This window comes from Furipterus horrens, unplaced genomic scaffold, assembly GCF_987537825.1.
Source record: "Furipterus horrens unplaced genomic scaffold, mFurHor1.1.pri manual_scaffold_2, whole genome shotgun sequence".
Classification (NCBI taxonomy): domain Eukaryota; kingdom Metazoa; phylum Chordata; class Mammalia; order Chiroptera; family Furipteridae; genus Furipterus; species Furipterus horrens.
The window spans coordinates 23,838,997-24,127,354 of NW_028327172.1; the positions used below are offsets into that span (position 1 = coordinate 23,838,997).

At 43.0% G+C, this 288,358-nt stretch overlaps 2 protein-coding genes and 1 pseudogene across 2 annotated transcripts; 1 reads left to right on the forward strand and 2 right to left on the reverse strand.

Annotated features, from left to right (window-relative positions):
- Positions 1-12,555: 12,555 nt before the first annotated feature.
- Positions 12,556-166,727, forward strand: MPPED2 (metallophosphoesterase domain containing 2). Its single transcript, XM_090267604.1, has 6 exons — positions 12,556-12,800; positions 54,404-54,585; positions 89,037-89,262; positions 159,311-159,426; positions 162,609-162,722; positions 165,351-166,727. Exons 1-6 carry the CDS (start codon positions 12,673-12,675, stop codon positions 165,467-165,469), a joined length of 885 nt encoding a protein of 294 aa, XP_090123730.1. The 5' UTR covers positions 12,556-12,672; the 3' UTR covers positions 165,470-166,727.
- A 45,755-nt stretch (positions 166,728-212,482) lies between these two features.
- On the reverse strand, positions 212,483-232,854 carry LOC150018027 (large ribosomal subunit protein eL24 pseudogene; annotated as a pseudogene).
- Positions 232,855-264,286: 31,432 nt separating this feature from the next.
- Positions 264,287-275,392, reverse strand: ARL14EP (ARF like GTPase 14 effector protein). Its single transcript, XM_090267605.1, has 4 exons — positions 275,164-275,392; positions 268,905-269,397; positions 267,052-267,179; positions 264,287-266,016 (listed from the first exon to the last, which is right to left on the reverse strand). The coding sequence occupies exons 2-4, from the start codon at positions 269,328-269,330 to the stop codon at positions 265,788-265,790; spliced, it is 783 nt and encodes a 260-aa protein (XP_090123731.1). The 5' UTR covers positions 269,331-269,397; positions 275,164-275,392; the 3' UTR covers positions 264,287-265,787.
- Between the last annotated feature and the right edge of the window lie 12,966 nt (positions 275,393-288,358).

Here is a 288,358-nt window from a genome sequence, read left to right on the forward strand (position 1 = left end):
GGGGGTATCTTTTAAAGTTATTTCTATGATTATACTATGTGTACAGTATCTTAAAATGGAATAGGGACTGTTGGGTATTCTGAACTTATAATATCCATAGCACTTCTTTTCATGAACATTGTTGTCTCTTGGGCCATAGGAAGATGTTTAATGACATGGGAAGATGCTCATAGTCTTCTATTCACTTGAAAGAATAGGGTATATATGTTGTGCGGTATGAGGGAGAAAGAGAACTTTTACTTCTTAATGTATATCTGCATTTAATTTATTTACAACGAGTGTGTATTAATTTTGTATTAAAGATTTAGAAGTGAATTACAATACTGTATAATTGTTTGATATATATCAGGCATTATTTTAAGCTCTTTAAAAAATATTAATTCATTTAACCCTTGTAACAAATCTATGAAGTAGATGTATTTAAGGTTTAGACAACCTACCCCAAGTCACACAGGTCGTAAGAGGAAGAGATGAAATTCCAGCCCTACTTTTCTCTCAGTTACTACACTAAACCCTTAACTGCATTTCAAATCTTATTGCATTTTTGTGAAATACATTTGACTAGAAAAACTGTATAACATAAAACATTATGTTATAATGTTATAATGTTATAATGTTAACAGTGGATATTTCTGAATGATGAAATTCCATCTACTTAAATTTTTTTTTTTTTTGCTTATCAGTATTTTCCAATTTTCACAAAACAATGAATAAGAAAAGGGGAAAAGTTGAAAAGAAAAAAGAATCTTTTTAAGTTCCTTTTGTGCTAAGTGTGAAATAGGAATTTTTATATAGTGCTGTGATTTTTTTTTAACTACCCTCCAGTAAACTTCCCTTTTATTTTAGCATCTAGTAAAACCATGTGCCCTAAAGCTTGGCTATTCAACTGTTCTCTTGTGTGAAGATTTTTCTTTGTTTATAGATGGTCACTCTGGGGAACTGGGAGAACAGAAGAAGAAACTGATGGAGACTTCAAAATGTAAAAATGCCAAGAAAGGGGCAAAGTTAGAAAACATAATTGCCGTTACAGAAGTCATAAAGTGTCCATATTTCCACTGCATCTTTTTTTGGCTGAATTGTTAAGCATGGCTATAGTGATTTAGCTTATACTAATAAGGAACCCAACAACTAGAATCTCTTTCTTAGCGTGCATTTGTGGAGACTGATTGGGTCCACATGAGAAAATCCTGAAGCAAAAAAATATTCTTACTTTTAGTCAGTTCTATATATTTTCTCTGAGAGCTTATCTGTTTCATTGAAGATTTCACTTTAAAAAAATCACTTGTTGAGAATCCCTATTATTTGGAATATTAAATACAAGTGAACGAGTTCTGATGAGGATAGACATGAAATTGTTGTAGCATCTAAAACCTTTGAAGGAAAACAGAAATACATTTACTTACTGGATTTATATTTCATGTGAAATAAGAACAACTCCATATGTGGGCCAAAAGAATTGGGATAAAGTTTTAGGATCTGTATATTTGAAAAAAGTTAGGTTAGTGACATTTTATGCCAGTATTGTATTGAATGCTTCAGTTTTTCATGACAAGATGGGGCTCTAAAAGGTGTGTATGGGATAGAATGAAGGTAGCTTGGGGACATTTCCCTGTGAGTGGAATGAGGGGTTTAAGATAGGAAATCATCAGAAAAGTATGGCTTCCAGCATCTCTGCCTGGTTACTTTTAGCCAGTATTTCAAGATTCTGATTTTTTAAAATCCTTTTTATTATGTAAAAAATATTCAAGTCTCAAACCTAATCATGTCTCTTCACGTTTCATCTTTTCCACACTGTCCTGGTGAAGGCTCCCATAACCCCCAACCCAAGGACTACAACAGCTCCCGAATGGCCTCCCAGTGTCCGCTCTAGCCCCCTCAAATCCATTTTCCACATGGGGAGACGGGTGACCTTTTCCAAACACAAATCTAATCATGTTAGCCTTTCTACTTAAGATCCTTAAACAGCTTCCAATTGCCCTCAGGATAAAGTCAAACATCTTGAACAGGACCTTAGCTCTGACCTTCAAACGTCTCTAACTTGGCCCTTCCGTTCTGCCCCCCCCCCCCACATCCAGATCTAGACAGACCCCTGTCCCATGCACCATGCAATTCCTCACTCAGCACCTCCCCACACTCTTCTCTTTCCTATGACATCCTTGCATTCCTTTCCTCCACCGGGGAAGTCTTCACACAACCTCAGAGGAGAAAAAGTGTCCCTGGTGTGTGTGTGTGTGTACCAGATGCCTCGCCGTTTCATAGATACACTTTTTATTTATCTGTGTGATTATCTAAAGTCAGTCTTCCAGGCTCATGAGATTACAAACTGCATAACGTGAGGGGAAACTCTGCTATTTGCATCATTAGAGCATCAACATGGTTATAAGTACTGTGCCTGGCACAGAGCGAAGCTTAAAAAATATTTGCCGAATAACAAGACCATTGCAGTGATAATATATAGAGAAATGGACTTTAGATTTCACTGGTCTCTCAAACTTAATTTTTTAAAAGACATGTATTCATTCATTTATTTATTTTTGCTGACAAAAACATTACATTATATATTGCTTACTCAAAATATTGATATATCTTGTCAAATTGAATTATTGAACTTGAAAACTCCCACATATATTTTCTTTAATCAGGTGATTATGGGTTTTCCACACTGCCCATCTTTCAAAAGAGATTACTTTGGCTTTTACTTCAATGAACACAGTCTTCCTAGGATGAAAAATAAACACATGCTTACCATCTTGTTCAGATTTTTTAATGAATTATTAAAATTATTATTGCATTAACAATACTTGTTTGATTTGTTGATACCTACTAGATGTTGGTTAGTTAGTATGGTAAGAATTGATGAGTGTTTTGTAAAACTTTCAGATTTTCAGTCCCTCCATGTTTATTATTTAAACTGCTGGCAAAGCTGGATCAAATTTTGCCTTTCTAAGATAGTGCTTATATAATTTACTCTATGAAATGAAATTTCTGGTGCTTCCTGGATCTGCCATAGCCAGAAACATGACTGGTTAACCAATAGGAACTTTCAAATACAAAGGTAAAAAACATTTATATATTTATTTTGAGGACTTCAAAAGAGGATCTATCAAAAAATCAGGTTAATCACATAAGTTTCTCTTGAGACTATATCTTGGTACATTTTTTTTCCTGTACGTTTTAAAATATAAATTTTACTCAGGATTCTTTTTGGCACCCTCATGCCTTTAGAAAGAAGGCTGCCTTTAAACAGATGCAATACATAACGATCTTCACTTTTTTAACGAGAAAATCAACTTCTGAAACAGTCTTATGCGTTATATCACGTCTCTAATATGAGCCAACTCCTTTAAACGTGCTATGTGAACCCCGTGAAACTCCTTGGCTCTTCTCCTCCAACACTGGTCTCATGACACCGCTTGCATTTTTGCCTCCCTTGCATGGATTTTCCTTCGTTGTGGAAGTTGCCTCGTTCACCCAGCATTCTTCCTCACTTTCTTGTTTAGTAGCCCGTACAGTAGTTTAACAAATATTTCCAAAATTCTATTTGCCAAGCACATAAGAATGAAGGATACAAAGGCGTGTAGGCTATTGCTCTTAAACATCAGAAGGTGATAATGAAAACATCTGAAACAAATTTTAAAAATGTAAAAACTGTAGACATTTAGAATAAAGTAAAGGTGTTTGTTGGCCCAGACTATTTTCAAACTGCATCATAATAATAGTTCTCCTGACAGGCCCCTATTTATCTTAACCTTTGCAGGAAAATGATAAAAATGCAAGCAATTTAAAGAAAAAGAAAAGGGATAAAGTTGCTATTCGTTCTTGGAGTTAGATTAGCGTGCACAGTTTCAATGAAATTGTTCAGTGAAATGGCAATAGTTTAACAAATTTCTTTTTCTGAAGAGCCACACTATTGAACCAAGTTTTAAGGTATACACAAGTATCCCTGAATTATTGAAAAACCTGACACAGGGAGAATGAAAGCCAACTCCAAATAAAGTACTGAGCTTTCACGGGAAGCAGCGTTCACTTTCCAACCTTCCACCTAAAGCTCTCCCATGCTCTTCTCCCTCATTTACTTCCCGAAATACATTCCATAAAGATATGTTAAAAGAGATTGCAGCAGGCTATCAGGAAGCATATTTGCCAGTTCCTTCAATGAAATCACTGGGGAAAGGGTCCAGATTTACATTCCATTAAAGAAAAAAAATTGTAGTATTTGCATAGAGGCAATCATAAACTTGGCATTTGATTTTTATCCTTCTTTTCTTTTCCATTATAAACAATAAAAACTGCATTTACCAACAATAACCAAAAAATGGAGCTTATAGGCTCACTTATCTTTAAAAAAAAAAAGTGCCAGCCTTTAGCATTTAAAATTTGGTATAATGAGGCTCAATGTTTCAAAGCTGATGTCAGGGGACAGACATGGTTCACATCCAATCATTTTAAAACAAGCTTTTAGTGTACGTAGCTATGTATTGGTGGAGAATATGATTTAACAAAATGCAATATGTTCATATCTATGTAATGAGAATTATTTGAAAAGTGAATTGTGTCTGTCCCTGATTTACTATTTAAATTCACTTACATTTTTCCAGCTTCTTTCTTTTGGTAGCCTAATGGAAATAAAATTTCAGAACTCTAATACAGCTTGGTCACTACCTCTCTCAGTGGATAATTGATCAGCAGGGACACAGTAGAAGCTGACTTCTTCCTATAGCACAAGTTATAATTTTAAGCTTTTTAGCCTCAAATTTTCCCCCATCAGCAAAACAATATACAAATTTTCACCATCTTTGTAAAGGATTGCTCAACTGATTTTTTAATAGAATTAAATATCTTATAAAATGTGTCACTAAAGTAAAAGGCATTATTATTTTGTCTGTGTGCACATAGATTTAGAATCATGTGCAAACTATTTTGTCTCTTTTGATTGACTACCAGTTAGTTTAGTTTAGTTTTTTTTAGTTTTTTTTTTTTTAGACAGAAAAGGTTAGAAAACCACACAAGTTATTTGATTGGCACTACATTCTTTTTTCCAACTGATTAAATCATCCCAAATCAGTCTAAAAATTCAAAAAAATTAGATAAGAACAGGATAATGCTAACACATAATAAGGGAAACAAATCTAAGCATTTCTTCAAAAACATGATTCTAGTTAGTGCTTGCTACCGTACTGGAAAATAAAAACAAAATAAAAAGGTACCGCACTTCATCTTTGGCATTCTTCAATGTCAGTGCCACTTACTGTGATTTGTTCTGGGCAAGAGTAGTCACTGTCCCTTGATCCTAGCACATTTGACAAGTACCGACACTCTGGGTATATTGTACAACAAAATAAATACATTAGCAAGACCATTTCCCCATTCATTTCAGCCCAGGCATAAGAGATAGGTTACTTAAAATTCAAGTGCTAGGAAAGCCTATTGCAAAAGGGAAATATTTTCAAGTGAATTCCGTTTGATCTTTTTTTATAGGGGCTCCTACCAGCCTCTCTCCCTTCCCCCCTAGACCCTGGAAACCAATTAGTCTCAGCATGGAGGCCACAGACCAGGTCGAAATGGCTCCTTTTTATTTTTAGGGGATATGATTTCAGCCAGCATGTCTAGTCAGTTGTCACATAGCATACTTTGCACACCTCTCTCATACACACACCATTGGATTTCCCTTTGGAGAATGGCTAGATCTCTGAGTCTGACTCCTGGAAAGGAATTAGATCTGGTTGCCGTCCAAATCCTTCAGCTCTGACAATGGCATAACATCACAGGGCCACCTCATCTTTCACAGACAGCCTTGCCAACCAAGTTTTCCTGAGAGCCTTCTCTTTCTTAGCTCCTGTCTTCTAGCATTTCAGTGGCTTTCCCTTTCCTTACGTTGCTTGCATGCAATTCTGAAAATCTTTTCCCCCCATTTTCCAAAGTAGCAGAAAAAAGGGGACACACTTTGAATTTTAAAACGTTTTTGAAGAGCTTATCTTTTGGGGAAAATGTACGCCGAAGACAAAAATGAAAACTACAGTCTGCCTTCTCAACTCCCTATCCAGAATCTGCCTTCAGTCATGGAGGTGAAAAACATTATCAGTTGGGTTGGCCTTTTCTTTCTCAGGAACAACATAGCAGAGAGAAAGGGGTGTGTGTGTGTGTATGTGTATGTATCTGGCGAGGTGAAAGGCTTGAGAAAAAGGAGCATAGCTCTCCCCCAGGAAAGCCGAAGCTCAGCAAATGAGAGGGGACCCAGGGTAGCCTTCTTTGGTCTGAGCGCAGCGCCGGAGCCTCTCGCCTAGCCCCAGCAGAGAGCTCTGCGCCCTGGAGCTGTGCCAGGACTCCAGACAGCGCCTGGCAGGTCGGTGGGTGGGAGGCCGGGGTGTTCTCTGTGCAAAAGACGCCTGTTTGGAGGGAAAACTCCTTTTATTTGTCCTGGGATTCCTAAGCACCCCCTCCCCGATTTCCTATCATTTTTACGCTGATCACACTCATGATGATGAACTTGCAGCTCAGCTTCCTGCTGCCTGCTTGACCCGGAGCACCAGCAGGCTGACAGCCTCGCCCTCAGTTCCCTCCTCCTCCAGCAACCCCGGGGCCTTGGGGAGCCCGCGGGGGTTCCAGTGGACTGGGGTTGAAGGAGGGGCACGCGGGGGCGCGGGGTCCCGCCGGGGAGCGCGCACGGAGCGGCGCCTCGGCCGCCCTGCTTCCTGGAGCTGTGCTCCTTTGACCCCAGTGGCAGTCCCTGTCACTGCACCGCTCCCTCCGGCTCGCCGCGCCCTCGCTCTCTCTCTCCTCGCCCCCTCGCTAGCTCTCTCCCCAGATCGAGGCTGCTCTCGTCCTTTCTCCCCACCCCCCCACCCCCCAACCTCCTTCTCACGCCGCGCCCCTCGGCCCCCGGCCCCAGCCCGCGGCGGGACCTCGGAGGTCGAAGGTTCTGGCCCGCCCTCGCCCCTCGTCGTCCCCGTGCGCCCCCAGCGCTCCTCTCGCCGGCTCTGGCCGCTCTGCGATGGATCGCCTGCTCGCTGGGTGCTGAAGGTATCCCCGGGACCCGGAGCACAGCCCAGGAAAGGTAATCCACCCCGGGAAGGGAGGCGGAGGGCGGGGGAGGGGGAGGAGGCAGCCGGGCGCCCGGTGCCGAGCGCGAGAGGAAGGGAAAAAAATGCACACACAAAGCGGAGCCCGGGTGAGAGGTGCCTTGTCAGAGGCGCGTGCGGGGGGCTCGGAGGCTGCGGACCGCGGCTGCCCCGGTGCCCCTGACATTCGCATGAGCGGACGCTTCCCGGGCAATTCGGAACCCGAGTACGGCTTATTTTCTACCCCCGGACGAAAGCGAATTCTTTTCTAGGAGCTGTCTCTCTCCCACTCCTCATCTTGCCACTCTGCTCTCCCCCCACCCCCCAGTCCTCGGCCCCCGACCCCTTAGGGTCCCCACGTCCCCGCCCTCTCCTCCGCGGGGACTTCTTAGGAGGGGAGGAGAGGGTGCTGGTGAGGGGCAGCTGCGAAAGCCTGGCGGCTGGGATGGGGGTGGGGACGAGGGCACCGCGAGCTGTTTACTAGAAAGTCCCAGGGTTATGTGTTCGAGCTGCCCCGGCCTAGGCCCGGGTGCATTGTGTTGGCCCGAGCCCCGGGCGCCCGCGGCAGCCCGAGCGAGGTGCGGGGGCCGGGAAGGCGCCGCGCAGCTTTGAGCTCGGGCTGCGCTCCACCGCTGCCCCCGGGGCCGCCAGCTCGCGCGCAGTCCTGGCGCGGGGCTTTTTCTCACCCTGTCTCCGCGCCCCTCTCTGTACCCTGCCGCCTCCGGTCTTTATGATCGCTGCTGGCGGAGCGAGCTGGGGACCCTGGCTGAGCGGCTGCGGATGAGCGGCGAGAAAAAGTAACCGTTGCTGCCCGATTTCTTCTGGAGAGAGGCAGGAGTTGTTTTGGCTATTTACATGTAAAAGGATTATCTTTGTAAAGCCTTTTAATTCCGGGGTCTTGCGGCCTAAGGGGGTGAAGGGGGCATTTTTCTGGGAATCGGGGAGGGGGTTAGAATTCGCCAGCAAAAAAAGAAATTAAAGGTGTCCCAGTGGGGTAGATTTATACCATATTTACCTTCCCCCCAACACACCCCAAAATTAAGTGCAAATTCGGGTCATGAAAAAGGTGTAATTGATTTGAGATGCTGCAAACAAACACAAACAGGGCAGGATGAAAAAAACAAACAAAACTTTACGTGAAAGAAAAGATTTCCAAGGAGGGGCAGTGGGATCCATGGCCTCCACACCCCCTTCCGACGCTTGCTGGCTTTCTCCCTCCCTTTCTCCGTCGCTCCAGGGAGGCAGCCGGGCAGCACCCGGGCGGAGAGCAGGGAGGCGGCGCGGCGGCGCTCCGGGCGCGGGCTCCGCTCTGAGGCTCTGAGGCTCCGGGGATGCCAACGCGCCCGGGAGACTGACGTCGGGGGCGTGGGGTTCTGATGCCTCAGCGGCGATGGCGCGGGGTCAGAGCCATTGGCCGCTGGTGGTCATCAATCAATCTGGGGATGGGGGAGAGGGATAGAAAGAAAGACAGGAGCCCGGCGGAGCCCAGGGCCGCGAGCGCCAACACCAGCAGTGCCAACAAGCGGCGACAGCAGCAGAGGCGACGGCAGTGGCAACCGGGACTAAGCGAGTAAGGCGAGCTGGTGCTCCAGGAAGGAAGGGGGAGCTGTAGCCCGACGAGCCGGCCGTGAGCCTGGAGATCACGGCGGGCGTGTGTATGTGTGTGTGCGTGTGTGGGGGGCGGGGAGGGGTGTAAGCGCGCGCGCGTGTGTATGTGTGTGTGTAGTTGGTGAAGCCCCCCATCCCCCGATTTAAAACAAACACACCAATCCAAAGTAGAGAATCCCGCGCCCCCCGCCCCACCATATATAGACTCTACACGTAGCCAGAGGCGCGGGAGAACGCTCCTGCCCTTCCTCTTCCAAAGAATGTGCCAGCCGGGTGTCCGCAGTGCTGGAGACAAGTTCAGGTGTAAGTGCGGCGGAAGGGAGGGCGCTCCGTGGACAGAGGCACATGGAACTTGGTGCATTCCTCCCAAAACCCGGGCGGAGTAGCCGCCAGGAAGGCATGTGAGCATCGCTCTGGGATACAGGGATGAGTAACTGGAGGTGGGCATGGAAGAGCACGGGCGTGAGTGGAGTGATCACTCAATCTGTTCACCAGAGGGAGGAGAGAGAAATTTGGCGGAGTTGGCAGGAGGCGAGTTCCAACGCCTAGCTGGGCGGTCGTGCGATGCTCTTAGGGCAAGTGAATAAAATAAGCATCCTCGTTTCAACGAGGGGATCAAGGGGTCCTCTCTCATAGGCTATGCCGTGCGGTGCTCAGGGAGAGAGGTCATGAGTTGTTGCTTTGAAACTTTTGGTAAAATGGACTTCTGGTGTCTAGGAGGTGGAGACAGTTATTTAATTCCTCAGCCCTTAATCCTTTCATTGCCAGCAGACTTTAAAATGTTTTCCAACTTGATTACTGGGGAGAAAAAAAACATTGCAAGTTTTACTGCTTCAGGGACAGGAGAAATGGTCGCTGTCTAGGAAATGCAAAATGTGCTCACATGATTTTTTTTTAATAGAAAATCAAACGAGCACCAGCATGAGTGTTCGGCAATGTCACTTCCTTTTTTATTTTTCTTTAGGATTCCTGGCATTTAGTACTGGGTTCCTTTGTTTTGTGGAGCAAATATGTTTAAGTATAAAATAAAAATTAAAAAAAAATACTGGTCTCTTTAAATATTATATGTAAAAAATAATGTAAGTGTGATGAGGATGAGATGCTCCAAAACCTGATCATTTGGAGGATTTTACTGCCTAAAGATGAGAAGGAAGGTAGTGATTAAGCTTCTTGATAGTTCTAGGCATGTATCATTCTGTCTTGTTTGGGCGGATGCCACTGTCCCATTTCTGCAAGTTTATCAAAAAAAGGTCTTTCCCCTGTGTTGGTGTTTAATATTCTTAGGATGTGTTCACTTTGTGAGTGAGTGAAACTAAACATAGCATTTTTAAAAATGAGCCTTTTCTGGGCTTGTCTGAAACGTTCCGGTGAAAGTTTGGAGGTCCTCTGCCTCAGTCTGACATTTTCTTCAAAGGAGTCCGGATTAAAGAAGACAGATGCTGCAGGTGCACTGTTCTGATAAAACATTTGAAAGAGAACATGGTTAAGATGAATTCAGATGAGGCGCCAGCTACCCATTTAGCTCTTCAGAGTTAGGAGGGCCTGTCCTTGCTGATGGAAAGATGTTCTATTTGTCTTGCTGGGGCAAAGGTACAAAGAGGCACAGGTGTTCACTTGCTAGAAAGGCAATAATCCTTCACTGACTTAGGATAGAATGGACCATTTGGGAGTGTGAGTTGATCACCTAAGTTCCATCTTTTCTAGGCTTCCAAAGGGTCTAACACTAACTCCTATAAGGCATTGCATAGATATTTACATAATGGGTATGTATATTTTATTTCTAGGCCATTTTTAGTTTAATTTGTGAGTTTGCTCCAGAAATATTTACACTATTTCTAGCACTGGGTGCTGAGATTGTTCCTGAGAGGTCACAATGGTCTAGACATGAATTTTATTTCCTCCGCTTCTTAATATTCTGTGTTTCACACAATAGTCATTGATGGCAGGAACATCAGAATTGCCATGTAATTTTTACATCACTCTCTAATTTGTGCAAACACTTTAAGTTCGAGCAGTCTGAAAATGTGCGTTCTTTTCCCTCTGTGCTTTGATGGCTAACATTCTTTTTAATGACAATCATTTCTGTAACAGGAAGATGTTTTCATTTGTATTTACTTTTCTGCATGGCGCAATTATGCAGTTTTGCGCTTCAGCAGTGTCTCAGTACTTTGTGTCTCCAAAGAGAATGACAGTGCTTAGAACAGGACTGCAATTTGAAGCAGGTGTTGTGTTTTACTGTTATACAAAATAACAGTAAAATATAATTGTGGGGGAAATTAAGGAAACAGCTGCAAACTTGGTATGAAAACTGCTACATTATGATTTGTAAGCAGTTCTTAGAGATAGCTTACATCAGAGGAGCAGGGAAAGATTTTAATTTCATTAATCCTACTGGCCTGGTTGTCTATCAACTGGTGCTTAAAGGACTCATAGCTCCCATGAAGTCAGGAAGAAGAAAGAAAACCCAAAGTGACGCTGTTTAAAATGCCAGCGCACCAGGGATTCATGCCTTGGCAGTGCCTTTGTACGTTAGGAACGCAGGCAAGGTGGGTGTCGTTGAGCTCGCTGTGCTAAGATGAACAAGGCCGTGATGCAAGTAGAATGCTGTAGAATGTCTTAGCCCGGTTAGCATATGGAGGACTCCACAAGCCCCGGGTTGTAAAATAATAAAATAAATGGCCTATAGCAGGCCATCTGCCTTTTGCTTGATATTTAAGGTGTTTCATGCCAAAATCAAATCTCATCCTATTATTCTAAATATTTTTATTTGCGATAGCTAAGACTCCAGAGCTTAATGGTGCGCAGGGCAATCGTATTTTGATGTGGAGCACTTAAAGGAAGAGCGTGGGTTACCCAAGGGCTACATGAGGACTATACTGTTCTCTGCTGCTTCTTGACTGCCCTCATCAGTTGCAACTGCCTGCACACAGGGGTGTGCTTTCCTCAGTCTTTGTACACCTGCTGTAAAAGTAAACACCCTTATTCCTGAACCCAGTGCAGCAAATCATATATTGGCATTTAAAAGAAGACTCAAAACTAATGGAAACTTAAAAAAGAGTTAGGCACCAACTATTAAGAATTCTGCATCAGCAAGAAAGAATGAGATAGGCGGGAGATTTAACAGCTGCCCTCCTTAACTGCTCCCTCCTGGCTGTAGAGGGGCAGGAATGAATGCATCCAAAGTGGTGGTCCAAGCCTGCATGTGTTTGCCTTTGCCCCAGGTGACTGCAGTATTTTGAGAAATTTTATTACATTTAGCATGAAGGATTTGCCTTGCCCTAAAGTTCTTTGCCAAAGTGGAATGCATACGTATACCAGACATTGAGTACCTACGCATTTTGGAAGCTGCTTGTGAAAGAAAAAATTATGTCTGATGTGTGCATATATGATATGTGTAATACAGGTACTGAGCACAGCATTTTAAACTTACACTTGTCATTGCAGTTCATGGCTGTGTTAAACATGGAGATTTCAAATTATCATATGACACCAACTTTGTTCAGACCAAATATTCCAATTAGCAGGGAAGGTTTGGAAGTCTCCCACTTTGAGCACAAACCATTTATAGTTAGACACCATGGCAACTGTGGATATAGCCCTTCTGTAATTCACGTTAAGTGCCATAATTATAATTAAAGAGGAAATCTTAGTTGAATGCCATCGAAATGATTTGCTAGCAGCCAGTGGTGTCATGTGGAGTGTAATGTCCACTCCGCAGTGCTTGCAGGGTAGAGTTGGGAAAGGTTGTATCCACGAGGCAGCAACACATATTGAGGGTTTTTTTTTTTTTTTCCTGAACCAATTTCATGTCCATGTATCACATTTGACATATCTTAGAATATCCTCTTTTTCTTTGTTCTCATTTTGTAATTTTCTTTTTTCCAGAAACGCACAGCAGTATTGATGAGTAGATCCTTGGGATCAGAGGTTGGCTGAAACGCACCATGCCTGCTTCCATCCTTTGCTCCGGAAAGCTGTGAATTGCTCATGCCTATAGGGAGGAAGGATGGCACATGGGATTCCTTCTCAAGGCAAAGTTACCATAACGGTGGATGAGTACAGCTCCAACCCCACCCAGGCATTCACGCATTACAACATCAACCAGAGCAGATTCCAGCCACCACATGTACATATGTAAGTATCACTTGTGAACTTTAAAAACAAGCAGTCAGGAAAATAGACATAAAATAAGAAAGTCACTAATGACTTCTGCCAAGGAGAATAAAAGGTACATGATTCACAAAATGGATGCGTATCTGTGGTTCCAAATACAACTTGGAGGAATCCCCTACTTCTTCAAATGTTCAGAGTACTTTCAATCACAATTTGACATTAGATTTTCAGGGTCTGTAATGGGTGGTGGTAGGTTGCCCACGTTTTATGGAAAACATCAGAGAGGTTAAGGTATTTGCCTAATGTCATCCAATGAGTTTTGGGAGAGGCTCCTGGCCCCTACCACAGTTTACTTTGCATTGTATTACTGTCTCCATGAGGAAATATTTTTTGGAAGTTTCTACTTTTTTTCCCTTCACCTCACCTCACTACCCTTTTACATTTAACTGGCAAATAGGCCTAATGGGACTAGTTGTTCAGCCACCGCTAAATCCGTTGTCTTGCCTGTTGCTAGCGGAGAGTGTGCTGCACATGCCCAACTCAGACGATGTGGGGAACAAAGGACTAAGAGACAGTGGAGCCCTTGGTTCCAGAATTGTACTCTTCTCTCACTCCCTCATGCTATATCAATCATGTGTGGTTTCAACTGTTTCACGAACAAAGTGTGGGAGAAATCAAGAGGCAAGGATTTTGCAGCACCTGGGTGCACAGCAGCCTTTTTTTCTGTCCCTCTGCCATAGGATGCGCTGGGCTTTCAGCAGACGGGGCAAAAGGTCAGCATCTCCCTTGTTTATTCAAGGCCTGCTGCTAATTCTCTATGAGACCCTTCCAATGTCTAACATGAGTCTTTCATAGTAGGACTAAACCTCTTTGAAAACTATTGTATAGTCAAGAGAGAAAGGAGGTTAGGACTCTGTGAACTGTTTTTGCCATTCCTGGCAAAATTGAACTCAGGGCATGTCCAAGTCACAAGCTCCTTTTTTTTTTTATTTATTTTTTATGTAATTGGTATGTTTGAGCATTTAAAAAAATAGTAGGGCTACCCTCCCCCAACACACACGCACACACACACACACACACACACACCCTCAGCCACCCTCCCCCAACACACATACGCGCGCGCACACGCACACACACACTCCTCAAATTTAGAAGCGCTAACCAAACAGAAAGCTCTTTCTCTGGACTGCCTGGGTGTTAGTGTAAAAGTAGGATGTTACTTTGCAAGTATATCCAGTACAGCCACTCAATTTAAAAAACAAAGAGAGAAAGAGAAAGAGATCCTTGCAAGTGGTTTGTGCTAAACTATTTCTAAGAATTTTATACTTATTTTAAATCAGAGTATATTCATGATTATGAAGGATTATTCTAATATGACTTTAAGGAAAAGTTTTAAGGTGAATAAGATTTTTCTGTTGAAAGGGTCTTTTTGAACAATAATATGTATTCATTTCAAGTATTTCTTTTATCCTTCTAATAACTTTTTCTTCAAATATGTGAAAGAATTTGTGCAAGTGGACTTAGGATACTTTTTGCTCTGTTTCACTGGGGTGACATTTTGATTTAACGAATTGCAAGGAACCTGGTGGATTCTGTTTTCTGTCAGGCAAAGAAAAACATGTTTTGCCCCAGAGTTCTTGGAAAATGACTGATAAGGAATCTCAGCTTAGTCTTCACTTGTTTCTAGCCATAAGATTCCATTCCTGAACTGTGAATGCACAGAGATATTTTAAAAAACCACGTAACTTCAGAACCCATCTGCTTAGATCTAGCCATGAAGAGTTGAAGGCTTGAAAATAGGGGTTGCAGTGCCGGCCTCAGAGCTGTGTAGCCCTTTCGCGAGACTGCCTTCCTCCCTTGGAGTAGGAGATCCTTCCATGGTCTGGGGCCAGCTTGCCTTCTCGCCTTCATTGTCCCCTGAGGGCATCCTACCTGGACCCTTTGCTCCAGCCTCACAAATTGGCTCCCTGTCTCCAGAGCGCCTTGAGCCTTTCCACCTTGGTGACACTGCTTTCAGTCTTTCTCACGGCAGACACTCACTTCTGTGCTCTGCTCATCAGATGCCTCAGAGCCAGTTCAGGCTCCTCTATGTCTATGAAACCTCTTCTGTCTCTCTCAGGCCAAATGCCTGTGCCTCCCCTGCCCCTACATGCGACGCCACTTGGCATTTACTTCAGACTCTACCATCTCCATTATTATTGTGCTCGCTCTCCAGGGATTGAGTAGGGAACAGGTGTTCAGAAGTACTGATTGATCGATTGGTTGATTGAGTCATCCATTCATTTGATCATGCATTGAGATGAAAAATTGTGTTTGAGATTTGGAGATTTTCATTGGAATTTTTTGGAGCTGTTTTAACATCATGAGTGTTTGAATGAAGGTGTATCCATGTCCTCAAGACCTTGGCTCACCTTTTCCTTGCCCTTGCTTTTTTGTGCTTGATGCCCTGGCCCTGTGACTGGTCCATATGAGGCATCCAAACATCTTGGTGAAATGAGAGAATGTTATATTTCTGATATATATATATATATATATATATATATATATATATATATATATACACACACACACACACACACATATATATGTCTGTGTGTGTGTGTGTGAAAGGTTGCTCTTAGTTTAAATAGAAACTAGAAACTAAAATTGACTGGAAAATACCCAATAAAATATTTAGTCTAAAATTTCTTCTGTTTTTCTGAAATTTTCAACATGTCATGCAGAGCTTGCTCCTGTCACCGCAGATATTGTGTCTTTTCCACTTGAATAGTTGCTCATTTATTTTGCATGGGATTCTCAGAACATTTGTTTTCCATTTTCACTTATAACTGAGGTCTGTGAAGACCTGTGACAGGTCACCTGGACTGGAGTTATAACCTCGCTGCCTTAAATGATCCTTTGTGTTCTTTTCACACATCCTAGTTGGGGTTTTCTCGTCTTCATTAAGGAATAGCCCACTTCCCATTTAATTCAGTTTGTCTCACCTCAGTTTCGTGACCCACCTTGGGCAATTTATTTTCCTTGTCGAAGCCTCAGTCTGCTCATCTGTAAATATGTGCACCAAATGGCTGTTATGGATCTTTTAGCTCTCAGATACTAAGATAAAGATTGCAACTAAGACAATATTTATTTGCAGGGTGTTGCTATGGGGGGGACATAGACACACAGGACCTGGTCTCTATCTTCATGAAGCTCACCCCTGATTTCAGAGCTGTTCGTTGAGCTGGCTTTAAGAAGTTTACTGCTTGGTCTCGGTTTGCTGTTACCTGTGAGTTCTGATGAGGCTGCGACCAACCTTTCTAAAAACCACGGGCCTGGATCTCTTCCTCTGAAATAGGGAAGGTTGTTGTTTTTTTTTTTTTTCCCAAAGAAAGCAGTTCTATATGACCTTGGAAAAGAGAATTAAAACACAGTTGGAGTTGGCAGGGCAGAATTTAACCCAGAATTTGTGTGCCTCTTGCCCAGACTCTTGAACACACTAATAGATGTGATGATTGAAAACCAACAATTAACAGGACTTCATTTTTCCACAACCCTTTGATCTTTCTGAAGAAGACTGTTGAGAAAATTATTTTGTATTTAATGATGGTGGGGGAGGTGCTAAAGGAGCCAGTGTAGGTTTGAAAATACCATAATGATTTTGTATGTTTTCAATTATCTGAGGCCTAATAAAATATTATAAGACCTTTTTAGTAGAGTATCCAGCCATCTCAGTTTTTGCACTGAAAGGCTCATGTTCTGGGAGACCCCGTAGTCCCATGCTAACCAGGATGGTTGGGGTTGGTCACTTTGCTGAGGTTAATTCCTCGCCCTTTTCTTTAAGGATTGGTTGTTAAGAAGCTCAAAGCAGACTTTATTTTCACATTTAATTATTTTGTTTACCTGTGTCTTTGTCAACACCCCTGAGGTCTTCTTTTTTAAAAAATATTTATTTTTCAATTATAGCTTACATCTAATAACATTTCATATTAGTTTCAGATGTACAGCATACTGGTTAGGCAGTCATACACTACCTTACCAGTGATCCTGGGATCTTACTTAGCTCTGGTTCTTTTACGCTTGTTTTAGGGAGACACTGTAGCGGGGTGGTGAACATCTCCAGGGGATTCCGATTGTTGGATTTTAAACCTAGTTGCACCCCTTACTAGCTGTGTAACCAAACATGGAGAAATGTATTCACTTTTCTGTTTTGTTTTGTTTTTCCATTTGTAAAATGCAGGCACTAAAAGGTACTGCCTATCTCAAAAGGTTGCTTTGAAGGTTAAAAACAGCATTACTTATAAATTTCTTAGAGGAGTGCTTAGTACCTGGTCATGGTCTATAGTCAGTAAATGTTAGATATTATCATTAATGATTATTTTATTGATTGTGCGTTTTTTTTTATTCCAAGTTGTCTCAATTCATCTTGAAAATCATTAGAGTATAAATAAATGAATCAGGAAGAAAATAACTCACTGGGAAGTTTTGGCCAGCAAACTTTTCTGGGTGGGGTTTTTGGTTGTTAGGGTTGACAGGTGTTCTTATTTTTTCGTGTCTGTCAAGATCACAGCATAGGAGCATCTCACCTATCTGGTTACTACATGCGAGTGACAGTCCAAGGGGAGAAGGAATCCAGTGAGCTGAGTGTTGCCTGGTTGTTCTCTGGGGAATCACAGTGACCTTCCTCTCCTTGGTCTGGTCTCAGATCCTAGTACCCCCAGCAATGTCATAGGCTCCCCACCTGACTGTGGTTAAAATAGAAACATCAAGAATTAACCATAATTAACCAGGGTTGAACGCAAAGGGCACAGCTTGGGCTGGAGAATGAGGAATGGTAGCTGAGAATGTGGTCTGAAATCAGAGATCTCTACAAATGCTGACTCCAGGAGTTACAGGCTTGGCTGGGTGAGGGTAGGCATATTACCAAACCTCAGTCTTCTCATCTGTAAAATGGGTTAAATGACTCTTGACAATGGTTGTGAGCATTACATGAGATGATGCATGTGACAGATAATGCCTGAAAGACAGCACTCGATAAACAGATGCTAAGATAATATTTATAGTCTCTTCCTCTATTTAGTGAGCATGAGATAAGTATAAGTTATTATAATATTTTCCTTTCTCAACTGCTTGGTGGTATAAAATCTGACAAGTCCAACTTAGGTTCTTGCTGCTTTGTTGCATTGGATAGCATGTCAGTTTTTGGTTGGGCATTGCTAATCAGAAATTTTCTGAAGCGTTTAGGGTATCCGAGTGATCATTCCATGCCAAAATTCTTGTAGGATTTTGTTTATTTTTCTGATCTGTGGTTTCATTCTTATATGGTAGGAAGTAAATGTTCATTTCAGGACTGTGTTAGGTATCCTTAGGTGCAAAAACAAAATTACAGAAGAGTGATATAGAATGGTGTCATTTAGTTTGAAAATAATATATATATAAGTGTGTGGAAAGATAAATACCATACCAGCATTACTGGTTATTATTTAGGAAATGCATTTGGGGAGAGAGTGTTGGGTAAAGCCTTTTTGTTTTTTATTTTATATAATTAACAATTATGTAATAGCTTTATGGTGAAAACACTTTTTAAAAGAATGATAAGAATGGAATTTGTCTACAAGTCCTTTGCTTTGTCTTCAAGCTATGCAATAAAGGCTCCCTCTGGGCCTTGCTTCCTTAGGTGACACCTCCTTCTCTGTTAGGTTACAATCAAGGACTAGACCAAAGGCTGCTCTTTGGTTCAGTATAATTCAACTTGCCCCTGTGTGGGAGGATGAGAGGAGTGCTGAGGATGCTGCCCACTTCTTAGTCCTGTACCCGAAGGGGAATTTTTTAAGAAGTAGCTTCGAATTTATTTTTGGAAGCCGGCAGAGTCTGCAGTGTCAGTAAATAAATGGCTTGCTGTAGGACACTACCTGACAAGTGTTCCAGGGTGCCTGGCTTCTAGTCCCGGCTTGGTCATTAATTAGGTCCATGATCCTTAGCAAGTTGGGCTTCTCTGAATTTCAGGTTCCTTCCCAGCTGTTGGACTCCATGCCCTTTAGCATCATCCCTTCCACTCTGGCTGTTTAGGATCTCTCCTATTTCTTATCTTTTCTTTAGTCTATTTGAAAATGACAAGCACAAATACCCCATCATTAGTGATATTCTGTATGAAAAAAAAATGTAGTGAGGAGGCATTGTGGGGATATGGTGGGGGGAGAAGAGATGTGACCCCTAACTCTCAAACAGAGGAAAAGTAATATGAATGAATGAATGCATGAATGTATGTATGTCTGGGGCTCCGTAAAACTCCACTTGATAAACAAGGTAGAAATTCATCCTTTCCTACAGAGCTGGCCTGCATTAGCTGTTTGCCAAAAAAAAAAAAATTCTAAACGTTTTTCTCCTGGTAAGCCACTTTTTCATTCTCCTTCTCATTATAAATTTATCACTGGCCTGCACATTAGCATGGCCATAATTTTTCTTAATGTTTTAAATCTGAAATTCATCGTGGAGATGCTGAATGGCCCTTTTAGTTTGCACTGATATATAAACACAGGGTATTTTTCTTTTCCTCTCTCATTTCATTTTTAAAATAAGTTCTTTTTCCTCTACACTCCCTGAGGGTACTGGTCTTGTGGTCCGTGACAGTTCGACTTCATTGGAAAGCTGACTTTTTTCCTGTTTTGTAGATTTCTTTGTTTGCATTCCAGCATTAAAAATCCAGCCCTAAATTACACATATTTTTTGTCCATATGGATTTGTTCTTAGAACCCTAGTTGTATGTTGCACAACTGGATAGTATTTTTTGTCTGTTTGTTTGGTTGGTTATTTAACTCTCTGGGAGGATAAGAAATGTTGGTAAATAAAGCAGCTCCCCTGTAATACGGTATTCCTGGATTTCAAATTCTGAAATACTTGCCTACATTTATAGAGGTGAAGAAAGATTCCTAGGGAAAGTGTGGCCACAGTCAATGGATGGATGTATAAAACTGGAAAACCATCATATCCCCTCTCCTTAAGGATTGAATCTCTGTCTCTTCTAAATACAGGTTTCTTAAAAAAAAGAAAAAAAACAAAACTTTTTTCATGGAAATGTTTTGATAAAAATATGCATAATGGCAAGGCAAGCTAAGCAGGAAGTAATGTAATAGTCCATATTTGAGACATATTTAATTCTAATTCTGAGACTTTAGAGCTTATGAAGATGTAGATTTTTTAAGATCTAAAAACAAAGCTAGTGCCACTCAGTCTACCACGTCTTGTATAACAAACCCTAGGTAGTTCTGCACTGTTTTTAGAAAGGAGGAAAGCTCACTGAGTCTCTGAAGATCTATCTGTCAGCTTGTTTTTATTCCTTTGCAGTATTTCCTTAACTCTCTCCTTCCCATGTCTTTTTCCCTTTTAGATTTTCATGGCATACTGAAAATCAGATGTCTCAGTAGCTGCCGTGGAATGATTGGGCTATTTATTTCAATATTAGTATTGATAAAACTACCACACTTTTGCAGACCACCACTAGTCTGCCTTTTTTTTTTTTTTTTTTTAAATGTAAAAAGTACACTTTTAGGCTTTGTCCATGTAGAAACACTGACTCTGCAAAGAGGAAGCTCTATTGGATTTATTGGCCCTTGCAGTATTTGGTCTGCATATTTTGCTTTGAAGATTCTGTTTTTTCAATTTCTGCCCCTGTAGAAGGGTAAAATGTATGCAAATAAGGAAAATACATATTTACAAGCTTTTTAAATTTTTTTCTTCTTTACCACACTCAAGAATACTATAAGCTCCTCTAGTTGGTTTAAATATTTCAGCAGTTTTATATAAAGTAGCAAAGCTCTAGACACTAGTTTAAAAAAAGAAAAAGAAAAACTAGCACCATTTAATAAAGCAAACAGAGGTAAATTTTTAGTACTTGCTATTATTGAACTTTAAAATTCCAAGTGCAAATTAAGCCATTATTAAAGTTCCTCTGTAGGTAGTGGCTTTCTTAAAAGATCGTGGGGTCCTACACCATCACATGGACTTGATTCAGAGCCATTTATTTCTTCATGCAGACAGTCTCTGAAACCTTCCAGCTCAAAGATTAGATAATTCTTGGGTTGGAAAAGTATCTCTCCCCATCTTGCAGTGGGTTCTTTGAGCATCTATGCTTACTGGCTAAGGAAAGTGGCACCCTCGTGGTATTTGGTTTTAGGTATTTGGGCCACAGACCTAGTTTCAAAGCATTTGCATGTTGTACACTTAGTTAAAAATATGTTTTGCACAAGGACTTAAAAATGAAATCAAGAAAAGACATTAAGTCTCCCACCAGCTAAGCAACCTCAGCATGTTTCTCTAATTTCCTGAAAGATTGAGGCTTTTGCTATGACATAGACATTTTACCAGCTCTATTTTGGTCCTGAGTTTTGGAAAATTATTCTGTCTTTTTTTCATTTTGCTTTTCCCGAAGACTTCAAAGATAACCACAGACCCTATTAGACTGTATTAGATACATATTTTTTAAATCACAAATATCTTACCCATTGCTCTTGGTTCTGCCTTATATTTAATGCATTCCTTTTTTTTTTTTTTTTTTTTTTAATTACCAACTTTTGCACACTGGTGCTGCTTGGGTAAGCAGGGCGTATAATGAGGAGATGTTTGTTTTATGGAGAAGTAAAAACTGAGAATATGTGTGAAGGAGAGAGAGAGGGACAGGCAGGGAGGGCCTAACAGATCTATCATTAGCTCGTAACTCTTTCTTGCAGTTATGATGTCCCTGGTCTTGGGCTTGACATTAACACCAGGTGGGTGTCAGGGTCCCTAAACATGAGTCAACAGGAAGATAAGACAAATTGCACCTTAACTTTCTGGGGCATGCATGCTAATTCTACATACCAACCAATCCAGCATTTGAAAGGACTGAAATAGCAATTTTTGATACATTGACCTGTTTCTCTGAGAAGGAACAATTTGTTAGGTAATTCAAGACTTTAGGTTTGTGTTTCAATATTTAAAAAAAATTTTTTGACAAATAGTGAACCATGAACTTGCTTTGGAGAAATGTAAAAATATCTGAAATTGCGATTTCCCAAGGTTTCGCCATCTGTGTTCTTCACCTCACATTTTGGGCACAGCTGGTGTCATTGAAATCTATTTTGTCTCAAACTTAGAGAAAAGAGGAATGAGGAGGGGCAAATCTCTGGAAAGAAGGAGCAGAGCTGGAAGGCGGTGTTAACTCAAGGATAGTGATTCCTGATTCTTCCGTAATGCAGTTCAAAGAAGAATCTGATGTTTTCTCCATGTGAAATACAAAGGCCTGGGTTTCCTGTTCAGTACAGTGGAGTAAGCCTCATCCTACCCCCTTGCCCACTGGAGGATTCGGGAGGGAATTCATAACCCCATGGGAGGTTGTTGCTCCACACTGTGCCGGGTGGCGGGTGGCTAGTCTGTTTTGCATGGCTCCCTCTCGACCCCTCCACCACGCTAATGGCAGCCGGCACGCTCCACTGTTTATCTTGGAATTTGATACCATCATCTTGGCAACCAAACTGGGGCCTTTACTACTCAGATTGTTTGTCATTTGTTGTTAATTATCTGTTACCATAAATTCTGCACTTGGAGAAAAAAGGACATGTTTTGTAATATTTCCTCCAACATGCAAGTGGAGCTTCATTCGCTGTGGACAAAAGAGGGAGAAAAATCAGCGCTTTCAGGAATTGGTTTCGGGGAAGTCAAATGTCCTGGTTTTAAAGACAGGCTTGGTTAGATCCCACTACTGCAGCCAGAGTTGGCACTGAAAGAACCTTTGCAGTGCACCATCGGTCTGTGTAGGGGAGGTACACCTTGTCAAGGAAAAAAAAAAAAATTTAGCTTTACATTAGGATTTTGCCATCTCCTTGTACCGTAATTGTGTATTGTGTGTGCGAGAGCCTGGAAGTTCCCTGCAGTGGGTTCCTCCTTTTCAAAGGTTATTAAGACAAAGCAGTCCAGAATGAAAAGTAGCTTCTGCTTACCTGCCTTTACGAGGTGTTTATTTTGTCAAGTGTAGAATGAAAATGAGCTTTCTGACCATTAGTAGATTTTAATCGTGCCCTGCGCTCTGCAGGGGAGGTTGTGTCACCTTATAAACAAACAGTGCTGTTTTGCGAGGTGCTGTACCATGGGCTGCAAGGGCCACGGCTGGACTTGGTACCTTAATAAAGCTCTAAACAGAAGAACAGGAGAGAGAGGAAGAATGAGTGTGTGCATTTTGGAGGGGAGAGTTCGAGGAGTGGAGTGGTTGTTGCTAAGCAGAAATGTAGGCCCATTGAAAAATATAAAAAAAGAAATCATTTGGAAAGTTTCAAAATAAAAAAAGGATATCCAGAATCCAGTCTGTCTCCATCCCCGTGGCCCTTGCATGTGTTCATTTATGTTCTCTGCTAGGAGTGTCTCATCTCTACTGTGGGGATTAGAATACTCTATATGCTTTAATAGGTAATGGTGAAGGTTATGTGAGATGATGCTTAGTGCTTAGGAAGGAGCTGAACACACTGTCTCAGTATTGTGCATGGTAGTTATTATCAAGTACAATAATTAATAATAATTGCCAGTAAGTGTGGCGGTGTGTGTGTCAGTTTTATTGCTGTGAAGTTTTTGTTTCTGTTTTTTTCCTCCCGCTTTTGAAGTTTTCAGTGTTGTGCTGTCTTTCAAGCAAGTCCCACACTGGGAGGAAAGGGTTTAGTCTACGTTAACCTGCTGATAGCCAGGGCAGACTTAATAAACACTTAGCTCAGCTCCCTGCCTTCTGGCTGGGGCCGGGGAACTCTCAGAGATGTGCCGGTTACCAGAGTTGTGGATTTGGTCTGGTTTTGCTGCTTTTGGTTTCCACAGAACCAGAAAATGTTCTTCCCAGGCCCATAAGAACTCATAATAGCATTGCCCCTGAAATAAAATACCATTTCTACATATTCCGCTTGCATCATTCTTATTTCCTCTCTCTCTCTCTCTCTCTCTCTCTCTCTCTCAGTGTGCTTTTAAAGGGAGTATGGTAGGTGCGTGTGCAACATTTCAGAACACAGATTTTGATCCGACTTTCAGATTAAGAAATGAGTATGAAATGAGTGTCTCAGGCTTAGTTACAGTTTGAGTATGAGAGTGGGAGTCTGGGGGGAAGCAACCGGAGGCTGGCAGAAAGCACCCTTAGACCGCTCTGGGGGAGGCTGGGAAAAGGATTTAACACTTTGGATTTCTTAGAAGCCATTAAAACTCGGATGGGATCAGATTACCTGACTGCCCATCTGAAACCTGAAACTCTTGCCCTAAACTGTGCAATTGAGTTAAGCTCCAAATTCGAGGCCTCCCCCTAAGACTGGCCTCTGGGTAAGCCTTATTGTGGATTGCAAAATGATTTCCTTTGAGAGGAGCAAGACTACAGTGAGGTTTTTTATGGCCAATTGAACCCGTACATTGGTGCCAGCCAGACATTTGGCAACAGTTAGTGCCAGCTTTGGTGATCTGTCTGCCGATTTTTCCCAAGGTCTTCTGTCCCGCCTGGATTCGGTGCTGACAGTGAAGGGAAGATACGTTGTAAATCCAACTTTCTAGGCATGTCCCTGCATTTTGTATTTTTAATATTTCTGAGTGGAGAGGTACTGAGACATGCAGGGAGAGAGCAGGTTGGTCCTAAACGCTGAGGCTCAGAATGACGTCCACAGCCCTCCTCCCTAAATAACTGTCTCCTCCCTTCCACCTTTGTCACATGGTTAGGGGACCCCTGACCCGGTCTCTGGATTAGATGAACCAGAGTACCTGCAAGTAATACTTCCCCTTTCACACTAATCATAAATGTATTTGCTAAATGTTGTGATTGGGCTCAAAACTCTATGAAGGCAGAAACTCTCTCTTTTACTTTTTGCTTTTTTTCTGCCTGTCTCTGTCTACAACACCTGTTACAGCATGAGGCACACTACACACCCTTCAGGTACCTGTTGAATGAATGACTGGAAGTTGAGTGTGCAAGGATTCGGTATTCTCTCCTTGTGTGCTCCCTTGTAATCATTCATTCATTTTGAGAGCATGTATTTAGACTTGACTTTAAAAAGGGTAACTTATAAGTCCCCCATGTTTTTTTCAGAATGGAGCTGGATGAAGCTCAGAGTGAGTATTTCTGATACTCCTAACTAACTCTATAATCAATTCTGTCTTCAGTTGACTTTTACATTGATGGTAGTAAACTCTCATTTCTAACATAGGAAAACATCAACTGGATCATAAATATTTGAGTTTCCTGTATTATTCTTTAACTTAAAAACTGAGACATTAGGAAATATATTGTTTAAATTCCTTGTAAAATGGTCATTTATTGATCCCATTTGGAGTCAACAATCATTGGTTAGCAGTGTGACATTAAATAGGATATATTTCAGCCCAATTACCGGGAGTCTGACTGACAGCCAGCCCTAATATATGGAGTTTACCGGAAATGAAGACCATGAAAACGGTTTATCTGTTATCATGGGAATCACGCAATTTTATTCTGTACTTGGATTTCTGTTAACAACTTGTTTTTTCTTTTGAAATAGTAAACTCTTCAAGCTCTTATAAGTAACTATTTTGACAGAAATCTGTGATTTGTGTTAAGTATGGATAACACAATCATAACAACATTGTGTGATATAGTTAGTGATTGAAAACCTTTTAAAATTTTTGATTGAAAGGTAAAACAAATGAAATTTAAAGTACATATGTAATGGAGTTCTAATTATGGGTGACTCAACTATAAACTTAAAAAAACAAGTGATAAAAAAGCCTCTGTGAAGTGCCAAGCTTAAGAGAGAATTTTACATGAAGCAGAACTTAAAAGTGGGGAGATAATAAGTAAGAGAGGTTTGCATTGCAAGCACTTTGGGGCAAGAAGTTTTCGGTTGAGGTGGCTGATTTCAGGGTTCTCTCCTTAACCGTTCTTGTGACTATGCCTAGGAAGGAGGGTGTTGTCTAATTAGGCTTTCTGGAGATGGCGTTTGGCTGAGGATGTAATTGAGTTTCTGGACTTGACTATGGACTAGAATTGGGGGCGCTTTCTGCCCTGTGGGTAGAAGCCCTTTGATAGACCTGCCTGTTTGATAGGTACCCATAGCGACTGGCAGTGACATTGTTTAGGTAAAGTATGGTTTCGTAATTGAAGAGTCAGTGCTCCTTAGCATACGAAAACCTTTCTGTAAAATAGAGAAGACACCAAAATCCACATGTGCAAGTTAAATGAGCTTGTATTCTGCATTATAAATATGCACCGGATGCCAAGTAGAAAACCGGAACACTCTCTCAGGATGCTGTTAGGGCCAAGCGGAATCTCATTAGGGACAGCTTCAAAGATCAGTTCCTCGTGTCCATAAAAACAAGTGTAAATTATCTGGTGCGCGCCTGCTGTTAGCAGTTGCGGTGTTGCATTATGCATGATTCCAGACTGCACAGAGCAGGCACAGGCTGCACGGAGTTCTACAGGAGCTGTGGGGATTTCTCCATTACCTGTGTCTGTATTCATATATATATATATATATATGTGTGTGTGTGTATTTGGTGCTGAGTCCTACATTTTGCAAATTTATTGGTGTGTTTCAGTTAATGGAGGGTGCCATATATAACCTGCTCCTACAGTTTTGATGAATTGGAGTCAGTTCAGAGAGGCATGATAAGGCTCTGAATTGTTTATATGAACAACCCAATCTACTCAGATTTATGTATCTTGTTTGCTCACATATGGAGTCGGGTTAGGAGGCCATGAGTGCATTTGATGCACACAGAATTGGGTGCATTTTTCCCCATTCTCTCCCTTTTTTTGGTCTCTTGGTTAGAGTCTTAGAAATAAGTATGAATGTGTAGTAAATTAAGAAAATGTAGTTGAGTTTATCGTACAAGGCTTTAATAAATAGCTTTGGAATAAATGCCTAAGGGTCTGGAATGTGTGTCTGAGCTTTACTGTGTGAGGAGATAAGAGTGTAGTGTTTAAGAACATGGACTCTAGAATCAGTTGCCAAGGTTTGAGTCTTGGTCTGCCTCTTACTAGCTTTGGGCAAGTTACTTAATCTCTCTGTGTTCTCATTGGTAATGAGAGAAAAAGTTAGTACCTGCCTCATGTAGCTGTTGTGAGAGTTAAATCAGTTGAGTTGTGCAGAATATCTAGAACATTTCCTGGGACAAAGTAAGTCCTATCAGAGTGTTTGCTCATATTGGTCTTATCATTATTATCAGAGGTAGAGCACCTTCCAGTATAGCTGGGAGGCCAGGGTATGGCGCAGCCATCCGGAGCCTGGGATCATAGGTGTATGTGTGCTCCAGTGCACACGTGCAGGAGGCTGAGCGCGGCCAAAGTCAGTAACGATTACTTAATGGTGAATTGGCAAAAGCCATATAGGACATAAAATACTTAGTAAGTGTGTATCTTTCTGGTCCCCATAACCCAGGGAATAACCATGACACCTGGGGAAGGCTGAAAAATAGCAAGAGAGAGGCAGTGTTCCTCTGGCCAGAGCAGAAGAAAGTGTGCAGCATCTCCTTTCCCAGCTATTTCTCAGAGCGGCATCCCAGAACAGTGCTTCCTTCATATGGGAGATAGACGAAAGGAGCAGCCTTACTCAGGGTCACATGACTTAAATTCACCATGGTTCTAGCACCAATTACCTCTGCTTTGAAATTTACATTTGCCAATAATGGAAGATAACCAGGATGTTAGTATTTCCCGTCTTGGATTGGAAGCTCTGTCAGGGCAGGGTTGGCACTGGTTGATCTTGAATCTTCTCCAGTGTCCATGGGCTCAGTAATAATATACATCTTCAACAAGTCAATAAGCAGTCTCTTATATGTATTTCCTCTGTCATTTTGTCCTCACAGCAAATTATCCCTGAAATTAAAATCTCCCCATCCTCTTCAGAGTCATCCCTGCTAGTATTATGCTCACCGTCGGCAGCCGTCCGTCTCAAGAGACGATGGTGTAGCTTCTTAAGAGTCTATCTGCACCACCGAGAATGGCTGTGCAGTCTGACTCGGGAGTGACACGGTATCTGTCTCCTCCCGTGTTGAATCGACATCTTGCGATGACGCTGGAGTGTCCTCTCCAGTGAAGCTGAAGCTACAGAGCCTGGGCAGGGTGATATGGAGGGTCTGCTGTTGCCCATGCAGCAGACCCCCCCTCTCTTCGCAGCTGAAGGGTCCAAGGGAAAGACGGAGTCAATACAGCTTGGCTTCAGGTGCGCCGCAGGAGTTGCCGGTGTTGACTACAACGTCAAACCGCCTTAGGGACTCCGGCTCCGGATTTTCTGTCGGGGTTTACTCCCTTATCTTTTCCCCTGAAGAGGTATGCCGCAAGGCAGCGGAGGTTTTTTGGAGTCAGAGTTTTCCTTCTCTGATGTGCCCTGACTGGAAGATCGAACCAGCGACACTTAGCTCGCAGGCCGACGCTCGATCCACTGAGCCAAACCAGCCAGCAGTTATGCTCACCAAAGCACTAGATATTGCCAACATCACTTGCTTCACTCTTCCTCCTTGCGGTTTGTGGCACATGCCCTGCCCCCTCCTGTCACTCACTCGTAAATATCTGAGGGATGGTTTTTTGGCAGCTCTCGTATTTTGTCATTAAGGGATTGAGGCCACATTTGTGATTCTGCAGCTCCCCCATACCTTTATGGGGAAACAGGAACCTCTGAAATATTTGGATAATGGAAAGAGTTGTTTGACTTGTTGGGAGTCTTGGAAACCATCTACAGGACATGGAGGAAATGCACGAGATGAGTGGAAACTCTGGGGCAAGTTGAGTGTCATTGTCATTGAAAATGTCTCAAATAAATTGATAAGCGTTCACTCGAAGTAGCATGGGAGGCATGGATCATGGCTATTTGGTTTGTTGTTTTATCCCCAGGACATAGCACAGTGTCTGCTACAATAAATAAATAGTTATTGATGAAGAAATAAATAAATGTATGTCTTCTTGGGTTTAACAGTCAGAATAACATAGAACTGTAAACCATCCAGTCCTCATCTGCTAGGGACGTGTTGCCTATTTAGGGAGACCGCCAGATGAGCCTGAATTAAATAATATTTGATAAAGTAATCATGTGTGCATTATTATTAATAGATCATCAAGGTGTTCACTGTGAGGGAAGCACATGTAGACAGTTTTGCATATGGCCAATTGGCCATGCAGAGAGGTTCAGTCACCTGATGAAGGTCACACAGGACAGCTGGTTTGCCATACAGTGTCAGTGTGTCTCTTTTTGACCTTTACTGGACAAAAATGCTAAAGGAACTTACAGCTTGTGACAGAATATCACCTAACAGAATAGGAGAAAGAAACGAGGGAGAATTTCATCTAAGTATATATCTGAAATAAGACTTTTTTTCAGGTATATGACTTAATTCTATTAAATTGCTTTCCAATTTTACTTCCTGATTTTTCTCAGTAGACATTCCCCAGGGTAGTCAGTGTGTCTTCAGGTCCACTTCTGGTCCCAAACACACACAGAGGTAGGCTGTTTGTAGCAGACACCCTGCGATGGAAAGCAGCATAAATTTTATAGGAGCAGCTATTTCCTGCCCTGGAGGATCACACTTTGCTTTCATGTCGTAGTATTTCCTACTGTTCTTACCACTCTTGTGCCCCTTGGTTCCCCTCAAGTCTGGCAGTAGCTTCTGGACCCCTGGGCTCCAGAAAGCACTGCCGTTTTCAGCTCAGCGATGTTGCAGACTTGGGCAGCAGTTGCATTTTTGCTGGGATGTGGGAGTTGAGGAGTGTGCAGCCACATGCCGCGGGCCTGGTTAATGGTGCGCATTCCAAACAAGTGAAATGGTTTCTGGCCCAATGCTTGCACTGTGTGGAAATGAGCAAACCTGCACTGTGCTCCTACGTCTTTTCCATTTGGAGACATGAAGATGGTGAGTTGGATCCTTCAACACAAATTTTACCCAGTTTTGAGACCTGATTGGTTATAGTTGACTATCAAAGATCAAGGGTAACTTCAAACGCATCTCCATTTTTGAGAAGTTCTTAGAGGTTACTATTTGGAAATGATGCTTCTGACTAAAAAGAAGTGGTGTCATTGCACAGAAAATTGCTTCTGTTATCCATCATTCATGTTGGTATCGCTTGGTAGACCATTGAAGCATGTCTTCTTTGTTAAGATTGAGAAACCGTAGGGCCACAAGTCATGCCACAAGGACCATTTCACAGCCACGTGCAATTTCCCTCCTTGAACGTGCTGTGAAGGTGTGAAGTATCACATTAGACTTTATTGTTAAAACTGCAGGTGGGCCCAAGTGGGCTTTGGCCATGACCCTTGGCCTAGGGTGCTGCGGATCTAGCTATTAGTAAGGCTTGGATGTTGGTGCAATAGCTGGCAGCTGGGCTTTGGTCCAGTTGCTGGTCATGAGCTACAAGTTACTGTTGGATATTTAAAAGCTGAGCATCACAGAAAGTAGTAGGATTTTTCCAGATCTTCTTTTCTGGGAAGTTCAGAGATAGCACTGAGCAGCAACTTACACATCGAGTTCTAACGATTGAACTGCATAATAGAAAAATTATCTAATAAAACCCTACTTTAGGGGTCCCAATTAGACTATCAGCTGATTTCTCAAAGGAGACCCTGCAGGCAAGAAGAGACTGGCAAGAAATAGTCAAAGTAATGAAAATCAAAAACCTACAACCACGAATACTCTATCCAGCGAAACTGTCATTCAGAATAGAAGGGCAGAGAAAGTGCTTCCAGGACAAAGTAAAACTAAAGGAGTTCATTAGATCCAAACCACTGTTATATGAGATGTTAAAGGGACTTGTTTAGGAGAAAGAGGATCAGAACTATGAACATTAAAATGAAAACTGCATCACAACAACCAACAACAGGAGCTAGGGAACTGAAACCAAGGCAAACTAAACAGGCAATGAGAGTGGAAAAAGAACTATAGGTATGGGGAACATATTGGGGGGAGGTCAGCAGGGAGGGGGGAGGGAGAAAGGGAGGGAGATGGTACAGGAATTAAGAAGCATAAGAGGAGGGAATGGAGTAGACAGGAAGAGGTTGAGAAGAACTATATGCATAACCAATGGACATGGACTAAAAGGGGGGGACAACTGGAGGAAGGGGGGGGTCACTGGGTAGAGGGGAGCAGAAGGAAAAGAAATTGGGACAACTGTAACAGTATAGTCAATAAAACATATTTTAAAAAATCATCACCCTACTTTTGGTGATGATTAAAATTAGTAGTTCTGGAGTGCTCGAGATGCTAACTTACTAGGCAGAGTTCATAAAATATGCATTGTGAAGAGTCCAGCTAATGATTATATTGGTTGTAGCAATCTACATTTCACTGTGGAAATCATGCATCTCTATTGTCTATACACAGAAAGTGTGTGTACACATGCACACATGCCCACGGATAAAGGAAGGTTTAAAAGAGAGGCATGTGCATACCGAACACTTCTTATGACCACTGAAAAAACAAATAAAACATTGTATATTATTTATCTGTGGGTTGAACACCTCAGCTAACATTACTCACACAGTTGACTTTGTTTTCTATGGAGGGCACCAAGAAGCCACATTATTAAGCATACTGGGTCCACCCGAGGTTCATGAGAAGTTCACGTTAACATCATTTTTCTTTCTGTAGTGATGAAAATGTCTTCAGCCAGATTGTTATCCACACCAGGTGGGGGGTGGCATGATGTTTGCATGACTATGGGTCTGCTCTCTAAATAAGCAGATTCATTCTTTTGTTTTAAAAGTAATCAGCAAAATTGCATTTGCATTGCTTGTAAGTGAATCACATAAGTGAAATTACATTGCCTGCATCTCATTTGCTATCATAAAATGTTATGGGATGCAGACTGTTTTTCTCCAACTGAAGTGTCTTGAGTTAGTATTAGGGGGCTTGCTTTCATTTTCCTTTGTGACCAAATTTGTTGCATTCTACAGAGCATGGGCTCATATTTTCACTTCCGTTAGTTGCTGGAGAAAGCCTCGTTCCATTCTCTAGAATGAGCTAAGATATTGGTTCAGTAGGGGGTAAATGGGAGTTTTAAGACTATCTCATATTGTGTAGCAAGTGATTGCTAATCACTTTCTGTCGTTTGTGACAACTTCTGCTTACTAAGAGTAAATGCCAGTCACTGTTGGTTGGAAGTATAAAGCAATCTGACATTTTTTCAGGCAGTTGGTTACAGAAAATGGTTTACATAAAACAAAACCAAAAACTTCAGTTAGTTACCATTATTTTTAGTGATCAGTATAAAAATGCTTACCTTAATTGGCTCTTTAAAAGCTATCCTTAAGGCAGATGCCTTAAAAGTCATGTTGAGATTCCCCTCTTATTTCCTTGAAAATAAATAATTTAACACAGCAATAGTGATCGCAGACTTCGAAAGTCAGTAATTTCAGTGACAAATGAGAATGCCCTATTTCACAGATCACCTCCCCCCTCTACTGAGGTTTTCTTAATTCATGAATTTTTTAAGATGGAAGTCGAAGGAAAGGTATGAGTTCTTAGATAACCTATAACAGTGTGGTTATCCACAAAGCCTCTGTTTATTAACTACATTATTGATAAAATCCCACAAGGCAGCAGGCAGCTATAGTGCTGATTATGCCCTTTGGTAAAAGTGAAGACTGCTTTTCAAAAAGAGAAAGCATGCCAGTTATAGTGATACACCGACAAAACAAAGGAGCTTCATAACCAATAATGATCTTTGGTTATTGCAAAGATATTAGTAGACATAAATAGGAAGGATTAAATGTAGTGAATGGGAAATTAAAATATGAGAAGGTAGACTTTTTTCCTATGAAAAGAGAAGATGTAAGGATACAAAACCCAAAAGAAAAACTTAACATTGCTTGATAGCTGAGTTGTTTGTTTGTTTGTTTTTTCAATAAGACTTTGAAGGAGATGTGCAATTTTATGTTATTTCTTTTCTTAAAAATGTATTTGGGAGAAACATTTAATATGGAAGGAGAAGATTGTGTATAACTCTTTTAAATTAGTAAACTTTTAATTGAAGCATGACATACATACAGAGAAGTGTACAATTTAACTGTGTTTGACTAAATGAATATTCACAAAAGGAACATACTCCTGTGATCTGTATGGGATGTAGTTTTAAAGATCATTTGTTTTTGTCTGCAAAATCATATTCTAAAGTCATAAGAATTTAAATATTATTGCAGTCTGCAATAAACTTTTATTAATAAAAATCATGGAGACCTTTGTTACTATTGCTCTGTGGTTTACAAAGTAAGCTTTGGGATCCCAGTGGCCTCCCTAGAAGTCCTCTGCAGCTGGATGTTGCAGGGTTTCGAGTTGCATATGTGACTACTGTGAATTGTATTTAAACTGCTCTCCAAAGCATACTTTTCATTTGTAGTCACTTAAGATGTTCTGAAAGCTCCTCTCTGTGATTCGAAAATTCTCTGGATAATATTTCCAAATTGATGACCTTCCTGAGTTAAAATATTTTTTTAGTCTAGCTTTAAAGATATCTTTATTTTCTATTCCATTCATCACCATTTTCTCATTGGAAAAATTAACCATGCCTATCCCACTTCAAATGAACAGCTGCACTTTGAAACTAGATCCTTCTTTTGGCTGTAATTGTCCAAATGAGAAGGACCAGGTTTGCTCACTATTTGAAAAGAATTGGTTATGACTGTAAAGCATTTTTATGCTTTCAGTCTCATTCTCTTCACATTTTAGTGTGTTCCTAGCTAGGAAAAAAAGAAGAAGAAAGAATACAAGGAAGGAGGGAGTGGGGGAAGAGGGAAGGACACAAAAGAAAGAGGAAGAAGGGGGAAAACAGTTGACAATGCACCTATAAGAAAGGCAGCTCTTACCTGGGAATAGCTTAACTCTAGCTTTGGAGGAAAGAGAATGTTCAGCCCGAGAAAGACTATTGGGCTTAAAGTGTGTAAACTACTGACCCAGACTTTTTTGTTTCTTTTAAATAAATTCATCAGAATAAATAATGTATGTGCTCTGTTTGGTGTTGTTCTCTCCTATTCTTGCAGTATCTGCACTGCTGAGAATTGTCCTAAAACTATTTCTGTAGGAGTTGACTTTGGAGCCAGTTTAGGGGTACATAAGGAAAGAGTTCTGGGTATTTTCTAGCTACAGTAACCATTTTCACTCATACTCCTTCATATTTCCCTGGGGAGGCCCTTTCAACATGCCCAAGGAACAAGATTCATTAGTGAGTTCTCACCTTTGACTTTCTTACCCTGGCTACAGGCCTCTTTAAGACTCACCAGGCTGTGTCTTCTTGGTTGGACCTTCCTCCTGGTCATTGCCATTAAGAATTCTTATATATGAGTACAAAGTAGTACATCAGCTTTCTACTTCTCCACAAAGGTATTGGACTGACTATTGGAAAGTTGATACAACAGTTGATCCAAATGATCTTGTATAACGGGAAATAAGGTCTATCAGCTTAGAGACCGAAGTAATTGCACATTCTGTTTTTTAGGTGACCAAGATGACTGAGAGATGTTTCCTAATTGGTTACGTAACAAGTAGCCATTTTTTAAAGGAAACTAACAATCATAATAGATTAATTGGTTATGTATATCAGGTAAATCTCCCAGTAACTAAGGGAGAACATTTCCAAATGAATGTGAAGTAGCTCTGTTTATTATACTATTGTGGAAGCTAATAATTTGGGGCTGTCAGCAGTCACAAATAAATGACAATATACATAAATTTAAAAAAACATATATTTGAAATCTGATAGTTTGATAATGTGTAATTATACATGTCTCCAACAAAAAAAGTTTGACTTGATACCTCTAGTTAAGATGGAACTCTTAAAACTTAGTATCAGAGGGCAGGGCAGAGGTAGAAGAGGGTAAAGGGGGAATAAATGGTGATGGAAGGAGACTTGACGTTGGATGGTGAACACAATATACAGAATTACATTATAGAATTATATGGTTGAAAGCTATATAATTTTATTAATCAGTGTTACCTCAATAAGTTCAATATAAGTTTTTAAAAGTTAAGCTAAAAAAACCTGAAAAAAACGAAGCCTTAAAATAGAATAACTAACACAGCCATTTCAGAATTTTGGTATATATTTGCTTATTTGGCATAGTCATTTTTTATTAATTCGCTAATTCAAATATTTACTAAATTTCTGCTATGTTCCAGGTAAGCAAACTGCCTGAGTCTGGGATTGTTTAACTAATTGAACTGATAATCTCATAAATTTATTATGGGGGAAAATGATTCAATGTAATGCCTACTAATGATCTGTTTCAACTTTGATACAAAATTGCCTAGAGTATAAAACTAACCCTTATTATTTTGATTATTTTTCCATTCTAATGGGGTTCTTTTCCCTCATTTTATTATCTTAGCCTTGGTTAAACAGTTCCTTTAGGGAACCCCTTTTCTTTCTACCTTTGGTCATCTTCAGTCTTTCAGACGGCAGGGCATACAGCCTTAGTTAGACCTGGGCAGGTGAAAAGAGGCAAGCCAGGACAAGAAGACAATATCCACAGTGATGATTAATAATAGTAATAATTATTAATAATAATAATAAATGGCTACCATCTACTGAGTGCTTGTTATATACCCAGCTAAGTGCTAACTGCTTTAATATGTTATTTTATTTAACTCTCACCACAGCCTTCAGAAGTAGGTGGTATTATTCCCATTTTTCAGATAAGAAAACCAAGGCGAGAGGAGATGCCCAGTGTGATGTGGGTTTCACAGCTGGTTAGTGAAACCCGAGTTTGCCTGAGACTGTGGGTCATGCTAGTCTGTCAAGAAGACAGTGACAGATTGAATCATAGATTAAAGATTTGGTCTTTGTTTTCCTAAACAATGCTCAGGATAAAACCCTGTGGAACTGAAGTCATGAAGACACATGAAGTAAATACAATTCAGACCCACAGAGGTGCTTTCAGAGTAGCTGCACGATTGAGGCTCTGGAGAGACGTGTGACCTGGGATGACTTGCTCAATTTAGAACACGGAGGAACGTGTGATGGGGAGGCTGGGGGATCCAGGGAGAAAAGCATATTAATTGGAAAATAAAATGGTATAGGCCTCAGTTCCCCTGTCTGTAAAATGGAACTAATAGTGGTCAGAGCAGATGGTCTCCAAGGATCCTTGCATTTCAAGCATTCTAAAATTTTAGGCCAAGGTTACTCAGAATGCCGTGTATTATTAGTTCCTGGACTTTCCTTTGCTAGGCCACTGGGCTTGGCGATGATACAGGAGAGAGTTATACCTGGAAACATCCTCCTCAAAGGTCATGGAAGTTCAGAGAGAGCTCTCAAGGCTCTTAATCCATTCAGCTAAACATCCACAACTGAGTGTAAACATTTAAGAAAGAAAAGATTTTCTTTACCTTAAGGTACATTTGGAGGCCTGTGGGAGAAAGATTTCCTCAAAGAACACAATATGGAAGTGTGAAATCATGATGTGGAACCTGGAGTGAAGAAATGGAGATTCCAGAGAAATGTGAAAGGATTTCTCTCTTCCACTAGTTCAGACATATTCTTCTAAGAATATGTGAGTGGCCTGAGACACTAGGGTCCGAGAACCTTTAGTTTCAGAATTGCCACTGACTTACCCTTTGATATTGAATAAGTCTCTCAATATCTGAGCCTCATTTTCTTATCTGAAATATGTAAAGTAGATCTCCAAAACTGCTTTCTGTGCTAAAAATCTGTGAATCAGTTTATCAATTGATGTCTCTAAAACAAGTGAGTGACAGTAATGAGGTGGTGTTTGGAGTGACAGAGCTCCCAAGTCATGAATGAATGACCAATTCAGAGGACATGAACTAAGGTGGGTTCCTACGGGGTGGAAGAAGTAAAGTCAAATCTTAAAAATACAGTTGAGTGAGCCCGGTTTGGCCTTTGGGGTGCGTTAAATAGGTGATGATAATTCTGTTGTCCTACACAATGGCATCTAGGAAATGATGGAGGAGATGGATCCTCCAGCCCATCTTTTCTGTGGGGTCCTGGAGACTGTCTACATTTGGAGTTGTTGGAAACTGCAGGTCTTAAAAGATCTTGAAAGGCTTTGTGGAGCTGTGTATCAGTGAACCAATGTCAGGGAGGCCAGCATGTGGTGACAGACGTAAGCACAAGAAAATGGGGGGCTGTTCTAACCCAAAGAGGATATAACAACAGGTGGCATACTGCTAGCTGATATTCTTGAGTTGGGAAGAAGAAATTTAAAAATTGGAGCCTAGCCTTAAAAGAACAAGGCAAAGGCCAATTGATCGCAGTGCTTGAAACTGTATAGTAAGTTATAAAGGCTTAGAACAGGAAGTGGGCAGGAGCCCATTCACTGGAACTGAAGTGAAAAGGCAAAGAAAAGAGGGAGATGTCAGAATGGCCTGTCCTAGCAGCTGGAAGCATGGATTAGGACTTCTGAATGCTATTTATGATCAGAGTATGGTCAGTTAGGAAGCCTGACCTGGGACTGAACTGAGTGGTGGGACTGAACTCAGTGGTGGGCCTGAAGCTCCTGCGGCTCTGGGTTGGGGACTGACATGGGACAGGAAAGCCTGCTCTGCAATTGTTGGGAAATTCACAAAGTGCCGGGACGACCCTCTGTTGGGCACATTGCCCCAACACAAGCCAAGAAGGCTAGGACGGCTGTTTTCCCTTCCTAGTTCTTTGTTTTATACAGTTACGGAAGAAGCAGTAGTCCTTATTTTCTTGACTTTATGCTTATTTGTACTCATGAATCATCAATGCAGTCTGACTACTGACAGCTTCCTTCTTGCGATATAGGCTTTTCTTCTTAATAATACCAAAATCCTTATGATGCAAGACATACCTGCTCTGTGCCAGAGATGATGCCTGGAGTTGCAAATATCATATTTAGTCCTAAAAGAAGCCTCTGGTTCAGCTGTTTATCCTTTCTTTATGAGGGCTGAGTCAGAATTCAAGCCCAGCATTTTTTGCACTCGGCCATCCTAATGACTTTCAACTTGAAGTAGTAATCTCTTGCCTGTTTCTCAATCCTGTTTTCAACAGGAGCAATGAAGGTGTTTAACATTCCAGCCACTGTGCCTAGAATTTCACAAATGTTATTTTCTCTGTGGAAACTTTTACTGCTTGAAACAAAAATCTGTGTTTGTTTGTTCTAACTGTGGGAAATGCAAATGTACTTCACAAGTTGTTTCTTGAGACCACACCACTATTCTAAATTGGAAGGCCTGGCACTGAATTTTGGATCTAGAGATGAGGTGACGAACGAGCATTGATAATCGTATTTTCTGACTTCAGTGTTACAGTCTGTGACTGACTATAAGCAAGACCCACATTAATTTTTTCCTGCACAGCCTTTGCCCTCTGCCTCCCCCCAACTTTCCTCCTCTTTGGAAATATTTTATTCACTTTTGTACTTATTAAATTGAGACATAAGTGATATATACTATTGTATTCCTTTTGGGTGAATAATCTAATGATCTGATACATGTATATATTGCAAAATGATTACCTGCATAAGTTTAGCTAACATCCATCACCACATAGTTACAATTTTTTTTCTTGTGATGAAACTTCCAAGATCTTTTTTTTTTTTTTGTCTAAAAGAAAATATAACAAACATGATATATGATTTTTGAAAGTGGGCTTTATGATGCCGTCAGTGGCAAATGGGTGGGTGGTGATGGAACTGTGATTTTGGGAAATAAACCACGTAGGGGAAGAGAGAGAAGCCCTGTGTTTGCATTGGAGCACAGGCTACAAGGGGGGAGGTGTTTGTGCTCTTTCCTTGCTCACAGTGGGTGGCCAGGATAGTGGAGAACCATATTTTATTTATTTTAGAGGAGATGCTGTAATTGTGCCCAGAACTACTGGCATTTGGGGTTCACACATTGCTGAACTCCTCCTGGTCTGTTGGCATTTGGAGAGTAGGACTCACGATGTTTCTCACTTAATGATGAGAAGTTATGTAGCTAGTTCATGAACGGTCCAGTTCATGACCACAGGCAGGCCCCATTGTTAAGGCTGTGTGTCTAGAAATCTTGTCTGGGCTTGACAGCTTAAAAGCCTTTTGGGGGAGTTCAGCAAAAGGAAACGGTTAAGAAAATTATGACAACACTAACCTGTGAAATATCCCGTACCCAGTGAAAACGTTTATAAAGAGTCTGCAGTAACGTTGAAAATGCTGACGTTATAATGGTTTAAGTGGAGGGTAAAAAAACCCCAAGAATATAACATTTTGAGTGCCGAATGATCCCAATTATGTAGTAAAAATGCATAGTGAAAACAAAAGGGAAAAAACCAAAATGTTACTAGTATCTATTTCTGGGGTTCATCTTTCTTTGCTTGTTATGCACATGTTCTTAATTTTGCTAACTTTAGTAAGCATGTATTTTATAATTAGGAGGGAAGGAAACTTTTTTCACAGTGAAATAATAATTTCTCATATTTTGGGCAAACACCTTTGTGGATCAGGGAAATTGGTTTGTCCTTTGAGATTCTGGTTTCTTGGGTGACTCTTATTTGACTGAATTAACACGTTACTTTGTGTAAAATAACACCTATTTAACATGAGTACTTAGGTGACCTAGAAGACTTGACAGTTTTAATAGTACCCGGTGAATAATAATTTTGAGAGGCAGAGCTGAATTATAAATTATGAAATGGTATGTTCTCTCCCAGTTAGGGTACAGGGTGCTTTATTATCAGTATATAAGAGAGTGCTGGAACACTTTATTAACAAGAGGAGTCAGGTTTTGTCACTTAGTGAAAGTAGGGCAATCCTGAGAAATTTTTGCAGAGACAGAAATAACTTCAAAACAATAGTAATTATGACAGTTGTTGATCCTTTACACTGTGCCCTGTGCCTTCTCATTGCTTTCTCACAACATCTCTAAGAGGTAAGTATCTTTATCCCTAATGTAAACATGAGAAAACTAAAGCCTGAGATTCAATAACTAACGCTCCATAGGTTGTTAGTTCATAATATTTGGGATTTGAATTCATGCTTTTTGTCTTGAGAACTTACTATGTTCATAAAGTTTTCTGGGGATTCTAGTAAATTTCATGCAATAATTTATATCGAACATCTGTTTTTCTTTGAAATGAACTAAGAGATGGAAGCAAATGACATTTGGACCAGTAAGAACACCTGTCAAAAATAGCACTATAGTTTTGTTTTGCTTTGTTTTTATTGCTTTTCTATTACAGTTGTCCCACAGCACTATAGTTTTTAAAGTGTTTTCTGTGGGACAATATCAAAATGGGAAAAACTAGAACTTCTTAAGTCTTTTTAGGTATTTAAAAGTAATACTTAATATTTGAAATCTTCAGATCTGGAGGAAATTTACATTTCTTCAATTTAACATTGGATTTGTGTAGAAAAATGTATTGGACCCGGAGTCAGCATAATAACGACTAAGCCAGAACTCCAACAGACTCCCCTTGTAAACGAGGCTTCATCATTTATGGCATCACTGACCTTGGGGAAATTATTAACCTTATAAACTCGGTATATCTCATCTGTGAAATGGGATCAATAACACGATCTTATAGGGTTCGTGCAAGGAATAGATGAGGTAATGTTCAAAATGTGCTTGGCACATTGCCTGAGGCACCATAAATAGCATTCATTGATGGAAGCCATTATTTTTATTGCTGGGAATTGGGAGGCAAAGGGGCTGCATCCAGCTCTGTTGCTGACATTGACCATGAGCAAGTCACTGAACCCACCTGGATCTTAGATTCCAATGGGAATAATAACACTGTCCTTTTTACCTAGAGGTGAGAATGAAACCCGATTCTTTACGAAGCAGCTTTTTGGAAAAGTTGAAAAGGGTTGTACCAATGTACAAGTTAAAAATGAAGGGAACAGTAGGCAGATCAGAAGAGGCAAAGTAGTTGACTTGGGTTTCAGTTGTAACTGGGAACTTTCCCACAGGAATCCAGTTTGCAGAGAACAAGTTGAGTGAGTTATACTCAGTCTCCTGTGGAAAAAAAAAAAAATTTAACCCAGAAACCCACTGGCGCTATGTACCAATTCACCTGATTTGAGCCCTCTCATCAGGAAAGGGCCAGCCCAGAACCAGACCCGGTGCGAGGTCTTCGTGCATCTTTTCTCAGGGGAGGCCTGTGCCTTTGGTTTTTAGGGAACTCCCTGCCAGGCCTGGCTGAGGTTTCCCGTTTCACAGAGGAGTGAGCAGAGGAACAGAAGAGCCCATTACTTCAGTGAGGCAAGCTGTGGAAGCATCGAGTGCAGATAGATGTGTGCGAGCTTGTCCATTCCTCTTAGGCCAAGTGCTTAGAAAAACGACCTGTGTGCTGCATCGCCACAGCGCTCAGCGAAGTTTTGCTTTGGCAGACTCACATCAAAATTCCTGGCTATTCTCACATCCGCTCTGTGGGGCTGTAATGGGAATACTGCCCTGCCGTGGGTGCAGTAGCAAACATTTAAGAGTCTGGACAAAGAAGGAGAAATTGTATTCTAGTTCTGCTGCACTTACTGAAATGGGTTCATGATTCTCATCAATTTTTTTTTAGTACTGTGCATGTTACAACATGGGTGGGAAAAACAATAATTTCTTTGGAATCAGAAACTGATTTGTAATTAGGGGTTATAAATCTTTTCAGTGACTTTCTCAAGCCACCATTCACCCTAGATTCCAAGGGGAATCATGTTGTCTGTACAGAACAGCACCAGCCCCGACGTCATCAAGTTTAATCTGTCAGCCAGGACTTCTTTCCTACAATGGACATTTGGAGACATTGCCTATTAAACTATCCAGTGTTTAGCACTCTGTTAAGAACAAAACTGAAGGCTTGATATGGGGTTACCATCTTTTTATTATCATTATTGTTATTGTGTTGTTGTTTTTAAAAACAATCAATACGGGAATGAGAGGTGTTTGGTGCCAACTTAATATGCCCCATTGGCCACCCCTCCCTAAAAGATAATTTAAAAACAGGCAGTGAGCCAGAGAATTTCCAAGGCTAACTTTCTCTCGTGGAAGAGAAAAATTATTGCAATGCCCTTTAGCTAAGTACACTCACTTCAGCCTTTATGGATGGCAGTGGTCACGTGTGCCCCTCTTCGGGAGGAAGAGAGCTTTAAGCAATCACACAGCAGAACCTCCTGAGACTGTGGGTGGGATGGTATCTGGTAGTAGGGCACAGGGAGTACCTGTAAGGTTTTGTTTTCCTTTTTGTGGAAGTTATCTTCCTGCCAAAAAACTGAAGCAGTCTAACTGCCTTTTCAGCTTATCCATCATTGCTCTAGCAGAAGGAGATAGCTAATGTGCCTGAATCTTAGCAGACCCATAGGGCACTACAGCAGGCAGCGTTGCAGAAGGCACACTGCAGATAATGGTCCTCTAACAGTTCAGCATTCGAATGAGGTGTATGCAGGGGTAAAAGGAGCAGACGGAATTATGCAGACATGGTGCTTTCTAGTAAATGTTTAGCAAATGTTGACACAGAGCTGAGAATTACCCGAAGTTTATTCCCCTTATCCAAAGTATCCAGGGAAGTCACTGATTGGAAATAGAGCAGGGTAATTTTATATGTGAGCTATCATGAGACCAATAAAAGAATGTAGAAATGACATATAACCAGGCACTGAAAGAAATTGGATCTGGCCAGGATAAGAACTAGAGTATAATTGGATTTGTGTGTTATTTTCTTGGGTGTATGGGGGTGGGGAGGAGAGAGAGAGAGAGAGAGAGAGAGAGAGACAGAGAGAGACATTATGTAACCTTTCCAAGTACATTGAATAAAGTTTGGCCTCTGTAAACCATGGTCCGTACCTTGGGCTTAGCCATTCTAGGCTTATATTTTTATTGTTTTTTATAAAGGTTAGATTAAATAACCACTTATTCCTAATGGCTACCTGAACTGGGTGAATAGTCATAACTATAGTCATGATCTGGTGTCCGGATTTCATGAAAGCTGGTATGTGGATGATGCATTCCTACTTGTCTTTAGCAAATCCTTATACGGGTATGACGTAGAGAGGTACAAGTTTCAACAACTTCAGGAAAATTCAGGTCACCTTATAAATGCAGTGTCCACCAGGGAACTACCTTCTTGTCAGTTTGGCATTCTGACTCATCTTCCTGACCTTCATACCTCTCTTTATCTAAAACAAAAACAAAAACAAAAACAAAACGTTCTTGCCCTGACCGGCATGGCTCAGAGGGTCCCGGAGCATCATTCCTCAAAGCAAAAGGTCACTGGTTTGATTCCCCGGCAGGTCACATGCCTGGGTTGCGGGTCGGGTCCCTCATTGGGAGCATAGAGAGGCAGTTGATTGATGTTTCTCTCACACGTCAGTGTTTTTCTCTCTTTCTCCCTCCCTTCCTCTCTCTCTAAAAACAAATAAATAAATAAAATCTTTAAAAAAATACCCTTCCTTTTATGTCAAATGGCATTATCTTAGCTATTTGCTTGGTGAACTCCTCCTATCCTTTCAAGGCCCAGATAAAGTATACTAACTTTGTGAAGATCTCCCATCCTGAAATAGAACTAATTCTTTCATCAATATTCTCATAGAAGCATCTCAATAATGATGGCTATGCCTTATTGAGCACTTGATGTGCACCAGTTATTTTTTTAAAAAGCTATACATAGTAGTTATTTAATCTTTGCGTCAACTTTACGAAGCAACTTCTATTATCATCTCCAGTTTACACGTGAGATAACTGAGGCTTAGAGAAGTTCAGTAACTTGTCCAGGGTCTCAGAACTAGGCAGACGCGGAGCCCTGGTCCAAAGCCAGGTGTTGTTCATGCTGTAAGTAACATAAACGAGGCCCTGAAGTGACCTCTTAATTACTTTGTTCTCTCTTACTCTCCCTCCCCCCATACCTATGTAGGAATATATAATTTATGGTCACACTGATTACAGTTTGGTGTAGTGCCTTCCTGAGCAAAAAGGGGAGATTCAGAATGGTAAAAATGTCACCTGGGTAACCTCTATAAAAGATTAATTCTTAAAAATCCCGACTCATACAGATATAAAGTGTACACGTTTCAGAGATTGTATTTAACTCAATAAATGAGGGAACCAAGACATTTGTTTTAACAGGTTTGTAGGAAAACCTTAAATTTATGTGGAATAAAAGAATGTTGAAATGTATTTACAAATGGGTGCAAAACTGAACAGGGAGTCAATTGAACCCCCATTGGACAGAATTCATTTGCATGTATAGATAAGAATTATTTGCATTGCTTCACTTATGTAAGTGTAAAGTTGTATCCTAGCCCAAAGGATAAGGTCTGTGCCCCTATGGGACCAGGTAACACCCAGAGGTTTCAGCCTCCTATTAAGAGGAGGCTAATTCTAAAGTCTTAACATTTTCCCTGAACTTTTGAGAAACACTATTGAATAGCAAAAGGCAGAGAATTATGGTTTAGACAGGCCTCAGTTCCACAGTCCCAAGCTCATTATGTAACTCTAAGCAACATTTGGGGAAGAATACAAAAAGGCACACACGTACCTTGAGAGCATTAAATGTGATAATATGTCAAAAGCCCCCAGAACATAGTAGATGCGGCTAATTAGGTATGATTATTAACAGTAAAGTGTGTAACACAGATTATTGCTTAATAAATGCTGAGCGACAATATCAGGAGTGAAAAAACTTTTTCCTGTGAAGGTCCAGATACTAAAGATTTTTGGCTTTGTAGGCTCTGTGATGGAGCCTGTTACAACTGAGACTCTGCTGCTATAGCTCAAAAGCAGCCATCGGCAATATTTAAATGGATGTGGTTGTGTGTTTCTTTCTAAGCTTTCTTTCTAAAATTATGCATTGGGCCCATTTTGCCTCTGAGTTAGTTTGCTGATCCCTGGACTAAATGATTAAGGCGGCTAATTCAAAAGCTTGAGGTAGAGAACCAATGTATAGTCATACCTACTGGTAGACCTTTTCGGTGTCACTCAATAAGGAAACATGGGCAGAGTTTGGCCTGTGATAATCAGAAGGTTTAGCTCGGTAAAGGGTATGCCCCTTGTTACTGTTCAAAGTAAATCAACCACTGGAATTGTCGTCACACTTAGATGTGATTCTCTCTTCAACCACTTACTAGCTAGCGATCAGGGGCCATCTACCATGTCTCTACTTAGGATACACCAAAACTGCAATAATTATGGGTAAGAATAAACCATAAAATACTGGACCTCAATAGTAAGTGTTCATTCCCAGAGGGGGAAGAGAGTAGTTCTCCATAGGTTCTTCTATTGTGTGGGAACTATATGATTTTTATGGTTGAATAGTGGGCTAGCTATTTCAGCAAGGGCTAAAGATGTTGAGTGAAATGGTTCTCTTTATTGTCATGAAATAGTCTCCAGAGTAACATATTGAGTCTGAAAATTATTGTACTGGGTTGATTCTGCAAGGTCATTAGATGTTGGCATCACGTTAAGTGGCCTTACAAATAAGCATTTATCTTGAAATGTACTTACATGATGTCCCGTAGATAGCTAAAAATGGTCTTTTTGCCTTAGGCATGACTGATTTTTTGAAAGTAAGTCAATCAACTCAACCCAAAGTTGGAAAAAAAAAACAAAAAGCAGACCATTAAAACCCAACTGAAATAGGCACACACTTTAAAGAAGCCCCATGAGCCATGCAAATATGAAGTTACCTACATTCTGATAAGCACAATTAACTAAACAATGAATGCCATTAACAACAACTTGTAAGGCATTAAGTCTTGGAAAACTTGGCTTTGATGAGTTGGAAAGGTGGAGAAAAACAGTAGTATTTGTTCTCCTTTGACAAAGTTTTAATACCAAAAAATCTTGTTTAATCAGACAGAACATCTCCTCCTGAATGTCCCCTTCGCCCCCAAAAACATTTAAAATATTAAATGCTTGTGTTCTTGATGTTCTTAAGGTTCTTTCTACTGGTCTGAGCCAGACCAGATGAAGACATGTTTTCATGTGAACAATGTTTAAAAAACCCACATTTTGTTATTGAATTTGTAATTGTAATTATTGACTTAAAAACTGTGTGCCTCCTTTGAGGACAGAATCTGCTCTTCTGCCTGGGTGAGTTGTGTAAGAGGAGGTGGCCCAGCTGGAGGATGGCAGACAGAGCTGCTAGCCCTGCACCTGTGCCAACGTGCTTCATCTTTCTGAGTCCCAGTTTCCTCATTTGTAAAATGGGAGGAAGACAGGGCCTCCCTGTTGTCAGGATTAAATGAAAACAGTCCTTGTAAAGGTATCACACAGTCCTGTTGAAAATGGTTGCTCTTTTCAGGCAAAAAAATTCTGTGTCGGTTTCTGATGTCTTGGTCAGTTCGGGCTGCTATGACACATACTGTACACTGGCTGCTTTAAGCAACAAACATTTATTTTTCACAGTTCCGGAGGCTGGGAGGATCTTGACCAAGGTGCCAGGTAATTTGGTTCCTGGTGAGATCTCCATTCATGGCTTGTTAGATGGCCACCTTCCTGCTCTGTCCTCATATGGCTGAGATAGAGATCATCTTTCTTGTGCCTCTTCTATAAGGCCACTAATCCCATTTAGAAGAGCTCCACCCTCATGATCTCATTACCTTTCAAAGGCTCCACTTCTAAATACTATCACACTAGGGATTTGGGCTTCAACATACTAATTTTGGGGCAAGGCACAAACATTCAGTGTGTAGCACCAAATCAGTGATAAAAATGGGGACAAAATGGAGCTCTAGAAGGCTTAGTATGGTATACTCATGGTTTCCACTGCCTTTCTTTACACCCTCTCCTGGCTGTTTTCATTTTCACTGGGCTTGGCTTTATCATCACATGCCTAGATTTGTGGAGTTAATTTCGAGCCAGGTTCCTTCCCTTTGGTGCCCTTCCATCCCACCCCCACCCCCCTCCCACCTTTCATGGAGCCACAGTGGTTTTCCTAAAAACCAGCTTTCTTTGTGCCCTGCCCCCCTGTACCTTTCAGTGGGTGAGGGTGGAGGATGTTTTTGCAGCCTCCAGGGCTGGTTCAGGCCCTGCAGTGTGGCCTTCTGTGGTCTGGCCCCAATCCCACCAGCTTTTCAAACCTTCCACTGCTCACTGTCACAGGGACTCTGCCCCAGCCACGCCTCTTCACTCACAAGTCCCTAAATGTGCTGAGTGCTTCCCTATGCTCCCCCCCCCCCCCCCCCCCGTAGCTGGGTGCCTAAAGAACTCTTCTTTTCTGCCTGATTTCCCAAGTCCAGTGCTTGTTTAAATCCCAGTTCAAGCTCTAGCTTCCGGCCACTCTTCATGCTCCTTCTCTCCGAGCCCGAGATCCTTTGTCCCAGGCATTTGAAATGGACACACTACCTTGTGTTCTGTGCCCACTCTGATGTCCCCTGTTCTTCCAAGCCCTCAAAGCAATGCCAGGCATTTTCTCCTTTACCCCACAGCACCTCCTTTATTGTAACAGCGTCTTGTTTTCATAAGTCATTTGTTTACATATCACAGGGACCATCTCTGACTTGGTTACAGCTGTCTCCTTAGCGCCCAGCACAATCTGTGGTCCATTGAAGGTGCTTATTAGTAGGTGCTTGTGAAATGACCAAATGACTGAGCAGAAACTAGGCACACCAATAAGCATTTGTTGACTAATGATTGACAAGTGAACTGCAGAATCCTTGAAGGAACCACCCTTGTTGCTTCTTTGTCCCCCCAGAACCTACTGTGGGACGTGGCCCACCGTGAGGTTGTTGACTGACTGATGGTGTGGAATAGCACACGCAGTACAGTGTCACGTGGCTTCTTTTCTCACAAGCAAGGCCAGTACTCAGATATGTAAGCCAACAGACCGAATTGCTAGGTTAAAAAAATGGAAAACCTTGAACCCCGGACAGTACATCTCCAGCGGGATGGATATGACCCAACAATATACCACCTGAGAGGCTTCTGTGGCTCGCACGGTAGCCAGCTTGACGGACACCAAAACACCTCAAATGGAATTAGTACAACGACCATGATTTCATATTGCATGCAGTGCTCTAAGGATTAAATCGTTACCACTTAATATTCATTGACTGTCAGCACTGGACTTTTGTACCAGGAAAAAATAGACGAGACACACTCCGTGCAGTGGGTTTTGTTAGCTGCAATTAGTTGGTGATAGAACAGTGTTGATACAGCAGTTCAGCAGTTAAAAGGAAGCAGTGCCCTTGGTACAAATGTGACTATATTTATACATCTAGTTCTGTTATGCTTACTTAGTGGGTTTCAGCACTGTTTTGTTCTGGGGCATGAGGGCTAAGCTAGGAGAATTTCACCAGCTCTTGCTTTTAGGAAAAAAGAGAACAGTCCCATTTCTGAAACAACTAGTTAAATCAAGTATGTTTACATTCTTGTTTTATCGTGGTAGCTGGAATTTCGGCTTCTTTGTTCTCTTTCACACTAGATATACCTGGAAGCTCTATCCGTAATCCCAAATTGCAGTTCCACAGCTTTTCATATAGTCTCGCTAATTCTGATTGCAGTTGGGTAGAACTGGATTGCATTTATCTTTGCACTGTCTGGAAACCAGAAAATAAAATTGCCAGAGAAAGAACATGTTTTAAGCTACGCAGGAGACTACACAGAATTGTTTCTAAAGCCTTGTACAAATGAATAGTGTCATAGAAACCATGCAGCTAATCATTTGGGGATCATTTGTTTCTGCCCCTCTCTTCACACTTGAGGAGCAGGCTAGAGGAGGGGGAGTGACTTGCCCCGAGTCACATAGCTAATCGATGACCAGTGTGGGAAAAGTGCAGGACGCCCCGTGGATTCCACAAGCAGAGCTCTTTTTAATGAGGCTCTTCTGTTAACTAAATGCAGTTTCTCTAAAGTCACCTGCCTTTGGAAACACTTTCAGCCAGCCTGCAGGTGCTCCTTGACATCTTTGAATATGAGGAACACTTTTTGTCCTGACCAGTAAGCTAAAAAATCAAGTTTTATATTGCTCACTGCCCCAATGAACTGTAACATGCGGTTTTTTGAGGTTTTAAGAGACTCTCTTCGACGGTGAGGGGTCCATTCACGGAGCGCTGAAACTCAGATACTTTTGACAGTGAATTCCAATAATTCTGAGCAGTCTCTCAAGGTATTAATGGCTACAGGAGTTTAGGTGATAGATTTGCTGGTGTTTTATAACTTTTATCATTTTAATTCTCCAAGTGCAGGCATATGTTTAGCTTCCAAAGTGAAGTGGGTGAGAAAGGAAGTGAAGTGGAAGTTAGAAAACCCGAGTTCTAGTTTAGAGGGGACCAACCTTAAACAGAATTTTAATAGTTATGTATTTATTTTAATGTGTAGTTGAAAATTGCAACCAGCATATATCTAATTCGTGACTTCATGATGCTATTATTTAGGACAAAGCTAAAAAAAAAAAAAAAAAAAAAAACTTCAACAAAAATGAAGTAATTGTACACATGAGTAAGGCAGAAACCATGAAGAGGATATCCAGAGACATGAAACATAGGATTAGATAATCTCTAAGATCCTTTCCCATCTAAAAATTTGTGATTCAACTACTAATTGAAGCCTGGTGTTTATTTACTCCTTGGTTTGCATGTGGGTTTTACATATCTTTGTCAGACAGTATGTCTGTAGCGGATGATATAACATCACAAACCATTTTAGCTTTCGTGCCATCTAAATTTTTTGGGTAAACATGAAAGCTTTTATGTCACACTGGAAAACTTTATAGTGATAAAGTCAGTGGCGTGCATAAGCCCGACGTTAGGATTTTCAAGTAAAAAGGAGGTGGTAAATACATTCAGATCCCTTTAAAATGCTCCGTAAGGGTTATAGTCTATCCTGACACGGAATTATTAGGCTAATTGTGTACACAAGGTTTTTCCTGCACACATGGCCTAAAAAGAGAAAGCTGTGTTGTAATAAACCACATGATAACAGCTTTTCCAAAGATCTAGCAATGGATCTTGCAATGCTGTATGAATTTGTTATTGGAAAAAAAAAGAACACATATGGCCAGGAGAGGACTCCATAGTGGAAGCAATAATATTATCATATTATTTTTTATGGGTTAAACACTCTAAATGCTCCAAGGCTGAATAAACGAGAATGGTTTATTTGTTTGAATTTGCAGTGACACATGTAAACATTTGACAATCAAGTTTCAAGAGCAGGATTTGAGGCTTGGCACAAAACCTGGAGACTTAATCAGAAAATGGGTTCAGATGATAGCTCAGGCCTCTAGGAAAGCCCACCCGTGTGTCCAGCACCGTCGGCTCTCCGTCGCCTGTGTCAGCACTTGTCGTTGATAAACAATGCACTGGTCCACAAATTCATGGGACCCATGAATTCTGACACTACAGACGGGGGTGGCGTGGGAGGGAAGTCCTGGCCAATCGGATTGTGCCTAGACAGTCACCAGCGTTCTGAGGGCATGTGAAATCCTAGCACACAAGGAAAAGCTTTAGCTTTAGAAACTATAGCTCCTCAACTCAAGTCTAGAAACTTTCAGGGGATTAGAATACATGTCCTCAAATATTTGAAGGACTATCAAATGAAAAGGCGACTGAATTCTTAGTCTCTGTTATTTCAGAACTAGGATTAAGAAGGAAGTGACAGGGAAGAAATAAGTGTATTATTGAGTGTGATTTATGTGCCCAGTACTGTGCTCGGTGGTGTGTACGTGGTCTTGAATTCTCCCAAAGACCCTGTGCGGTAACTGTTATGATCTCCTTGTAACAAGAGAACAGGTGGAGGTCAGAGAAACTAGAGGGTGCTACTAACAATAGTAGTAAAAGTACTACTGATTAGTAAAAAAAACAAAACGTTTATTGAGTATCTACTGTGTGTCAGGCAGTGTCCTTCGTGCTTTGAGTACTTTATCCCTTTTCATCCTCACAGCGGTCATATGAGATAGCTACTATTTTTATACCCATTTTATGGATGAGGAAACCAAAGCAGAGGAGTTAAGCACCTTGCATGGTATCACACCGTTAATAAGCGTGGAGTGGGGTTCAGAGCCAGTCTGGCTGTGTAGCTAAATGTGCTTTACCCTCATGTCATTCCGCATCTCTACTTTCTGAGCACGTGCTATGTGCCAGACCCAGTGCTTGACAATTTAGCAATTTAGCAGATTAGGCATTATTGTTCCTGTCCTACAAATGAGGGGAAAGAAATGAAGACCAAAAGAATGAAATAACTTATCCAAAGTGAATAACTCAGCCAAAATCGTTACTCAGTCTTCAGGCTCCAGGCCAAGTCTCTTTGGACCATGCTCAGCTTTCTCAGAGGTGTGCAGACTCTGGGTCCAAAAGTTTCTAGCAAGGAGAGCGATCAAAAACCAGAATAGGCTGCCCTGGGGGAGGGAGGGGACACGGGGGATCCCCTTCTCTGGAAACCTTGGGAAGAAAATTGTATGTCAGGTAGGGAGGGGCATAGGATTCCAGCTTTATTCAAAGCACTGAACCCAATGCCCCCTAAGGTTTGGTCCAGCTCTGGGATTTTATGATGCAGTGTTTTCTTCTCATCTTCCCATGTCATCTTGTATCCCCCTGGGTGTACTCAGATGTACGTGCAAATCTCATTCTGATATTTGAATCTGGCTCTAGGGGTTAGATCGCTTTGGTAAGAGACTCACTTGCTAGGATATTTGACATGATGGCTTGGGGGGAAATGTTAGGTCATTTGAGAAGTCTGCAGCATAAACAGCACGCAGTGAAGTTGTTAAGTAAGAAGAAAAATGTAGCGTGAGGGTCTCACACAGTGTGAACAGGTAGAGATGTTCCAATAGCAGTCAAGCTCTTCCTTACATGCGCTTTTACGGGGAAATGTTTGTCTTTCTTGGCTCTTCAAAATGTTTACCAAATGCCCAGTTTGGAAATGATAGTTTCCCTGGGGTTGTCTCAACTTTAATTATATCCACTGCAACTTACCTGCTCTATGACACATCCTATTTCCAGCTCTGAATGTCTTTGGGTGGAAATATCTTTCTTTGTATGACCCCCAGGTGATATTTGTCATGTCATCCTGCAGCACAGCTCTGATGTCTAATCTTCTTGTACTTAGTCCTGTGGGTAACAAAGGACACCAGTGTTTCTGGGTCAGGGGATGTATCTAAATTCTGTACTTGCATCTTTATACCTCGCCATTCCCCAATCCAGCACCTTAAATCAGTTCTCCATATCTCTCTCAAATGCCTACAAATTATTTCTCTTTGATGACATCAAGCTGCTGGTGGTGATGGGTGAGCCTTCTGCCATTATTCCTGGGTATTTATGACTCATTATTTTGTTTCAGCTCAAAGCTGAGAGAAGACACATTTTCTCCCTATCTTCTGTCTCTTGTTTTCCTATTCCTTGGCCTTTATTTCATGTTAATTCTGTTGGACATTTAAATGTTTCTCTGGAGGAGGTGGTTGGATGGGGAAGGACGATGCAACCATTCAAAAATTGACTGGCCTTCCAGTAGTCTTGGAAAGTTATTATCCAATATGGAGCTAAGATGGGAAACAAATTATGTACCTTGTGATGATTTGCTTCTTTAAATTGGGTAGATTCATTGAATGGGGCCTATTCACAGTGAAGGGTTTATATCTGTGCTACTTTCTGTTTAATAAATTCAAAATAATGACTGTGATGTCCCTTTAGTGAATTAGGATGGGCTCATAAAGAATTTCGATCCAGTACTTGTGCCCGTAGCTTAGTGGAGTTTTTGAGATGAAGAAATGGGAGTTGTTATTAGGATGAAAACTGGACAAAAAGATATATGTAATATTGAATTTATTCATATGTCTAAAGTCCAGTGGTTACTTATTTTAAATTTTCATTCAAATGCCAGTGTGTAAAGTATAAATGTGTATAGTCCCATTCCAGTGAGCATCTTAACTTTAGGTCTAGGAATAGAATATATTACCTGTCACTTCCAGAGGGTGACAGGGTGTTGCAATAGGATACAATTGTTCATTCTTTGGGTAAACTACTTTTAGAAGACAGGAGTTACTGATAAGATCAGAACCACAGACTGGTTGTAAAAGAGTTGCAGTAATACTGGAAAAGAAGATACCAAACTTTTTCATATACTAAAAAAAAATTAACATTGGATATAATCAAGAGGGTTTCCAGGTTACTCATGAGATCTCAGTGGGTTAGTGAATTTTCTCCATGGTAACAAGATTATTAATTTCTAACCTTTACAGGGAAAATATATTAGTTTTTTGCAGAAGGTAAGCTTTCCTTTGGGGTTTCCAGTTAGATTCACTGTGTTAACCAGTTCACAGTCCTTTCCTCTCTCCTTCCTCCTTTCTGTCTTCTTCAAGCTCTTTTTTTTTCTTTCTCACTTTCCTTCTTCTCAAAGATAAAATAAAATTAAAAAGATTAACTGTGAATGAAATGCAAGGCCAACCAAGTTGTATACTGAAGTCTTTATTTTCCTCACGACAATTGCATTGTTGAAACTGATTGTTTCTTTTTTAAAAAGTGTGAAAAGGAAAAGAAAATTTAAACCAAGCCTGTAGAGGCAAGATGTACAGGGAAGCTTATGTTGAGCTTTCTGTATGTTTTCTGCTGCATGTTAACTGCCAAGAGTGGGGCTATGATATGAAATATTGTTCCTTATTTAATGTTTCACACTGTAATCTCTGCATTGCATGTTTGCATTTCTTGTGACCTTTTCTTTGCATTTATAACTGCTTCCCTTCACCCATAATCCACAATAAGTGTGCATTCTTACAGAAAAATTAAAGGAAACTGTCAGGGTAGAGTTAATACAGTTAAAACATCCTCAACTCTGCTACCAACCCCTTAAATAATTAAAACTGTATGCTTGAAGAGTCAGATTTGCATTTCTGTACCAAGTTTATTTAGCACACTTTGCTACACTCAATTAAATGAGAATGTTCTGTTTCATTTTCTTTGCTTCGGGTTGATCATTTTGCCTTTTATTCTTATGCCCTAGTGTAATTTCACAGTGCTTAGGTCTCTAAAACTATACATATATTAATGCATATGTGTATCTATAGACACCCATTAAGAGGCTTACTGTTTGTACTGAATAGAATCTTTGCCCCAGGCATTTGGGCCTTCCAAGTAGCCTACGGTGTAACTGGGACTGCAGATAATTCACTGTGGTAAAGATGGAGCCTGACAAGGGTTTTTTACTACCCAGTGTGTTTTTTTAAAGCTCTGTTATTTTGTCATCATCTTTCCTCCCCACGATTTGATTTGAGAGTCTCTTAGCAAAAACCAGAAGATACAGGAGTTTAATGGTTCTGGAAAGGGTACCAAATGTTAGCACTGCCTAGTACATCTCTCCACATCTCAGCTGGCAACACCTGTGCCCTGTTCTTCGTACATCGGTTCATTGCTTGACTTATGCGTGTTTAAGAAGGAATAAATTAGTTATGCATTTCCTAATGAGTAGTGGGATCAATTGACGCACGATGAGAGACAAAATAGCATAATTTTGCTTCCCCAGTTGGGGTTCAATATCCCTAAACTTCACCATTAATCACTGTATCAGTTTCCCGGGTTATTTCTGACTCTGCATGTAAGATATTCTTTTTAATTTTCATGCCAGGTAAGTGAGACTTTTCCCATTTTCCCATTGGGGCTGTAGGTGGGTGATGCTGTCTCCATTGTACCCTGAAGTGCCCCTTGTTACAAGGGTCCTTTCCGCCTTTGCCTCCGTTTGTCTGGGTGCGTTCACAGGTAACAATCAATATGTATGTACGATGACAATTACGAGGGTTCTAATACGTTTAACTGTTATGGGATCTGTTATGTCTACTTCAGGGTCGACCCCATCCCATATGACACTCCAAAACCAGCGGGCCACACGCGGTTTGTCTGCATCTCAGACACACACTCCAGAACAGATGGTATCCAGATGCCTTATGGGGACATCCTTCTCCACACAGGCGATTTCACCGAGCTGGGACTGCCCTCAGAGGTTAAGAAGTTTAATGACTGGTTAGGTAAGGAATGATTGCGTTCTGGCGCCCCCAATTAACCTTTCCCGTCCGGGTGTCACTCACTGCGTCCTAATTGAATTAGAGCACTTGGAAGCCAGCTCAGCCATTTCTCGTATGATATGCCGTGGTGTCTAGCTTTAATCCAATTCTGTTAATTAAAGATGAATTTTTAGATATTTAATTTTACTGTGCATCCTTTCAGAGCCTGGCCTCAGCAGCTCTGGGGCAGAGGGATGGAAAGCTTTGAAACCGATCTCATCCACTCATTCTGCTTTAATGAGGGCATTCATTGGCACACATGAGACCTAGAATCATATTTTTAATTCATTGGCTCTGCAATCTTTCCCAGATATTATAAGCAAAGATGTACAAATGACCTACTAATAAGAGAGCATTTCTAAGAAATAAAGGGACGTGTAAAAGTCCTATGAAAGGAAGGTCCTAGTGCTGTGGTGATTGAGAACAGCTTTCCTAAGTGACCCAGAAGGGTGTCCTAAGGCCCCTGAAAATACAAAATGTCCTGCTGTAAAACTCCAGAAACATGGACTATGAAACCACCCTACACACTGTGAAAAGTGTAATGGCAACTTGGTGGTTACTGTTAAGAGATACCCACAGGTCAGGCTTATTGGAAGTATCTCAACTCCTGGGTGAGGAATTGCTGGATTCTAACATTGAAAGGCAATCATTGCCAAATATTAACAAGTTATTCATAGCTAGATTGGATGACAGATCTTTTTAAGAGTCCTCTTAAGTGAGGAAAAGAAGTTCTGAGATTTTAGAATCTCTAAATACACTAAAGAATTATATAACAGAGAGCAAAAATTACTCTGAAAAAAAATCATGAATAATATATCAGACAACAAAAATTTAGGCGTAAACTTTAAGTCAGGACTTGAGAAATTTTAAATAATTGATCAAATATATATGTTAATGAAAAATAATATTCATTACAAACAGTGAAATATTAAAAAGCCAATAAACATAACTAATAATATACTATATTTTGAGTTTTCCTGTGATCTTGGACATCAATCTACATTTTATATATAATAGTTGACATCAGAGTACATATTTGTTCTTGTACTTTTGGTTATTTTAATTTAATAGTATCTGTAAGTTTTTAAATGATTTTTGCCTAATTTTTATATTTATCCTTTTTTATAACAACATGACATGTGTATTGTTCTATGTTTTTATTTAATAAAACATTCCTCTAAAATAAACATTTAAATCAATAACAATTTTCCTCTGATAGCTAGCACTGAAATGTATATTTTTGTTTGTATATGTCTGTTTGCTTCCATTGACTTATTTTGTAGGGAAAAACATGCTATGAGTTAAATTTCTAGGTCAAGGATATGAAATTCTGTCTGGTTCTCGTTGTCTCTTGGTGCCTTGCTTTCTGAGAGGGTTGTGGCTGTGTACTTCATTAATAGTGAATGAATATACCAATCTTACCATGATCTTGGTAGCATTGGATATTGGAACTTTATATATTTTGTGCTGGTTTCGTAGGTATTCAGTCATCTCATTTAAAACAGCAAGATATCTTGAATATCATTCAGCATAACTTAATTTTTACAAATGACTCAGAGATACAGAGATGTTAAGAGACTTTCTCAGAGTCTCCTGGTGGTAGAAGCTGCCACACCTTTTCACTTCTCTTTTGCTTCCGCAAAACTTGCTTTCAAGTGCTGTTATCTCTTCATTTTAGCAATTGTTATTTATGAACTATTAGCAAGCAAAATTATTTGAGGTTGAATTTTGACAGTTTTAATCTGTCCTTTGACAACTGAATCTCGACACAGAAATTATCTAGCTGCACTGACAATGTCGATTTGTTAAAAAAAATAGAGTAATACTGTAAGAAGTGTTCACAGAAATACAAGACAAGATAGATCCTGGTTATAATCTTGTTTAGCCACTGACCTTGGGCAACTGAGTTAACCTCTCTTTTCCCCTTGGTTTCCCTGTTCAGAACTAAGGAATAATACTCCCCATCTTTCTCGATTGTTGTGCAGATTACTCAGTAAATGATTGCTGCTAGGAAGTTTTTGTGGGCCATTAATAACTGAATGTGGAATGTGGTGAATGAACCATCTACAGATATTTAAAGAGTAAAAACAAGAAGAGGTCAGAAGAATTATTTAGTAGGTTAGAAGTAAACACAGAGATTTTTTTAGGGGAAGTGCTTCATAAGTAGAAATGTGCCGTAACTAAGGAAATAAAATGATAAGGAAATAAAAATGCTGAGGTCCAGATGCCTGGTCAATTCCTTCTCTTCCCATTTCCTTTCTCATCTTTTGGGGCAGGAGAAAGAGGGCTCCAATGGGGGTGCAGAATGTAAGGCCAAAGGAAGGGAGCCCACTGGGAAGTGAATAAAGGAGTTGGGACCCCATAGGGAAGGCCCAGAATAGTTCAATTACCCTGGCAACCTCATGGTGCTGGGAGGTGAAAGATGGTGTGTGATTACACTCCACACATTGGCTCAATGGGAACCTCTCACCTAAAACAAGTATATACTTCCAGCAACTGCTGCCAGGCGGGCTAGCAGTGTGGAATCAAGGATCAGATCAGCCCAGGGCTTATGCCATAATAGCGCATCCACCTCTCAACCAGCACGCCTCCTCAGATTCGGCAGGTCCGTAGAGTCCAAGGAACCTCTCACTGATTTCCATCTTTCTACTCCATCTAGACTACCCTGATTATTGGAAACAACCTGACCATTCTCTCAGCTCCTTTACTCTCCTAACAGGCTAATGTTTCTACTACAGGCCAGGCACTCCTCTACCCCTGCAACATCCCTCTGAGGTTGCTAATGTTATCTCAGTTTTATAGAGGAGGAACCTGAAGCTCAGTTCGGTTACCTTACCCAAGATTCTTTAGCAGATAGGAAGCTAAGAGGGGCTAAAAAATCCACCACAGTGCACTCAACTTAGTAAACCTGGGGTTGCCTTACCCCAAAGCACGAGCCCTTTTCCTTAACCAATCTGTGATGATGTGACTGGGCTTATGGCAGCTGGGAAGCTCATAGATTTTAGGCTTGAACTAAAATGTGGTGACTTCCACCAGCGCCAAATGGAAGTTGAGTAGCTGTTTGACCATGTGTTGTTATTTGAAAGCTGTATTAAAGTCCTGCCTGTCCTGAATCTCACCCTCACTTACCAGCTGCAGGGCCAGAGAATCCCATTGCAAGTTCCCTGTTGGCTCAGAGATGATGGGTGCTGGTTAATATGGACACATGGCACCTGGCAGGTGTAGCACATAAAGTTATTAATACAAAGTAATTTATGAGCTAAGCTAGCACAGCGCAGGGCCATAAGAAGACAGAACTCAAACTAGATTCAGTCAGAGGATGGAACAGTAGTATAGCATATACTCGTTAGGAGCAGCTGGGAAGAGCCAGCTTTAAATTCCGTACCTGTGATAAATTGCTTACTATTCTGAGCCTTGATTTCATCATCTGTAAAATGGGCATCATCATCATCATCATAACAATAATAATAATATACCCCATGGGTTGTTGTAAGGGTATACTTCGTGATAAAGCTTGTATCATTCTTAACACAGCCCTTGACCTGTAGACAACTTTTAACAAATACTGTGGAGGGAGACAACAGAGCCAGTGTCATGGAATCCAAAAGGCGGAAACCAGAAGGTTCTGGCACCGTGGATTTAAAGAGAGGTTTAGCTGTGTAAGGGGGAGCACAAAAAGGTATAAGGATAGAGGCTGAAAAGAGGCCTCCTTAACAATGAAATGAACTGGGCAAAATGTTAAGACAGTAAGAGGCCTGGAGGCCCCACGTCCAAATTCAGTAGAAGGAGAAAATGAGGCAGGGGACATTAAATGAATTGTCCAGGGCCACTCAGGTAATGAACACACATGTTGGACTCCAGTCCAACTTGGATGGGCAGGGGGTGTTGAACCCACACTCTTTGCTTGTGGGTGGTAGGGTCTAAACACTGTACTCCGCCCCCATCTCTCAAGTACACGTATCACTGGTAGGGTCTAAACACTGTACCCCGCCCCCATCTCTCAAGTACATGTATCACTTCATGCAGTCCCAGCAATAACTTGTTAAGTAGGTGTTAGCTTCTAAGTTTTAATTAAAAGGAAACTGAACCTTGGTGAAGTTAACTTACCCCAGGTTATTCCACTCGGAGGTGACCTCCGGATTGGAACTTGGGTACATCAGACTCCATTTCCCAACTGCGTTCTCTGATCTGTCTCTATTCCCAGTCTGGGGCCTGGGATCCACCATCGTAAGTATTTTCTTTTTAATCTTGGCAAAAATATATCACAGTTATAGATGGGGCTTAAAAAATAAGCTTGTCAATTGTCGATTACATGCCAGTTAAAGTGTGATTACTTTTACTGCTTTTTAGTAAATTCTGAGCATCAGTGCTCTCTGACATCCCTGATGTGCCTGAAGCTACATGTGGTCTTCCTTCACTTTGCCTCTATGGTCTTCCTGAGCCTCTTTTATGTTCTTTCCTGTTCACTCGTCTTCATCCCTGCTGTTCGCCCCAGAATATTTTAGGTAGGCTTCTTCAGTCTTGTCCATAAGCCCATGAATGCTGCACAGATGAGGCTCAGGAAATGTTATCATTTGATTGCATATCTGCCTTCTTATTTTCAACTTCCATTTGCCCCTAAATCCTCCCCATTCCCCAAATGCACACACCCTTTCACACTGTTGCCCTTGGCAGACCCTGTCCCCTCTTCCTGGAATGACTACCTCTCCAGGAGAGCTCAGTCATCCTTCATGCCTGATGTTCTTTCAGAGCTGATTGCTTCCCTTAACATGTTAGTCCCACATGGGTGTAGCCGGCCTTCCTCATGGTTGTTATGTGACTGTTTTGTTGTCTGTCTCCGACTAGACAACAGCATGTGCCTAAAAGGAGATCTCTGTACCCCCGGTTCTGAGTAAAGGGCCTGGAACAGGGTGGTGCACACAAATAGTTGTTGAATCTCTGAGTGTATGAATGAATCAATGTATAGGTAGAATGTTTTTCTACCTCACCTTTTGGCTCAAGCATTAAAATTATGCAACACTTACTGTATGTAAAACATCTTATCCTCTTCCTTTCCTTTCTCTACCTTTCCCTTTACTTGGCTTCCTTTTCCTTTTCTTCTGGAAGTATTTATAATAGCCAGTTGGTGGTTGTTAGTAATTTCTATATACTATGTAGGGTTACTTAAAAAGGATTTGCTGTTTTTGTTTTGTTTCCAATATTATAATTAGAAAGACAGTGTTCTTGGGTGGCCCGTTCTTCCAGCCAAAAATTTATATATAGCAATCCAGTCAGTCAAAATCCCTTTTAACACAGTGCCATGAACTTTTAATTATGGTTTTTCTTTGGTCTCGGTTGTCATTTAATAGCTCTGAGCTTTAGTTTCTTCAGGCCTAAAGAAAGAAAGAAAACGCTTCCAAGGAAAATCTCAAGAAAGGGATTATTCATATTTGTAGGAGCATTGTATTAGACATGGTTAAAATGGAGTGTGACTGTAACAAACGTCCCAGATCCTAGACGTACAAATCAGTTTTGTCTCTTTCACAATAATATCGGGAGGCTGTGATCCTTTCCAGTGATTAATTGACCCAAAGTTTTGGAGCTAGTCTTTAGGAAAATCTTTCACAGCCTGAGCTATTTATTTTACTTTTACAATACATGGAATACATGTTCATTCATGATAACTTAGCAAATATAGGTAAGTGAAAGAAGAAAATAAAATTACCGATGGCCAGAGATAACCATTGTTAACTTTTAGTGTGGCTTTTTATAGAATGTTTTCTATCGATGAGTATGTATATGCACACCACACGTTTTACCCAGAGGGATCTTACAGTAATACCATTTTAGAATCTGTTCTTTATCTTAACAATATGTCAGGAACAACTTTCTAAATCAATAAATACGGCTAAAAGACTTTTTCCCCCAAAGACTATTTTCAATATAAATAAGATATGTATACACTATAAAAAATTCAGTATTTGACATGTGCAAAGTAGAAAATATGCATTTGAGAAATTTTTCTATTTTCTCTTTCTATTTTGGATATCCTTAATGGCAGCAATCTTTGTGTTTTAAGGGCTTTTTCCATTACTATTTTTTAATTTATTTTTTATTTTAAAAATATTTTAGTACTTTTTTCCAAATGACTTTATTTAAAAAAAGAACAAACTTTAAATTTAGTTTTCAATTACAGTTTGCTTTCAGTATTATTTTGTATTAGTTTCAGGTGTACAGCATAGTGGTTAGACAATCATTCACTTTAAAAAGTGTTTCCCCCAATATTCCCAGTACCCACCCAACACTGTACACAGTTATTAGATATTATTGACTATATTCCCTAAGCTGTACTTTACATCCCTGCAACTATTTTATAGCTGTCCATTTTAACTTTTAATCCTTTCACCTCTTTCATCCAGTCTCTTACCCCTTCCCTCTGTCAGCTACTATTTTTTAAAAATTAATAGAGCTATGCATATTATCCTGTAACTTTAAAAACTTTAACACATCATGCTCTGTGTCAGCGTAGCATTCTGTTGTATGGGTGTGCTCTAATTTATTTAGCTGTTCATATTACTGGAGACCTAAGGTGTTTGCATTTTTTTATTATTATCTGCACTGGTGTAATGAACATCCTTCTTGATCTCTCTTTGCAAACACCTTTAATTACAAGTGTAAGATATCGTCCTAGAATTATAATTGTTACACCAAATGACACATACTTCTTAACACATCATTTTATTATGTATTGTCAGATTTCCCTCTATGAAGATTCCCCTAATAGTCCCAGCAGTATTTAAGAGTTGTGTCATGCCGTTTTGAATATTCTCAGTGTCAGAAAATCTTCACTCTGTAAGAACTTTTGAAAAACGACAATAAACTTTTTCTAATTGTGAAAGCTTACATATTCTGTGTGAAAAATGTCGATAATTGTACAGAAAATAAATTAAGATCACCATCCACCCTCCACATCACAGATAACTATTAACACTTGGGGTATCCAGTGTTTACAGGTGGTGGATGGTCAGTAAATATTACCTGATGCTAAGTGACATTACCCAAGCATGCCAGTGCAGTGACCCCTCCTTCCTGTCCTGTCAGTGAGTTTCTCTAACTCCCTGGGAGGGCAGAACTTTAGGGGAAAGTGGCCTTGCAGTCTTTTGTGTCCCAGTGACCCGATGGCCTGTGGCCCAGTCTGCCTGTGGAGCAGAGAAAAGGGTGAGCCACGTGGCCCTGCCTGACTCCTAGACACGTGGCGTCATCTCCTTTCCAAGCTTCCCAAATCCGACACACACAGACCTGTTTTCAGGTTCTAACTTCTGAACCACACCTGAGGGGCCAGGCCTCCACTTTCCCTGTCCCTGTTTCAGTCTCCTGTCATCTTCCTTCTGCCCGATCTTTGACCTGACCTTCTCCCCCTCCCTCCAGTGTTGCCGGCCCTCCCCTGGAAATCATCTCTACACACTAGCTCCTGTCTTACAAACTCGAGCATGCCAGGCTTCAGTCAGATGGCAGCTTATTTGTTAAACTCCGGCACATGATGCTTTCCAGGCATGGTCTGCACGTTTACGGCTGCTGATTTTTGCAGTCTTACCACATTATTAGGTACTGGAACTTGGGAAGTGGGCAAGAGGAGATGCGTTATCTTGAATAAAAAACATCATGTGACATGATGACAACTGCCCTCTTGTAAGGTGCTGAACAGCTCCCAGAAAAAAGTTTCACAATGATGTGAGCAGGGGAGCCTTGCTGGAATGTGTATAGCAATAGATCTCTATGACTACTTAATAGTTATATCTAATAAGAGGCAGAGGTATGAGGCTTTGAGAAGGGCAAGAAGATGGCTTCCTGTGACTTGCAGAGGAGAATGTGCCCAAATTCCTTACAGCCTAAAGTTCCCTGGTTCTCATTGTCTGGAGTTAAACATCAAGGGAGTTTCTTAATTTTTAGCTGCACACAAAAACAATATCTGACATGCTATACTTTTCAGTTTTTGAGTTATAATTTGATTTTCCCAATTACCATTCTTGAGTTATTATTTATCTAAAACCTTTTCTTTCTAGTTCAAGCAATTACTTAGGGTGTTTGTTTGTTTTTTCATTAGTATGAGATTCTAGAATTTCAGAAAGTAACTATGAGTTGTCTATATACCCTATCATGGGGATACAAATGTCCTGATTTTTTGTCTATCATAATATGAATATGTGCTTAATCTAAAGAATAGATCCATGCTTATTATCTACTTGTCTTTCTTTACATTCAAGGATCTTTCATCTCAATGTGAATTACTTCATGGTGTAATTCATATGTAAGTACTTTTTTCCAGTAAGGAAAAAAAAATTTTTTTGAAGTATAGTTCAGTCTTGATACAGAATTAACTGAAGTACTTGAAAATAAAAAAGAACCTAAATACAGAGTAGTTGAATGTGCTCAAGCAAGTAAGACTGGATTTTGTTTCATCAGAAAGGATCGTTCGAGACCTGAGGAGATGATGACTAGGTCATTTGTGATCCATGTAAACCTAATCCTCTTTGTTATAGCCAGCCATTTTGTTAAATTACATTAATTACAATACCTCTAATTTATATGACATCTTTCCTCCAAAGGACTGAAAGTACTTTTGAGTGGATTAGATCATTAATGCTTATAATGGTGCAGGGAAGTTGATATGGGCAGACAGTATTATCTCTGTCTTGCCGATGGATAAATTGGGATCCAGAAAGGTGGAAGGACATACGGGGGTCATACTGTGACAAGAGCTAAAGTCACTGAACACCATGTCTACTCTTCCAAAACTCAATTCTCCAGCATCCTGCTTTCTCCTGTGCTGAAATATCCCCATCTCCTGAAGAGAAATAGGCATGGGCAAGATGCATAGGACCATTGCTTCATCAGCTCACCAGACGAAGCCAGGTACACACTTTCCTGGTGAATCTTTTTGAATTTTAGTGTGTGACAGTTTTGTCACTATTAAAAATAAACACCTAAAAGAAAAGGAGCTCTTTGGAAACAAAAAAATCCCAAGTTTTCTAAACCTGCTGGTCCAAGAGGGAAAAATGGAATCCCCCTGAAATACGTCATCCTACATCCTGGAGCAGCATCCTTGCATACCAGAGCATGAAGCGACTTCATCCTCAAAAGGTCATTTGCTTATGATCTCAATACGTTCTCAGAGCCAGGTCCTGCTGTGTGGAAAGCCCTGAGAATGTATAAAGGAACAAGAGAGTGGTATCACTGCACTTAGCATTCATTTAATCCTCACAGCCTTCAGGTTGGTTACTATTATTTTTATAGATGCAAAAATGGAGGCACAGCCCATCAGACTGAGATTTTATGGGACACCATTTAGGAACTATTTGCTGATGGAAGACAGGCTACTGTGGCAGTCAAGATTCCTCATGAGCTGGTCTAAACCATCCGGCTTTGCTCCCCATCGAACTTCTCTCTGCCCAGTGCTTCACTCCTGGGGCTTGTGTTTTATTATTCTCTCCCTTGCTCCTTTTCCCCCAACCAGAGCAACGTTATGGTCCAAGGTTGTTCCCACCTTGAACCTTTAAACATATCCATTTCTTCAGTTGATCTGTGCTCAAATGCCACCTCCTTGCTGAGATCTTATGTTTTCTGCTTCTTTGTCTTCTTATCATCAGTCTGCCTCCACTGAGAAAGTGGCGGGTCAGTCAAGCTCCATCAGGGTCTGGACTTGTGCTGCTTAGCACTCTGTGCTCTATGTCTACACAGTGCCTGACTCATGCTCAAAACGTACTTCGAGTGATGGATAGATGAACGGAAGCAAGCTCCATGAGAACAGGGGGTGGGTCTCCCTGTTGCTGATGAGGTCGCTAGCACAGTGCTGAAAGCACACTCAATGTGTATTTGCTAAGTAACTGAATCAATATTAGCATCCTCCTAGTCCCACCAGCTGCCTGCCAGTCTTGTTCCCTTTGTTTTGTGAACTCATGTTCATTTTTTTTTTTTTAGGATTTTATTTATTTATTTATTTAGAGGAAGGGAGGGAGAAAGAGAGAGAAAAATCGATGTGAGAGAGAAACAGTGACTGGTTGCCTTGCGCAAACCCCACTCCACCCCCGAATCCTGGACGGATCTGCAACCCAAGCAGCCCAGCCACACCAGTCAGGGCTCTTCTTCATTCTTTAAGGCCTAATTCAAAGGTTACCTCTGTGAGGAAACTGGCCCCACCTCCTTAATCCCCTTTCTCGTGTTTGTACTAAGTTCCAACCATTAGCATACAGTTTTAGAGCTTCTAGCCTCCTCTTTCAATTCTGAGTCCCCTGACGTGACCCTCCCAGTGGAGTCTTTAGCAGACAGGGACTCTTCAATCAATGTTTGGTGTTCTTCACTTCCTAGTTGTACTTCCATCAACCGACTGTGTTGCTTCCCTGACCTTCCTTCCTCCACTTCTTCTCGACAACAAGGAGCAATAGTCACAGAACTGCGAGGGCGAAGTTTGAGGGACATCCACAGCAGATGTCAAGTGTCATGTAAATGTTAGAGGCGATCGGTGTCATTAACATCATGTCCTTCCCTGTCTTATATCATAGACCTCCAAATGCATGTCCAGACCCCGCCGCCAGTTTCTAGATAAAGGACAGTCATTCTTATACCAAAGTAACCCTTGGTTTGATGTTTAACTTGCCGATGCTGTAGCGATCACTGCTGTTTCAGCCCTCCCACATCCTCCCAGCCTGCTTATGTGTTGTTTCCTGGCACTTTTTTTCTGGCTGTCCCCTGGGTTTTTGATGTCATTTTCCTGGCTCTCCCAGCTGCATAGAGAGTCCATTCTGCTTCCAGTCATTGGCTCGACTCGCTAATTCTTGATGTTCCTCCTTTCCCCCCACCTTTTGCCGGATAAATTTTCATTATTGGTTTTGCGTGAAAGTCTTCAGGGTTCCACTCTGCCTGACCCCTGTGGTCACTTAGTGATTACATGCGCCAGCTGAGGTAATTTATTCACTTTGTTTTGGTGTGAACATGTCCCATGGGTCTTGTAACTGCTGTAATCACTTGACCCTAGTGACTGTTCAATGCTTTAAACACAATTATTTTTAATTTATAATTGTTTTCATTAAAAATCCCTTATAGTAACTTAACTGACCTGGCTGTCAACGTGACATTATGTGCAGGGGGAAGAAATGAAAATATTATGATGCAAATAATATAGTACTCATCAGAGATAGGCAGCAAATCATTAGCTCCCCCTACACGTGCTCCCTTGGAGTAGTGCAAGGAAAATGAAAGAGGAGGACATAATTATAGCACCGACTACACAATTCAGTGCAGCCCTTGCACGCCCAGCAGGCCAAGCCGAGGGAGGGGCAGGTAGAGTGTGCAGCCCAAGGTGAAGTACCAGAGGGTCATTCATGTGTAGACAGCACACCCCACACCGGTAGGCAGTCCCAGTTGTTAAATCATTTTTCAATGAACATTTTTATACTTATTTTGAATCTAATTTCAAGTTTAAGAAAAGTTGCAAGACTAATACAAGGAACTCTCTCATATACCCTCCACCCAGATTCCCCAACTGTTAACGTTTTGCTACATTTGCCTTTTCCTCCTCTCCCTCTCCCTCTCCCTTTTCCTCTCCCTCTCCCTCCCCCCCTCTCCCTCCCCCCCTCCCTCTCTCTCCCTCCCTCCCTCTCTCTCCCTCCCTCTCTCTCTTTCTCTCTCTCTCTCTCTCTCTCTCTCTCTCTCTCTCTCTCTCTCTCTCGGCCTATGTATATTTTTTTCTGAAGCTTTTGAGAGTAAGCTATAGACATGCCTCTTTACCCTCAGTATTTCAATGTATCTTTCTAAGAACATGGATATTCATTTACATTAACCCACTACAGTTTTTTAAATCAAATATAAATGGATACAATTCTGTTATTCAATCCACACACTTTTTTTAATATTTTTCCCATTGTCCTAATAATGCCCTTTATAGCAATTGTTTTTCTATTCAGGATCCACCATGCACTGCAATCCATCTTAAAAATCAAACCAAATCAAACTAAAACAAAATACTGTTTCTTATTTTCTTACCCTAAAGGACTGATAAGTTATAATGGAAAATTGATCTTATAAAGTTAGCATATGTATATATTAAGTGACAGGATGCTGTGGGTCTTTTGCAAATATTTGTTACCTAATTCAGTCCTCGAGCAAACGTACAAAGACGTTATCCTTGAACTGAAGCTACAGATGCCGTTCCTACTGTACCCTGGGTCACAGAGCTTAGGAGGTAGTATCTGTGCCCTGAATCCCGACTTCTTCCATGGTGTACAAGAAGGGTGGGACCCCAGGATCCTACAGACTGGTGGCAATGGGGAATTGAGTGATGTCACATTTCTTGTGTTTCTAATTTTTATATTGTCGTAGCAGGGACCAGAAGATATATTTACCTTAAAGAGTTGTCTAACTCATTTTTTTGTTGCTGTTCTAAGAGGTACTGCCTCCTCTCTTAACTTACTTCAAAAATTAGTGAAATCATCAATGACTGCCAAATAAACTAGGTTTGTCTGATGGAAGGCTGCTAGAAAGTGCTAAGCAGTGAGATGAAAAGAACAGGTAACCTGGTCGGTGGTAGTGTAAACTCGCACGCTCCAGTTCTTGGCATGTTTCTGGCCTGGCTGAGTTAGTCCTTGTGGAAACTTGAAGGCATGTTCCAGAGCTGTGGGCTGATGGGCTTCTGGCTTTTACACAGATAGTTGGTTATAGGCATTCATAATTTAGCCTAAACAGGGGTTCATTTCAAAACTCGCAGTTAGATCCCTATACTTAGTTTTGTTTATGCTCACTTTCTTTATCTTTCTTGGGGAAGGAAAGTAGAGTCGTTTTGCATTTTCACTTCTAAAATTTTTAGTTTTTCCAATATGTTGTTCCTGACCAGGACTGCTGCCTGCCCATAAGGCACTTCTGTACGGAATGTGAAGAGGTGCCCCCTGGGCCTGGCATACATGCTTGTCTAATGGAATGGCATACAGCTTACCCTCTTGGGTAGCAGCAACCTTTACAACCTATACAGCAGCCTTTAATCAGTCTTCTATTTTGATTTGTCCCCAAATGAACATCCTTTTTTTCTTTTTTTTCTTTTTTACTTTTTATTGCATATTCTAGGTTACCGTTCTTATGCTAGCATTTACTCCTGTTTGTCACCTTCTGACCTTTTGATATTGTGATACATACTGATTTTATGTACAGTAGTTCGCAATGGATTATTTAGGGCATTTGATTTTAGCATTTGTAACAGTCCACAGAAAAAAGTCTTAATCAAAATGTCTCTAATTTTGAAAATTGGAGATTTTTATGATGTTCCAGAAAAAAATTACGTTGGGGAAAAATCACTTACGTTGGATTACACTGCCTGTATTTTCTAGCTCTTTGCACATCTGGAATTTGTTTTCAAACCCTACGTGGTATATCCAAAATGAATAATTAAGCAGCTAACTATAACATGCATTATTGATCTACTAGATTTAGATGTTACTGCAGCAAGTTTCGTGCGCATGATGAAACTGAGATAAACTTTCCCCCCAGCGGATCTTAAATTCTGTTGCCATTTCAGGAGCAAGAAAGAAGCAAACCATTTTTTCCATCTAATTTCCAGTTGTGCAGTTTAACTGCAGTGTTTCCCTTCGCCCTGTCACTTACGTGAGTCTCATTTGTCCTCTAGTGTGTATTTCTCTCCGTTGTTGGAAAATAAGGTTGGGAGATGAACTTCCTTTTCATTTTGAGGAGACGGAACTCGCCTCTTAGGACAGTTACCTGAGCGTAAAATATACAGCCTCTGAGCTTTGATTTCTCTGTAAACTGTGGAGGACAAGGTAGTGTAGTTCTTGACTCACGGATTCTAAGTTATTTCATATTACACAGCTGTTGGTGAGTCCGTACTTAGGGTGTGTCAAAGCCTGATGCATTTATCGCCTTCATTTGGAGTTGACAATCACGCAAGGGCGTGTTAATAGTCATTTAAATTGTGGAGATGATGGTGGTAGAGCTCATGGTAAGACTGGTGCGACTAGTAGGAATGCTAGTTGAGTTAGCTGCAATTTATGAGTTTCTTGGGGATTTAGGAAACCAAATTGGTATGTTCATATTCTCCATTTCAGGAATCCTTTTTTATATAGAAAGCCTGAATTCAGAAAACAATGTAACCACAAGGCCTAAAAATGATTTACATATGAGTTGACAAATAAATCTTTAAAATTGTATATTTAGTTCTGTGAAAGTGGAGAAATGAAATTTAGCATACTCCTATGAAAATAGGTAGAAACCCAAAATATGCGTACGTCCTTTGTAGCACAGATATAGCTTTCGCTTCTGGATTCTTTTTCATTGCTGTTCTTGATAAGGTCTCAGGGTCAGAGGTGGTGAAAGGCATGACTGTCACCTTCACAACTATGGCACATGCATATGTAGCTACTCCTCCAGCCGAAGCCCCCTTATCCATTGTCACAGGGACTGGAAAGTGTACAATGAATCAAAAAGTCAGCTAAATAATGAGATAAACATGTAACTAAATATTTTTATTTAACTTGAAGCATAGAGATGTGCATATTTTGGTCAGTCTTCTGAAGTCATGGTGAAACCTTTTCTTTGTTCACAGTGATTAGAGATCAGCACTGTCTTTCTTGGGTAAATCACACATGTGATTTATCATCCTTATCTAAAATTTACCGTATTTATCACGCTTCCATTTTAGTTTATGTATTGGCATGTCAGAACATAAAGATGCTTGTGGTGCAATCTGAGTGCAGAATATTTCTATATTTTTATGATTCTTCCCCCTCTTTAAATTAGTATTGTTTACTCCCTAAGCAACAGCAAATTTATGCACTATGTTAATGTTCCTATTTATTTATTTTTAAGTAATATAGAATGACATTAGGTAATTATGGTAAAAAGTACAGCTGGCATAGACTAGTCTGGGGATAGATGTGAGTGGGAGCAGACATGCTTAGGTATCACCAGGGACAACTGTGCTGTCATTAGTGTCCTGTGGGCAGCCATCAGTGGGTGTATCAGAGAGACCGGAGAGTGCCAGTTAATAGAGTGTCTAGAATTTCTAGAAAGATCTGGTAGTTGTTCTGCAGCTCATCATTTGCCATATCCTCTGATAATAAGATCTAAGTCTTTATTCTTACATATGGTCTCTTTACCTGCCTTGCACGTGTTTAAAAACATGTCATCGATATAGCTCAGTGATAAAGGGAACATGAATTTGGTCACAGGCAGTGTAGATGGATGTGTCTTTTGCAGCACCCAGTAGGATTCACAGTCTAAGGTATCAGGAAGGAGTCTACATTTTAAGAAAGGTCATGTCTCCTAGAAATATTGGATCTGTGATTTTAGTAAGGTAAATTTGGGAATACCCTTTCCTGTGACAAGAAGAAAAAGGACCAGGAAACTTGTCAAGGCAGCTCTTGCTCTTCTCTTCATCAGGGTTAGAGGGGCTGGAGTGTGAACCCATCCATCCTCACACAACAAGCTCTCCCCGCTCGTGTTAGCACCCTACTCCATCGCCTGGAGAAGGGGAGCAGGACCAGACGAGCAAGGTCACAGCCCGGACACACAGCTCCCACGCCAGTGGGGTTCTTTGCAGTCTAAACCTGAGTGGTTCAGTTTCTGAAGTGTCTGCTTCATCAGATATGCAGCATGTGATGTTCTGCACATCCGCTTTTAAAATTTAACAAGCTCCTCCGTTGTGCTGGTTTTTAAAATCTCCTTTTACCATAAGTGTACATTGGAATCTACCCTTTTTAGAAATGTGTATTAGGAAAATATGTGCGGCCTTCATAATACTCTGTATACCTGGTGTGAAATATAAATGCACACCAACTAACAATAGCTATAAAAATGAAATCTTACACAAGCCGTGCCCTGCCTTCCTAGTCAGCAGGAACAGTGCTTTTGGTGGGGTCCATGAGAGGAAGGGGGCTCTCAGCTCAAGGAGTGGGGAAGGGGAAGCGCTGCAACTTTTAGTATAATGCATAATGTTGAAAGGAATTTTATCCCATCGTAAAGATTAGCAGGCTGTGTAATTCAATTTAAAGTTGGTCGTCATGTCCTGTTTTAAAGCCTTTCTTTTTTTTGTTTTTTGTTTGTTCTATCACCATTCCATTATGTTAGGTTATCCACCAATATAGAATGGAACATACAGCCAAACCGTACACTCTCTCTTTCTGTGGTTCTGCCGATTGGAGAAATTGTTGGTGAATGCAAGAGATTATCTTAAAATGAGTTAAGAAAATGCTCACTCGCTTGAATGCCTCCTTCTTTCCTTTCTTAAAAAAAATTTTTTTTAATAAAATGAGTTTTTTTCTGGGCAAGCAACCATTGAGAGTGAAATTCTTTTAAAAGCATTTGCTGGGCACAGGGCTTGGTTCTCAGAACTCCAGCGTTAGCACTTCTCTGCAGGGTCACGGGCATCACTAAGCCACTGACAACCACGATGCAGCAGCTTATGTTAACACGAGACTAACAGATCCACATCTGATGGCAGTTATCGGTACTGGGGGGTTAATAAACGTTCTTAGAATTACTGTCTTTATTTTCTTTATTACAAGAAAAATGGGCAGCTTCCTAAGCCATGCCGTCTACTTCTTGCTAAGTCTCAGTGACTTGCTAATTAACTGTTTTAGTTCTAGTACTTTATGGGCTCTGATGAGTTTAATATTCATGTTAGGGAAATGCTGAATCATTTGGCCAAAGTAGTAGGAAAAAAATAAAATAAACTCAGCAAATATTTATCCAAGGGCCCTTTAGGAACATGAGGAGCTATAGAAATAATAACAAGACTTGGATACACCAAAAGAGTGTCTGGGAAATGAACACATAATGTTTTTCTTCTTTGCATTTTTTTTTCTTCTATTTGTGAGCGATCTTAACTTTTATCCATGTTCTGAGGGAGTTTTGGCCCTGGAGCATTCTGTTAAGGGTCTTCGTGGTGCATCCTGTTTCGGTGGAAAAGACACTGTTATTGATTAGCAATGGCTGCCACGTTGTAGGACGGGGAGATGGTGGCTCCTCTTTCATGTGTTTGCAGTTTAGTTTAGTGTCATTCATCTCTGGTCACATTCATGCTCTCTGACTCTCGTAGACAGAAAGTTGCCGTAGTGAAAATGTCTGCCTGCTTTATTTTAACTCTTTGTGGCCCATCCAGACTTTCAAGTGTTTGTATTAGAAAGTTCCCGAAATGACTGTGACCTGAGCTTGGTGGGATTTTTAAGTTTCCTTCACATGGTAGGCTGTTCCATATCTGTTGGAGGAAGTTCTTGGCATATCTTTGAGGCAAGTTGGGACTCATTCATGAATCAGGCAGTCAAGAAGACAGGAAACCCCTTACAACTCTCTGTGCCCCATAAGATTTAAGAAACAAGTTAGCTAAATTCTAAGCTATAAAGAATTGAGGTTCTCCAACCACTCTGATGGGAGTTAACTTTCGAAGCATTTTGCATTCTTACTTGAAAAGGAGTCAATATAGATCAACTCAGTTTACCCTATTATGTCCCCCAAATCTTGGACAGCTCAGTTTTTTCTAGTTTCAAGTTCCTCTCTCATAAACCCGACTGCTTACTGGGCAGGTGGTAAAAATTCAGATTCCTGGGACCCAGCTCAGACCTATTGAGTCAGATCCTGTACTGGTGGGTGTGAACAACTGGTGCTTGAATGAACTCTTTTGTGGCCCTCCTGCCAATTCACTGCCCGCTTTTTGCTTATGACGGTGTCCATTGTCACGTTCAGGGATATATTCTGTGTGCTCTCATCATCCTTAGCACGGCTTTTCTTTTCCGTCGTGACCTCTGTGTACTGCAGTTAGCTCATCTGTAAAAGGGGATAATAGTTCTTAGTTTGTAGGGTTGTTGTGAGGATAAAGTAGATTAATGTATAGAGTTTTTTACGACAGTGTTCAACAGAAGGTGTGTTATTTGTGCTGATTCTAAGCCTCAAAATTGTCATCACCATTTAATTTTGTTTACGAGGATTCTGAATATCCTTGTGAGAGGCAGCAGATCACAATTCAAAATCTCTTACTCAGAGGTTGTAAGGGGGAGTAGATGGTATACAAGTTGCATTGTTTGGGAGAAACGTTATGTTATTAATTAAGCATGTGGAAGTGTAAGCAGTGTATTAAATCAGTACGGAGCCTTTTGGCTGGAAGTAACAAAATAGCTTAAATAACAAGGGACTTATTATCTCATATAATAAGAAGGCTGGAGGGGGGAGTAAAGCATTTTTTAGGATTTGATAATTCAGGGACCCAGTGATGATTTTCAGGAACCCAGGTTATTTCAGTATTTTTTTCCCTCCTATTCTCTCGTGTTATCCTTACCTCTAAGGTAAAAGCGTGCCTTTTGGAAGTTTCAGGCTTAGCATCAAAACACGACAATATTCAGTGGAAAGAGAGGGCCAGTCCCTCCTCGTGTTGTCTGTTTGTATAGCCCTTCAGCAGCCTGACCCTCACGTCTCATTGGCTAGGACTGCGTGTCATGAACCTCTTTAAACCAGTCACTGGCAAGGGAAATGGAATTCATCAAGATCCATTCCCCTGGGTTTAAGAATAGGCACATGGCTTCCCAGGGATGAGTACGTGAGTGAAATTAGGAGCTCTGCTGCTGTCAGGGAGGGAAACCTGGGGTGAGGATTGGAGTAGACCGCCAACAGTGGCTGCTTTATGAGTCCGGTAATGAAATACCTTTGCATGGTACTTTGGGGAGAGTATCCTACTGTTTCCCTCGAGTGGAGTGCGTGTGGTGTGACTGGGCTGCAGTTCAGGGGACGGCACTGGCGGCATGGCTTCGCTGAGGACTGGAACAGCCTTGGATGACACGTTACGATACCGCACTTATTACCTGTTTCCTATTTTCTCTTTGAAAAATTTCATGTTTCATTTTCTTTTCCTCTACAGCAGCAATTTTCAACTTTTTTTTTTTTTTTTAAATTTCATGGCACACATGAACTAATTACTAAAATTCTGCGGCACACCAAAAAACATATTTTTTGCTAAGCTGAAAAAAAAACAGGTATAATTTTGATTCATTCCCATTGGATGGCTATTGCTGTATTGACTATTGTCATTTTTTAAATTTGGCAGTCAAAGTGCCCCTGACTATTGTAAACAGTTATTGCATGTTTTAAAAATTCTTGTGGCACACTGGTTGAAAATCGCTGCTCTACAGTATTTCCTTTTCTCTTGAATACTGTTCTAAACATCTCTGTGGTGGGTGTGTACACTTATGTGTGGATGCATGCTTCCTGCCTCTTTACCTTATGTTACACGTGACTAGGAAGTCTGTTTCTGCATATCTTAACTGATTATTGATAAAGGGCTGCACAGACTGCAAATATTGACTGATCCCCTATGAAGATACCTTCCTTGATCACCATATATTAATAGGTTTTTTCTGTTGCTCTTTTTATAGCACCTGCTAATTTCCTTCCTAACAATTATTGTAGTCTGAGTTTCATTTTTATTGCCTGTTGCTCCCAGCTGAGTATAAGCTCCCAAAGGGCAGAGACCCTTTTCTATTTTGTCTTTCATTATATTCTCAGCCAGCACCCAGCACACTGCCTGTCTTACCCTAAGACCTGGGGAATAGTTGTTCAATGCTATAGAAAGACTATGATCATTCCATGGGCATTCTGGGACCCCATTTCATTATCAAATATCATTCTTGACTTTTGAGAGGGTCAGGGATCTAATGAGATTTAATGGGATCTAATAAGATTTCTTTTCCCCAAGGCTACTGGATGAGAAAATTAGGTTATGACCTGACTTTGCAAGAACTTTGAAATGAGCCAAAAGGGAAAGGAAACCACAAAGCGGGTGAATCTGAGAATGTGGAGTTGAAAGTGAACACTAGAGAGTTAAAAAGTAAGGACAGTTTAACCCAAAGCATTGAATTCTGGCCAGACATGCCTAGGAAGGATCAACCTCACAAGCTTTGAATGAGTTTGAATAGAAGGGGTTGGAGTTCCCAGTTGTGAATTATTATGTTAGATCCTGAAAAAATACCTTTAATTTTTTTAACTAATGTATCTAATCTCAAGTTTCTTGCCAAAACACCCAAAGGAATTCATTTCTTAAAAAATAAAAGTAGCCTTTTTCAGAAAGTTTGACCTGTATTTTCATCACTTAAGAATCAATGATAGTGGCCTAACCTCCTACTCTGAGGAGAATAATCTTAGTGGAAAATGCTGGTATTTCAGAGATGGGCAGAAATAAAATACTGTGGTTGAGATGAGCCTCTATTACAAGAAGATATCAGCCTAGAAAATATGTATGTGTGTGTGTATATATATATATATATATATATATATATATATATATATATATATATGTTTTTTTGTGGGTTTTTTTTTTGAGATTCTTGAGAAACCACCTAGGTATTTGCTATGAAAGAGGGTACCATATTGGCTAAGAGTAAGCAAACATAGCCTCTTAGTTACTAATGGACAAAAATAAGTTAAAATTGTGATGTTTGCCTCATGGAAGATCTTTACCATTGAATTTCATCATTGGTGCCTCAATAATAGTGCCAGAGACAGAAGGAAAGTTTGGAAGGACAGTGGCTGGGTCCAGAGAGGTTCTTTCTATCATCCTAAGTTACTCTCTGATTTCAGCTCACTTAACGTTGCTAAACAGATGCCATCCATAGGTCAAATGCAAGAAAATGGTCTTAACCTATCACAGTAAAAGTTTAAAAGAGAACAGAATGAGGACCCCACCCATGAACTGGAACAGTCCTGAGTGTTGTGCGATATGAAGAAATTAGTGGTTGTACATCCTGGGGTTTATCGGACAGACCTTGCAGGTAATGGCAGATTGATTTTAGGAGTCAGAATTCATGATTGCAGGTAGCCTTTAGGAAAGCCTCTTCGTTTCCCTGAACCTCAGTATCCTGATCTATAAAACACTCTTCAACTCAAAAATTCTGACTGTTTAATTGTATGACGTGGTAAAAAGGAGTAGAGGATAGCCCTGCAAAAGCAGGAGACCCATGTTGCAGCTAACCCATTGTGTGACCTTGGAGGAGTCATAGGGCTTGCCTAGATCTTAGTTCTCCATCCCACAGGAAGAATGCTTCTGATCTCTGAGGACTCTCCAGGGTTGGAATGTCAGTGAACCTGGAATTTGAGGACAAGACGTCAAGAGCGTCCTGCTGCTTCTTGATGTTTTTCTGTTGGAAGCAAAAGGGAAAAGCTGGCCCTGCAAGTCTGTTCGAGTGGATTCTTTTCATCTGACCCAGTGACCAGGGGCCTGAGAAGATGCACACGCATATCCTGCTGGGCCAGGGCAGCATGCTCATTTGTAAAGAGTGGCCTCTACAAAGCCAGCTGTCAAAGCAGAGGTGATTTTGCCTGAGAGGCCTAGGGGTGAAAACTTGCAGATGAAGTGATACAACGTAGAGGAAATTCGGGCAACTTCCTCAATAATGGATGGCTATTCCATTAACTCCACTATTGATTATCTCCTCTGATCTATCCAATCCTGGGAACAAAGGCTGCAAAAATCTTTAAATGTATAATGTTAACCATGCAACAGCGATGATTCCCTCCTCTTTTGAAATTGAAACACATTATTTGTGTGATGTGTATATTCATTTATTCGTTTATTTCTTCATTTGTTCACTCCTTCAACAAAATTGACTTTTTACTACTGCAAGCCAATATATTTGCCTCCATATGCCTTCCACTCCCCAAAAGTCCCCTTATAACAGATTTTAAAACTCAGATTTAGTTTCTCAAGTGCAAACAAATAGTATACCTTGGGAAGGATATAATTGGTGCCAACCTAGGATAAAATAAAAATAGGATCTTAACACTTTAAGGCCATCTAGAATCCAGACTTGAGGTACTAGCTACTCACATCCACATGATTCTTAGCCAGGATAAAATTATTGCTTAACTATTCAGCCATTTGATAAATAATTATTAAAGCCTGCTGGGAATGCCAAGATGAATCGAATATAGTCTGACCCTCCTGAGGTCTGTAGTTAGGTGGGAGAAAGAGCCCTGTAGACACATGCTTGTTCTATGAACTGTAAACACCTGGCAAGCTCAGAGCCACGCAAGATAGGAGTGGAAGGGTGGCTGATGGGGGCCAGATCCCCAAAGTTGTTCATACCATGCAGGGAATTTGGCCTTTAGTCTATAGCCAATAATAGGGACTCTGGGAAGATTTTAAAGTGTCTTGAGTGTGTAAGTGTGTGGAGGAAATATATGTGATGAGATATGTATTATAATAAGATCACCTCAGCTTCAGTGTATAGGATAGATTAGGCAAAGCATGCCTTTTGGGAAGGTGTATTAGTTTGCTTGAGCTGCCACAACAAAATACCATATACTGGGTGGGTTTAAACAACAGAAACTTACTTTTTCACAGTTCTGGAGGCTGGAAGTCCAAACTCAAGGTGCCAGTGTGACTGCGTTCCGGTGAGAGCCCCCTTCCTGGTTCATAGATGGAGCCTTCTTCTCACTGTGTTTCTATGGTGGAGGGGGCTAGGGAACTCTTATATAAGGGCGTTAACCCCATTTATGGGGGCTCTGCCCTCATGATCTCATCAGCTCTCAAAGGCCCCCACTTCCAAATATCATCACATTGAGGATTAGGATTTCAATCTAGGCCTTTTAGGGGGACACAGACATTCAGACCATAGCATATGCGTAAGGAATACGAATGTGGGACATGGACTAGACCCTGGGCCCCAAGGCCGTGATAGACTTTGCAAAAACCCTTTCTTCCTGAGGAGTTACTTTGTGCACTTTACGCTACTTCACCCCAGAGGGGAGGCTGATGGCAGTTAGGCCACAAAGCTGTTCAGAAGGAAAAAGATCAGCGGCTGCTGGAAGTGGTGTTTCAGCGAAACAGACACCTGATTAGTAGGAGACTTCATGATGTCACACCCCCAAGGAAGTCTTCTTTGTAGCTCCTCATTATCTGGGATTTGGGTTAGAAAATTTCACCAGTTGATGAGTAGGGGAGAAGCAAAAATTGAAGAGGAAATAACTGTGGTCTCCATTTCCTCCATCTCGTTGCTATTACTATTGATCAAAATAACCTTCCCCAGGAGGTTTCTTTTAAACTTTTACTCTTGAAATGCTTTGTTAAGATGCTGAGTTATAAAATAGGAAAAGTCCATTTGATTGGATCCCAAATTTTTCTGTGTGTGACTTCCTGTCCAGAGTGCAAATTATTAAAATTGACATAGGATGTGTGTGCAAGGTAATATCCCCTTTCGTAGGCGTTTCTCTAAATCTCAAGGTATTCTGTAGAGTGGATTAGATTATACAGTGAGTAGAGACTCTGAAGAGAAAATAGAATTGTGTATTGATGCCTTCAGAAATATTATTTGATGGCAATAAAATATTCTCTGAAATTCCCTTCAGAGGAGAGAAAATGGAGTTTGTTTGCAGTAATTGCATTTTCTAGCATTTGCTCTCACACTTTCCAATATAAGCCAATTGGAACCTGGGATTTGGTTTTGCTTATTGGTGAAAGTACCATGTAAATTGATCTGTGATGCATTTAAAGAATATGCTTCTGAAAGTTTGGAAATTGAGATGGCTTTTTCTTATTAGATTTCAAGAGTATTAGGGTTCATTTCTATATTTTAGTCTAATGCAATATTAGCCAAATACGTTCTTTTTCAATTTAGTTTTAATCAAGTTCTAGAAGAGATTTTCATCTGGCCCCAGTGGCACTGTTAAGGCTGAGATTTTATTTCCATTGTCAACCCGCTGTTCTGGTTGCTGTGGACCAACCCCTTGGCGTCATTGCAGAGACATCCTGCATTCATCTGCCCAAACATTGTTTCGGCTGCAAAAAATGACAGCAGTTACTGCAAAAAAAATTTTGTTACTATTTGCAGGATTAAGGTGGGGAGGGAATCTAAAAAACCTCAAACTGGTTCATTTCCTTTAAAGAATATGGCCTTTATACCTGTGTTATTTTTATTTAATTTGATTTTCACCATACTTAGTGACTTAAAGTGCAAACACATAGGATTTGTATTTGTTCCTCTAATTATTCAGTCACAAAATTGCCACTTGTTTTTATAATTATTGCTGGGAGGAACACCTTTTCTCAGCTGCTTTTTAAAAGCTTTGTGGGGAAAAACAGCATGTTATTCTTCAGCTCGCCATAAACCTTGTCGGTTAACACTACTAGTTTATTAAAGATATTCATTGAATATTCTTTTAAGGTGGTAGGAAGTAGGAGATGGGCCGCTTATTAGAGGACAAGTAAAAATAATAATAATAATGACAACAACAATCATCCCTTATGTGTCAAGTTGGTCTTAGGTCCTTTATTGATCTTTCTCAATCTGCATATCAACTCGGTAATGTATTTTGTACAATTATCCTCATTTCTTTCTAGTAAAAGGAAAGTTGAATAACATGTTTTGAGTTTGAGTTTCATAGGTAATAAGTAACACAACCAGAAATTTGGTCCCAAATCTGCCTGATGACAAAGCCCCTGATCTTTTCATCATGCCGCCCATCCCTAAGACATTTGAATGACATGAACATGAACTCAGCTCCTCGGGCTGAGACATGACAGTGTCTTTACCAATTCTTCTTGTGACTGTCCAGTGGACCCGGAATTGGATCCAGTTTAAGAGATAGTTTGTTCCAATCAAATTTGTTGTATGGAATATAAATCTTTCTTTAAAAGGCAGAGCTCTCAGCCCTGGCTGGTGTGGCTCAGTGAACTGAGCTCTAGCCTGCAAACCACAAGGCTGCAGGTTTGATTCCCAGTCAGGGCGAATGCCTGGGTTGCAGGCCAGATCCCCAATTGGGGGCGTGCAAGAGGCAACCACACATTGATGTTTCTCTCCCTCTCTTTCTCCCTCCCTTTCCCTCTCTCTAATAATATATAAAATCTTTGTGAGGAGGAGGCTGGACAAAATAAACAGTGAGGAGACCACCCATGGCTCCAGTTGTCCAGCCGGATCCTCACACTCCCGTATAACTGGAGCCGCACTGCAGTGAGCAGTTACTACCACAGCCTCACATGTAGAACATGCTGTGTTGGTCTGGGTAGCAACTGAGAGATCCTCAATTTGGGAAACGAAGAGGATATTGTCATTCATTTCTACCACCTTGTGGTTGTCTTTTAAAATGTATCAGTTTGTAGGGGTGTTTGTATGTGTGCATGTATGTGTGTATCTGTGTTTTGTTTTGAAGTCACAAAATGTTACATGCGGATAGGTTAGGGTTGAGACGGAATGCATGCAAACAAGTTGCTGCTGAGCAAGAATCAACCCCCCGAGCCATTTCCAGGTCCCTAATAGCTATGAGTACTAGTGGCCTGTCCCTTCATGGTTTACACTGCTTATACGTTACCTGTCATCAGTGCCATGTACTGGTGACTTCTCAGGTTCAAAGGGGGCTTCTCTCCTATGTAGGGGATGGACTTTTGTCTCCTTTGTGTGGATTTAGGATTATAACATTGCCTGGTGCCTTGGGATGCTTTTTATGGAGGAGGCTGAAGAAGAGGAGGGAGTGTTTAGCTGTGGCTTCTTACACTAGCCCTAATTCCTGCAGCAGATCACTGGGCTTTCATTCAGCATTCCTTACTTTCTCCTGGGTTTCTGGCTCAGTCCTGACATTATTGTAATATAGTTTTCTGTGTTTAATATTTCTTAGACTTGGTTTCCTATTGCAAGCATGGAAGAAACCCTAATGCATGAGTTTCAGAGGAGAAGGTAGCAGTCTGAACCTGCTGTGTGGCTCCATCAGCAAGTGTGAGTATTCACGTTAGAGCTGTCAGGACTTGTGAAAATTAATGGAGCCTGACGGGGGACAGACTGAGGTCAGAGACAGAGCTTGCCCTGATTGAATGTTTCTGGTGGCTTTCCAGCCCAGGCAAGTGAGTGCAAAGTGTGGAGCCGAGAGGGATTGCTGGAGGTTCATTCATTCACTTAACAGGTAGGCAGTGGGCACCAGCTAAATGCCAAGCCTTTTTCTAGGTGGTAGAAGAACAGCAGGAAAGGTGATAGCTGAGGAAGCCCTGTCCCTGTCTCCAGGCTGGACTTGGCCCTTCCCTGATATTAGGCCCTGGTGATCATCAGTGCAGGGAAGGGGTTTTGATGACATATCTCTTAGTCCACCCCACAGCCTCAGAGTGCTTCCATCCTCTTAGCCATTGGTGTTATTTTTTTTCCTTTTGTTCTCCTGAAAAATTTTCTGCTTGGCTAGTTTTTAAGCCCAGGTTTTTCTTACTCAGACCTCAGAAGAATAGAGGGACTTTTAAGGAGTTTGAATCTTCTCCCTCTCTGCTGGAGTCACAATATTAAAAATATTATAATAATTTGAAGCATAAAAGAGTACCTTCTTCCCTCCACCTTGGGGGTATAACAAGGTCCCTTTATAACACTGGCATAAGGGAAGAGTGTTTTAAAGAAGGCCTGTGGCATGGCCCTGTGCAGGCTGAAGCTTTCAGAAATATGATTGATTGTAGCGTCTCTTTTGGTTAGAATCAGTCCCATGATAATAGATCTGACCATATATCTGTCTTACTCGTTTTAATCTCAGAAGGTTAGTTTCTTTCTAGCACCTTGGCAAGGAAAGATAGCCCAAAGATTGTGCCTTGTGAGTTTGGTTTTTCTGGGCCTCTGAAGTTCACAGCAGGTTCTCTTTCTGTCTTGTCTTCTGTTTCTTTCTTCTCGCTACATAATGAGGTGAGCTTTATTTAACACGAGGTCTGTGCCGCAAGCATTTTTGGTTTTCTCATTTATTTTCAACTGTATAATTTAGGAGTACGAAGGGGTGGGCATAAACATTGAAGATCTTGCAATTGATCACCTTTATACAACTAAGTTTTCTTTTACCCAGGAAACCAGCAAGTGATGTTTGCTTTGGGATGGTCTCCTTCACAAAGAACTCCTTTGGTACTTTGGGTTCTTTTTTTTTCCCCTCTTGGTTTTAGCAGAATAAATGGAAGACAACAATCAATTAGCCTTGCTTATCAGATCCATAAGAAAAGTGGGGTGGGGAGAAGGTGGTATCTGTCATTAGCCACAACCTGATAGCTATTTGGTGTCCCTCTTTCCCACATCCCCAACCCCTGAGGAGCCATCTTCCAGCAGGTGGCAGGAAGAGTCCCAAGAAAAGTGACTATTCTGGAGTTGACTTTGGATTTTGATTTGACCTGAACTAGACATTTCTACAAGAATCCATTCTATAATGATTTGTAGCAGAACAATAGGCTGCAGTTGTATAATCCTTAATTCTGAAAGACATTAATTTTTATTGGCACAGTGTCAGGGGAAGGGGGAAGTTAGCGAGGAATCTTATTTGGCCAAAGTCGTGCTTATATATGTTTAGTTTACAATGGGGATGCACATGTGCCCCAGTCCTCACTGCTCTCTATTACTTCTGCCTAGTCCAAGTCACATTTTTGTTTTACCTCTGCGGTTCCTGAAGGCATTTGCGTTTATTACCTTGAACTTCTATTCTCTTGTCATAGTCTCCTCTTAGTTCTCATAATAGAGCCAACAAGTTTTTAACTTCTGGGACCCTGCATAAATGTGAGCGGAGGAGCATTTCTTTTCCTTTCTCCTTTAAGTCTGTGACCTTCCCTTGTTGAGTAGGCTCCCAAATTCTTCTGGGAGCTAGTGGGTAAGAAATTAGAGCCATAGCTGCGGTCGTATTTGGGAACCCCTTAAATGAGCCAGGATGCATCTTGTCATGGCTTGATGCCCCTGGAGGAGAAATCCATGACACAGGCAGGCAGACACCTAGAATGGGGAGTTCTGTGTCATGGCATAAACAAAAAGGCCCTAACTGCCTAGAACTAGAGAAGAGGTCACCGAAGATGGAGGAATGGTATGAGGAAGACTTGAGATAGGTCTACCATCAGACTTCATAAGGCTGTTAAAAATTTGGAATCACCTGAAAGAATAACTAGCACAGGAGGCAGAAGAGCTCTTCCTGTCCCCCCGGTGCCACCAACTGGACCTGTGACTTTGCTCAGTGAGTGTTAGCACCTCTCTCACACTCAGTCTCTTCATCACTAAAATGGAATTGGATAAATCAGTGGCTTTTCTTTTTGATGCTTTTAAGCCCGCAATAACTTTCTTCAAATGAAATCGTTCCCAAAATTGTAAAATAAAGGAAAGCAGTGTTGCTCTAGTGACCCCGAGAACAAGGCCCTCCTCCCGCGCTTGTCCGCCCTGCCCCAGCGCCAGGAGGCTCACGGGGCACTGCTTTCAAACCACCAGATCAGGCTGTCTCTGAGGATCCCTCTGCGTCCAGGGGCTGTGATTTATGGGAGGCACTTCAAGTGACAGATTCAATGCCCAGAATTTGATAAGGAAGGAAGGCTGACCTTGACACAGCTCGCTGTATGTCTGCTTTCAAGTTGTTACGGATTTATCGGACATGTGCATAGCTGAAGATCTTACACTTTACTAAATCCTCTGTTCCTATCTATGCACCCAGAGAGGATGACTCCAGTCTGATTCCAGGAAGACACTGGGGACACTCCAAATGAGTAGTCACTCGAGAGAAATGGAACCTGGATGTTCTGCGTCTCAGGTTATACTAGTCATTGTGAATGAGAGGCCACTCCTGGCACGTTTTTTGGTATTCAGCCGATATTAGAAGGGACGGCTAACTGGATGACAGAAGAAGGAAAGAGGTGATGTGTTTAAGATACACATTTTGCAAGATTAGAATCATCTCATCAGAGGTGGCTGGGTTTGCACTGTGCTCAGTTTGAAGGCCTCAGAGGCCACCACTGTTCCCTCTAGATCCACATGTCTTAATGACCTTCATAATACTTCTGTTGACTTCAAGGATACCTGGGACCATGTCAGTTTCTGCCTTTGGGAAATTCAAGTTTTCGTTCCCATCTCTTCAGGTGCTTTCCTTTGAGCATAGTGACATTGTGCCATATTTTCTTGGATTGCAACTGGGAAGTTTAGTTATTATCATAATTATCATAATGCAGCTACTGAGTGATTATGAAGTAGTAGAAATTATAGGTTCTTTACATGCAGTATCTTGCTTAAAGCACACCAAACCTCTGGAGTAGGATCGTGATTTTCCTCCTGTTTATATTTCAGGAAACTACAGTTTAAACAGTTGTTGGAGCTTATTTGGCTAGCCTGGATTTGGGGGCAGAGAATAGACACTTCAGAGGGACAACATGACACTGGTTTAAATCGTGTCTGAGCCCAAGATGACAAGCTCCGTTCCTGGAATTCTAAGGAAGCTTCTGGCAAATCTTATAGAGGTTCAGTCAGTCCTTCACTTAGTCATCAAATATGAGTTTCGTATCTGCCATTTGCACAGTATTGAACTAGGTACTTTGTGTCAAAGAAAGAACCGCAGGCCACGCTCCATGCCCTCAAAGACCTCACAGACTAGGGGGAGATAAGTCATGTGCAAAAGCAAAACTTAAAAAAAAAAAGGAAAATATAATGAACATGCACTGATTGTTTTAACTCTGTATCCGGCATGTGTTTTAGAAGCTTTTTCTCATTTTATTTTGAAAACAGCCTTTGAAGCGGGAGTGCAGTTATTACCCACATTTATTAGTGCACTTTAGAGAACATAAGGACTCCATCCAAGGTTATGCCGCTAACACTTAGCAAAGTCTGGAGTACCCGCTCCTAACCCCATGCTGCCTCTGTGGTTTAAATTGGGGTAGTTTAAAAACTGAATCACGAAGAAATGTGAAACATGTAGTAAGAAAATGTTAAGATAATACCCCGAGAAATGAAGATGAAGACAGGGAGTGTAAATGAGTTAGCAGGGAGGCAAAGGGACGCAAGGAAACTTCAGAGAGGGAGGAGGAAAAGGAAAAGGCAACAGCCAGTAATCAAGGGAGTTGATACTTTGAGGGATGGGGTGCCATTGTGTGTACCCAAAGGAGGTGAGAATTGAGAACAAAGTCTTGGCTTTCGCTATTAGGACATTATTATTGACATTCCAGGATAAGCTTTTGGAAGAGAATAGAAACAGAAGCCAGATTTCCTTGAGTAAGTTCTGAGTAACCATTCCTCGCTAAGTTGCTAATTCTAATAATAGAGCAGCCCGCCAGGCACCGCACCGCAAACGTGATGAATAAGACAGATGTGAGAAGGTATAGAACTTGGGGAGGTCTGTGGCAGATTGAAGGTCAATATCGCCTGAACTTCTACTTTTCCAAAATAAGCTAGAAATCTAGAACTCCTGATTTTTAAACATTAGTTCAATTTTTAAAAATTAAAACACAGTCGAGTGCCAACTATAATATATCTGTGGGCTGAATCTGGACTACTGGTTGCTAGCTCCTGGAATTCTTTATCCAGAAGTAGAGAAGTGAAATGAGGGAGCATCTCAAAGAAACAGCAACTGTAGGGATGGTTTAGGATTTTACAAGAGGGGTGTGTGTGTGTGTGTGTGTGTGTGTGTGTGTGTGTGTGTTGTATGTCAAGGGCTGCGCGTGCTTTGTTTTCTTGGGGTAGGTAAACATAAACTGAGTATAGAGGAGGATGAGGGAGGGGGGCGGTCCAAAATAATCAAAGAGAGCTATATCTAGAAAAGGAAAGTGCCGTGGGTGTGGGAGGAATGGGATTAAAAGGCCAGGTATTAGAAAGATGAGTCCATGCAAACGGAGTGATAGGAAAAGTAAGAGCAAGAAGTGAAGAAAGCCTATTTGGGGCTAGAGGATGCATTGTTTGCCAAGTGGGGAGTCAAAAGGACCATGGCCCTCACTGGTGTGGCTCCATTGGTTGCAGCATGTACAGTAAACCGAAAGATTATGGGTTCAATTCCCAGTCAGAGCACATACCTGGGTTGTGGTTCAGTCTCTGGTCAGGGTGTGTATGAGAAGCAACCAATATTTGTTTCTCTCCTTCTTTGTCCCTCCCTTCCCCTCTGTCTTAAGCATGTCCTGGGGTGAGGATTAAAAAAGAAAAAGAAAAAGAAAAAAAGAAGCCTGGCAGCTGGAGGGGAATCTGGAAGAGTTTTGTGGTGACTGCTTGGGGAACAGGCAGCAGCAAGAATGTGGGGCAGAGCTGCAGAGTAGCAGTGTGGACCCAGCTGACTTTCATTAACCTTTACTTTTAAGTGAGCATCTATTTATGTGATACCACCAGGCTATACAAATAGTGTAGAGGATGCAGACTGGAATGAGACTTAATCGCTACTCTTCAAGTTTCTGGTTTCATGGTGGTCTATTGCTCCAACCCAAACTGATAATGGACTAATTTCCCACATTTTATTCTCACATGCTGCTGTTGTCATATCTGTGAATTATTTGTACTATTTGTCCAATAGTGTTCTTCAAATTATTTCATCTTATTTATAGGGTGGGGAAAAAGTAGGTTTACTCACAGTTGTATGTGAAACACAGAATTTATTCTTGTATTATTATTTATTAATTATTGTATTATTTTCCACAAACAACAGCAAACCTACTTTTGCCCCACCCTATGTAAAAATAGAAAAATGAAAAAGAGAAAAATGAACCAACATATATTTGCACTGTTATATTGTATTTTTTCAATCATGTATTTTTTAAATATACAAAAAACTATTTGACATTTTACCAAAAGTTCATCTCCATTTCACCTAAGATAAATTTGTATATCACAAGTAGAACATATATCATATCTTGGGAAAGATGGAACTGGTTAGCTATAGAGTTCTTTAGGTCATTCAAAGCAGAATTTTTCCATGTTAGAATAATTGTATGTGGCCTTGATTATTATTATTTTTTTTAATTCAGGCAGGTCTGCATCTCTGGGTTGGTCTGAATAAAATAGATAAAAAGCAGGCCCCTTTTTGTTTGTTGCTATTTGAATACCAAGAAGTGTGGAACTTGACTCCAGAGCCTTCCAAATTAATCTAGTATGGAAAGAAACTAAAATGCTCTCAGGTAACAGATTTGTCAGCTGCTCTGCTTACACTTTTCATATAAAACATCAAGGTTGGCAGACTATAGATGAAAGGTCAGTTCAGCAAAAAGGAATCTACGTCAGACAGTCTCATACCATAGACAACCAAGAATGGAAGTTGAAACCGCTCTTGGATTCTCAGACAGAGATGAGTTTGTTGGCGATGTGTAAATTTCATCCCTGTTTCTGCGGCTGTTCATTTGGTGGCTACTTCTTTATGTCGAGTCTCCCAATTTAATTTAAAAGACACTGAAGAGTCCTGTCTTCCTGAGGAAGATTTACTTGGCAGCTGTTTTACTTTAAATTTTTTATTTTTCCACACTGGTTTGAAGGGCAAACATGCACTTCCTTTTGTCTTGTCTTCCAATCTCACCCATGCCATCTCTGAACCAAAGCTCTAAAAGGGACAAAGCGAGAGGCCAAGCCCTCTTGCGAGGGCAGTGGTGCATAAAGAAAGGGTTTACAGTGAGTCCGTCATCATGAATGATTAAAGGAGAACCAGGCAGCTACAGCGTGAGTTGTACAAACAGAGTTGCTCAAAGATTCGTGCCAGTAGGGCCTGTCTTGGAACAAATGACTGTCCAGAAAAACGGTCCAACCTTGGAAACACAGGTGAACCTGGGGTTGTGGTTTAGACCAATGGGGCCACAGAGCCATGATATTAGAGTTCGGGGGGGCATCTCACACATCTCCAGCGTGTGCAGTGCTGAGAATTTGCAGCCTGTCGATACATCTTCCATCTGTATTTTAAGTGCAAGGAATTGTGCAAAATATATTCATTCTATCCAAGTAGCCTGCAATATGCATTGCGCTCCTTTCGCCTTCTGCTAGCACAGATTATAAACTCACGCAAACATGCACTTGAGAGAGGCTTCCTATTTTCCATGAGCTGTGCCCCTGGCAAATCAAGCATCATGGGCTAGTAGTCAAGGATACCCCCTGACACTTGGCCACAGTGTTTTCTATTCCATCTTTCTGCAATGTTATTTTCTGACTGCTTTCATTGCTGTCTTTAGTCTCCCCATTAACCCACATGTTATATATGCAATTTTATTACTATTAGAGACATAAAAAAGTGGAAGCTAAAAAATAACCGGTAGCGTTAGAATGCATATCTTGGCAATCTTAAAAATCGCTTCAGTATTAGCAGATACGTTTGCATTGTGCTGCTGGTATTACTGGGGACTTCACAGTGTAATCGCTGCAGTTTGCATTGTGAGACGCAAGTGGACCCATGACAAAATTTGTTCCCCCCTAAAAAAGGATGTAATTCTCTTCCCCACTAAGCTTCATTAATTAAATCATTGACTCAGGCTTGCTGGTAAGGACTAATTCTTTACAACAAGCATATCCAATTTCCTGCTCGTGGTAACTTTCATTCTTCCTGGAATAGCAGGAAACATTAATTTTTCGTTGGACCCAGGAGTCTCGGGAAGCTGGAATTACAGGCATTATTGTCCTACCCTTTTTCCTTTCAAAAATAAAATGAAATGAAATATAATGAAATGAGCAGCAGTCCAGCGGTGAGGCTTGAGGGATGGGTAATGAAAACGAGTAGAAAGGGCATTAATTTCAGGATGGGGACAGCTGCCCAGCACTATCTCCCTTTGGATTTTGGTTCTTATAGCATTGCGGTGAGTTATTAATATGTATGATCTGTACTTTATTCAAACATTATAAATCTATGCAGAAGTCTGGTGTTTGGGTTTTCCTTTATAGCTTTCATTCTTCTTCCCAGAATTATCTCATTTCGATCGGGAAACTTTTGCATAAAAAGCACACACCAAGAGCTCACATTTCCATACCATAAATATTAAAAGGGGGTTAAGCTTTACAGTTTCTTCTCCCATCCCCAATGGGTGGAAAGTTAGCCTTCTAATCGGGGGCAGGGAGGAGGCATTATTACTGTTCTTTTTATTCCCAAGCCAGAAGGTAAACTTTCACTTACAATATGAAATTGAACCATGTAGTTCCTTTTACTTATGTAAATTGTGGAATGCTTGGCTGTGCCACATTTTTTATTTTTATTTTTATGAAAGGTATGCTAAAAATGTAGCAGTTATCTGAGTTGTTAAGAATAGTTGGTTTGCTTATTTTTTTATTAAAGTATAGTTGACGTATAATTTATATTAGTTTCAGGCATACAGCAGAGTGATTCTACATTTGTATACCTTAGGATGTCATCTGCTTGTTTTTGAGGACCAAACCAAGTCCAGACCTTTTTTTAAGGAATGTGATTTAAGTGCTTTTTGCTGAATTCATCACAGTGAATCTGTAGCATAAAGAAGAGGGAAATGGAACCAGAAAACTTAATGTCTTCTTAGTAGCTTTTTAGCTTCTTAGCAGCTTCCCATCTCCCGTTTATTCTCATTTTTGTTAGCATAAAGGAGTAGTCATAAATTTTGGTTCCCATGGAAATATAAAGGAATGCACGAGCTATTTCATTTGGGTATCCGTCTGTTAATCACGCAGTCTCGGCTGTTGTACTTCATGATGGGAAATGAACGTGCTAATTGGTGCTCTTTTTTTTTTTTTTTCTTATTTCAGGAAACCTGCCATATGAATATAAAATAGTGATTGCTGGGAATCATGAACTGACATTTGATAAGGAATTCATGGCAGACCTGGTTAAACAGGACTACTACCGTTTCCCCTCTGTGTCCAAATTGAAACCAGAGGACTTTGACAACGTTCAGTCCCTCCTGACAAACAGTATTTACTTGCAAGACTCGGAGGTAACTGTGAAGGGATTCAGGATATACGGTGCACCTTGGTAAGTGTGTGTTCGAACAGTCTCGCCCTCCGTCTTTTTCGCTCAGCACTCAGAAAGCGTGGTGCAGACTTGGGTGCTTTAAAGGAAACGGATAAGCTGGAAAGAAACCTTAGAGCTGTATTTCTGACAGAACACGTAGTCCGGTCCTGCCGCGAAGGGCTGTGTGCATTGTTTTCATTGTGGTGCAGATGTCTTGAGGCAAGATCAGTGGGAGCAGGGCTTTGGCAGATATGGGTGAGGCTTCATGTGTGTCTGTGGGACCCAGAAGGATTTGGGGAGATGGTTACCATTGTTCCCCTTCATACAGATCCCACACTGCTCTGGACATTCCCTCGGTCTGAGGTTACTCATTTCCCTCTCACTTTATCCTGGAAGTTCTCGTAGACCAGCTTGCTTAGATTAGAGTCTCTCGAGTCTTACTACTACACATCAGAATCACTAACTCTGAAGAAATACAGATTTTTGAAGCCCTGCCCATCGAGACTTTGATTCACCTTCCTGAAGTGGAGCCCGGTAACCTGTGTTTTTCAGAGCTCCCCGGATGCGGCTGATGCAGAGACAGTTCAGAAGTCAGGGGTTGAGAGCTCAGTACTAGAGTTCCCTGCACTGACATCTGTAATACTTGAAGCAGGTGCCTGTTCTCCAGCGCCAGACAAGAAGTATTTTAACCTTGGCTCTATCAGTTGTCTGTTGTCTGGTTTTGAAGGAGCTAATTCACAGAGGTTGAACCCCAGTTTCTGCATCCCCACGGGGGTGAAAATGATACACACTTTCAAGGATTATTATGAGGATTAAATTAAGTGACAAGGCAGTGGATTTAGAAGAGTACCTGATGGTTTGCTTAGGATAATAATTTTCTGGCCTTGGATCTGCCACTAAGTATTTATGTGACCTTGAACCTCGAGCCAGTTTTCTTTTTTTTTCATCTTTAAAATGGGAGTGTTAGATCAGAAGAGCAGTGTCAAAGAAGTCTTGGGTTTTTATTATTTACTTCTTGAGAGCTCTATATGTATACAGAGCAGAAGAATTAATTTTTACTTACCCAACCTGAAGAGGTAGTCCAGTCCTTCCCCAGGAGTTTCATATGAAGGCTGGAATACGACAGTAAATTCAGATTGGCCATCCCACTCAACAGTTTGGTTAGTCCTCTGTAGAATAGAAAGTTGGAATGTTTTCTATTTCACTTGGCATCTAAAAGGACTGATGAGTGGATGAATACAGAAAGTAGACTTGTGTTAAAATCAACCTGACAATGACTGTGAACTCTTAATTGAGTTCTTACTACATATGCCAGGCACTATTCTAAATCCTTTATATCTATCATCTGATTTATTTCAAATACCTTTAAGAGATGGGCACTATTATGGTTCTTATTTGGCAGATGAGAAAACTTGGGAACAGAAAGGTTAAGTGACTGCTCAAGAATCACAGAGACTAAATGGTAGCATCCTAATTTGAGTCTGATGACAGGGCTCATGGCATGGCTGAGGTGGTGGTGGTCATGGTATGGTAATTGGTGGTTATTATCTACAATGGATATAGCCAGCTTTATGGATGTACATCAGCTCATTTATTTTTTGTATGAGAGAAGGTGGCAAAGGAAAAGAGAATAAAGAGCAGAAATTAGTCTTATCAAACAGGAATCTGAAAAAAGACCTCACGGTAGTGTTGGGTATTGATATTAGCATTTTGGATAAAGAGGAGGGGAGAGAGAGAGCTTTTCCAGCTTAACCAGCTTGCTGCCTAATGACTGTCTAGTAGCTGAGGGGTGACCTCAGACTGACAGAGAAGTTATGTGGAGTTATGATCAGTGTTTGAATAACTTCAGATGAGTTTTGAAAAATCTATAAAGGGTACAGAAGATTAAAGGTTAGTCCTAAACAAACAGGACTTCCCGAGACCCCTGGATTGGTAATTGCCTAAATAACAACAGCAAACAAACCTCCTCCATTATAGGAGCAGATTCAAACCTGTTCAGGATCTGGTTGAGCTAAATCAGATTATGGCTGTGATGAATGAGGGAGTGATTTTGGATCCTGGGGCAGATCTTGCAGCATCTCAAGAAATTAAAAAAACAAAACAAAAAACATCAATTCAAATATGTCATGTGATGAGGGATAATTTGTTTTTGGTGATGGTACGAACTTCATACAAAGTTTATGTCTGAACTGGATGCGTATTGTTCAAAAATTTTATTTTAATGTTGGAAAAGATGGTCAAGTCAAGAAAATACACACTATTAGCCATCTGAAATGTTTTCCTGAGGTTGTTTTATACATAATTTATTGGGATTTCCAGAAAGTTTGAACTACTTCCTGCCTAGCATCTCTTTACAGTGAGGGAGATCTTTATGTGAAATTTGCCTCACCCATAGGAATTGTTGCTACTTTGTCTTTTGACTAAAAAATGCAGAGGTTGAAGGAAAGGAAGTTTGTCTCATCCTATATTTGGTGGGCATCAGTAATTTGGATCTTACTCTGAAGATATTTTGTTAAAATCAATATTCCCAGGGCTGTCAATAATCTGAACCTTGATTTAGGAATACCTTCATGTCCATTTCTGTGCAGGGAGGACAGATTTTCCCAGACCTCCCACTTATTCAGCCCTGGAACCCGGCGGGGGGACAGTTCCTGGTCATCGTCATGGGTCTGTTTTCTCATCTCTGAAGAAGGAGATAGCAACATTATGTCCCTCATGTGGTTGTTAGGAGGATAACAGGCACCCATAGCGCACAGAATACTTCCTGGCATCCCGTAAGCATTTGATAAGTGGTAGTTATTACTGATAGAGTAGGGTTGGTGTTTCCAGTCTACTTTATACCTTTGTCCTCTTCATATGAAGACTATGTATGGCACTAGGAGTCAGAGGTGGTGGGAGCTAGCCCTAGTTCAGCCTCTGCTGATGGGGTGACACCAGGTGACTCACTTAACTTCTCTACCGCTAAAAACATGGCAAAGTCAGAATCTTGCAGGCATGCTTGACCATTTTAATATCTTATAAGACTTTTAACCTCTTTCACTATTAAGAATTTAACTGGAAACCAGGTCACCACTCTCTCCCTTCAGAAGTTAGGTTTTCCATTCCTGATTTTCACCCGTAGGTGAATGTCTGCTTAGTAACTCATTAGATATTGCAACCCCAAAATAATGTAAACTGGTTTCAGTTTGAGTTACATGCTTTTCTAGTGACTTCTTGGAGGAAATATTAAGTTCTGATTTGCTGATAGTGCTAGCAGTTTTAATCTAAAAACAGAAATCAAATAAGAACCTTGGTACTAAGGATTTCCATGTTGTCATAGTTTCTCAAAAGTAATTGCCATCTGACCAGGAAGATAGCTCTGACTCGTGTATCTAAAAAATGCGGATTATGACTTGGTCTCCTATAGAAAAGGATATTCGTTGCGTATTTATAATGCATAGCACAGCGGAAAGCTCCCTGAACATCAGGGAGAATGAAAGCAGTATCTCCTGATTCACAATTCAGCAGAAATTTGTATGTAGAGAATGACTTACAACCCTCCGGAGCGTTCGTGTGTGTTTACAGTTGAAGTGCGTTATGGTACTTCTTAGATCCCCAAGGAAGAGGATTTGGATGTTGTTTGATAGGTTTGGGGAAACTCAGTGGCTGCACTGAAGAAGTTGTGAGTGGGATGGCTTGTCCTGGAAGAAAGGCGCTCCCCTGGAAGGAGGACAAGAGTTGACACATTCCGGGGGACACCCCTGCTTTAAGAGACCTTATGGCAGATTCTGTGGCTTCTATAGATAGTCATACTTTGGTACCTGTGGGCTTCAGAACTGGTCAAACCCAGCACTCATCGCATTTTGACAAGAAAAACATGTTTCAGCACTCAGTGCTTGCTCGGGACTCGTCCCACTTGCTACAACTTGTATGAGTCACACGTTGCCACCCTGCAAGAGAAAATGTGTCATCATTTGGTACTCATTGGTTTCGGCATTCATCACGAGTTTCAGAAAAAATGAACCAGTACCGAGGTACCACTGTATTTTCCTTCACCATTTCGTTATCCTAAAAATCTTAAGGAAGGGAATTGGGCATGATGTGTTGTCATCTTTGGGAGTAGCAGTTCAGTCACGCCTTTTCTTAACTTCTCCTATTATGATTTTCACTCCTTCTTCGGGGGACAGAAGAAGAGGGTCTTGTGTCGCGGAACAGTTCGGTCCGCCTAGGACTTAGCCGGCACAACAAGAATGCTTGTGGAGTTCTTGAATCCCTCATGTTCATTCTCTGCCGCCAAGATGGTTCCGGATTTCCTCTTCGCCATTACTCTCAACTCTGTAATGTCTTTTCCAAAGGCTGAGTGTGGTTAGAGAGAGGAGACAACACTCTCTAACCTGTCAAATATCTGTCACTGGGAACGAGCTGCTTGTCTGTGGAGCCAGAGTTTCAGTGCAGGCAGGTTTCAGGACACTCGCCTGTGGGACTTGGCATTTAAACATCGACTAGCCCTTTCCTCATTTGTTTTTCTTCCTGATTTCAAGTGTTGTTTGTTACTAAGATTCTGTACAGAAAGAAATTTTAAAAAAAAAGAAAGATTGAAAGAAAAAAAAATAAAATAAACCAGGTACTAACTGATCAGCAGCCAAGCTGCAAAAAGTAAAAAGTCTCTCTTGCTCTGACCGGAGCGGAGCAGCTGAGTGGTTCAACCCTAGCCTGCACCTTGTTCCTCTCTTCAACAGAAATGCAGAGCTGGTCTCCCGTGGCTTTTAATGAATATGAGTGGGGCTTTCCAGTGTGCAGGAATTTGATCTCTCTGCTGACCAAGGGGTCAGGAACAAAGAGCACACTTTTTCATGTTAGAGTAGACCCAGGTGTAATTTGTCAGATTTAGTAACTGTGGAGGAAGTGCCTTAACTTCTGCAGCAGGAAAATGAGATCTGGGGCCTAGGCTGTGTAATTCTAAAACGGCTGAAATAGCAAAAGAAAGCCCATTTGAGTTGCGTTTTCCAAGGAAGAGTGTGCAGGGTTTGTTTTTTTCCTTCCTCCTCTCTTCCCCCCATGTAGGATCATAAACATGTTGAATTCATTCATTCATTTAGATGTAATTTTCTCAGCATTTTAAAAAGTGGGAGTTAAGTGCTGATTCTACTCTGCAGCATTTCTAATTGTGCTTGCATACCAACAGCTACAAGGTGGCTCACGTCTCCTTGTTCTGTTCAGTGTGATAGTATTTTATGTTTACCCTGTCGGAAAAGCTTCAGATGTTTTTATTTCCAATTATAAGTTTTGCAATGCATCATGTACTTTGATGACAGTCTTCGAGTTCTTGAAATAGCGAGCAAATTAACAGCAGATACTGAGTGAAAGGATTAGAAAACCAATTGGCAACTCATATGATAGAATTCAGATATGGGGATGGGTGGAATGGGTTCATTTATTTTATTTTCACAGTAATACTTTGTAATTAACTTGGGCCAAAAAAAATAATAAAAAAAAAGAAGAAAGAAAGAAAGAAACAATCCCACATTCAACAGGGAAGTCCTTTCACACTAAAGAACCAGAACTGTACAAACAATATTGGTTCTATACCATGCTCTCAGGGTTCCAGCTTTTATTCAGGAAGCTTCAGAAAGGTATTGGCACAGAAAAAGGTCTGTGTGTGTGTGTGTGTGTGTGTGTGTGTTAAACAAATATGCACTCTGCTTTTACATGATTCTGTTTAAAGGCCCAGGCTAACATTTCATTTTTCTTGGCTCAGGTCCATAGACTCTCCCATTATGAAACCTATGGCTGTTCTGCTCTGCTCTAGAGTTTCAGGCTCTGTTTACTTTTTTGCCCATTTCAGAATGCAGCTGACTGCTCTTAGAGCCGCCCAGGATCAGATTCACTTCTGGTTTAACAACTGCCCTGTTTATTTGAAAAAGGAGAAAGCAAAACCAATCACTTGGCTTCCTACCTCCCATTGATAGCCATGTCAGTAAATAGCATTTCGAAAGCTGGTGTATGCAGAGCTTGTGATGCTGGATCCACCTGTACATTTCTGCCCACCCTGTCCAAACCTTGGAAGCTTGTCACGGTGCCTTAAGCTGATGTGTCGGTGGTGGTGTGTGGACCAGTGTGGCATAGATAGCAGTCATGTGCATATCAGCATTTGTATAACTTAAATTTTTGCCTCCACATTCTGAGAGACAGACTCAGCAACAACAATAATAAATTTTTTACTCAGACAATGTGCACATGTGTTTTCTTACTTGGGCTTCACAACAATCCTAAATAATTAAAATTTAAATTGAAAAGCAATTCTAAACAATTAAAATAGGCAGAGTGTGTATTCTGAATAATAATAGCCAGCATTTACAAGTGTTGATACGTCTACTTAGTATAGCCCCCCTTTGACAGAGTTTTTGACAGAGAGGGACTTGCCCAAAGTCACAGAGTTGGTTTGGGGAGAAATGGGACTAGAATCCAGATCCTTTGCTGACTTCTCTAGCCTAAACCAGGATATCCTAGTTACCACAGATGTCCCTGTACTCCTCCACCTGCAGCCACTCAGGAAGTGGCCACTCACAACACCGGGCTGCTTCCATCCAGTTAGAAAAAGGGCAGACAGATCCAGGCCAGTACGCCGCAGGAGCTCTCAGGACTCAGTGAAAAGGTACTTGCAGCGGCAAAATAAGCATGTTGAAGGGACACCACAGATGAACGACCCAGAATCTTTTACGTGGTATGCTCTGGAACCTAGGGTTTTCAAGATGAAAAATCTGTGTCTCCTGAGAAGACATGGGTCAGCCCCTTCTGGTCCTTCTGCTCCGTAGAGACAGCTTCCGTTTCCTTCACACACCCATCAGGGGGTCAAGTATCAGGGGCATATGGCTTTTTCTCTCCAAAGCATCCACTGGCAGGTGACAGAGACAGCAGCCCTGGGCATATGAACCAAGAAGGAAGTGCTGGCTGTTTGCCACCACTGAAGTCAGGCCTGGCGTGAGTCCAGGCACCATGCCACAGAGAAGACCTGGACCTTCGCGTTGAGACCCAACTGTCTGGCTGCTGGCTGTTCTTTCATTTTCTCATGTTATGCTGGCAGGTTTCTTTTTAACCCAGAGCTGCTGCTGGTGGATGGAAAGAGGTTATACAGTGGCTGTAAGCTCTGTGAGGGCAGGAACCCTGTCAGCTTTGTTCTCCATGTATACCCTGGGCTAGCCCAGTGCTGGCACGTAGTGGATACTTAGTCCATTTCTGCTGAATGAAGGAAGGAATGCATGAATGAATGAATGAATGAGAAATGTGTCCGTGGCTGATGGACTGAAGGTCTACACGAATGAGACACCCTGCTGCAAAGGGGAAGATAACATTTGCAATACATGATTTAGCCTAGCCATGAATCTGCAAGGAAGACCAGAGATGGTCGAGCATAATGGAATTAAATAAAGAGCTACATTGTGCACATGAGCTTCCTGAACATACCAGATCCTTCCTAAACATTCAGGACTATAGAAAGCATAGCGGCACCTCTCCGGGTGAGTAGGGTTTAGTAAGGCTGAAGAATGGGGGTAGTTGGACAAACTTAACTCAAAGGCAGTGAGAATCTTCCAAGAAAGGCTCCAGAAGTGTTTGTAAGCTCTGTATTGTCATTTTTTGACCTCAGCTGCCTTATCTTCCTGTTGTAAGCAAGAATGCAAGTTTCTGTTAGATTTGGAGACTGCCTCTTCAAGCTGTGGTAAAAGAAGTCAACGTAAGGTGTGAGTTTGGTAGGAAGCGAGACCAGGTGAGCCCTCAGCAAGTCCTTTGGACGTGGGAAACCAGTTATCAAATATTTAGTATTCTCTTTCCACAGCAGCGGAATTCTCAATAGTTGGGTTCTTAGAGCTGAATTACTCATGTAGGTTCTGTACCATTATTTTCAAGCTATTTGGCAAACATGGATTTCTCATTTTATACTCTGAAGTCTAAGTGTAATGTGAATTTCTCCAGGTATCACTGGTATTATCAGATAGTGAGTCCTTTGGGGTCCCGTTAACAGTCTGACCCATCTTTGCCTGGTTCCTGTCCCTGCTGCTGCTCTGCCTTTCTGGGGCTTACTTCACCCCCATAGCTCTGATGTGCTTGTAAGTCAGTCCAGGTAACCACACTGGTTCCTCTCACGCTCCTCGTGATCTGCGATGCAGGTGAGGTGGGCTGTGGAGCACATAGGTAGGCAGTTGCCGGCTCCCACCAAGTGCTCCCCTTCTGCTACGCTCCACATCTGCATAGCCTCAGGACAACTTCTACACCTTCTGATGAGTCTGCCCAAGGGAGGCTTGTTGGGGGACACCGCACCCGGTTGTGCTCAGGGACATCCCTCTGACGGTGAAAGTCATGTTGAACCTGGGTGGAGCTCTCGCTGTTGATGTCCTCCTCTTTTTAAACCATCAGTTCCTCATGATTAACAAACTTCCGGCAGGTCCTCGCCAGCAGAAAGACATCCCCAAGCTGGACATAGTTTAAACAGCTGCAGCCCTGTTCTGCCTATGGGAGGTGGGGGAAGGCAGTGTGTAGTGTAGAGCTTCAGGCTTTGGACTTCAGAAACAGCTCTCCCCAGAGAGCTTGAGTCTCAGTTTTATCTTTTAGAACTCATTTACCTTGTGAAGCAAGTTACTTCCTCTCCCGGAATGGCAGTTTCATCTGACAAATGGGTATGCAAATAATAATTACTATTTACTGGCCATTACCCACTTGCAGGTGCGTTATACAACATTGTTTTTAAGCCTCTCAGCAACCCTACAGGAAAGGTAATTTTACAAATCCCATTTGGGCAATGAAAATATTGAAGGTTGCAGAAGTTAAATAACTCACCCAAGGGTGCTCATTTCCCAGATAGCAGAACTGGAAGTCTAGCCCTAAAGACTTTATTATTACTATTTAATTTTAATTATTCCATATATTGTTCATGGAATTAAAACGTGATGATGTCGTTAACTTCTTGGCACTCAGTAAATGCTCAGTGAGTATGATTTTCTTCTCTGAAAAGTAGCAATTGTGTAGTTTTATAATGGCTACTATTTTTGTTTTGCTTGCTTTTTGTTTTTCTTTTTTATGGTGTTCTACCAAGGGAAAAGGGGAGAAGTAAAAAGTAGCAGAAATGAGGTGAACAGGAAACTTTGCTTAAGAAAATGGTTACCCCTGTTGGTGTATGTATGTGAGAAAGAGAACAAAAAGTTTAAAAGCAATTGTTGTACAGTTTCTTTGCATAGCAAGTTACTTATGATCTTGATAAGCAGAAACATAGAAGGAAGGAACCCCATATATTGCCTGCACTTGGTCAAAAGACATGAAAGAGTCAATGGATGTCTGTTAAATGAAGACATACAGACATTTTTAAGGTCACTTACTTGAGTATCATTTTGAATATAAGAATAACACTTGGTACTGCGTTTTCACCCAAAAAAAATAAAGGTAATCCTGGATGGGGACTATAAATTGAATGTGGAATGTTCTGTGAAGGCTGTGTACACAGGAAGTTAGCAACAAATTTGAAAGCCTCTGGGTTTTTACAAATGTGTCTATGTTTTGTGAAAAGCAGAAAAGATGAATTACAAATCTGCATTAATTCAGGAGAGAATATAGGAAGACAGTTTTGCTAAAATATTAGAAAAGATCAGCATGGTTAAAGCGTAAATAGAGTTAATGTGATTAGTCATGTCCAGGTAGGAAATGTACAATAAAAATCAACGAAGAGAAACACTTGGTGTCTAAAAGGCAAGTTAGAAAAAATAGTTATAAACTAGCTAGCCTTAAATCAGATTCTTTCCAGAATAAAATTTCCCAGGACAGCATCTGACAGTGCTGATGATATTTATTGAGTAATTTAGGTACTTTCAGGATAGCTATCTGGCTTGCGGGTTTAGGATAGATAACATTTTTTTAAAATGTTGCTAAAATCTTATATGAATTTTAGTAAACTGGCACTGAAGACTAAGTGAAACAAATACTATGTTTGTAAAAGGAAAAAACAGGTCAGAGTAGATACACTGATTTTCCAGTTTTCCTAAAATTGGTTAAGCCTACCCCCCCCTTTTATTTTATATTTTCTATACAATATGATTGCACTTAAAACTAAGTGGCCCTGATGCCAGCCTAGCTTAATAACTGGAGATTGCTGTTTTTCTCACTACTTTTCAAGCTATTGCATGTATTGAAATTATGAACCATAACCATCTGAACACTGAATCCAGTCAGAGGTACTGGGCGTTCACGCCACACAAGGCTTCGTGAGCAGTGGGAAGCAGCTTGGAGTACCCCCGCTTCTAAAAAGAGGGTTATCAAAGACAGAAACCAGGGGGAAATGTTTTTATTGTCTTAATGATTTCGAAGTCCAATCCCCAATTCACTAACCATCATCTGGCCTCTGTTTTTATTTTGGATGAAGAATCAATAGAAAACACCTTTTTGTTTTGATCCCCTCAGAACAAATTAAAGATGCGAGACTGAAATCTGCTCAGAAATTGTTGGTGGCAAAACTAGTTGGAAATACGCCACGGAGCAATTACTAGCCACATCTTTCCACTGTTTTACTTCTTTTCCTTTGGTGTTATGACTTACGGGAAAAAGAAAACTGCAGAAAGGAAATTTGAGAAATTCCACTTGTGGGGTTTGCTTTTGTATTATTTAAACAAATTAATACGGAGACAACATTTGAAAACGAGGACATAGGGCTATGCTTTCCTGCCTCTGTTACTAAACATTCCTCGTGCTTCCCTTTTTTTTTTTTTTCAGCTGTAACAGCAAAGACTAGTTTCCTTTTTTATCCAAATTCAGTTTCTCCCCCTTAAAAAGATGTACTTCTGTAAGGAATAGAATTGACCCGTTGGTCCAGCAGAATGAGTAGGGAAAAAAATGGCAAACCTAAATGTGTGTGTCTAGTGCCAGCCTTGACCTCTGTGCTTTTAAATAGCTCTTCCCAGAGACGGGTTCTGAGTGGCTGTGGCTTGGAGCGCAGCTTCAGAGACAGGCCCATGAGATGCAAGGGGTTTTTCAGAGTACTCAGTGCCATTCTGCTGTTGAAAATCTGATATTTGGGGGGCATCGGTTTTGAAGGTTATTTGCTGTAGGAATTACCGTCTGTGGAGTTTGAATTCTGCTCTGAAATGGCTGAAAGAAACAGGATCACTTCTCTGGAAATTCTGAAGTTTGGCTAGCCTGTAACTCATTGGCTTAATCGTGCTCTGAAGTCAGTTCCGAGATTTTGTAACTGTTGATATTTATGGTATTCATTACAAATATAACGTGTTTTTTCTTGGTTGATTTTTGTAATTAACAGAATAGTTGAATTATTGATAAAGCAGAATACAAGTATGCCAGAAAAAAATGCATTCTTTCTTCAGTGAACCTGATACTCTTCTTGTGAATGGAGGGGCTGGGGAGAGCCTGCCTTTCTGGGTTTCTAAAAGTAAGAATAATAATTTTTTTAAAAAAGTGCAAGGAAATAGTTACTGCAGAAAATCATCAAGGATAGAAATCATGCAAAAAATAGATATCTAATTTCCCAAAGATTGTTTCTCAAGCTGTGTAAACTCTCTTCATTGAACCAGATACTCACATGGGTGAATATTTTACAATTCCAGTAAAAATTCATGCATTCACCTGGTTTTAGTCATTTAAGAATTAACATCAGTCATCAGAGAGCAATAGTATGTTTTTCTTCTTATATTTAGAAGTATGCATTTCAAAAGCCATATCTCCATTAAAATTATACAGAGGAACAGAATCATAGGTATGGGGATCATTTGGAGGGTTATCAACGGGGTGGGAGAAAAGCAAGAAAGGGGGAAATGGTGTAGGGATTAAGAAACATAATTGGTAGGAACAAGATAGGTAGGGAAATGTTAAGAATAGTATAGGAAATGGAGAAGCCAAAGAACTTAACAGGCATGACCCATGGACATGAACCAAGGGCAGGATTGCCAGAGAGAAAGGGGGTACTGGGAGGAGAGGAGCAAAGGGGGAAAATTAGGACAACTATAATAGCATAATCAATAAAAGATACTTTAATATACAGAGGGATCATAACATTACAAATATTATATAAATGTAGTATAGGGAAAATGAAAACTGAGAGGTAAACACATCACAAGTATAACAGCGATTTTCTTTTATGAACATTCTTTCTCTTCTTTCTTTCATTCTACTTTCCTGGGACTTTGCATATTCTTACAGTGGGTAAGTCTTTATTTTTAGAGTCAGGGGGGAAAAAAGGCCATATTCTCTTATAAAACATGTCTAGGGGTAATCTGGCAATGGACTCTCTTCTTCTGACATTACTTTTACGTTGTGTTTATGGTCCTTGTATATTTGTGGGCGTGGACATACACACACCTCACACATGACCTGTGCGGCAGGCCATTGGGAAAGATGGGGATGTGGAAGCGACTATCCTTATCAACAAGTGCTTGTGGTTTCCCCTGCCGACATGGAAGGATTCCCGGAGAGCACCCAGAGCCAGCGTGATTCCCTGGAAAAATGTTTCCTCTTTTAAATCAGAATCTCCAAAGAAGGTGGCACCAAGATGGCTCATTTTGGTGCTGGGGTGACTGAAGGGACCCAGACCTCTCTGGTGCCACATTTCGATTTATCCCTGAATGTGGCACCCTGGGACTTGGGGTCTAAGGGTCTGGCTTTAGAGGATGTGATTTCAGCGGAGGAAAGCCTGGTGCCTACCTTTGCTTATTTGTATTCCAGTGCTGTAACCTCCCCTCCACTCCGGTATCTTTGTTCTATTAATCTGCAAAACAGGGCTCCTTAGACTTGTGATTAGTCCTTGGAGCTTGTTTCTATTAATCAGTCTGCAAAACAGGTCGACTCGGATGCTTTTGTCCCAGAGCTTAATGCGTTCCCCTTGTCAGGCTGCGGTTTAGGGTGTTCAGTTTGCCTTAAACGGGACTAGACGGTGAAATTTGGTTTTTATATGCTGATTGCATTGTTGAGAAAGAAAATACGGTTGAAAAGGCAGCAAGAAAATGCTAATGTGAAATTGCAGAGCTATGGTTTAGGAGGAGGAAAAGTTTATAGAAAATATAACTTGTGTAGCCTGGCTGTGTTGTACAATGACCTACATGGTGCAGTTGACTGGAACAGAGAATAAGGCATTATTCGTATTATATAGTCTAGAAGTATGGTGTCGAACAAAGGTTACCTATTTATAATTTAATGTGTATTTGGAATATAATTCATGTTTGATACTTAAAGTGAGAATATTGTCCTTTTAGCTACCATATTTTAATAATTATAAGACCCAACGCAATTTTGTGAATTTTCTTACTTTTTTTCTTTCCACCCTCCCTTGTGCCAAAGGACTCTGCCACAGATTGACATTATTCTATCTGTTAGGTAGGGGAAACTCTGTATCTCAGTTTTCTTATCTTCATTATCAAGGAACAGACAGTAACCTAACTGTGGAGATGGAGTATAGGGTAACTGGGTGATGATTATAAATTGCCTCGTAAAATGCTCATTATCACCATTTTAAAAATTCTGCCAACTCTAACGTGTGAATGATAGAATTTGCTGGTAAAGAATTTTAATGCATAACTTTTCCCAGGGACAGTGACGCTGTAGGGGGGCGGGGACAGTTTTCTGTTAGATGTCGTCTTTTACATCTCTAAAAATATGTAGTAAATTTCAGCATTCATTATTTATGAAATAACTGCCCCCTCTCCCCCCAGAAAGTAAGAAAGAAATCTGTTGGAGTGCTGTATATGCAAGGAGCAAACTGTCAGAGCCCCAAATTAAATTTGTCATCAGTGATAAATTTAGTGCTCTAAGATACTTTAATAAGTGTTTCAGCTTGATTTATTGGTTTTGTTAGTTAACAAGAGTATATTATGTCTTGTACAGAACTTAGCAGAAGCAATTTCTGACTAGATCTTCCTTGATTTAAAAATAAATGAAGTCTCATTTTAGTCGTGGTGGTAATTAGTTTAGTACTAAATTGGAAAGTAAGTAACTGCAGTCCTGTCATTAATATTTTTTTTAAAAAATAAAGCAAGAAAAGAAAAAGAAAAAAATGTCAAGATGTGAAAGGGAAGCCATTGACAAGGTTCTAGTTCTTTATTTTTATACATACTTTATTTCCTTTGTGTATATGCTGAGCGTCTAGGCTGTTTTACTGGTTGGGGCTTAAGTTGCAGCCCTTGCATACATAATCACTAATGAGTGTCAGGATTCAGCTGCTAATTTGAAAGGCTTTGTGGCTCCTTCACCCCAGACACTAGCAGCTTCATTAGGCTCTGCTTTGTCCAACCTAACCTTTGCTGGCCTCTAGATCACAGCTAAATACCAGCATTACACCAACACCCTCCCAGTTGAAACAGTCCAGACACGATTCCTTTGGAGCATATCTTATCAGCATCTGCTCCTGACATAAACTTGGGTGCCTGTCTAGCATGCCACATAATTAGGATTGCCTTTCCCCAAAGAGGCCCTATTTCCTCACACCCACGGGGGTATTCAGTGGATGGGACATTTGAATTGTATAGCAATGAACAAATGTCTCTGTCCCTTTTTTAAAAATGTACTTTTATAAAGCATAGTTGTTAAAATGTGTTTTTAGGAATGTTTCAGTGAAAGCAATAAAAAGAGGGTTTTCTCCTTGACTTGGGGAAATACTGACAATTTACTACTAATGACAGTAAGTAAGAAAAAAAAAGGAAGTGCTATTTTTTTTTCTTTAGAGCTTTATCATTGGGAGCCCTTAAAATCAAACCAGATAACAAGCAGGTGAAAAACAGCTTTCTGTTGTGCTCTGTTAAATATCCTGAGAAATATAACATCGGGCGTGATTTGTCAAGCTTTCGATTGGTCAGGAAACAAAGCCTTTATTTTTTGAATGATATTGTTTGTGGATTATCCCCCTACTGTTCCCAATTCCCGGAGAAATGTTCTGCATTCATTTAAAAATTTACCCTATATTTGTTATGAAGCAGTAGTTAGGTGAAAGTATATTTTGTCATGCTATGTGATTATTGATCCGGAAAATAAATCTTTATCAATAACTAGTTCTCATCAGATCCAGTCTTCAAAGCTAGGTCTCTGGTGATTTTATTTTGAAGTGGTTTGAATCCTTCATTTTTACAGAGAGTCATAAAATTAGAGATGGGAAAGAACTCTGATTGCGTCACTTTTTCCACCCCTTTAGCCAGTGTGATCTCCCTCCCTCCCTCCGGCATATTCCCTGGTGTTCCATTCAGCCTAGTTTGAGACAGTAAGACAAGAGAGGCTCCTTGTCCAGTCCCCTCAGGGAAAATGTCCCACGGTCCTTGACTTGCGGACATGATTTTCAGCATGCAAGCTGAAGTTTTCTCCTGCTTTGAGAATGCTTCGGCATTCTTACGTTCAGTCTCTTTTCTGCTTCTTCCTTGCTTCTAAAAGCCCTTAGGAACTTTTCCTGTCTCCGGTCAACAGCCTATATATATTGGAAACAAAGAAACAATAGACACAGGCCTGGTTTTGTCTTGCTTTCCTTCTCATTCAAACAACAACATTGTTTAGGAGGTTTCTTATTATTAACCGTGTGTCTAAGATATGCCTAAATTTGAATGGTCTGTAAATTTTACCTACAAATGAATCTCATAAATCCTTAGCTACTTCATAGACCCTGTGATTAGAGCTTCTCAGAATCATGTTGGTACTGAGATTTTCAGGAGTCTGAGAACAAGATGAGGACTCTGTGAACATTTGTTTTCAGATGGACAGAAGTAAATTAGTCAAAGTCCTTGGTTCATGGCACATTTCCATCACGGGTCTATGCTTAACTTTTACTATTGTCATATTAGTTATCCTCTTCTGAATAATGTAGTGAACAGCTATTAGCCCACACACAGCCAGACCACCAGAACACAGACAATAATTTGTATTTATCTTTGTGTTTTTCCCTCTCTAACTCTTCCATCTTCCGTCTTCTGGTGTACATTAATTTACATTTTATCTTTGTCATTTTTTGGCTTATGTAAACGTATCTTAACAAACATGTGTCTAAATAATATATGGCTACTGGTTTTGAAATTTATAAAAAAGCTAATATGGGTTTCTCCTTTAGTTATGGAAGAATAAACTCCTAAAGATTGAACCTCCCACAAATAACTATAAATTCCAGAAAAACAAAAAAGAAATACCTAGGGCCTTTGGAGAATAAACACAAGCAGAGAGATTTTTGGAGGGAAGTTTAGAGGAAGCAACTGGCATAGAGTGAGTTTTCCATTTCTGTGGTTTTGACCCAAGAGCAGCCACAGTTAGATGGAGTTATGGCAGGGGGTAGCTAAAATTTTGGCAGAGAACCTACACTCACTTTTTTTGGCAGGAGGAACCTTTTGAAGGAGTTCAGAATAACCAGAGCTCCCAGCCACTGAGGGGGGGAATTCCAGAAAAAGGGAGAGCAAGGAGGAACCTGTGTATCCACTCTGCCTGAGTCTCCAGCCGATTCATGTTGTCACACATGCATGGGAAGATGGAAAGCATCTGGAATGAGAACTGAACTCTGCCCACCACAGATAAGATAGAGTTTAGAGTTTGATTCTAACCAAACAAAGTGCCTGCTGAAACAAAGCGTGAACATTCTTCTGAGAAACATAACACAATTCAGAGTCTCCACAACATAACCTTCAAAATAGACAGTATTACTTGACACATGAAAAGCCATTGTCAAGGGAAAAGACAATCAACAGAGGCCAACTGGAGTTGAATCAGATATTTAAATGATCAGAAAAGGATTTTAAAGCAGCTGTTATAATTATATTAAGTGAGGATTGAAAACATATTTGTAATGAATAGAAAGCTAGGAAATATCAGAAAGTGATATAAAAAATAATGAACCACGTAGAAATTTCGGAACTGAAAAAGTATAATTCCTGAATACATCATTCACTACATGGGCTTAATAGCAGATGGCCCAAAAGAAAAAAAAAGAATGGATGAACTCTATGATAGAGCAAAAGAAATTATACAATCTAAAGAAGAGAATAAAAAATTAATGGAAAAAATTACCAGCCCTGTCAGGTATCTATAGGATGATATCAGATTTCTAATATATAGGTAGTTTGAGACCCATAGGAGAGGAGAGAGCAGAACCAAAAACTTATTTGAAGAAATCATGTCCCAAAGTCCTCAATTTTGGTGAAAAACATAAATTTATAGATTAAGAAGCTTAGTGAACTCCAAATAGGAAAAAATATCAAACAAGCTATGCCTAAAAATATCATAGTCAAATTACTGAAAACTATAGAAAATGAGAAAATACTTAAGATATCCAGATGAAGCAGCACATTACCTGTAGATGAAGAGTGACGTAAATGGCATCAAATTTCTCATCACAACTATGGGACATTTACGCAATGGAATACTACTTGGTTTTGAAAAAGAAGAAAATTTTACCCTTTGCGACAGTATGGATGGACCTGAAGAACATTATGCTGAGTGAAATAAGGCAGTCAGAGAAAGACAAATACCATATGATTTCTCTTGTTTGTGGAATTTAATGAACAAACTGAACTAATAAGAAAAATGAGGATGGACTCATAGATGGAGAGCAGATGACAGCTAAGGGGCAGTTAAAGGGCGGAGGGACTGAGCAGAAAGAAAACAGGACTCATGGACATCGACAACAGCGTTCTGATTGCTGGGGGTGGTATAAGGGGACTAAATAATAATGGAAAAAATACAATAAAGATTTAATTAATAAAAAGAAACTAGGAAGGACAGAAAACAGTGGAATATCTTTAAAGAGCAGAAGGAAAAGAAAACCTGTGAACTCAGAATTCCACAGCCAGTGAAAATATCCTTGAAGAATAAAAACAAAATAACATTTTCAGATAAAAGAAAGAAAGAAAAGTTATTGCTACCAAACCCACACCACAAGCAGTGTTCAAGGACGTTCTTCAGTCCGAAAGGAAATGAGACTGGAGGAGAACTCAAATCTTCAGGAATGACTGACGAGCCAAAGACATGGTTAATATCTGGGTGGATATAAAAACTTGCTTTCCCACCGATTATTTTCAAGAATACATATGATGGTTTAAAGCAAATATTATAATCCTTGTGTTTATACCATTTAGATGGGATATGACAACTATGTCATACAGTAATGTGAGGACACTTACATGGTTGCAAGACTTTTACATTTTTGTAGAATGGTACAGTATTCTGTTTAACTTGGCTGTACAATGTTAAGGATGTATAATGTAACCCTAGAACAACTCCTCTAAATATAATATAAAGCTTAGGAGCCAATTGTTAAGATAGAATTCCCACCCTACCCCCCAAAATTTAACTAATACAAAAGAAGCCAGGAAACATGAACAAAAAACAGAGGACAAACAAAATAATTAAGAGACAACCTCTACTACCTGCTCACATGAATAATAACATGAAATGAACTTAAAAGGCAGAGATTATTTGAATAACTTAGAAAACAATTCTATTTTATCTAAAAAAGACACACTTTAAATAATAAATGTGCACTTTAAATATAAGATAGAAATAGGTTGATGTAAATAGATGTGAAAAGATGTGCCAGGCAAATGGTGAGCATAAGAAGGCTGGAACAGTTGTATTAATATCAGGTAAGATATACTTTAAGAAGAAGAGAATTACAGTAAAGAGGGACATTCATAATGATAAAAGGGTCAGTTCATTAAAAAAACATAACAGTCATAAATGTATATATGTGGTTAACATTGGATCGTTGAAATATATGAAGCAAATATTGACAGTGTTAAAGGGAGAAAGAAACATTCCTATAATCATAAGTGATTTAACACATCACTCTCATTAATTGATTGTAAAACTAGACCAAAATATCAGTAAAACATAAGAGGATATGAACAACGTTACTAACCACCTTGACCTTGATACCTATAGAACACTTTACCTAGCAACTAACTGCACTCTTTTCGAGTACACACAATACTCTCACCGAGGTAGACCATATGCTGGACCATAAAACAAATTTCAGTAAAGATAAAAGCATTAAAATCTAAAATCATAAAATCATTCCCTCAAAACAATGAAATCAATCAACAGTATATTTGAAAACTCCAAATATTTGGAAATTAAGCAACATGCTTCTAAATGAGTCAGAGATGACCAAATTTATGACTAATTCCGAAGTGAATGAATAGTAATGAAAATACAACACAGTACAATTTGCAGAATACAGATAAAGCACTGCTTAGAGGGGCATTTCTAGCTCTAATATTCATATTAGAAAAGAATAAAGACCTGAAGCCAATTACATCAGATTTCCCTCTCAGGAGCCTGGAAAAAAGAAGAGCAAAAACAACTCCAAAGTAAGTAGGATGAAGGAATTATTAAAGTGAAGAGCAGAAATCAATGGAATGGAAAACAGAAAATAACAAAGCTAAAACTTGATCTAAAAGATCAGCAAAACTTGATAAATCTCTAATGATCAAGGAAAAAGAGAATGTAAATTGCCAGTATCAAGAATGAAAGAAGAGTTATCACTACAGATCTTAGAAACATTAAAATATAATGAGACTATTATGAACAACTCCATGCTAATAAATTGAGTTGAAATGAAAAAAATTAAAATATATACAATTACTAAAAAAAGACACAAGATAAACATAAAATTTGAATAGCCCTATATATAACAATGAAATAGAATTCATTTGCAGAAACCTTCTCAACAAGAAAACTCCAGGCCCAGGTGGCTTTATTTGTGAATTTCATCAAACAATCACAGAAAAACTATCAAAATCTTACACAGTCTCTTTCAGAAGTTAGAAGAAGAGGGAAATATTTCTCAACTCATTTTATGGCCAGCAAAACATTAATTACAAAATCTAACAAAGATATTAGCCCCACAAAATGACATAATAAGACAAAAAATATTTGACAAAATTTAGCAAATCAAATCCAACAACATACAGAAAGGTTAATATATTATAACCAACTTTATATATATAGAGAGGATATTCCTTTTAATCAGTGGAAGAGATGGAAGAAGGAAAGATTTTATGATGATGATGATGGTATTGACATGCAGTGTGTTTGGGGGCCTACTCTGTGGCAGTCACTCTCTGCAGGACTCTAGAGAACTCTCATTTAGTGCTCCTAGCAACCTGTATCATAGATACCTCTCACTACAGAGGAGGCTGGGATAAAGAGAAATTAAGTTCCATGTTAATATACTTATTTGGAGAAGTAAGTCTGCTCTTGGATCTCTCTGTTATGCTATTGCTTCATCTCTGATTCTAAGTTTCTTCATCTATAAAAAAGAAATAACAGTATCCAGCCATCCCAGAACCATGCCTCTCCTCTAGTCAGTGCTCAGTAAATATTAGCCATTATTTTATATTATTAGCATTACTATTCTACATGACTTACAATAGTTAAAAGAAGAGGGATCATATTTTAAGGAAAAAAAAAGTACATGGTAAAGAAATAGAAATGTACACATTTACAGTCAGGGAAAACTGCACTCTTTTTCTGCTTCTATCAAAGGCTATTAAAATGGGAGGCCTGCTATTGTATATTTATTCAGACATCAATCTTTATCAGCCCCTTTGCTACTTTGGCAGTAAGGGCATTGTAATTCTATTTTTATCAGTTCCTTCCTGTGCACCAGACATTCAAAATAGCATGAGTAAGGATCAAAAATATCTTAATGGATTTGGTTCCCAGATATCAGTGACCAGAGGAAGAGTTTTGCAGAAATTTCTTCCTGAGCTGATAAGGACGGTAAGTGGGGAAGGTGTAGAGGGAGGACTGGCTCTGCAGTTAGCTCTACATCTCTGTGGAGTGAAAAGACAAAGAGCAGGTAACAGGGTGACCTCCCAGGGGGTCTGGAAGAATCTGGAGGATGAGAGCAGAAAGGCTTCCTAGCTTCAGGTTTGTGCTTGGGACCAGCGTTGCGCTATTGTTTAGGGATAATATGCCTCCTCATGAGGTAACCGTGTTTTTGATAAACAGACTTCCTGGCAGGATTACGTTGCTCATATACAAATACAGAGGTTCCTGTGCCATGGACGTGTTTGTTTGGATCTCTCGCCGGGGCATTTTTCTCTTTCTTTTCTCTCCACCTCTCATGACTTCATCTTTTCCTTCTCCTTCTGCCCCTCCTTTCTTGCCTCTACTTCGCTCCCTCTCTCAGCATCATTTTCTGTTCAGACCCATCGTTATCAGAAGACTATCAAAGGCTGGAAACTGGGATCAAAGGGAAGAAGAAATGCCATCAGAACCTCCAGGACAACCGTAGTTCTTACAGAAATGCACGTGATGCAGTCCCCAACCCGTGCTGAGTTATGCCACTTAAGGAAACATGACATAATCTTAGTGCACAGGCAAGCATTGGTTCTTTAGTAATTTTGTGTTTATTGCATGCATATTGAAAAGTATGTGTGTGTGTGAGATACATGTATATGTAGCACACCAGCCTTGTGGTTTCATGAATATTGTTGCTTAGGGTGCGAATAAATTTATTTAAGTAGTAAAAATGAGTCCATATGTAGAGAAGTATTCGATAAATATTAGTACAGGTGGTGTGCAGATGTGACAAATGAATCATGACTCTAGTACATGAGGACTGAGGCTTGGGAATCACTGTTGTTAATCTGTGGCATCTTTTCCTTGAATTTGGGGCATCTGAGAAGCTCTGCTGCCTTGTCTGTAGAATGTGGGATTGGTTCCCCCAAGTGATCTCTAAGAGATATTTGTGCCATCCCACCATCAGCAAGCCCATACCATCAGCAAGCCCATCTCTGAGGCAAGGACTCTGAACGCCACCAACCCCTCCCATGCCCCGCAATTCCAACAGCTGCATCTACTGATGAAAGCCCAAGGCATGACCTATAACTCCGCACCAGCCACTTGTTTTTAAACATTTAAACATCTGTAGCAGGTGTGAATATTATTCCACTGATATACAGATGCAAGACACTTCATATCAGCTTATTTGTTTGCTTTCACAGTTGAAATACATCTAAATCTGAGCCCTTACCCCTTAACGTAGGAAGAAATTATTTCTTACCCATGATCGAGGCTCATTCTGTCTTGATTCCCAACACAGCACCTTGGAAAGATTCAGGACATGTGGAGGAGGCTCCCTGGGCTTTGGCCCACTGCTAATGGGCCCTTTTTTTTGGTGCCTCATGGTCCCTCGAAAGCAAACGATGTCTCTGTTTCCCTGACTTGGGCTGGGGGACCTCTGTCCAAGCTGAGAGTGAGGGCATGGTTTGTCCCCCTGAGGGACCCCACTCAGCTGTTTCTGCTGAGGGCTGGTCACTCCCCCAACAACCCTGCCCCCTTGCAGGGAATTCCCACTGAGGCCTCACTAGTCCGCACAGTCCTTCTGTTTCTACTACAGAGGAGTTCCCCCTCTAATTTATCTTGACTGTTTCTTGTACCCCTTCACCTTCACCCATGTCCCCGAAGGCACTCACCAGTCCCTCCTCCCCAACATGCTGACCTAGCTTCATGCCCTCAGTGAAAACAAAAGTCAGGAAGGGTGGGGGCAGGTGGTATTTCTGGCAGCATCTACTTAAACCATGATATAAACACCCCTGAGGCAAAAGAACACAAAGGCCTTCTTGGAATAAGGGAGAGGAAAATCAAACAGATTACTATTTTTGTTAACTATTCTGTCATGGGTGAAGGTAAAAATTTGAACTACGGGTATATGCTTAACATATTTGTTACAATATTACACGCACACACACTTGATTCAGAGGCTCAGAAGAGTGTTCAAATAGATATAGCAAACTGCTTTCTGTTTTTACTAAACAGAATTGGTTCGGAAGTAAAGAATCAGAATTGCATGGTGGTACAGTCCGTAGTAATTATCTCTTTCAAATGCATTTTTCCAAACATACCATAGGTATTTGGGGCCAAAAACTGTTTTAATTAAATTTTCACAAAAGCATTTAAAGTGGGGGGAAGATAATAGCCAGCCAACTGGTCCCTGGCCTTTGAGTCCATCCCTGTGTACATGGTGGTGTTGGTGGAAATCTGGGTCTTCCATAGGATTGTAAGGAAAGCATTCCAAGGACCCATGCACAAGAGATTGTTTGTGGTGTGCCAAGATGGTTTATTCAGGTGGAAGGCTGCCCCTGGGTTTCCAATTTCCCATCTCCCTCTATCTCACGGTGGAAAAAGTCCACCCATATCCTCAGTAAGGCCCAAACAAAGCGAGCATCCAGTTTCTGCTTCATGTTAAAGCTTAGTCTTTTGGAGCCCACGCAGTTGGCCGGGGTGCCCGATAGTTGCTAGACCCATATGGCTGTGTTCTCCCAGGCAAGAGAAAGCACGTGAACTCATGGGATGGCAGTGTTACCCTGTGGGTGAGAGAGATCACCTGCGTTCCCCTGTGATTATATTAGTTGGGATTTAGGATGGACCAGATGCTTTTTCAAAAGTACCAATGAACTTCCCAAGCTTTTTTGGGCTTTCATTACGTCCACACCCACTAATTAGACTGATAGGCCTCTAGGGCAGCGGTTCTCAACCTGTGGGCTGCAACCCCTTTGGGGGGTCGAACTACCCGTTCACAGGGGTCACCTAAGACCATCGGAAAACACATATGTAATTACATATTGTTTTTGTGATTAATCACTATGCTTTATGTTCACTTTGTAACAATGAAAATACATCCTGTATATCAGATATTTACATTACGATTCATAACAGCAGCAAAATTACAGTTATGGAGTAGCAACAAAAATAATTTTATGGTTGGGGGTCACCACAACGTAAGGAACTGTATTAAAGGGTCGCAGCATTAGGGAGGTTGAGAACCACTGCTCTAGGGTCAAGCACCTCCTCCTATACCCTCCCCCCCTCCAAATCTGGTACCAGAAGGGGAAAGGGAGGAGTGTTAATCCTCCTGGATTAGAGATGCTATAATCCTCTGGGATGTGAAGCAAGCAGTTTTATGCTCTCCAGTTTATTAAACTCAATGTCTAATTCTCTTTGCTCTCTTTCCTTTGTTAATATCAAAGTAACTACCTATGGTAGCAATTGCTCTTTGTACTCAGATCTGTCCCACTCCTTGTCCTGCTCCAGTCTGCACCACGGGACAGACTGACCGCTGACAGCAGGATTCCCAGGCTCCTTTGCTAACTGACCTCTAGTTGGGGTCTGGAGTCTGGCTTCTTCTGGAGAACCCTTTCCTCAGGGGACACAGCTTCTGCTGGGTGTGTCATTACCGTCCCAGCTGTCAGAGTGGTCCTGGCCTCCAGCAACAGCACCACTGGCGCCAGGGAGGACAGTGGCATCCTACAATTAGTTACTAAGTCCAAGTTGTTCCTCTAGCACCTTTGAAGTGAATTCTCCATTTGTTGATCCCTTCGTTGAATTACCTATCAGACACTGCTCTCCTAGCTGGGTTCTCGTTCAAAGAGGGAAGATAAAACTGTTAAATTTCAGAAACTAAAATTCTGAATTTGAAAGTAGTGATTCTGTGTACAAATCCACAGGAACAAATAATAACTTTCATTTAGTCTTTCAACAAATGTTTATGGAACACCTTCCTTTGCCAGGCTAAAGAGCAAAGTCTGTGCTCTCCTAGAGTTTTCATTCTAGCAAGAAATAGGTAGACCAAAAATTAAAATGTAAAATAAGAATATCAGATACTCATAAGTGCTGTGCACAGGAATAAAATATGTGTTGGCAATTGGCTACTTCAGGGAAGACATTATAATTACTACAAGCCTGGATGTAGCTTTCAAAGACACTCCATTCACTGAAAACCTCAGGTCTTCACTGTGTTTTCAGATTCTACCTACCCAAGGGCCTAAACTAGGAATTAGGGCTACATTTGGACTCCACGTGTGTTGTTTTCCATGTACAGTATTTTGTTTAGCAAATAAATAAACAGATGAGTTTAAACATTTTCTGTTGTACATGTATGCTCCAGTGTGTCGTAACCCCTATCACTGTTTCCAATTGTTCTGTTATCCCAGCTTCGCCCACTTAATGAACATACCTGCATGAACTCTAAATGCAGTTTCAGCCTGAACCAACTGAGATTCCTTTAGTTTGCAAAGTATACCCCATGCCGACACTGTGCTGAACATCTTCTTTCGCCTTCACAACCTTGTGAGGAAGGTATACTAACCCTCATTGCGTAGAACCATTGCCAAGACATACAAGTGACATGTCTTAAGTCATATAGCTGGTGACTAGTAGAAACAAGAATCAGACTCATCAGTTTGCGTAACGCTGAACCTGAGCTCCCACCTGAAGGCCTGAGAGTTAGGCAGGTGTTGCGTAGGTGTTAGTGTGGGCTTCCCAGCCCACTAAGTTCCTTGAGAACTTCCTTATCTAAATCCTTGCACCCTCTCCAAAGAAGCTAAAACATAAAAGAAACTATAAAAATTATAACTTTATAAAATTATAAGCGATGAACGTGAATTGATCAAAGGTGAGCTACAAGTTCTTCAATTTTCCACAGCTTGATCAGAGATGCTTCGTATGGGGAAAGTAGCCTCAAACTCACAGGCTTCTGCCCTGTATACAAAACAGACACGTGAAAGGCTGGCTGTTTATCCAGATGATGGAGAAATAGCACATCTGAATTAATGGAAAGCCTAAGTTTCTAAATCATTTATTAAATCAGGTATATTAAAGAACAAGGGATCAACTTTCACAGTATTCTGATGACGAAGTGAGAAAAAAAGACAATGTGTGCACATGTGTTACCATATTTTCACTGTACGCTATCAGCTTCTTGGGAAGAATTATTCTTTATTCTGACGTTATGGTCAGCCTACCTTTTGAGCTTTAGTTTTTTTTAATGAAATGTAGTAGCTGATGGTCTAGTGCGGTGTATGTGTCTCTGAATGTGTGTGTGCATACTTGTGTTTTAGCCTCCTTTCATGGTCAAATAAATTCACAGCTTATGAATATCTATAACATTCCTTGAAATGTTATTGGTCCATGAAATCCTGAAGTCTGGTAACCTCTGGCTCTTATAAATGGTCAAATCAAAGAGGCTGATACTTATTTATCATTTCACTTATTTGTAATGAGTGCTCGCATAGTTATCTTAAATATATATCAATATAATTAATCAAATTTGTATTGAATGCTTACAATATACTGCTTATAGTTTAATAGTTTAAATGTTCTCATTGAATCTTGTTTCTTTAGACATTGTATGGATAAGTTTCAACCTAGTCCTGCATTTTCTAAAATTCACTACTCTGAGGTCCAAATGAATGATGTTTTACTATATTAAAAATGTAACAGTTTAGGCATAACCCCATATCAGTGAGCATTTTTGTGTCGCAGGTGACTAAAGACTCAATGCCAACTGATTTGAACTAATGGAATGCATTAGCTCACACATTTGAAACATTTAACGCTAGATACAGCTTTAGAGGAGGTGTTAAGGTGGCCTGAACAGGTGACTGGGCCTCTGCTTCTCCCTTCCCATTTCTTACAGGTTGTCTGCATGCTCAGGCATACGGTCTTCTCATGCTTTCCAGACAGCTGCCTGTGGCTTTGGGGGACTAAGAGGGGGAAAGAGACTGTGTGTAGGGAGAAAGCAGACTCAGCAAACTCCTGAAGCTGATTCTTCTGGCTGACTTGGGCCATATCCCCATCCTTGTACCAATAGCCAGGAACAAAAAAAATGGAGTGCTTGGCCTAGGTTGCCAGCTCTGTGTTGCTGGGTGTGAAATACAGTCAGCTCACCGAGGACCCCCAGACCGAAGCCAGGGCTGTGGGGAAATGGAGGCATCAGTGTGGGAAAACAACTAGCAAAGTCCACTTGGAGCTGTTTGCTGGGGGCAGGAAAGGGATGGCTCCTTTTTGAAGCCATTGTTCCACTTATTTATTCATTTATTGGTTGATTCTTGTATATGTCCTGACTGGGGATCGAACTTACAACCTTGGTGTATTGGGGCAGTGCTCTAACCAACTGAGCTACCCGGCCAGGGCCTCAACTATTTTTTTAACTATTGTATTTGTATTTTTCTCAAACATAGGTTCTTTAGAAAAGTCCATCTTTCTTTCCTCCAACACTTAATACTTGTTTCCCCAACCCACTTCCTTCTGTATGACCCTTTTCTTTCCAGATTTAAAAATCTCTTCATATGTGCCTTTTTAGATTCTTATAAAACTTTCCATCTGTCAAATAAATACCAGATGATAGAGACTCTGCCCTTTTCCATACTTTTTGCCATGTGGTTAATAACTACATCTATTTATTTAAGTTTCCATCAATTAAACCTACTACAGTGGCTTTTTATTTAATCAGTTACGTGGAAGTTAGAGTGGATGGGAATGAGATATTATTGGACTCCCTGTTTGCAAGTACTTGGACGTTAGTAAACTTCTCTTGGAAATCCACTCCAGGAAAATAGACTGAGGGCCAGAAATAGAAACAGGGTTTTTTTTTCCCTTAAATGAAGGAAGTCATTGTTTAAAATAATACTTAATAGTGACTTAGTTCCCCCTTTCCTTTTTAAGGATATTTCTAATTATACATTCAAAAGACTCTTGGTATCTTTACATTATCTTAGATTTGTGCATTACTTATGCAGTGATTTTTATGCAGCACATATACTGAGGTCTTACTATTTCTTTGTGCCCAAGTTGGATCTGGAGGTGGCGGGTGATGTTTTTTTTTTTCTCTCTTTCCAGATGGGTGATGGAATAACATAAATGAGTTCGTGCTGGGGGTTGGTGCCTGCGGAGTTGGTTTTGTTTGCATTCTGCTTTTTGCTGCTTTCAGATTACTGTTAAGTTAGAGGAATGTTTATATCTTTGATTACTCCCTGGTAATGGGGATATCTTTACCCTGGAAAGCAAAGGGTAATGAGGAACATGTGTTGAATGTGAACTTTCAGTTTTATGTTCTCAAAATGTGCCCATAATCAGGGCAAAGCTCTCCAAGTTTTTTAGTGCCGATCACAGTTATGACTGACTGCAGTGTTTTCCCTGGTCTCCCCCAAACACCCCACTTCCCAGACCGTGGAGTCTGGCAACAGTTGAAGGAGGTATACAGACTTGTTAAATTACAATTGATAAGTTGATCAGACGTATTTATACGAGACAAGGAGTGCCCAGCATCTCTGCCTGAATGTTTACACAGAATAATCGGCAACCGAGCGAAGTTTCTATTTCTGGTAGGAAATATAGGGTGCTTACCTTCAGAAACTGAAACAAGACTTGGAAAAACTGCTTGAGGTTGAATTGTCAAGACACTTTTGTGTAAATATGGGAAGGCTAAAAACATTTATTCTTCATAAAGATTTAACTATTGTAGTCAACTTCCAGGAAACAGTCTCTCTTCTTTAAGGTACTCTCCATCCTATTCCTGCCTCCGGGTGTTGCTTTTTCCACTGTGGGCCGTGTGTATGCCTCTCTTTCTGCTGCAGCAGCCCCAGCCGTCTTCAGGGCTTTGACTAAAGATGCCGATGTTGGGGTGTGCAGAGGCAGAGCATCCTCCCCACTCCCGCGGGGGCAGACTTGCTGCCTCTCAGCTTCGCTGTGGCACAGGTGAAATGCTAAGCGAGTCCCCTTCACGGCATCTCTGGTTTGGCATCACCATTTTCTTATCAGGTTTTTGTTTATTGAGATAAAAACACATAACGTGAAATTTGCCATTTTAGCCATTTTTTAAGCGTACAGTTCAGTGGATTAAGTACCTTCCTGGTATTGTGCAACCATCCCCACCAGCGTCTCCAGAACTTTTTCATCGTCCCAAACTGAGGCTGTGTACCTGCTGAATAATAGCTCCCCTTCCCCCCAACCCCCAAGCCCTAGCAATCACCATTCTGTTTTCTGTCTGTACGAATTTGACGACTCTATAAATACGCCACGTAAATGAAATTGTACAGTATGTGTCCTTTTAAGTCTGGCTTATTTCACCCTAACACAATGCCTTGAAGGTCCATCCATGTTCTAGCATGTGTCAGAATTCCCTTTCTTTGTATGTTTATGCTCTATTTTGTTTATCAGTTCACCTGTCGATGGACACTTGGGTTGCTTCTACCTGTTGACTGTTGGGAATAAGGCTGCTGTGAACATGACTGTGCAGATATCTGTGTGACTCCCTCCTCTCACTTTTTCGTTGTAGAGCCAGAAAGGAAATTGCTGGACTGCATGGTAATTCTGTGCTTCATTTTTTGAGAAATTACCATACCGTTGCCACAAAAGCTGCACCATTTCACATTTCCACCTGCAATCTATCAGGCTCTTTTTAGCAGATATTATTCCTACCCCAGCCTACCTCCAGAAATATGGGGCTGCAGATTCCTGTTCTTGTCAGTAATAGTTTTCTTCCATTTTAAGAGGGTGGGGGATTGGACTCCACATTTTTATTGTGGCCAGAAAAACAGAAATGCATAGAAAAAAAATAAGAAGAAAAGGTAAAAACGATGGCATAACAAATATAGGAAAGAAATGCCAAGCCAGCTTTCACAAAGAACACAGTGTGGCCCTCCGGATGCTGAAACAGAACAGACCTGACGCACGGCGTGCCACGCCCACGTGCCCATCACTGTTTCATTCTATAGCGCCCCTGGTCTTGTTGTGCTATGTCCAAAATGCCCAGTGTGCCTCTGTAAGCGCTGAGTCCCCCGAGTTCTCTCTTTCCTACGAGACACCAGGCCGACTCTCCTTGCATTGTTGGTCACCAGATAGTTCAAACCATGTCTTCATTTCTGGAAAAAAGTGTGTCAATTTGGCTTTCTGAAAACAGTTGCTGCCCTTGAACAAAACTCTTACAATATGCACGTTCCACGGATTTCCATAGAGAAAAATGTTCCATACGGGTGTGTGTAATGCAACCTAACCGCACATATGGCAGTTTTGGGGTGAAGAGGAAGGGGCAGGAAAGTACGATTTCCAATTTCATGTAACTCTGTTAACTCGTGGTTTGTGTTGGAATAATGTGACCCAGAGAAAGAGCTTCTATGTGAAACTTTGTGGATTTGAAAACTGCTACACTGAATATTTTATGATCTTGTCTAGGCTTCTCCTTCTAACATGACCTAAAGGGGCTGCAAAGGCTTCTTTCTTATGAAGACTGAACATTTCCGATGGCAGAAAAACCTCACGAGACGCAGCATTGCAAAACCATAGTTTAGCTTTCCTTTTCTCTGCTGGTTTCTTTATGGGTTTTCTTATGATAAAATTAGAGTTGTCATAGTTACTTTGTCTATTTTAAACCAGATAGTCCATGGCCCCATAAAAGCCCCACTTTAGGAAATGGGGTTTATTTATGACCGTGCTAACATTGTGCACAGAGAGGAACAACACTGAGAGACAGGCATCTTTGGTAGATGGACTGTTTAGGTAAGTTGAAATTTCTGAAGATTAAACAAGAAACTTTTCTTTTAATAACTGTTCAAAATCACCCTGGGAATTTTAAGTCAGGTCATCTATTATCTCCAGGTGACCATAATTAACAAAATGTTGTTGACCCTGCTTATCTAGCTTTAGAACATGAGGCTCTTGAATACATGTCTCAGCCTTGACCTCCGTTCTTGCCAGCGCATTGCCTGGGCCCTGCCTCAGCACGAGCCAGAGCCTTTGCTTGCGGGCAGCACAGGGTGGGGGTGATGCACAAAATCTACACTTCAGCACCCAGAGCGATTTGTATGCTCATTAAAATGTGAGAACAACAGGCTTTGAAGCTATAGGAGTTTGAGTTGGCTATGTGTTTGTTCCTCGGCTCACTTCTTATAAATTGTCCCCTGATGGGGACATCTTTCCTGTAAAAAGAGAGAACAAAATTCATTAAAATCCAGTTAATTCATGATCCGTGTTGGTGGGATATGAAAATTGTGATTTTTTAGTGATTTTTTGGACATTTTCGCCTTAATTGTGTTGCATTTTAAGCTCATTCTGCTCTGTGTTGTAGAAGGAGGGTTGATAGAAACTCAGGGAACCCCAATTATATACATGGTAACTTCCTAGGTGTATAATTTGGGGTGTCATATTGTGTCTTTGACCTTCCCTTTCTTTATATTTAAAATGAAAATATTGTACAAATTGATTTGCATTTCTTTCCACCTTTAACATTGCATGGTTCCTTATTTCATGTTTTAACTTTTTCTCTCCCAACTTTAAAATATTATCTTATGCATGGAACTGAAAAGGACTGCAGATCCTCTAATCTTCATCTCTCATTTAGCACAAGAGAAAGTGGGTGCTGATTTGGGAGAGCCAGAATGAGAGCCCAGGGCTTTAGCGTGCTAGTGAGGGGCTCCTTCTGCTGTGACGTGAATCAGATGTTATGGAAAAGGGTCCATTTCTTCAGTTCCGGGAATACCTCATGTACGTTAGGTGCTGTAGCATCAGACATTGCCCTGGAAGCTGGAAATTCAGAACTTAATAAATACTGGTTCATATATGTCAGCGGTTCTCAACCTGTGGGTCACAACCCCTTTGGGGGTCGAACAGCCCTATCACAGGGCTCGCCTAAGACCATTGGAAAACACATATATAATTACATATTGCTTTTGTGAGTAATCACTATGCTTTAATTATGTTCAATTTGTAACAATGAAAATACATCCTGCATATCAGATATTTACATTACGATTCATAACAGTAGCAAAATTACAGTTATGAAGTAGCAACTAAAATAATTTTATGGTTGGGGGTCACCACAACATGAGGAACTGTATTAAAGGATCGCGGCATTAGGAAGGTTGAGAACCACTGATATATGTCATCAAAGTGTATCTTCACTCTGGGAACATCGATTCTGAATTAAGCCCCAAATAAGTATGTGGTAGTAACAAGACGATTCTTGTTACTAACTTGAGAATGCCGAGACAGCATATACGGCATACATTATTGCAATCTTCTGGTATATTGGCAAAAGCATTGCTTTGGGCTTAGGAGTGTGTTTGAAGCCTGGTTCAGTTATTTACTGACTGTATGACCTTAAGCAAGTTACTTGACCTCTCTGAAGCTCCTCAGCATAAAGGTTATGAAACATAGCTTGTTTGCAGATTAAATGTGATCATGCGTATAACAATTCCTAGAATTTAGTGAGCACTGAGTAAATACCAGCTTTCTTCCATGGACCTTTATTTACTTTTCTGATATGATTGGGATCTGAAACTTTACGAACTTGGGGCACATAGCAACCATTTGAAAATGCCCAGGGGCCATTTTAAGCCACTCATGTGATTTAAGGAGGGTAGCAGCTTTCAGAGATTTAAAAAGAAAGGACTGTTTTGAAAAATTGGAAAGTCAAAATGTCAGACTTGTATATGAATGAGAAAGTCCTTGAGTGCACAGTCCCCGAGAGAACCCTGTCACAGATCAGGGCAGGGGTCCCCACCTCCTCTCGTTTTCCTTTAGAACGTGTCTAGGGAGCAGTGCTGGGTGCGTGCCCTCAGAGCATCTTGGTGTATTCCGCAAATGCTGAGGGCTCTTCCACAGACAGACTGAAACCCTGTGAGTGAACGTCCCACCCTCTTTCAAGGACAGAAAATAAAATCAATCAAATGGAGCCTAAGGAGAAGATTGAGCCCCACCAGGCGCTGAATTTTCTGCCAATAGTATATTCCTGTAGATGAGCTATTCATTTTTAACCGGGGTGTAGATCCCTTTTTTCCACGTGTGAACAAGCGCCTGTTGTGTGTGTTGGTCAGTCTATACAGTTTTTGTTCCCATCGCTGCTGTGTGGTTGCATGAATAATGAGTGCTCACATAGCGCTTTAAGAGCCCGGCCTTCCTGGAAAGACAGTACTGATGCAAAGGGTCTTATACAGTAAACCGTTGTGGCACTGTTTAAGACATTGGAAAGGCCTAAAATAGATACACAGTGTCCACAAAAAAAATAAAGTGGGCTACAAAAAATGGGCTAGACCATTTCTTTTCATTCTTTTTTCAATTTGATTTTCAGGATCATAAAATCTCAGGATTGCAACATTTTTTAAAGTTTATCTAGTCATTGCTTCTGCAACATACCTTCACTGTGAGGGGTCAGGGGGCAGTGCAGGAGAAATAAAGAATTCATCCTCTCTGCTTAAATGCCTAAGCAGTATATAGAATGGGGCCAGGACACTTGTTACCCCTATACAGTCAGGACTGATTTTGCTGATGAGGTACTCATACCCATTCCTCTAGCATTGTTCTGCCTTTGTTCCTCTCAGCTGAGGACCATTCATCAGGCAAAGCATTATGTTCTACTCAACCCTTCTTTGGTTGAACCCATATCCATCGGAGTCTTAGTCTACATGTCAGATAGCTAGGTCCTCAGACATTGAAAGGGAATTTGGTGTTTTCTTTGTTGCCTCTTCTCCAGGTGAATTTTCCCCAGAGTCTTTATTTTCTCCTTATGGGGAATGACACGCAAAACGAAAGGAATAGCTACATGGTTTCCTCCATTATTCATACTAGGGCAGGGTTTCTATAAAGAAATGATGATTTATAAAAAACGACTGAAGTCACATCTGGCGAAAGTTTTAAATTCTTAGAAACGATGTTCTACCTCACAAGAAGGACTTGCAGGCTCTGAATCCAGGATGGGATGAAACACTACCCAGGCCCAAGTCCTGCTTGTGTCGGAGAGGGGGAACTGAGTCACAGGGCCTTTTGGTCAGAGCATCAGTATGCCAGCCTCCAGGAGCTGAACAGAATGCCTAGCAGGTTGACAAGTTCTGGGTGTGCCCAAAGGCTGCTCTGATCTTGGCATGACTGTCCAGGTGAGGAATCTTTACCTCTGCGAGTGGGGAGCTCCCATATCTCATCATGTTAAGTCAGGCTGATCTGCAAGGGGATGGCGTCCTGGGGGGAATAACAGTGCTTAATTGATTTACACTGTTGATGAAGCCCACAGACATGCCTTCTGATTACTTCCCTCCCACGTGGAAAGGAAGGCAGAGGTTGTAGACACTGCCTTTTGGTATTAAAAAGCAGGAAAAAACCAAGACACTGGAGTAACCTTAGGATATGTACTTAGCTTTCTATTTCTTTGGAAATTAGTTTTGTGGAACACTAAATTTTGTTTTAAATGTATATCCTAATAATAAATATAGGACTGTTGCCAAAACTCGCTCCAAAAAGCAGCCTTTCATTCTTAAAGCACAGATAGGAAAAGAGACACACAGAGATGAAGTCTTCTTTCTTTTCAGTGACAGTGGTACACAGTCCCTCCTAATTAGCGTTGTGAGAGGGTCACCGGCAGAGCTTTTGAGTCCCCTTTGGCAGTGCTGCTTGGTGGGACAGAGCGTGGGCCAGCACCCGAGGGAAGTGGGGCAGAGGACACTGGGCTGGTTCCCAGGCCTCTTTGCTCCGAGCGCCAGCCAGGCCAGCTTTGGCTTTTGCTCACTTGTCATTGAAGCAATATGTAGTGACATTTCAAACTGCTAGTGTGGAATCAAGGTAAAAACTGCTTGGGACAACTGGGAAATTTCATTTAGACAGAATGTCAGACCTTAGTCTCCAGTGTAAATATGAGAGGCTTTGCTCAGTTACACAACAGCATTTGATATGAAATTATATCAGAAGCCAGTGAAAATCTGTGTAGGACCCAATTGTATCAGTACATTTAAGTTTGTTCCCTAATTTAGGAAACCTTATGCTTCACCCTTTGGCACTCAGGTAGCTGGAAGAAGCCTCAACAGTGTTTAATATAAAGGTGGTGGTTAGATTCTCTATCACAGAGGGGAAATGCAGAGTTTATAAATCCTTTGTTTAAAAAAAATGTCCTTTGATCTTCAGGATCTGGCCTGGGACTGGTTGTTTTGATTTGCCAAGGAACCTATCCCTTTTCTTAAACAAGAAAACTGGGCTAAAGCTTCTAGAAGGGCAAGCTGCATCTATTTGCTATTCATTTTCAGGTATAAGATTATTTTAAAGGGAGAGAGAACAGGGTCATTTTCATGTATCAAACTTCAGGAAAACTTTTTTTTTTAAATTAGGTCATGAGTTTCAAAGTTCATCTTTACACTTAGCAGAAACATTGAACTTGTTTAAAAAATTTTATCAATTTTCCCTCCAGTGAATGTTTTGCCCCCACCACACATGCACACACACACGCACACACACACACGCACACACCCATACACAAATGCTCAGGGAAAATGCTCGCCTTCACTTCCTGCTATTCAGCCCTGTGCATTGTTAAACTGATGCAGTGTTTATACCCGTCCTGGTTGTGCCTGCAGCCCGGCTATTGTTGAAAGATGTTAGACAGCCATTTATCACAGTACGCCAGTAAACCCATTGTAAAAATGTCCTACTAGTTAAATGAGGCTTAGCTTTAATGAGGCTGTAAGAATGGACTGGGTTTTATCATACTGTAAATAAGGTTCCTAGAGCAATGTCATGGGGTTTAAGGTGCAGATCCCTTTTGTTTTCAAGCAACAGTAGTCCCCTTGCCAAGGTAAAAGGAAGCCCCCTTCCCTTTTAAAGGAAGCTTGTGAAGAAGTGAGTCTCTCGCTCCAAGAAATGCCTGAAACAAAGGTGCGTGGCACAAAGACAAGATCGGGGATGGCCTCTTTGGGAATGAAATGACACTCCCCTGACCTCTTTTGTGTACTACTGCAATGCAGGAGACCCCCGGAAGTTTTCTCCTGGTCTCCTGCTGCGTGCAGATGTCATTAAAATGCTGTCCCAATGACCTCAGGGAAGGCAGAGCCAGCCCCAGAGAGACCACGTCTGAGATTCCTGGCCAGCTGGTTCTGATCGAGTTCAGCGTAGCAGGAAAGCATCCATCCTTTTGAGCCACCCTGGGAAGCTCGGAGCAGAAGAAACAGTTTTCTTCGCTTGGTCGTATCAGTGGCCAATGAAATTTGCCATTTTGAAATCATAGAGCAAACTGTAGAAAATGACCATAAATTTTGGTGCACTCAATTTACCTGGTAAGGAGGGAAAACCAGTGATTTCCCTTATCTCTAAGGGAATGAATATAATAAGAACGTGACCACAGGCAGCCAAAAGCAAGTGGGCAGAGTGTGGCATTATTGTGGGGGCTGCTATGCACTATTTACAAAATTAGCCAGTTCTGAAATGGATGTATTGGGGAGCAATTTGATTGTCCCCAAAATAAAATAAAGTGGTCTCCTTCTCTATTTTGTTAAGGCTCCTGCAAAGCCTCCATTCAAAGAGTTTGTTTTCAAGAAGCCTGAATGAAAGGGTGCCTGAGGGCAGCAAGTAACAGAAGTCGCTCACCCACCTTTGCAGGGTCCCGCGTCTTTCTGAACCCGGAGGACCTTCGCTGTGTGGAGGCTTCCCAGACTGAGCCTCAACTTGACGTGACAGTGTACCCCTTTTAGGCTTGGACCCCAAATTCTCTGTTCAGTGAGAAGGGTCTGGGAACTCCATTGATTCTCTTTGATTGTCACTACAGGCTTAATTTTAGGGGCTGGTAGTTTAGCCTTTTATATTTGTTTAATGTTTTGATTAGGAAAAAAATAAAGAAATAGCAAAGGCTGTGTTTCCCTTCAGAGACCACAGCACAGAACTGGGTTGTACGTCCTCACCAGAAAGTCACATTGGGACCAGCGACCGTGTCTGCTGGATAGCTTCAGCCAGGCAGGTCTCCTCTGCAATGTCTTCATCTGCGGCCACCCTTCAAGGCCCTCCCTTCTCAGAGCCCACTGGCGTAGGTTCCCACCATCCTTCGTGCAGAGTCATGTAGGAGAAGCTTGGCAAAGACACGCTCTCTTAGCTCTTTGTAGAGCCCCACACTGCCCGACAAAATGACATCCCAAGGCGACACCTCTTCAAGTCAGACCCTCAAAACAAGAACCGCACCTGCCTGTGTCCTAGGGCATATGTTATTCATTCTCCCACCAACGTTCGTGGAGTGCCTGTTGGGAGCCCGGTCTGGTGCTCAGCGCTGGAGGCGCGCCGAATCAGGCATGATGCCTGCCCCTTGACAGTTCACACAAATGAAGCAATTCTCATCTTCAGGGTGCACAACTCATACCCACCTCCAGAGGTTGCAATTTCGTGAGTCTGAGTGAGACCCAGGCATCTTCATTTCTAAGAAGCACCGCAAGGCATACTTACGCAAGGACCCCGAGAGACATAAGGCGGGGACAGGGAGGCCATAGAACGTCAGTAATTACAGTACTGCAGAAACCGCCCAAATAAAGGTCGCTGTGGAGTGTGTACAGCGGAGAAGTTTTTCACACTACAAGATGGACCAGGACAGGTCCATACACCCCTGGATGGGGTCATGTTTAAGCCAGATCTTGAAGAATGACTCAACTGTGGCCATTTGGCAGTACTGGAGAGAGGAGGACCTCAGAATGGAGATGAACAAGATCAAGGAGACTGGGGTGAAAGGGTAAAGGGTGCCCAGGGGTCAGTGTGGCTAGAGCACTAGGTGCAGGCCAGGACTCTGTGCGAGAAACTCAAGAATTTGGGGTTTATTCTCAGGCAGCAAAAAGCCCTGGAAGATTTTTAAGCAGAGACGTCAAATGATGTGATTTCTGCTTTTAGTCTATGGTGACCAACTGAGGTTGTTTAAGGCAGCCTTAAATGACCAGAGAGGGCAAAATGCGAAGAGGCAGGAAGTGAGAACTCATAACTCATAACTCCCTTCTACTCCCCCGATCCGTTGAGGCAGGCTTAATTGATGTGATTCCACTCTCAATTTAAGAAATCCAGGTAAAATGACCTGCCCTTGACAGATGGAGTTACATGGAGAGCAGGAACTGGAGCACAGGTCTCCTGCCTCCAAAGCTCCAACTGACCCCCCCCCCCAACACAGCCTGCTAGTCAGGGAGATAGAAAAAATCACCCATCGCCACCCCTTTTAATTTGAGATCACGAGGCCCACTGCATGCTTTCAACAGTCCTGCCAGCATCACTGGAACACACATCTAAACGGTGCAAGTTAAGCGGACATTTGTGGAACTAGGCTTCTTTTAACGTTAAAATAGCGTCTCCCATGGAGTGATGTGATGGGCTGGGAGTGAGGGGTTCCTGATAAGATTCTAAATAGACTACATTTCTGGTCCTAAGATAAAGATGCCTCACAGCAAAGTTTCTGAATCAGCCTGGTTCAAGTGGTGAACAGGAGGATGTTGGACATTCGGACTCTCCATTATTCATTGTTCTAACAAATGCTGCCTGCTGGCAAAGACCACCCTTGCTCTGAGACCCCTCTCCCTACTGCGCGTGGGTCAGGCCAGCAGTAGGAGCTGCATCTCTAACGCCCAGTAGCCAAAGTCCTTCGTCCCAGAGGGGGCCAAGCTTTGTCACATCTAATTCCCAAATGTCATAAAAGCAACTAAAAGAGGAAGAAAGGAATCCAAAAAGGAGATGGGGCTTCTCTTTCCGCATCAGAGCTGGGAAGTAACATAGATCGTGTGGTCAGGGTCCCCACCTTCATCTTCACAAGGGAGGAAGCCGGGACCCAGAGAGGGAAGGGGTTTGTTCAGGTGCCCACAGCTAGTTAGTGATGAGGCTGGGGCAAAGACCCCAGGTGATTTGCTACCATGTCAGGCTGCTACTCTCCTATCCTGTGGTAACGTGCTGCCCCCAGATTATTTTCCAAGGATTCACTGGGATAGTTTCTTAATCCTTTACATGCAAAAATTAAAACTTAGACCCCGGGAAGCCAGAGAACTACGCGACCAAGTTCAGGACTCCAGTACTTACCAGCTGTATGACACTGAGCCAGGCTTTTTCTCTGAGCCGGTTACCTCTTCTGGGAAAGGGGACTAATACTGTATTTTCTCTCTTCCCTTTTAGAGAGTTTCTCTGTGGGTGAAATGTGGAAATTTTATGTGGAAATTCTTTGCAAACTGAAAAACTCATTAAGACATATGCCATTAAAGTGTTATCTGTAAAACCTGGGGGCAGAGGAGGGTCCAAGGACGTTCACATATGTAGCTATTATTTTTCTGTGTCTGTCATTTGGGTGTTTTAGACACACCTGGGAGAAGCCCTGTTGCTGATCCTACAGCTCCAGGCTTTGGAGTCAAATCTCACTGCCCCCACTTGCCCACAGCTGGTAATTGGCAGGTTACATCACCTATCCAGAGCTCAGGTCTTTATCTGTAAGATAAATGGGACCCATAACAACATTTAATTCATAAGATAGTTTGAGCATCAGTGAAATAATAGGTACAAATTACTTTGTGCAGCCTGAAATGTAGGACCAATTTAACACACCCATTATTGCTGATAGTGTCTCAGTCATTCTGTTTTACTATTTATTCTGGTCTAGACAAGGAGTGAGACTGCAGAGCACCCTGAGCACAGGGTCAGAGCTCTTCTGTTAACCGGAGCCCTAGGTCTGACAAAGCCTGGCAGTAAATAGATGCTTAATGAATACAGGTATTTAGGAGTGAAGTAATGAAATTGTGTTCAAACACAGTAGAGCTTTAAGATTCATGATACTCTAATTTAAATTTTATCTTTAACTGTACTTACGTACATTCATTCGTTCATTCATTCCACAAAAAATTGTGAAGTATCTGCTACGTGCCAGGATCTGTGCTTGACAATGTATGTGTGTGTTTGTGTGTGTGTGTGTGTGTGTGTGTGTCTGTGTATACACACAATGGCATAAAGTAAACACAGTTACTGCTATGGTAAAAGACTAAAGAGCAAGCAAGTCAACAGATGCATAAAACAAAACCAGTTATGAATTAGAACAAGTGCTATGAAGGACACACAGAAAGGGGATTTTAAAAAATAACAGGGGATGTTCCTCCAGTCTGTCAGGGAATGCCTTCAACAAACATGTAAGTCAGCCCTTTGCATTTCATCCTTGTGGAAGTAAGTTGTCTAAAAGGGCTTGTCCATTACCTTATAGATCAAATTGGGCGCCTAATGGTAGCCTCCCTAAAGGCTCTTGTAAGAATCAGTGTATAAAGCTGTAAAATTTTAGTGTGCATCATGATCATTGAGGGAACCCATGAAATAATCAGAAGCCTGGGCATCTGCCCAGAGGTGGGGAATGAGGCTGCCCGGTGGGCACCTGGCATCGGTGCCAGGTTTATGGAAGGAACTCCAGTCTGAGAGCCTCACCCACTCGGGAAGCTGTTGATTCCCTTGCTGGCTGATTCCTCTGCACTTCGTGGCTCCCTCCTTAGCAACCAGGACATGGCTGCAGAAGCATACGATGGGTTTGAATGTGAGTGGCATGAAGACCTTCTCCAGTCCTCCACGGGAACCCCCTGTTAGGAAAGTGGTGCCCTTGTGATCTGTCTGATTCTCCCCCCAAGTGATGTTCACTCATCTCTGGAAAAATACTCCATCTATAGGAGATCGTGAGAGCAGACAAGAGACTTGTAACCAGGATTCCCCCTCTGACCACTGCTCCTGAGTGGGCGTCAATTCTGTAAACCCCTTCCGTTGTCACATCTGTTTCTCTGGTGTAGGTAGGAATTTTTTCTTTTGAACTCTTTTCTTCATATTTTAAGGGCATGCACATAGCATTAGTATCTTTGCATCACAGCCCTTGGCACAGGGACTGGTGCAAGCAGCCTTTGAAGAAATGCTGGTGGGATGGGTAATGCTTCCCTGGGAAGCTAACCCTTTCAGCTCTCAGCAGAAGACAGAATCCAAACTCTGCCTTCCCCCCTGCCCCCGCCCGACTGCACAGACCCCTCTTGGCTGTGGCGCGCTCTCCGAAGCGCCCCTCTGTCCCCGGCTTCCTATTAATCAGCTATCAATATCTGCCGAGCACTGGCTCTTGTCAGTCTAATTTCGAGTTGCTGCTGCTTCTTGACACCCTGCAGTTTATCAACTACACACTGCTTGGCTCCTGTTACCACCGATCTCAGCATTGCTAATAAACAGCAACACCCAGGCCATATTTTCTGGTCCCTGTCAGGCCGCCGCTTTTCTGGGTGAAATAAAAGTCCTATTAACATGCTCCTCCTCATTGCCTCTGACAGTTTGATTAATTGGGCCTCCTCTTTAGATGACCTCTGCACTAACACGACAAGGAGGTGAATATAAAATGAATAGTTTGCCCACATAACGGGCTACTGTGGGTTTGGGATTTTTATCAAATCACACTGTCGGAAGTTCTGAACTTGTGTGAAATTCCATGGCCTGCTGCAGCCCAGGACAGTGGTTTTTGGTCCACTGGATGCTGTCACCTACTGATAGGACTTGATCAGGTGCTCCAGGGCAGGATGAACTTACCTGACGAACATTGGCCTGTCTGCCTAGATGGACCCTGTGCTTTCACAGCCCAGTTCATAGAGTGCAAATCTAATGTTCTCTCACTTCATCAAATCAAATGACTTTCAGTTTTCTACAGCATTTCTTTCCCTCCTTCCCTCCGTCCCTGCTAGAAAACACATTATGTTAACTTGGTGGCTGCTTTGCTTCTCAGAACACTAATCCACAATCATTACAAAGAGAGCACTTGAGTTAAATGTCTACACTTCCACTATGAGTCGCTGTTTTCAGGGAAATCAGTAGCTTGGGCATAAAAAGTCATTTTAGGCTGGAACTCCGCATGGGGGTAGGGGTCTCGACAGCCTTGGCAAGCTAATGGGGCGGCTTGATTTCCATGGGCGTGTGGAGTTGGAGAGTGCTCCTGCCTGTTGGGCACTTTAGCGAGAGGATGGCTTGGGAAGCCATTAGCCGGACTGAAACGTACAGGGAGGGGGCTCTCACCACATTGCTTTGCCAAGCTGGCAAAGTGCGGAGGCTTCATTGGGCAAGTAAACATGGACAGAGGTACCAGGAGAGGTTTCTTCAGGTCCCTTATGCTTTTCCTGTGCAGTGAGTTAATTTGTTCTTCTTCAGGCACACTGTGTAACGGCTAGCCCTTTTTATTTTGTTTTTATTTATTTATTTATTTTTGGCTAGCCTTTTTAAAATGTGCCATTCCATCATAATGTCTTCCAAAGAAACATAGTTCTAGGGATGCCTAGAGCAAGCCAGCAAATACCTAGCATAGATCTTGATGCTTGCTAGGTGATCAGTAAATGGTTGTCCGGTTGAGCTCAATCGAGTCTTTGCTCAGGATGAATTCCCAATGGAGAAAATGGGAGGAGGAGAAAGGAGGAGAGGGAACTTGCCAGTATCCTCTAGCATGTCCCATTCTGTGTACGCAGTTGGAATTCCCAGGGCCAGAAAGGAATGTAAAACCTTTGACCTTGACCACAAAGCTATTCCTTTTGTATTACCTTAAATTTGGGCCGGGTTAACAGCTATGTATAACCAGTTTAGTGAAATAGTGGGTTGGCCATGGAGAAAATGGGGTCCTCAAGAAGGTACATATCCCTCTGTTATCAATTTAGAGATGATAATAGTGACCTTAGGGAAGAGAGAAATTGCTTGATTAAAGGTTATTTTAGCTCAAGCATATATTTATACATCTGTGCTCACAGCAGCATTATTCACAATAACCAAAGGGTAGAAGCAAACCAAGTGTCCATCAACAGATGAATAGATAAACAAAATGTGTATACATACAATGGAATATTATTCGGCCTTAAAGGGAAGAAAATTCTGACACATGTTACAACAGAGATGAACCTTGAAAACATGCTAAATGAAATAAACCTGACATAAAAGACAATGGTTGTATGATTCTATTCATATAAAGTACATAAAGTAGTCAAATTCGTAGAGATGAAAAATAGAAAGGTGGTTGCCAGGGGCTGAGTGGAAGGAGGAGTGGGGAGTTAGTGCTTAAAAGGTACAGATTTTCAGTGGAGGAAGACAAAGAAGTTAAGGAAATGGAAGATGGTGTTGTTTGCACAATAATGCGAATGTATGTAATGCCACCAAACTATACACTAAAAATGGTTAAAATGGTCAATTGTATGGTATGTATATTTTACCGCAATATGAAAATGTTGCATTAATTAGTGACAGATTAGATTAGAACTCAGGAATGGAAAGATCTTTCCTTAGGAGTCAGAAAGTGTGGAAATAGGTCCATGAGGGTCTCCGGACAAGTCAAGTTCACCTTTGAGCCTTATTTCCTATCTATGAGGTGTGGGGGTGGGGGGTAGAACAGTAACCCCATTACACCTGCCTTACCCACCCAGCCCTTCCTCATCTTCTGAGTTCTCCCACTGGACATTTTAATGAGGCCAGACTGGTTTTTGCTTCCTGCATTTTCTCGTTGTCACAGGTCATTCAGGCAATGACTGAACACCTAGAATAGGTGTTGTCAGGGGAAGAGAGTGAAAGAGAAGATGGAAGCTTTAAAGGGACTGTTCATCACCCCCAAACTTAATTTCACAATTCCCAAAGAGGAAAAAAAAATTAACGTCATTGCTGTTAAGAAATTGCTGTGTGTCCTGTTCTTTCATCCCAATGTGAGTGATCACTGACTCCCTGAAGTCTTGACAAACAAAGTCAGAGGACAGCCTGAAATTTATTTAATTAAGGTAGCTGGTTCCTTGTCACCCACAGTTAGAGTGATTTAAGAAATTAAGGCTGTCATGAGTGCATCTAAGAGTTTTTGATGTTTTGGTGTATTGATGAATAATTTTACAATTTTTAACCAGACTAAATTAAAGTGGGAAAAATTCCAGCAAATCAGAGCTGTCCTAAAAGTACAGATATAAAACCAAAAAGAAAAGTAGCATGGAGTATGATTACAAGAAAAGTCTTTTTTGTTTTTTTAGTGAGTTAATTTATTCTTTTAAAGTCTTAACTTGTGACATTATTTGGGGCCACAGCAAGTGTGTATTTTATCTCTTGTGTCAGCTCTTAGGTGAGGTTATTTTGAATGTTTGTTTAGCCATCCTAGCGTTAGGTCATCTTGGAAAAGTATCCCGTTGAGGGGGGGAGAAAAAGAAGATGATGGTTTGTGTATTTGAGAGTAATTCAGAAACCGCTATTAATTTCCAATCTTGTTATAGACTACGTCTTCAGAAAGGCAAGTGCATTTGATATGTTTGAAGCACTTTGTGTGACAAGCGAAACAATTTGGAGCAATTGAAAATGACAGCTCTGATCTGAGCACATGGCTTTATTTTCATTACTTTCAGATGCAGGTAGAATGCAAATCATGCCTCCTGCCAGCTGCCTCCTCGTTTAGCATTTTCTACCCTTCTGGGCTTTAAGGGCAAACTTTTCACCTAACACTACAGTTCCATCCTGTTTCGTTTCTTTGACTTTCCCAATGAATAACCATTTCTTTCTTTACTTGTTTTTGAACTCATTACAAAAAGCTTTAATCAATTTCCTTTCAAAATAATTGCTTTTGCTGTAACTCTCACTAGATGACAAGAACACACAAAGACGTTTATTCTGCTTTGAAAGCGGTGCTTTTTCCAGAACACCTCACGTCCCTTAAGCAATTTGCATTCATCCACATATCAGATGTGGATTGAGAGCAATGCACCGTTCCAAGCACCTGGGTGCCAGGGAGAAGCATAAGGGGAGCTCATCCCTGCTTTAAATGAGTTTACTAGGATTTAGTTATGCAGTCTTCCTTCTGCGAATGTCACCGATTGACACTATTTTCAAGTAGACAGAACTCCATCAAACTACTTACTGGTAATTCTCTTGAGACAGAAGGTGCCAGAGAAGAGATACAGAATTTCTTACCCCCACGTGCATATAAAGCATTGCCTATTCCTTAAATTCAGTCTGGCAGAGCCAAGATTTGAACCTGGCTTTGTCTGGCTGCAGAGCCTGCGTATCTTCCACTTACTGTGCCACCTTTTGGGAATGGTTAGTCTCTCTGTTATACTCTGTCCCTCCTCTGTGTTTTCTCTTTCCCTTTCTGCCTCTTGCCCCTCCATCTCTCTCCCTCCTCCTACACTGTAAAAGGAGCTCAGTGAGACAGGACACTGACCCTGAAGTCAGCGGACCAGAGCTTGACCCTCGCCTGTGCTGGGTGACCTTGAACAAGTTATTTAACTTTTCTGAGTCTGTCGGATGCCTCAGCTGGAAACAGTGATAATATTGATACTTAAATCATGAGCTTCAGCCTGCAGAGCACTCTGCCTAATGCTTGACACAGAGGAAAGTCTCATTCATGGTTACTGCTATTATTTTTACTATCTTCATGTCATAACCGCTGTTTCTATTTTATAACTTTTTAAAATATATCATTTCTTACGAATCCCTAGGAGAGTGGATGGGGAAGCAGGCGTGGAAAACTGGTTCAGGAATCCAGTTGTCTGTGAGCAAAGGGATGTATACTCGTATTAATATTGCATCTGAGGAATTTCTCAAATGATTGATCCAAAACAGATTAGAATCAAAGCCTAATAGTGACATTTTTTTTTTTTTAAGAGAAGTGTCCCAGCCAGGTCACGGTGGCCACACCAGCTCCCACGCAGAGTGAGCGCTCAGTGACTCTTGTTGTGTGGCTGAATGGATGAAGTAAGGAATGAATGCCAACACTTAACCACCGTATTTCAGAATTATTTTTCATCTGGTTCCCTTATTGGACCATGAAGTTGGTCGGATCTGGAGCCCCGGGGGGTCTTTATCCCTGCTGCTCTGACAGCCTTCTTCACACGTAGCATGCAATTAGCAACTGTTTCTCTGTTGCTTCTGGAGACCCTTCCTATCAGGAACAATTCTCCCAACACTCACAAGTTTCATTTGTCTAAGAACCCACATCATAGATCTTAACTAGTTGGGCTCCATTTCTTTTTTTCCCTAAAACATTGCCTGGGGATTAGTCTTCTATCTTTCTCCCCTTCCAGGGTCTCAAGATTTTCTTCTTAAACTGACATGCTTGAGGGGGCTTCTCTGTTCTGCAGATTTTTCTCACTTCCTTCCACAACTCGCCAGCAATTCCTTCTTATCCCAGGTGTCTCGAACCGATAGGAAATGCTCCCTTCTCGCCTTCTTTAAGCCTATTATTCCAATGAGCCAGAGATCATCAAGCAGAAATATTTACTTAGCATCTGCCCCAGCCGCTGGACCAGGCTGTAAGGATTCAGTGGAGAACAAGTCCTGCCTCATGAGACCTGCCCTCCTATAAAGGAGCAATTTAAGGGAGATGAGCGTTTCACCTTGAGAAGCAGGGAACAAGAGGGCAGCCTAATCTAGCCCCAGGGTGGGGCTGTGAAGACTGGTGGAGCCCTGCACTTATTCCCGTAAGGCTCAAGAATGGGGAACATATGTCGAAAAGAAAGGGGACCAAGAAAAGGCAGGCCATGGCTCCAAAACAACATTTGGGGACAAAAGCTTTAGAAAAGCTTCCCACTTTTGTAATTAGGATTGAATTAAAGGACAAAGAGGGAGAGAAATATGAGACACTGAACCACAGGATCACAGATCTGTTGCCAGGCTCCTGGAATAAGGGGGCATTTTTTTTTTTTTTTAGGCATAATTAAGCTATTACCACAAGATTGTAGTCAATTGTAAGTATTTCATGCATTACAGATGTTTCTAAATGTGATCAGTTTTATAGAAGGGGATTGTGGCAACTGCTGCATAAAAATATGATCTCTCACTTGTTCCATTTCTGATTTTCCACGGAAACAGATGATCTTGATTGTCCTATGGTCAACCCAGAATTAGGAAGGTCCAGGAAGATTAGAAGGAGCATAAACTGCTACTTAAATCTTTTCTCAGCAGCACTGGAGACCATGTGCTTCTAGTAATAACTCCTGGGAACTATTTGGTCAGTAAATGCTTCAGTTGTAATTAAAAGGGCATTTCCTTGGTTTTAATTTCTTTTAATTAATTAAAAAATATGTCATCTGGGTATGGGGAGGTATAGTCCCTTCCTACAAAGGGGGAAATATTATCTCTAAGACCAGAAAGGAGTGTTCTGAAGACCACCAGTCCTGGGTCACTCATGGGATGAGGAGGAGGAGCCAGCTCAATTTGGGGGGTGCTGCTGTGTGCTCTTAGAGATTCACAGTGTGTGCTGATACACTAAAGGCTCCGTGAAGTCCTGGAGTGTCGAGAAACCTCTTTCCTCTAACTCAGCCTTTCACGAACATTTTGGATTACAGCACCCTGTTTTTAACTCAAGACCTATTATCATTGCACAGAACACACTGTGGAAAACGTGGCTGTGCTGGGATGGCTTAGTGTCCCTTTTGGTACATTCTTGTGGTGACACCATGTGAACAGGACTGACAAGCTTACCTCGTGCAGAGGTCAAAGGCGAGGCTTCAGCCACTGGTTTCCTGGCAGTGCCAGCTCAGCCCTGGTTGTTTATTGAGTGACATGAGCGTGTCAGTAGAGTGTAGTGGACAATGCACGGGGCTTATAGTCAGACCATTGGGCCTAGCCTTGGCTGGGCACTTACTAGCTTTGCTACTGTAAGTAAGGAAAGGAACCCTGTTGGGCTTTCTTCTTTTATCTGCAAAGTGCCATAATCATATCTACCCACTCTTATCACTGCCTTCAGGACCCTCATTTGCTCAGTGCTCTGGAGTCTAGAACAGGGGGAGGGAAACCGTTCCTGCAATGAGCCATGTGATAATTATCTTAAACTTTGCAGACTGTGTTGTCTGTCTCTCCTGTGACTCCTCAGCTCTGTCATTGCAGTGTGGGAACAGCCGCAGACAGTTCACAAAGGCATAGGTACGGCTGTGTCCCAGTAAAACTTCCTTTGCAAAAATAGTCACCAAGCCAGATTTGGCCTATAATACGGGCCATAGTTTGCTGACCCCTGGCCTAGGGTGTGTCAAGTACTTTATATGTACAGTGGTCCCTCTCCATATCGTGGTTTACTGTATCGCGGGATTTTTAAAAATATTATATTTAATTATTTATCGCAGATTTTTTACTATATCATAGGATTTTGCGGTACTGTACAGTAAATACTAAAATAAATGTAAGGTTCCTACTTCGTGGATTTTCACCTATTGCGGGGAGGGGTCTAGAATGTAATACCCACGGTAGGTAAGGGATCACTGTATTGACTCTAATTATCCTGTGGGCTGATACAATTAATAGCTTGATTTATACTGGAGGCAACTAAGGCTTAAAGATGCTAAGTAATTTGCTTAAAGCAATATAGTTGATGAGAGGAGCCAGAATTGGGCTTTTACCTTGCATACTAAATTCTCTTCCCTAATGGCATCACAAAAACAGGTCATGCATTACAAAGGTGTGTACAAATAGGATGTAGTATTGTCTGAGGAGATTCACTTTTACTCCGCTATAGGAAGCAATTTAGGAGGAGAAGCTTATATTATATAATAAGCTTACTATTCCCTCTGTCCTCTCTACTCTTACCTCTAAACTCTGCCCCAGGCCTTCACCTTAAGTGCAGAGTATTCTTCACCTTCTTCTCCTTCAGCAAGGACTGGGGCTTCTAGGGTCCTTTTCTGGAAATTACCAAACTCCACTAGCAGTTTATTGCACCTAATAGAGACCCTGCAAAGGTGCCCAAAACATCAAACATTTAAGTGTCAGATGCTATAGTCTTAAGTTTACAATAGGGGCCTAGCATTCCAGCAAATCCAGACTGTTTTGTAATAAAATAATAACCCTGTGCACGTTCATTTATTTTTTTTCTTCCTAAGTGGAGTAAAACTAGCCCTAGAGTCAAGTTTGAAATTATTTTCATAATTTTGGGTAATTAAGACACTTCCCAGATCTCATTAGCAAAAGCCCAAAATAGAATAATTGCCACATAATTAGTGATTGGCAAACCTTTAGAGGTTTGGAGGGTTTGTTCTTTTCTGAATCTGGGAAGTACCAGGGCCACCTAACCTGAGTTTATCTGAAGCTGGGCTATTTCAGAACCAGACACATTCCTTTCCCAATTCATTTGTTTTAGTCCCGCTTGACTTGTTCTACCACAATCTTTCTATGCGGTCCCGGACACATTTTGTCATTTTCTACTTAAATCTTTCTCTCGTGTTTGGAGTCCTGTTCCTGAACACCTGTTCACTGTGTTCTTTCTGCATCTTAACACCTGGCAAAAAGCTGCAGGTTTATGAAGAGGAGAAGGTGCTGTCCATGCCCTAAGCTTCCCCTGGGGACAGAGGTAAGATAGGGAGGCAGGTCCGGCAACTCAGGCTCTTGTATGCTGAGGTTTCGAGCCGGAGCGTCTTCCTTTTCCCTGGCATTCTGAATGCTTCCAGGGCTGCCCTGGTTATTGATCGCACAATAACTCTGCAAGGCGGTGCGGGAGGACACAGATTAGTACTGCCTGACACCTGGAGAAGCTGGAGCACAAGGGAGATCAGTAATTTCTCCAAGGTCACACAGTTATCTGTGGGTTAAGAAAGAAAGGAATACAAGTCTTTCGCCCTCTATCCCGCACATGGCACATGGTTTCCTGAAGGTCTTATCCCTTTATCAAGAAAAAGAGCATGAACTTTGAAGGGAGGCAGCTCTGCATCCCAGTCCCAGCTTGGCCACTTGTCTGTGACTTCCTAGTTCAGTAACTTAAACTTTTTTAGGCTTATTCTTCATAGGTTACTTGAGACTATAATACTTGAAGAAGTCTTAGGGATTAAACAGAGAACAGATGTGGAAAACACATAATACGTGTTTAATAAATGGAAGCTGTTGTAATTATCCTCCAATTAGAGATCATTCGCCATACACACCACTTTCTTCTCAAGTGTGTCTCTTTTACCAGACCATGAACTCCCTGAGAATGAAAGCCATTTCTTCACCACCTCCGACACATAGTAGAGTTCAATACATTTTATTCATTTAACAAACACTTGTCACTTAATATGTGTCAGGAGCATTCTAATTTCTTTACATATTTTAACTAAGCTTCGTGAAAATTCCTTGAGCTAGAAAAACTGGTGTTATTCCAGTGATCCAGATGAGGAGACTGAGACACAGTGAAGTTTTCCAGAGTTCTCCCAGCTAATGAGTGGTGGCACAAGAATTTAAACCCAGTTGGCCAGCTCCAGAATCTATGCTCTTACCCAGCATGCACTGCTATCAGATGAACTGCGTGGCCAGGCCCATCAGCTCTGTTTCTCCCAAGGTTCCTGCTCCTTAGCCCTGGATGCTCATTTTGTTCACAGGTCAGAGATTCTCCCATGGGGTCAGATTCCTTCTATCTGCCTTCCTTACATTGCTCTTATTTTGACCTTTGATTTCGAGGTAACCCCCCAGCCTCTTTCCATACAGATTCTAGAGGTGTTATGAATGAGGAAGGAAGGTTGCTCATAGGCCAGCCGGGTGGGTATAGGAGGGCTGGTGACCAGACTCAATCTAGAATTGCAGTAAGGTTGTTGCAGAAGAGCCCCAGGTCACAATGCTGTGCCTGGATATCAAGGCAGATGCTCTTCTGCTGCAAGACCAGGACTTCATGTAGAAATAGAAGGCAGTCCCCTCAAGCATCCTCCCCATTCTGGGGTGGGAATGTGCTGGAGAAAAGAGAAGCTTTCAGAGCTCACTTAACAGAAAGTGACAAAGCAAGAAATCCATCTCCCAGTCCTCATTTGAGCTTTCAGGCTCAGGTAAGGTGTGCAGTCATTTGCAGAGGTGTGCAATCCGTTTAATAGAATCATAGCAAAGCTTGAATGAACAGGGGAAGGAGCATATTAAAGCAAACATAAGGTAGTAAAAAGAAAATTCATTCTGAGCTCTTGGTGGGTAACTCAGTGTTTAGGCCCTCGTTTTTATTGCATCCCAACGCTGTGAGCGGCACAACTCGGAGGTAGGCCTGGTGATGACAATATCCATTAAAGTTAATTTCCTGATAGAGGCCACTTAAATCTGATTGTTCTTTTAATTTGTTCCACTGCTAATTTCCTTCAGCCTAAATAGAGGAAACTCTCTGCACCTCCCCACGCCAGCCTGGGCAGTCTCAGAGAGGTGGTGTCTAGCTAGGCCTTGGCTGCCCTGCCATACCCTCTAGGCTGGGGGTGATGTCTTTCTTTATCGCTGGGACCTAGAAGTTGCCTGATTTGGAAGCTAAGGGTGCTCACATTAAAAGTTAACTTATTAAGTAAGTGATCTCTTTCTGTTACATAACAAAGGCCCAAATCCACGTAGATCTTAACGGGGAAATGTGAGTCCCAGCCATGTCATGAGGGTGAAGTCCAGGATTTCCAAATTACACATACTTGTTTTTTTTGTGGGAAGAACTAACATAAACACATACTAAAACATCAAAGCAGGAAAGAAAAAGATCCCAATGGTAATAACAGATACAACGTTTATGAAATAGCAGGTCCTGTTGGAAGTGTTTTACATACAGGAAGTTTACGAGGGAGGTTTTGTTGTTATCTGCATTTTTACAGATGAGGGAGCTGATGTGCAGAGAGGTAAACTGAGCCCACAGGATTTGAACTAAGGAAGTCCACCAAAGAAACCGACTCTTTCCCACAAAGCCAGAGATTCTCAAACTCTGGTCCCAGGGCCCCCATCAGCAGCAGCAGCTCCTGGCACCTTGTTGAAAATGCACTTTCCCAGGCCCCTCCTTGGACCTACTGACCTTTGGGGTGGGCCTCTCACATGATTCTGATGCACTCTAAAGTTTGAGAACCACTGCACCACACCATGCTGCTTTTCCAGAATGTGTTCTTGCGTTTCATGAATATTTATCAGGTATCTAATAAGGGGCACGCACAGTTGGAGATGGAGCTCAGACAAAGCTGCCTCCCCTCATAGAGCTTACAGTTTAGAGAGTAAGACAGACACTAAAGAAAATTGCGTAATTGGTATATCAAGCTCTGTTATCTCAGGCTGGCAGATTATGTTGACAATTAGTGGAAAATATTTATCTTGACTGTCCGCGCTCTACCTGTTGGATGGGCAGGTGCAGGAGCAGCTGCGTATAGGAGTTTAGTAACTTCCCATGGGTGACACAACTGTCTGCAGTTCAGAGGCAGGTTTAAAACCCAGGTAGATCTCTCGATGCCTGACTGCAGTGTCTTTCTACTGTACTACACTGAATGTGTCCTCCTGAGCTCCTTAACCCTGTGTCTTGTCACGGGGGGAGGGGGAACGGACGTACGTGATATTTATAGACAAGATGACCTGAGATGAAATCCCTTCTCTGCCCTAATGGATTGGTTCCACGTGGGTTAACATGGGGTGTTCAACAGTTGTGGGTAGAGGCAGAGCTGGAAATTCAAACTCCGAGTTACTTCTAACTCATGAAACCAAGAATGACTGGAGTCTAGAGAGAGCTATCAAGGATGGGCGATGGGTCTTCGTCTGCCAGCCAGTGTCACTGCTGATGGGCTCGCAAAGCTCCCTGTTCTTCGCCTTTGTCAAGGTTTGGGGAAATAGGCTTTTCTCTCTTTCTCCCTGTGATGTGCTTAGCCAGCATCCTCAGAAGCAGAGCGAGGTTTGTGTATGTTAGATATTCTTCTAAATATAGAGCAGTCGTGATTGAATGTCACTGCCACTACGAGTTCAAAGTTTTCTGCTTTAGGGAGAGCCAGCAAAACTCTGGCTCCTAGAATTTTCCAGTTGTTGAAAAGTCAGACAACGCCACTTCTGATAGTGTTCATTGAAAGGCTCAGAAAAGGTACTTGACTAGCTACAGGCTGTGGCCATTTCACACAGGAGATGGTGGGTCATCAGGTAGAGTAAAAGTGACTGGGGAAGCATGGGGTACGTAATTGTTTTAGTAGTAGTGCTGGAAAACAATCAAATCGAATTGCAACACTTACTGAGAGCTTCTGCGTGCCAGGCACTGACCTGAGCACTTCGCAGGGATTCCTTTACTTACATGTCACTCTTACCATGGGAGGTACCTTGTGTCACCTCGTGCACTCTGCCAACCAGTGGCATTAAAAAACTGTTGTTTGTAAGCAGAACCAGAAATACACCTGTGCTTGTAACATTATGAAAATAGTGATTTCAATTTAAAAAATCTCAATATCTTTAAGGAAAACGATTGCTCTGGAATGATAAATGAGAATAAACTATGGATTCAGGTGTTCCCAGCACAGAATCATGCCCGCTGGGGACAAACGCACACCTGCTTGAGAAGCACGTCTCTGCCTTTTCCATCCCACCTCTGCTGCTTGGGGGCCATCACAGCTGACTGAGCTGGTGATGGGAAAGGGGACAGGTGAGGGAGGGAGAATTCCCGCGTATCACCTTGTCTCTTTCCCCTCCCTGTGCAGCGGGAGCTGGTCCCCCCCTGCCCCCCCCCAGGAATCTCGCCTCCTGCCTCCCACCCCTGCCAGAGTCAGGTTCCTGACTGTTTTCTTCTCAACTCACCAGCAGTGCAATGCCAATGTGGTAAGCAGTATAATGCCCCCACAAAGATGACCACATCGTAATCCTTCAAATCTGTAAACCTTACATAGCAGAATTGATTTTGCAAATATATTTATATTAAGGACCTGGAGATGGGGAGATTATCCTGGATTAGCTCAGTGGGCCTGATGTAATCACAAGGGTCCTTTTAGGAGAGAGGCAGGAAGGTCAGAGTGAGAGAACATGTGACCACTCACTCAGAGGTCAGAGTCATGCAGGGCCAGGAGCCGAGGGGACTGCAGGTGAGGAAGGGAGAAGCCCATGACCTTGTCTCTTTCCCTGCCCTGTGCAGTGCAGGTGGCCTATGGAAGCTGGAAAAGACAAAGAAATAGATTCTCCCCTAGAGCTTCTGAAAGGATCCAGCTTGCCAGTACCTTGATTTTAGTCAAATGAGACTGATTTTGGACTTCTGAATTCCAAAACTGTAAGATCATAAATTTGTGTTGTTTTAATCCACTAAGTTTGCAATAACTTGTTATAGCAGCAGTAGGAAACTAATACACCAGGATAAAGTAAGCCTGATATTCTCTGAGGTGTGGGTGAATCTTCAGTCTTTTATAAATTAAGACCCATTGTTAGACTTTGTCTTTCTCTGTTGCAAAAGATGGAAACTTGTGGCCCTTAGAAAATGTTCAAAGTCAGCTTCTAAAGACTCATGGGCTAGGACGTTAATGTGAATGAAAAGAACGGGATGCCAGGGCCACTCGCAGCAGGCCTGGACCTATACATTGGACACTGTTTCCTAAAGTGACCATCAAGGCGATTGCTTTCCACAGTTTATTCTGACATGGAAATCTCTCACCTGTCTCAGTGTCCACATTCATAAATAAGGTTAATTTCACCCTCTGCTGCAAAGGGATGCTGTGAGCATTGAATCATTTCACGTATGTAAAGAGTCTAGAACAGTGCCTGCCACATCATAAGCTTTTATACATAGATGTTACCTATAGTTAGTAGGCATTATAAAAGAAATCAAGACAGGATTCTGAGGGCCCTGATGGGTTTGGAACAAGTTCAGTTATATCAAGTGAAACATATTTCTTTTCAGCGGGGCCTCTCAGAGTCTTCATTATGGTAACATTTAATTTATACCCCCACAATGGAGGGAGATGCAGTAGTACTTTTCAAACTTAAAAAAAAAAAAAAAAAAAACGTGAAATCCTTTGTGATCCAGAACAATCAGCCAATCAGATCTATTGGACATTGTAGGGGAAATATTGACCTGGAAAGTTATACCAGGAAACCTTAGTTTTTTCCCCCAACTTTTAGTCTCTGTCTTGGCCCCAAACCCACAAATGAACTGGAGATCAGGGACAAGCGCACCAGGGCAAGGAGAGACATGTTGCTGGCATGCAAAGCTGAAAATCAGTTCTTTTTTTTTTTTTTTTTTTAACATCCAGGCAGTGGTAGAGCTCTTAGCAGTGTCCTTGTCCCCACAGGTCAGTCCCCTGAATTAGCTTGTCCTCTGGGGACTTGCCTGGGAACCTGGCTTTGTTTTCACAACATGCCCCTTAACAAGTTCCAACCAAGCAACCTGGAAACAGCTCAGGACCCAGTTTGCCATTCGGGGACCAGAGGATGCAGCTTCATGGTAATGCGGTCAGTTTGTGAGCAAGTAACCCAGAACTTATACATAGACATGGTTCTCATACTCTGCAAAGTAAACAATTTTCAAATAGGAATTCTGCGAGGACTGATAGGATGGAAGTATGACTTTCATTTGTATTCATTCTGGGGCATATGTTAAAAAAAAAACACTACAATGTCAAAAAATAAAAACTGGTATGGTGTCATTACTTTACATAGGCACACCTTGTATCAACATAGGAAATCTAATTTCTGGGGAATTTCATTTCAAGAACTCAGGCCTGGCTCACATAAAGATACCTTTCAAAATAGAAATATAACACGCTTAGTTAAGCTCAGGCTTTTTGGTTTTGTTTTGAAAGCTATAAAGATGTAAACTGTAACCCTCTTTATTTTTAGCAGACACCTCTAGAAAACCTTGAACAATGTTCTATTTATAAAACAAAGAGTCTGTTTTCGTGTAAATGTGTTTAGTCTTTTTATAGGAGAAAGAGCAGGACTGAGTATCAGAAAAATGAAATATTTCTTTTTCCAGATTTCTTGAATTCATCAACAACTCTTACAAAACAGAACAAAACAAAACAGAATGATTGACCTGGTTTTGTTTCTGAGATCACCTGGAGGTTGATAAATTGTGCTTCATATTCTGAGTGGACTGGAACCGAATGAGTAACCTCCTGGTGGGAGAGGGAGTGGAATCTGAAATGACAGTACAGTCTGGCTTTTGTAAGAGTTAGACTGCTGAGTGAGAGCAGACCTAAATAATTCTCTGGTTAAATTATTTTACTATCACATTATATAAAACATTTATAATTTCATCATCCTTCAAGGCATAAAACATGAAGAAGAAACCTTGGCGGAGTTGAATTCCATGGCTGTGAAAGATTCTGGAGTGAAAATAAGTGACCCAGTACCACTGCAAAGTAGTGTTAGGAGCAGTCAGGTTCCACCCTTTTGCTTTGTCACCCTGATCAATTATATGATGCTAGTCCTCCAGTCTTGACACTGATCGTAATAAAATCAACATTTCTTTAGTGTTTGTTATGTGCCAAGGACCCCGCTGAGAACTTTACACTGATGATCTTATTTAATTCTCTCAACAATGTATCGATGAAGTAGGTACTAGAGTTATTGTCACCAGTCTACAGAGGGGCAAACTGAGACTCAGGTGCAGCAGGAGGTATACACACCAGTTGAGACACAGGTGTGACAGCAGAGCCTTGCTGGGAATGACCCTTCAGTTCCTCTTTGAGCCAACAGTGCAAGCTGCTCGATGCCAGAGGCTTGCCGTGGAGTCAGGCGCTGATTTCCACGCTTGCTTTTTTTTTTTTTTTTTTTTAAATAGAAATCCAGGAAAGCTCCATACTACTCCTGACCAAAATAATAGCTACCTTGTTCCTCCTCACATTTTTTCCAGTCATCGCCCATCCCAGGAAAGGTCAGGTGTGACCCGCCTTCACATGGCCATCTCACCTGGCAGGTATTTCCATTTGTACACCCAGTTGTCTGTGTGCCTGGCTGCCTCCGCATCCCCTTTCATTTCTGATCTCCCCTTAATACAGAACCGGCTGTGTAGCAATCGTTCAGCCAATGTATAATGAGAGATGAAAAGAGCATGCTTACATGTAGATTATATGTAAATTCGAACACGGCTGTGAGCTAACTTTTCCACGCAGTAGCTTGTCTTAAGTTCTGTGTTGCCCCTAGTCTTCACAACTAGTGCTTGCATAATGGACATATTATTGGATATTCCAATCATACTAATTTTCTCAACCATTCGATTGTTACACAGAATTTAGGATATACTTGTCTCTAGTGTCTTGCTCTTAAAAATAACACTGTGGTGAATAACTGCACATAGCTCTTTTTTTCTTGCTTTTTGGATTACTTTATTAGGACACAATCCCTAAACAGGAATTACTGAATCGTAGTACAAATATTTGTACACTCTGTGATCACACTGTGCAATAGAAATAGAACAGGAACCACATATATAATTTAAATTTTTATGGTAGCGTCATTAAAAAGTGAAAAAATGTGAAATGTATTTTAAAAATATTTTTTATTTAATCCACTGTCACCAATATATTATCATTTAAACATGTAATGGATATATAAATTAAGATATTTTAATTTCCTTATTTGCATGAAGTACCCAAAATAACGTGTGTTTCATGTTTACAGTACATCTCAAGTCATACTAGCCACATTTTGAGTGCTCAATAGGTACTATCGTATTTGGCAGCAAAGGCCTACATGATAATGAAGTTGTTTTTTTAAAAAAATATTTTTCAAAACTAGTTTTTTCATGCCCGCATAGAAATATAATTTTTTTACATTGCTTTGTATTCAGCAATCGGTCTAAACCCTCTAATTAATTATAAATTTGCTTGTTTCTTTTGAGTTTTTCATGTTAATGATCATATAATCAGATTAAATTCTTTCCTTTAATCCTTATACCATTTGTTTATATCTGTCTTTTTAATCATTTACACTATTACAGAGGGCCCCATCCCCCCACCTCTTTTGCCCACCTTCCCCGCCCCAGCCCTTGAACCTTGTTCCCTCTGGCCATCACCACACTGTTGTCTGTGTCTGTGGGCCACTGGGAGGAGTGAGCAGCAGGTTACATGAAGCAGAGGATGAAAGAAGATAATGAAGTATGTTTAAGTGGTGGTGGTTGTTTGAAAGCCCAACCTTAATCTGTCTTGCCCCATCTGAACCTCCAATCCTATATATTATCTGGATCTGTCCCTTGGGCCCCTACTCTAAACTCTCTTGCTCTTTTCATTATTACAATATTTTCTTGACGTCTCTTATGTATCAGGCACTGTGTTAGATCTTGGAGAGCCCACTAGAAATAGGACACAGCTCACACTCTGTTGGGGAAGATAGACATATTCATAACCCAACTTTTGCCTCAAATGCTTGTTGCGATGAGGTGGGAAATAAGTTAAAACGCACAGATGCACACACCTGGGCCAGTAATAATGGAGAGTATGACAAATTGCACAAATGACAATTAAACAAAGTGCTGAGGGCATTGGGAGAGCTTGTTGGGGAAAAATATGAGCTGAGCCTTGAGGGCTCAGTAGAATTTTAATGGGCAGAGAGAGGAGGAGGACAATTTTGCCTGTGACTATCTCGTTATCCCAACCAGATGGCAGGTTGGGACGGTCTCTCATTGTATTTAGATCTCCCTGGAGGCCTTGCCAGAGCCTCGCAGTGGAAGGTGCTCAATAATGGTTGCTGAGCCCAATGAATAATATATGGTTGGCTGGCACACAGCGAGGGAGACACGGGGTCTGTCTGTTTGCTTTAACCTCTGAATTGAAGGGGCAGCTTAAGCTTTTCACTCATTCCTCTGATTGTGTGCACTGCCAGTTTGCCGTCACCGTCTTCTCACTTTACTAAATCGGTCTGGACTGAAGCTAGTCGTTTAGAGCCAAAATGGTAGATTAATGGGGCCAACAGTTTAACTTACATCTGACCTACTTGTCACTTATTCCGGTTTTTCTGAGCTTTTCAAATGGCACAAACAGGCAACACGGACAGCCAGTGATACGGGAATGAGAAGACACTTCATCAGAAGGCACTTTCCCTTTCATTGCTACTCGCTTCTCTGCGCACATGTGTTTGATGACCTCGCAAGTATCATAGGAATTGTTATGCCATTGCAGAGTTAAGGGAACAGGAGGTCAGAGAGGTTACTTGCTCAAGGTTATGTAGCAAGTAAGTAGGAAGAGCCAGGACTGGAGCCCATGTCTTCTAACGGCACGTGGTGCCGTCCCGTTATCTGAAGCTGATCCACCAGGATCTGAATGCCATCCCTAGTTGCTTCAAGACAAATTCACCCAGTTCTTTGGTATCTACACTCTAACTCTGAGAAATGGAGAGAAGGTACCTTTTGTGGGGCTACAGAGAAGATAAATGAGGAAACAAAAACCAAGGAGTCGCTGCTAATAATATTTATATTAGCATTCATAATGATGATAAGAACTGATATCTAATTCTTATAGAGGGAAAACACATATGTAATGCAAAAGCATTACATACATTATCACAGTCTACTCTCACAACAGATCTCGTGACTGGCATTATCTCCACTTTATAGATGAGAAATCTGAGATCAGACTTGCCCAAGGTCACATTGCTGCGAGGAAAACAGTTGGAATTTGAACCTAGACCTAACTTTTAACATTGCGTATGTAATCACTGTACTACAAAAGTATGTTCATGCCATCTCAGCGGTAAGTGACCTGGGGCACGTTACTAAAATTCTGTATGCCACTTTCTCTAAAATTAATGCCTTGCCCACCACTCAGGATTATTGTGAGAATGATTTGTCATAAGCACTGTGCAGTTACACAATATTATCTACATTTAAACTGAAATTCCTCATAGAATGAGAGATGAAGCACCACCACAGCGGTGCCTGGCACACAGCAGGTGCCCAGTACATGTGTATTGAATTACTTGAATGAATACAAGACCTCTGCTACTGAAGAAGCCTTTCTCTTCCCACGGGTGGTAATGAGGTGGGAAGAGAAGAAAGGCAAGCCCTACATCATCTTCCTGGGCAAAAGTGCCCCAAATCCAGTGCTTTCTTCACCCCCTAGAGGAACCAGCTTTGCAGTCACAGTAGAGCCTAAATAGATAATGAATTCTCCGGATACCCCTCTCTACACTCAGCTTGCATTTGGCTGAATGGAGATTTTTTTTTTTTTTAATGCTGAATAATTTTTTCTTTCTAAAGATATAAAGTCAGTATAGAAAAGGTAGGAAATAATAGACAAACAGAAAAAGTAAAAAATATTATCCTTAATCTTTCTCCCACCCCCAAGATAACCATTCATTCAGCATGTTGGTCTGTTTATTTTTTCTAAGCATTTTTGGCATAGTTGAATTTATACTGAAATGCAAATGAACACTTTGCTTTTCCATTGACCATCAAAGAATACACATTCCCTCATGAAGTTATAAACCCTTCATGAACACCCACTCTTAACTCTGTTCAGCTGGTAAATACTTAAGTGTCTGCTCTGTTCCAGGTGTTAGGGATGACGCCGTGGTGAACCAGACTGAAGTCACTGAGCTTCCAAGCTACCTTGTTATGCTTAATGAGTAGCTACATAGTATTTTATCGTCCACTTAAAACTTACTCTCTTTGGATCTGTTTTTTAGGTGACAGGTTTTCTTTACAGTACAATCCTCCCCAGCTATATCTGTCTGGGGCCCTAGAATATGAAATAGTATCGCAAGAAGCCAGCATTAGCCATGTAAATATGTGACAATACACACTCACACACTCTAAATTAAATTAAACATAATAAAATGTATTATTCTCCATTGGGGGGGGGGTCAGAGATTCCATCAGTCCCTCAACTTCTAAGGGTTTGCTAGGTAATGTGACAAAATCTAGCTAATCCTGAACCCACCTTTTCTCTTTTTTTACTCTTTTGGGAAATCTAAGTTGGAAAAGCACTCTTACCTGCTCAGGTTTTGTGACATGTCTCCAGGGTAGGAAACAGGGGTGAGGCAGGTGCAGGTGCTCTCTGCCGAGTTGCCTGAGTGCTTGGCAGTCTTCCCACCTCCTCCACTGTCCTGTTTGTCCTGTGCTTCGGAGCCAGCCAGGTGTGTGAGACACGCTGCTCTCACAGGCTCAGTCTCTTACTAGGATATGGTGTTGTGTTTTGTGGTCCTGGTTTCAGCTGAAAAGCCTTATTTATGAAGGGGTGTATGCATGAGGAATTATGCGTTGGTCACTTGCTGCCCTGGGGGACAGTCTGTACTTGGAATTGCTGGATGACTTCTCAGATCATCCTGATGTTTCTCTGAAATTAGGTTACTAAGAAATAAAGGCCAGGGTTTAAAGACTTCTGTCCAGGGCAACTTGACCTATGAAGTGGTGAACTGTGGGTTTATCCTGGCAACTGAGTCCCATTTTGTATTCCCAGCACTGACCTTGACAGAACCTGGCTCACAACAGGCATCCAGGTTACATCTGTTGAATGACTTAATGTCCCAGAAATACCAGACTGAGCCTGCCCTCGCTGGGCTTTCGGTCCTGTAACTGCACACTTCATAAAGAAAGGGACTCCAACTTCTCATCCATGTCATCCAGCCAAGCGTGGTGCCTCCCACACCTGAGACTTGCAGAAACCTTACATGAAAAAAATGAATGCTGTATACCCATGCAGTGGAATATTATTCATTCAAAAAAAAAAGGAATTAATTTCTAACATATCCATGCTGCAGCATGGATGAGCCATGAACACACTGTGCTGAGCAAAATAAGCCAGACCCAAAAGAGCAGATATTGTGTGATTCCACTTATATGAGGTACCCTAGCATAGTCATACTGATAGAGATGGAAAATAGAATGGTGGTTTCCAGGGGCTGTGGGCAGAGGGTGATGGGGAGCCTTTGATGACTACAGAGCTTCCCTTTGGGATGATGAAACGTTCTGGAGCTGGATAGTGGTGATGGTTGTACAACAGTGTGAATATACTCAATACCATTGAATTTGAATTATACACTTAAAAATGGTGAGAACATTGAGCGTTGGCCTGTGAACCAAGTGTCGCTGGTTCAATTCCCAGTCAGGGCACATGACACGGTTGCACATCAGGTCCCCAGTTGGGGGCATGTGAGAGGCAACAGCACATTGATGTTTCTCTTCCTCTCTCCTTTCCCCTCTCTCTAAAAACAGATAAAAATAAAATAAAATAATAAAATAGTAAAATAAAATAACCTTGTTAAAAAATTAATTAATTTAAAAAAAGATTCCTTTTTAAAACATGGTGAGAACGTTAAATTTTATGTTATGTATTTTTTTACTATAGTAAAAAATGATACTAAAAACAAAGGGGAAAAGGTGAAGGCTGCTTTTCTTTCTACTTCTCGCCAACTACTGAGCCTGCCTTTTTCTGTCAAACCTGGATTGCGCGTGCTGTGACGTCCCTATCTGAGGAATTCTCCCTGCCGGGCGTTAGTTATCAGGGCCAGTGCTACTGGGAGCTGCTGAGTCAGGGCCCATCCTCTGATCAGGCGCCCTGGTACCGCTCCTCTGAGTTCCTCAGCCACAGCACAAAGAGACGCTCAGGGAAGCACCCAGGCATGCCCCACCTCTGCTTCCTCTGCCCACCCAGGCAGAGGTCCTCCCATGGCCTTTCCTCTGCCGTCAAGCTCTCTGCATGAGGGATGGGCACACTTTCCCTCACGTTCTTATGGGAAAGCAATGGATTGAAAATCTTCCTCTATCCGTTATGAACTTGTTTATAAGATTAAAGACAGGTATGCTTAGGAGGGCCAGGCAGACACTGTTATTTTTAATAATTCAGGGCACACCAAGTTCAACAACAGGTCATAGTGATTTTTTTCCCCCTTGGTTCCTAAAGCAAAGTCTGCTTCCACCATCTCCTTTCCAGCAGAGGAAAGGAAAATGGGCAACAGAGGCTTACTTCTGACACTTGTTCCTTATTAGTGACAAGAAAGGGGACACCATTGACATGTTTGTACAGGCCGGAGCATGTGCTGCCTTGGTTTGCGCAGCCTCTGTTCCTAGCTCGTGGGTCTTGGGCGATTACCTCAGGCAGGATTTGCTCCTGTCCTGTCCACGGCATACAGACCACATCCTTCACCCAGACCTACCCTTTATCAAAACAGTGTCTCTTTTCACCCAAGGCCCTCCTAACAGAAGACCAGAGTTACAAAGTCATAGCGAAGAGATGGGACCAGGCAGCTGGCACGAGAGGAGCCAGCACTGCCCTTTGGTGGCTGCTGAGCTTCCTGTGGTTGGGGCCAGGCAGCTGCCCAGAGGTGGAAACCCTGCCCTGAAGTTAAGTTGTCCCTCCCTCTCCTACTCAGTTCATGTGCCTGTTGCTTTGCTGCACAAGATGCGAAGCCCCTCTGTTGCCTAATTCAAGACATCTTTTTAATTGCACGGAAAAGGAACTCCCAGGCTACCAAGCAGAGGGACTCGGGGAGAGGAGGTTGGCCCTTCAGAGCTGAGAAGAGAGAAGGAGGCAAGGAGGGGAGCGGGCCAGGTGTCTGCCTTTCATCTGGATGTTCAGGATGGCACATCTGGTGCCAGGGAAACTGCTTTTTCTAACTGATGGGAAGCTCTGCAGTCGAGGGAGGGCTGAGCTGTCAGGTGAGCTGGGGATCAAGAATTATCATGACAGTTCATGGCATGTGAAAGGCGCTGTGAAGTGCCATGTGATTTTAACCAGCGGTGGTTAAATTAGCTTCTCTTGGACCTGGTGTGATGTGTAGTCAGAGATGGGCCCGTCGCGGCTGGGAGTGCCAGGCCTGGAGGAGGCTGCAATTCTGAAAAGAAAGTATATGTGGGAGCTAGCCGGCTCTGGGTTTTGCTTCACGGAGGTGCCAGGCGGCAGTGGTGTCATTAATAAGTAGCTTGTCAGTTCCTCCAGTGAACCTCTCCGACCCCTCTAGTATAAATATTCCAAGGACCCAAAGTAACCTTCTTCCTGAAACTTCCCCGATTTAAGTCCCTGTCAAAATCTAACCACCTGTACCAGCCGGCTCAGCAGCCTTGACTAACTGCTTTGCCCTGTGCTCTCGCATTCCGCAGGGTTGTCTATGCGCGACTGAGCCAGGCAGTGAGCGAGGGAGCACCTCTCGGAAAAACTTCCACTCCGAAGTGGACTGAGGAAGTGCCTTTGAATAAGCAATCACCTGGAGGAAATTGGTCTCTCTAGCCAGCTAGTACTGCTTGCCTATTCACTGGGGACTTCTCAAAAGTCTGAGGCTGGAATGCCTATGATTTGATGAGCCATAGCTTGGGGAAGTCTAGAGAGAAAAAGTAACATGAGCAACTCTGTGTGTGAGTGTGTGTGTGTGTGTGTGTGTGTGTGTGTGTGCATGTGTGTGTGTGTGTATGCATACCTGCACTCAGATTGCTAATATATCTCATATATAAATTAGAAGGTGTACATTAACACTTTATGGCAGTAGTCTGCCGAAAGTTTTACATACATTATGTCACGTTATTCCCATAGGCAGTTATTCTGTTTCTATTTGAAAGATGAGGTGACTGAGGCTCAGAGAAGCCAGTAAGTAGACCTGGGACTTGAACATAGGTCCTTGGACTCGGTGATCTGTGCTCATACCACTACCTATAAAACAAGAATGGCTAACTTTTACAGAGCCCCCAGGATCTCAGACCTCTTAGTGACATGCCCCAAACACTGGCTCTTAAGTCTGGTATGTGAGCCCTCCCATTTTCTCCTTCAGAGCTTCCAGGCAGAACTCCAGTGGAGCCCACCTGGGCCTTCCGAGCCCTCATCTCTGCAGGAGGCACCTAGGAGGCTGTACGAATATAAGAGTCCCATACATCAGAAGGTTGTGGGCTCGACCCCCAGTCAGATCACATACCTAGGTTGTGGGTTCAATCCCCGGTCGGCGTACATACAGGAGGCAATCGATCGATGTTTTTCTCTCTCATGTCAATGTTTCTCTCTCTCTCTCTCTCTCTCTCTCTCTGTTTCTCTCTCTCTCTCTCTCTCTCTCTCTCTCTCTCTCTCCCCCCACCCCCTTCTCTGTCTTTAAAATCAATAAACATATCTTCGGGTGAGGAGTATAAAAAAAAAAAAATAAGAACCCCAAGTCATTGTGATACACTTTGCCCAGAACCCTTCTGTCCATGGAGAGTTTGTGGCACCAACCAACACCAGGGCTATGAACCTGAGCAGCCCTTCTGAGCTGAACAAGTACCAAGTTCTTGCTTCCGAATCCTGCTTTTCTGAGGTGCGCCCATCCCCCACTGAGGTTGGTAGGGAGTAAACAGCCATTCGCCTGTCCAAACCTAGGATTTATGGTCCAGCACCGCCCTGCTGCCCACAGCACCATGAACTGCAAACACGGATGACCTTTGCTGTGATTTCATCTCCACCTGCTTCCACACAGAAAACCTGTTTTGTATTGACATTGTTTGAAACAAGTTCTGCCTCTGTGAACTCCCTTAGTGCCTGCTCCTGACTTTCAGCCCAGAGAGGCCAAGTGCCTCTAATTCCAAGAGCAGGGGGGAGGGGTGCCTTGAGAGCACCCCCAGCTTCATCCGTCTGAGGCTTCTGTCCAGTAGCTTCAGGCAGATGCATTATTGCCCTTCCTTCCAGGGTTTTCTAATCCCTCTCTCTGAGGGGATGGGTTATGGGCTCCATTTGGCCCACTGGCAATAGGGTGCTTTGTGGAATGTTTTCTTACAAGTTGGTTCCCATGTGGCATTTGTTAGTCACAGCTAATTATGAAGTCCTTGGCTGAGGCAATAGACATTGTTCCCTTGGATTCCTCTCTCCTCCTTTTCCCCCTGACCCCTGTTGTTATGGGACAAAACCCATTGTAGGTTGGGAGTTGGCTGCGGCACATACTTTTCAGTGAACCCCTGATGGGCTCACTGCTGGCGTTTCATGTTTCAGGTTGAAACTCCACTGGGTAAAACATCTTTCACTGATGCTAACACACTCTGTCTCTACTCTGTGTACTTATTTCTCCTGCACTGGGCTCAGTCCCTTACAGGCAATTTAAGTAATTCACTGAAAGCAATGCACAGCATTTAGTCAGAGCATTGGTAGTCCACACAGAATTCTAGAACATTAGGGTTTCCGGATCATAGGTTATCAAGGGCCAGGTTTTGCCAATGGTGCTCAGAGATGAAGGTCAGAAAGGAGGAGGGGGCTGCGTGAGCAAGCAGGTTCAGCAAGAGCACCCCTACAGGGAACTGCTTTGAGTTCTGGTTTCTGCATGCAGTTCCTACAACCTAAAAACAATCCTGAAATCCACTAATCAAATCCACCCACTCATTCATTTCTCAGGAGTGGAAACTGGCTCACTAAGGGTCTTTCTCTTATTGAAGGTCCACATGAGTTAGCGAATTGATGCCAGATTGAGAATTAGCACATGGGTCTCCCAACTTCTGTATGCCCCGTTTACAATATTATGCCAGGCTGGGATAATTCTGGAACCTGTCATTGGGCTACCTTCCTCATTGCCTGGCCACTGTCTTGTAGAAGAGGCCTTATCTAGAGGACACAGAAGAACAGAAAACATCGCAGAAAAGCCATAACAACATTGTTGAAGTCACACGTAGGTTTTTTGTTGTTGTTTTTTCAGAGAAAGAGAGAAAGGAAGAGAGATAGAGAAACATCGATTTGTTGTTCCACTTATTTATACGTTCATTGGTTGCTTCTTATATTTGTTCTGACCTGGGATGGAACCCACACCCTTGGCATATCAGGACAATGCTTTAACTGAGCTACCCGGTCAGTTAGTTTTTCCAGCGAGCCACCTCATTCGCGTGACGCCATGGTACCTTCCGGGGTAGTATGGTACACAGCCTCAGGACCTGTATGGAGCAGCCCTGTTTTTACTTTATGTTCGTGGGAGCCAAAGCTGAAATTGAACTACAAGATTTTAGTTCAGCATTATGCAAAGAAAAAACACAGGCTTTGGAGCGAGCAGACCTGGGTTCAAATGTGAGCTTCCAGGTTACTTGATATTACTGATCTTTAGCCTTTTTATCTAAAAATAAAGCTGATAATGCATAGCTCAAGGATTGTTGTGGGAAATGAAATTTAATAGTCTTTGCGAAACCTCTACGTAAAGCAGATCGGGGACTTGATAAATGTGCTCTTTCCAATGACATAAACTCTTTGTTGCTGTCATACATGTACAGGTTTGAGTCAACATGGAAGCCAGGCATTTTTAAAGTTTACCCTTAAACTGGGAAACGTGTGGATTTTGTCACAAGCTTAACATTAACCGAGGGAAATTTGGGGTGTCTATAGACCATGGGCTGTCTTAGTCTTTTGCAGTGAGGTTATAACCCGGAGCATGTCCTGGGGGGGGATAGGGCTGTGAGTTTCTAAGAGAACATTCTTCAAGGGGAAACTGGAAAGACTGAAAAACTTCCGGTCCTGTTTCTTTGACGCTGGAAGCCCCTGGGCCGTCCCAGAGGTTCAGAGGCTGACTGCCCTCAGCCAGACTCTGGCAGCGAAATCAGAGCCTCTCATTGTACCAGCTACTTGGGTGTGCTTGGGAGTCTGTCAAACCTTCCTTATTCGCCATTCAGACAGGAACCATAGGCCCAGAGGCTTGTTTTCAAAATCTAGGAAAACAGATGTTTTTGCTTATTTTTCTCTCTCTCCTGCCAAAATGCTCACTGAGTTTTTCACTGGGTTCTGAACTTGTCCTTTTTTTTTTTTTTCCTTTTTCTTACTTTTAAGACAAAGCATGGAAAGGGGTCATTGTACAATAAAATGAAGAGGAAAGGTGGGCATTGCAAATGGGGAAAGCTCTGTTTTGGACTCTAATGAAAATGTTTTTGATTCTGAAGGCAGGGAGGCCGAGAAAACAAGAGAGAGTGAGCCGGACTAATTGAGCTCAGGAAGGGTCTGCCTGGCATCGTCCCCAGGCCTGCCATACCGGTTCCCCACCTCTGCCCCTGGCACTCAGACTGAGATGAGATAGCAAGCACTGTCTTTCACTCAGAGGAAATCAAAAGCATCGTATGGAACCGAGCAAGGCAGTGTGGCTGTGGGAGGGCCGTGTTGGTTAAACACGTGCTGTGTACTATGTGAGGTCCGTGCCACTCACAGTCTCTGAATGTTACCGCCAGCTCAGACACATTAGGTACTGTATTCATTTCCTATGGTTGCTGCAGCACATTGCCACAAATTCCATGGCTTAAAACGACACATATTTATTACCTTACCATCTGTGGGTCAGAATTCTGACACGGGTCTCACTAGGCTGAAATCTAGGGGTCAGCAGGGTTGTGTTCCTTTCTGGAGGCTCCGTGGGAGAAGTTCCTTATCTTTTCCAGCTTCTAGAGGCTGCCCACATTCCTTGGCTTGTGTTCTCTCCCTTCTGCTTCAAAGCCAGCCACAGCAGGTTGAGTCCTTCTTGCACTGCCTCACTCCAAGCTCCTCTTCTGTTTCCCTCCTCCACTTTCAGGGAAGCCTGTGGTTACATTGGGCCTACCCAGGTAATGCAGGATAATCTCCCTAATTTAAGATCAGCTGATTAGCTCCTGAATGCCACGGCAACCTTAATTCCCCTTTGCTATGTAAGGTAACATATTTACAGGTTCCAAGAATTAGAATATAAACATCTTGTGGGTGCGGGGAGATTATTGCCTACCATGGGTACACAGGTCATTTCTACACTAAATGCAATAATTGTATACATTAGGACGCTTTCAGTTGCAAGAAGCAAGATCTAACTCAAACTAATAATTAAAAAAAAAGGATTTTTTTCTACCTTAGAAGGCAAATGCGATTGGCTTCAGGCGTAGCTGGATCCCCATGTCTAAAGGGGTCCTCAAGGCACGATTTCTGTTGGCTTTCTTTGTGGTGGTTTGATTTTCAAGCCCAGGTTATCTGCATGGTAGCAATAGAAAGCTCCCAGACAATTCCAGGCTTACATAGGTCTCAAGACTCAGGATCCCAGAGAGGATATCATGACTTCTTTTTAGGTGGCACCAGCAAAATCCTGAGGTTTACTCTCATTGGCCTAATTGAGGTCATACAGACAGTCCTAGACCCATCACTGTCCAGGGAGAGGCAACCCATGTTTCATTCTAGAGCGGGGATAAGGCAGTCGCACCAGAGCACATGTGCTGGGTTGGAGAGGGAAAGGTTCCCGAGAGGAAACTTGGATGCCGTGACCAAAGGAAAGAGGGAAGACAAAAACCACTGGTGCTCACTACATCAGCTTGCTGCTAGATTTCAGACCCAAGGCATAGACATATTATTGCAGCTAAGAGCTCATTTGGCTTCAGGCATCAAGACTCTCAAACTTGAAAGAGTACAGAAGGGGCTCACCCAGAACAAAAAGTTCTAAGTTCGTTTGGGTAGTATATAAGAAGAGGAATGGCGTGATTAAGAGTATGGGTTTTGCAACCAGCCTGCTTCTGTTTATATCCAACTTATTGGCTGTGTTTACTTGACTTCTCTGTGCCTCAGCTTCCTCATCTATAAGACAGGGTTAACAATAGTACCCACCTTATAAGCTTGTTGGGAGGTTTAAATATGTTACTACAGATAAAGTGCTTAGAATAGTACCTAAACATAAATGTTCAGTAAATAATAGCTCTAATTATTATTGTTATTTTTATTATATTACTGTTGTTATCACAAGTAAGCTTCCTGAGGATGGCTTAGGGACTTTTGAAGGCAGTTAAGAATCAGGTCAGATACTTACTTGGTTTCTCTTTTTCTGACTGGGGCTACCCAGTCTCTTATCTCTGGAACTTTCTCTCTCTGAAGCCAGCAGGAACTGAGCTTCTCACCTGTAGCGTGGATTTTCACATGGCTTTTAGTCGCCATTCTTTCCCCTCTGGCCTTGACCACACAGGTCCACCGCCAAATAGTGGGTCAGTGTTTCGGAGTCAGAGTCTTGAGAGAATCTCATTAGTCTGGGCCTGATTGGCTTTAGGGAAGAATGCACCTTGTTTCATTAGCTGTGACTGACCAGGTGACCTTGCTGGCACACAACGTTACCTCTTTCAGTAGTCAAGGAAGGGGCAGCTGAAGTTGAAGGAGAAAGGCCTAAGCCAGAAAACTGACCAACTTGTCTTTTACGTGTGTGCCGTAACAGACTGGGAATTGCAGAAATAATGGTTATAGCTAGATGTGTGGCGCTAGGACAACACTGAACTGCTCTGTTCTGAGAGACTTCAGCTTGTGGTCTTTGCAGAGGAAAATTGATTCTGTTATTATAAATGGTAGAGACATTTTCAGCTCCAGTTAGAAACGCTCATTGGATGGGCAAAGGCCCCAAAGCATTGATCTCAGAACCTCCCATCTAGAGCAGGAGTTCCTGAAAGGCTGGATTCCAGAGTGACCAGGGACCTCCCCAGAAATCTTCCCTCTGGTGGCAGAAGGAAAATTCCTCATTGGCCTTTTGTCCCCTGTGCTCCGTCTCACCTTTCAGAGCCCCCCCCCCCTTTCCCCCGCATTCTCAGTCCAGGGTATTCTCCGAGTACACAGGTTTCTGCCCCCAGAGCACCTGTCCTCTGTTCCAAGGGCTTGAGTGAGACTCCTTCTGGGGAAGCAGTTCCACAGCGATGGGGAGAAAGAAGGGGTACCAGTGGAATTTCTGAGCTCTGAGGCAGTCCAGGAAGGGTGGAAATGCTTCGGATCTGGGCTGGGCATTTTAGGAAGCACTGAGATTTGGGGGGAGACAGAGCATTGTTAAGATGTTGATAGAAGTCTGCTGGGAACGTCTCCGCGGCAAAGGCGTTCGTGCCCCTTTCTAGTTGAACCATTCGCAGGCTGCGCACGTGCTGTCAGACGGGTTGGTTTTGAAGCAGTCAACAAAAAAAGCATCCCCACTGCCAGGGCCAAGTATCAAAAAGAGAAAAGAGAGCAATGCAAACCGTGGGGGAATGTGCGAGAGAAATGTTGCAGAGCAGAAACGAGGCTCTGCTGGCCTGACACCGTGTGCATTATCTCCCCCGAAGGACCCCCTGGTTTAATGGATGGGGCTTTAACCTGCCCAGAGGTCAGTCTCTGCTGGACAAATGGAACCTCATCCCTGAGGGCATCGACATTCTCATGACACACGGACCTCCTCTAGGTAAGTGAAGCAAAGGTTGTCCTTTTTGTCATACCAGATGCGTTTTTTTTCCCCAAGCATAATGAATCAATGCTTTGGGGTCATAATCATTCTCCTTAAAAAAAAAAAAAAAAAAAGTGACTACAAAAAGAAAAGTGTCTGTGTCTTCAAAGAAACCCAGTATGATAATTAAACTCAGCGGTTCTGCTGGGCTTACAGGTGTTCTTGAAATTAAATTTTTTGATTTAGTCAAGTCAGGAAAAAATCAAATGAGTATGGAGCACCACAGTCATTGGAGCTTGATCATGTATTTTAAGAACTGTATTCCCTTTGGAAGAAGAAGGTGAGGATTGGGAGGAAGACGGAGACCTCCCTCCCAGTCACAGACTTTTCCATGGCAGTGAAATAATGGAAACTTTTGTTCAAAGAAGCTCTTTCCCCCTCCCCATATCATAATGTAAGCTGGGAGATCGTTAAAGTTCAACAGTTGTGCTGGATATATGACAAAATGGTTTTTTTAGCTAAGATGCTAAATAAGGACTTAAATTGAATGTTACTTAAAGATACTCATCTTATAGAGATAGTGAGCCTGCAGCCAGGTTTAGATTGCCAGTGTGCTTCCAGGCTGCCTTTCGCTACCCAGATGGTGGGTCAAAAGATGATTACTTGACTTATATAATAGTCTTCTAGTTATTCATGAGCTTGTTAGCGGTTTGGCTTAGCCAGGGAACATTTTCTAAACATGACTACCACCTTGATTCCTCAGCTACTCAGTATCTATTATGCCAGGACCTCCCTTGTCAACCTAAGGTGTGCTGAGGAAATGCAGATGTTGCGCTTTTTCAGTAAGAGGTTTTCTTTCTCTCTTTTAGTTTAAGTTGTGGTTAAAACACACACACACACACACACACACACAGACCATGAAATCAACCCTCTGAACAAATTTTTACATGTACTAGAAAAGTTTTCTCAATCATCTTGATGTGGCAAGAGGGAGAAAACACTTAATACAAAAATACACGGTTTTCACAATGTTTTTTCATGTGGTTTGGGGTTATTATCCATGTCACCTTCCTCCTCCGTGAACCTGAAAAATAAAAAAGCTAACACATATCTCCTAATATAAATTTAATCTTGGTAGATATTTTCCCCTTCAAGCCACTGCTCTCCTGCCCTCACAGGGGAAGTATTTTATGTGTCACAAAAAAAAAAAAAAAAAAAACAGCAGATGGGAGGACCCGGGCCTGAGCCATGCTGGCACATTTTAACACCGGGGGAAACTAAGAGCAGGGAAGCCAGGCCTGTCGCAGACGGGGAGACTGTAGACTTGCACAAGGTCAGCACTGCCTGATGTTCTCCACATGTTGGAATCACCGTCCCCATGCTTTTTTCCCCATCCCATGTTTTAAAAGATTTTACATATCCACAATCTGTATCAAGTCATAATTAATTCAGTTCCCTCTTTTGCAATCATTAGAGACTAACTAAATCTTTACATTGCTGATGAAATATTCTGCAGCACCATCACCCACTGAGATCCTCCAGAGATAGCATCCCAGCCAGGTGGGTGCTTTCCCTGAGCAGCCTGGTTGGGTGCAGACATGATTCCCCGTAGGATGTTTCCTATGGTATAAGGGACTTGGACATCCCTGGCCTAGAGACGTTTATGTACCTGAAGCATTATTTGGAATAAAAGTTGGAACAGGTCGATTGATTCACAGACCTCATCAAGTAATTAATTTTGGTACAAGAGAAAGTGGTAATAATGCTTAAGTCGGAATTCTAGCCTCCGAAGAATTCATTCTTACAGAGGAGGCTACCTACCCTCTCTCCTTGTAAAAAGTCAAGATGAAGCATCCAGAGGATGTCTGTGCATAGAGTACAGCCGGGTCTGGAGCTGTAAAATAAAAACTCAGGCAAAGTTTTCATAAGGTGAAGCTAAACATCAATCAGTATAGTTATTGGGATTCTTGTGAAAATGATGGATTGGGAGGTAGGAGTGGGTGGTGGGATTGGCCTTGAATTTTTGCCTGCTGGGGAGGGAAGCCAGCATACCCTGGAACTTGACCATTACGGTATAAGCAAGATGCTTTCTCTGGGGATTGCATATGAAATGAGATGTTTTCCCCCTTCCAGAAAAACACACCCATGCGGGAATATGCCAATTACTGTGGACTAAAGATTTTCTCCTCTAATTAACAAACTTTTAAAACCCCATTTGGATCCTTATAGGGCCCCCACTTTCACCTGATGTTCTTCCTACACTCTGTAGCACTCCAGCTAACGTGTCTTTACAGAGATGTTAAATCTTCATTTCTTCAGTCTCGCCAAAGTGGGATGAACTTGTCTGTCCCATTCTGGCCTATCATTTCTAAAGAGTAGGAATCACCTAATGGAGCTTAGGAGCCACGGAATGGATCCCCACTGATGATGATTCAGGCTTTTGTCCCATCTGCCTTCTGTACACCCCATCTTGCTAAAGCATCTGCACCATAATCACTCAGATAGCTGACTTCTGCTGTAATTGATGTCAGTTTTTATGGATTTTCTGCATTAAGGGTAGAACTAAGTGGCTTTTACATAAAGGTAGTCAATTAGCCCCAGCTTCCCGCATGCCGCGACGAGGTCACCGTTGCTGCCTATCGCCAGAGAGGAGACTGGCGGAGGCAATTGGTGTTCCCAAGCTTTGGTCACCAGGAAGCTCCAAGGGTTAAGAGTTGATACATCCAAAGCGAGCAAGGTATCCTGTGGCCAGGGTGCAGACAGCACCTCCCAAACTGTCTTCTCTGAATTATCTTGGAAGTCAACTGCTATCAGAAAGGTATAATAAAAAAGAAAAGTAACTAAATCGGGAGAGAAAGAGATATTACGGGACTGCCGGGAATAAGTGTCATTGGGCCCATGAAGAAGATTTGAAACGCGTGGCTGAATAAATCAAATCCCTTACGGGGGTGGGGAAGAGAATGTTAATTAACAGGAAGAAAAAAAATGGAAACCAAAAAAAAAAAATTTTTTTTTCAAGAACCTAAAGAAGACAAAGTGACAAGTGAAAAGTTCCTTAAAAGCCATTGTGAGCTTTAATGGAGAGGCTAGGATTACAGATAATGTAATAAACCTTCTGTGAGTTATGGCTTCCTGAAAGTCTAAATGAAACCTTACCTGAAGAAAGAAAATTAAGAGTATTGATTGCATTTTGCCCTTAGGTTTTCGAGACTGGGTTCCAAAGGAGCTTCAAAGAGTGGGCTGCGTGGAGCTTTTAAACACAGTCCAGAGGCGAGTCCGACCCAAGCTCCATGTGTTTGGTGGAATTCATGAAGGTAAGACCAGAAGAAAGGATCTGGTGACATATTGTGTCACTGACCCATGATCTCACTCCACAATGGGGACCTGAGCCACCCTTGGGGTAACTGGGGCAATAGTTTTCAAAGTCTTTCTACCAGTGGAACCCTTTCATCAGGTAACATGTGAGGAGAGACACTTGCACACAATGCTGATAAATATTTTATATGGAGCTGCTCTATTTTAAACAGAGTAGAGAATGGGAACCAGGACTGGCCCACCTAATAGAAAGCCCAGCACTCCCCTCAGGCAACTTCTGGAATTTCAGAGACCTATGAGGAACGTTTGATAACCACTCCTGTAGAACAACTGTGAAGTATAATAATAAAGGACACATTTTCTCCTCAAGAATGTTAGAAGAAATAGACTGGATATTAGACTAAGTAACTCCTATGGCTTCTTCCTAGCTCTAAATATTGTGTTTCATGTAGAGTGCACACAGAGACCCAGGAAGACAAGACATCCTTCAAAAAATAACGTTGGACATGCAGTGAAAGCTATAAAACCGAAGTGGCAGGAACCTGTCCATTTACATGTAGACATTTTCTTCCTAACCTCAGAGAACCATTTCAGTCTTCTCAGAAATCATCAGCACTGTCAGCTCCGGCTGAGGTTAAACAGAATAATTACATGTCCCCTAATTGCGAACTGGTCCAGTTGCCGTTTTCTGCCTTTCAGAGGAAGCTGGAGTCAAGTTCACGGAACCTGAATGTCTCCCAGAAAACTTTGGGGTTCTAGGTTTTGTCTGTCCTCCCTTTTGCAAGCCAGGGGGAACTGAACTGGGCCTTTGGACAGACCCAAACCCTCTTTCGGCGGGCCTTCGATTTTCTGGTCCTGCCACACTCTTCCTTCCAACTGCGTACCTTGTGCACTGCGTGTGTGTACGGAGACAGCTGCCCTATTCTCTCCCCCCTCTGCTTACAGCCGTTCTCTACAGTTATTTAGGAATCTGCATTTGAGGGGGTAAGGTCTATGTACCTGATGAAGCAAAAAAGCCAAGTTTGCTTTTCAAAGCCCGCAAGTCCAGTGGTGTCCTGACTTAGGCAAGAAACGAAGAACATATTGAAAATGACCCTACTGAGGGCAGAGAAAGGAAGTAAGCTCCACGTGCAGGTGCCAGCGGAGTGGGTGGAAAGCAGAGGTGCAGTTCCCCGAGAGTGGGTGTCTTCCTGCCCTGACTGAGCTGTAGTCCCTGAGAAGTCAGGCATGCTTTGCGGTGGGGGGAGTGGGAGCTCACGTTAAAGAGCACTTCTAGGGGCAACTATCAGGTTTGAATTCCTGCAGCATGCCTATGGGCTTGCATTTCATCCTTTTTTTCTTTTCCTTTTTTTTTTTTTTTAATCATTAATGAGCTTTAAACTAGCCAGACAATTGGGGAATTCCACTGAAGTCCCAAAATAATAAACTTGCTTAAAAGGGAAGAGATCATATTCAAATAAACTTGTCTCGATTTTATTCACTTAAGACAGCTAAAGAGGGCAGAAAGGGGGCAAATACCAGCCTCCTGATGGAGAGAGATAACAAGACTTTATGACCCCAGAACTAAACAGTGCACATTTTAAATGCCTCTTTTCTTTTCTTAAGAGATTTTTCCATTGACCCTCATTAAGCTCTCCACAGGCTTACTTGGAGAATTTTAGCAATTTGGAAGGGGGGGTAAAAAAAAACCTTATCAGTTATTTCTATAAATCCTGGAAATTTTATTTTTTCATGGGCATATTTTTCTATGCCATAGAGCCTGATACCAACATAAAGTTACAAGCTTAATTGCAGAGACTATAGGACAAACAAGGTATCCAGGGAAATGTGCAAATTTGCAAACATGCTGAAAATTTCAATGTATTAAAAATTGTTAAAGGATCATACTGACCAAAGACCCAGAGAAACTTTCTTAGCTTTCTTCCAATAGGTCACAAGAGATTTATACTGCCTATGGGAAGTGTTTTTGCTTGATCCAGTGTCCAGGAAGCTTAGAAAGCAGTGTCCTAGGGTGATGTTTCTCCAAATCACTTGGACCTTTGATTACTTGATCCTTTTGAATGAAATGGAATTCAGCATCAAAGCCATACAGTTCAAGTAAGATAAGATCACTTATTGTTAACTCTCAGGGAGGCAGTTTAGACATTATTTCATAGATAAGGAAGCTGAGCACCCTCCTCTCTGGATCCCAGTACAACACTCCTTCCTTCTTCATGCATCCGAAGACTGTTTGGGGCTTGGATGTGTCCCTGAGTTTATGTTCCTCGTTCTGTCCCCTAGAATATAATAGTTAACACAGGGCTTTGAAATGAAAATCATATTTTAAAAAGAGGGGAACATTTTTTTTATATTCTCAGTAGTAAAGACATTTTACAGCCTTTCCCTGACAGAGCTACTGTTTAAATAAGGAAGCACTTTTCTTTGAAGTAGAGGATTCTCCCTTTAAAGAAAGGAGAATAGAACCAGGAGGCCGTTTCTGAAAAAGTGGTTATATCTGGGGAGGCTCCACTGAATTTCACCTCATTATCCACTGGCGAAGATTTTTTTGTTTGTTTTCCTTGCCTGATGGCCTGCATCGAGTCTCTCTATCTGGATACATTAGAGTAAGCATGACACTCTCTCCACAGGTTACGGCATTATGACCGACGGTTACACAACGTACATCAATGCCTCAACGTGTACAGTCAGCTTTCAACCGACCAACCCTCCAATTATATTTGACCTTCCGAACCCACAGGGTTCCTGAAGCTCTGGATGCCCAACTGGAATGTGAGGGAAGGTCTATAAACTGCCATTTTTTCTAATTACAAATTTACATTCTCTTACTTGTTTATTTCCAAATCTTGTGAGTTCTTTTTGTAAATTGCTGGAACAAAAAAACAAACAAACAAAATGATGCTAGAGGTTGTGCTTCTTCTTTATTATTATTAATTATTTTTAAATGGGGTATCCATTTGAAATCAGAGGAGCATTGTGAATTTGTAAAATGACTTCTGTTTCCTCAAAGGCCACGCCATTGTAAATTGTTAGTGTTCACCAAAGGACAGCCAAGCTTTCTTTTTAAAAAGGTGATAAAAGTCTTATTTTAATATGCTTTAAGCTGGAAGAAAAAGAAAAATGAAAAACAGGTAGGCAGTGTTTTAAAAACCAACCAGATTTGCACAACTGTTTTAAGAGTATTGTTTGAACTGTTTTATTTTTTGATGTTTTGTTGTTATTTTCTTGATAATGCTTCTTTTTTGCAGGCCCGGATTTATAGTAATCTTTTCAACAAAAGTCGGCGTGGAGAAAGACTTCCCTTCACACTCTCACTATAATGAAAGTTGTGTCAAGGGAAGAAAACGGCCCTCGTTCAAAGGGTGGCTTAGTTTGTGAAATCCATACTGTGGTTATACAAGGTCTCATTGTTTGTTTGTTTCCTTTAAATTATTTTAGCTTTAAAAATATTGAAATGGAATCTGTTAAGAGCAGGTATTTCGTGCAGTGAAAAAAAAATGAGTGTGCAGACTCCTTTTTAATATGGGTTTATATATATAAGTATTTTTTTGTGTATTATGACTAAGTTAGGAGTTGAATATTGCCAAGGACAGGAGAGCTGCAGCATCCGCTTTGCAAAAGGATGCTGTTTAGGTGGGCATCAGAAGTCCGAAGGAGCTCACACATTCGCAGAACTCAAGGTCTTAAAGAGCTTGAGTTAAATCTAGGTACAGTTACAGGCGTGTATAGACGTTAATGGATGCAATGGAAGCTAACTAAAATAAGGCTTAGTTGTCCTTTATATTTAAAATACCCTGAATTGTCTTCTTACTTCCTCTCCCTCCCCCCATTTTGCACTGTGTGTCGATGCAATCTTCGCTAGCACAAAATATTGTCGCTAATAGTCATTTCTCTTTTCCCATTGTAAATGCTGTTGAGCTTTATTCTATTTTATGTTATCTTGTTAAGGAAATTTAGGAAAGCAGTGTTTCTTTAAATTTATTGTGATATTCTATATCTAGCGGCCTTTATATGCAAATAAAATTGCAAGATTTTTAAATCTGTGCTGTTTGGAGGGTTGGCTGGTGGGAGGATGGGGACTGAGCCCTGGGGGAGGGGAGGATTTATTCATATGCAACATCAGTACTCCCTTTCAAGAGAATTAGAATAAGTGACTTTTTTTTTTTCTCTGATTTTCAATAAATTTTTATTACCCACCATTCATGGGCTGGCAGGTAGATCGATAAGGCACTCGAGGTACTCTTTCCTTCCATCACACCGTCATCTATCTTGCCATAGATTTCAGAGGGTGAGGATTTCTCTTCGGCCATCGTCATTTCTATCAGAACGGAGTGACCGTGCAGGGGAGGCTGGGGGCTCTATCGTGCACCTGTGTGGTGGTGAGAAAGTGAACCATTGGGTAACAGAGTAAGCGCTACCCATGCTCCTTTATCCCCAGGAGCAGTTATCACCCCCTCACTATTTTCTTAATGATATGTGCCACTGAAATGCTGTGGCAGCCAGTGGGACAGGGGACACTGTGTTCTGTCTTTATTTTTCTCTGGAAGAACCATTGAAGAAATGCAACGTGATCATGAAGCTACAGTATATCCCCAAAGCGTATGTTTCTGTGCCCATTGGACTGTATTCACCCACGTTCTCCTTTCTTCCTACCCAGCAGTGACTCTTTGGGGTAATTCAAAAAAAAAAAAAAAATTCTTGATTTCAATACCAGCAGAATAGAAAGAAAGTTCTAGGCCAGAATTCCAGCTCAGACACATACAGCCGTCTCGGGCCGTCATGGTTTTCTCGGGTGCCACCCAGAGCCTGTGTGACACTTTATCTGAGCTTGCAGGGCAGATGCTCCAGCTGCTCAACCACAGGTGGCCCATGACCATGGTGAGTAGCTCAGACACACTGTGAGCAGTTAGCCCTCCTCTCACCTGCCCCATCAGCAGAAGAGGGTGTTGACTTCAGGCCCCTTCCTAGGGAGCTGCAGTGAGAGGTGGACTGAATGGAAATTTCATCCAGTTACTACCGAGGAGCTAGGCTTAGACTTCTGGAAATGCAGGCTTTCCAGAAACAGGTGGGGGATCACGATGACAAGTGTGCGTGCACAGCCCTTGAAAGCACGTCTGGACACAAAGTAATTAAGCTTAGCACTTCCTAAAACTGCTTTTCATTGTGTGGGGGCAGGAAGCAGCCCGTCTACAGAATCTACAGGGTAGACTGGCTCGTGGACAGAGCCTCCTCCAGCTAGTCCAGGTCCACCACTTCACAGGCACGACCTGCCTCCAGAGAGGCAGGAATAACTGTCCCAAGGCCTGACGCTCTCTCCGCTGAGCCTTATAATAGAACATTTGAAATAGCTTTTACAGATGGGGCACTTTCTCTCTTTCCATTACCGGGCATTCTGCTGAACAGGTCTCATGTTTTATTTCGAATCCTCACAAAACCCTGGGATAAGGCACATAAAACCTCCGCTTTCTAGATGGGAAACTAAGGCTCCAAAAGTTAAATAACTTTTCCGAGGAAAATGGCAGTTTCAAAACCAGGTCTTTCTGACCCCCTAACTCATGCCCTTTTCATCACCCTGCTTCTGGAGCAGAAAAGAGAGCGGACATTTCCTATCCCTCAGGTAGGAGCGGCTGCAGCACCCAGCAATGCAGCTCTGTGACCACATCACACCGGACCACCTCCTCTCTGCTGGCGGCACAGCACAGTGCGTGGGAGCGGGGAGCCCAGAGCCAGTCCTGGCTCCCCCTCCCGCTAGCAATGGGCTGCCTTTGGACAGGTGCAGACCATCTCCGCAAAATGAAGAGATGTTCTAAGTTGTTGTGGTAAGCTGTTAATCTGAGTTCATATAACTCCTGGTGTCCAGTAGGTGGTGCTTGTGGGTGTGTTCATCGAGGTCCCCCTTGATGCCCAGCGGTCCTCCAGGTAGGACCTGTGTGTTGACTCCTCACCCTCTGGAGCACAGGTGGCATTGTTTCTAAGAAAACGTGTTGGTTTGCATTGCTTGGAGACTGTGACGAACCTCTTCAGAAGAATATGAAGAACCCCAAGGACATTTGCAAGGGGCAGGTAAGAGAGCCTGACTTCTCAGTTTGGGTATCATATTTTGCAAAATCCCCTCTAATCTCAGAATGGGGACAGGCCTGTCCGCTTGCATATTGCTTTCAACAGCACGTGCAACTCTCTCAGCGTCTCTCTTCCCTTGGAGTCTTTACCTTCCACCTCACCATCTCCTGCAAGCTCAATTAGTGAATTGTTTTTTCCTACGTTCTTCTCCTGATCCCTTTTTGTCTTACAAAGGTGTTGGGTGGTCGGGGTCGCTGAAATCCCCTTAAGAGGCTGGTTACTGTTATTCTGACAGGTGACCAGCATTAAGCCTGCCCTCATCTCCATCACTGAAGGAAATAAATACTGCCACCCAGGTCTTCAGTAGGGAGAAACAGAAGTTTGGAGGGTTTGGGATTTGTCAGTCACAGATAAAACACTTGCTGTGCCCAGAATAATGTCCTCCACCCCCAATTCTTATCCAGCAAGGAAAAGCTGCTTCCACAGAGTTAACACCCATATATTATTTTGGTTCCCCACTATCGTTTCCTGCCCTGTTCTCACTTTCCTCGAAGCGCTAGGTACTTTGTTTAATTATTAAACCAAAGTGAATTAAGTTGCGCTCTGTTGTGAGAATTGGACTGGGAGCGGAGGCTTTTGGGAACACTGCTTAGCACTGGGCATGAGGCCCGTGTGCTGAGTGTTCAGGGTTGGACAGTCTTGACTCCTCTGAGTCTTAGTAGGTGGTTTCCCAGAAGGCTCAGGCCCATTTCTGCAGGTCAGCCTCTTAATGAAAAATGTTTTTTCCCCTACTTCTTTTTTGATCCTCACCCGAGGCTATATTTACATATTGATTTTAGAGAGAGAGAAGTAAACATCAATCAGTTGCCTCCCATGTGCACCCAGAGTGGGGATCGATTCCGCAATCTAGCTATGTGCCCTGACTGGGATCGAACCCACAACCTTTTGGTGTATAGGACAATGCTTCAAACAACTGAGCCACCCAGCCAGGGTTCTCCTACTTCTTAATGAACTAGCAGGATTACTGCATGTGTACCCACTCTGTAGCATGGCTCTTCCAGAAGTTGAAAGCTACTTACTCTTCCTTTTGAAAGATACCACTTCTCCCTCTCTGCTCCTATCCTGCCTTTCCATGGAAGAGAAACCACACTTATTCAAAGATTCTCTGAGAAGCCTCCCTCTTTCCTGATGCCCAAATGAAGTCAGCCTCTGCAGCTCATGAGAAGTTCAGAGAGGGTCAGTGGCTCCACTGCCATCACACAGCAAATCGAAGAGCTAACACCACGTTGGCCGTTTGAGCATGAACTGCTTTTTCAGCTTGCCACTCAGGAGTAATTGGATAGAGTGATCAGTTTGGCCAGACATAATGTGATTTTATAGCAGAGACCGAGTCACTTATCTGTAGCTTATTATTATTATTTTTAAACCAAATTATGTGAAAGAAACCTCAGAATCTGACCTCTGAGTGTTCCCATAAGGGTTCGCTTTCTTTCCCTTCAACCAGCCCATCTACCACAACTCTGATGGGCACCCAGATCCTCCTCCTGAAAGTGATGAGTGCGTGGTTCCCACTATGTCTGCCTCTGCACTTTGACAGCTCTTTGTCATGTGTTTCAACATGCGTGTGTATGTCCAGTCTAGAAGACACCCAAGTATCATAGAAGCTCCCAGCACTGGAATCAGGTATGCTTGTTTTCCGATCCCAGTTATACCATCTGGGTACCTTGGACATGCCTCTGACACCACACCTGTATAATGAGAATAATTCCTACCTCACAAGGAATTTGGCAGAGTTGATATGATAGTATGAATGGGGTCCTGGGCCCAAGAGCTATTTTAAAAATGGAATATTTTATTATACTGTCAATCGTATTTTCTTTAAAAACAAAAAAATGGCAAAAAGAAATCTTTAGCTTATTTTTTTCTGTGTTAGAGCCCTTCACAAGAGAAAGTGAATTCCTTGAACTGGACTCTGAGTCAGGGTAAAGGAGCTGCAAACTCAAGCCAAACATAAATTGAGCTCTTTAAGTTTCTGTCTGTCTCTCTGTCTGTCTGTCTGTCTCTCTCTCTCTCTCTGAACTACCTGACAAAACATTTGTGGTGGGTTCCTCTCAACTCCTCCCTGTTTCCTTCCTGAATTAGGGATGCCTTACAAGACAAAGATCTTGAGGTAAATGGCCTTTTATAGCCGAGAGCATCTATATCTGGGTAATGGTGAGAGTGAGAAATGCATTTCCATTAGGAAGCACGGCCACTGTGGTACTAAAAGCACGGGTAGACTAAACTCACCAAGGCAGAGAGCCTGCTCCCATCAATCAGCTTTGATTTTTATGAAGCCGCAGTTACCATGAGGTGCATCCGCATGCTCTCAGAGCCCCCTTACCGAGGGAAAGGGCCCGTGATTTCATAGCCCGTTTCTACCCCGACCTTAGTGGATGACATTGGGAATAGGTTGAGCTTTGCAGTAGAAGCTCCTGCAATAGCAAATGACTTGGAACCCAGTGCTCCATGCTTGGCCTCACTAACATGCCCTTCCACTCACCAGCTATAATGCTTAGTTAACAACTGCTTAATCCTAAAGGGACTCCTATTTCCTAGAAGCCTTCCCCGAATTCCCCTGCAGGTACCCAGAACAGCACCGTTTGGTACTCCCCTCCCACCCAGCCCCCGCACTTCTACCTGCACCAGGTTCTGATTGTGGCGTGTGTGCTGAGCTCCCTGAGGTGAGAACCAAGTCTTCTGTCTCTGCATTCCCAGCATCTGGGTCTGAAGCAATGCTTTCTTAATGAATGAATCGGTTTTTGGCAGACAACAGCCAGGTCTGTGAGAAAGAGAGGAGAAATTAATCACAGATAAAAATCAACAAATATTAACTGAACACTTGAAGCCCAGAGCTGTACTAGGAAGCTTTATTTGTAAGCTTTCATTTGCCAAGAAAGGTTTGTATAATTTGGTGAAGAAAACATGATATTGATACATGAAGTTAAATAGGGATAATAGATTTAAATAATAGTTCAAGAAAGCCAGGGTCTGCAAGACACAGGGTTTGTGAGTGGCCATCATTATGGGGAAGTGCAGACCAGGGGCATAAGTCTCAGACAAGCACAGGCAGCTAAGCTAGGAAAGGGAGCCTGAGTGATAATGATAATGTCAATCCAAGCAGCTTCATTCCTGCAGGAGGAAAACCGGTCCGGCCAGTGGCAATTTTAAGTGTGTCACGTAGCTGGTTTGTTTTCTTAATTTACTCTATGAAATGGTTTTCTCTAATGGCATGCCATTGACGAAATGCACCATAATGTCTCCATCCATCACCTCCAAATGCTTTTGCATGCATCAGTTGTTGACTTGTTTTCTCCCATTCAGCACATAAATGAGAGGAATGATTTATCCAAGGCCACCAGTTATTCTTATGTGGAATCTGAAATCGCTCCCTGGAGACATACTGCCCAGAGCATGCGCTTCTTTATGTTGTTCTGAACTTGTTTTGAAGGGTGACTTTGGCCATGGCTGCACTGATATTCTCCTGACCAGGGTTTCCTGGGAAACTGATCCAATGGTCCATTGTGGTCGGTAACTCTCAGATACCATAGCTTGCATTTCTGTGGGAATGACCTTTAGGGTTGGATTATGAGGTGTGGAAACCAGGTTTTGGCCTTTGATGCTGTGTGTGGGCATTTGAAAAAGCAATGAGATTCTCCCATGAGCTCTCTTGAACTCACACACACCAGAAAGAAAAAGGTATTACGTGCTTATTGCAGTTCCGATCTTTCTTTCAATTTGTGCCACTTCCTTGAACTCCATCTCCCATGCCAAGATATCTGCACCCTGTCCTCAGTTTTGCATATAGATCAGTAGATCAGAAATAGAAGATAAATAGGAATGTTAAGATAATTCTTGTCTTCTGAAGGTTCTTTGAGAGAAGGCAGAGTATGGCATTCTCTAAATAAGATCTCACACTAATGCAAACACCAGAAGGTGCCACCCCTCAAAGTTTTAATCTCCTTAAAGGATGGTGAAAATGAAGATAAAAGGTTTGAAGCATCAAGTGTACAGAGATCCTAAGAAGTTAAATACAGTACTTCTATCTGTAGCATTAATTGTTGCAAGATTTAAAACACTATGTGTACCTTCTTAGTTCTTATCTATAAAAGGTGCAAATATATAACTTGGAGGGTTTTACCTGAGAACATGTGTTAAAAATCAATTTTATGGAAATAAGAAAAATAATGATATTCATCACATTTATCATACTTTGTTTCTGCATTAAAATATCTCTGGTGAGAGAGAAAGAATGAACGAATGTGTGTATGTCCACTTCAGTACTATGTTCAACATATAACAAATTAACCCTTTTCTTTAACTGGCTCTATTTCTGGGTACTAATGGAATTGAAATAAGGTGTACAGAGGGTTGAGAATTTTTCTTACATTGTTTGCTAAAGGGCTGAATAACCAAAATGAGAAATTTGGGGCTAGTCATAACACAACAGGTTGAAGTTGGAGCGATATGCTGGTTTCACATTTTATGAATGGAATCCATGTATTCTGAGAAGATTCAGAAACTGTGGTAGATGGGCATTGCATTTCTCTTGCATTTGTATTTAATAGGTCATCTTTCCAAGAAGGATGAGGTTTATGGATACAATATCCAGGAATAGCCATGAAATATGTTTGAGTTCTGAGGTTATGCAGAGAAATTTACTCAGTTAAAAAGGTGAAGTGGGGGTCAGAGGATGCAAATAGGAAGAAGAGAGAGCAAAAGATCTAGGTCCAAAACTGAGTGATTTCCCAGGTCGATAGGTGTGACTTCTGTATGTCTTTTGACAAGTTCTTTCTTGAAAGTATAAATTGATGAATGTACCTTCTCAGATATCAGGACACCCCTGAACAAAGAGAGCAGATGAGTAGGCTGGTTGTTTCATTAATATGAGGACTGCTGGCTTTTATAGGAGACAAGGAGAGCTGGACACCTCTCCACAATCTTTATGTTACGGGTTTTTTCCAACAAAATCAACACAGTGGCACATGGGAGATAGTTTTGTGAAGCTATTACTCTTAAATAAGACTTTTCCCAAGAAATAAATTACGTATCTCCAGTGAAGTGACAATAGGCAGGCTATTCCAACTATACTTGTGGAGTCAGCAATATCCCATTTATTGATATGAATATTTATATCCATGCCAGTAGTTCTGTGGCTGTTGGTAGTATTTGCAGTGAATAGCTTGGATGGGGTGCTGAAGACATTCACCTACGGTTTTTAAAGCTCAGCATTCTCAAAGTTATTTAAAGAACCCCTTCATCACCACCACTTTGGACCAATGTTAAAATCAGTTCAATAGAGGGATTCTCCTTTCACAGCCCCTCAAATAATTATTGCTGATTGCTGACCTAGAAGCATTCTAGAAGGAGATGTATGCTGGCTATTTTTCTCTTATGTAGTTCTTTTTCATAGAAAAGTTTTGTAAGATTATCATTGTCATTCTTCAGTTGAATCTGTATACAGTTCTTTTAGTTTGTTAGGAAATGTTTCTACTACTCACCTAAAATCAAAGAGATTCTGTTTTAGTCTTTGTTTTAGGAATGAGGTTTCAAAGTGTGAAGGCACACCCAATAGATTATCTTTTCAGGTTTTTAGTGGCCAGTAACATACACCTGGGGAATGTTAGCTTGATGTCAGGGAGACAAATTTGTACCTCTTCAGCCATGCACCAGGTAACTAATATTTGTCACATGGTCACTCTCTCAGGCACGCTATTTAACATAAGGTTCCATCCAGAGTTGGGCCAAATAGGTGCTCCAACCAAAGCCTTAACCACAGTAGTCTAACCTGCATCAGAGCAAATGAGCCTGTTTCCTCTAAGTCACCTGTATGCAAGTCTGTGGTACTACTCTCTTTGCTCCACCTGCTGTCCTGTAAGACACAGTCTCACTCTTCTGTAGTGATTTTTTAGACCATGGTTTATATTTTGTAACTATTATTTTTTGTCCATGATATATATAAACAGAAAAAGGTATCAGTAGATTCATTTAAGAATGGTTGATGATAACTATCTTTTATTGGAAAAAGGAATGAAGACAAAGTAATTGACCCTTGGACCATGTAGTTAGGAGTGCACATCTGTAATCCAGAGAGGGCTGGCTCATGGTAAATCTCAGAAGTTAAAGTTTTAGGTCTTTTAAAACTTTCACTGTTTGGATGAAACATCTTAAAACAGGCTAATGAATGCATGATCTATTCTTTAAGATTTAGAACTTCTCTGAATAATAACGTTGACATCTGCAAGGTGATGTTGAAATGGACACCCAAATAATCAAGAATGAAATATATCTCTCATGCGCCTTGACTACTTTAAAGCTTTGTGGCAATTCCTGAAATTTCCTATAGTTTTAGGATGTCTCTCTTTTCTTCCAAGTCAGTCAAAAAACTTTTGTTCACAGATATGTCTCTATAATTACAGCTGAAGAATTAATTATAAACTCAAGTCCTTAATATTTCTCTAGTACAGTGCTGAGTTTCACAACTCTTTGCAAGGCTGAAATAAATAAATATATATCGTCGTCGGCAGCCGTCCGTCTCGAGAGACAATGGTGTAGCTTCTTAAGAGTCTATCTGCACCGCCGAGAATGGCTGTGCAGTCCGACTCGGGAGTGACACAGTATCTGTCTCCTCCCGTGTTGAATCGACATCTTGCGATGACGCTGGAGTGTCCTCTCCAGTGAAGCTGAAGCTACAGAGCCTGGGCAGGGTGATATGGAGGGTCTGCTGTTGCCCATGCAACAGACCCCCCCTCTCTTCGCAGCTGAAGGGTCCAAGGGAAAGACGGAGTCAATACAGCTTGGCTTCAGGTGCGCCACAGGAGTTGCCGGTGTTGACTACAACATCAAACCGCCTTAGGGACTCCGGCTCCGGATTTTCTGTCGGGGTTTACTCCCTTAGCCTTTCCCCTGAAGAGGTATGCCGCAAGGCAGCGGAGGTTTTTTGGAGTCAGAGTTTTCCTTCTCTGATGTGCCCTGACTGGAAGATCGAACCAGCGACACTTAGCTCGCAGGCCGACGCTCAATCCACTGAGCCAAACCAGCCAAGGCTCTCTCTCTCTCTATATATATATATAACACAGATATCAATATATCTATTTAATATATAGGTACCTGTTTTCTGTATGTGTATATATATATATATATATATATATATATATATATATATTCATTTTTTTCAGAAAATTTTGTTCTGTTTAAAAGCAATATCTTAAAGGTTAGAGATTATGGCCATAATTTTATATCCACAATTTAAAATCTTTAACTGGTAGTTCAATCTCTCTCTCTCTTTTTTTTTTTTTTTTGGTACCCTAGTGAGGTCTTCTTCACTGAAAATGAAGCCTTTCTAATCTTTACTCATTGTCCATTTACACATGAGTAAATATGTTAAACTGTTCATAAAATGATAAAATAATTCTGAAGATAAATGCAAAATGACTTTTACAAAGACACGAAACAGTGCATTACAGTCTACTCTGGGTAATGCCTGCCAACATTCCAGAGGCCAGAGATTTGATAAAATACCAATTTAAAGAATGGTGAAAAATGCTTTCTTGAGTGAAGAATTCCAGTTCTTCAGGATGGGAGTCTTAATTCTGGAGGAAGGGTGAAACATATAATTTTTTCTCACCTTTGTAATTCGGTAATTCCTAAACTAATAAATTAGAGTAAATGGTTAGCCTGAGACATGGAGAAAATTGGATACAGCATGAAAAATTAACAACAGTGTTAATGAGAAAATGGTCGGCTTCTAAGTCCTGTGCTTGAATTTAGTATGCAGGGTGATTAGGTCTTCATAAAGTTGTTTATTTAAAAAAAAAAAAAAAAGAGTATTTGATCTTTCTTTAATGTCTCCAGATTCTGCCAAGGTCAGAAAAGACAATCTCTCCTTTGTCACAATCCGTTCTGGTGGAAGGGTTGATGGTTTAATGAAATTGTTATAGAAGAGCCAGCAGCCAATGTGCATCAGACTTGTGTGTGTCACTGGGAGAGCATCTTTCACAAACAATTAGCTCTTTATAAGACATATGATAGTCCTCACATTTATCACACATGTCCATTGCCTCCTGAATAAAAACACCATTTACAACCAACCAAAATTAATCTGGGCCCAACTGAAGAGAAAGAGGTCAACCTCTCGATTCTTTGAAGGCAAGTTAACTCTTTCAAGTCTGACACATACTATTTTATGCTCTTTAGTGGATCCACCTTTACCCATTTGTACTTCTAAAGAGTTCTTTCTGATATTAAAGAAAGTTTAAAATGTCACTCTTTTCCAGGTGTTACTTGATTGCAAGCAACCAAAACTTTCTCCATTCACTCAAAAACAAGTTTGGTTTGTTTGTTTGTTTGTTTTTAAATAGGATACAGACATAATAAATAGCAAAAAACAAGCAAGCCTAGTGAGGGAACAAACCAAGAACATCCAGGTACCTCCATAGCAGTTGTTCATGGAACTTCTATTTCATGCTCAGTCACAAAATCATCTAATCAGCTTCTTCCTAGACAATAAATTGGTACCAGGTCATGTGTCCACCCCAATCTAATCAACAATAACCAGGTTTATGTAAGACCTAGAGCTACCCCCTTTTGGGAAAGAGGGGAGTAGGTTGAGTTTAGATCAGAGCAGTATGTTAATGAGGACAACAGTTTTAGCTCTACCACCTTACAAATAACTCATCAGCATGAACCATGGAGATTGGTTGAAAGAACAAGTAAATTGATACAAATCTATCTTTTCTATTGAAAGGGGCAACTGCAATAATTCATTGCCTTTGACGTGTTGATAGGAATCAATAGCATCATGAATATTTGTGAGAATAATGACTTATGAAGAAATTCCCCAGCCCGGTCTCCTCTGTTTTCTACAAACTGGAGAAATGAATTGGTCAAACTCAGGAATGAATTAGTCAAGCTAAGCTATGAAGTGCTTCTTAGATGTTTGAACCTTCCCATATTAAATACCCATAATTGGCTGATTTCTTTAATATGGAAAAGTTAGGTCACAGAGTATACCATTGAAAAGATGAATCAGAGATGATAATGGTGGTTAATAACTCATATTTTTAGTATCGTGTTTGGAACATGGGATTTGGAGTCAGACAGGCAGCTTTGGTTCAGGACAGGATTCTACTACTCACGAGCTGTGAGGTTTTGATCAAATTATTTAAGCTCTGAGCCTCAGTTCCCTCATCATTACAATAAGAGTGATAACAGTATTGATCTTATAGGATTGTTGAGAGAAGTCAGTGAGAAAATGAATGCAAAGAGTATGGTGCCTGACATATAGAACTACCATTATCAAATAATTTATATCTGCATGTCAGTGGTTGCTTTATGACTTATCTCCCTGTACTTTTCTACACTCTAAATTCTACTTTGTATGTGCATACAAAATTATTTTAATTTTTAAAATAAGCCAACAACAAGAAAAAGAACATTCAACTAATGATTGATATGGAGACAATTCTATTCCAGGCTTCAAACTGAAATGTTAAAAGAAAGAGTGGAAGCTGATCAGATGTAGGAATCTGTGACTCTGAGCTTGCAAGTAAACCTGGGATTTCCTTCAATAAACTTGGTTTCCTCCTTTGTCTCCTTTTTTTTAAAGCTTAAATACAGAATTAGCAAACACATATTCCAGACAAGCTCTGCAAAGCAAAGCAAACCACCAGCCACTTGCAAGACTTAAATTTATAGCACCCATAAAATGTATAGTTATATACAAGCATAAAGAATAAGCAGTCTAGAGGATAAGAAATTTAATAAAAATCACAGATACACACAGCCAACTGCTAAAGGCTGGAATGGAAATACTTTCAGCGGTGGAAGTGTGCTGCCATTGAATGTTTAAATCAGTGCAGGCGGGGCATTCAAAAGGCTTCTGCAGGGTCAAGTTGCTCCAGGTACTTTGCAAGGTTATAGTGTCCATGAATGAATGATTTGCACAGGGGAGTCAGGACAGAGAACTCACTTAGTTCCAAAGATTCTCATCTGTTGTGACCAGCAAAAAACCCCAAGAAGGAGGACGGGCCAGAGATCTGAAATCCAGAGCCTTGCTGCAACACGTTAATCCTTAGGAGTAAGCGTCTCAGTATGATAAATATGAACTTCTGAAGCCCGTGAGGGAATGGAAATTTAAGAACCAGTTAGGTCAAAGATCAGGAAATTTATGACGATTATCTGCGGTTACAGTGTAGAATGTTTGAGGATGGTATAAGCCAAAGAGTCCAGTGCCTGTAAATCTTGAGTGATATTAATACCTCTGTGAGCATGTATGTACAACGTTTCTGAAAAGATTGATTGCAAAGGCCAGTTCCCAGGAAAGACAAGCAGGTAATTGGCATTTAATTAATGAGAATAAGTTATATTAAATTAAAGACTTATAATCCTTGATTATTTATCTTCCTGTAGCCAGTGTGACAATCGACTCTTAGATCATTAACTCAGCACCGTCTTTCAAGAGGCCAAACTAAACCTCCTATTCAGACTGTATAAATAAGAATATGTTTGCCTCTCAACCATGGGAACAAAATAACTTTGGGAAACCACAGAGGGTTTTTTGTTTTGTTTTTTTTAATGTAAGTGATTTCTTAAAAATTAAATCCAGCAGAGTATCCAAGGTATTCTCAGACATATTCCACGCCTCCAGAATCCAAAGAGTTGACATGAACGATTGTGCAGTAGAAAGGGCTTGAGCTGAAGTGTCACCCCGGCCTGTGGTTAAGACCTGGCTCTGCCTTATATTAAATATATAGCCTTGGGCATGTTATGGGAAAATAATACCCACTTGGAATGCATTGTTTTAAAAATTCAATGCTGTTAAGTTCCCATGGTCTACTGCCTATGACATACACACTGCTCAATAGAAGGGTTTTTTTTGTTTGTTTTTTTTTCTTTACTTTCCCCTTTTTTAGTTCAGGATGATAGAAGTTAGAAAACTATCTCATAACAAAGTAGGAGGACTCATTCTATCTAATTTTAGCAATTACTATCAAGATATATTAATCAAGACTGTGGTTTTGGTGAAGGGATACAAACATGCTTCAATTGAATAAAAAAAGAAGTACAAAACAGACCCACATAAGTACGACCAATTTATTTCTTTTAAAGGTACAAAGGCAATTTTCAACAAATAATGTTAGAACAATTGGACTTCATATGTAAAAATAAATAAGTAAACTTAGACCTAAACCTCATACCTTATATAAAAGTTAACTCAAAAATGGATCATTGACTTAATTATAAAACATAAATGCATAAAACTTTCCGAAGAGAACATAGTAGAAAATACTTATAACCTGGAAATTAGGCAAACAGTTCTTAGATATGATACCAAAAGCACAATCCATTGGAAAACTGGTTAACTTGACGTCATTGAAATTAAAAACTTTTGCTCTGTCAAACACATCACTTTGAAAATGAAAAGCTAAAAAAACAGGTTGGGAAATAATATTTGTAAATCACATGTATTATTTGTAAACTACATTATGTCTTCTAGCTAGACTATATTAAAAAGTCTTAAAATTCAGTCAAATTAACAGTGGGTCAAAGAGTTGAACAGATACTTTACCAAAGAAAACATATGGATAGCAAATAAGCACATGAAAAGATATTGAACATAATTAGCCAGTAGGCCAATAAGATACCACTACTTGTAAATTAAAACCATAGTGAGTTGCCTATGAGAATGGCTAAAAAATATGCAAAAATGAAAATCTGATAATGCCAAGTGTTGATGAGGATGCAGAGCAATTATAACTCTCGTGATAGTACAAAATGATTCAGCCACCTGGAAAATAGTTTGGTAGATATTTTATGAAACTAAACATACATTTACCATATGGTATAGCAATCCCACACCTAGGTATTTACCCTAGACAGTGATAACTTGGGTACACACAAAAACCTGTAGACAAATGTTTATAGCATCGCTTCTCATACTCATCAAAAACTTGAAACTACTCAACTATTCTTCAGTGGGTAAATGGGTAAACAAACCATGGTATGTCCATACAATGAAATACTACTTGGCAATAAAAAGGAGCAAACTATTAATACACAAAGCAACACAGACAAATCTCAAAGGCAAGAAAGGCAGTGAAAGAACAGTCTCAAAATATTTCATTCTGTATGAGTCTATTTACATGAAACTGTCAAAAACAAAACTATTGATCAATGGTTGCCAGGGGTTGGAGGAGGTGCTATTTGACTCCAAAGGGGCAGCATGAGAGAGTTTTGGGAGGATAATGGAACTTTACTGAGCCTTGATCAGAGAAGGAAAACTCTGACCCCAAAAAACCTCCGCTGCCTTGCGGCATACCTCTTCAGGGGAAAGGCTAAGGGAGAAAACCCCGACAGAAAATCCGGAGCCGGAGTCCCTAAGGCGGTTTGACGTTGTAGTCAACACCGGCAACTCCTGCGGCGCACCTGAAGCCAAGCTGTATTGACTCCGTCTTTCCCTTGGACCCTTCAGCTGCGAAGAGAGGGGGGGTCTGCTGCATGGGCAACAGCAGACCCTCCATATCACCCTGCCCAGGCTCTGTAGCTTCAGCTTCACTGGAGAGGACACTCCAGCGTCATCGCAAGATGTCGATTCAACACGGGAGGAGACAGATACCGTGTCACTCCCGAGTCGGACTGCACAGCCATTCTCGGCGGTGTAGATAAACTCTTAAGAAGCTACACCATCGTCTCTCGAGACGGACGGCTGCCGACTGAGCCTTGACTGTGGTGGTGGTGACTACACAAATCTATACATGTGTTAAGACTCACAGAACCACATTCCAAAAAAAAGTCAAATCGACTATATGTTAATTTTAATAGAGTGAAATAAAATAAAAAAATAAAAAATGATTCCATCAAGAAATCATTCTGACTTGTGATAAACGAGACATAATACCCTATAATTCTAGGACTCTTATCTATAAGTATAATTTTTCATCTATTAGACAAATATTTATCTAGTAGTTCCTGTGTCCACATTGTTTTAGGAGCAGGGGTTGAAGTACTTAACATAAAAACTCACAGGACCTTGAATCACCATAAATAATTACTAAATGCTTTATCAGATGGTATAAATACTATATAGTAAGAAAAATAAAAAATTTGGGGAAGTTGTGTTGCCACTTTATATAGGATGGTTGTGGAAAATAGGTGAACCACAAACACAAAGTAAGAGAAAGAGCAAAGCTATGCAAATACCTCGGGATGAATGTTGTGGACAAAAAAGGCAATCTTAGGTGGGACACCAATATTGTACACAGTGTACAGCCACTCTTGTTGAAACCAAGTGGGAGATCCCTAGAGAATTTTTTGCAGAACCCTAGGGTGTGGATGAGGAGCACAATGTGAGAACCACTTAGCCAACCTATCTCTATACAAAGCTTACTTGGTTTAAGGTCAAGTAGAAACCTTTCTTGGCTGAGATAAATCTCTTACTCAAGGCTAAAATGGAACTCTCATCTAAAATCCCATCAATTGGAGGCCTACATTAGTCCTAGATGATAAAACTAAAGTTACCTGAGCACCACAGAGATGATACCTATGGTGTGGAGAGAGCAGAAGTCAGCTTGTCCATTAGCAACAATACAAAGGGGAAGAGACTGGCCATTGATACCTTTCAGTGATGCTATGGGTGCCCATCAGGTATGGAGGAGAGGTAAGACCCTAGCTCAGATCTGAGGAAGAGGAACAAATACATATAGATGGGAGATGACCTCCAAATTGGCTGCAAGTTGAAGGCTTCCAGACTCAACACATGGATTTTCAGAGGAGTAGTGGCTGGTAAAAACCCTAGGATTGACAGAGGCCAATAGGAGGGACAGCGGGCAGACGAGGGCCAGGTCCATAAAATGCCTGGACTCAAGTGTAGATGGCAAGATACTGGCTTAATGTGACTGGACATAAGCTAATGGGCATAATGAAGCCTGTTTTCCTTAAGCCCTGGGCCCAACTGAAAATGTACACTTCTTCCCCAGATAGTGCTTCTTTAGATTCAATGACGGCTCCTTGAGTTTATCTTGACGTTAATCAAAACTTAAATGTGGAATATGAATTCTTTCTCTCATCAGCCAGTCCCTTACTATCCTACTCTTTTCCTGACATGTGCAGCTCAGAAAATCCAAGGGAATCTGTCCCCTTTAAGAACCAATGGCTTACAGAGACTGGCTTCCTGCCAGTATGGAAAAGTACAGTGGGAGACGTTTAAAGCCCTGTTTGAAAACTGTCATTTTTCCAATGGCCTCAGACGGGGTGATTAATCAAGAAGCAATTCCCAAGAGAAGCCATCTTCTTTACCTACTTAAATCTCCCAGGTTAAGTTGTATTTTAAGCCCCGGATTATATTTAGACAAGTTTGGTGCTATTGCCTAACCCTATGTTAAAGCAATTACTGTCTGTGAGGGTCATGCAGAGTTCACTAGAACTGAAAAACTTACAGCCTTTAGTATTAATGAGGTGAGCAGTCTGTTCAGGGTCTTTTTCTTAAAGAGACAGAATAGTGAGAACAGTCAATAAAGACAAAAATATATTTGCTGTTTCAAGAGAGAGGAGGCTTATTTTTGTGACACCTGGCAAAGACTGCAAATCAAACAAACAAACAAAAATGTTGGAGTCAAGTTAGTCACCATCTTCTACATGCCGGTGCTCAAAAAATGTTGTTGAATTTGTTATTTGAATGCAAGTGGGAAATTAGAACTTCAAAAAGGGGAGGTAAGAGAGCTAGTATATTTTGAATACCTACTCCGTGCCAGGTGCTTCATACAAGTTGCCCTAATTTTCACATCTACTCCTTTGATGTAATTGTATGTGATGTTATTATGAGTACTTTGCAGATGAGACCAGTGAGACTTAGGGAGGTATTTTCCTCAAAATTACATAGTTCATAACTGGCAGAGCCAGGGTTAGAACCTAGGTTGGTTTTCCCACAAAGTGCAGACCATTTGCACACTACTCCCCAGCCCACATTAAAGCCCAGCAATAGGGCTTTAAATATCAGAGTAACTGAGGAGGTTGAATTTTTCTTTGTTCTTTTTTGTACTGGTGCCCTATAAATATATGTTAAGATATTCATTTCAGATAACTCTTTTTGGTTTGACTTCTATGTCTTTGGAAAATAACAAGAACTGATATTTAAGATTAACAAAGGCCTAGCAAATTGTTATTGAAGCAAAATGATATCATCTCATTGAATCCGCATATAAAAACACATACATGATAACATGATTAAAATTTTTTAAGATAAAATAAGCACCCTATTTTATAGAGAAAGAAGCTGAGACTTAAAGAGTTAATGTTTCTTATTCAGATAAATATTACTGTCAGTATATATAATAGGATCTGGATTCAAACCCAGGCATTTTGATTTGAGAGCCAACTCCTACCTATGGTATTGTTTACAGACAATGTTTCTTATTCCCTCGTGACTGAAAAAGCAAGCACCTGTCCCAGATTTCCTTGGTGGGGGACAGACCTCACTACAGAGTGATAGAGAAGTACAAGAGAAAGGACATGACCATATGGGACACCAGTGCCTCTTTAGCCTTTGTCTCTCAAGCTGCTCAGCCAAAATCCTGCTAAGCTCAGCCACTTCCTAAAGGAGGGGGTAGAGGCAAAGCCACAGGGCCTGTGGTTCAGACTCAGTGCTCCAGCTTCTTTGAGGCTCTGGACACTTCCTTCTCTAGCACTCCTTGGACCTGCAATCCACCTATGGCATGGCTGTGGTATGTTGTTTAATGACTGTGAATTCCTTCCATTCCAGTGGCCAGGCCCCTTTGCACTGTAATTCTGCATCCTTCCCATCCAGGAGGAGAGTCTATTTCTCCACCCTCTTGAAGCTGGGGTGGTGTCGTGACCTGCTCTGACCAATCTAATTCCACACACTATGAATGCTGCCCTGAGGCCACCACACAAGGAAGCAGATGTAGTCTACCCCAGAAGATGAGAGACAAAATGGGAGAGAAGAGAGGCACCCCAGCCAACAGCCAGCATCCACTCCCACACATGCCACCATCTCAACCTTTGAGCCTAGCTGATCCACCATCTGAATGCAGCTGCTCAGGTCAACTCGGGCAAAACTGGCAGAGCAAAATTGGATCCAATTCACAGAATCATGAAAAATAACAAATCATTGTTTTACGCCACATTTTGGGATGGTCTGTTATACAGCAAGGACTAACTGAAACAGTGTTCCTTTGAAGTTCAGAGCAATGAGGGTGCATCCTTGGCTGACACACCTCCCTGGAACACTTCAGAGGCTGCCACAATACAATCAATGAAAACCATGTGCTCTGAATCCTGCCTTCATTACCATAAACCCCTCCAGAGAACAAAGGACGGTTTCAGGGCTCTTTTATCCTTTGGGCAGTGAAGGCAGGGCACCCAGACTTTGACAATGTTTGAGATCCAGAAAAATTTTGTCCCAATATTTTCAAAGAATGCTAACAGTCAAAATGAATAAACATTAATTGAATGTTTGCAAATATAATAGCATGCCAGCTTTTGCTTGCATTTTAAGACTTTTATACAAAATGTGCTTAATGTAGACTGTTACGCCTGAATCCGTGATCTAAGATGCTCTTTCCAAAAGGTGGGTGATCTGGGACCCATGAAGATTTTGCATTGCTTGAGCATTTTTGGTGCTGATAGATCTGAGTACTATGTCTATTTGGCCATTAACTTCTACTCTGATGTCCCAAACTCTTGCTATGTTATACTATCGTGTCCTTGGGATAAGATTAGCTGTGGAATTTCTAAAACTAAGGGTATCCTATCTACCTAAGTCAGTTACCAAAAAGGCAAACTCCTGCCTCAGCTTCTCAGAGGCTTCTTGGGCAGGTCAAGGCAACTAAATTCAGCAGACAAGCCATAGAAAAGCAATAGGGAACTTTCTAGAGAAACAAGAGGATTGTGGAGGCACAGTGCATGATGGGATACATAAGTGAAGCCATTAATAATTATTGAATTCTTTGTTAGCTAACTGAGAATTATTTTAAGATTTTTAAAATTATTTTTTCATTTTTTAAAGACTTTATTTGTTTTTAGAGAGAGGGGAAAGGAGAAAGAGAGGGGGAGAAACATCACTGTGTGGTTGCCTCTCACTCACGCCCCCAACTGGGGACCTGGCGTGCAACCCAGGCATGTGCCCTGACTGGGAATCAAACCAGCAACCCTTGGTTTGCAGGATGACACTCAATCCATTGAGCCACAGCAGCCAGGGCTAACTGAGAATTATTTTAAACCTAAATCCCACCTGAGGAAAAGAAGCAGGGGGTTCCTGAATTTCTGCCCGTCAGAATCAGGACCACAGTCACATATTTTATCAAAACATCACACCGAAGCTTAGCAGGAGGGCCCTAAAGAACTCATTGCCACATTAATGCACAGAGGATGAGTAATCCCCAGGATGCCATTTTCAAAGACGAGGATTAGCCACTTCTGCCCAAATGGAGCTCTCAGTTTAGCTCTGAGGGTGACCACACATGCTAGGTCTGTTCTCATATTCTGTCCCTTGGATTGGGGAATACACCCAACCTTCATCACGGAACCCCAGAACCAGCATATATAACTAAAGACTATGTTAAAAGAAGGGGTCAACCTTACTAGAGGCTGCCGTGATCATAAATGAAACTCGTGAATGACTCCTGCAAGGGAAACTGCTTGGTGGAAAGGTTCTGTTAGGAGCCAAGATTGCTCTTAATTTAATCTAGTGCAGTCAGTCCCCTGGAGAGGTGCAGAGAGGTTGTTTATGGGAAGGGGGAAGTAATCAATACACCATCAGAGAGGGAGCCGAGTAATTTAGGTCACGGTCATCTAAGGGAGGGCAGACCTTCTAGAAAGGGCATCTATAACTGTAGTGGAGGGAGGGAGAAGTGAGAAAGAATAGGTTAATAAAGAGAATTTAAATATTTTTATCCTAGTCAGTACTATTAGGAGAAGCTGACAGTTTTCTTTACAGATGTTTCATGCCAGATGTATTATTAATCTTCAGACTGAGGTTCATTCAATGGCCCTTTGGTTTCTTCTCTCTCATAGTTGTCCATTCAGGAGCAGGTAGGTCCAGGGCCTTCCCAAAGCATCTCAGGCAGTTCTTGCATTGCTCCATTCAAGCTTCTCATCCATTGCTTCTCAGATTACTGATGGTAACTGACAAATTAAGAGCTCATATTATACACTTGCTTTATCTGTGTAAAAGCCTTTGGATGGACACAACCCATTGTTCTAGATCATGTTTGGACAATGCATATGAGCAATTAACCTGACCAGAAACTGTGTTTATGCCTCCATTCAACAGATACCTGCAAGTGTATGTGTTTCCACCTTTTTAGAAGGTAATATTCACACATGCCAAAGGTTTTAGTTTTACAAAGGGGATATAAAAATGTAAGAGAAGTCTCCCTTCTAGCTATCATAACCCCTTTCCAAGTACCCTGCCCAGAGGCAACTATTACTACCATTATCATCTGTTTAACATAACATTCTTTCACTCTGGCATTTTGCATTATTTTCACTTAACAATATATTTTGAAACTCATTCCTTGTGACTATGTATAGATCTGCCTCATTATTTCCAATGGCCACTTAGAATTCCCATTTTATTTGCATTTAGGTTGCTTCTAGTTATTTATTTATTTATTTATTTATTTATTTATTTATTGTAAATTGGACAAACAATGACTCAGATATGGTTTTTGCTCTCAAAGACTTCCTAGTCTAATAGAGGAGACAGGTATAAAAGCAATTAATTGATGATTTGATTAATTAATGTCAAGTGTGCTGCAATCCTGACATAAATCAAATACTAGAGAGGCACATAGGAGAAGACACATAAATCTGCTTGGTGGGGGCATGGAGACATCACAAAAGAAGGGACAGGGCAGCTCTCCAGGCAGACATGCAGGTTAAGGGGGCAGGGGAGTACACTGCAGGAAGAGGAAACAGCCTGTGGAAGGTGGCCCTAGGCAGCCGCAAGAAGGAGGTGGAAGAAGAGAGAGAGCCATCAGGCCCTGACCATTGAGATCTGCAGACAGAACTGGTCTCTAAGCCTCAGCACCCCCAACCGGCCGATGTTCTGTCCTGCTCCTTCGCTCCCAAGTTCTCAAAACAGCTAAATGCACAAGTCACAGAAAGAGCATTCTCAGTCCCTAGTCAGGCTCCCTGGGCACAAAGTATTTGGAGCCCTCCATGGGGGCAAGGTTGACCCCCTTGGCTGTCCCCTGTCCCTCTGGGAGCTGAGGCAGGCGAGATGCACCTGCCCATGAATTGTGCATGGCAGTTGCCGGCCCAAAGCTGAGTGACACAGCAGGTGCCTCCGGCCTGCAGACAATTCCATATTTCAATGGAGCGTTGCCACCAAAGCTTATTATCTAGGGCAATAAAGTTTGGGATTAGGGGGATTCTGAATGATTGTGTGATTCTCCACAAAGCTTATCTTCTAATAGACCAGCTGCTTTATTAGACCACCCCCACCCGCACCAGGCCCTTCCCAAAGCATCCCAAGTCCCAGGCAGCCGAGGGGGGCCTTCAAGGCAGCAGTAGCAGACAGCTGGGGGTATCATATCACCCTCAGTCTCCATCTGCGAGTGTTAAATTACAGGCGGCTTCCAGCTGGGCAGAACCCTGCTCCCACCTTCTTCCCTCACATCAATTTCGGGCATCTGCCAAGGACATGACATGGCTGCCCCTCCCCCAAAGGCCCCCACCTCTAAACTTTGAAAAGGCCAGGTTTGAGTATTTGCTCTCACAGGGTGGAGTGCAGTAGAGTGCAGGAAGGCTGTAAAGAAGGGGGGCACCATGGAAATTTCTATTGCAATTGGGCCTCTGCTGAAAAAGAAAGGAGACAGGATTGTGCATTGGAGAATCCCCAAAATATGGCATGCTTAGCAAGCTTCTCAAACAGGGAATTAACTATGGTTGCAGTGAGGGTCATGCCCACACTCTTCCCCAGCTGGTTGCTCAGATCCACTCCTTTTTTTGTTGGAGCAGAGCATGGAGACAGTATCTCTCTAGTTCTATGTGGTCAGCAGCACTGAGGCCACTCTCATGTCCTATCCTACAATGAGAGCCTATTTGTCCCCAGTCCCTAGCAGAATATCTGCTCAGAGGAGTTTATTAATAAGCATTGATAAACATGCTGAAAGAAACATGGGAGCCTACAAATACATTTGAAACATAATGACTATGTGGCCACAAACATGTATATTCTAACACTTTCTTTGCAGGACTGTGGCAACGATTAGAAATAAACGTGAGATGGGGGTATGTGATGTCCCACATTTAGCACATGCTCAGTAAGTGTTGATGATGATGATTTTTACTGTTGTTACGTGTGACCAGTAAACACATATAGTAGTATGTCTTGTATAATGATCCTACCAGTATGACTGTGAGCAAGAATTACCAACTCTGAGAAAACAAGACCCATCTATATGCTGTCTACAAGAGACCCACCTCAGGATGAAAGATACACACAGACTAAAAGTAAAGCAGTGGGAAGAGATATTTCATGGAAATGGAAAGAAAAGAAAAGCTGGGGTAGCAATACTTATCTGAAAAAATAGATTTTGAAACAAAGGCTATAGCAAGAGACCAAAAATGACACTATGTAATGATAAAGGGAGGAATGCAACAAGAGAATATAACCCTTGTAAACATTTATACACCCAAGATAGGAACACTTAAATGTGTAAAGCAAATCTCGATAGACATAAAGAGAGAGATTGACAGTAATACAGTAATACAGTCATGGTAGGGGATTTTAATACCCTACTGACATCTTCCAGACAGAAAATCAACAGAGAAACGATGGCCTTAAATGGCACATTGGATCAGATACATTTAATTGATATCTTCAGAGAATTTCACCCCAAAGCAGCAGAATATACATTCTTTTCAAATGCATATGAAACATTTTCTAAGATAGACCATGTGTTAGGACACAAAACAAGTCTCAATAAATTTAAGGAGATTGAAATCATATCAAGCATCTTCTCTGACCATAATGGTATAAAACTAGAAATCAATCACACATACACACTCACAAAAACAAACAAACAAAAAAAAAACTGAAAAGCATACAAAGACATGAAGACTAAATAATATGTTACTAAACAATGAGTGGGTTAACAATGGGATCAAGAAAGAAATCAAAAGATCCCTGGAAACAAATGAAAATGAGGACACAACAACCCAAAATCTATGGGATGCAGGGAAAGTCCTAAAGGGGGATTTTGTTGCATTTCAGGCCTATCTCAAGAAACAAGAAAAATCTCAAAAAATCATGTAAGTTTACACTTAAATGAACTTGAAAAAAAAAACAAAAACAATAAACAAAGCCCTCAGTGAGTAGAAGGAAGGAAATAATAAAGATCAGAGCAAAAATAAATTAAATAGGGTCTAAAAAAACTATATAAACAATCAATGAAACCAAGAGCTGGTTCTTTGAAAAGATGAACAAGATTGACGAACACTCAACTAAAATCATCAAGAAAAAAAAAGAGAAAGAACCCAAATAAATAAAATCAGAAACGAAAGAGAAGTAACAACTGACACCAAAGAAATACAAAGGATTGTAAGAAAAAATTACATATGCCAACAAGTTGGACAATCTGAAAAAAGTGAATATATTATGAGAAACATACAATCTTCAAAAAACTGAATCACCTGGCTGCTGTGGCTCAGTGGATTGAGGGTCAGCCTGTGAGCCAAGTGTCGCTGGTTCGATTCCCAGTCAGGGCACATGACAAGGTTGCATGTCAGGTCCCCAGTTGGGGGTGCAAGTGAGAGGCAGCCACACAGTGATGTTTCTCTCCCTCTCTTTCTCCTTTCCCCTCTCTTTAAAAAATAAACAAACAAACAAATAAATAACTAATTTTAATAAAAAACAGAATCAGGAAGAATAAGAAATCTGAATAAATAGATTACAAACAAGTCTTGAACTGGATAGCTTTACATATGTATTTTACCAAACATTCAAAAAAGAACTAACTATTCTTTTCAAACTACTCCAAACATTTTGAGAGGAGGAAAGACTCCCAATCTCATCTTATGAGGACAGCATTATCCTACTTCCAAAGCCAGGTAAAATACTACAAAGAAAGAAAATTATAGGCCATAGTACTAGAAGTCCTAGCCATAGCAATCAGATAAGAAGAAGAAATAAAAGGCATCCAAATTGGAAAGGAAGAAGCAAAGCTGTCATTATTTGCAGGTGACATAATACTGTAAATAGAGAACCCTAAAGATTCCACAAAACAAAACAAAACAAAACAAAAAACTACCAGAACTGATAAATGAATTCAGTAAAGTAGCAAGATACAAGATAAATATTCATAAATCAGTTACCTTTTTAATACACCAATAATGAGCTCTCAGAAAGAAAACAATCCCATTCACAATTGCTTCATTAAAACAAAATACTTAGGAATAAATTGAAAGAAGGATGTAAAAGACTTGCATTCCAAAATTTTGAAGACAGAAATTGAAGAAAATAAAAATAAGTATAAGCATATGCCATGTTCATGTATAGAAAAATTAACATCATTAAAATGTTCACACTACCCAAAGCAATCTATAGTTTCAACCCAATTCCTATCAAGATATCAATGGTATGTTTCACAGAACTGGAAGAAATATTCCAAAAATTTATATGGAACTACAAAAGACCCAAAATAGACTCAGCAATCTTGAAAAAAAAGAACAAAGTTGGAGGAATCATGTTACCTGATATCAGACTATATTTCAAAGCCATTGTAATAAAAACAGCATGGTACTGACATAAAAACAGACATACAGATCAATGGAACAGAATAGAGAACCCAAAAATAAACCTACAACTTTATGGTCAATTAATATTTGACAGAGAAGGCAAGAACATACAAGAGAAACTATTCAATAAATGGTGTGGGGAAAATTGGACCAATATTTGCAAAAATTGAAACTAGGCTACCTTCTTACACTATACACAAAAACAAATTCAAAAATGGATTAAAGACTTAAATGTTAGACTAGAAACCATAAATATCTTAGAAGAAACATAGGCAGTAAAATCTCAGACATTCTCATAGCAATATTATTTCTGATATATCTTCTCAAGCAAGGGAAACAAAATAAAAAATAAACAAATGGGAGTACATCAAACTAAAACATTTTTGCACAGCAAAGGAAATCATCAACAAAATGAAAAGACAACTCACTGAATGGGAGAACATATTTTCCAATGATACATCTGATAAGGGGTTAATATCCAAAATTTATAAAGAACTCATATGACTCAATACCAAACAAACAAACAAACAAACAATCCAATTTAAAAATGGGCAAAGGACTTGAATAGACACTTCTCTAAAGAGGATATCAAGATGGCCAATAGACATATGATAAGATGCTCAAGATCCCTAATCATCAGAGAAACACAAATTAAAACCACAATGAGATGCCATCTCATAGCTGTCAGAATGGCTACCATTAATAAATCAACAAACAAGTGTTAAAGAATATGTGGAGAAAAGGGAACCCTCATGCAGTGTTTGGGGATACCAACTGGTACCGCCACTGTGGAAAACAGTAAGGAGTCACCTCAAAAAAATTAAAAATGGATCTTCCTTATGACCCAGCCATTCTATGTCTGGGAATATATCTGAAGAAACTGGAAGCACTAATTTGAAAGAATATATGCACCCCTATGTTCATAGCAGTCTTAATTACATTAGCCCAGATTTGGAAGCAGCCCCAGTGTCCATAAGTAGATGAGTAGATTAAAAAGCTTTGGTACATTTACACAATGGAATACTACTCAGCTGTAAAAGAAAAGGAAATCTTTTTTTAATTGTATTTTTCCATTACCATTTAACCCCCCTTATACCCTATCCCTGCTGCAATCACCACACTGTCATCCATGTCCATGGGTCCATTTTCCTTTTTGCTCAATCCCCCCACCCCATAATCTCCCCCTCCCAATAGCTATCATCCTACTTCCTATCTATGAGTTTGTCTCTATTTACCTTATTAGTTCAGTTTGTTCACTAGATCCCACATATAAGTAAAATCATATGGCATTTGTATTTCTCTAACTGGCTTATTTCACTTAGCATAATGTTCTCCAGGTCTATCCTTGCTGTTGCAAAGGGTGAAATTTTCTTCTTTTTAATGGCTGAATAGTATTCCATTGTGCAAATGTCCCATAATTGTCTTATGCACTCATCTTTGATGGACACGTGGGCTGCTTCCCTATCTTGGTGATTGTAAGCAACACTACAATAAACATAGGGGTGCTTATGTTCTTTCAAGGTAATGTTTTGGATTCTTTCAGATATATTCCCAGAAGTAGGATCACTGGGTCAAAAGGAAGATCTAATTTTAATTTTTTGATGTATCTCCATACTGCTTCCCACAGTGGCTGCACCAGCCTGCATTCCCACCATCAATGCAAAAGGGTCCCCTTTCTTCCACATCCTTGACAGTATTTGTTGTTTGTTGATTTACTTATGATGGCCATTCTGCCAGGTGTGAGGTGATGTCTCATGGTTTTAATTTGCATTTCTCTGATGATTAGTGACATTGAGCACTTTTCTATAGGTCTATTGGCCATCTGCATGTCCTCTTTTGAGAAGTGTCTGTTCTGGTCCTTTGTCCATTTTTTAATTGGATTGTTTGTTTTTTTGATGTTGAGTTTTGTAAGTTTTTTATAAATTTTGGATATTATCCTTTGGGATGGCATGGATGGATCTGGCAAGCATTATGCTAAGTGAAATAAGCTGGTCAGAGAAAGACAAATACCATATGATTTCACTCATATTTGGAATCTAGTGAACAAAATAAACTAACAAGCAAAATAGAAACAGACTCAGATAGAGAACTGACTGACAGCTGCCAGAGGGGATGGGGATTGTGGAGCTGGGTGAAAAAGGTGAAGGGATTAAGCAAAATCAACAACAACAGAAAAGAAAAACTCATAGACATAATTACAACAACATGGTGATGACCAGAGGAAAGCGGGAGGGGGAAAGTAGAAGGTGGAGGGTGGATAAATGGTGATGGAAGGAGACTTGACTTCGAATGGTAAACACACACAATACAACATATAGATGATTATAGAATTATAGAATTGTACACCTGAAACCTATATCATTTTATGAACCAAGTCACACCCAATAAATTCAATGAAAAAAGAATTGTCGACTATAAATTTAGCACACTAAAACAGAAGGGCTCGACTGTTGTACATGAGCCCATGCGCAGGACAAAGTACTTGCAGTGATGAAAGTTACTGAGGTTCATGAAGTTCATCTAATTATGTTCTGTTCATTTATTCAAGTCAAAGTTTGAGCCCCTACTATGAGCTAGGCACTGTTTTATGCTTTGGGGAAACAGCAGTAAACGATCATTTAAAAGTCCTTGCCCCTGTGAAACTTATATTTCCTTGGGGATGAAGGAAAATAAAATGTAAATTGATTATTTAAAATTGTGATGAACACTGTGAAGAAAATTTCTGTGTAATAAGCTAGAGGTAGACTGGCAGGGCTGGGTAGGGTCTCTGATGGGAAAACCTTTGAACGAAGATGTAAGCGATGGAATGAGTCAGCCACATGAGGATCTGGGAGAAATGTGCTCAGGCAGGAGGGCCAGCAAGTGCAGAGCTTCCAGTAATAAAGAGGCAGAAAATAAGGCCAGTGTGGCCAGAGCATAGTGGGCAAGGACAGAGGGCGGGGTATGAGGCAAGTGCCAAATCATCAAAGTCCTTGCAGGCCCTGATAAGACTTAGGATTTCATTCATTTTTTTCCCCAGCTTTATTGAGGTTTAATTGAGACATAAAATTGTAAAATATTTAAAGTGTACATCATGATGTTTTGATATATGTTTACAGTGTGAAAGGATTCCTTCCCTCTAATTGATTAATACATTCATCATCTCATATCTTTATATATATATTTTGGTGAGAACATGTAAGTTCTACTCTCTTAGCAAATTTCAACTTAGGATTTCATTCTAATTCCCATAGGAAGACGGTGGAAGGTTTTAAGCAGTCCAGGGACATTATTTGATTTGTATGTTGGGAAGGGCCCTCTGGCTACTGAATTCAGTAACAGTGCACGTGCCTGCAGAGCCATCACAGCATCCGTCAGCACAAATGCCAATACTTATCATGAAAATTCAGAAAGCCAGGACCATAAGAGACCTGAGTCACAGACACCCAACTCTAGAAACAAATACAAACAACAAACTCAAGACAGGCCTGTGTTGAGTATAAAAGTTCACAGGAAGTGAAGTTATATTGACATTGCATTCCTTCTGGGCTTGGGGCTTTTTGCTCCACCTAAACTATTACCTAGAGCAACTGGAAGTTTAAGATTTGAGAATAGCAAGAGATTATACCTGATTGTCTTTTGAATTGGCTACCATGTCTGTTGCTGTTTTTTCTAAGTCCCTGTTTCTTACACACACATCGCAAAACTTTGCCTCAACTCTTGCCATTAATAGGTTCCCATAAGACAGCTGCTTAATAAGCAAAAAGGCCCCGACCCATGTGGCTCACTTGGTTGGAACATCGTCCAGTAAGCCAAAAGGTCCTGGGTTCAATTCCTGCTCAGGTCACTTGCCTGGGCTGTGGATTCTGTCCCTGATTGAAGCACATATGAGAGGCAACCGATCAATGTTTCCCTCTTATATCGATGTTTCTCTCTCTCTTTCTCTCTCCTCATCTCTTCCCCTCTCTCTAAAATCAATAAGCATGTCGTTGGGTGAGAATAAAAAGAATAAGCAAAAAATAAATGATTCTTATCCTCTATTTTGGAAAGCTAGTGGGAGTATTACACAGAAATGCATACAAGACTCACTTGTATGCCTTATCATTTAATTACAAATACTTGTTATTCTGTGATCTGCTAGGAAATATATAGAATTAGCAATCAAGAAAGGTAAAGTCTGATGGTGCCTCTGCTTCTAATTAGCAATGCAAATTTAGACAAAATATTCCTTCAGGCCTCAGTTTCATTTCTGTTATGTGGGTATAGAGTAATGCCTCCTCTAAAAGGAACATGGGTCTCCTGAACATGGTTGAGAATCAGATACAATTGAACAAATAGAGTCCTCCATAAACACCAGGCTAGATATTATTATCCCATCCACACACAAAATCCCTAACAGTACAAATAAGAGACATTATATTTCTATACCTGCTTTCTCATACTTTTACACACATTGCAAACACACTTGGTTATTGATCCTCAAAATCACTATGTAACATTATTCAATAGAAGCAGATTCAAATGAGAAAAAATTTCTGTTTGCTGACATCAAGGATATACGATTACATGATCCCTGTGCACTGGGACTGGGTTAACAGTTATTAATGTCTGTCTCACTACTGTATATTCAGATTTGAAAAAAAAAAGGTAAGTTAAAAAAAAAATCAAAACACAGGAGTATAAATACACTGTAATTCAATTCTCGATTGTGCATTAAAAAGAAATTCTAAAATGGGTCAACTGTAATTGAAAAACAATTTAAAAAATGAGAAAAAAAATTCTATTCAAGGGCTTTCACTTTTCAAAAACACTTCTATAATCTTTTATTTTATTTTACAAGGGATTTGTATGGCTGTTGTAATTTAAGTGATTTTAATGCAAAAATAGTCAATGAGATGTTCATAGGCCTCTATAAACAGGCGTGTGTGCATTCAAAAGAATCAGAATGTGTGTTAGATAGTCGCCATTAAACATGACAAGTCTCTGCTGTATCTAGCCTGGGTAATGAGGTAGAGAGTAAAATTCATCAAGATGAACTTGGAGATAATTCCTGTAGCACAGAAGGCAGAAACATTAATTGATGGATGTGACGCCCACACAGGACAACACATTTAGCTCCCGAACATGACAGCTTCAGTTGGGCAATGTAAAAATAAAGTGAAATGAAATGAAATGAAATGAAAGCCTTCTGAATTGGCGTGGTGGGTGAGAAGAGGAAGGACTTTACTGAACACCAAATATCTGTTTTTCACTGGTACAGGGACCTTGGTCCAATTAGGAGATGTCACACTCATAATCCTTAGGGCAAAATCAACACAGGACCTTCTTCCTTTCTTTCTTTGCATCTTTCTTTCTCATTAAATAACTTAACGCAACATGAAATGTAGAATGGAAAAAGAACATTTTAGTTTTCAAGTAAAACTATTTCCATTGGAGCACTAAACAAATCTATGCCTGTGTTTTCTTAGGTGGGCGGCTTGAGAAACTTGGTCATGATTTTAAAGATCATAGTCAAGGTGAACAAACATTACACTGAACTCACTCTGAGCCTCACATTACTGCAGAAAAAAACCAAGTCTCCCTGATCCTGACAAATCCACATTGAAGGCTGCCTGCCTACACAATCCCCGCTTATCTATCTGGCTCGTCCAAAAAAGCTAATCCTCAGGGCCGGATCCCCCAGTGGATATTTCCCTTCTTCTCTATGCACACAGGTTATTCAAATGGTGTGGCCATTTCAGACCAACAGACAACTCAAAGGGTTGTCAAGAAAACAGGCCAAGGTGAGAGGATGCCTGGAGTGTTTCTGGGCAAGATTCAAGATCCTCCTATTCCCAAGAGTAACAATTTTGCATTTACCTGGAGCATCACAATGATCCTAACACAGAAGAGGGAACACAGGCTTGCAGTTAGGCAGAGCTGGGTCCAACTTCGAACTGGGCTATCCATGAGCTATGGGTGCAGTCTTGAGTAAGCTACTTAATCTCCTGAAGCTTCAGTTTTCTCTTTTGTCTGTTGGAGATGATCCGTACTTTAGGGGATGATGCGAGAAAACTCCAGTCAAGTATGTGGCATAGCGTGTCACACAGTAAGTACCCAATGTGTAAAAGTATTATTATTACTGAGAGAAAAGCAGTTACAGTCTGAGTTCAGGCTTTGAGGGAAATAGATGTAATTGGCCAAGTAAAATCATTGAAAATGGGACTATTCCAGAATAGCATGGGAAGGAATGTAAAAAGAGGTAGTTTCATCTGTGCTGCTAAATCACAGTTTCACAAATGTACTGAAAGCTTCGGGTGAATTATGTTATTTCTTTAAGTTCCAATATCCTTATCTTTCAATGGGTAATATTTATGCTCTAATCCTAATGAACTCAGGGATCATGTAGTTCTATCTCAGAGTAATGTCACATATAATAAGCACTGATTTCAACAGCCCAAAAGTAGTTGAAAAGATATTCTAGTTTTTGCTGTCATCCTTCAAAGGACATTATAGAGGATTTAAATACTTGGTTTATAGCAATCTTTATTCAGTCCTAACACTTTTCCTCCCACTTAAACTACTCCCTGAAGCTGCTCCAAGCCTCTCTGCTCAGACTCTCCTGAAAAATTAAACCCCACTCACCCCATAACCATCAACAAGAGATTCTTCCACCTTTCTCCTTCTCTCTCTATAATTATCATATTAATTAGATTAGCGTTTAGCCCATTTACTAGCAAGAAAGAATTCTTCCTCTTTTTGAGGAAGGAAAAGGGAGAAAATTGAGATGGAGATCACAAGTGTCTTTCTGTTAGGCCAGAAATCTGTGCACATTAAAAATGTTTATTCATTTACATCGACCTCATAAGACATGTTGTGAGAATTCAATGAGAGGATGTATATAAAATCTAAGCAAATTGCCTGAACATAGTAAGTACTCAATCAATTACTTATTGTTATTACTGTTACCTTTGGGCTGAGGGTAGTCCATGCTCAGCAAACAGTATGAATTAGTATAAGAAACAAGTGGCGAAGTTAAGAATGAACAGACCAGAATTCAAACTTGTTCACAGGAATAGATCTTAGGACTCGCACATTCAGCATCTTGCCTGCTTAGAGCAATGGTACCTATTTGGCCCTCTTGGCAAACCTCCTGGGAAATGACACTTTGCTTTCCTAGGGACTCTACCAGAATTAGATAGTTCTTATGCTCCCTGCCAGGACTCTCTAAGTGGGACTGTCACCTTGAAATTTTGCAATGTTTTAAATCGTATCATTATATGTTCAGCAAAAATCTATACTGTGAGAGTCATTGGTAGTCATTGGATTATCCTGTCATAAAAATCAAGGAAATTTCCTATCATATTTTTTGGCTAGCTTCTGTTGATCCAGATTTCTATTTTCTACTTCCGGCAAAGGGAGTGAGAAGTGCGGAACTGCCCTCGAGTGGCATCCCCAGGCAGTGAGGTGTCCACACGCAAACAAAGCTTGGAATAAACCAGTAGAATGATTACTTATTTGCTATATTTCTCTTTGAGTATTTCCTGGCAAAATTTTTGGGAACTGAACACATAATAATAGATACAGTTGATCAGGGAGCCCTCTTCCCCACCGCTGCCTATGCACACACTTGTAAAAGTCAAGTTTTAATTTTTGCAGAGCTTTCTTTGGACCCCTTTTGACAGCGCCAGTTCTGTTATAAGACCTGTTAGGACTTAATGCCTTCGACTTTCATTACTCAGCCAGATTGTGGAGTCTATCAATTACCCTAGCATTGACAGTCAGCTGAATTAATTGGTGCATTTGACAAGGACAGCTATTACCCTACGTTGTCCTGACAGCTGGTTTTGATATTGGGGAATTTGTCAACCTCCCTTTCATGGGAGGAGTGGGAGGGATGGTTGAGTGAACCAGGAGAGGACATTTCAGAATTTTCTCCCCGCTCTCAGCAACTGCCGATCCTCCTCCTCCTAAGTGGAATCGCAGACATTGTTAACCTGAGCATCCTGACATATGTCAGACTTCCACAGAACAACAGTCTACACTGAATGGGGCTGACAACATGAGAAAAAGACCTGGAAAAGTTGATGAAGTTATTAGCCCTGAAGTGTAGTAACAATTTCAAGTGCCCCTCAGAGACAAGTTGTACTCACTCTTCTCCACTGTCCTGAGCTCGCTCGTCTGAAATGGGAGCAGAATGTTCATCCAGATCAGTAGGCATGGGGGCTTAGTCTGCAGCTCACACAGGCAGCAGGTTCTAGTCACCTTTCTTTGAGAAGATGTTCCAGGACTAGCAATGAACATAATAAAGGACTTCTAAGGTTCCTTTCAACTTTAAAATTCTATCATTCGAAAGCTTTTTGTAGGCTCCACAACAACTTTTTGGAATGCTCCTAACCGAGTGACTTGAGCTAGTGGGGAAAAAAGTGGAGCAGGATAACCTACTGAATGTCCATGGACTGGGAAGAAGTCACATATTCCTCTGGAATTGTATAACTAGGGCGTAAGATGAGCAAGGTGGCCACCCTGCAGCAGTCAAATACAATAATATTCCAAGATAGCTGGGAACTAGGAAGACTGGGATAGAAATTTGAACTGTTTGACAATACGCACAGTTAACCCAAGTCATTACTCATACAACCCTCTTGGGTTTCTGCTGGGTGAAAAAGAAGAACCAAAGTGCTGATTTCACTGGGACGCTGTAAGGCCAGGTGTTAATCACGCTATGCTACAGTCATCTGGCGTAACTAGTCTCAGAAAATTAATGCTGACCGTGTGAGTTAACAACTCGGTAGGTCTGCTATTGTCCAGGGTTGAGCAAGAAGTGCTGAGCAGTAAATGTAATCCACATCCATAAAATTAAGCCTGGTGGAGAAATGCAGCTCAAGGACATTTAAAATAGTTAAGCAAGAGGAAGAGCAAAACTGATGCTCAGTTCCATTTTCTGGGTGGCATGTGGAGCTCATGATGTGGAAGTGACCCCTTGAAAAGGTTAATGGCAAAGCAACTGCCTCCACCGTTAGTGAGAAACTGGGCCTTTCCCTTAGGACGTGATTAGGTCTTTGGGAAGCTTGTAGGAGGTGTTTTTAGAAACTGTCTGCTGTGGATTCCCTCTCAGCTGCTGAATCTGCCATGCCATTAATCTCACTTCTGAACCTTTGGTTCCTCTTCATAAAAAGGTTGTTGTGTGTGCTGTGTTCCTCGTTTTCTGCCCTCATTACTCCGGTCTGTCTCACCACTCCCTGAGATTCTATTGTAAGAGCAAAGCTGGGGACACAAGGAGGGGTCCGAGGGTACACAGACAGGAAGAAGCACAGCTCTCACTCAGAGAATATCTGAAAGCTCGTTCCACCCAACCAGCCTTCCACGCTTGGGACTGCCTGACAATGGCCATGCCCAGTGTTTGAAACTTTCACTTAAATAGCTCCACTGTCATGGACCTCACTGCTTCCCATTACTTCCCTCTTCATCTTTGGAAGACTTTGAATATTAAAATATTTTTTCTTAAATTGATCTGAAATCTGTCCTCCTGTAGCTCCTACCATTCATTCAAGTTCTAGTTCTTTGGTACCATATTAAAAAAACCATCTTTGCTTAATAGAGCTTTGAAGGTAGCTAACTCAGGCCTCACGAGCAGGAATGAATCCAAGCGTTGTGAGACACGAGCTTATATAGTTTGAGAGGTCCACTGTAAGAAAAAAAGACATAAAGTTACTAATACAAAGTGAGGTACAAAACTAAATACTTATTTTGAATAAGAAAATAAATCACCACAAATCATGCATTTTAAAAAGCTGACACTAATCCAAAACATCACAAAATCCAGAAAAAGAACATAATAATTTCAGCAATTAATTACCCAACACACCTCTGTGAAATTGTGATATATATTGAATATACATTTGACCCTGGGCATTGTCCTGCAAAGTGAAAGGACACCAGTTGGATTCTTGGTCAGGACACATGCCTGGGTTTAAGGTTTGAAGCCCACTGGTTGGGGCGTATACGAGAGGCAACTGATCCATGTTCCTCTCCTTCCCCTACCCACCCTCCAAAAATAAATAAATAAAATCTAAAAAAAGAAAAAGAATATATACACATTTGGTCTTTCTCCCCTTTCTGGCAAAAGGCTCCTAAATCCCTTGCAATTTCCTAAGTGATGGTAATAATAATGGTGTCTTCTATTATGTAAATGAGGTGACTTTGGACTGCACCTAAGGATACAGGTGGGTTGCCAGGAGAACCAACCACATGATTAGAGGGTTGGAACTTTTAGTCTGTAGTTCCCAAACCTCCAGTCCCCTCAACACACACCTTTGGGGAGGGGAGAGGGGCTGGAGTTTGAATTAATGCCAGTGGACAATTATTTAAATAATGATGTCTATATAATGAAGAAGCCTCCATTAAAAGCAAACAAACAAACAAACAAAGAAATTCCAAAGTACTTGGGTTGGTGAACATGTGAAAATCTGGAGAGAGTGCCATACTGGGAGAAGGCATGGAAGCTCCTCGTCCTTTCCACGCACCTTGCCCTGTGCATCTGTTCCATCTGGCTGTTCCTGAGTGCTCTCCTTTCAAGATAAACTGATAATTAACAAAAATGTTGGAGTTCTGTGAGCCTCTTCAGCAAGTTAACAGAACCCAAGGAGGATGGTGTGGGAATCTCCAATCTAAAACTGGTCTGGGAGAAGCCTGACAGCCCGGACCTGCCGGTGGTGTTTGAATGGGAGTGGGGGCAGTCTTGTGGGACTTCGCCTGTGGGACCTGACGCTGTCTCCCGACACAGTCTCAGAACGGAGTTAAATTGTGGAACACCCAGCTGGCATATGAGAATTGCTTTGCGGGGTAAAACCCACTGCCACAGGTTGGAATTGGGTGCTCACAACCTTTACTTTTCTAATACATTTTGTTTGTACATTTTTTGAATCAATATTCTGAATAAATCTTTGACAACAATTTTGCAATATTTTCTAAGGAAAAAAGAGAACGATAACTTGATCGTTCTCTACCACCAAAATTTGGCTGTCACTACCATCGCCTCACCCCAAGTTCAATAATTTGATAGAATGACTCGTAGAACTCAGGAAAATGCTATATTTACCGTTACAGATTTATTAGTAAGAATGCAACTTAGGAACAGCCAAATAGAAGAGATGACTAGGGCCAGGTATGGGCGGGGGGGAGGTGTAGAGCTTCCATGCCCTTTCTGGTCACGCCACTTTTTTGGATCGAGATGAGTTCACCAACTCAGAAGCTCTCCAAACCGCATTGCTTAGGGATTTCATTAAATAGCCATGGATAATTTAATCATGGCCATGAGTGAGTGACCTCAATCTCCAGCTCTTCTCCCTTCTCCAGAGGTGGGAGTGGGGTTGGAATGCAGAGTGGGCTAAAAGCTCCAACTCTCTAATCATGACTTGGCTCTCTGTTTGACTGTCCTCCATCCTAAAGCTATCTAGGGACCCCAAACTCCCATCTTATCCCCCACTCTCTTGGCTAAGAGTCATCTCATTAGAATACAAAAGACATTCATTACTCAGGAGAGTCCAAGGATGTTACGGTCTCTGTACAAAAAAAACTTGGACAAAGAACAAATATTTACTTTGTATTGTACCATCCCATAACTGTCAGTAGTACTCTTCGATTACTATGACAACAAAACATAGCTCCACCTAGGGGTGGTATCACCTTGACTAAGAATCCCTGAAATATATCTGTAAGTGTAGTGCCCAGATTGTAGCAGAGGTGGAAGTTAGTTGCCTTTCATTTGCCACTTCCACTCTTTTCCCTCCATCAGTTGCATGCACGGAAGGCTTTGCAAAAGGATGGAAGAACAACTATGTGCAAATCACCCCCTTGGGAATACGGCAATGAGAAAAACAAACACCAGTTAACCAGAAGAAAATCCATTCCCATCCATGGGGCCCTTGGAGTTTTTTTTGGCCCTGCAAGACATCTGTACTCTGTAAGGATGTACCTCCACCTAATTAACTTACTGGTAGATGGGAACTTCATCATGTTCAAATAAGTTAAAAGCAGCTGCCAAAGGGTTAGGGATATAGTCTTGGTTGTGTTTGCTTTGAATGGTATTGAAAACAAGGCTGTCATCAGACTTCCCTATGGGCATATGGTTTGTTTCTAGGGAAACTGAAAAAGACTTGTCTGTTCAGCAAAAGTACATTTGACCATAGGAATTCCAACAAGTACCTTTGTGGTACTGACAATAACCAGGGTCAACTGAAGATTCCTGGTTCTGCGAATAGGTCTCCTTTGGGAATGACCACAAAACTTTGAACTTGGTGCTGGGGGGCAGGAAAGGGCATTGGGGAGGTAAGGTGATAATAAATTGGGGTAATTAGAATCACTTATGGAACTCATTTTGATACTATTATCCTGCACCTCGGTATGCCTTATGGATGTTAACTCCTTCATCCTCATAACTCTCTCTAAATTCATTCTAGAATGAGACATGAGAGCATTTTAAAAGATAAAATATTTTAGGAAGCGAAGAGAACAATTTTGATGAATATACAGTGAATGGGTAAAAATCTCTCAGGTTCTAGAGTGGTGGAGTCTTGATGAGATAATCTTGAAAACAAACTATCAGATAAATCTTTTGAGACTTTCATTAAATTATTAGCATTAGCCCTGACCAGTGTGGCTCAGTTGGTTGGGCATCGTACGGCATGAAAGGTCACTGGTTCGAATCCTGGTCAGGGCACATGTCTGGTTGTGGGTTCGGTCCCCAATTGGGGAGCATATAGAAAGCAACTGATCAATATTTCTCTCTCACATTGATGTTTCTATTCCTCCCTTCCTCTCTCTCAAAAATAAATAAAAAAAATATTTTTAAAACTATCAGAATTAGATGCATTGTGAAAGTAATAACAATAATAATAATGTCTCCTTAATGCCAAGCATTGAAATAAGCATTTCGAATCCTCATGGCAGCACAAGGTACATTTTACCATCCCATTTTACTGATGAGAAAAACTAGGTTCTGAAAGGTTAGGTACTTTGCCCATGGTCTGGCAGCTAAAATGATGAAAATGAACAAGGTAAAAATAGAATCCACCCAATTACATAATCTTTGAGTTTTCCATTTCTCAACTCTCTCTCAGGTGTAAATTACCCTAGACTAAGTTCTTACTTCCCTAAGTAGTATATAATAAAATATAGAGGCAAAAAAAAAAAAAAGATAAATTTGACTACATAAAATTAAATTTAAAATCCTCAGGGCAAGAAACACATTTTTAAAAGGTCAAAAAATAACTCACAAACTAGCAAAAAATATTTGCCACATGCTAATCCACTTAAAAACATAAAAAGCTCATAAAAATGGAGGGGTAAAAGAACAAAAAATACGAGGCAACAGTGAAAAAGAAAGACATGAACAAATGATTCACAAAAAAGATGGAATGGCCCTAGACATGGACATCCAGACTATCTGTCTCAACATTGGCCCAACAGGTGGGGACTCAGAACCTGTAATAGTCTCATTGATCTCAGTGCCTGGCCCAGAGGAACAGTGTTTGGTTTCCTTTTGGGGTGAGAGATTTTAGACTTACCTTCAGCTATAGGTGAAGCCGAGAAATCAGGAACCCTGAGCTAGATTGTTTTTCATGTTTTTTTAAAATGTATATTTTATTGATTATGCTATTACACTTGTTCCGATTTTCCCCGCTTTGCCCCCCTCAACCCAGCAACCCTCACTCCCTCAGGGAATCCCCCCACCATTGTTCATGTCCATGGGTCATGCATATAAGTTCTTTGGCTACTCCATTTTCTATACTATATTTTATATACCTTTGTAACTATTTGTAGTTCTTAATCCCCTCACCTCTTCACCCATTCTCCCCCACTCCCTTACCATCTCACAACCATCAAAATGCTCTCTGTATCCATGACCATGCCTCTGTTCTTCTTGTTGACTTAGTTGGTTCTTTAGGTTTAATTGTTGATAGATATGTATTTTTTTGTCATTTTATTGTTCATAGTTTTGATCTTCTTTTTCTTAAATAAGTCCCTTTAACATTTCATATAATAATGGCTTGGTGATGATGAACTCCTTTAAATTTTTTTCTTGTCTGGGAAGCTCTTTATCTGCCCTTCCATTCTAAATGATAGCTTTGCTGGGTAGAGAAGTCTTGGCTATAGGTCCTTGCTTTTCATGACCTTGAATACTTCTTGCCAATCCCTTCTAGCCTGCAAAGTTTCTTTTGAAAAATCAATCAACAGTCTTATGGGAACTCCACTGTAGGTAACTAACTTCTTTTCTCTTGCTGCTTCTAAGACTCTCTTTATCTTTAACCTTTGGCATTTTAATTATGAGGTACCTTTGTGTGGTCCTCTTTGGGTCTAGCTTGTTTGGGACTCTGTGCTTCCTGGACTTGTACATCTATTTCCTTCACCAAATTAGGAGAGTTTTCTTTCATTATTTTTTCAAATAGACTTCCAACTTTTTGCTCTTTCTCTTCTCCTTCTGGCAGCTCTATGATGCAAATGTTGGACCTCTTGAAGTTGTCCCAGAGGCTGCTTATACTAGTCTCACTATTTTTGATTTTTAACAAAAGTTCATAAAAGCTTAAAACCATGTAATGATGGTGTATCTCTAGGCCATAGTTGCATATGCAATCAGTCTCCAGTTGAATTTTCAAGAAAAAGCAACCTTTGGTAAGTTATACGAAGTTAACAGGGAGGCAGAGTGGTATGGTACAAGAACATTACCCTGCAACAGCAGAAGCCAGGGCTTTCCTTTGGTCTCTTCCACTAAGCTAACTTATTAACTAGCTGTGTGACCTCAGGAAAATTACTTAACCACTCTGGGCCTCATGTTACTCCACCTCAAATTATTTCTTGAATAAACTCACTTTGCATATCCAGATTTTGACAAAAACTCAAAATTATTGCAGGGAAATAAAACTCTTAATTTGTAACAACCACAACTGCTATAGCATATCGCTGAGTTGGGCAACAGCGTAGATCTGTAAGTCTCTCCTTCAGAGAGCATAGCAGATGCTGCATGGCCTCCTTTCTGACCTTCCAAACCACCAAATTCTTTCCAGCCTTGGGGCATTTGCACTTGCTGCTGCAAAATGTTTTCTTTAACCTGCAGTTGTTTCTCATTTCTTCAATTTCAGCTAAAATCTTCTCAAACAGGCATTAAGTGGCCACCCATCAGTCACTCTCTACCCTATCATCATCCTATTTTAATTGCTTCCTAACATTTCAGATGATCAACCTTATAGATTTATTCATGCATCTATTGCCTGTTTCCGTCCACAGAATCTAAGATCCACAAAAGACAGATATTGTGGCCTTGTTCAAACTCTGCCTAGAGCATTAAAAATGCTTGCCCAGCATTAAAAATAACCCAAGGCAGGAAAGAACTTAGTGAGCTGGAAATGAGAAAGGAGGTCATGTGGCTGGAGCTTTTGGGGTGAGGGGAAAAATGTTAAGAGGTGATGTGAGGGAGGTAGGCAGGAGCTAGACCACTTAAGGTCTTATTACCAATGGTGACAAGTGAGGTTGATGCTGTTATAGGAAAACCTTTGAATCTTCTCAGCCATAACTACTTCTAAAAACTAAATAATTTGCAAGCATCTATACTTTACCTATTATTAATTACCAATCACTTGAGACATGTTTTACAGCTCACCATCTCCTCCTCGTATGCCACAACTTTAGAGCTTTATAAGACAACCTGCAAGGCAGGGGATCTCAACCTGGCCTCCAGGGAGGGGTTCGGAAAGTTTGTGAGTCCTTGAAGTAGAATGAAACATTTTGCTGACAAGTAAAAGCATATATGTGTGCTTCTGGAAAGAGGGTCCATTGACTTCAGTCTTGATGGGACCCTATAACCTCCAAATCTAAGGATCAGTCAGTCATTCCCTGCTCTTGGCTTTCTCTGAGCACCTTAACTCTTATAGTGCCATGTTCTAGGCTGGCAAATATGCTTGCTATCAGTTTAAATCACAGCTTGAATTTGTGAGCTATACTTTCTCCAGTAAGTGGGCAGGGAAGGGAATATGGAAAACATTTGCTTTTTAAAAAGATCAGTTAGCAAATGACAACGCGCGGTGGGTTGGTGCCTATGTTAAAGAACCCGAGTGCCGGTGGCAAGAGCTGATTTTCCTCCCAATGACAGTGGCTGAAATATCCATTTAAGATGATCTTTAAATATTTGACTGTTGCCTTAAAATAGCTACCTTGATTTCTTTTTAAAAGAACATAATTTTAAAACCCTTAGCTTATTTTAAATTTATAGTCCTTGAAAAAAAAATAAGTGGCTGGCCCAATCATTTATATGCCTGGGCAAAAGCAATACATCTATATAAAAGTACAGTGATATATTTCTGTAGCTGGTTTAATGTGCTGCTCCTCGCCCTGTATGTTCTGATTCATTGGAGAGTAGCAATCATGTCGACAGGCGCTGTTCTTCAGTTCCCATCAGCGACAACTAAAGGCCAATTCAAGGTTGTGGTGGGGTCATGAATCTAACACAGTCGCTGATAGAACAATTTCCCTTCCACACAGCATTGTTAGTGGGACACTCTGGGAATAGCCAGGGAGGCTGGCTGTGTGTGTGTCTCTATCTTTTAGCTTTTTCTTTTGTTTCTGGGCCAGTGTCTGCAGTGTGAACCAATCCAATGCCATTAGGGAATAGAGGGTCGGTACATGGAAAATTGATAAGGGGGAACATTTCTAATGCCTAAAGAATTTTTTGGGGGGGAGGAATCCTGCCCCTCTGTGCAAACAAGCTGTCTAACAATGCATTACAGGAGGTTTAAGAGCAAAGAGAATAGAAGGAGAGGCAGAAATAAAGCCCTGCTGGCTGGAAACAAGAGAGGTCTTAGGGCTTTACAAAGAAAATGTTTGCATTCCAGAGACTCTGAGGGTTAACTAAATAACTGAGTTCCCTGTTCTTTCATTTCCCAAACAGCGTCTGAGCAAGGATGCTGTCTCTGTGGCTGCTTTGTCTTTGCTTGCTACCCATTCTCGGATACATTATAAAGTTGACCAGAAAGCCAAGCCTTACCCCCACCAGTCCACAGGGTGAAAGCAGATTTAATTTTTAAAAAGTTCAAAGGTAAAGTATGTTGGATGAGGCTTTCATAGGTGGCATCCTAGAAAGTTGTCTTGAGATTAAGAGCATCTCTAGAAAGTGGGGTGAAGGATGAGGATGAAGAACTAGGCTGGTGGTGGGACAGCTTTCAAGTGAATGGTCCCAAGTCATAGTATTCAAAGAGCATGGAGTCTATCACGTGTTAACAGCATTTTGTAGAGGTTTTAAACACAGGCTCGGGATCCGCGAGGGCACGGAAAGTTTAGGAGCTCACTCAAGGATGCTCTAGAGAGTATGGAGCTGGGATTTGAATCGAGGCCTGTCCGAGTACAGAACTCACACTCTTATCACTGGACTCTGGGCTCCAGGTTTTGGGTGTCCACATGGAGGATGTACATGGTCTCATGTACAACCTGCCTCCCTGTGCCCCTCAGGGCCCCAAACAGCCACTGCCTGACAGCAGTCCTGGTTCTAAGACAGGGAATTCTTATGGTTTTAAAACATTAAAAAACAAATTTAAGATAAATAAGATGTTTTTGGTAGCTATACTGGCAAAGATGAAGCTAGCTCCAGCTACCACAACATAACTAACATGTCTTTCTTCCTTTTATTACCTAAAGGGAAAAATACATAATAATAAACACTAATTAAACACAGTTAATAAATCTGTATAAGAGACAAATGTGTCACGACAGGTCTGAAGTTCACTTTAGGGAGAACTGCTCTCTTTGCCTTTTTCTTTCTTCTTACTAAAGAATAAAAAAGCTTTACTTTTAAAATGTTTTTCCCCATTATAAAATGAATATATTATTATTATAGAACATTTTGGAGGTATTGAAAGATAAAAGAAAAAATTAATCAGCCTTTGTCCTACTGCACTATTAATATTTTAGTGTATTTCTGCTTCACCTCTTTTGTATGTATAATTTTTGTCATTTTAACAGTTATACTGCACATGTAATTTTGAAACCTAATTTTAAAATTTGTCATTTCAATGTAAGCATTTTCCCATCTCTTTATAAACTCTTAAAAATATCATTTTAATGGCTGCTTAATGTTCCAACAGTGGATATTCCTGAGTTTACTTAATGATTCCTTGATTTCCAGACATTAGTTGGTTTCCTTTCTTTGCTATTAACAAATAATGTCATGATAAATATTTGTGGACATTTTCCACATTCCATATTATTTCCTGAGGCCAGATTTACATAAACAGTATTGCAGGGTTAAAAAACAGGAAAGCATTCGACACTCTCAAGAAATATTGTCTTAATGCTTTATAAAAGGGTTGATGCCATTTTCACCACCACTAGTAACTAATCAAGCAAAACTACAGAATGACTACACACAGTTTATGGAGTTAGACCAAGGTTTCCCAACCTCAGCACAATTGACCTTTGGGACTGGATAGTTCTTCATTGTGGGAAAGATAGCCTGTGCATTGTGGGATGTTTAACAGCATCTCTGACATTTATCAGCCCACTAGATGCCAGTAACAACTCCCCAGTTGTAATAATGAAAACTGAATCCAGACATTACCAAATGCCCTGAGGGAGGGGGGTGGCATGCAGAAGTACCCTCTGGCTGAGACCCACTGTGTTAGACAGACTTCAACTTGTATCTGAACTCCACCTCATACTAATATGCCAACATCGGCAGGTTACTTGATATCCTTGGTTCATCATTTATTCATTGTCCACCAGGGATGATCACACTCAGCTCAGGGGCTGGTTGTGAAGATTAAATAAGAAAACACATGTATGGCATGTCACATAAGGCTTGACCACATCGTAAGAGCTAGTAGCCTTTTGCAGTGAAGATCATGGTGTTGATGCTGCCAGTGCCCAATGAAAGGACCAGGCCTTTATATGTGAATGAAGGAGAAATGGAAATCTCCTATAGTAAGTTATGGATATTCACTTACTTATTCATTCATTCATTCATTCACTAATTTAATAGATATTTATTGAGCCCTTACTACGTACCAGGCTTTGTTCCAGGCACCAAGAACATAGATGTGAATAAAACACTATCTTCATGGAGTTTCCATTCCCTTGGGGAGCCACACTAAATAAGACTTAAAATGTGAATTATATGGTGTGTTAGAAAAGAGAATAGGGATTGCTTGGGAGGTCGGGAGGTAAAATTTTTGGGTAAGGTAGCTCAGGATGTCTCTATTGAGAAAGTGACATGTAAGAGCTGACTTCCCGTGTGTGCACTGCATTGAGAGCAGCCCACACAGAGGGAACAGCCAGTGCAAATGCCCTGCAGCAGAAACAGGGCTAACATGCAGACTAGGGTGCCTGAAGGCTGGAAAAGGAATGAAGATGATGGGTGAGCGATTGGCTGGTGGCTCGAGGATGAGGGCCTTATAGAGAGTTTGCTTTCACTCTGAATGAGATGGGAAGCCATTATTTGTACCCTTTAAAATAATTTCTGGTAAGCAATCATGGAAGAAAGAATAGATGATGTAAGATTGTCTATCCGGGGGATGAGAACTGTAGACTAAGAATGAGGAAGTAGAAGAACCCATTTCTTCTTGGCTTATCCAGCCAAGCTCAAAATCTTACCAGTCTGGGATTCCATCGTATCTCCACTGAGAGACCTAACTGGGCTGAAGGCAAAGGCACAGGCTTAATAAAGAAAGCAGAGTGTAGGAATCTGGTATCATCCACTGAGGGGCGGGTTTGTTTTACTATGTTCTTGTTTGTGCGTGTGATATCCATGGCATTGGATGCAACGCTCTCTTCAGATCTTGGAACTCAACCCTCTCTCCTCTGTCTGCATTAGCAGCAAGGCTTAAAACCCCCATGGAAGGCATTCCCATTTAAAAAATAATTGGGAAATGAAGTGTTGGAGTGAGAAACTGAGTCAACAACCAAAAAGAACAAAGCGTTTTGGGAAGGGTTGAGGGCTCTCAACCATAGCTTGCTCTTTTGGCTGCAGAGAGATTGGACAAGTCATTGAACCAAATCGAGTGCTGACTTTCTTGGTTGGACTGTGTCAGAGTTCTCAATGGTCCTTTCTTCCAGCGTATGACTCAGATTTAAGGTGTATCCCTTATGCATGTCAGCAAGTATAAACACAGCTTTGGGTGTTTTTCTCCTTTAGTCCGAGTTGATGTTAATCAGAATTCATTTCAGATAAAAAATCTCAACGTGCACTTGAACTCAAATGTGAGAGGGCATTTCATTCTGTGCTCATGTTAGGGAGCCACTTCTGCCAGCTCTGGCTTGGCACCTTGAGCCTCCTGCAAAAGGTGGTCTTTAGCAGCATGTCCAGAGGGGGGTGCATCTCTGAGAGCACTCCTAGCCCCACTTCTCCCACATGTCTTGGAGGCAAGAAAAGTTGACTGCTTGATGTTTCATAAGGTTTATGGCATTTGTGGCAATTTTGTGAATTTTGAACTTTCTAAACGTATGTTTATATTTTGTAAAAGTGAAATAGTTTAATCCAGTTCTGCCTCCTGCTATTTATTTCAGGGTTATCACAGCTGGATTTGCTAAAGGACCAAAGACAACTGCCAAACCCTTAACAGGCAGTTTTTCAATAGAAACATCACACAGACAGATTGTTTGGGACTGCATTTATTCATTTCCCAACATTCATTACCATACTTCATCCTGTATTAATTTCTAGAGAATGCCTGCTTATTGCTTTGTGAACTCCATCCCAAAATGGGAATTCAGTCACTGCCCTGGCCAGGCAGACAGCCGTCATCTACATGGGATGACAAAGATCAGTGGTCCCTTGATCCAGTCACCGGTTTCTTAGTCAATATCCTTTTGGCAGAGGCATCTGAGAACACTCTGCTAACCTGTCTGATGCCTTTTTCTTTTCTTTAAGTCAGGCCTTTATTTAAAAATCTGATCTGACAACTTAGCATTTTCCTCGAACACGGGGAGCAGAAAACTTCACAGGCGTCACAATCTTTTACTTAGATGCTGTTTTTGTGGGGGACTTAGCAGCAGCCATTGCAGTTTCTTTAGATGCTTGCTTAGCCTTTTTTGCTTCCTTGGCAGCCCTCATACCTTGTCCTCATTGAGCTTTCCTAGTTTCCGATTTCTGATTCTTCTCGGCCATTATATCAGCGAGAGATGCACCTGTGATGGGCCTCTGGCATTTGACTGTGTGGCAGGTTCTCTTCGTTTGAATTTCTTCCGACTGTCCCTTTTTGGGCTTCCCTCCATGGAGGACAGTCTGATTTATCTGTCGAGGATTCCTCCTGGAAAGGAATGCTGACTTACATTTGGCATTAAGAAATTGGAAAGCCTTTCCGTCTGCCTGAGCGTAGTGCCTCCTGTGTGGGGTACAGCTTGTACCCACTGAAACTTCACAGCTCAGCCTTCCTGGCTGCGGCTGCCAGAAAGAAGGAGAGATGGTCAAGAGCTATCTGATGACTTTTCAATCTTTCCTTGTCATCTAGTCAACCTTCCTTTTCAAAATCTGTAACCTTGAATGTGAAGAAAAACTGGCTATTTGTGGAGCCATAAATGTCTCCTCACCAATGAACACCTCCCCACCTTGGGTTAGTATGGTATTAATTGCCACGGTTTGCTTCAGTTATTTTCACCCCCTGAGGCTGCTCCATGAAGTGGCACAGGAAAGTCTTTCCTTTCACTCTCCTACCGCCGTGGGCAACTTCAGTGGTTCACGGTGTAGGGACTGGTGTGTGATCCTCTGACTTGGCAGACCACACCTGAGGCTGAGGAGGGGGACCATGGCGAGAAGCTCCAAGGATCCCTGCAGCAGGAATAAGCAGGTGGAGGCTCCTCAGCCAGCTCTCACTTTTTTAGAAAGGTCCACTTTCTTGGGTGGAGAAATAATAGACCTGAAGTCGTGGAAAAACCTAGACCAATCTATCCTGATTTGCTGAATCCTGAAAGAAATGGGATTCAAATGTTTTCTGAAGCCATGACACGAGCTATTATCACCACCAAGCTTACTCATCCCTCAGAACACATGCTCTGGGAAGGGAGAGAGTGTGTGGAAATGTTGAACCAGTGAATATTGAACCAACGGATAACAATAAGGGCCAAAAGATTTAAAAAGAGAATATTGTATAATTCTTCACAGTGAACCTGAGCTGAGGAAAATGATATCAATCCTTTTTCAGCCAAAGACTGAGCACACTGGTAAATAAGATAAAATGATTTGGGGAACTACAATTATCTTTAATGGGAATAGAATATTCCAACTTAAGGATAACTTACATATAGTCAGTAAGTATATGAGAGGCAGCGGGGTACAAAGGGTCCTTTAATATGTAATAAACTAAATATTAATATTATAATGAAAGTAGTGGCTAAGCAGCTTTCCCCCTCTTGTGGGCCACACTGAAGAAGATGAGCAGCCAGGCTTAGCTACAGAGGGGCAGCCTCCATGCAGAGGGGTGAATGTGTCCTTCCTCTGCGTGTGGTCCTGGGAAACCAGAGGACTAGGGAGATTCAAGGGACAGGTGTATCTTATTTTGCTCTTCACAACTGAAAATCTGGAATATTGCAGCTGCCTCCAAAGTTGGCAGCAGATAGGATTATCCAGCTGTAAAACAGTGGAAAGGGTGTACCTCAAGGTACAAACCCTTTCAGCCCCTAAAGATTCTTCGGCCCTTGTAACAGGTTGTGGGGGAGGGCTGATGCTAGCCAGCGCTGGGGTTCAGAGTTTATCCATAGCTGCTGAGAGCTTGTTTTCTGAATAAGTCAAAATCAGAGACAGATCAAGGTTAAGCTCAAATAGAGGGTTTTTTAAGCACAGGGTAAAACTCAAATTTTCTGATTAGAGAAATGGGAGCTAAGGCAAGATTGTGCTAATGAAAGATTCCAGGCAAAGACGTCAGGGCTGGCTGCCAGCTCTCAGACTGAGCTTGGCAGACAGACAGTGGAGCTCTGACAGGGAGTTTCTCTGTGCATTTAGAAGAAAGCAGAATAGATCTAAATGCAGCCAACCTATTGATTTATTCTCTTTGTACTGGACATGGCTTTTTATTAAAGAAAGCAGATATTCAATAGTGTTAACTAGTAATGGGAATTGACTTTTCACTAATTGCACAGACCTTGGCATTAATATACTTTAATGGAACCTGGGCTCGGCGTCTCTCAGATCAATCCTGAAGTTTTTCTCTAACTCTTTCTGGTCAAAGGACATGAACAACATTGGAACAGAGAAAGACCTTTTAAAAATCCTTTTTTCTTTTTTTTTTTTTAATTCATGGAATGAATAGGCTGAGGGACTTTCTTTATTCCAGAGGACCAGAGAGAGAGGAATAGTTTTGTGAACTATAAAATACATAGAAACTCTGTGATCTGAACTGACTGTGGAGTGTGGTGTCGGCTGTTTAGAATTCAGTTACAAATGCTGGAAAAGAGTTTGGCTTCGCAGGCACCTGGCTGGGTCCTGCCCCTGCTGGATTCTCTGAGGCAGAAGACTTACCACTTATGTATCATTTGTTTGTTAGATTTATTAAAAGTAAATAGGATCCCTGACAGCTGCTGGGCTCACATACAGACCTGGAACCAGGAATGTGAGAATATACGCTGCTCTCACGAACCTCTAGCAGCATCTGACCTCACTCAGGCAAAACAGTGTGGAACCCCAGATCCTGCCAGGAGAGAGGCCGTTCCTGAAGTTCCCAGAATGGCAAATGTCCATCTCCATTCCTTTGGGGTTCATTGCTGAATTCTCCCACTGGCCGTGCTTCTAAGACAACGATGCTTCAAACTTAATGTATAAAACTGTGAGATTCTCAGGGACGATGTTTGTGTCTTATTCATCTTTGAATACAACAATGCCTGGTGTCAGAGTGGCAAGTCATTTAATTCACGGATTTACCTCTTTTTAGCTCTGTGGCATTAAGTAAACCAGGCTCTCTGAGCCCCTATGCCCTTATCTAAAAAACAAACAAACAAACAAACAAGAAACAAACAGAAACACATGTGTTACATAGTTGTTGTGAGATTAAATAGGCTACCGTATGTTTAGCTCTTAGCTCATTGAGGGCACTTAGGAAACTCCAATGGATGATAGTTATGATTATCATCACCTTTGAATCCTTTGCATGTAGACACTGGCCATTTGGTAATTGTTAAGTGAATGGGTTCATTCTTTGATTTAACTATTTCTGTGCCTACTGTGTGCCAGGCACTGTTCTGCAATGCACAGACAGACACTTCTCCCGACCTCATGCAGTTTACAGTTTGGTGGAAATACATGCAATAAACAAGTAAATGAATAAATCAATGACCTGAAATGTAATTTAGGATAGTGACAAGTGCTGTGAATGAAACCGAGCAAGATGAGCGGATAGAAAATGACTGTATGTATGTGAAAGGGAGAGAGATGGGGAGAGAGACAGAAGACAGGCAGACGGAGGCTCAGAAGTTAAGGGGTTTGGGGGAGCTAAGTACATAAATAAACAAACAGGGATTTCTTCAGGAACCTATCATGCTTGTTTTAAGTCCTCATATCATATGCTAACTCAATATTCTCTCTTTACCTGATGAATTTTTGTGATATGGAGTTCCTCACGATACACTGAGGGGAGATACTGCCCCTTGTCTGGCTCTCCATTTTCCTTTCCATTCTTGGCCTTGCATATTTTTTCCTTGAGTGTCCCCCACCCAAACCAGGGCTTCACCTCAAACATGAATGCTACAGCCTGGAAACTTTCTTGCAACATATTTTCCTGGAGGGAGTCAGGAAAATGTCTCTCTTTTCATACCTGACTTTTGTAGCTCCAGGCTTGCCTTCGGGAGTGGACAGTCATGGATTCAAAATGTCTTGAAGTTGGAGGGAGTCTTTGCTTTCTATTTGCCTCTGCGACGTGTCGCACAATGAGACTGCCATATTCAGTTATTTTCAGCAGTAGAAATTCTTCAGTGCCCCATCTCCGACCAGGCTCTAATTTGAAAGTAATAATATTTGGGCAAAGCTCAGATGCACTAAGTTGCTGCCGAGGGCTTGGTGGGTTTTGTGGTAATTGGTTTTACTCAGCTGCTGATGCTTCACTTGGACAAATGAGAAATCAAACTACAGCTCAGTTTGTAGAAAAGCCCACGTCAGCAGTTTAGTCCGACTACTATTTCAGAGCTTGTTATGTTATTGGCAATAAAATGCAACTAATATACTGTTAATTAATATTGCATCCTACAACTAATTTATCACATTATTAATCAGAGTGATGAAGCCACGGAAAATGCAGCTCACCTTTACTGTCTTTTCCTCTCCTTTAAACACTTGTATTTATGTACAAATAGATGTTTTGGTCAACACTGCCAAGTGTTTGGTTGTTCCTGGATGACTGTATTCTATTTTCAAACAGCAACTCGCCCCTCAGGAATATTTTATTTAGCAAGACAGGACTTAAAGTGAAAGGGTAACCATTTCTGATTGTAACCTTGGCTTTGTGCTTCTAGTAATTATCCTTTAATTGCATTACCCTATTTGAAATAGAGTTGTAATTGGAAAAAAACAATTTGACATTCCCTGATGCTTACTCTGACATGCACTATTTGCTTTTTATTCATATGTAAATTTTCTCCATAATACTATCAAAGAAAGACAAAAATTAAGCAAAATGGAAATGTCAGTAGCAATTTCTGACATGCAGGCCGTGTCATTCAGTTGTGCTGTCTGGAAGGCAAGACTTTCAGTTCGGATGGGTAAAAAAAAAATCCAACTATGAAATTAGCATGCTCTGAGGAGATGGAGAGATGGATGGCAGAGGCACAGATCGGTCCCTCCGGGATACGTGTCCTCTTTGCACAGTGGTTTCAAAATATCAAACAAGCTGCCAGCTATAATTTGTGGATGAATAATCCCTTTTGCTTTACAATTTATTTATTTTTTAACTGTTTTTCCTTAAAACCTGAAGGATAATACACTTAACTCTAGAGTTATTTCACCTCTGGCTTCTCGAAGGTGTGATTTTAACTCAGGGCCCGTGGTGTGTGATAGGCAGCCTCTAGGGTTGCTCCAGTGGTTTCGGTCTCCTGAGAGTCACACTCTTGTAACCTCTTCTGGTTGACGGTGGGCTGGGCCCTTTGACTGGCTTCTAATGAATAACACATGGCAAGAGTAATAGTATGTCACTTCCAAGATTGGGTTACACAAAGGATTTGGGGCTGGTGCCTTGGGCTTCCGGGTCTTGCTCTCTCAGGTGCTCCCTCTGAAGAAAGCCACATGGTACCTGAAGGAGATCTCCAGCCAACAGCCAGGGAGGAACCGAGGCCCTGGCCCAACACCCTGTGATGAACCAAAGCCTATAAAGAGTTTAGAAGCAAGTCGTCCCTCAGTTGAGCCTGCAGATGATCCTGCAGCCCCAGTTGACAACCTCGGGAGACAGTTTTAAGTCAGAGGCACCCAGATGAGTGGTACCTGGACTCCGGACCCACAGAAGCAGTGAGTTAAGGTATTTGTGATTTTAAAAGTAATTTGTTATGTGGCAACAGATAACCAATACAGGGTGGGACAGAGTGGCTGTTAAATAAGTAATTTTAGATCATGTTTGGCTTGTCACGTAGTCTGGTAGGGAAGAAATAAGAGCAGTGGAGGAGGAAAACATCTACGCCACAACCTCAATATGTTTTCTCAGACACGTCATGTCATTTTTCTGTGCTTCAACTTTCTTATCTTAGATAGAGTCTACCCTACAAATTTTCACGAGATGAAAATGAAATGCTGAAGTACTCAGAAAAGTTTAAAGTACCGCGCATATATGACGTGACGAGTATTAACAATTTTTTGTAGCTTGGACACTTACTCTCAGTCCATTACTCTATATGACTCATGATACAATGGAATGAGCACTGTGTATCAGTGTATAGACCTGGATTCCAATCCGGGCTATTTCACTAATGGACGTATGACCTTGAGAAAAGCCACACAAGCTCTATCAGTTTTAAGCTCCTGATCTGATAAACCATTAGTACATGGAAGGGGGGGAAAAAAAGAGTAAGTATGTTTTGATCTGTGAGAGCAGCCTAAGAGGGTACAATAATACTTAGGACTCTTGAGCCAAAAGGGACAGAAATCAAACTCAAGATAGATTAGTTCTAGGATCTCCTTTTTGGATTTAAAAAAATTGGTTTTCAGTATTTGTTTGGCTTTTACTAGGTTTCCAAAAGAACTTATAATTTTCCTTCACTTAAGAGTCTACTTTTAAAGATGTTAGTATGCCAGGTGAGTGGAAAAAAAAATTGTTTTCTTAAGAGCACGGTTATCCAAGTGAATCAGGCACTGAGCAAAGGTTTTAAGGCGATGCTGTCTAGGTGCTAGGGAAGACAGAGTTGACTGCCAATGTCTGATTCCGGTCATCTCATTCTTCGACTCAGCACATCTCCTAACACTTACTAGAAGAGATGCCTTTATTTCAGGAGGTATCTCACATGCCCTTCGAGTCTGAATTTCGCAGCTCTAACCTTAATGACATTATGGGGCCAGGGCAAGCCCTTGCATAACCTGGAGAGAAGGTATCTCTTTAAGTTGTTCTCCCTTCACACTTCACTGGCCTCACCTTACCCTGGTCCTGTGTTATTTCCCTTGGGTCCACCAAACATAAGCAACTGTACTACCCTGTTCCTTGCAGGCTAAGTAGAAAGCTGCCTAACCAGAGAGTTCTGGGGACCCTACGAAGGTTCTCTTGACCATAATATCTTCCTCATTCACCTTCATCAATATCAGGAAGTCTAAGAATTGGGTCACTTCCTAAGGGACAATGGGATTGGGAGAAGTATATGCGATTTGGAAGCAAGAAATGGAAGTTGAAATTCAGGTTTGGGCAGAAAATAACTAAGGGAACTTGTAAAGTGAGGAGAAGACCAGCTGGCCTGTCTTTCTGCATCTTTCTGTAGATCAAGGCAAACACTGATTGAAAAATTCTTTTGAAATTTGAAAAGCAGTAGGTAAGCACTTCCTGTGATTACTAAGGTTTAAGGCCATGTTCTCTTTGTCAGCAGCGATGAGGTCATCCGTTTAACCATTAGTACCCGGGAAGGAAGGGAGACAGGTTGAGTAGGTTTTCGTTGATGAGCACAGGTGAGAGAGCGTGGGTACAGGCCCCAGAGTGAAAGACACCCAACTCCAAATGGTCTAGGAAAAAGAAGAAGGAACTTTCTGAAAGGGTATCGTCGTCGTCGTCGGCAGCCGTCCGTCTCGAGAGACGATGGTGTAGCTTCTTAAGAGTCTATCTGCACCGCCGAGAATGGCTGTGCAGTCCGACTCGGGAGTGACACGGTATCTGTCTCCTCCCGTGTTGAATCGACATCTTGCGATGACGCTGGAGTGTCCTCTCCAGTGAAGCTGAAGCTACAGAGCCTGGGCAGGGTGATATGGAGGGTCTGCTGTTGCCCATGCAGCAGACCCCCCCTCTCTTCGCAGCTGAAGGGTCCAAGGGAAAGACGGAGTCAATACAGCTTGGCTTCAGGTGCGCCGCAGGAGTTGCCGGTGTTGACTACAACGTCAAACCGCCTTAGGGACTCCGGCTCCGGATTTTCTGTCGGGGTTTACTCCCTTAGCCTTTCCCCTGAAGAGGTATGCCGCAAGGCAGCGGAGGTTTTTTGGAGTCAGAGTTTTCCTTCTCTGATGTGCCCTGACTGGAAGATCGAACCAGCGACACTTAGCTCGCAGGCCGATGCTCAATCCACTGAGCCAAACCAGCCAGGGAGAGAAAGGGTATCACATTTAAGCTAAAGTAGAACCAGGGTGGAGTCAGTCCTCAGAAAGAAGGAAAAGGCACTCAGACTTAACCAGCATTTCGCTTTTCTCCTGGGAGAGCCTCCTTCTCTGCTATGTAGACATCTTCCTCCATATACTGGGAATCTGGCTGGTGGGTGTTCCCAATATTCAAACCTTGTAGATCCCACCACCCGGAGGAGGCCGATCCTCTCCTTCATTTCGATTCTAAACATTCCAGGGAAGGCTGCGGACTGGCTGGGCTGAGGTCAGATGCTTACTCCCAGGCAACTGAGGCTGGGGAGGCAGACTCCGCAGGGAGGCACACAGCAACCGCCTTTCCAGGAGGGGTGGAAGCCCCTGGGAGCAGCGCCCCAGATGCCCTCTGCAGCGAGGCCCTGACCCGTGGCTGGGCTGTGCGGGTTGTGCCGTGTGCCACATACAACACCATCCCGCCCCCGCCCCCCACGTGGGAGATAACTGAATGCCGACAGCTGTGTGAAAGCACTTCCTTTCCCAGGAAAACGCACCCTAAAAGGTGACAGCAAAAGATGTCTTGCAAAACGTTAGTCCTAATGAGAAGGGATGGGACAAGTTCCTACTAGGAGACAGAATACGCCTTTGCCAGAGCAGCCCTCTCAGCCCTGTGGTCAGAGCCCAGGGGTACATGACCTGGGCTGGGATGAGTGACGATTCCATTCTCTCATAGGCAGAAATCTGTCCGCCCTTCATAGTGATGGAATTGGAATGAGAAACTCAATTCAGCCACTAACACGAGTGGGAGAAATGTAAAAACTATAAACCGGAGGTTCTCTCATCAGACTTGAAAGAAATGATAGCCCTTCCCAATGCTGTTGGTGGCCTATTTCGTGCGGTCTGGCTTGTGAATGTAGAAGGACTCCAGTGACCTTTCTTACCTACCTGTTGCCAAGATGTTTCAGAGGCACTGACCCCACCCCATGCCTCCAGCTGCTGGGTTCTCCTTCCTCAAGCCACAGGCTCTAACCCTCTCTCCACTGACCACGACTCCTCCTCCAGGCACCCAAGCCCTCACGCTATCGCCCAGTTTGCCTTTCTGGGGTCTTCTCCCACTTCCTCTCTAGTCTACAAGTGTAGACCTCTGTCATCACCAATACATCCACTGGGTCCCCCAGTCTGTGTCAGGGCTACTTCCTCTGCCTGGAATGCGCTGCCTCTTGAAGCCTCCCTGTTTGTCCTTTATGAAGCCTTCCCTGATTTGTCCAGTAGATATAGCTTGTCCTCCTCTGCCCTAGAACTCAAGGTTTGTCCTTCCTCACAGCACTCACCACGTTCTGTCTTAAGTAACATTTGCCCTTGTTATCTTGTGTTCTCCCAGGTGAAAAGATTCTTGAAAGGAGGTGAAGAAAACTTGGGGGTTGTAAGCCCTTATATTTCATACTATGTGCCACCGCTGCTACATGTTATTTAATTCTCACAACAACCCTTTTTACAGATGAAAAACTGAGGCACAGAGAGGTTTAGTAACTTGCCCAAGGCCACACAGCTAAGCCAAGATTTGAACCCAGGTAGTATGCCTCCCTGAGTCCACGCTCCTGACAACTATTATTCCACTTCTCGTGGAGGCAGAAGTGCATTTGGTGGGAACCTAACAAGGCCTTTTCAAATGCAGTGTATCAAATTATTATTTGTAAGTTTGAATTCTTTTCCTTTAAGAGACCCTCAAGATTGTACTAACTGCAGGTTCTATAAGACTGGATGGAAATACAATGTCTTGTTCATCTTTGAGACCTCTTAAAGCTTGTGTAGTGATGATGATGATGATGATGATGATGATGATGATGATGATGATGATGATAATTCCAAGCCTTGTACAGAGCACTTACAAGGCATTCGCAGCCATCTCACTGCATCCTTGTAACCGGAAAGTCAGGCATGGTCACTGCCACTTTTACAGATGACAGAACTGACCCCAAAGACACAGAGTGATTTTGCCTAAGGCTACTTAGGTAATGGAGGTAGATAATGGAGCCTGAGCTAACACTCAGGGTTTCTGAGCCTGTATGTCATGCTTCCCCCTCTTAGGCATTTGCTGCCTGTGGGCTGTGACAGCTTTGCAGAGCTTAGTGGACAAGCTTCTCCCAACTCCCGCCCCCCACACACCTGTCTGAAGAGCACTCTGTCACATCCAACAATTATCTAAATTGAAGTTGTCCGTCCTCCCTTTTAACTTCTCCAGATAATGAATCTTTTCAACCAACACAGGGTGCTTTATGTTAATCACAGTGAGAGATGCAAACTCAATCTCTTCACCTTTGCGTAGATAGAGCCTGAAAGGTAGAAGAATTCTATAGGAATTGTGTTTAACTTCCAAGTTCTAATCTTGATCATTTCTTAGGAGAAACTCCCTCAACCGCCCATCTTCAAGAGACTTTCAAAACCCTCGAGCAACGGCTAAGTGATCCTAGAACCACAATCACTTGTATCTACTTACTTTTGGTAAGTTGCCTACGATTTATTATTCTGTATTACCGAAAGCCTAGAGAATTACATTATACAGAAGCATTCCACTTTCACAGCTGATATGTAAACATAGTCCAAGACCAGAGGAGCCCTGGATTATGAGTAATATCTAAATAGTGACCCTGGATAAACCACTGTACAGCCAGTCATTTCCAAGGACATGCCAACCCTAAGGGTCATGCAGGGAGGCACATCTACCAACATGCCCTGTCTTCTTTCCCAGACATAAGCAGTCAGGAGGAAAGAGGTAAGCAGAGGCGCTGACTAGGAATTCAGCCTCTGGAGTCAGGCCAGCCTAGGAGTGACCCCAGCTCCACCTCTAACCAGCTGTGAGGTTTGTGCATATCGCTTAGCTTCAGTCATTGATTTAACATACATTCACTGAGCCAGCAGTGTTGTGGGCTCTGAGACAAAGGCGTGAACAAAACAACACTATCCCGTGGCATTTCCAATCGTCTGCAACATGGAAATAATCGAAGCACCGAGCTCACACGGCTGTTTAAGGCTAACAATTCAGCCCAGGACCTGGCTCAGAATTATACTATAAAAAAATAGCTAAACAGTCTTTGACCTTCTTCCTAGATTTCAAAGAAAAGCAACAATAAAGGTTTGTTTGTTTCTATTTATATTCTTCAAACCTATTTTTCAGACAATTCTTGATGGGCCCAGTAAGCCTGAAACACAGTTTCTGGAGCTTCAGGCCATGTAGGTAGGAACTGCGGTGTCAGGTACGACAACAGGAGGGTGAAGTACGTTTGGCAAGCCCAGCCATGGTCAGATTCTGCCCAGGTGGCCTTTGCATAGATATTCACAGGAGCTCTTTGTTTCGGCTTTACTCTGAAGGCACTCGGCTGATAGCATTTTACCTCTGGAGTTTCTGTCTTCCTAGAACACTATTACAAACTCTTAATTGAAGCCTTTTACCTAAATCTCTGATGATGTGGCTCACATTCACTTTTGCTGCCCCAGACCTCCAGGTCTCAGTGGTGGGAGCTGAGTTGGACGGCCCCACCAAGAGGCCTCACTGCTGCCCAAGTCTGGGTACTGTGCTCTCCCTACGCCTCTCTGACGCATGAGAAGCCAAAGTCAGTGTGCTGGTCCATTCCTCCTCAGCGAGCATGATCACAGGCAGAGTCCCTCTGAGAGCCAGCTGGGCCGTCCTGTCTCCCACTCCCAAAGAATCACACTTTCCCTGCTTTATCATTTGTCCATTAGGGGTTCATTTTCCAGTAGGGTCTGATGTCCATTTCCTGGCCCCAAATTTTTGAGATGAAACAATAAGCAAAGTTGGGCTGAAATTAGGTAACTAAGTCATTTATTCTGCTCTTTAATCATGATTATAGTTGATTGAATGCTTCCTCCATACAAAGGACTGGGCTAAGCAAAGTTTTACAAACATCATCTCACTTAATCATCACAGCAACTGCATGAAGTCCCCTCTCCTCCATTAAATGATCCTCCTTTTAAGGTAGCAACAACTGAGGGTAAGAATTGTCAAGAGAGTTGTCCAAGGTCCTTCAACCATTGAGTTATATGTTATATCCTCTATGTGGCAAGAAAGGGTTACAACTCATTAACATATTAACTCCCACCACCTTTTCATAGTGCTGTATAGTAATGGTTATAAGAACAGTAGTATTCAGTATAGGGAATTTGAAAATTGTAGAAGAAATGCCAGACAAAATTTAAAATGATATTATATCAAAAATAAATTTTTCTCACCATTGTGGCATATCTCTCACTCTGCTTTTCTGCTTTAAAAATAATAAGGTTGTCCTATTTATCTTTAAAAAATTTTAATATTATGTCGGGTATTGCCCCCTGTCATTAAATAGTCTCCAAAAAATGTATTTGGTTACATTATATTGACAGATAAATATTATACCATTTAGTTGTTCAACTGTTTCCCTCTTGCTGGAAAATTAGTTCACGGACTTTTTTGTTATGTGACAAACAGCCTTACACAAAATTTCTGACTTTAAGCCCCAACAGCAGCCCCGTTTGGCATCTAGAGGTGATTTCCCTCTGAAAAGCTGTGTCCTCATTTACATTTGCTGGCTATTTGGTCGGGATGACCTCCGTGGGATGATAGAGCTGACATAGCGGGGCCTGGGTTGTGAGTGCCCAGACCAAAGGCCAAGGACAGGCACAGCGACAGGACTGGCCGTTGCCCTCCTGGATGCCGCTCCGGGCTCGGCCTGGCGAGGATCCTTTAGAGGAGTGGGGAACGAGTGGGGCAGAATGACCACGACAGGGCAGGCGTGTCTGCTGGCCTGCACCCCTGACGGCGCGCTGAGGGCTGCCCTGCCGCAGAGCTACTGTGCGGCAACCCTGGGCATCCAGCTGCCTTGACCAGGATGGCTGCGGCCAGGTGGGGCCCAGGCTCCTGACCCCGCACCTCTGCGGCCCCAGGCCTTTGCCTGCCTTCCGCAGCTGACTACCTGCCCGTCAACGAGAACACAGAGGACAGTGCACACAACACTTCCTTATATTTCCATTTCCCTGCCTTCATTCCCCAAACCTGATTCTTACTTGGTCCAACTCACTTTCCCCACTCAAAGAGGAAAGGAGGGAATGATATCTTTTAGCAGGGACAAGGAAGGAAAGGGAAGAAAGGAGAAACACACCTGTTAAACTCCAGTTCCAGTTTTATCTTGGACTTCATGGTTTCTCTTCATATTTTAAAATATTTTATTCAACAAAATTTACTGACTACATAATATGCGCCAAGCACTCTCTTTTATGCAACACAGTAGAAATGACCAATGCTTCACTTAAAGGCAAGTTTCATATCATTTTGCTCAGATTGGTTGCTTATTCAGAAATTGAGAATCTTCCCATTTATTGATCATGTGTCTGTATTAGACTCGTAACCTCACACCACCTCTACCATGTAGGTACCACTATTCACATTTTACATGCAAGGAAATTGAGGCTTCTAGAAACCAAGTAATTTATCTGAAGTCACAAAGCTTAAGAAGTAGTAGAAACAGCATTCAAACTCACATTTGTCTAACACCAAAGCGCATGTTCTTTTCTCTGGATTGTAAATACTTATAATGGAAATATCGACTGATTCTGGAATACTTCCACTACGATCTACACTTCAATAGAATATTTGATTTCCAGTAGAAAGAACAACTTATATGAAAGTGAGGTGGCTGAGAAAGAAAATTTTTTTCTTCTCTACGTTAAGAGAGACATTTTCCTCTTAAAGCACTTAAGCAAATAGCACTCTAACTCAACCTTAAGAAATTTGGTTTATCAATGGTTATCTTCTCCAAAGCAGGTCAGAGAAGTTTCACAGGAAGTTTGTAGTGAAACATCGCCCTCTTCTGGACATATAGGCATTATACAATGAAAATGGATACAAAGTATTTTTAAAAGATTGTGCCCAATGACAAGGAAAGGCTGTTATCACTCATCATGTGTACCCTTTACTATTCAAAGTGACTGCTCACAATGGAGTTAGAAAAATGTTTTGGAACTGGCAGAGAAATAATTTTCCATTTTTATGGAGTTGGCTGAGTGCTGGGGCCAGAAGTAGGTAAAAGTTTTAACTAACTAACCTATAGTAATACCTGACTCTAATAATACTGTAGTAATCAACTATAATAATGCCTAAACCATCAGACTTAAATAGCCGCAATGAGTCCCGAGTAGGAAGAACATCATATGTATAAGATAAATGGAGAAAGAACACAATGAATATAGGTCGGCATTTAATTTTGCTTTTTTGTTTTTGTTGTCCCTGAAATAGTGAAGACTTAATTATCTCACACAACAAAGTCTAGAAATGAGTAGTTTCCAACTTGATGTAGCAGTTCAATGTCACCACATCATCAAGAATTCAGGGGTTTTCTGTGTTTCATACAACCATCTTCAACACATTATTCGCTTTTCATCTTTATTTATTTTTTACTTTCTATCACTGACTTTTAAAATATATATTTTATTGATTATGCTATTATAGTTGTCCCAATTTTTCTCCCTTTGCCCGCCTCTACCCAGTAAACCCCATTCACTCCGGCAATCCTCCCCCTTTAGGTCATGTCCATGGGTCATACATATAAGTTATTTGGCTACTCCAGTTCCCATACTGTTCTTAACACCCCCCTGCCTATTCTGTATCTATCAATTTCTACTTTTTAATCCCTGTACCTTTTCCCCCATTCTCCCCCTTCCCACTCCCAACTAGTAGCTATTCAAATGAGCTCCACATCTATGATTCTGTTTCTGTTCTGCTTGTGTGCTTAGTTTGTTTTTAGATTCAGTTGTTGATAGTTGTGAATTTATCACCATTTTACTGTTCATAGTTTTATTCTTCTTCTTTTTTCTTAAATTAGTCCCTTTAACATTTCATATAAAAATGGCTTGTTGATAATGAACTCCTTTAGCTTTACCTTGTCTGGGAAGCACTTTATCTTCCCTTCCATTCTAAATGATAGCTTTGCTGGATAGAGTAATCATGGTTGTAGGTCCTTGCTTTTCATCACCTTGAATACTTCTTGCCAGTCCCTTCTTGTCTGCAAAATTTCTTTTGAGAAATCAGCTGACAGTCTTATGGGAACTCCTTTGTAGGTAACTCTTTGCTTTTCTCTTGCTGAATTTAAGATTCTCTTTTTATCTTTCACTTTTGGCATTTTAATTATTATGTATCTTGGTATGGTCCTCTTTGCATCCATCTTGTTTGGGATTATCTGTGCTTCCTGGACTTACATGTCTATTTCCTTCACCAAATTTGGGAAGTGTTCCTTCATTATTTTTTCAAATAAGTTTTCGATTTCTTGCTCTTTCTCTTCTCATTGCAACACCCCTATGATTCAAATATTGGTGTGTGTGAAGTTGTCCCAGAGACTCCTTACCCTATCCTCATTTTTTTGGATTTTTTCCTCCTTCTTGCTGTTCTAATGGAATGTTTTCTTCTTCCTTATGTTCTAAATCATTGACTTGATTCTCGACTTCATCCATTCCACTGTTGGTTCCTGGTAAATTTTTCTTTATATCACTTATTGCAACCTTCATTTCTGCCTGGGTCTTTTTTATGCTGTTGAAGTACCCAATGAGTTCCTTGAGCATCCTAATAACCAGTGTTTTGAGCTCTGCATCTGATAGATTGCTTACCTCCATTTTGTTTAGTTCTTTCTCTGGAGTTTTGATCTGTTCTTTCATTTGGGCCATGTTTCTTTTTCTCCTCAGTTTGGCAGCCTCCCTGTGTTTGTTTCTATGTATTTGGTAGAGCTGCTTTGAGCACCTCCCCCGCCCCCGCTCCAGTCTTAGTAGCATGGCCTAATATAGAAAAGCACACCAGTACGTTGGATGGAGTGGAACCTTAGGTAATTTCCAGGGTGGGGAAACCCATGTGAACTAAGTTGATGGAGTCTCAAATATATGGCTCTCTGTGAGGGAGGGCTCAGAAGGGGAACATGGCCGCTGCCTGGCCTTTGGAGTTTTGTCTGGGAGGAAGCTGTCCCTCAGCACTTGCCCTGATGCCAAACACTTCAGTTTCTCCCCGTATGCCACTGGTGCCTTTCCAGCTGCTGCCCCAGGGCTGGACCCCAGAGGGAGTGAGTCTGAGTAAGTACTAAGTCCATTGCAGGCCCTTTAAGAGGAGATGCCTGAGAATTCCACAATTTCCTCTGCCACCCTAACCCCCACTGGCCTCTACAACCAGGAGTTATAGGGACTTATCTTCCTGGCACTGGAACCCTGGGCTGGGTGGTCTGGTGTGAGGCTGGGGTCCCTTGTTCCCAACATATCCCTCTTGATTTTTAACCACCATGTGTGGATGTGGGAACAGCCCATTTGGCATCTCTGTGTCTCCATGTCTCCATGACTTCACGTCTCCGTGACTCCACCCCTCCCACCCGCCTGAATGAATGTGGCTTCTTTAATTCCTTGGTTGTTAGACTTCCATACAGCTCGATTTTCTGACAGTTCTGGGTGATATTTGTTTTGTAGTTTAGTTGTAACTTTTCCTGTGGTTGTGCAGGAGGCGAGCCGTGGGTACCTACGCCTCTATCTTGACCAGAAGTTGCCAGTTTTCATTCGGCATTTGCATTTTGGAGTCAATAGATCACATTTGATTTCTTTCTCTTTCTTTATAAGCTATGTGACCTTAGGTAAGTTATTAAATTATTTGAGTCACAGTTTCTTCATCTGTTAAATCATAATACTGAAAAAAAAAAAAAAAAAGCATCTAAGTGGGATGCAGGTGAGAAGACCTAATAGATTTTGCCACCTGTAAAAGTGAAATGAGATAACACCTGACAAAGGTAACACATTGCTAAGAGTTAGACTCAATATGTGTGAACTGCTATTTTATTATTAGATTGTCCCAGTTATTAATTGTATAGAATCAGCTCATTTTAGTTTTAAGAGTCAACAATGTAGAAGTATAAAAATAATTTCCTTCTCTCAAGTGCCTTTATTTTTACAGAAGTTTTGGCTAACACCAAAGGTTTAGCAAACCAAATATTTCTCTAAATTATCTACATTTTAGAAGCATATACTTTTACAAGGAAATCAATGATATCCATATAAAGATGTTTGCAACAGAAAACTTAGAAATATTTGAACCTATGAAATTCATGACATGGATAATCTATACTTTATCTAATTTTAAAATGAAAAAAAAAGGTTTAAAAATACATTAATATAGTAGAACATCAAAATGATGAAAGCATCTAAATAGCCCTATCAAAAGTAAGAATTCCAGCTTTCTAAAGTGCTATCAGGTACCTGGAAGTCACTATACATTTAATTTCTTTGACACTGGTGTCACTGGAAGTGACATACAGGAAATGTTGAACTATGTGCTACGTTCCTTTTCGTCTGGAGGAAACCAGTGTCTCACATCTTCCCCTTCAATCACACAGACTGTCTTTGTAAGGGAAGAGGGAAGAAGAACCAGAGCTGTTAATGCTTAAATTTAACTTTCTTACTGATGTATTATAAATCACAAATTTGAGGCAATTATATACTTTCAATTGCCTGAAAAGTCAATTAATTCAGATATAGCTATTAAAAATTTCTGATCATTTCACCTACAACTGAATTCTATCTATGAAACATAGAATTACAGAGAGAATGCTTCAAGTATTCAATTTTCAAACTCTCTAAGTGCTTTAAAAGCAAGTAATACCAACCAAAATACCAAGCATTGATATTATAAGTCTCATTATTATTATTAATTAGAAACCTCTTATTTTTAATTATAGAATCTCAGACCCCAGTGGTAAATTACCACAGTCCATGCTACATTCATCAAGGCTAGTTAAGGTCCATGAGTGACAAGATTCTGCAAGGATTTGGGGGAATAAAGATGTGACTGTCGGTCACAGCTGGTTGCTCTCCTTCCTTGAAATAGACAGTAGTCTCCTCCCACCAGTCCTGGGGTGTATGTTTCAAGACCCCCAGCAGACGCCTGAAACAGCAGATAGTTTCAGGCATACATATTATGTTTTTTTCCTATATAAAACATACCTATGAGAAAGTTTAATGCCTTTTCCATCTTCACCAAGCACTTGAGATGCATTGTGACTATAACATTTGCAGTGTAAGGTATGACAGCAAAACTAGCACAAATTTTCCTCTTTCACAAGTTTATGGATAAATTCATTCTGATCTTGGGTCTTAGCAACCTCTGCTTATGATTCTTTTTCTTTCTTTATGAAGCTGAGGGCTTTCACCCTTTTCACCAAAGGAGGCACTTTGCGGCTTCTCTTTGGCATGTCTGAATTGCCAGCATCGCTACTCTTGAGGTTTGGGGCCATTGTAAAGTAGGATAAAGGTGACTTAAATACAAGCACTGTGATACCACAGCAGTTGGTGTGATAACCCAGACGGCTAGTAAGGCACTAATGAGCAGGCAGCCTATACAGCGTGGAAATGCTGGACAATTCACATCCTGGATGGGAAGGAGTGGCCCTGCAAGATTTCATCATGGGCTACTCAGAATGGCATGCAACTTAAAACTTATGTATTATTTAGTTCTGAAACTTCCCATTGAATATTTTCAGACTCCAGCTGACCTTGAATAACGGAGATTGCAGAAAGTAAAACTATTGATAAGGGGGGGACACTACTCTATATAAGTTCCAAAGGCACGAGTTTTAAACAGGTCATTTTAGTTGCACTCTGGTGGTTTTTATCCTCATATCAAAAGAGCTACTCTCCATCTGGTCACTACCTTGTATTCACTTAATGGATAGTCATGGGAAAGAAGTGAAGATGATTGGCTTAAGGAACTGAAATGTTCAGGGTTGACTTTGGACACAACTAGATCCATGTACCCAAATCTTGTCTGTTTGGACTTTGGCTTCTGCTTTCGCCTATGTTTTCATTCTAAGGCAGATTCTTCTTAAATCTTGTTCAGAATAGCCACCAATAGATCCAGTCTTAAGCCTATAAGCTTAGCAACCCTCATTGAAAAACAGCATCTCTTTTTTTCCAACTCCTTCAAAGCTGATGTTTATTGGCTTTGGTTGGCCTGGCTAGTCATGTACCTGCCCTTAAAACATTTTCTGAAGCCAGAAAGATGCTGCACCCTCAAAGGCCAGGGCTTGGTGGTGCACCCACCCCTGGAACACAAAAAGAGGTTAATGCTACCTGAACGACATTGACTGAGAGTCGAAGCGTGGCCGCTCAAAGTTAAATTTAGCGCTGGCACTGAGAAGGGGAATTGATACTGGCATACAATACACTATTCATTTTTAACTGGGGTGGTGAAGACAAAATAAAAAGGAACAAAAAATCTAAAATGGGTTCAATGTCCCAAGGAGGAATCAAATAGATTTGATATGAACAGAATAAAGAAGTCAGAAATGACTGAGCTATATATTCACTGTCTCACCTAAAGCTAGATATAGCAACAACAACAAAAAAAAATCTAGTAAAGGGTTTATACTCTTTGAGTGAGAGCCAGAGCCCTTTTGGGAACCAATTTGGAATGGAGACTAATTAGGTTATTGTATTAGCCAGGGTTCTCCAGAGAAATGAAAGCAAGATGTATATACAGAGAGAAAGTTATTGTAAGGAATTGGCTCACACAATTGTGGGGGCTGGCAAGCCTAAAATCTGCAGTCTGGGGACCAAGGAAAGAACTGATGTTGTAGCTTGTGTCTGAAGGTGGTCTGGAGGTGGAATTCCTCCTTCTTTGGGCTACATCATATCTTTTAAGGCCTTTGACTGATTGAATGAGGCCTCCTCACATTATGGAAGGAAATCTGCTTTATTCAAAGTCAGCTGATGTAAATGTTAATCACATCTAAAAAAATACCTTCACAAAAATATCAAGAGTCATGCGTGACCAAAAACTGGATACCATGGTCTAGCCAAACTGACACATGATCAACCATCAGTTACCTAGTTGAATTCTGAGCGATCCCTACACTGAGCCAGAAGGGACGTAGCTTCTCAATGATGAGGCCAAACTCCAGACCAATTCAATCAAATATATGGGACTGAGGCCCAGGTAGAGATATTTTTTGAAGTTCCATGGGTTATTCCAATAGGTACACAAGTTTGAGAATCACTCTTGTACAGCAGTGGTTTTTCAAATGCAGTTTCCAGATCAGCCACTTCAACCTCACCTGCAAACTTGCTAGAAATGTAAATTCTCTGCCCCTACCCCAGACCTACTAGCATGTAGCCACATAACATTACACCTCCAATCTCTTTTCTCTAAACTAGAAGGGCAGTGGATCAGTAAAGCTCTATGGGTGAACAAGCTCACTCCTAAGGTTTTCTTTAGTAATGGAGCATTTGTTGGAAGGATACATACAAAAATAAGAGGCATCTTGACTGCGTGGCCGGGCTTCGTTGAGACTTGAGTATTTCTAAGACACAGCCAATGTACAAATCTCATAACAGCTCTGGTGACCCAGAGGCAAATGTAGCCATTGTTACCTCCCAGGTGTTTATGTAGCCATTGTTACCTCCCAGGTGTTTAAGTATAGAACCCTAGCATTCCATCCCGGTGCCTCAGCTATTGTCATTTCATCTCTCCTGCTACAGACTGAATTTTCTCCCTTACCATCTGTGTCCTGAATCTGATTGGTGCAGTTCGTCACCTTTGTCATTTAAGCAATGTTTCCTTAACATTTGCCCAACGTATAAGCTTCAGGCTAAGATAAAGATTAGCTTTCCGTGGGTCAAGTCTCCCATCAAACCCAATCAGTGGGGACCGGGGTAAAATGAAAGTCAGTGTTAAGGATCTCCTAGGGTCATTTCTTTCGAAAGGACTGAGGAGCCTCATAACGTGGGGTGGTGGGTGTCTCACAGTGTGAGGCTTGGTCTCTTAGGGATCTTGAACTGTTTCTCTGATCCTTAAGTCTATGTGTAGTTCTTTGATAAAACAAGACATCAAGGAGAATATATGCTTTTTTCAACTATACCTTTTGGGATAAATTGGAAAGTTGTACTGAAAATTTTTGGAAATGTTTCTTTTTCATTTTAACATTTCCTATAGGGAAGTCCTCTTGTGGCCCAATTTAGAAATGCTGTGAGCCAAATTATTTTTGGGAAAAAAAAAATCTGATTTGCATGCCCCAAATTGTAGGGCCTGTGTTTTATGCAGAAATTCTCTTTGCATAATCTCATTCACTAAGACATAAGTGACTAGAAGCTTGCTGGCATTTTTAAGAATCTCATTCACCACAAAGCAAAAACAAACAAACAAAACCCCTCAAGTGACAGTTCTCTCCAGATTATTTCAGATTGCCAGTCTTAAACTTTCTTTTCGTGATCTGATCTCACTATATTATGCTAAACTGAAAAACAGTAAAAGTCCAATCCAAATGAAAAGGCTAACTCACCTCTGGGGAAAACATGACATAGTATAGGAAAGGGGGAAGCCAAAGAACTTACATGCATGACCCATGGACATGAACTAAAGGTGGGGGGGGGGTGCTGGAGAGAAGTGGGGTCTGGGGTGGAGGGGGGCAAAGGGGGAAAATTGTGACAACTCTAACAGCATAATCAATAAAAGAAAAAGGAAGAAAAACCTTAACGATGTCACAATTCACTGAATATCCTGAATCATTTTACCTACCTTAATGCCAAAATTAAATCTGTACTTTACCCTGAATCTTGTAAAACCCTTTTACATGGTACCAATATTGCCATTTACTTATCTTATGCCACCAATAACTACAAGTAAATACTACCTTGAAGTCAAAATCACAAATTTCAGCTACCAAAATATAAGACAAAACCAATTTAATTTGGATTTATCAAATTGTTCTGATTGCTGATAACAAAGGGATATTTACAGAGTTGGTATTTACATTTTTAATTGCTTCAGGTCTCTTCTTAAAGCCTGATTTAAAGTTTTCAACTTGATTTTCAATGTTTTCTTTCTTTTTCTCAAGGTTTATTTTATACTCATTTGAGAGAGGGAAAGAAGAAAGAAACATCGATGTTAGAGAAACACCAACCAATCAGTTGCCTCTCATAGGCACCTCAATGGGGGACTGAGGCCACAACTCAGGCACATGCCCAAGGGGTAATCAAACTGGTGACCTTTTGGTTACTGGATGATGCTCCAACCAACTGGGCCACACTGGCCAGGGCAGATGTTTTCTCTTGATAAGACAAATATCCTGAACCCTAAGCCAAAGTCTGGTTTTTATTTTATTAATTAAAATACGCCCTCACCTCAAAATGTGCCTCTGAAAAGAACTGGGTAAAAAAAGTATTATCCAGCATGTTTACAATGAAAATCATGAGGCTAAAACTTCTGTGTTTTCAGGTATTAGCCGTTAAGTTGGGAATTTTGGGCAGTTCTTGCAATGTTTGCAAACATTTTATTTTTAGTAAGTCCATTTACCTCAAAACCATAACCTAGGAAGATCACGGTAACTTTTAATAAAACATATTTGCTCATAGTGATATGAGATGATAAAATTGAAGTTTCTAATCATTAAGTCTCTCACAAAGAAATAATTCTCTCATGATTTCAGTCAAGGGGAAAAACGATACATTTTAGCTATACCTCTTTATAGGGCTGTAGTTAAATATTTTCAAGTTGTAGTTAAAGCTGTAGCATTTCTAACACAATTGCTTCATCTTGTCAATTTCCTTCATCTTCTAGAAGTTAAATTATCTTGATAAAATGACTCAATCCTCAGAACTATACCATCACAATCTACAAGTTGGGGTGCATACACTACAGAAGCTATTACACCTTACAAACTAAGTGTTCAATGAAATGTTCAAGCATTTTTTAAAAATACTGAAAAAACGTTATTTTTCTCCACTTTATATAAACAAATGAAAAAGAACCCAAACGTACCTATGCATATTTTTGTATCCTCACTTATAGTCTTGAAAAATAAAATCTAATCTGGGCAAGCCCTAATAAGGCTAAAAAAGAGAAGCCTTTCTACTTTGAGAATTAAAAAAAAATTTTTTTCCACTTCAATATAATTACCAGTGTTTAAAGTTCAATCTTGAACAGATGAGACTAGGTGTTCAGTAGTAGCGTCCGAGTTCATTTTTATGAAGATACCAGGAGATGTCAGCAAAGGCTAAGGCTGTCTCACATGAATTTGAACAAGGATGTTAAGCTATTACTAGCAGGGTAACCATAGTGAAATAGAAAATCTCTAATTACCAAAGTTTAGTTCATATAAGACACCTCAGTTTTCCACATTGTTCCTTGACTTGTAAATTGTCGTTCTGGAGCTGGCAAACAGTGGGCACTGCTCTTTCAAAGAACTGAACTGCTCCAATTTTCTTCAACAAAAACCATTTTCAACACTATATTACAAACCAAACTACCCTTCAGATAGCGACCTTCAGTTAAAAAAAAAAGGAACTGGTTTACAGAATATTTCATATTACTCAAGAATGCCAGTACATGCTCAAGGATTCTAAACATGGAGTATTCGAGTATCTGAATGCATTTTTCTGGGGAGAAAGCTCATAGCTTTCATCAGCTTCTCACAAGTCTCTGACCTCCAAAAAGTTAAAAACCGTGCTAAAACTTAATAAAATTATATTCTCTGTATTAAAAAACCACTCTATATGTATGCATGTCTCAAAATACATCTCCTAAAAATCATCATCATCATCATCGGCAGCCGTCCGTCTCGAGAGACGATGGCGTAGCTTCTTGAGAGTCTATCTGCACCGCCGAGAATGGCTGTGCAGTCCGACTCGGGAGTGACAATCCCTGCCGCACTTGTTACAGGTGAAGGCAGATGGCTGTTGTTGCTGCTGTTGATGCTGCTTCCGCCTCGATCTTTTCTGGACCGCCTCCTCATTGCGCGCAGCCTCTGCGCGTGACGTGCCTTGCCTGACCGCGAGCCTCCAGGCTAGGCCGTCGTCTGCTTGAACTTCCCATGTGTTGAGATTGATGGAGCATTGTGTCATATCCTTTTTGCAGATGTCTTTGAACCGCAGTTTTGGGCGCCCTGTCATCCTCTGGCCTTCTGCTAGCTCGCCGTAGAGGAGGTCTTTGGGAATACGGCCTGCATCCATTCTTTTGACATGGCCGAGCCACCTGAGGCATCTCTCACTAAGAACTGCATGCAAACTGCTCATGTTGGCTCACTTCAGCACCTCGGTGTTGGGAACCTTATCCTGCCAGGCGACATGCAGGACGCGTCGCAGGCACCTCATGTGGAAGCTGTTGAGTTTCCTTTCGTGCCTTGCGTAGGTGGTCCATGTCTCGCTGCCATAGAGGAGAGTGCTGAGTACGCAGGCTTGGTAGATGCGCAGTCTGGTTTTCTCAGTGAGGCTGGAATTGTTCCACACTCGCCGGTTCAGTTTGGCCATAACTGTGGCTGCCCTGGCGATTCTCCGGTTGACCTCCAAGTCCACTGACAGAGAGCTCGAGATGGTGGACCCGAGGTAAGTGAAGTCGTTGACAACCTCCAGGGTGTATCCGTCGATGGTGATGCATGGGGGAGTCCCCGTGCCTTGAGCCATAACGTTCGTCTTCGTCAGGCTGATGGCTAGTCCGAACTCCTTGCATGCGTGGGAAAGGCAAGTGACTAGCTGCTGGAGTCCCTCTTCGGAGTGTGATGTCAAGGCTGCGTCGTCGGCAAAGAGCATCTCACGGATGAGCACCTCTTTGACTTTGGTCTTGGCTCGTAGACGGGCCAGGTTGTAGAGCTTGCCATCGGATCTGGTGTGAATGAAGACACCCTCGCTGCAGTCCTTAAAGGCGTATTGGAGGAGCATGGAGAAGAAGATTCCGAACAGCGTAGGCGCGAGGACGCAGCCCTGCTTTACTCCGCTGCTGACTGGGAAGGCCTCAGAGGTTGCGCCGTTGTAGGACACCGTGCTGTGCATGTTGTCGTGAAAGGACATGACCACAGCAAGCAGATGTGGTGGACAGCCAATCTTCCGTAGCAAGCTGAAGAGTCCGCTTCGACTGACCAGATCAAACACCTTCGTGAGGTCGATAAAGGCGAGGTAGAGTGGTTTATGCTGCTCGTGACACTTCTCCTGCAGCTGGCGTAGGGAGAAGATCATGTCCACTGTTGATCGGCCAGCTCTGAAGCCACACTGGGACTCTGGGTAGATGCGGGAAGCAAGGGTCTGCAGGTGGGCAAGAGCGACCCGGGCGAATACTTTGCTGACGACGCTGAGGAGAGAGATGCCCCGGTAGTTGTTGCAGTCGCTGCGGTCTCCTTTGTTCTTGTACATGGTGATAATGTTGGCGTCTCTCATATCCTGGGGGATGTAATCCTCCTTCCAGCAGAGACAGAGTAGATGGTGGAGCGGCTGTAGCAGGACTGGTTTCCCGCTCTTTAGGATTTCTGGAGGGATTCCGTCGCTTCCTGGTGCTTTCCCGCAAGGAGGCGGTTGATGGCTTTGCCGAGCTCTGCCGCAGTAGGTGGGGTGTCTAGCTCCTCCATGACTGGTAGGTCTGGGATGGCGTTAAGAGCAGTGTCTGTTACGGTGTTCTTCGTTGCGTACAGCTCGAGGTAGTGCTCGGTCCACCGCCGCATTTGCTGTTCCTGGTCAGTGATGACCTCACCTGTCTTGGACTTAAGGGGGGCGATCTTGGAGGGGATTGGGCCTGTTGCCTTCTTGATACCCTCATACATTCCTCGTGCGTTGCCTATATCGGCGGCTTCCTGGATGCTTCTGCACAGGTTTAGCCAATAGGTGTTGGCACAGTGGCGGGCGGTCTTCTGGACTTTGTTCCTGGCAGCCCGTAGAGCTTGAAGTGTACTGGGAGTGGGCGTGGCCTTGTAAGCCAGTAGGGCCTTCCTCTTAGCCTCGATCACGGGTTCCATTTCTTCCCAGTGAGCCTCGTACCAGTCAGCGTTCTTCCGTTCTTTCTTCCCGTAAGCAATAATGGCAGAGTTGTATATGGCGTCGCGGAGACGTGGCCAATTGGATTCGATAATGTCATCTGCCGCCACTCCCTCGCCGAGTGCATCTTCCATCCTGTTGATGAATTGCTGGGTCTTAACTGGGTTGCTGGCACAACTGGTGTTGATGCGTGGGCGACCCTTCATCTTGGAGTGGTGCAACCTCTTCGACGTTATGCGCACCTTGCTTACCACGAGGGCATGGTCCGTGTCGCAGTCTGCACTGTGGTAGCTGCGGGTGAGGAGGGTGCTGTCAATATCCGTTCTTCTGGTGATGACGAGGTCAAGCTGGTGCCAGTGGCGGGAGCGGGGGTGCCTCCATGACACCTGGTGGATCTCTTTGCACTTGAAGAATGTGTTTGTCACGCACAGGCCGTGGTGACACAAAAGCTCAAGCAGTCGCTGACCATTCTCATTGATCTTTCCTCTCCCAAAGTTTCCGAGGCAGGTGGGCCAGGCCATGTGGTCGGCTCCTACTCTTGCGTTGAAGTCTCCAAGGAGATAGAGAGCGTTACTTCTGGGGATCTTGGATAACGCTTCGTCCAGTGCATGGTAGAACTGTTCTTTCTCTTCGATGGTGGCGCAGAGGGTTGGGGCGTACGCGCTAAGAATGCTGACTGGGCCGAAAGTTGTTTGCAATCGGAGGGTAAGTAATCTCTCTGTGCCTCCTGTGGGTGGCTCTATGGAGTTAACAGCCTGTTCTTCACAGCGAACCCAACACCGTGCTGTCTTGGTTGGTCTGGAGACTTCCCTTGCCAGTAGAAGGTGTAGTCGGTTTCTCTGATAGTTCCGTTGTCGGCCAACCGGGTCTCCTGTAGAGCCGCAATGTCGATGTTTAGTCGTGCCAGTTCCCTGTTGATGACGGCGGTTTTCCTGGCACCATTGATCCACGGAAGGTCTGCAGTAAGTCCGGGACACATGGTCCTGATGTTCCAGCTAGCGAGGCGAAGAGCTGGAGGCTTCTTTCTTATTGTTTGCTTGGAATTGCCTGGTGCGAGTGTTTTGTGGCCCACTTTTCAAGAGACGCCTCTCTGATCCCCACGCACCCAGTGGGGCAGGTGAGCCATGGCAAGACGGCACCTAATTGGCTGGGGGCTGCCCAGCTTGAGGCGGGCGGTAGCTGTCCAGTGAGGTGCGATGACCTCTCCCACCGTCAGAGGAGACCCCTGGCGCTCGTTTCCTTCGCCAATCGGATGAGCTTATAACCGGTAACTGTCTCCTCCCGTGTTAAGTCGACATCTTGCAATGACGCTGGAGTGTCCTCTCCAGTGAAGCTACAAAGCCTGGGCAGGGTGATATGGAGGGCCAGCTGTTGCCCATGCAGCAGACCCCCCTTCTCTTCGCAGCTGAAGGATCCAAGGGGAAAGACAGAGTCAATACAGCTTGGCTTCAGGTGCGCCGCAGGAGTTGCCGGTGTTGACTACAACGTCAAACCGCCTTAGGGACTCCGGCTTCGGATTTTCTGTCGGGGTTTACTCCCTTAGCCTTTCCCCTGAGGAGGTATGCCGCAAGGCAGCGGAGGTTTGGAGTCAGAGTTTCCCTTCTCCTTAGCCTTTCCCCTGAAGAGGTATGCCGCAAGGCAGCGGAGGTTTTTTGGAGTCAGAGTTTTCCTTCTCTGGTGTGCCCTGACTGGAAGATCGAACCAGCGACACTTAGCTCGCAGGCCGATGCTCAATCCACTGAGCCAAACCAGCCAGGAGGAGACTAGTTACTATAAACACATATTAACTTATTCTCCATTGTTTTTAATTAAGCATGGTGGAATAAAATTTTATCTGTGTTGATGGGATTCCTGTTGCGCTACTGGATTCTGTTTCATTGAGAAATTAAACTATTATTAAGAAGATCAAATTGGAAGCAAACAGAACTGGGTATATTTAGATCCCAACTCCAATATTTTGTACATGTTTAACTTTCATCAATGTATTTAATCCCTGTAACCCTCAATTTCCTCATGGAGTTTACAGGTAAATTAAAGTAATTACATATTTCAATTAAGGTAACCAAATTTTAAAGAATATAATTATAGGTAATTGAATAAAATATTTTAAATGTATAACCATCATTATCTGCAATATCATTTACATTAAGTTTTAAAAAGTTTGAAGGAAATAACCTGTCTCTGGGAAATTAATATAAAATAATTAAGGAAAACATTTTTGAGAAGTTTTGTTCATAGCTACAATTTAGAAGAGTCTAACTTGATTTTAATAATTAAGTAAAATATTGTGATGTCAATTTTAATAATTATTTTTTAATCAGTTGCGAGCATTATTTTTAACTATTAGATAGTAAATCGGGAAAACCTGAATATTTAATGACCTTGGAAAGAGGAATATTTTCCTGAAAAGGAAAAATAAATTGAATTTAGAGCACAAGGAAGAATTATGCAGATTTTCTTGTAGTAGGTAATATCACTGCCATTTTACAGATAAATTAAATCATAAGGAAAGTAATATATCCAACAACTCAAAGCTAATAGGTACCAACATCTTATTGTCAAAATTTTGTGTGAATCTGGAGATAAGTCAGTTCATGACCAAAATTTAAAAACTTAGAAGGTAAATGTTATAAATATTTCAACTGTAAAATATAGTTAAGCTTTTATTTTGTGTATCTGTCACAATTCCCATTAAGAATTTTAGCTGATCTTGCTCCTTACAAATTATGAACACTGTCAGGATGATTTAGAACAGTGGAGTGTTTCTGAAGCAGAGAGGTTCATAACATTTTATTAGATCCCATGCAAGAACATCGGGTTGTTCTGTGCTCCCATGAAAGCTAAGAAATCATCTCAGTGGAAATCATCTGAAAGTGAATCTTTTATACTTACAAGGATATAGAGCAATAGGTGGCATTAGAGAGGTTTGATGATTTTGAAGAAATACATTTGAAGATATATCTCAGTTAAATCAGCAAAATTAGAAATTAATAAGCATGGAACTTTAAAATAAAATAAAATATTACCATGGAACTTTAACTCCACTTCCAGGGTGAGGGAGATATGTGGCAAAATTGAGATATCCTGAGAAGTATAATGTTAAAAGATCAAAAAGAGATGCTGATGTGATACAAATATTACTAAATAAGAGAAGAAGCTATAACTTTTGGGATAAGTTAATACATATACTAAGTTCAAGAAACAGTTACTAATAGCACATCTAGGAGAATTGAAGGGAAGAAGTGTGTTATCATTCCCTTTTATAGATTAGAACAGGCCCCAGAACCTGCACAACTAGTGGACAGCTACAGACCATGTCAGAGCACCATCACCCGACCACCTCCACAAGTGATACACTCAAAGGGCAGACTCAGTGGACACCAGAGCCCTGCTGAAGTAGTTCTGCTCTGTGGAGTGGACCTATGCACAGTTGACCCCACAGTGGTTAGAGGTTGGTGGTTATTACACATACCCAGTCCTTATAGCTGAGCAGCCTGGCTAAATCCCTCCCATTGATCTGCCAATAGCAATCAAGTATCAACTATAAGAGAAGGGTATACACAGCCCACATGGTGGGCACACCTTGAGTGCCCAGCTTGAATAATAGGGGAGGCTGTGCCACTGGATCCTATAGGAGACTTACTATATCAGGCCACCCTTCCAAGCCAGGGAGTCATGGCAGCTCTTCCTAATATATAGAAGCAAACCCAGGGAGATAGCCAAAATGAGGAGTCAAAGAAACATGGCACAAATGAAAGAACAGAATAAAACTCCAGAAAAAGAACTAAACAAAATGGGGGCAAGCAATCAATTAGATGCAGAGTTCAAAACACTGGTTATAAGGATATTCAGTGAATTTAATGAGAACATCAATAGCATAAAAAAGAGCATGAAAACCATAATAAAGAACCAGTCAGAAATGAAGGATACATTAACTGAAATTTTAAAAATACAGTGTATAGAAAATCAAAAGTAGAGTAGAAGAAGCTGAGAATCAAATCAGCTATTTAGAATATAAGGAAGCAAAAAAAAAAAAAAAAAAAAAAAAACACCCAGTCAGAACAACATGAAGAAAAAAGTATCTAAAAATATGAAGATAGTATATGGAGCCTCTGGGGCAACTTCAAGCATACCAATATCCTCATCATGATGGTGCCAGAAGGAGAAGAGAGAAAGCAAAAAATAGAAAACCTATTTGAGAAAATAATAATAGTAAACTTCCTTAACTTGGTGAAGGAAATGGGCATACAATCTAGGAAATACAGAAAGTCCCAAACAAGATGAACTCAAGAAGGTCCACATCATAGTTAAAATGACAAGGCTTAAAGGCAAGAAGCAAATCCTAAAAGCTATGTGCCATAGTTATGTAAAATATAACATTAGGGGACACTGGGTAAAGGGAATATGGAAATTCTCTGTATTCACTTTACATCTCTTGATAAACCTAAAATTATTCCAAGAAAAAAATTTAATCACATTAAAAGGAAAGGAAATGTTTTCTTTCCTTTGGTTCAGAAATCTTTCAAGGAGAAAGTTTCCAATGTTATCAAATCTGGAAGCTTGAGAACCCAAACTTAGGTTCCCTTTTACATTTAGATTTGTACTGTGCTTAAAATGCCTGAAGCACTTTTGTATCCATTTCTTTTGCTCAGCAGCCCCGTTGAATGTGGCAGGTGTCACGATACCCATTTACCACAGAGAAACCAGGGCTCAGAGACCCCAGGCCACTGGCCTGGCAGTGCCCGGCTGAGCTGGGACATCAGCCCAGGCATCCTGGCTCCTCACCCTCAGAACCCCACCCCAGTCACTGAATAACAACTCCAAGCCTGTCACAAACAGGTGCCACGCAGGGCTCCTCAGTCCTTGGCTGCTTATGCATGTCCTCCAGTCTTGTCAGGCGGGACTCAGAAGGGATCCCAGCTCTCCTCTCCCAGGCCTGAGCCCCGCCCTGGGGGCGTAACAGGTATGTCCCCTTCCCTTCCTAAATCTCCGGGCACCCCTCTGCAAGTGTCTGTCTCGGTGACTCCCAGCAGCCAGGGGTCCTGTGAAAGAGGCATCGGATCACATCGCTGTCCTGCTCTGCACCTTCAGGGGCTCCCCCTCCCACTCAGGGCCACAGCCAGCATCTCCGCGGTGCACGGGGGGCCCCTGCACCCTGGGCTCAGCCTCCTCTCCAGCTCACTCTCGCCTCCCTCAACTGCGCTCCAGCTGCACTGAAACCACAGCGTCCCTGCATCGGGGCAGCTGCTCTTCGCGCAGCCTGGAGGGCTCTTCCCCAGTACCTGTGAGGCTCGCTGCCCCGCTCATTCCAGTCTCTCCCCACAGGGCGCCCCTGCAGCAAAGCCTGGCCCCGTACCCCGTGGAAGGCACAGCCGGCAGTGTCACTCCTGCTCAAACGCCCTCCCTAGTACTTACCTCTCGTTAGTGCCTATTTATCTTTGGGATCTTGTCTATCACTGCTCACAGGAAGGACAAACTCATGGAGGACAGGGAGTTCCCTGTTTTATCCCCTGTGCTGTGGAGCACCTTGAGTGGTAGGAACTTAGCAGATAGTTCAATGTTGATTAAATAAATAAATAAAATTCTCTTTCAGAGAGGCCATTTCCGTCACCTACTCGCGGCACATAAATTAAATCTACCCCATGCTTGTCTCTCACAGCACCCTGCTGTTTCCTTCACGTGGGTGCCGTGACTCCTGTTTAAATGTCAGCTTGTACTTTGTTCCCATCTTCCTCCCTGGCTAGTATAAAAACTCCCTGAGAGCAGACACCATGTCTGTTATATTCTTGCTCCAAGTACCAAGCACAGCTCTGGACACACCAGAGGTGCTCATCTGTCACTATGCAGCAGACTTGACAGGTTTTGCACATCTTAGTTATAAAATTGGGGGGGGGGTGGTATGCGTGTACACACACACACACACACACACACACCAGTGTAGCTGTTCCAGGGCCAGGGGGTGAGATGTGGCCCCTACAAGTGAAAACAGGTGGGAGCACATTGGGGGGTGGTGTGGCAGTCTTCCCCTCACTGCTTCTGATGTCAGACCATCGTTCCCTCGGCACGTCCAGCCTCTCACAGTGAATCCAGAACCTCCGAGTCTGGGGCTCCAGGGACCAGATGTCTCCAGGGATCTTCAGCTGCCACATCCAGGAGAAAGAAAAATCCCCTACCTCCCTTTCTGAGTCTGGTTTTTAAAGACTATTTGTTTCAAAGGCTCACCACTCAAATACCAGGGTTGAGATCCAGGAGAGTGGACACGAGGGAGTCAGGGAGGGAAGAAGAGAACCCCTGCTCTCCCTGGGGTAACAGGCAGCTGCTGGGGACGGAGAGCCTGCGCCCACAGCCACATGCATGCACACTCACACACATGCAGCCATGTACAAGCATGCTGAATATGGCAAGGACATGAGACTCTGCAGTTTGGCCCCAGTGGGCTGATCTCTGGGCTGAGCACAGCCCCGCGTGGTCTTCCACTTGTGAAAGCTGACCTTCTACCACAGGCTGTTCAGGCTCCTGGTGGGAAAACTCTGTGCCTGGTACCAGGATTTGCACCCCTCAGAGACCATGAAATGAGCAGTTGGGTCCTTCCTTCACTGACTGACTGAGAACACCCAGGGCCTCTCCTGGCCCAGGCCAAATCACAGGCAAGCGAGAGAGACAGAGACCAGAGACAAGAGACGAGAGACAGAGAGAGAGAGAGAGAGAGAGAGAGAGGGAAAGGAAGGAAAAGAATAAAGAAGGAGGAGAGAAAAAAGAAGGAAGGAAGAAAAGAAAGAAAGAAAGAAAGAAAGAAAGAAAGAAAGAAAGAAAGAAAGAAAGAAAGAAAGAAAGAAAGAAAGAAAGAAAGAAAGAAAGAAAGAAAGAAAGAAAAAGAAAGAAAGAAAAGAAAGAAAGAAAGAAAAGAAAGAAAGAAAGAAAGAAAGAAAGAAAGAAAGAAAGAAAGAAAGAAAGAAAGAAAGAAAGAAAGAAAGAAAGAAAAAGAAAAGGAAGAAAGAAAGAAAGAAAAGGAGGAAAGGAAGAAAAGCCAAGAACAGGGCAATGAAAACGGAAGCTCCGAGTCAGAGTCAGGAGGAAATAAATACCACACCATATGCGACGTGACTGCTCTCCGCTTCACATGTTACACTTGCGGCCCAGGTGAAGGACTTTGATTTCAGCTCTTGAATATGAGCTCTTCTTTCCATGGTAGCTTCTCCTCTGTAAGAAAGACTCCTCCACGAGGACCGGGTTTATTTCAACAAGGATGCTGCAGCGCTGCAGATGGAACCCAACCCTGAAAACACTCTGGCCACTCCTACAGTTCCAGCACACGTTAAACTCTCTGGGTGGGGGGGCTCAACCCAAACCTGCCCTGCCTCCAGAAGGCCACTGCCCTATCCCCACCTTTCCACATTCAAAATGTAACCCATCTTGACTGCCTAGTGACGGCTAACCTCCTGCCCCTCACTCATATCCCAAAGTTCCCCTCTGATGCAGCAAAACTCAGATCCAAGGTCCCCAACTACTCTGGGGGAGGGATGCAAATCCTAGAGGGCCCGCAAAGGCCCTGGGCTCAGTTTAGAGACTCCCACATGGTACGAACTCAGTAAATGTGGGCTCCCCTTGATGCCAGTGGGACAGGATGATGCTCCTGCGGGTAGCTCCACTCAACCACACGCCAACGCAAAAGTGACCACGCGGCCCCACTCATCAAGACACCACCGCGGACGTGACAGCGCAGACCCACTCACCCACAAGGCAGCGCAGACATGATTCACCAGACCCGCTGACCCAGACTAGGGCGTGGACGTGACCACGCACCCTCTGAACTCCTCTCCAGAGCAGAAGTGACTGCGCAGGACCACTCAAGCACCCGCCAGTGCTGAAGTGACCCCGCGACCCCGCTTACCCACAGGCAAGCGCGAACTTGACCGGGAAGCCCCGCTCACCCTGGCGCCGGCGCGGATGTGACAGCGGGGCCCCGGTAAGCCACACGCCAGCGCGGATGTGACCGCGGAACCCCACTTACCCACTGCCAGCGCGGACGTGACGGCGCAACCGCACTTCCCCACTGCCAGTGCGGACGTGACAGCGCAACCCCACTTACCCACAAGCCAGTGCAGACGTGACTGGGCAGCCCGGTTCACCCACAGGCAAGCGCGGATCTGACAGAGCAGCCCCGCTCACCCACACGCCAGCACAGAGGTGACCGGGCAGCCCCGCTCACACAGGCGCCAGCGCGGATAGAAGAGCGGGGACCGGCTCACCCACATGCCAGCGCGGACGTGACCGCGCAACCCCGCTTACACACAGGCAAGCGCGAACTTGAACGGACAGCCCCGCTCACCCAGGCGCCAGCGCAGACGTGACAGCGGGTCCCGGCTAACCCACACGCCAGCGCGGACGTGACTGCGCAACGCCACTTACCCACTGCCTCTGCGGACGTGACCGTGAGGTCCCATTTACCCACACCCCAGTGCGGACGTGACGGGGCAGCCCGGTTCACCCACAGGCAAGCGCGGATCTGATAGAGCAGCCCCGCTCACCCACACGCCAGCGCGAACGTGACCGTGAGGCCCCGCTCATGCGGACGCGAGCGCGGACGTGAGCGCGCGCTCAGACCCGCTCACGACGACGCCAGCGTGGATGTGGCCGCGAGGCCTTGCTAACGGTAATGCCACCGCGGTCGTGATTTCCCAGACCGGCTCACACACACGCCAGCGCGGAAATGACTGCGGGTCTCCACTCACCCAAATGCCAGCACAAACGTGACGGCACCGCCCCGCTCACTCTGGCGCCAGTGCTGATATGACAGCGGGGCCCCGATAACCCACACGCCAGCGCGGACGTGACAGAACAGCACCGCTCACCTAGGCGCCAGCGCGGACGTGATTCCCCGGCACCGCTGCCCCACACGCCAGCGCTGACATGACCGGGTAGCCCTGCTCACCCAGGCGCCACCGCGGATGTGACAGTGTGGCCCCGCTAACCCACACGCCAGGGCGGACGTGACCGCGCAACCCCGCTTTCCCACAAGCAAGCGCGAACTTGACAGGGCAGCCCCGCTGACCCAGGCGCCAGTGCGGATGTGACAGCGGAGCCCCGCTCACCCAGGCGCCAGCGCGGACGTGACAGCGGGTCCCCGCTCACCCAAACGCCAGCGCTGAGGTGACCGGGCATTCCCGCTCACACAGGCGCCAGCGCGGATAGAAGAGCGGGGCCCGGCTCACCCACACGCCAGAGCGGACGTGACCGCCCAACCCCGCTTACCTACAGGCAAGCGCGAACTTGACTGGGCAGCCCCGCTCACCCAGGCGCCAGCGCTGATGTGACAGCGGGGCCCCGCTAAAGCACACGCCAGCGCGGACGTGACCGTGAGGCCCCGCTCATGCAGACGCGAGCGTGGACGTGATTCCCCAGACCCGCTGACAGAGACGCCAGCGCGGAAGTGACTGAGCAGCCCCGCTCACACACACGCCGGCGCACCGTGAACGCGCAGCCCCGGATCTCCTCTACAGAGCCGAAGTGACCGCGCAGCCCCACTCACCCACACGCCAGCACAGAGGTGACCGGGCAGCCCCGCTCACACAGGCGCCAGCGCGGATAGAAGAGCGGGGACCGGCTCACCCACATGCCAGCGCGGAAGTGACCGTGCAACCCCGCTTACACACAGGCAAGCGCGAACTTGACCGGGCAGCCCCGCTCACCCAGGTGCCAGCGCGGACGTGACAGCGGGTCCCCGCTCACCCAAACGCCAGCGCTGAGGTGACCGGGCATTCCCGCTCACACAGGAGCCAGCGCAGATAGAAGAGCGGGGCCCGGCTCACCCACACGCCAGAGCGGACGTGACCGCCCAACCCCGCTTACCTACAGGCAAGCTCGAACTTGACCGGGCAGCCCCGCTCACACAGGCGCCAGCGTGGATGTGACAGCGGGGCCCGGCTAACCCACACGCCAGAGCGGACATGACCGCGCAACCCCGCTTACCCACAGGCAAGCGCGAACTTGACTGGGCAGCCCCGCTCACCCAGGCGCCAGCGTGAATGTGACAGCGGGGCCCGGCTAACCCACATGCCAGCGCGGACGTGACCGCTCAACCCCACTTACCCACTGCCTGTGCGGACGTGACCGTGAGGTCCCATTTACCCACACCCCAGTGCGAACGTGACGGGCAGCCCGCTTCACCCACAGGCAAGCGCGGATCTGACAGAGCAGCCCCGCTCACCCAGGCGCCAGCGCGGACGTGACAGCGGGTCCTCGCTCACCCAAACGCCAGCGCTGAGGTGACCGGGCAGCCCCGCTCACCCAGGCGCCAGCGCTGATGTGACAGCAGGGCCCCGCTAAAGCACACGCCAGCGCGGACGTGACCGTGAGGCCCCGCTCATGCGGACGCGAGCGCGGACGTGAGCGCGCGGCAAGACCCGTTCACGACGACGCCAGCGCGGATGTGGCCGCGCGGGCTTGCTAACGGTCATGCCACCGCGGACGTGATTCCCCAGACCAGCTCACACACATGCCAGCGCGGACGTGACAGCGGGTCCCCACTCACCCAAATGCCAGCACAAACGTGACCGCAACGCCCCACTCACTCTGGCGACAGCGCTGATATGACAGCGGGGCCCCGCTCACACACAAGCCAGCGCAGACGTGACCGCACAGCCCCACTCACCCAGGCGCCAGCGCGGATGTGATTCCCCAGACCCGCTGACAGAGACGCCAGCGCGGAAGTGACTGAGCAGCCCCACTCACCCACACGCCAGCACAGAGGTGACCGGGCAGCCCCGCTCACACAGGCGCCAGCGCGGATAGAAGAGCGGGGCCCAGCTCACCCACACGCCAGAGCGGACGTGACCGCCCAACCCCGCTCACTCTGGCGCCAGCGCTGATATGACAGCGGGGCCCCGCTCACACACAAGCCAGCGCAGACGTGACCGCACAGCCCCACTCACCCAGGCGCCAGCGCGGATGTGATTCCCCAGACCCGCTGACAGAGACGCCAGCGCGGAAATGACTGAGCAGCCCCGCTCACACACACGCCGGCGCACCGTGAACGCGCAGCCCCTGATCTCCTCTACAGAGCAGAAGTGACCGCGCAGCCACACTCACGCACACGCCAGCACAGAGGTGACCGACCAGGCAGCCCCGCTCACACAGGCGCCAGCGCGGATGTGATTCCCCAGACCCGCTGACAGAGATGCCAGCGCGGAAGTGACTGAGCAGCCCCGCTCACACACACGCCGGCGAACCGTGAACGCGCAGCCCCTGATCTCCTCTACAGAACAGAAGTGACCGCGTAGCCCCACTCACCCACACGCCAGCACAGAGGTGACCGGGCAGCCCCGCTCACACAGGCGCCAGCGCGGATAGAAGAGCGGGGACCGGCTCACCCACACGCCAGCGCGGACGTCACCGCGCAACCCCGCTTACCCACAGGCAAGCGCGAACTTGACCGGGCAGCCCCGCTCACCCAGGCGCCAGCGCGGACGTGACAGCGGGTCCCAGCTCACCCAAACACCAGCGCTGAGGTGACCGGGCAGCCCCACTTACCCACTGCCCGTGCGGACGTGACCGTGAGGTCCCATTTACCCACACCCCAGTGCAGACGGGACGGGGCAGCCTGGTTCACCCACAGGCAAGCGCGGATCTGACAGAGCAGCCCCGCTCACCCACACGCCGGCGCGGACCTGACCGTGAGGCCCCGCTCATGCTGACGCGAGCGCGGACGTGAGCGCGCGCTCAGACCCGCTCAGGACGACGCCAGCGCGGATGTGGCCGCGCGGCCTTGCTAACGGTAATGCCACCGCGGTCGTGATTTCCCAGACCCGCTCACACACACGCCAGCGCGGAAATGACTGCGGGTCTCCGCTCACCCAAATGCCAGCACAAACGTGACAGCACCGCCCCGCTCACTCTGGCGCCAGCGCTGATATGACAGCGGGGCCCCGATAACCCACACGCCAGCGCGGACGTGACAGAACAGCACCGCTCACCTAGGCGCCAGCGCGGACCTGATTCCCCGGCACCGCTGCCCCACACGCCAGCGCTGACATGACCGGGTAGCCCTGCTCACCCAGGCGCCACCGCGGATGTGACAGCGTGGCCCCGCTAACCCACACGCCAGGGCGGACGTGACCGCGCAACCCCGCTTTCCCACAAGCAAGCGCGAACTTGACCGGGCAGCCCCGCTCACCCAGGCGCCAGTGCGTATGTGACAGCGGAGCCCCGCTCACCCAGGCGCCAGCGCGGACGTGACAGCGGGTCCCCGCTCACCCAAACGCCAGCGCTGAGGTGACCGGGCAGCCCCGCTCACACAGGCGCCAGCGCGGATAGAAGAGCGGGGCCCGGCTCACCCACACGCCAGAGCGGACGTGACCGCCCAACCCCGCTTACCTACAGGCAAGCGCGAACTTGACTGGGCAGCCCCGCTCACCCAGGCGCCAGCGCTGATGTGACAGCGGGGCCCGGCTAACCCACACGCCAGAGCGGACGTGACAGCGGGTCCCCGCTCACCCAAACGCCAGCGCTGAGGTGACCGGGCAGCCCCGCTCACCCAGGCGCCAGCGCTGATGTGACAGCAGGGCCCCGCTAAAGCACACGCCAGCGCGGACGTGACCGTGAGGCCCCGCTCACGCGGACGCGAGCGCGGACGTGAGCGCGCGGCAAGACCCGTTCACGACGACGCCAGCGCGGATGTGGCCGCGCGGGCTTGCTAACGGTCATGCCACCGCGGACGTGATTCCCCAGACCCGCTCACACACATGCCAGCGCGGACGTGACAGCGAGTCCCCACTCACCCAAATGCCAGCACAAACGTGACCGCAACGCCCCGCTCACTCTGGCGCCAGCGCTGATATGACAGCGGGGCCCCGCTCACACACAAGCCAGCGCAGAGTGACCGCACAGCCCCACTCACCCAGGCGCCAGCGCGGATGTGATTCCCCAGACCCGCTGACAGAGACGCCAGCACGGAAGTGACTGAGCAGCCCCACTCACCCACACGCCAGCACAGAGGTGACCGGGCAGCCCCGCTCACACAGGTGCCAGCGCAGATAGAAGAGCGGGGACCGGCTCACCCACATGCCAGCGCGGACGTGACCGCGCAACCCCGCTTACACACAGGCAAGCGCGAACTTGACCGGGCAGCCCCGCTCACCCAGGCGCCAGCGCGGACGTGACAGCGGGTCCCCGCTCACCCAAACGCCAGCGCTGAGGTGACCAGGCATTCCCGCTCACACAGGCGCCAGCGCAGATAGAAGAGCGGGGCCCGGCTCACCCACACGCCAGAGCGGACGTGACCGCCCAACCCCGCTTACCTACAGGCAAGCTCGAACTTGACCGGGCAGCCCCGCTCACACAGGCGCCAGCGTGGATGTGACAGCGGGGCCCGGCTAACCCACACGCCAGAGCGGACGTGACCGCGCAACGCCGCTTACCCACAGGCAAGCGCGAACTTGACTGGGCAGCCCCGCTCACCCAGGCGCCAGCGTGGATGTGACAGCGGGGCCCGGCTAACCCACATGCTAGCGCGGACGTGACCGCTCAACCCCACTTACCCACTGCCTGTGCGGACGTGACCGTGAGGTCCCATTTACCCACACCCCAGTGCTAACGTGACGGGCAGCCCGCTTCACCCACAGGCAAGCGCGGATCTGACAGAGCAGCCCCGCTCACCCAGGCGCCAGCGCGGACATGACAGCGGGTCCCCGCTCACCCAAACGCCAGCGCTGAGGTGACCGGGCAGCCCCGCTCACCCAGGCGCCAGCGCTGATGTGACAGCAGGGCCCCGCTAAAGCACACGCCAGCGCGGACGTGACCGTGAGGCCCCGCTCATGCGGACACGAGCGCGGACGTGAGCGCGCGGCAAGACCCGTTCACGACGACGCCAGCGCGGATGTGGCCGCGCGGGCTTGCTAACGGTCATGCCACCGCGGACGTGATTCCCCAGACCAGCTCACACACATGCCAGCGCGGACGTGACAGCGGGTCCCCACTCACCCAAATGCCAGCACAAACGTGACCGCAACGCCCCACTCACTCTGGCGCCAGCGCTGATATGACAGCGGGGCCCCGCTCACACACAAGCCAGCGCAGACGTGACCGCACAGCCCCACTCACCCAGGCGCCAGCGCGGATGTGATTCCCCAGACCCGCTGACAGAGACGCCAGCGCGGAAGTGACTGAGCAGCCCCACTCACCCACACGCCAGCACAGAGGTGACCGGGCAGCCCCGCTCACACAGGCGCCAGCGCGGATAGAAGAGCGGGGACCGGCTCACCCACATGCCAGCGCGGAAGTGACCGCGCAACCCCGCTTACACACAGGCAAGCGCGAACTTGACCGGGCAGCCCCGCTCACCCAGGCGCCAGCGCGGATGTGACAGCGGGTCCCCGCTCACCCAAACGCCAGCGCTGAGGTAACCGGGCAGCCCCGCTCACACAGGCGCCAGCGCGGATAGAAGAGCGGGGCCCGGCTCACCCACACGCCAGAGCGGACGTGACCGCCCAACCCCGCTCACTCTGGCGCCAGCGCTGATATGACAGCGGGGCCCCGCTCACACACAAGCCAGCGCAGACGTGACCGAACAGTCCCACTCACCCAGGCGCCAGCGCGGATGTGATTCCCCAGACCCGCTGACAGAGACGCCAGCGCGGAAGTGACTGAGCAGCCCCGCTCACACACACGCCGGCTCACCGTGAACGCGCAGCCCCGGATCTCCTCTACAGAGCAGATGTGACCGCGCAGCCCCACTCACCCACACGCCAGCACAGAGGTGACCGGGCAGCCCCGCTCACACAGGCGCCAGCGGGGACCGGCCCACCCACATGCCAGCGCGGACGTGACCGCGCAACCCCGCTTACACACAGGCAAGTGCGAACTTGACCGGGCAGCCCCGCTCACCCAGGCGCCAGCGCGGACGTGACAGCGGGTCCCCGCTCACCCAAACGCCAGCGGTGAGGTGACCGGGCAGCTCCGCTCACACAGGCGCCAGCGGGGATAGAAGAGCGGGGCCCGGCTCACCCACACGCCAGAGCGGACGTGACCGCCCAACCCCGCTTACCTACAGGCAAGCTCGAACTTGACCTGGCAGCCCCGCTCACACAGGCGCCAGCGCGGACGTGACAGCGGGTCCCAGCTCACCCAAACGCCAGCGCTGAGGTGACCGGGCAGCCCCACTTACCCACTGCCCGTGCGGACGTGACCGTGAGGTCCCATTTACCCACACCCCAGTGCGGACGGGACGGGGCAGCCTGGTTCACCCACAGGCAAGCGCGGATCTGACAGAGCTGCCCCGCTCACCCACACGCCAGCGCGGACCTGACCGTGAGGCCCCGCTCATGCGGACGCGAGCGCGGACGTGAGCGCGCGCTCAGACCCGCTCAGGACGACGCCAGCGCGGATGTGGCCGCGCGGCCTTGCTAACGGTAATGCCACCGCGGTCGTGATTTCCCAGACCCGCTCACACACACGCCAGCGCGGAAATGACTGCGGGTCTCCGCTCACCCAAATGCCAGCACAAACGTGACGGCACCGCCCCGCTCACTCTGGCGCCAGCGCTGATATGACAGCGGGGCCCCGATAACCCACACGCCAGCGCGGACGTGACAGAACAGCACCGCTCACCTAGGCGCCAGCGCGGACCTGATTCCCCGGCACCGCTGCCCCACACGCCAGCGCTGACATGACCGGGTAGCCCTGCTCACCCAGGCGCCACCGCGGATGTGACAGCGTGGCCCCGCTAACCCACACGCCAGGGCGGACGTGACCGCGCAACCCCGCTTTACCACAAGCAAGCGCGAACTTGACCGGGCAGCCCCGCTCACCCAGGCGCCAGTGCGGATGTGACAGCGGAGCCCCGCTTACCCAGGCGCCAGTGCGGACGTGACAGCGGGTCCCCGCTCACCCAAACGCCAGCGCTGAGGTGACCGGGCAGCCCCGCTCACACAGGCGCCAGCGCGGGTAGAAGAGCGGAGCCCGGCTCACCCACACGCCAGAGCGGACGTGACCGCCCAACCCCGCTTACCTACAGGCAAGCGCGAACTTGACTGGGCAGCCCCGCTCACCCAGGCGCCAGCGCTGATGTGACAGCGGGGCCCTGCTAAAGCACACGCCAGCGCGGACGTGACCGTGAGGCCCCGCTCATGCGGACGCGAGCGCGGACGTGAGCGCGCGGCAAGACCCGTTCACGACGACGCCAGCGCGGATGTGGCCGCGCGGGCTTGCTAACGGTCATGCCACCGCGGACGTGATTCCCCAGACCAGCTCACACACATGCCAGCGCGGACGTGACAGCGGGTCCCCACTCACCCAAATGCCAGCACAAACGTGACCGCAACGCCCCGCTCACTCTGGCGCCAGCGCTGATATGACAGCGGGGCCCCGCTCACACACAAGCCAGCGCAGAGTGACCGCACAGCCCCACTCACCCAGGCGCCAGCGCGGATGTGATTCCCCAGACCCGCTGACAGAGACGCCAGCGCGGAAGTGACTGAGCAGCCCCACTCACCCACACGCCAGCACAGAGGTGACCCGGCAGCCCCGCTCACACAGGCGCCAGCGCAGATAGAAGAGCAGGGACCGGCTCACCCACATGCCAGCGCGGACGTGACCGCGCAACCCCGCTTACCTACAGGCAAGCTCGAACTTGACTGGGCAGCCCCGCTCACACAGGCGCCAGCGTGGATGTGACAGCGGGGCCCGGCTAACCCACACGCCAGAGCGGACGTGACCGCGCAACCCCGCTTACCCACAGGCAAGCGCGAACTTGACCGGGCAGCCCCGCTCACCCAGGCGCCAGCGCGGACGTGACAGCGGGTCCCCGCTCACCCAAACGCCAGCGCTGAGGTGACCAGGCATTCCCGCTCACACAGGCGCCAGCGCAGATAGAAGAGCGGGGCCCGGCTCACCCACACGCCAGAGCGGACGTGACCGCCCAACCCCGCTTACCTACAGGCAAGCTCGAACTTGACCGGGCAGCCCCGCTCACACAGGCGCCAGCGTGGATGTGACAGCGGGGCCCGGCTAACCCACACGCCAGAGCGGACGTGACCGCGCAACGCCGCTTACCCACAGGCAAGCGCGAACTTGACTGGGCAGCCCCGCTCACCCAGGCGCCAGCGTGGATGTGACAGCGGGGCCCGGCTAACCCACATGCTAGCGCGGACGTGACCGCTCAACCCCACTTACCCACTGCCTGTGCGGACGTGACCGTGAGGTCCCATTTACCCACACCCCAGTGCTAACGTGACGGGCAGCCCGCTTCACCCACAGGCAAGCGCGGATCTGACAGAGCAGCCCCGCTCACCCAGGCGCCAGCGCGGACATGACAGCGGGTCCCCGCTCACCCAAACGCCAGCGCTGAGGTGACCGGGCAGCCCCGCTCACCCAGGCGCCAGCGCTGATGTGACAGCAGGGCCCCGCTAAAGCACACGCCAGCGCGGACGTGACCGTGAGGCCCCGCTCATGCGGACACGAGCGCGGACGTGAGCGCGCGGCAAGACCCGTTCACGACGACGCCAGCGCGGATGTGGCCGCGCGGGCTTGCTAACGGTCATGCCACCGCGGACGTGATTCCCCAGACCAGCTCACACACATGCCAGCGCGGACGTGACAGCGGGTCCCCACTCACCCAAATGCCAGCACAAACGTGACCGCAACGCCCCACTCACTCTGGCGCCAGCGCTGATATGACAGCGGGGCCCCGCTCACACACAAGCCAGCGCAGACGTGACCGCACAGCCCCACTCACCCAGGCGCCAGCGCGGATGTGATTCCCCAGACCCGCTGACAGAGACGCCAGCGCGGAAGTGACTGAGCAGCCCCACTCACCCACACGCCAGCACAGAGGTGACCGGGCAGCCCCGCTCACACAGGCGCCAGCGCGGATAGAAGAGCGGGGACCGGCTCACCCACATGCCAGCGCGGAAGTGACCGCGCAACCCCGCTTACACACAGGCAAGCGCGAACTTGACCGGGCAGCCCCGCTCACCCAGGCGCCAGCGCGGATGTGACAGCGGGTCCCCGCTCACCCAAACGCCAGCGCTGAGGTAACCGGGCAGCCCCGCTCACACAGGCGCCAGCGCGGATAGAAGAGCGGGGCCCGGCTCACCCACACGCCAGAGCGGACGTGACCGCCCAACCCCGCTCACTCTGGCGCCAGCGCTGATATGACAGCGGGGCCCCGCTCACACACAAGCCAGCGCAGACGTGACCGAACAGTCCCACTCACCCAGGCGCCAGCGCGGATGTGATTCCCCAGACCCGCTGACAGAGACGCCAGCGCGGAAGTGACTGAGCAGCCCCGCTCACACACACGCCGGCTCACCGTGAACGCGCAGCCCCGGATCTCCTCTACAGAGCAGATGTGACCGCGCAGCCCCACTCACCCACACGCCAGCACAGAGGTGACCGGGCAGCCCCGCTCACACAGGCGCCAGCGGGGACCGGCCCACCCACATGCCAGCGCGGACGTGACCGCGCAACCCCGCTTACACACAGGCAAGTGCGAACTTGACCGGGCAGCCCCGCTCACCCAGGCGCCAGCGCGGACGTGACAGCGGGTCCCCGCTCACCCAAACGCCAGCGGTGAGGTGACCGGGCAGCTCCGCTCACACAGGCGCCAGCGGGGATAGAAGAGCGGGGCCCGGCTCACCCACACGCCAGAGCGGACGTGACCGCCCAACCCCGCTTACCTACAGGCAAGCTCGAACTTGACCTGGCAGCCCCGCTCACACAGGCGCCAGCGCGGACGTGACAGCGGGTCCCAGCTCACCCAAACGCCAGCGCTGAGGTGACCGGGCAGCCCCACTTACCCACTGCCCGTGCGGACGTGACCGTGAGGTCCCATTTACCCACACCCCAGTGCGGACGGGACGGGGCAGCCTGGTTCACCCACAGGCAAGCGCGGATCTGACAGAGCTGCCCCGCTCACCCACACGCCAGCGCGGACCTGACCGTGAGGCCCCGCTCATGCGGACGCGAGCGCGGACGTGAGCGCGCGCTCAGACCCGCTCAGGACGACGCCAGCGCGGATGTGGCCGCGCGGCCTTGCTAACGGTAATGCCACCGCGGTCGTGATTTCCCAGACCCGCTCACACACACGCCAGCGCGGAAATGACTGCGGGTCTCCGCTCACCCAAATGCCAGCACAAACGTGACGGCACCGCCCCGCTCACTCTGGCGCCAGCGCTGATATGACAGCGGGGCCCCGATAACCCACACGCCAGCGCGGACGTGACAGAACAGCACCGCTCACCTAGGCGCCAGCGCGGACCTGATTCCCCGGCACCGCTGCCCCACACGCCAGCGCTGACATGACCGGGTAGCCCTGCTCACCCAGGCGCCACCGCGGATGTGACAGCGTGGCCCCGCTAACCCACACGCCAGGGCGGACGTGACCGCGCAACCCCGCTTTACCACAAGCAAGCGCGAACTTGACCGGGCAGCCCCGCTCACCCAGGCGCCAGTGCGGATGTGACAGCGGAGCCCCGCTTACCCAGGCGCCAGTGCGGACGTGACAGCGGGTCCCCGCTCACCCAAACGCCAGCGCTGAGGTGACCGGGCAGCCCCGCTCACACAGGCGCCAGCGCGGGTAGAAGAGCGGAGCCCGGCTCACCCACACGCCAGAGCGGACGTGACCGCCCAACCCCGCTTACCTACAGGCAAGCGCGAACTTGACTGGGCAGCCCCGCTCACCCAGGCGCCAGCGCTGATGTGACAGCGGGGCCCTGCTAAAGCACACGCCAGCGCGGACGTGACCGTGAGGCCCCGCTCATGCGGACGCGAGCGCGGACGTGAGCGCGCGGCAAGACCCGTTCACGACGACGCCAGCGCGGATGTGGCCGCGCGGGCTTGCTAACGGTCATGCCACCGCGGACGTGATTCCCCAGACCAGCTCACACACATGCCAGCGCGGACGTGACAGCGGGTCCCCACTCACCCAAATGCCAGCACAAACGTGACCGCAACGCCCCGCTCACTCTGGCGCCAGCGCTGATATGACAGCGGGGCCCCGCTCACACACAAGCCAGCGCAGAGTGACCGCACAGCCCCACTCACCCAGGCGCCAGCGCGGATGTGATTCCCCAGACCCGCTGACAGAGACGCCAGCGCGGAAGTGACTGAGCAGCCCCACTCACCCACACGCCAGCACAGAGGTGACCGGGCAGCCCCGCTCACACAGGCGCCAGCGCAGATAGAAGAGCAGGGACCGGCTCACCCACATGCCAGCGCGGACGTGACCGCGCAACCCCGCTTACCTACAGGCAAGCTCGAACTTGACTGGGCAGCCCCGCTCACACAGGCGCCAGCGTGGATGTGACAGCGGGGCCCGGCTAACCCACACGCCAGAGCGGACGTGACCGCGCAACCCCGCTTACCCACAGGCAAGCGCGAACTTGACCGGGCAGCCCCGCTCACCCAGGCGCCAGCGAGGACGTGACAGCGGGTCCCCGCTCACCCAAACGCCAGCGCTGAGGTGACCGGGCAGCCCCGCTCACACAGGCGCCAGCGCGGATAGAAGAGCGGGGCCCGGATCACCCACACGCCAGAGCGGACGTGACCGCCCAACCCCGCTCACTCTGGCGCCAGCGCTGATATGACAGCGGGGCCCCGCTCACACACAAGCCAGCGCAGACGTGACTGCACAGCCCCACTCACCCAGGCGCCAGCGCGGATGTGATTCCCCAGACCCGCTGACAGAGACGCCAGCGCGGAAGTGACTGAGCAGCCCCGCTCACACACACGCCGGCGCACCGTGAACGCGCAGCCCCTGATCTCCTCTACAGAGCAGAAGTGACCGCGCAGCCACACTCACGCACACGCCAGCACAGAGGTGACCGACCAGGCAGCCCCGCTCACACAGGCGCCAGCGCGGATATAAGAGCGGGGCCCGGCTCACCCACACGCCAGAGCGGATGTGACCGCGCAACCCCGCTTACCCACAGGCAAGCGTGAACTTGACTGGGCAGCCCCGCTCACCCAGGCGCCAGCGCTGATGTGACAGCGGGGCCCGGCTAACCCACACGCCAGCGCGGACGTGACCGCGCAACCCCACTTACCCACTGCCTGTGCGGACGTGACCGTGAGGTCCCATTTACCCACACCCCAGTGCGAACGTGACGGGCAGCCCGCTTCACCCACAGGCAAGCGCGGATCTGACAGAGCAGCGCCGCTCACCCAGGCGCCAGCGCGGACGAGACAGCGGGTCCTCGCTCACCCAAACACCAGCGCTGAGGTGACCGGGCAGCCCCGCTCACACAGGCGCCAGCGGGGATAGAAGAGCGGGGCCCGGCTCACCCACACGCCAGAGCGGACGTGACCGCCCAACCCCGCTTACCTACAGGCAAGCTCGAACTTGACCTGGCAGCCCCGCTCACACAGGCGCCAGCGCGGACGTGACAGCGGGTCCCAGCTCACCCAAACGCCAGCGCTGAGGTGACCGGGCAGCCCCACTTACCCACTGCCCGTGCGGACGTGACCGTGAGGTCCCATTTACCCACACCCCAGTGCGGACGGGACGGGGCAGCCTGGTTCACCCACAGGCAAGCGCGGATCTGACAGAGCAGCCCCGCTCACCCACACGCCGGCGCGGACCTGACCGTGAGGCCCCGCTCATGCGGACGCGAGCGCGGACGTGAGCGCGCGCTCAGACCCGCTCAGGACGACGCCAGCGCGGATGTGGCCGCGCGGCCTTGCTAACGGTAATGCCACCGCGGTCGTGATTTCCCAGACCCGCTCACACACACGCCAGCGCGGAAATGACTGCGGGTCTCCGCTCACCCAAATGCCAGCACAAACGTGACGGCACCGCCCCGCTCACTCTGGCGCCAGCGCTGATATGACAGCGGGGCCCCGATAACCCACACGCCAGCGCGGACGTGACAGAACAGCACCGCTCACCTAGGCGCCAGCGCGGACCTGATTCCCCGGCACCGCTGCCCCACACGCCAGCGCTGACATGACCGGGTAGCCCTGCTCACCCAGGCGCCACCGCGGATGTGACAGCGTGGCCCCGCTAACCCACACGCCAGGGCGGACGTGACCGCGCAACCCCGCTTTCCCACAAGCAAGCGCGAACTTGACCGGGCAGCCCCGCTCACCCAGGCGCCAGTGCGTATGTGACAGCGGAGCCCCGCTCACCCAGGCGCCAGCGCGGACGTGACAGCGGGTCCCCGCTCACCCAAACGCCAGCGCTGAGGTGACCGGGCAGCCCCGCTCACACAGGCGCCAGCGCGGATAGAAGAGCGGGGCCCGGCTCACCCACACGCCAGAGCGGACGTGACCGCCCAACCCCGCTTACCTACAGGCAAGCTCGAACTTGACCTGGCAGCGCCGCTCACACAGGCGCCAGGGTGGATGTGACAGCGGGGCCCGGCTAACCCACACGCCAGAGCGGATGTGACCGCACAACCCCGCTTACCAACAGGCAAGCGCGAACTTGACTGGGCAGCCCCGCTCACCCAGGCGCCAGCGCGGACGTGACAGCGGGTCCCCGCTCACCCAAACGCCAGCGCTGAGGTGACCGGGCAGCCCCGCTCACACAGGCGCCAGCACGAATAGAAGAGCGGGGCCCGGCTCACCCAAACGCCAGCGCGGACGTGACCGCGCAACCCCGCTTACCCACAGGCAAGCTCGAACTTGACTGGGCAGCCCCGCTCACCCAGGCGCCAGCGCTGATGTGACAGCGGGGCCCCGCTAAAGCACACGCCAGCGCGGACGTGACCGTGAGGCCCCGCTCATGCGGACGCGAGTGCGGACGTGAGCGCGCGGCAAGACCCGTTCACGACGACGCCAGCGCGGATGTGGCCGCGCGGGCTTGCTAACGGTCATGCCACCGCGGACGTGATTCCCCAGACCCGCTCACACACATGCCAGCGCGGACGTGACAGCGAGTCCCCACTCACCCAAATGCCAGCACAGAGGTGACCGGGCAGCCCCGCTCACACAGGCGCCAGAGCAGATAGAAGAGCAGGGACCGGCTCACCCACACGCCAGAGCGGACGTGACCGCCCAACCCCGCTTACCCACAGGCAAGCGCGAACTTGACCGGGCAGACCCGCTCACCCAGGCGCCAGCGCGGATGTGACAGCGGGTCACCGCTCACCCAAACGCCAGCGCTGAGGTGACCGGGCAGCCCCGCTCACACAGGCGCCAGCGCGGATAGAAGAGCGGGGCCCGGCTCACCCACACGCCAGAGCGGACGTGACCGCCCAACCCCGCTTACCTACAGGCAAGCTCGAACTTGACCGGGCAGCCCCGCTCACACAGGCGTCAGCGTGGATGTGACAGCGGGGACCGGCTAACCCACACGCCAGAGCGGACGTGACCGCGCAACCCCGCTTACCCACAGGCAAGCTCGAACTTGACCAGGCAGCCCCGCTCACACAGGCGTCAGCGTGGATGTGACAGCGGGACCCGGCTAACCCACATGCCAGCGCGGACGTGACCGCTCAACCCCACTTACCCACTGCCTGTGCGGACGTGACCGTGAGGTCCCATTTACCCACACCCCAGTGCGAACGTGACGGGCAGCCCGCTTCACCCACAGGCAAGCGCGGATCTGACAGAGCAGCCCCGCTCACCCAGGCGCCAGCGCGGACGTGACAGCGGGTCCTCGCTCACCCAAACGCCAGCGCTGAGGTGACCGGGCAGCCCCGCTCACCCAGGCGCCAGTGCTGATGTGACAGCAGGGCCCCGCTAAAGCACACGCCAGCGCGGACGTGACCGTGAGGCCCCGCTCATGCGGACGCGAGCGCGGACGTGAGCGCGCGGCAAGACCCGTTCACGACGACGCCAGCGCGGATGTGGCAGCGCGGGCTTGCTAACGGTCATGCCACCGCGGACGTGATTCCCCAGACCCGCTCACACACATGCCAGCAAGGACGGGACAGCGGGTCCCCACTCACCCAAATGCCAGCACAAACGTGACCGCAACGCCCCGCTCACTCTGGCGCCAGCGCTGATATGACAGCGGGGCCCCGCTCACACACAAGCCAGCGCAGACGTGACCGAACAGTCCCACTCACCCAGGCGCCAGCGCGGATGTGATTCCCCAGACCCGCTGACAGAGACGCCAGCGCGGAAGTGACTGAGCAGCCCTGCTCACCGACACGCCGGCGCACCGTGAACGCGCAGCCCCTGATCTCCTCTACAGAGCAGAAGTGACCGCGCAGCCCCACTCACCCACACGCCAGCACAGAGGTGACCAGGCAGCCCCGCTCACACAGGCGCCAGCGCGGATATAACACCGGGGCCCGGCTCACCCACATGCCAGCTCGGACGTGACCGCGCAATCCCGCTTACACACAGGCAAGCGCGAACTTGACCGGGCAGCCCCGCTCACCCAGGCGCCAGCGCGGACGTGACAGCGGGTCCCCGCTCACCCAAACGCCAGCGCTGAGGTGACCGGGCAGCCCCGCTCACACAGGCGCCAGCGCGGATAGAAGAGCGGGGCCCGGATCACCCACACTCCAGCACGGACGTGACCGCCCAACCCCGCTTACCCACAGGCAAGCGCGAACTTGACTGGGCAGCCCCGATCACCCAGGCGCCAGCGTGGAGGTGACAGCGGGGCCCGGCTAACCCACACGCCAGCGCGGACGTGACCGCGCAACCCCACTTACCCACTGCCAGTGCGGACGTCACCGTGAGGTCCCACTTACCCACACGCCACTGTGGACGTGACTGGGCAGTCCGGTTCACCCACAGGCAAGCGCGGATCTGACAGAGCCGCCCCGCTCACCCACACGCCAGCGCGGACGTGACCGTGAGGCCCCGCTCATGCAGACGCGAGCGCGGACGTGAGCGCGCGGCCAGACACGCTCACGACGACGCCAGCGCGGATATCGCCGCGCGGCCTTGCTAATGGTCATGCCACCGCGGACGTGATTCCCCAGACCAGCTCACACACACGCCAGTGCGACGTGACAGCGGGTCCCCGCTCACCCAAATGCCAGCACAAACGTGACCGCACCGCCTCCCTCACTCTGGCGCCAGCGCTGATATGACAGCGGGGCCCCACTCACCCACACGTCAGCGCAGACGTGACCGCACAGCACCGCTCACCTAGGCGCCAGCGCGGACGTGATTCCCCCGGCACCGCTGCCCCACACGCCAGCGCTGACATGACCGGGTAGCCCTGCTCACCCAGGCGCCACCGCGGATGTGACAGCGTGGCCCCGCTAACCCACACGCCAGCGCGGACGTGACCGCGCAACCCCACTTACCTACAGGCAAGCTAGAACTTGACCGGGCAGCCCCGCTCACCCAGGCGCCAGCGTGGATGTGACAGCGGGGCCCGGCTAAGCCACACGCCAGCGCGGACGTGACCGCACAACCCCACTTACCCACGGCCTGTGCGGACGTGACCGTGAGGTCCCATTTACCCACACCCCAGTGCGTACGTGACTGGGCAGCCAGGTTCACCCACAGGCTAGCGCGGATCTGACAGAACAGCCCCGCTCACCCACACGCCAGCGCGAACGTGACGGTGAGGCCCCGATCCTGCGGACGCGAGCGCGGACATGAGCGCGCGGCCAGACCCGCTCACGACCACGCCAGCGCGGATGTGGCCGCGAGGCCTTGCTAACGGTCATGCCACCGCGGACTTGATTTCCCAGACCTGCTCACACACACGCCAGCGCGGACATGACTGCGGGTCTCCGCTCACCCAAATGCCAGCACAAACGTGACCGCACCGCCCCGCTCACTGTGGCGCCAGTGCTGATATGACAGCGGGGCCCCACTCACCCACACGCCAGTGCAGACGTGACCGCACAGCACCGCTCACCTAGGCGCCAGCGCGGACGTGATTCCCCAGCACCGCTGCCCCACACGCCAGCGCTGACATGACTGGGTAGCCCTGCTCACCCAGGCGCCACCGCGGATGTGACAGCGTGTCCCCGCTAACCCACACGCCAGCGCAGACGTGACCGCGCAACCCCGCTTACTCACAAGCAAGCGCGAACTTGACCGGACAGCCCCCGCTCACCCAGGCGCCAGTGCGGATGTGACAGCGGGGCCCCGCTAACCCACACGCCAGCGCGGACGTGACCGCACAACCCCACTTACCCCACTGCCTGTGCAGATGTGACTGGGCAGCCCGGTTCACCCACAGGCAAGCGCGGATCTGACAGAGCCCCACTGTCAGATGACTTAGTTGAATCCAGACCAAACAAGCAGTCTTAGAATAGGCTGTCAAGGTTGTGGAACTGTTTGTTATATAGTAGATGAAGTGCTTTAAAAGTAGGAGAATCTTGCATGTAATATTCCAGAACTATTTTATTTGTAAAAGACAAATAGAAAAAAGGTCACATGAAATGTCATTTATTTTATTCAAATATATACATGCCTTTTTTACTTCAATGTTTGCAACCGGCATTTTGCAAGATCAATGTTTTTGGGCCCTACATTAACTTCTCCACCAAGAGGCACATACAGCAGAAGTTAAACATTTATATAACTTAGTTTTGCTTTTTAGGGTAACAGCATTCTAAAATAATTTAGCCACCTTGAATCATACCAAAATGTAAAAAGGGTCTAGATGATGTCATTGTTTTCTCAAATTTTTTAATAAAAAACAGTAACCAGGCTCATGACATGAGTTTTCCAAAACACAGCTTTTAACAACCTACTTTACATCAGATATATCTTTCTCTGTGAAAATTTTGCATGCTCATTAAAAATTTTGTTCCTAATAAGCATAATAAACAAGTACTAGAATAACTGTTATTCAAGAAATTTTCCCTTGAACATAAAAAGCGGCTACTCACAGTAACCTTTCTTTACACATTGTTGACTGGTCATGAAAGATCCTGTTTTCAAGCCCAAACATTATTGACCAATAATAAGTTAACTCACGTTTGCACTTGCATTGGCTTATACAATTCTTAAAACTGAGAGTAATACAAAGTATACTGAAGTTTACTTAGATTGTTTCATTTTCATATTCAATTATGAAAAATAGCTGGTAATATGAGATGGCTTTGCATAAAATTGCCAGTCAACAATGTGTTCATATCAATGGAGAAAATTATTGTTTAGTTAAAATGTAAATGAAAATATTGTAAAAAAGTATTTAGTATACAGTAATTTAAAGCATTAGGAAGACTGAGAACTAGTTATTTCACTGTAAAAAACCCAATAGTTTGAGAAGTGCCTTTTTTTTGTCAAGAAACTTGCATCACAAGAAATTGCCATACACCGTTTGTCTGGATTTATTTCCACCATGTCATCATTTGTATGTCCCATGTTGTGAAATATTTCTGTAATTTCCTTTAACGTGAAGTTTTTTTACCATCACTTCCTCTGGGACATGGTCATCCTTTCCACCACATGCACCTTACGCTTCTCTGGCTGCACACCTAGAAGCTCTAGAAAAGCAGCAGCGTTAACATTCCCCGGATCAGTGATTTCTCCTACAACTCCGTTCAGGTTCAACTTTTGTACGTCATGTAATTAATCACAGTTAATATACTGTGATAACTGAAATTTGACCATACTGATGTTAACTAAATCATCATCGAAATTTGGGGATATGTGACTTATGGTGCAAACTGAGGACTGCCTATACCTTCCTTGTTTATGTTGACTCATACAGGTGTAAAGTGACTTGAAATAGCCCATCTACATTTATAATATTAGTGCATGTTGTGGTGGTTTTCAAATTTTTGTCATTTGGCAATCAACTTTAAAATGTATCTTAGAACGACGGAACTTTAGAAACAGAAAGTACTTTAAAGATCCCATAAACTGATAGCACAAATTATCCAGCATGTTTATTATGAATAATCTCTCCTCCTTCGATTTCAATTTGCTCATAGAGCCACTTGCGGTCACAGCGGCACTCCGCGCCACATTTGGTGGAGCCGCAGGCAGGACAGGCATAGAAACAGCCTAGGCAATCTTCGTCAAGGCAGTCGCAGAGGTCCATCCCACTGAAGATCAGAAGGCCCTGGCTGTCATAGACCTTACTCTTTGCTGGGATCACTTGTCTGTAAGATAAACACAGGTGCATTACACCTCACAAATTATTATTTTTGAGTATTTAATTGAAAATAAGGTAATGAAGAAATTTAAGGAGATAAAATACTCAGAATTAGGATGAAGTCCTGCCAAACTGGTACAAAACTTACCAGATTCAAGGCTACTCTATAGTTAGTACGTGAACTCCATACTAGAAGAGACCTCACTCTAAAGTGTTGAGACAAATACAAGGAACCTAAATATGCCTCTCAAAGTCCATTTAAAAGTCATCTAAGCAAAGGCATGGATAAGTGCATTTCTGTTAAAACTTCCCTTACCTTCAAAAAAAGAATGGCTAATAAACAGTGGGACTTTTTTTTGGCTACCAATCTCTTTACTGCTTTGCTTTGTGAACATAGGTTTATTTTTATTGCAGTATACTACCCTATTGGTTTTTATACTGCAATTAGTCTGTTTTTCTTGTTCATTAATGGACTCTTAAAAAATCTGGCCTAAAAATACTTAAATGACTCAATAGAAAACCTTAATAGATGAAACGGCACCTGTAGAAAATCCTGAATGATTATACTAACATTTGTTAATTTATATTTTAGAAATGCTCAATTTAAAGTCATATTCTAAACAATTTAGTTTCCTCATTCATCCTGTTGACTGTACCGTAACTATTTCCATTTCATACCTATACAATTTCTCATAAAATTAACTTTTTAGCGGCCACTCATACAGCAGATATACCAATTACAAAACATCAATGCTTTTCAAAAAAGTCAATTACTTTAATTCTAAGTATAATTTGTTTAAATTATTTTAATTCTCATGCCAAAAAATTATCTTGTTCACGTCACTGATACTTTCTTGGAACAAACTGTTAAGAGTTGAAAAAGATGCCTTAATTTTTTATGAGGTCCTCAGATGTTCTTAACCAATTCCAAATTATCCGATTTGAAATATTTCCTAGGAAATTCAAAACTTATAAAGGACAGGGGAATAATACAGATATAAAGTGGAAAGTTAACATACAACTTAAATAATATACAGCCTACCTGTCTGAACCAGAGGTTGAATTTTTTGTAAGCCTTCTTTTTTCTCTTTTACCAGTTTCTGGAGCAAATTCAGTTTGTTTTCCTGGGTTTGCAAATTGTAATGACTTCAAAGCTTTAGCAGTTCTTCCCTGAATGAAGGTAAACAAATTATCAACTTAAATCTTGACATCAGGTCTCATTAATATTTTACTTAATCCAGATTATTCCTTAATTTAGAAGACAGTCCAGAACTCACAAAAAAGGTTTTAGAGCCCAAATGTAACAACATTTACACAGTATCAGACCACATTCAAAATTTATTGGTTAATTTATAAGTAATATTTTCACTATTGAATCAATTTCTGACATATTAGGAGGGGAGACGGGAATGGTGAAAATTGAAGTGGGTGCTGCCAACCTGGGAGAGAAGTCAGAAAACCTGCTTTATAACCCAATGGCACATAACTGAGGTTCCTAATAATGATCCTGAATCCTCAAGAAAAGGTTCTATTATTATTATGTATTTTCAAAAGCAGAAATATGGTTTCAAGTCCTGAAATGTATTACAAAATTTCCATGGTTAAGAGTTTAAGCGTGTTCCTTGGGGGAGACAGCTTTATGTGATACATTTCAAGAGAGCAGTGGATAAAGTGGAGAAGACATCTTAAGTGACAGTAGCAAGGTCCTCATATGAACTGCAAGATAACCATGGGTTGGAGCTATGCCTCTGAGGGGAGTACAAAAGGAAAGCACTACATAAAATTTAAATCTTCAATTATCTTTTAATTTGGTTTATTAATATAATGAAAGATAAAATTGAGAAACGGATCCCGGCAGCAATAATTATAAATTGGTTATAAATAGAAATTTGGAGAAGTACTCCTTTGACACACTTGTCCTTGTTCTACACCAAAGACAGCTTTATGAAATCTCAAGCTGTTCTTACATGGTTAAAGAATCTGAATAGAACCGTATGAATAAGGAAGAAACTTATAAAACATTTATTTCTTACAATGTAAACATGTTTGTTTTTTGATCAGAGGGGGTCCTAAAATTAGCTTTAATCATACCAAGGAGAATTTCTGAGCTAGAAGCAAGCTTCTCAAAAACCCAAACAAGAATGGGATAGTGCCAAAGGAGAAAAAAAAAAAAAAAAAAGCTGAAATAAGAAACTAGTCACTTCTCTTATGCTCCTTTTAAAGTATTGTTTTTTAAATCTTTCATGAAAAGGAGAATTCATCTTGCTATATAAAGACCCTTGTGGGCTGGCATATCTCACTGAGTTACTTTAATATCAGAAAAAAAAAAAAAGGAAAAAAAAAAAAAGATAGTTAAGTCCTGGCTTTGCCAGAATGTTCTAAAAGCTACTCCCCTAATGTCTTAGTACTAGGAGTTTCAGCTTGTGAGTCTTGGGTATATTATGTTATTCCTTTCCCAAGCCTACTTTCTTTGTCATTCAATCTAGGTAAATGCAAATATTTAGAAACCATTTTTACTCCCCCAACTTTATATTCACTGCATGCTAATTAGTAGAGTGGTACCTCGGTACCCATCGTTAACTCATTCCGGAACTCGTGACTAGTGCTGAAACTGACGAGTACTGAACAATGAAGCACTGTCTCTTGCAGGGCTGTGTCATAGCTCATACAAGTTCTAGCAAATGCAGCAAGTCCTGAGCAAGTGCCAAGTGTGGAAACATTTTTTTTACCCTCATCAAAATGTGACGAGTACCGGGTTTGATGAGCTCTGAAACTGGTGAGTACCAAGGTATGACTGTATAATAATAATGTAAATACGACTTCCTTATACTTAAAACAAAATCCCATGTTGTAGAAATAACATAGCAGGAAAAAAAAAATGGCTCCTATACATACGTCTGAATCAGGTTTTCTTTTCTGCCGGTCTTCAGAATCAACATCCACACTTCCATTGATTATCTGTGTACACTTTGGACAAAGCTTCCAACCAGGTACAAGCTGTCTGCCAAATTTTGCACTCAGAAAAGTGGCATCATCTAAGTCAATTACATGCAAATTCTTTTTTGCTAGTTTTTTGTGTATGTTAAATGGGTCACAACACGACTTCTGCAAATCCTCAAATCTGTCAATGTAAATTTTTGCATGATGAAAGCAAATTGTATTGTTCCCAGAAAGTGTCATTCCAGTTCTAAGTTGAAGTAAAAGCATATCATTTGATGACAACTCTTGCAAAGTCTTGAAACCTGTGTGACGAGTATAGCAGGTTTTATGGCACTCATTTGTGGTCCGAAGCTGTACTCCAACTGAACATGGATCCATCATTCTTGATTCTAGCAAATTTCCTGTTTAATTCTGTCGAGCAATCTCTCTAAGTCATGTGCTGATCGCCCTAAAGAAAACATTAAAAAGAGTCAGATTTGTGCTGCAAACTTTCTAGTTTGGAAACTGAAAAGGCATTTGATAAAATCAATGCCTATTTAAGAGAAAAGAAACTCTTAGCAAATAAAGAATGGAAAAATATTTCCGGAAAGCCTACAACCAACATTATAATATTTAATCATAAAACATTAGCAGCATTCCCTGTGAAGTTAGAACTATATATACCTGCTATCACAACTTACATTTAACACCATACTAAGAAATATAATAATTGAGAAGAAAGAAAGAAGAAATATTACTCAAAGATGATTAAATATCTACACGGAAAGTATAACAGGTTTTAGTAGACAAACTATTAGCACTAGCAAGATAATTCAACAAGGATACTGGAAACCAAAAACACTTTGAGATACCTTACAAAATAAATAAATCTTTCAAAAGATATGCAAAACTTTCATGACAAAAATTAACAAACAGAAAGAAAAAAAAAACACTTAATAAATGTAGAAATATGTCTTAGAAAGTCTATGGTAAATGTGTCAATTCTCCAGGAATTTATCTATAAATTAAATACTATTCCAATCAAAATCCCATCAGGTATTCTGCCTACTCCCTCTTGAATTCAGCAAACTGGTTTATATGCAAGAGTAAATATTCAAGTAAGCCAAGAGAATTTTGAAGAAAAACAAAGTAAGATATTTATTTACTATAAAGCCATCATAATTAAAACTGTGGTATCTGCATAACAGAAACAAATAGATCTATGAAAAGAGGAAGTTGTATGCCGTATAGTATTATAAATCAACGGGCATTATACACATTAACAGGAGAAACATGCTTGGAAAACTACCTAACCATGTGGAAAAAGGCAGAATAAGATTTCTTTCTCACAAACAAAAATCAATTCCAGATGGATTAAAGAATTAAACATGAGAAGAAAAACTGTAAAAGTATTTACCAAAAAAAAAAAAAAAAAAGACTTTGTAATACTGGGGTAGATAACTTCCCCAAAAAGAATGCATATATACAAAAAGGTGGCTTCATTTGATGCTATGTCAAATTAAACATTTCTGTATAACTCTAAAGGAGAAAAAAGGCCACACTTGCAAATATCTGGAAAAATTCTGGCTTCTACAAATCAATTAGAAAATAACAAATGCATTAGAAAACTAAACACATATAGTCAATTCACCAAAGAGAATACAATAGACAATAAATGCATGCAAAGACGTTCAACCCCATAATTATCAGGAAAATGCAAACTAACACCATTTCTTAAACAATTACTTGGAAAAAATTTTAAAAACCTGATAACCTAGCACTGGCTAAAATGTGGCCAACTTTTACATCCTTCTTATACTTTGGTAGGAATGTAAATCGCTGTAACTACTTTAGTGTTTTTGGCAATTTCTACCAAAATGAAGCAGCATATATCCCAGGACCTAGCATTTTCAGTTCTAAGTCTCTGAGTTAGGGAAACATGTCCCATATGAGCACAAGTTATATACGAGGACATTGAGCATTCACTGTTTTTGACAGTGAAAAACTGGAAATAACCTAACTGTAAAGGACAAGGAATTATGGGTTACTCACAGAAGGGACTCCTACAGGATATTTCAAATAAATAAGACTGCACAAATTACACATATCAACACATACAAATCTCACAGAAAATGTAAGTGAAAAGGGCTGAAAAAGGATATACAGTATATCATTTATGTACAATTTGAAACACACAAAATAATATATATTATTTATGGATGAAAACATAAACACATACTATGAGAGGAACAGATACCAAATTGTGATACTTTTTCAAAGGAAGGAACTTTTCTTGGTGAGTTACAAAAGGTAAGGTTGGTGGCATGTACACAAGTGTTTAATTATTTTCCATACTTTCTATTTAAATTTTTTTATAACTAAATTTTTTCAAAACAGATACAAGAAGTATTTGATTCTTAAGAGAAGATTTAACAAACAGGAAAAAAATAATCAACATTGAAAGTAGATATGAAAACTGAAATCTGGTTGATGGTGAGGGATTGAAATATCTAGGAATCCGCAATCTTGCAAGTGTTTCTATAAGCTTTGCTCCCCCCATTTAAAAACTGGTTAGAAATATTGAAGATACTTTCTTATGTGTTTTCTGCAGAGAGAAATTGTAATCAGTAAAACCATATACAAAGAACAGACTCTGGCCTCTTGAAATTTAAAAAAAAGTGAGAGAATACACACCCTGATGTTTTAAGTTAAAATACTAAATTTAAAAGTTAAAAAATACAATTTAAATTGTTAATAAGTTATTGAACATTTTAATTTAAAATTTTAAGCTGTTTAAAAGAAAGTATGTTTACATTCTTTTATTCTATTTTAACCAACTTTTAAAATTTAACTCCCAATAACAGGTCCTAATCACATCAGATAAAATGACTTGTAGCATACAAATAATTAATTTTTTTTAAAGGGAAGAGTGGGTTAAGATAAATTAAGAGTGGAAAAAGAAGTGAGAGATATTGTTAACAAAACAAACTGCTGTTCTGTACCTTAGCAGCTATGGGACACAAATCTGGCTCTGACTTTTCTTAAATTAGTATAAATAAGAAAACTGTTATCAGCACATTATGAAACTGCTCAGTACTTATTAATGCCACAGATTCTTATATTTGTAGGTATCTATCATCAATTTGTAGCATTAATTTATAACAGGATTTTTGGAACATAAGACTAGTTATTAGTATTCAAACACTTGCGCTACCCTGACCATATCTGACAGGGAATATCAAGTCTGACTTAGAAAATGTATTTTAGAAGTTCTATCTGTCCATAGTAATATTTTTACCCATTATGGAATTCTTTTCCTTGGCTATTGGTGGCTTCTGTTCCTTTGTTTTCCTTTAACCTTGGTTAAATTACTACATAGTTCACAAAAATTTATTAGCAGACTGTATAAATTGTGCCAGTGAAGTTGAATACCTATTAAATCATTTTTTCTGGTATTTCTTGGACATCTTCCACAATCGTATAAATTCTTTAATTAATTTTAAATTACTATAAACCTGGGCTCTTAGTTGGAAAATGTAGAGTTAAAATAGTTTTTTCTTCTTCAAGTTAGCCATAACCCTATCAGTTTTTGAAAACATTCCTTTTTGGTAAACAGCAGCTTCCAAACATTTGGAGCTCTTGATTAATGTACTATAATCTTTGTAGAAGCACTTGAAGGAATTAAACTGCCTGCACAATTATACTGTTTTCTAAGCATCCATCCCTTAGGTGTCATTGTAGAGTTAGTTATTTACTACTGCAGCTGCCAAATAAAATACAGAATGCTCAGTTAAATTTAAATTTTAGATAACGCACAAATAATTTTATTTTAATTATGTCCCAAATATTGCTAAATTCACTCATTGTCTGAAATTCAAATTTAACTGTGTATCCTGTATTTTTATTTGATAATTCTGGGAGCCTCATTTACCATGTAATTTTATTCTTCTTTTCTTTTCGTATCTTCCAGTAAGCAGAGATCTTTCTTTGGTGCCAGCTTCAATTTATACTCCACCTCTTACCTGTTGTTAAAAAGAAATCTGAACTCCCTATGAACAAATTATAGGACCTGCTCAGTTTAAAAATGAAACGGTGTCAAAAGGATAGCAGAGAAACATGCAGATTAAAAAGGGAACTAATTTTTTTCTTCCCAAAATTTTTAGGGGAGGTGTGGCAATACTATGTTCCAATATGGCTGATTTCTCATTAATACGACTTTTTACTTTACCAATCTCCTAGTGGGAAAAGTAGTATTAAGAGGAAATTTAACCAAATAAAAACTTTACTGAATTTTTAGGTTAACTCAAGAGTCCTTTCCTCTCATGAAAAATGCCCTTTGGAGGGAGGAGTGAAATATAGTGTCTTGTAATATAAAGCATTTGCCAGATTTTCTCTTACTTAATGAAAATAAAATATTTTCATCTACTCCTACTATGCAGATCAGCCACTTTAGGTATGGACACACAAATACAAGTCATGCATTTTGCAAATATCAACTTTCTGTGCCCACTATCTTCAAATATTAACTATTGATATTACATATAAATGGGAACTAACAGAAGAATTAAAGAGCCAAGATGAGATAGTCTCAATCCTCTAGAAGGCCCAGGCCCAATAAAAAAAAAGAGAATTTAAAACAAAAATATAGTCCATAGCACCATGTAAAAGACATAGTAAGGGCCAGGTACAGCGACAGCACAAATGTCATCTCATTCATCTTTACAACTTTTAGGTACTATCATCCCCATTTACAGATGAAGAAACTGATGTTTAGAGCTCTAATTACCGAGCCTAGCAGAATGGCTCATACATCAGAGGCGCTGAAGTATTTGCTGAAAGAATTAAAAACAAAAACAAAAACAAAAACAAACTAATTTTACTTTATACGAAGATTCCCTGTTAATCAGGTCCTAACCATTCACTCCGGGCTCACCTAATGCATCCCCCGCATCCCCCCAGTTTTTAAAATGCTTCTGTCCAGTGCACTTTCAGATCATTTTTGCAACAATGCAGCAAACCCTTCAGGCTTCCAAACCCCACCTGCGATTTGTCGCTGTTCCTCTGGTCCTTCAAGGCCAAAGAGAACTAACTTAAGAGGCATCTCCACAACAGAGATGTTTCCAGACCACGAGCAACTGAGCAAAGGGCTCCTCATTCTTATTCTGGGTGGGATCCACATTGTAACCATTCTGTTGCAAATACTTTTACCTCGTTGTAGAAAATCAAGCCAGGGCCCTGGAGCACGCCATGACTTGTTCTAAATACCACAATACCCTTACAGTTTTTTCTGTCAGGCAATGCTAACTCATCCTTCAAAGACAGAGCCCCGTCTTCCGCCACCTGTTGAGCCCCACCCAGAACCTCCTCCTCTATTGGCACAACGCCTTCGCTGTGAACTGGGACTCTTTATTACTGCTCAGCTGTTGGCAGACAGGCGCTCCACGGCGTTCTTTTCCGAAACACCCAAAGCGAAAGAGGAATGACTTCGGGGACTTCCCTTTTCACGGCCCTCGTCCCAGGCTCGTTGCTCGCTAGTGTCTTCCATTACATACCAAGCTCTGCGAGGGCAAGGGATCACGTGGGTCCCAATTACAGTTGAGGCTTCTCTAGCGCAATACTGACACTGTACAGACCCTTCACGTCTTTTAAATAAATACATGGTCACAGACTGTCAGAATCTCACGCCGAGAAGGCTCAATCTTCCCAAATTGTTGTGACCAGTCCCCAGAATCGTGCAATGACTCCCACCGCAACCCTGCGGTGGCCACATGCATAACGCCCCTAGTTCATGGATCTATAAACATGTTTCAAGCCCTCAGATATGTCTAATGAGCACCTATTCTGTTCATGGTACCAATAAAAAGAAATGAGTAATACTGCCTGCAGCTTCAACCAAATATTTAGGGCTGGGAGGATTCCGATTACAAAAATAAAAACGAAACAGGAGAGACATACGCTGTGTACGCGGCTCAAGGCCACGGCAGTCTTAACACCGCACACGCCTAAACCGCAGCTCTGAGGGCTCCGGGTCTCCGAAAGCGCCGACAACCCGCGGACGCCACAAATGTGACAGAAACTCAGCTGGGCCCTGACATCAAGGGCCACAGGTGAACTGGGGTCAGGGTGGGTACAACCTGGGGTGGGGGTGGGGGTGGCATTACTCCGCAGGACGCCCGGCCCACCCTCAGCGGAAAAATTCCCCTCCCGCTTCCGCGCTTCCTCTCCCACTCCTCACCGGCCTCCGTGACACGGCCCGGGTGCCGGTCCTGTCGAGGGACTGGTGTCCACGTTCGCTCCCAGCCCCACTCCTTCCCTCCCAGTCACCACGACCCTTTCCACCGTGGCGCGAGTCCTCCGCCCGGGTTCGAGAAGGGCCCGTAACCACGGACGACGAACTCCGCAGCGCGTTCTGCAGCGCGTCGCCGCACGACCACTGAGACGACGGGGAGCAGAGCTAGAGCGCCTCCGCGCTACCATCAAGAGAGACCCGGAAGAAGCCTAGAGCGGAACGGAGCCGGGCGGCCTCCGAGACGGAAAGGGCGGGGCGGCGCCCATTGGCCAATGATTCAAGGTGAGGCCAGTGTTGCTTCCGATGCTGATTCGGTTTTGCTGTCTGTCCGTGCAGGTTAGGGGATTCTTAGGTCCCAGGGGCCATCCCTTTCAAGATACGGGTTTGGCTAGCTTGGATTCTATTCCCAAATCTCTACACTTGATCGCGAAGTCAAGTTTTTGCACCCCAATCCTAATTCCTGAAAAAGTGAATCAGTTTAATTTCTTTCCTTCAAGCTTAATGTATTTCAAAATGCATCTTTTTTAACTATAAAAATGTAGCTCTGTTTATTCATTTAGAATCTTTGAGAGCTCAAGATTCCTTAGACAAAAGGATCTCAGCCTTCAACCATGTTCAGGTGGGAATAATAGGGAAAAGTCTCCCCCTGCCCAGCTACACCATAACTATTATTTTTTTAACCAGCCAAGTGAAAAATACGTGAAACGGAAATACGGTCCACCAAGGCCAAGCTTGCTAGTAGTGCCGTACACACTTAATGTAAGTTTTCTGCAGGGAACCTATGGTTCCTCCTATCTCCAGGCAGGGTTTTGCTCTTCACCCAATTACACCATTCTGAGCATTGGGGAATGACAGAAAGGCAGAACAATAAAGAATCCACTCAACTCTTTTTCAGGACGTCACATGCAGTACTTTTTTTAGTAGTTACTTTATGGTTGGCACTTAACTAATGAAACAAAAGAATAAAACTTATCCCTCCTTTCAAAGAGCTCACAGACGAGAGAGAAAAACAAAAAGTAGCAGAGAGTTCATCACAATGCGGTGTAATAAATGCCATAAGAAACACAGGATGTGAACAGGGTAAAATGAGAGTTACTGAAGCAGGGGGGTTCTGAGAGGAGATTATTGCTTGAATTGAGCTGTCTTATGGAAAATTAACTTGATGCAGTGGTGGCTTCCAAGCTAACTACTGGGCAAGCTGTCCTGGAGATAACGAAATAGAAGAAATAGAGGACTCGCAGACCAAATTAAAATGCTCAAGTAACATGGTTTATTGAATCGATTTGAATACCCGGTGAAAAGCAAGGGACATAACTGGAGTTAAGCTGACATATTTAGGATAAGGTGCAAACAAGTGGAAGGACATCACCTGAATCAGGAGTTAAGCAACGTGCATATGTTCTGCCTGCCACATCAGCCCTTTCCTTTGATGATAGGCTTACAAGGACTAGCATTCAGGTCACAACAAGGAGGCCCACAGTTAGAAAGTGCTTTGGGCCAATAGCAGGGAAAGGTGCCTGGCCACAACCAGAGCTTACGAATTAGCCCGAACAAACATTAGGGTTTATTTGCATTTATTTGTTTGTTTGTTTATTTACGATGGAGCACGTATGAGATTTTACTAGGTATCATCTATGGATGGCTGATCTAGTGGCGACATAGCTCTCAACCCATGGCTTAGTTTTTCCATTACCTCCCCTCCTTTTTTTTTTTTTTTTTTAAACTATAAATAACCCTCTACTCCATGGTATTTTAAATTCATTTTAACTTTGGCATGACTTCCATGTATATTCAACTCACTATGTATATTCAACACAATTCTGTTTCACAAAGTGTATGCTTACTCATATTCTCTATATAAAACATCCTAGGAACTTTGCATTTATCTCATAAGCTACTAGTGTATTTAACACTTTCTAACTAACACTTCTTATGACTTTCATCTATCCGTAAGAAAACTGCAAAGAATTCAGTATAGCTGGCATGGAAAGCTGAAAGAGGTAAGTAGAGGACAGATAATGCCCTTTTTATGCCATATTAGCAATACTAAATCTTACTCTGAAGTAAACTAAAATTTTAAGGAGTGTGGAGAATAGGGAAGAGGTACAGTACTGAGCAGGAAAGCCAGGTGGAATCTCTTGCCCTAATGCAGGTGGTTAATAATGATGGCCTCAGTCAACTCATGGCTGTAGGGGTGAGGTGATCCCCTCCACCTTCCTTAGACATTTGGTAATGTCTGGAGACATATTTTTGCTTCTTTGTTTTTACAGCTGAGGTCTGCTACTGATATCTAGTGGAGGGAGGACAGGAAAAAAATGGTAAACATCCTATAATGTGCAAGACAGCTCTTCACAAAAAGAATTATGATTCAAAATTTCAATAGTGCCAAGATCAAAATACCTCAAACTAAGGGAATTAAGGCATAGAAAGGATAGAAGTTAAACAAGCAGATTTAAGAACTGATTATATATAGATGTGAGGAAAAGAAGGGAATGATTTTAGGGTTCTAGCTTGGGTAACTGGGAGGACAAAAGGAGAAATGGGTTAGGGAGAATAGAGACAAGGAATTAAATGTTGGTCATGTTAAGTGTAAGACATCTGAATGAAGCACACAGTAAGCAGCTGGAAAGAAGAGACAGGCAATGAGAAGAATTTGAGCTAAAGATCAGGCTTTTGGTAAATGCTAGTACGAGATCAGAATCTCTACAGATAACCTTCAAGATTCTGCATTTCTGGCAAGCAATTAGGTGATCTTGCAGCGCGATAAAATTTGAGAACAATAGACTTAGGTTTCAGAGGAGGAGTCTGAGAAAGAGAAGACAGGTAGACAGAAGACAGAGTCCCACATTCCAAAGGAGAGTTGAAAGCAGGGCTCTCTCAGTACAAGAGGTTGCTATAGAAGAGAGCTGGCCATTAGATGCATAATGAGAATCATATATGTAATTGTAAATTGTGAATTTTCTAGTAGCAGTATTAGAAAGGAAAAAAGAAATAGGTGAAATTAATTTTATAAACATATTTTGTTTAGCCCAATATATCTAAAACACCATTTTACTGTGTAATATAAAATTATTAATAAAGTATATTATATCCCTTTTTTTCATACTAAATCTTAGAAATCTGGTTTGTATTTTATACCTCTAGTACCTCTCAATTTGGACTAGCTACATTTCAGGTACCCAGTAGCTACATGTGGCCAGTAGCTACCATATTGGATAGAATAACTGTATAAGGTCAAATAAGAACTAAAATGTATTCTTTAGTTATAGTAATGGGGTGATTGTAGATGGTGTGATAGAGCTCTTTCAGTGAAGTGGAAGGTAGAAACCAAAATATACCCAGTTAAAGAGTGGGAAGTTAGAGATAACAGCTACCACAGAGAACATTTCTGAGAAGCTTTACTATTATGACTTTTTTTTGTACTTTGGAGTATGAATTTAAGATCAGACAACACAATTCAGTCCAATTACATTTGGACTTCTGCAGATTGCCTTTCTACTGGAAACAGCTATTTTCAGATATTGGACAACAGGCAATACAGAATTATGATCCCTGAGAGACGAGAAATAAGGTAAATACTATAGGGACCCCAGCTTACTGCCTGGGGCCAGGGTTCAGGGCATTAGAGCAGGGAGGGGAACCTAAACAGAGACTAGTGGCTCCACTGAATGAAGGAGAGAGATGGGAGTTCAGGGGAGCTGATGGGCCAGTATCAGAGAGGAGGAAGTGACACAGAGTATTGGAGGTCTGCCCCGTTCGTGCGTTTCCCTTTGCATCTTTGGGTGAGTAAAACACCATGAGGTCTGGAAAAGCAGCACCAACAAGTAGTAGGCCAATCAATTTCTAATGCTGAGAATAGCTTCTGTCCCCTTCAGCCACAGTAGAGAGATCTTGTAATAAGCACTTTGTCCCTATTAATCAAAATAGGAAGTTGGGGCCCAACCAGTGTGTGCTTTTCCCCCACCCATCTCCTCATATCTCTCTGTTTCTCTTTCTTGTCATGAGCATCTGTTCATGATGTAGTCTTTCCTATTATCAGCTGGGCAGCTGTTCCGCTAGCTGCCTTCTGAGCAGCCCGGCGGCACCAAGGAATAGACAGGAGTCACACACAGTAACTATGCTCTTCATTCAGCTTTTACTGAATACAGGTTCACTCAAAGTAGAACATTCAACATACATTAATATCCTACTCACACCTTAACAGTCTAAGATAATTCACACACACACACACACACACACACAGAGCAATCAATGGGGAGTCCCAGAGTCTCAGTCTGCAGGCCTGGGAGGAAGAGTTGTCAGCATCTTGCAAGGAAGGATCTCTGGAGCCAGGTGGGCAGCAGGGCAGGCGAAGCCCTCAGTCCAGCAGGGCAGAGCCCCTAGTGGCCGATGCCAAAGGAGATCAGCGTGGCCTGGGGCAGCACTCTGGTGCGTGGAGCTCAGCTGTCTCAGCAGTGGTCAGAAATCTGCCTCAGTTATACCTGGAAAGTGGTGTACTCCACCCTTCTGGGTCCTTTCGATAAATGCCTTGGCACTCCTGATGCCAAGTTTGGAATTTGTCCAAGCATCTATGGGTGTTACAAGGCTGTAACACCCCTGCTAGCAAGTGGGGAATTTCCCCAGGAGCCTGTCTGTGGGTGGTCTCGCTCTGCAGACACGGCTCTTCTGATCACATGGGCAGATATGTTAGCTGTGTCTCCTTGCCAGATGTGTCTGTTCTGACCATGTGAGTAGATATCTTAAGTGTGTCCCCTTGCCAGATGTGTCTTAGAGTGACTTCAGCAGTTTTTCTCTTGAACCAAAGTGTCATGGCTGACTGAAAGCCATTTTAGTTGACATAAGTGACTGCACTTTGTTTTATATACTTTATGCTTGATCGGACCAAAGTCATTTTATTGGTTTTACTCTCCACACTCTTTTCTGGTCCTTCAAGCCTCTCCATGTAGTCTGGTCGTGTGACTGCTTCTTGACCTTTTATTTCTGTGTGCACACAGAGGTAATGTAGTTTAGAGTCACTTATAATGAACCTTAGACTGGAGGAGGTGTGGTCTCTCTCACATCCACTTGCCGCTGATGGTGCACACCCCTGTACTGTGAGTAATAAATGGCATGTTCACAGCGGTTAGTCCACTGGGTGTTTTTTGGGGGGATCTCACCAATGCTTAAGCAGGTCTCTGGTTTGGGGCTCCTGTTTTACAGTATCCAGTGATTCTGCTGCCTGGCTTCAGAGGCTGATGAAACTTAGTTCCAAAAATGGTAATTCTACCCAACCAATATAAAAGTAACAGTTAGTAAAGGTTGCCCAACCAATAAGTAATGGGGAAAACTAAGATTTATACTCAGGTCTTCTAATTCCAAGTGCAGTCTTTCCCCCATTCTCTTGGGCTCCATCTCAATCTGTAAGTAAGGTTCACATTCTCAGAAAACCAGAAAACATTACAGATATCTCTCTTCTTTTGAATTACTCTCTTGAAAATTAGGAGTCAAGCCATTAGTGTCTATCTGTTTTGTCTTTACTAGTCATTATTAGCGATAGGAAGAGAAAGTACCGATGGCTTTGGTGGGGATGCTTTGATTTGAGGGGGGCTTATTTATATGGACAATATGAGCACTTGTAACTATTTTGGAGATTCCCCGAGAGAACCCTTTCAGATTTGAAGAGCGAGCAGCACTGCCAAGAAGCCAGCAGGGGGAGAGCAGAGCACTGTTTTTGCCAGTTTTCCCTGAGTTTTTCCTTACTGTTTTACCTTTTATTCATTTTTTTCCTGCTATGTTTGATACATTCCCGAACAGCAGTGAGTAAAATGCTGCCCTTTCCTGCACATCTGTGGAGGGCAGAAAATGCTTTTATTAATGATTGGTGTTTTATTTTACTGGTTGGGCAATAGGCTTATCAAATGAGCTAGATTTAGGAAGTTCTTACGTACAGTAAGAGTTTATTTGTATGGCTTTCTCCATAATATGGGGTTAATTTAGTGATTTTAAATATATATATATAATCAAATTACATAGATTCTTTAATTCTAATGATTATTTTAGAGAAGAAATAATGTGCTAAGGTTTGAAATTGTCTCAATCACTTGATTTTGCTGTAAAAGAGGATAAATGTATACTGCTGACTCCAGAAAAAGTTTGAAATGGTAACTTTTTATAGCTAGAGATTTAGAAATAAAATCCATGTGAAAGTTAATTCAAATAATCAGCTCCTCATTTTTCCATAAAGCTTCAATAAATGTACACATTCTTTATGTCTTTGCTTATTTTTGTGTCCTCAGAATGTCCTTTGAGGACACTGTTGTCCTCAAGGAGTTCACAAGAGACTGACACAGAAACAGAAGATTGAAAATTTTATTGGCAGCATTAGACAATTAGACATACCCATGGGGCAGTAATGCATAGAACACAGGCATCCAACCCATAAGGGGAAGATGGAGTGCTTCCTGGAAGAGGGCACCTGAGCTAAGTCATAAAGGTTGAGTAGCAATGTATTCCACTCAATGTATTTCTCAGTCTGCCCTGATTTCTAGAGCTTTTCTAGGTGCTTCTGCCCCCATTCAAATGATTATGGCAAGAGCAGACACCTGAAACATGCTAGGGCGATCAGTGTCCCTCCCTAGATGTGAGTGTGTGTTTTCTTTAAGGATTTGCATTGTTTTTTAGGTCTGCAGCATAATGGTTAGACATTTATATAATTTATAAAGTGATCTTCCTGATAATTCTAGTACCCACATGGTGCCGTATGTTGTTATTATAATATTGGCTATATTTTCTGTGCTGTACTTTACATTCCTGTGACTATTTTGTAATTACCAATTTCTAATTCTTAACCCCTTCACTTTTTCACTTAGTCCCCCAAACCCTCTCTCATCTGGCAAAGATCGGTTTGTTCTCTGTATCTGTGATTCTGCTTTTGATTTGCTTATTTTGTTCTGTAGATTCCACATATAAGTGAAACTATATGGTATTTGTCTTTGTCTGGTTTATTTCACTTAGCATAATACTTTCTAGGTCCATGCAAATGCTAAGATTTCATTCTTTTTTTATGGCCAGGTAATATTCCATTGTATGTATGCACCATGTCTTCTTTATCCATTTGTCTATTGATGGGCACTTAGTTGATTCCATATCTTGGCCACTGTAAATAATGCTACAGTAAACATAAAGGTGCATATATCTTTTCAAATTATTTTTTTTGATTTCCTCAGATAAATACCCACAAGTGAAATTGCTGGTCTATAAGGTAGTTCTATTTTTTTTAGATTGCATTTATTTATTTTTATTGAGGGGAAAGTGAAGGAGAAAGGGAGAGAAACACCGACTTGAGAGAGAAACATCAATCAGTAGCCTCTCGCACACCCCCAATCAGGGACCTGGCCCACAACCCAGGCATGTGCCCTGACTGGGAATCAAACTGGTGACCTTTAGGTCTGCAGGATGACACCCAACCCAGTGAGTCACACCAGTTTGGGCTAGGGTAGTTCTATTTTTAATTTCTGAGGTAGCTTCATACTGTTCTCTATTGTGGCTGCACCAATTCGCGGTCCCATCAACAGTGCAGGAGGGTTCCCTTTTCTCCACATTCTCACCAACACTTGTTGTCTGACAGGTGTGAGGTGACATCTCATTGTGGTTTTAATTTGCACTTCTCTGATGATTGGTGACATTGAGCATCTTTTCATGTGTCTATTGGCTATCCTATGTCCTCTTTTGAGAAGTGTCTATTCAGGTTGTGTACCCTTTTTTCTTTTTCTTTTTAATTTGGACGGGTTTCTTTTCTTTTTTTTGGTGTTAAGTTGTATAAATTCTTTATGAATTTTGGATATTAATCTCTTATTGTATATATCATTGGTGAATATCTTCTCCCAATAGGTAAATTGCCTTTTTGTTTTGTTAATGGTTTTCTTTGCTGCACAAAACCTTTTTAGTTTGATGTAGTCCCATTTGTGTATTGTTTCTTTTGTTTCCCTTGCCTGAGGAGATAGATTAAAAAAATTTTTCCTAAAAGCAATGTCAGAGTTTATTTGCCTATGTTTTCATCTAGGAGCTTATGGTTTTGGGTCTCACATTTAGATCTTTAATCCATTTCAAGTTTATTCTTGTATATGGTGTAAGAAGGTGGTCTAATTCCATCTTTTGCATATAGCTGTCCAGTTTTTCCAATACCATGTATTGAACAGATTGTCTTCACCCTATTGTACATTCTTGCTTCCTTTGTCATACAGTAAATGACCACATAGGCTTGGGTTTATTTCTGGGCTCTCCATTCTGTTCCATTGATCCATGTATCTTTTTTATACCAGTACCATGCTGTTTTGATTATTATAGCGTCAAAGTATAGCTTGATATCAGGTGGCATGACACTTCCAACTTTGTTCTTCTTTCTCAAGATTGCTGAGGGCTCTCTAGGTCTTTTTCAACATGGGACCCAGCATAGCTTGAGAACTGTCAACTGCTTTGTTTTCTGTTGTTTGGTAGGGGGAAAACAATAACAATTGTCTTAAGTTACATTGACATACACAGTGAGAAGCTGTGGAGAGAACCCCTCCTCCTAGCGTTCAAGCCATTCAAGCTTCTGGTTCTGAGGTTACCTATGATAGGTATGCAGCTACTTCTTTGTCCTTCTGTTTCATGAGACACCTCATTATCCTTGTAATAAATTTCTATTTTTTCCCAAGCTAGTTTGAGTTGACTTTCTTTGTAACCACAAGAATCCCAGCTGATAATAGTTACTGAGGCAGAGAGAGGGTAAAGAAGTTTCAAGGGCCAGGGGAGCAAAGATATAGAAACATAAAAAAGTGGCATGTAGAGAGAAATACACATAAAATGTGTATTGAAACATAAAATGAGAGAGAAAGAGTGCTGAAAGCTGAGGAGGGAGATCTGTCATTTTAAGGAGTTTAACGTTCCCTGAAAGCAGTGAAGAGTCATAGAATGGTTCACACAATGAGGGGCATAGTCAGATTTGTGGTTTAGATAGAACACTGGCAGGAGTTTCATCAGTACTTCTCTCATCCTATGCTATGTTGTTTCATCACCCAGTACCCTAGGTGAAGGGGGTGGGACATTTTAAATGAAGTTTAAAAACTCAGTTATTCATGTCAGATACTCAGTAGTTACATGTATGCAGTCACTACTGTATCGGACCACACATACATAAAACGTTTCCATCATTGCAGAAAGGTCTATTGGACAGCGCTGATCTAGATGATCTGAAGGTCTGTTTGTATCCTCTGGCTTTTCTTTTTGTCTTATTTCTTGGTATACCTTGTCATCTTTAATTAAATGATGGATATTGTATATGAAAAATTTGCTTAGGTTCCATATGCTTTTATCTTTCTTGAGAAAGGGCTCCCCCTGTTCTCTGTCAGGAAGCTAGGGTGGGGATCAGATCACCTTAATTTGATCAATAACCAAGTTGCCATAAATCACCTTTGTTGTAATTTTATTAAGAGAAATGTACAACTGCCCTGCCTGCGCTCTTTGGATCTAACTCTCCAAGGGTCTGCGAGGCTGAGTGTTTATTAGGGTCCCTTCTTTTTGCTGGGTCATATGCTCTTACATTTATCTCCCTCGCACGATCAGTCCATTGAAAACTGCTGTGCTTTTAAGTGGCAGTCTGCCTTGATTCTTAGCCTCTTGCTTTGTGTATCTTAAAAATTTGACTGTGTGTCAGGCTTGCCTCTCCCCCTATCCATGATGCCTTAATTGACTCTGGACTCAACTTGTTTTTTTCTGTCCTATACAATTACCAGAAACTGTTCCAGCTATGTTGCCTCTTAGGAACTACACAGATTCTTCACCTTTTAGCCCCAGCTAAGAATTAGGAAATTCCCCAAGGGGAACCATTCTCAGCTTACCTTTCTCTGCTTCACTTCTTTTTAGGATCTTGGCCCTTTAAGTCCTGGCTGCCTCAGTAGCTCTCAAAGTTTTCAACAGAGATTTTCTTTTTTAAATCTTTTTTTCCCCTAGTTTTTCTTGACGTGAACATTCATTGGTTTGCTACAAGTTATGCTATTATGGGTGGAAATAGAATCCCTTCTACTTCACTTGCTTTCATGATTAATTCTGATATAAACTCTACCAATACTGACGGGAGAGTCATTTTATTATAAGTGTTATTTCTGTATAGTTATATCTCTTTCTTGGTACCATGTGACTGCTTCTGTGCTTTTATCTGTAAGCCATTAATAAAATATTGGAAAAACTCATATGATTTAATAAGGATTTATTTATTTATTTTTGGCAAACTTCTGAGAGATACAACAAGTACCATTTATTAACCACCTAGGAAATACCTTGTGTATTAGCTCTATGTTGCTTCTGATATTAATAATAATTCTGCAGCATATTTATTATTCCAGTTTTACTGATAAGAGACCCAGGTTTCAGAATGGTAAAAATGACTTCCCCTCAGCAAATCCAGGTCTGACTGAGTTTGAAATCCACAGTGTTGTATCACACTATTCTTGAGAATGTAGCAAACGTTTAGGAAGACTCTGTTCTTCACATCTCCTCATAGTTAGCTGCAGTCATTTGCTGTAATCCAACTTAGCCCTTGTAGCTGATTTCCCAAAGAAATAAAAATAGAAATAGTGACAAACAGGCCATGTTTACTGTATTAAAAAACTCCAAAATCATTATAATGAGTTAAAGCTACCAGTACTAGTAGGAGTCTAGTAACCACTAGCATGTTCTCTTCTTCAGGCAATTTAGCTGGCTGGACATAGATAGGAAAATCACAGATGACGACGCTTTTCCTTTAAATAAATTAGCAATGCCATTACAGTCATTTCTATAGTAGCTACTTTAAGCTTGAAGTACCATGCAGAGCTAAGTAGAAGATGCTGGACATTATCTAGTCTCTTACCTGCTCTCTGGGAAGAAAGTTCCTTGACCCCACACTGAAAAGTAGACAGGACTTGGAAACTCTTTCCCCCAGCTTCTTGCTTAAGTACAGATTTTGAATTACCCATCACTTGTCTTCTTACTCCCTAGCCTTCTTCTACAGTGCTCCGCATATCAACCCCATTCTTTATGATGTTTATTCTAATCTGAGATAGAATGGTGGGAAATTAAATTATGATTGTGGATACCATGGACTTCTTAAGTCAGATGTTAGCAAAGTGATAGCTGAGGAATGATTCTAATTCATTCAGAACCAGAGGTTTTGTTTTGGACTGTTACTCTGTCTAGAAACATTTAGAAATAGGAGAGTCCAGATATTACAAGAAAGAATCTAATCTTATGAAGAGCTTACTACAGCATATTCATAGTTCAGAGAATGATGTTAAACATATCTTTTCTGTTGCCATTTGGTTACCTTTCAGTCTAAACAGCACAGTTGGGTACCAAGAAATACCTTCTTTTTCAGTCTCTGGCCCTCTGTCCTTTTATTGCCCTGTTCCGTCTTCCTCCTACTCCCTCTATGGTTCTTGTAAATTTTGCTGCCCCAGAAAATGTATTTTAGATTCCATGTTTGGATGACAATGGTGAATCCTTATCTTCTTAAGTGGACCTCCTATAAGGTAAACACATTTTTTTTAGAATCACAAGTCAGTATTAGAGCATTAACTTAGTTGCATTTTTATGGGAGAGGGTCCTCTGTGCATTAGAGAGAAGAGAGTGATAGGGTAAAGGAGAAAGAGGTCTCTAGGCTCTAGCATTGTTGATAAAGAAAGTAGGATGTCATGACTAATGGGAGAAGATTTTAAGAAGTGTGTTTCTTTTTTACGTAACAAGTATGAAGTGCTCTATAACTCTAGGGATACACCTGATTCATTTGTGTTTATTAATCACATATTCTCTATCAGGTCCTAGGTTGGGCACGCGTAGGTATGTATCTGGTAACTAAAAATGATGTGGTTTTGCCTTTAGTTTATATACAATGTAGTTGAGAAGACAGAGAACAAACATGTTAAAACAGTGATAAGTCCAACAACAAAAAAAAGTAGAGGATTTGATTATAGGGAATATGAGTAGTATGAATGTATACATGCACTAATTAGATATAAAAATACAAGTCATCAGCATATAGATGTCATTTAAAGCTGTAGATATCTAGAAATCAGCAAGGGAAAGAGGTTGCTAAGATAAGAGATTCTTGGACTACCCCATGAGGGACTTACTTTGTCTGGGGAGGCATTCTAAATGAAGCTAAATCTGGTTCCACCTGCTAAGATTTCTTGAAAGTTCATTATCAGGCATTTTATTTCACAGACTCTTTTCCAATTGCTTGGTTTTTATAAGAACCTTGGGGACTTACGAGGTCCTTAAAGGCCAACACAACAGTCTATTCAAGGTTAATCACTCTAGTGTGTGGTTCATTTCCACTGTATCAAGTTTAACCAAAGGGACCCTCACTTAGACATCCAGAAGTGTAACACTTCTTACCTAATTATAGCCTTCTATAGCCCTTTCACTGCAGGCAGTGAAGGCAGGATCAGCCTTGACACTCATGGCAAATGAATCAACAACCATCAACCTGCCAGATCCCACTCCATAAACCTCTATTCTTTGCTCCTTTCCAAAGCTTCTTTAATTCTCTAAATGGACCTAGACCAAGAAGCATAAAGACCTCTTTTAGGGACTCTCTTCTAGCTAGTGGATTTCTCCCTGGCAACTCCTATTTATGGCTCTGAAACCCAATATAATTGTTTATTTTCCCTTAAGTCCTATTCAGAGTCCAGGCCTTAGAAATCAAGGCCTGGCCACACCTCCTTCCTCCTTTCTTCCTTATGAGTATAAATGAGTAGGGTATCTAGAAACAAAACGAAATTATTATTTCAATAGATTATCCTGCCACTTTAAACAGCAGAATACATTTAAATTATGTTTAAGATAAAAATACACGATTCACTATTGGTTACAATGGAAACTGGTGTAACATTTCTAGACATTAAACTAACAGTATAAGTCTGAACCAACAATCACATTTCTGGGTATATTGTGCAGAAATTTTCCTACATGTGCATCTGTAAGGATTTTCATCACTGTTGAAATTCAGAGGCAGCCTTGGTGGTCATCACTAAGTGAATGGATAATTAAAAGTATGGAATTTCCTCTTTATGTAATTGTGTCATCTGTAACTAAGGACGGTATATTTTTTTCTTTCTTTCTTTTTTTTTTTTTTTTTTTTGCAGTT

Bases quoted from the DNA above. Each gene is read 5' to 3' on its own strand.
- ARL14EP (XM_090267605.1), bottom strand. From the start codon at position 269,330: ATGATGGATCCATGTTCAGTTGGAGTACAGCTTCGGACCACAAATGAG. The intron at 267,180-268,904 runs GTATGTATAGGA...ACCTTCATTCAG, and splicing joins AAAGAAAACCTGATTCAGAC to GGAAGAACTGCTAAAGCTTT. The intron at 266,017-267,051 runs GTAGGCTGTATA...TTTATCTTACAG, and splicing joins TCAACCTCTGGTTCAGACAG to ACAAGTGATCCCAGCAAAGA.
- MPPED2 (XM_090267604.1), top strand. From the start codon at position 12,673: ATGGCACATGGGATTCCTTCTCAAGGCAAAGTTACCATAACGGTGGAT. The intron at 12,801-54,403 runs GTAAGTATCACT...TGTCTACTTCAG, and splicing joins CAGCCACCACATGTACATAT to GGTCGACCCCATCCCATATG. The intron at 159,427-162,608 runs GTAAGTGAAGCA...TTTTGCCCTTAG, and splicing joins GACACACGGACCTCCTCTAG to GTTTTCGAGACTGGGTTCCA.